At 39.6% G+C, this 238,608-nt stretch overlaps 1 protein-coding gene and 3 pseudogenes across 3 annotated transcripts; 3 read left to right on the plus strand and 1 right to left on the minus strand.

The window, feature by feature from the left end:
• The first annotated feature begins 566 nt into the window (after positions 1-566).
• On the plus strand, positions 567-118,718 carry LOC119254940 (small ubiquitin-related modifier 2-like; annotated as a pseudogene).
• A 10,175-nt stretch (positions 118,719-128,893) lies between these two features.
• On the plus strand, positions 128,894-129,484 carry LOC119254941 (high mobility group protein B3-like; annotated as a pseudogene).
• Positions 129,485-139,605: 10,121 nt separating this feature from the next.
• USP47 (ubiquitin specific peptidase 47) lies at positions 139,606-235,966 on the plus strand. 3 transcript variants are annotated; one of them, XM_054699373.1, is made up of 29 exons: positions 139,625-139,853; positions 166,210-166,269; positions 173,235-173,438; positions 176,626-176,739; positions 177,915-178,053; positions 183,384-183,480; positions 187,145-187,290; positions 188,132-188,211; positions 189,585-189,734; positions 204,725-204,820; positions 204,902-205,054; positions 206,061-206,228; positions 206,907-207,038; positions 207,444-207,520; positions 208,081-208,136; positions 210,799-210,911; positions 211,626-211,730; positions 214,799-215,006; positions 216,563-216,678; positions 218,669-218,788; positions 221,121-221,898; positions 227,029-227,204; positions 227,551-227,631; positions 229,126-229,241; positions 229,608-229,726; positions 231,773-231,903; positions 233,953-234,000; positions 234,093-234,223; positions 235,028-235,966. In XM_054699373.1, the coding sequence occupies exons 1-29, from the start codon at positions 139,815-139,817 to the stop codon at positions 235,200-235,202; spliced, it is 4,128 nt and encodes a 1,375-aa protein (XP_054555348.1). In that variant the 5' UTR covers positions 139,625-139,814; the 3' UTR covers positions 235,203-235,966. The 3 variants fall into 3 exon arrangements, with proteins under 3 accessions (XP_037378566.1, XP_054555348.1, XP_054555349.1); XM_037522669.1 differs by lacking the exon at positions 166,210-166,269 and having other exon boundaries at positions 139,606-139,853; XM_054699374.1 differs by lacking the exons at positions 139,625-139,853; positions 166,210-166,269 and adding an exon at positions 172,468-172,552.
• Positions 156,985-157,751, minus strand: LOC119255476 (high mobility group protein B1-like; annotated as a pseudogene).
• Positions 235,967-238,608: the final 2,642 nt, after the last annotated feature.

Here is a 238,608-nt window from a genome sequence, read left to right on the forward strand (position 1 = left end):
GGCATCCACACAGGATAGGCTGAAGCCAGGATCAGCTTAACCCAGAGCCATCACTCTGTGGAGGACAAGGTAGAGAGCTATACCAGGATGATGAGGGGACCTCTGAAACAATTCTTGATGTCCTCATTTGGAAAGTGGGGTTAATAATATCTCAAGAGTTGTGCCTTGAGGGGCAGCATTGTTGGAAACACACACAGCTGTACACAGAGGCACACAGCTGTACACAGAGGCACACAGCTCGTGGCCAGGTAGTGTCAGTGACCCTCCTCTTCTCCCAAGAAGGACCCAGTGTCATTCCCAGGACATGCGTGGGTTCTGAGATCTTCTCTCCTTACAGGATCATTGTGAGGCCTGGTTGAGGTTGCCCATGTAGAGCATTTCACAGAGCAGGCCTTCAGTAAATGTTAGAAAAAGGAAGTCATGTGACCCTTTGTTCTTCAAGAGGAAACAGAAACAATCAGGGTGAGCGTGTTTTAACAGGCTCCAGTAACAGTGCAGAATAGAGAAGCAAACGGCAGTGGTATGACCTTCAAGTTGGCATCTACTCTGCTCTGGGACTGGTCAGCATGAGCATTGGCCTCTGGCTGACATCTTCAACCTATAATAACGTGCCACCTGTCACCCCGCTTATTAGTCGAAGGCAGTAAGTAGACACCCCCAATGACAGATGCAGCCCTGTGTGCAGACCACCAGGGCCTGAGGCTGCTTCCAAAAACAGTGTCCATCTAGAGGATGATGCCAGGCCAGCCAGTCCATTCTACAAGCTGGTAGAGTGGCCTGGGGCTCTGGACAGATGGCTCTGACCTCTTTTGTGTTGCTCATCTTGAAAGGAAGTGTCCTGTGCTTGGAGAACATCTTGCCCTTTTTAACAAACAGGTTGAGAAATCCTCCAGGATTTTAATATGCAGTGAGGAGAGGAGGTTGGTGGGTCCATTTCAGTGACAGTCCCTTCCCCATCAGCAAGAGTGGCCTGGAGCTGAATTGGAGAAGAGGGACTGGTCACTAGAGAAAATAGAGAAGAAAATAGGAAGCAATGCTCACAGCTGAGGAAATGTCTAAGGGACATTCTAGGAACAAGAGTATCCAACATGCAACTTTAAGTTATATGTCTTTATTTCTACAAATCATGAAGTTGGCTGGGCGCACAATCCACGTATGAGCTCATGTGCATATAAATTTAGAAGAGGGATGAGTTGTGTGAGTAAACATGGCAAGGACACAACACCATTGAGGATCACAGAAATCTGTGGACACAGGACTTTCCACAGTCATGGAATGGGGATTCACATCTATCTTCTTCAGGTCTCAGGGAAACGGAGATAGTAAGCTGGCATCAAATATGTACCAGGTTTAGCCCAATGATCATCTCACGGAGTGAAGTTTTCGCAAGTCTGCTCTACCTAATTTTGGGATCGAGTTTTAAGCAGACATTCCCTTTATCCAGCCTTGCCTTATTCGGTCCTTACTTTCCAAGGCAAACAGCCATGTCTAGAAATGAAGGCATCAGTCGTGGGTGCCCTGACTCTGTATTTGCAGGTGGAAAGCAGACTTGTCCCCTGAAATGTTCCCAGAAATCTAAGGGCAGCAGGCCTGAGTTGGCCACACTAGGCTTCCTGTATCTTCTAGCTCCCTTCTTTCCTGCAACAAAAAGCATAATTTGGAACTGATCTACACTCTCTTTTTTAAGATTTATTTATTACGCATACAAGAACTGGGGTGTAGACCAGAGGTGCAGGGGGTGAGAGGATTCACCAGAGACAGGTGGATCTACTGAAATATACTGCCTAGGGGAGCAGCAGGAGAGACAGGAGAGGTTTGTGCCATGTGGTATAGCTCCCTGGTTGGGGATGGAACTCTTGCAGCAGTGGCTGGTGATAGCTTGACAGTGCTGAGACTTAACTCCTTGAGTCACTAGGGAGGCCCCCTGGTCTAGACACTTACAGCCTTGCAAAGTAACTAGCAGTCAGGATGTTCCTTGAATTATCTCCGTCCCCCGCCTTGTTTCCCCAGTCCCCCACACGGAACACTCCCAGGCCTGCTACAGTGTGGGGAGCTCAGTAATTCTCCTCAGGGGGTAGTTTTCAGGGGGTAGTCATTTCTCATTTCCTATGTTCAAATTAACCAAATTAGAAGTCAAAACCTGCAAATTTGATAGTAAGAGTAACAAGGAACAGATACTGACTTCCCAGAATTTGACATTCACTCAGCTAGCCTTTTTTGCACAGACTGTCCCAAACAGCAGCCCAATCACAGCAGGTGCTATTTGTTATTTCCATTTTCGCAGATAAAGAAACTAATGAAATTCAGATTCTACTAATAGATCTCCATTACCTATCTGACATCAGGCCTATAAGCTTTCACTTTAATTTCTTTTATTTTTCTCAAAAGTCATTTATTGAATACCTACTGTGTTTACCAATATGGTGATCATTGTTATTTCTATGATAAAACTAAGCTGGAGCTGGTGGACTGAAATCATCCAGGGCTATTCCATCCATGGTGGGTCCTCACAATTGTGCCTAAGTACCGGATCTTTGAGGAACTCTGAGTTATAAACCAGTCAGTGGTCCATTTTCATTAGATTTCAACCCTAAAAAGATTTCCGGCATGTGACACAAACATTGGGAGGAAATGGGAGGTAGAAATAGACCAGGCAGCAAGAAAGCCAGGGGCTTCCAAAGTCCAGTGCATTCAATTCAAGAGAATAAAGGAATCATTCAATTTCAAGGTATAATTATGTTTCTTTTTTTAGAGAATCATTATCACACACCAAACCCCAGGCCAGATTTCACTCATCCTTTCGCCAATCACCCTCAAGGACTAGTCTGTATTTGCATTTGTAATTTTTCCCAAGACAGAACATCAAAAGCTCAGTAGAGTTGGTGTTATACTTCTACCACCTGGTCATTGGGGAGGGGGACAATAATGACCACCAGAGCCAAAGGTCTCACTCTGCCAGGGAGGCTGGCTGCAAAAGGGTGGCAGAATGAACTAGAATGCAGTCTCAAAGCGAACAACTCTCTGTAGCTCTGCAGTGCTTTCCAGATGCAAGATACGATTGTCTCTGGGGCAAGGCATGGCCAATATTCTGACAACTCAGGACGTTCAGGTTAGAGCCTGTAGCAGAGCCAGCTCTCTGTCTCCATTTCCGGCAGGAGGGACAGCTGCCCTCACACTTCAAGGTGCTGAAAGATTTGTGGCATGAGGCGGATGCTGTGAGGCTCAGTTGTGCTGCAGGTTCCCTCCTCTGTGTGCCAGCCAAGGACAGCCAATCTCCAAAGTCCTAAAAGCAGCCCTAATGGACCCAGAGGCACATGCTTCACACACACACACACATCTTCTCATTAAACCCCACCACAGCCTGATGAGAACAGGATCGCTGGCTTCCTTTTATAGATGAGAAAATAGGAACTCCGTTTCCAAGCAACCCACACAAGGTCATGGACCTCACAAGTGGCTGAGCCAGGACTGCAACTTGGGTCCATCTATCTGCCTACAAATATTTACCTATAAATGATTTATAGGTGGGTTAGCCTTTTTACTATCTTTGCTTCTACCCTAGACATAGACTTAACACAGTAACATCTCACTTTTGATACTGGGAAGTTCTCTGCTCCTCTTCCCCAGCGTCTTTGAACTATGTCCTCCTGGCCCTGCTCTTCCAGTCTCAGTGTCCAGTTCTCTCACTCACTGCAAAGACAATCTGTTTGCCCAAGTTAGGTGTTTCTCAGCCTCAAACAACTCTGTGTAATATGTAATTTCTGATGTCTTCTCATCTTTACAGGTTGGAATATGAGGGAAACAAGGACATGGTGATCTTTCATTTGAGGGTCCAGGAGGTAAGTCCTCTGTTACAGAGTCTTTGCTCTGAAACCCCCTCCGTGTACGATCCAAAAGGCACTCAGCGCCCAAGTTCTGGCCTTTACCTTCAGCTAGGATCTGACTCTGCAAGCAAGACCCCAGGAGTGAACAGGTCTCCAGCAAAGTGCTCCTCCAGACTTTTCTGAGGATCAAGAACAGGTTGCACTCTCAAGGTGAGCCCAGGATAGGTAACTCACATCAAGGTGATTGGGGCAACTTTTCAGCTGTGTAAAAGGCCCAAAATCTAAGGTCTGAGGGCAGGGGAGGCAGTGATAAAGGACAGAAAGCTGTCCTCTCTGGGAACACTTTGCTTTAAGGACAACCTCCGTGTGAACAGATTTCACAGGCATCTTCAGGAAATGGATGGTGACCAGTGCCACCCCACCGCAGGAGAGCTGCTGTCACATTGGCATTCCTAGATATTTCCATTTGAATACAGCATCAACCAGTAAAAACATCCCAAAATGTGTCACTTGCAATTATCTGAGCTCAGGGATAGAGTTCGGAAGCCCCAGGTCATAGAGGTTCTTGCCTTAGAACAGTCACCAACTGCCAATCCAGAGTCACACAGACCAGCCCCAAGCACTGGAATAAATAGTATCTCATTTAACCTTCATGAGCTCATACTGAGGTCGCTGTTAAAAGAAAACATCCCGGGACTCCCCAGTGGCGCAGTGGGTTGAGCGCAGCACTGTGAAGCTGTTTGCAGTCTCTGCAGCACGGGTTCGATTCCCAGCTGTCCGGGGACCTCCCCACATGGCGTCACAGACCTCTCCTGTCTCACCCGCTGCTCCCTTCAGCAGTGTATTTCAGTCAGTCTGCCTGTTCTGCTCCCCACTCTGTCTCTGGTGAATCCTCTTACCCTCCCGCGCTTCTGGCCTGTACCCCAGTTCTTGTATAAATAAAAAAACTTTAAAAATAAATATATAAATGAATGAATGAATGAATAAAATAAAATAAAATACAAGGTCCCTGGCAAAAGAACAGTAGCAATCTCAGAGGGTTACTGCAAGTTAAGCAAGTTACTATAGTAAAGCATATCTGGCTTCTAGTCAGTGAATACGAGGGTAAGCTATTATCATTGCTGATGCTGTGAGTATTGCTTCAAAAGACTCAGCGATTGGCCAGGGTTGCTGCCACACACAGCTTGTAAGGCAGCACCTTGGACACCAAAATCCATGACCTTTCTGTCCACTCAGCACACACAGAGACACCACACAGAGCAGGTGAAAGTCCAGGCTCTGGGACTTAGAAAGACAGATCTCAGTGTGAATTCCAGCTCTGGTGGTTACCAGCTGTGTGACCTTACACAGTCACTTTGCTGCAGGGAACTTCAGTTTGTGAATCTGTCAATGGGGTAATAAAAGCAATAATCTCCAAAGTAGTTCGGAGGATTAAGTGACATAAGCCATGAAAATTCTTCACTCCTTTAATTATCACTCTTATCAGCCACTGAAAAGGCAAGTAGACACACTTCACCAAGCAAGACTTTAAACTGACAAAAAGGCAACTAACTGCTTAGGGCTTCGGGTCACCTGCTGACACACGTTGATATACTATCCACAAGCAGTTTTTATGGTTGAGGAAGATTTTACTGAGCATTGTCTCTCTCTTCTTAAACCGACAAATACTGGCCAGAAAATACCTGAGTGTCCTGGACACTAAGAACGCCAGGAAGCTCAACAAGAGTTTCAGATGCGGCAAGTCACCTACAAGGCCCTGCAGTGACAGTCTCTCATCGCGGAGGCCCAGGGTGGGCTTTAATACTGCCACCTGCCCATGTTGCATATAGGGAATTGCCTGTCACTTCTGAGAGTCCCATGCACCCATATGTGCCTGACTGTGCCAGGCACAGGTCAGCAAGGAAGAGTGAGCAAGGTCGAAACTCAGGGATACAAGGGCTGGGCTCAATGACTTTGGCAGCTATGGCAAGAAATACACTGGCTCGCATTGTCTTTCAGCTGAGTTGCTCTACTGAGACTGCTGCATCTCCCCCTGCAGTGACCTTTAGGGCTAATGGCTTTCGCCACCGTCCCTAGGTCCAGCTGGGCAAGGAACCAGCGCGCAGGGGGAGAACAGCAAAAACCCCTGAAGACGTACCTGCTGCACCTCCCCCTGCAGTGACCTTTAGGGCTAATGGCTTTCGCCACCGTCCCTAGGTCCGGCTGGGCAAGGAACCAGCGCGCAGGGGAGAACAGCAAAAACCCCTGAAGACGTACCTGCTGCACCTCCCCCTGCAGTGACCTTTAGGGCTAATGGCTTTCGCCACCGTCCCTAGGTCCGGCTGGGCAAGGAACCAGCGCGCAGGGGGAGAACAGCAAAAACCCCTGAAGACGTACCTGCTGCACCTCCCCCTGCAGTGACCTTTAGGGCTAATGGCTTTCGCCACCGTCCCTAGGTCCGGCTGGGCAAGGAACCAGCGCGCAGGGGGAGAACAGCAAAAACCCCTGAAGACATACCTGCTGCACCTCCCCCTGCAGTGACCTTTAGGGCTAATGGCTTTCGCCAAGGTCCCTAGGTCCGGCTGGGCAAGGAACCAGCGCGCAGGGGGAGAACAGCAAAAACCCCTGAAGACATACCTGCTGCACCTCCCCCTGCAGTGACCTTTAGGGCTAATGGCTTTCGCCAAGGTCCCTAGGTCCGGCTGGGCAAGGAACCAGCGCGCAGGGGGAGAACAGCAAAATACCCTGAAGCAGGGGAAGTACAGAGAAGTTCCCTGAAAAGACAGAAGCTTATCAAAAAATAAGGACCACCAGGAACCACTACAAGAATGCTAAACAACCTTATCCCGTCTTTCTAGAACTACAAACTTTAATCCCTTATTGTCTTTCTAAACTGCCTTCTTTCTTCTATAAAGGTCATTGCTTGTTACTTAAAAAATCATATGAAATCCTTAAAACAAGGCTGACTCAAATAAAACATGACTAAACCCTGTAATAATTAAAATATAGTTTAGGTAAAAAAGTAGTTAGTAAAAAATGCGATTATATAGTTTAAAAACAAAACTAATGGTCTATCTACTTAGGAATGAGGTTGGGTCCAGATGTAGATCACCGCCCGCCCTATCGGTGATAGGCTGAGCCCATGAGCAAGCTGATTTCATTGATATTCATTGTTCCTGTGCTTTTGGAAAACATATATATACTGGTCACAAACTCAAAGAAAATTACACTCAAATTTACACTCTCTCTTGAAGTGTGTCTGTTTGTCATTTCTTTCGCCGACGCCCTGACCACCCTGCACGTTTCTCTCAACCCTGAGACGGCCTCATCGTCTACTGCTGTGCTGGTCCGCGGCATGAGACCCCCTTCACTGAGTCAGATTTTATTTTTACCATAGTTATTTTGTGGGATAAATACCAATGACTAACACATTGAGTCCCTTGTAATCAGTATAATCTTTATTGCAAATGGCAGACCCCTCAAAGCACAAAGTAGAATCCCTTCTGGAGCAGAGTGGCTCAGCCCTGGCTAGAAACCCAGCAACCATGCAGAGCCTCCTAACAGTAAGCACTTATGTAGGACTCTGTTCCGGCGTTATTTAAAGTGTATTGTGTTTATTAACTCATTTCATCCTCACAGCAATTCTGTGAGGTTGGTAGTACTATTATTGTAACAGGGTGGTCCCCAGGAAAGGGGGAGGTTCCCTGCCCCTCCCAAGGGAGGGTGGAGCTGAGCAGGAAGAGGAGAAGCTGCAGAAGAGACTGAGGAAGGAAGCAGGATGGAGCCAGGAGACCTGGAGGAGGCGCATGGAGCCTAGAGACACGTGAAGAAGCTGCGCTTGTCTTTTGGTCGTGGACTGGGTGACACAGATGTGGGTGAGACCCGTGGGGAGGTGACAATGGCAGCTTTTATCTTGATGTTGATTTTGCTCTTTTCCTTCTGGGCTTGTCTGGTTATTTCTGACCCTTTGCTGTGGGTCCCCACTGGAAGATGCTTTAGACTTGTGGTAGGTTTTGGGGCTTTGCTCTGGGCCAATCCCATTTGGATGGACTTTTACCCACGAGGGGACGGGTAACTCTGGATGCTTCATTTAGAAACTAGACTCTTTGCCTTACCTGTATTGTTTCCTAGTTTTATTAAAGTTCCTTCCCATTAAAGTCTCCTATGTTTTGTGTTGATGCGGCGGATGGCAGAACCCATGTAGAATAGGCAGGTTTGCGGGGTTTGGGCTGCCCCTCTCCCTGTCCTATAACATTATCATCATTTAACATATGGGGAAACTGAGGCACAGAGGGAATAATAACTATCCCAAGATCCAACAACTATTTATCTGCTGAGCTATAATTTGAGCATGGGCATCCTGGTCCCGGAATCTCTGCTGGTCCCAGAATCTCTAGAAGCTACACTGACCTTCCCTGTGTGCACAGGCAAGTACTCAGGACTGAGTCCTCAGTGTTTCTAAAGGAAACTGAGGCAGCACGCAGGAGTGAAAAGGTGGGAGAGGGAGGTGTGAGTATTACATTAGAAAGTCCATGAGGCTTTGTCAGGGGCGAAAGGCTGAGTCCAGACAAAGGTGACCAACACTGAGCTCCAATCAGAGTAAATGCCTCAGCAGTAACTGCTCCCCTCAATGTACCATGGTGACCCTGGACTTGGAACAATTAAATATTTTTAGAAAAGAGTTTGGAAAGGAAGAAGAAGGAGGAGCAAACAGGGGTAAGGGAAGTGTAAGGAATGACTCTAGGTGTGTGGGGTGCAGGGTCATTCCTGGTGGAGATCCCAAATGGACTGTGATCTTGGCTCGAGTCCATCTAGAATCATGTTGACTCTTAGCCACCTAAAGGTCCAAGTTCAATTCTAAGACCACTGTGGACATTATAAAAGTTCCTAAAAGCTTCACATGAGCCTATGAAAATTATTTCACTATGACCTGAGGCGTCTATCTCTTCTGGTGTCCTCATTCCCCCACCTTAGCGACTAAGTTCAACCAACTTAGCTCTCAGCTCACAAGAGGAAGGGGAGCGGGGCCTATTGATGCTTCCCAGTCCATAGTCTATATCAGGCTTTCAATGTGACCATTTCTTGGTCCTAAGTCATGAAGGTCTAGGGAAGGAGAGTCTATTCTTCTCTCCACACCGAGATAAAGCTGACACAACTGTGCCAATAATTGCAAAGGTAGAGCACAAGGGAGAGTCAAGAAAAGAGAAATCAGCCTTTGAACCTGGCTTTGAGGGGGAGTGGCACTGCTTGGCCAGACTGGACCATAACAACCAGCCCAGGCCTAGAGGAGAAACCCTTCACAGTCAAATCATCTCCACTGTTACATTCTGCTGGTTCTGTGCATGTGTGTTGTCTTCCCCCTACCACCCCCAGCAAGTCCTTGAGCTTTTAAAGAACCTTGTCATAGGAGATGATATTTTAAACATTTATCTCAAGAAGTAACAATTAGTCACAGTGACTGATGACTTAGTTAATGAACTGGGAGAACTAGCTGGAATGTGTCAGTGAACTATGTGACTCAACATCTCTACTCATTAGCTGCCACCAAACCAAAGCAAGAGATGTGCAGGGAGGAGGACAAAAATTCAACTTCCAATCACCAGGTCCATTGCCCACATCATCTTGTGTAATCTGCACAACACTCTTAGAGGGAGCTGCTGCAGTCAGAAGAGAAAAAAGCATACGTGAATTTCTGTTGCTCTTGGAAAGGCTTTTGTGGGGGAGTTGGGTCAGCTTGGCTAATCCACATTGCCCCCGGGCCTGGCATCCTTAGCCTTGCAGGCTCAGAACACTCAACAGGTTGTGACAAAGAGTAAGGCCACTTCTCACAGACTGACTCACAGGAAAGACGCTCAAGAGCAGGTGTTAACACAGCCATGGCAATGAGAAGAGCAGCCACCCCACAGACCCTAACAGTACACTGTCTCTCTGTGGATACTAGAAGCCAGATTATTCACAAATGGTCACATGGCAAGTGTGGAATCAGAAGGGGGAGTGTCCAGTAGGGGATCCACAGTAGACTCTCTAATTCCAGTTCATCTACCAATCTCCGCTTAGGAGTCAGCTTCTACAGGAAGGTTCCCTCTCCCCACCCCTCAACCCCATACCAAAGCTGAGCCTGGCATACCGCTTCTGTACTCCCAGATCACAGGTGCTCTGGTGGTCCTGACCACATGCCAACAATCCTCACAGTCAAATGTAACAGCTCCACGTGGAGCTCCTTCGTGACAAGGAGCGTGCCTTAGCCCGACAGTGTCCCCTGCACCTGCCATATAAAGGGTGCTCAGAAAGTATTTTCTGAAGACATTAAAAAATATGAATCTTTGGGTCAAGCTTCCCTCCTCACTAGGCAGTGTGTCTGTCAATCTGGGGTTCATTCCTTTTCAGAGTGCGTGTGGATGTCCTCCTTCAGCTTAGTCTGCTAACAAGATATCTGCTGCCGGGAGTGTGTTTCCTACTAGCAAAATTATAATTACACACCAGTCTCATCTTCTCAAGACTGCACCCAGACAGCTTGGAAGGTCTGTGATTCCCAGTTACAGAGTCAGTCCCACAGGCTCCCCTGGATCACTCCACCCATGACTTCGGCTGTGTGTGCAGAGTTTAATATCTAGCTCTCAGGGGCAACCCAAAATGTCTATTGATAGGGGAGCAACTTAATAAGGCACACATCCTTGCAGTGGCATCTTACGTAGCCAACACAGTGACGTTTACAAAGCAGTCTAAATAGGCCAGGAGAATGCTCGTTCTAGGATGTGACAGGGAAAAGAAGTGGGTTAAAAACGTGTGTAGCATCAGGGCCTCCCTGGTGGCACAGGAGTTAAAGTCTCAGTGCTATCAAGCTATCTCCACCCACTGTGGCATGAGTTTAATTTCTGGCCAGGTTGCTAACCCACGTGGCGCAACAGACCTCTCCTGTTTTGCCTGCTGCTCCCCTCAGCAGTGTATTTCAGTAAATCCACATATTCTGCTCCCCACTCTGTCTGGTGAATACTCTTACCCCATGCACCTCTAACCTACACCCCAGCTCTTCTATGCAGAAATAAAAATAATAATAATTAAAATTTTTTAAAAGAATAATTTTTAAAAAGCCTTGTATAACATCATGCGATTTTAGCTATGTGAGTAAAGGGCAAAAATTATTTACGCAATTAGAAGTAGCTACTTCTATATGGTGACATAATCAGTTACTTTCTCTTTTTTCCCTATGCTTTTCCCTATCTTTAATAAGTATTATGTTGCTTTTATAGTTAAGTTTACAGTTTTTTTTTCACTTTAAGAAAAAAAATCAGAAGTAGAACATTTTCCGTTCCTCTAAAAATATATTGCAATTTAATTATATATCCTCTCATTGATTTTTTTTTTCAGGTCATAGTGAAACTGGTAAAATAGGTCTCCTCATAAACAAATAGGACTACATCAAACTAAAAAGCTTCTGCACAGTAAAAGAAGCATTGCCAAAACAAAAAGGCAACTACTGAATGGGAGAAGATATTTCAAAGCATATATTTGACAAGGGATTAATAGCCAAAATATATAAACAACTCAATGACAACAAAACAAACAAGCCATTAAAAATTGGCCGAGGATGGGGGAGGAACGTAGATGAGGTACTGGCATGGGTGATTTGGTGGCGGGTGAGTGGAACACTTGTGCATATGGACGAGTAAAAATGTAACACCAAAATTAAAATTTTAAAAATTTTAATACACATTTCACCAAAGAAGACATACAGATGGCCAATAAACACAAGAAAAGATGCTCATCATCACTTATCATTAGGGAAATGCTAATCAAAGAGCCCCAATGAGGTATCACCCCAGCCCAGTGAGACAGGCATGTGTCAAAAAATACAGAAAAAAAAAGAAGTTGATGAAGATTTGGAGAAAAGGGCACCCTTATGTATTGATAGTGGGAATATGGAAAACAGTACTGAGATGCCTTAAAAATTTAAGACCAGAGGGTCTCCCCGGTGGCGCAGCTGTTGAGCGCTGGGTTGCGAAGCTGCCCGCGGCCTCTGCAGCGCCGGTTCGATCCCCGGCTGCTCCCCGGCCACCGGAGGAGGGTCCCACATGGCGCGCAGACCTCTCCTGCCACCCGCTGCTCCCCTCAGCAGTGTACTTCGGTCCTTCTGCCTGCTCTGCTCCCCGCTCTGGCTCTGGTGAATCCTCTCACCCTCCTGCGCTTCTGACTGTACCCAGTGCTTGTATAAATAAATAAATCTTTTTAAAAAAAAAAAAATTAAGACCAGAAGTACCAGGTGCTCCAGTTGTTCCACTTCTGGGTATTTATCTGAAGAATACAAAAAACACTACTTTGAAGAGATAGATGCAGCATTATTCACAATAGTCACGACATAGAAACAATCTAAATGCCCATTGATGGATGAGTGGATAAAGAAGTGGCATATATACACACTGGAATGCTACTCAGCTACAAAAGCGAAGATAAAATCTTACCAATTGTAACTACATGCTGGACCTTGAGGGGATTATGCTAAGTGAATTACGTCAGACGGAGAAAGACAAATACTGTATGATTTCACTATTGTGGAAAATAAAGAAACAAAGCAACCAGGCCACCCCCTGGTTGACACACTGTGACCCTGTTGGTGTGGGAAATGAGTTGACCTGGGGGTAAACTTTGAGAATGCATAGGGATGGACAAATAATATGCTGCTTCCACTGAAGAACTAACTAGTTGCTGACTTCAAACACTTCAGTAAATAAGGTTTTAAACAAATCTCTTTTATGTAGCATATAGCAAATTTTGGTCTCAGCACATGACATATTTAACCATTTGAAAGTGAACAATGCAGTGGCATTTATTACATTCCCACTGTTGTATCTCTGCCATTTCTATCTAGTTCAAATCTCTTTCATCAGCCCAACAGGAAGCTTCGTACCCATAAAGCAGCTGCTCTCCATCCCCAGCCCTCTGCTGCTGACAACTATCCATTTGCACCTATCTGTGTGGATCTATTTATTTTGGACATCTCATATAAATCAAATCATACAACATGTGATCTTTTGAGTTTAGCTTCTTAGCATACTCTTCCTGTAACTCATCCACACATAGCATGTATCAGTATTTCATTTTTTCTTATAGTCAAATAATATTGCATTGTCTGGATCTACCATATTCTGCTTATCCACGTCCATTCATATACATTTGGGTGATTTCCACCTTTTGAATTTTGTGAACGGGGCTGATATGAACAGTTGTGAACATATATTTGACCCCCAGGTAATTGCAATAAACTTAAATTTTACGGTAAATATCTGTGTTTATGATATCAAAACTTCCATTCATGAGCCAACTTCTCTGTGCTCCAAATCAGGGCAAAGTCCCAGCAAGTCAGAAAAACAAAAATGGTTGCAAATTCAGAACTAGCCAACCATGAACAGGCATTGGGTTGTAGGTGGATTCCAGGCAAAATTAGCAGAAGAAAAGAGAAACATGACAAAGGAGTAATTACTACTACCCATCTCTGGGAGTGTCATTTAATTAAGCAAAATGCTGGCAACAGAATTAGCCACATCCTACCTTTTCATCTTCTTGATTATTTCTAACTGAGAGTTGGTTCCATTTGTGTGTCTCTAGTAATTCATGGCCCAGCTCTAAGCTGGACCCCCATATACATTCAGGGACAGGAGCCAACACAGCTCAACAGACTGCTGGCTCCCAGATGCTCTCATGTTCACCAATTACATTCTCCAAAACCAAAGGAATGGCCTTCTACAAGCAAGCAATAAGTAGGACTTCAGCCCAGACATAGTGATCCCCCCTTACTTACGTCTGACTACACTGGGCAGCAGGGTACAAATTAGGGGCAACAAGTCAGAGAGGAGTATAATGGGCAGGAGCTCAAATTCTGAATCCAGAGAACTACTGCCTGAAGTTGAACTCTGGCTCCATTTCTTATGAGCTGTGTTTCTTTGTGCAAGTCACAACCGCTCTTATTCTCAGTTCCCAAATGTCAAGCTGGGTATAATGAAAAGTACCAACTCATCCAGTTGCTATGAAAATTAAGGAGAAAGAAGGATACTTTGGTTTAAGAGCTCAATAAATGTTAGCTAGGGTGACACTAGTAACAAAGAGTAGTTTCAGGATTATAGCCCCTGCCAGGCAAATAACAACAGCTCCTGATCCCAGGAGGGCCTCAAGGAGGCTGACTTGAGTCTCTCTGTCTCCCTAAAGCAGCCACTTAGCCAGCCCTGGTCACACACAGCCACAAAGCCCCTCCCGGGGCTGAAGCTGATGCTGCCAGATGTGCAGAGCTCACCACTGTCCAGGAGCACACACCTGGTCACTTGCAACAGGTGCCGCCCTCACACACTGAGCAGGGCACAGTGGCTGACACTGGAACAACTCCCACAGGGAGAAGGGAGACATCTATTCTTCTGGCTTTTTGTTTTCTTTCTTAAGGAACTTAATTTGCATTTTTTAACGAAAACAGTTAAAGATATTGAGCTAATAATAGATAGCACATAAGAATGACAAAAATTGAGCACAGGAATGAGTAAAGTGTGGGAATCACTTGTTCTAGTTACTGATTCTGCATGACCCTCTGGGCCCATGACTGTGATTTACACAGTGACACCTCAATGTCATTGGATTTCTTTAACTCAGTATCAAGTTCTTCAAACAATCTTTCCCTTATTTATATTGACCCTAAGTCAGGCACTGTATGAAGTGCTGAGAGACACAAGGGTGAAGAAGGAAGGCCCTCATGCCCCCATGGAGGAGGTAGGCATGTCTACCCATGGGGCCAGAAAGGGGCAGCCAGGGAGAGTGCCTTTAGATGTTTATCTCAGCGGTTCTTCTGGACTTGGCTTTAAGGCCTCTGAAATATCTGGACTCGGAGCTGAAGAGACTCTGTCAAGAAGATTGGTCAAAACAGTTGCTGTGGGGCCAGTGCTGGACAGGCATCGGTGTGCTATCGGAGCCACATGATGATGTCATGGTAAGTGCAGTGGGTCAGCAGGTCGCCACACTCTAATTTCAGTGTCAGGACATGGTGGTATGCCTATTACAATCAAACAGTGTGGGACTGCGTGGGTGCCACGTCCCATCTGTATAGTAATGCCCTGGTCAGGTGCTAATATGGTTGTGTCACAGTGTCCTGCTATAGCTTATGGGATGTTACAGGGTCATAGTGACTTTGCTTGCAGCATGAAGTGGTGTGTGGGGTGCTGCCTCGCTCCCTGGAGTGATTCCCATCTGGTTTGCAATCAGAAATTCTTTTCACTTCAGTGCCTGAGACACTGCTATGTTTCCCTGGACAATTTCCTCCCAAGATCCCAGGGTGGCCTCTAAACATACCACCTATGACTTGTTTGGCAGAAAAGCACTTAGTGACAGTTACCTGAGAGCTCTAAAAACTACAATCCCAGCTTTGTCCAGATGTCTGCTAGGCGCTTCTGGAAGCTTGCCCTATGGAAGTCAGTCCTCAGTCCACGTCAGAGAAGGCAGAAGTACAATGCAGCACTCAGCCTGCAATCAGCAGGGAGAAATGACTCCAAAAGCACCAAGAACAACAGGCCTTGGCCAACTTCTGCCCCTATGCAGGAGAGCCCACGACTGCTTCCCCACACCTAAGTGCCACACAACCCCAGGTGGAGGCTGCCCAAATCACCTGTGCCTTCTCATTTTTCAAGAAAGGCGTGTTTTGGAGCTTAAAACATGTCAGCCCCAGCCCATGTCAGGAAGCTTTCCATCTCCAGGTGACAAAGGCTGGGGAGTCCAGATGAGACATTGTGGTCAGTTTATATTCACAGTGCTTATATTCTGGCAAAGTGTCACCTGTGAATACTGAAGTATTCACAAAGTGAATACTGAAGCCATCCTAGAGGAAATGGGGGCGAAGTTTCTGTGAGCCTCTGGGCAAAACATTTTGGTCAACAGATCAGGGGCCTCCCTGGTGGTGCAAGGGGTTGAGCACCACACTATGAAATAATCCGCAGTCTCTGCAGCATGAGTTCAATCCCCGGCCAGCCAGGGAGCAACCCACATGGTGCAGCAGACCTCTCCTGTCTCGCCCACTGCTCCCTCAGTAGTGTAATTCAGTAGATCTGCCTGTTCTGCTCCCTACTCTGTCTCTGGTGAATCCTCTCATGCCCACACATCTCTAGCCTATACCCCCCTCTTGTATGCATAAATAAATCTTTAAAAAAAAAAACAGATCAATACCTACCCTTGTTTACGTGCTTCTAATATATACAATTGCCCTTGAATAGCATAGGTTTGAACTAGTTGAATTTTCCTGTAAACTAACACGATCTATAAATACAGCAGAGTACTGTGAATATATTTTCCTTACAATTTTCTTGATAGCATGATCTTTTCTCTAACTTCCTTTATTGTTAGAATATAGTGTATAATACAGATAACTTACAAAATCTATTTTAATTGACTGAATGTTATCAGCAAGGCTTCCAGTCAACAGTAGGCTATTAAAGTTTTTGAGGAGTCAAAAGCACACACAAACTTTCAACTGTAAAACTGGTTGGTGTCGCAAGCCCACATTTTTAAAGGGGCAGCTGTATTATTGATGGTTAACAATGATCTCCAGCTCATTACTGCATGGAGCTTACCTGACACACATCTTGTCTCCACAAGACCTGCCACAGCCTTTTTCTGCTTGGAGCCAGCAGACAACACAATGCTTGAGGGCCATTTTGGACAGTGAAATCACTAACAAAAGAGCCCAAAAATGCAAAAGAAAACATGGCACTAAAGAGACTGTGATAGGAATTGTTCATAAGTGGGCCTGAGCAGGAAGGCAAAGCCTGGCTTTGTTTCACCTCAGCCAGGAGCATGAGCATGGGCAAGGCATTGTCATTCTGTGCAAGACTATAAATGACCATGAAAGCAACTGTGAGGTTTGATTTTGTGGTTACAAATAAATTGTTGTCAGTAGGCAAATTTGAAAATATAGACTCTGAGAATAATGATAATAGATGGTAAGGAACATACAGAGAGACAGTATGTCAGGAGCCATTCTAAATGCTTTACATGCATTGACTCTTTAACCCCACCCACACACAAGAGAGAAAGTGACCATGTCCCCATCTTACAGGTGAGGGAATGGGGGCAAAAACAATTTAAGTAACTTATTGAAGATCTCACAGTCAGGAAAGTGGCAAAACCAGGATGTGAGTCTATGCATCTTGCTCTAGAACCCCACACTTAGGCCATATTGCCTCTGGGTAATCTGGGCAATCTCCGCCAGTGTGATTAGTTTCTCAAAAGAATCACTTGGAAGTCAAAGACCTGAAACTCTGGCCTTTTCTCCATCATGACAGCTGGCTCATACTTTCTCATCCAGTACATGTGACGCTTTCCTGATGCTCTCCCATCTGTCATTTAGTGGCCTCCACTGAAGCTTCTACTACCAGTCTTGCTGTTATTGACAAATCCAGCTTGGCTGCCCTGCCCTCTCTTCATACCTTTGGACTACCAGACTGCCACTTTTTTATGAGACTCCTTCGAAAATGTCCTTCTCATCAGGGAGAAGGGAGTATAGCATTGTATCCTCAGGGACAAGTCATGAAAGCTAGACCCACAGTGTCCCCCCCGCCACACATGGAAGAGTTCAGGCACCTACATGGAGTGAGTGCCTGACACTCTGAGCCCTTCCCAAACTGTGCACATGCACAGAGAGGTGGATGGTGTGGCAGAATGACTGCATGTGCCATTTTGAGAGATTTGTGTGACTCTAGAAAAGTTACAAACCTCTCTCAGTTTCAACATAAAGGAGGAGTGATACTACCTGTCTTATGAGAATTGTGATAAAAGTAATAAAGTAGAAGTGATAACAGTACCTGCCTTAGAAAGTGGTTGAGAGGTTTGAAGAGGAAATCCATGTAAAAGACTTTGCACAACAGCGTGGTACCAAGAAGCGCTCAGTCATTGAGAAGCATTCTACTTTTCTTCCCACTTGTATTTCACAAGTATTAATTTTAGAGTTCTAAGCCTACCACCATTCATTTAAAAGGGCTTTTATAGTTTCTCACAAGAGTGCTAACGCTTTCAAAATCAAATCGGACCCTTGGTGCTTTGTATATGTTGCTTAAGCTCCTAAGATGGGCATATAATTGGACATTTCTACCCCCACCTCCACTATAAAGTTTTTAGAGACATTGAAGGAGTTTAGGAAGGTAGGAGTGATGTCGAAATGAAGTAGAAAATCTTTTGGGTTTTTTGAAGTCAAGCCACAAACCAGACAGAGAGAGTAAGATAATAAGCCAAGATCCTTCAGACAACATCTACAGCAACCTCTACAGCAAAATAAAGAATTCACACCAGGCCCAAAATACGAATAGTTGAGGAAAAACCATGAATACCACCAAGAAGAACATGTGGTGTTAGCAAGTGTGCAGGGGCCAGAAAGGAGAAACAAAGGATGGATGCTGTCTTGAGAGCCAGAGAACCCAAAATTTCCAACAGATTCTCCTAAAGGAAGGGGAGATAATCTGATTAAAAATAGCCATAGCCAGCAGGGTTTTCACAGGCTTTAGTTTGTGAGCATGTAATCAGAGAATGCTGGAACAGTCTTGGTCCTGTAAAACTCTTAGAACCAATAGAGGTCTGTAATGAATAGAATTACTGGCAGTAGAATCCAATTTATGTAAGACAAGGTATTAGGGAAAAAGGTAAGGAAAGTCCCTGAAAAACTGGGAGAGGGTACTAAGTCAGCAGGTATTAGAATACAAAAGGCCTTGTATTTGCATACTTTCCTTTTGTTTTGTTTTGTTTTTTGCTGGACATAATCTCTGACTTTATATATATATCTGGTTTGTTTATTTTTTTTTAATTTTTTTTATTTTTTTACATCATTGTTCATTTTTAAACAATATTTGCTTCCTCCACCCCCTCAGGTGTAGGCCCCATAGAATTTCCTTCACCAAAGCACCCGTGCACCATCACCTCAGTCCCCTGTGCTCCTCCCTTCTTCCCTCTGATCCCTCTCCTGCCTCCTCCCCTGCTTTGTGACAGTACTCTAACTCTAGTGAACTATAGAATTAGAAAGGTAGGGAAATTATCCTGGCCCACCTATAAGTGAATAGAACACCTGTGCTTGAAACATGAACAAGAAGGAAGGATTGTGTTTGATTCCCACACAAAGTTATTTTTAAAAAGGAGAATAGTGAGCAGAATAATGTCCTCACAGACAACAAAGTATGCAAGAAATAAAGAATAAAAATGCAGAAAAGCAAACGGAAGGCACAGATGGCTCCCCTGCTTATTTCTATCAAAAATTATTAAAGAAGTAATATCAACCTCACAAAAACTCTTTCAGAAAGTAGAGGAGGAGAATGGAACACTTCTAACCACATTTTATGATGGCAGAAAAACTTTGGTGCCAAAACCTTGTGAATTTTCAGCTATTACAGATCAATACACTGTGAATATAGATATAAAACTCTGGAAAATATTGCAATAAGATACTACAATATATAAAAAGAAAGGATAAAACTTCATAATCAAAGAGGATTTATCTCAGGAATGCAAGGTTGGCTGAACTTTTGAAAAGTAATCAATGTCACCATATTAACAGGAAAAAAAAGAGGAAAATCATATGATCAGTCAATGCAGAAAAATTCTTTCACAAAATTCAATATATAATAATGCTTAGAAAGACATTTCTCAGCAAACTAAGAATAGAACAATGATTCCTCTGTCTCCTTGTTGAGGTCTCTGAAGGGAAGACACTAAGACAGGATTAGATGAGCAAGAGATTTATTAGGGAAAATCCTTGTGGGAGGAAAGGAGATGGTCTGGGGGAAGATGGGAGATCGCAAAACAGATACAGATCTGACCCCAGGTGAAGGAGATGAGGAGGAAGAGAGGTGGTGTGGAAGTTTCTAAAACTCCAGTGCAGCTTTTAGGAAAGGCCAACACACTGTACTCAGTGTCACCCACCAGGGGAATCCCACATCTTCTGGAGTACATTACTACTGGGAGAAGTCTTTGAGAAGAGTGTTCTCAACACCAACCAAGTGGTGGACTTCAGAATGCAGCTGCTAGAGCTGGCAGTCATAATGCTTCCCACACTTGAAGATCTGAAAGGAATATTTTCACAATCACCAAGGTTGCTAAGGTATCTTTGAAAAACTAAAACTAACCTCACACTTAATGGTGAAACACCAAACACTTTTTCTGGATGATCTGAAATAAGTCAAGGTTGTCTACTCTTACCACTTCTACTCTATCTTCATTGTACTGATGGTCCCAGTCAATGCAAAAATAATAATAATAATAATAAAGCAGAAGCAGAAAGGCATAAAAATTATAAAGACTTAATGACTGTATATCTACCCCCAAACTAATGATTAATAAGGGAATTTTTAAAAGTTTTCAGGACACAAGGTCAATATGCAAAAAGCAATTGCATTGCTATAGACAAGCCACAAACAATTGGGAAAAAATACTATTTGCAATAGCATAAAAAAAAAACAGAAACTACTTGGAGACGTGTGTTTTAAATACATTGGCAGGGGGTGTGTAGATGAAATAAAAGTGGCCATGAGTTTATTTTATGGCTGGGTGAGGCGTGCATAAGGATCATTGCACTGGTCTGGTTTTGTGAATATTTTAATTTATTACAAAAAAAATGAATATTTGAAACTCATAGAGTGAGCCATCATTAGACTTCAGTAAAGGTAGACCTTTTGCAAAGAGAGAACTAGCAGAAAAATCCATGAAGTTCAGATGCTCACCCAAAATGTATCTTTTCTTTAGGCAGATCAGTTTTGCAGAGCTGGATTAGCTGTCAAGTATTCTATTAGGAGTGCTGTAGACCAAAAGAACTCCCACTGGCGAATCTCAGAGCCTTGACACCAGACACCACCCAGGGCACCTTCCCAGGATCAAACCATTTTCCTAAAACAGATTTTCCTAAAAGCTGGCCTAAGGCTTTCTGCCAAGCCCCCATCAGGTGGTGGCCAACTAACAGGTATGTCCAGTTGTTGGAGGTGGCCACCCGCGTAGTGAGCAGAAGGGCCTTGACCCAAGTCCCTAAGGCATGTGAAAACACATGTGTCTCGGAGGAAAACCTCTGAGTGACAGGACTTGGTGTTGAGAGCCTGGAAAGTGACCTGCGTGGAGACAGGCTTCTTCATCTCCACAGTCTGAGAATAACAAAATGGAGAGACCCTGCACAGTGAGCAGAAGGGCCTTGACCCAAGTCTTTAAGGCATGTGAAAACACATGCATGTCGGAGGAAAACCTCTGGGTGACAGGACTTGGTGTTGAGAGCCTGGAAGTGACCGCCGTACATCTCCACAGTTTGAGAATAACAAAAATAATGAGCAAACTTCCCAGGCTCTGGCTAGGGGGTGATAAGATTATGTGTGTGAGAACTAACCTCCTGGTACCCTACTGTCTGAAGTAAATAGATAATAGTAAGAAAATAGACTAATCATTCATACATGTTATCATTACATGGTATGCTTTGATGTTATACTTGCTGCAATTAAAATAGTATATAATGAGCACTAAAACAATAAAGATTTATTGCATGCTAGACATGACAGTCCTCCATGTCTGATTTCCCTCCCTGTCATGTCCCAGGTTCAGACTCACTAGAAGTCCACATCCAGTAACATACCTCGGAGACTCAGGGAGCTCAACCACCTCTCCCTCCAACAAGCCCCTACTGACCTGTCCTAACCATGGTGAAGTATCCTTCTCTAGATTTCAGTAATTCTTTTTCCACCAAAAATTCCTTGCCTGTACTGTGTACATCACATCAGTGTTATTAGGTCTGCTTCATACAAAATTGCACAATACAGAGTAACTAGTATATCTTACCATAATAACATCATATACTCATCACCTGCGGACTGTCGGTCACAGCTCAGCCCTTTGCATGCAAAGTCACAATGGTGCTGAGAAGTGTCATTCCATTCTATAGCCGAGGAAATGGAGGCAAAAGCTTTAAGTGACTTAGCCAAGCCACATGTCTTATAAACAGCAGAACTGGGATTTGAATCCAGTTCTGTCTGCTTTCAGAGCATGTTTATTTAACCATTATGCTGCATTGTCTTCTTTTTCAGCAAAGTAGGTGTTTGCTGCAGGATATGTGAATGTGAGGATACAGGCATCCTGCCCCACCTTCCACATCTCCATTATGTTCCGGTGCTAGTGTCCCCCTGCTCCATGCAGTAGAGGGGCGGAAGCATGCAGTCCACACAGCCTGGAAAAGTATAAACACGTGTGGAAGGAGGCCGCTACCCAACAAAGCATACTCCCTCCAGAATGCAGACAGGATGGGGAGTCTATAATCAGAAGAGAATGAAGAGAGCCTCTCCCCTGGGGCTCCCTTTGCAAAAGGTTGATGGCAATTGATAAGGCTACAGGGAGATGCCAATCTTACCCCTCTTAGAACCAGGTGTGGTTATTTACAGAAATGTCACTTTGCCAGGCTTCCCTCCCCATCTCTGCCAGAGGTTTGGAGACCAGCAAATATCAATTTGTTGTCTGGGGCACCTCACAATGAGCCACCCGTACACCCCACTGCCTGGAAATGAGGCTAGGGCTCTTCTCTGGCTAAGAGGTACTTCCTGTTTAGAATTTGGGGGGGGAGGGGGGAGGGAATGAGAGAGAGGGAGGGAGAGAGAGAGAGAATATGAGACACAGAATTCTCTCTTTCCAGGTTGATAGAGGTCAAATGACCTCCCTGGAGCCATATTACAAACCCCCAAGTTAATAAAATCCAGAGGCCCCATACTGTCCAGCTCATAGTAGAGGAACTAAATAGACTGCTGGACCAGAAGTCAGAAGATGTGGCAGCTGACCCCAAGTGTGCCATCTGTTAGCAATCAATAGCTGAGTTCCAATTTCCACACCTGTGAAATGGAGCTAGTCTTTTGTTGCACGCCAGACACAAAAAGATTCCGAAAAGAATAAATAAGTGATGGGGTCAAGGGATCTATACTGTTTGAGAGACTGGCGTTGTTATAGTCAGTAGTCAATGCACTCCTATAAGCCACTGTGTGGAACACATAACAGATCTCAGAGAATACTTCACACCTAGACTATCAGCACTCCCATGACCTTGCTATCAGTGGCAAGAGAAAGCCAAGATATGATATAGTTTGATTTCTCAGGGCATCTGAATTGTGGATTAAGATCATTTTGTTATAACAAGGTTTATACCCCCAAAAATCAATTTCACGATGAAATAAAACACTTTGAGGAATCAGAGGGCAGAGCTACATTTCAAACTTGCTTGAAGAACTAGCTTGAGGCTTTACCCAGAATTACTACATCTCAACTGGTTCTGCATGGAAAAATGCATGCCCCTTCCATGCTGAGGATGATACTGAAAGACCACTGCTGAGATGTCTGAGCTGGGTCATAAAGAGAGGCAGACAGAGGGACAGACTAGCAAATGATAAGGCACTGCTGCCTAATGTTTCCGCTTCTGCAGGGAACTCCATGTTGTGCCTCTGCCCACAGCATCCTGGGACAGTGACCTTACTGGGAGCTACCCCCTCTGTGCAGCTCCCCTGGACAGTCTCTCTCAGTCCTGTAAAGCAGAAGCCTGACCTATAAATGAAATAGATCTGAATCTAGATCATAGCATCCTCTCAGCCTGGCACCTACTGCTGTCCCTTTAGAGTCCACAAGACTTCATGTGCAAGAAGAGCTACATTTTACTCCCTTTCATCAGACATCACCTCCGGCCCTTTTAATCTTCCTAGGTATAGACTTGTACTTGCAAAGTTAAGCTGCCTTGGTCTAAAGAGGGTATCAGGCTGCACTGACCACTGTAGATTTCCTCTTAGCAGGAGGGAAGAAATTTTCCTTTCCCCAGGTGTTTCAAGCCCAAGGAAAAAATCCGTTAAAAAGTTGTGCAAAAAAGTAACTTAGCTTTACTTCTTTCCTTAACAGGAGATGTTTAGGGAAAAGTTCTACTTGTCTGATTTTGTATTAAAAAAAAGCATAAGCAGTAATTTTTTTTTAAAGATTTATTTATTTATTTATACAAGCACTGGGTACAGTCAGAAGCGCGGGAGGGTGAGAGGATTCACCAGAGCCAGAGCGGGGAGCAGAACAGGCAGAAGGACCAAAGTACACTGCTGAGGGGAGCAGCGGGCAGCAGGAGAGGTCTGCGCGCCATGCGGGACCCTCCTCCGGTGGCCAGGGAGCAGCCGGGGATTGAACCAGCGCTGCAGAGGCTGCGGGCAGCTTCGCAACCCAGCGCTCAACCGCTGCGCCACCGGGGAGGTCCATAAGCAGTAATTTTTATGAGCCAAAATAATAGGTAACATTCATGAACACTTAAAATTAAAATTTTATTTTAAATTCTAAGTAGTACAATTTGTACTGGTGATCTCCATGAATTAAATGACTAAACAGTCTGCACAGGATTTTTTCCCCGGGACTAAATTTCAGAGTAATGTACCCTAGATCACACAATATAGAGGAAGTGGGGACTCAATGCCCAGGTATTCTAAATCCCCAGGCTTTATTTTCCAGAATTTATTCAACATCCTTTTTAAAAAATTCATTTTCTTGGAAAAACAAAAGATGATACTTCCATGAAATGGAGGAAAAGAAATGAAGCATCAATTCTTGATACAGCATAAATGAACTTTGAAGACACTACGGTAAGTGAAGAAAATCAGGGGAAAAAGGACAAATGTTGTCTAATTTCACTTATATGAAATATCTGGGTTCAGGCTAGCAATAACCAGGGGGAGGCAAGAATGGAGAGTTTTTGTTTAATAGGTATAGTTTCTGCTTGGGGTGATGAGAAAGTTTTAGAAATAGTGGTTGTACAATTGTAGTTATACAACATCATGGGTGCCATTAATGCCACTGAATTGTATATTAAAATAGTTAAAATTGCAGATTCTATTTTATACATACACACATAGTATTATGCTTAACTGAAATTTATTTCAGTTTCTTGCAACTAAGAATCTGATTGCTACTCAGTCTAAGGTGGAACATATGCTCTAGGTCAAAATACTGACCAACAGTATCTCTTTCCATTTTAAATAGAAAAAGATATCAGAGACAAGCTGGTTGTGACTACTTCTATCATATACTACAGCAAATTTAAGAACAACTTCAGTTGCTGCCCAGGAAGCCATAGAATCAGGGGGTCCACAAAGTACAGGGTCGTATTCAGGTCAGACTCCCTGAGGTAGCTCATCCTGAAGACAATGGCTCCTTGGCATAGAGGCCCAAACTCCAACTGCTCCTACCTCTGTAGTCTGAAGGTTGGATTAGGTTGGATTCTCTGTCCTTGGTGCTGGATTACAGATGTGAATCCATTTTGGCTGCTGTTTCTGTGCTCTCCCATCCTAAACCCTCTCTCCATACTTCCTCAACTCCTCTCCACTCCCAAGCCACTCACCAGGTTTAAGCATCTCTTCTCGTCTGGAATAGGGAATGGTTTTCCAACCAAGTTTCATTCACTCTTTAAATTTTTATTGAGTATTAACTACATGCTAGTTATAGACCCCAAGGAAACAGAGACAAAACCGCTGACCCTCAAGGAGTTAACATTCCTACAAACCCCAAAATTTAGCCTTTTCCTTCACAGTCCATTCTCCACTTTAGCCAACAGAGAAATCTTTCAAAAACACAAATTGATCCTGGCCCTCCTCATATGGAAATCCCACCCCACCTCCCCAACCCCGCCAGCTCCTCATTCCCAAGGATGAAGTTCAAGTTTCAAAGCATGGCTCATGAGAGCCTTCCAAACTTAGCCCACCAAACCACATAGCCTCATCTTTGCCTTCCTCTGCTCCCAGACTCCATTTATGGTGAAAAGAGTTTGGGGCAAACAAGAAAGCATCATTTGGTGCCTGGAATTTATGGACTGAAGGCTCAGTAGGTGTGCCCAATCCCCAGTCCTCTTGGCATCCTGATGTCTAGGCTGTGGCAAAGCTGGGTCAGGTGGGTCATCAGGAATTCCTCCCTCATATTGTTCTCCAACAACAAATGTAGAAAGCATCTTTGCCCCAAGAAAGCGGGGAGGAAGAATAAACATTTAGGACTCAGGCACCATGGGAAGCAGGCTGAAGTGCCGGGTATAGGAAGCACTGCTGAGAGATGTCAGCTACCTGGCATCTGGAGACCCCATTCCAGGGAAAAGTGAGTACACTAGTTTATGCTGACTGAGGAGAGAGGAGAACATATCCAGTTTCCATGGGAAGTGCTGCCTCTTCTGGGGTCAGAGAATCAACCATCCTAGCTAACCATTGCTAAGTAACCAGGAAGGTGCCCCTTGTGTCACTTGTCAATACCACCTGTCTCACACCCCCATCACAGCACATGCCCCATCCAAGATCCCAGACACACCAGATCTCTCATTCCCAAGTACTCTGCTCTCTCCAGGCCTTCACATATGTGTCTTCTAGTGCCCGTGGCACTCTCTTTCCTGTCTATCTCAAGATTCTTTCCACAGATGGCAAAGAGAGCATTTGATAAAAGCAGGTAGCTCTATGTCATTACTTCTCTGCTGGGACCACTGACCACCCCCATACATAAATAGCATTGCATACACTGGGAAGAATGAGATTTGCTCCCCTTAGGAGTCCTGCTAAACTTTGCTTATTGCGGCCTGTTTCTCCATACACTGTTTCTGCACTAAATTATTAACTCCTCAACTGAAGGGACCATGCCTGCCATCTCTGTATTCTGCCTGTCACAGAGATCAGAAATATTTGTGGAAAATACCAAGCATTGTCCTGTCATGCAACCCTAGCACATGCTATTCTCCAGCCTGGGAATGTCCTTCCCATCAATCCAAATGACTGGCTCCTTCCTATAGTTCTGAGTTTATATTTCACCTTCTATAAATCAATATAAAATAAGTACTTTTCTACATGGCACCTAGTTTTTGCTCCACAGGACTTTTCATAATTTTTAATTTTCATATTCATGGTCTATCTCCCTTACTGGAATGTAAGTTCCATGAAACATAGAACTGTGTCCACTTTATTTACCACTGTAAAATACAGTGGTTGGGGTGGGGGAGGAGGAATATCTTAATCTGTACCCCTTTTTAAACATCCAATTCAGGGAAAGAAGTGGGCTAATGAATTGAACTTTTTCTCCCCACCCACACAGCAGTAGTTCCCCACCTTGCTACGTCATGGAATAGACTGGATGGCTTTAGACAGTGCTGAAAATGGGGTGCCAGGACCAGGCATTGTGAGTCAATGGTAGGGGATATTGCTTGGACATAGTGAGGTTCTAATATTGCCCAGGTGATTCTGATGCCAAGGCTGGGGGTCACAGTCTACAGTGGGACTTGCTCTTCCAGGATTTTAATGGCCTCATGGGGACATAATGCCAGCTCTGTCCCATGAGCTCATTGCTAGCACCTGGCAGGTTTCTCTGGCCACCTGAGCTCCTAGGAGCAGGCAACCCATGAGCTACAGTAGGTCTTGATACACCACCAAGAGGTTCCCAGTAAGCTTGGGAGACTGCCTCGGCAGAGCTGAATGTCTCCAAGAGGAGCCAGGACCATTGTTCCCCAGGGAAGCCACTAACAAAATACAAGGGCCCCCAGTGTGGGCTTTCCTTGCCTGTGCTCAAGATTTCTGTTCTCATGCTGGCTCTATCACCTCAGGCCACCAAAGTCAAACCACCCTCCAGGGGACAGCTCTCTAGCCAGGTTCTCCCTCATCCTGTAGGGAAGAATGAGACTGCAAGCCTTGTGGTTTATTCCAAATACGATCTTCATTGTTTCAGAATAAACACTCCTGAGTAAAGAAACATCACCGTGAGATCTCGATTTAGAAAGCTAGCTCGGTCAGGGCCTGTATTAGTTGAATAACATCTTCTAATTCACAAACTCTTATTACATTTCTTCAAAATACCGATCACTGAATCAAGGGCAGGAATTAGTTTTTAATGAATAAGATGCAACCCCTGCTTTCCATAAGTGAGTGGGGGAAGTAGGCTGGTTAACAGAGCATTGGAGACAAAAATGAAAACGCGAAGTGAAGGATGTGAGCAAGGTATCCCGGGAAGCTGAGAGGCCATTTCCGACGCAGTCACAGAGGACGGCAGAGCTGCCAGGTGAAGGTGCACAGGACTTCTCAAATAGGGGGTCAGTGTGAACAAAAGCTAACCGAAAAAAGCAGAGAGATAGCTTATTGAGCGAGGAGACTGTTAAGAGGAGGAAACCACAAGGTGGTGTGGAGCATAGGTGCAGGGGAAGGCGTTACACTAGCAAGTGCTAGGCAGGGCTTACTATGTGACCGAAGCTAGTCTAAGTATATTTATAGACGCACATTTATTTGTTTTTATTCATTTACTCAATTCTCATAGAAACCGAATGAGATAAGATGCTCATCCCCATTTTACAGCTGAGAAAGCTAAGTCACAGGCTGTATAAATGACCCCAAATAGCACAGCGAGTGGCGGGCTGGTTCCAGAGAACATACTCTCAGCCACCACCCTCCACTATGCTTTATGATAGACCCTTTAAGATTCAATGTTATCATGTTGGGCAAAGGACACCACTGCAGAATTTTATATCAGACAATAGTAGCATTATATATAGAGAGAGACAGAATTGAAGATTTGAGGACAGGAATAGTCATCGAAAGATTGGTTAGCAGAGGGGCCTCCCTGGTGGCACAAGGGGTTAAGGACTGCACTATGAAGTGATCCACAGCCTCTGCAGCACGAGTTCAATCCCTGGCAGGCGAGGGAGCTACCCACATGGCGCAGCAGACCTCTCCTGTCTCGCCCGCTTCTCCCCTCAGCAGTGTACTTCAGTCAGTCTGCCTGTTCTGTTCCCCACTCTGTCTCTGGTGAGTCCTCTCACCCACCCCCCACCTCTAGCCTGTACCCCAGCTCTTGTGTGCATAAATGAATAAATCTTTAGAGAGAGAGAGAGAGAGAGAGAGAGAGAGAGAGAGAGAGATTGGTTAGAAGAATAGGAGAAAGAAAAGTCTGAACCTGGTTTTTGTCCTAACAATAGAATGGAGACTTGAGAAAAGAACTTGGGGACTAATGGAAAAAGGACTTCAGAAAATGTTGGCAACTGAATTAATGGGACTTTGTGATTGATTAGAATTTGGAAAGTGGGGTTACATCAAGAATGCTGCCCAGAGTTCCAACTTGGATAGAAAATTCAGAATTTAAGAGGAGGGATAATGCTTTTGGACATGCTCAGGTTGGGGATCCTGCCATTTGGATGAAGACAGTCAAATGTGTGACTTTCACAGGGACCATCAACACCTTTGTTGGTGTCGTGTAAAAGGGAAGAGGAGTAAGAATGTGCGTGTAAAAAGAGACACACTACGGGGGGAGGGGGAGGAGGGAGTAGGATCAAAGCAAGCAGAGGTGGGAATTGTATGGGGACTACAACCAAGATGAAAATGCATGCATTGTGCAAAAATGAAAAATGATGTAAAAAATACATAAAATTAAAAAATAAGAAGAAATAGAAAAAAGGAGGGGGGTTAGAATGAATGCCACAATAGTCCCCATCGCCTGTTTCTCCTCATACTTCTGAGTGCTTTCCCACAAAATGGGCTATCAGTGTCTATCACTTATTAAACTCTCCAAGGTACTACAACATTCATTTCTGGCTGGCATTCAGCTATTTCTCTACAAAGCAGGCAAAGTTAGATTTGCACCTCTCAAGCTCTATTCATTATTCTTACTTAATTTCTCTGCAACCAGAGTTAGAGGATTTTTTAAATGTAAAGTTATTCTGATCTGAAAGACACCTTTACTTCACACCCTCATGACAGGTCAATTTAAGAATGCAAGAGGCTGAGAGCAGAACTTACAACCAAGCTCATTTCCTAGAGCTGAAACTCATTCCAGTAGGTTTGGGACCACTCCAGCAGTTTGCTGAAGTAGCAAAACTCCTTTGATACTGCTATAGATTCAGGTCAGGACATCTTAGCCAAAGAAAGAGCCCCAGAATGCCGGCTACCTCCTGATGTTCTCACCAGCTTTCCCCAATCTATGCAGGAGAAAAGAAAAGTGGCTCCTTTGATGGCAGGACACACCTCTGTCCATTTGTTTCATTCCTAAAGCCCTCTCCAGGAAATCCACTTCCTTCTGAGTCAAACTCCAATCAACTTAGCCACTCCATCTCTGCTCTGTCCTTCACCTTGTTAGTTTCCACCCATCACACCGGGAACTCAAATCAACATTAATCATGCTGTTGAAAGTCACAGCATCCTACTTGTACCATGAAACTCCATCACTGGTTCAGCCTGACAGCTCCCTCATTTATCTTTATTTTTAAACAGAGGTAAACTATCTCAAGGTGGTGGAAAAAGTTTATGTTCTCCTGGATGGATGTTGGGTGGAACCACCGGTAATAACCCTCCTTTCCTCTTCTGTAGGGGCCAGGAAAATGCCAAGCTAACAAATGAGGGGTCTCAACATGGGGTCCCTGGAAGTGGCTAGTACTTCTGGGAAACCATTTTAAAGATGGCTAACCCAGTTGAAAGTGAATGCCCTTTGTCCCTTCACCTTTTCTTTCTGCCTGTTGAAGTGAAGTGCCCAAACACAGGAAGATGTGGTATATATACTCGATGAAATACTACTCAGCTATTAACAAATATATAAACTCTTACATTTGTGACAACATGGATGGAACTGGAGGCAGCTAAGTGGAATAAGTCAGAAGGAGAAAGACAAATAAGCAGCTGGTGTCACTTGTGCATGGCTATATAGAGAAACTAAATGAAGGGTCAGACAAAGCCAAACTAAAAACAAGCCTAGAAATCTGACTGTAGAAGAAGGGAAGAGGGAGGAGGAAAGGCAAGAACAACTTGGGGAGGGAACACAATGGACTATAGGATGGACAGATGATGGGTGCTTGGGTGGTGGGTGTGCTGTGGAAACAATACCTGAACAGGGAGATCCTATACCTCTGAAATGCAAACAATAATGCAAAATAATGTTGCCTCAAGAAAAAAATAAATGAATGCCCTCATTGCCCTGATTTACTGCTGGGAAGCCTGAGGTCCAGAGGATGAAATGGCTTGGGCAAGATCATGAACTGTTCCATGGTAAGGCAGGGATCTGAACCCAGTTCTGCCCACACTATCCTTCATTACCTTGCTGCTTTTCTACTTCATAGCGTTTTAGAACTGAGGCTGAGACATTCTCAATTCCAAGAGAAAAAACACAGTGTGCCAAGGAGGCCTATACCTCCCAGTCTGTGATCTCTGGGCTCTTCCAGCCCCTAGTGGAGAAGTGAGGGTAGGAAGGAGAAGGTCTATGTGCCACTGGAAGTCTGAAGCCCCGGGATGTCTCCTACAACCTGAAAACATGTGCAACTGCTTAAATTAAAATCAATATGCTACTTGGCTGGAAGGGTGCGCAGTTGTTTTTGAAGCTGGGTGTATTATGTTCTAAATGTTTAATCTGGCAGAGACCATGAAAGACAAGTTCCAGGCCATTTGGAACTTATATTGCGATCAAGATGATCTGGGAGGCAGCTAAAACCAAAACAATGACAGCAATCCTAACAGAGTGGCGCAGACAAATGGATCTGTTTCTGACATGGATGCCAGGCAGCAGTTTGGGGTGAAAGAGCCTCCGCTGTTGACAGGAGAAAGGCAGTGTTGAAAGCAAAATGGTCAGCCATCAGATCTAGCTTTCTAAAGCCTGGGGAGACTTCCCAAGAATACCGGAAGAATCAATATGTCTAAGGCAGACATGTTGATCCATGGTGCAAATGGTCAAAAAAGGCAATCAGAATGATATTCGCCAAGACAGTGCTGATTGAATGCCAGTACCCTTGTAAGTCTTCATGCATATGATCTCATTCTGTCCTCACTTCAACTCTGTGAGAATGAACCTATCATCCTATCCCCATTTCAGAATGAGGAACCGAGGTACAAAGAGGTTAAGTGACTTACCCAAGTCACAATGCCAGAATGTGGCAGACCTGACTCCAACAAACAAAATCTCGAGTCACAGCAGTACTTTAAGTGTAGATTATTGCTATTATCATGTTATACTGTACATATAATTGTTATAAACTTGAACTCTGTAAGAATATATAGATGTATACATATATGTATCAGGAATATTTGTTTCCTATTGTGCTATAACAAATTACCATAAACTTAGAGTTTAAAACAATAAAACTCAGGCCTCCCTGGTGGTGGCCTCGTGGTTAAGTCTCAGCGCTATCACCACTATGGCCTGAGTTCAATCTCCAGCCAGGGAGCTAACTCATATATGGCACAGCAGACCCCTCCTGTTTCGCCTGCTGCTCCCCTTAGCAGTGTATTTCAGTAGATCCACCTGTTTGCTCCCCATTCTGTGTCTGGTGAATCCTCTCATCCCAAGAACCTCTGGTCTACACCCCAGTTCTTCTATGCATAAATAAATCTTTAAAAATAAATAAATAAAACTTATTTTTTCTAGTTATGGAGGTCAGAAGTCTAAAACCAAGATGCTATCAGGGCTGCATTCCTTCTGGAGGCTCTAGAAGAGAATGGTCTCCTTGCCCCTTCCAGCACTAGAGGCAGCTGTATTCCCTGGCTCACAGTCTCTTTCTGTGCTATCAAAGCGCATCATCCTTCCTCTGGCTCTGACACTACTTCTCCTTTGTTTTGATGCTGACTCCTTCTGGGTCCCCCTTGGAAGGGCACATCAGATCATCAAGGATCAACTCCCTATCTCAAGATCCTACAATAATCACACCTGAAAGTCCCTTCTACTGTCAGGTAATATAATCACGGTTTCCAGGGATTAAGAATATACACACACAGGGCGTCCCCAGTGGCGCAGCGGTTGAGCGCTGGGTTGTGAAGCTGCCCACAGCCTGTGCTGCACCGGTTCAATCCCCGGCTGCTCCCCGGCCACTGGAGGAGGGTCCCGCATGGCACGCAGACCTCTCCTGCCGCCCGCTGCTCCCCTCAGCAGTGTGCTTCGGTCCTCCTGCCTGCTCTGCTCCCGGCTCTGGCTCTGGTGAATTCTCTCACCCTCCCACACTTCTGACTGTACCCAGTGCATGTATAAATAAATAAATAAATCTTTAAAAAATATATATATATACACACACAAATTTATTGGAGAAAATCTGACATATTAACCACAGGTTACACAAATATAACATATACTTATTAGCAGCATATTAGCCACAAGAGGACGTTAAACCCTATACTTCCATATATATGCTTTTTTTTTTTTTTTTTAATGGATGAAATCTGAGTTCAGGAAAAGGTAACCTGGCTGAGCCTCCTGAGCAGGAGATTGGGGCCCTGGGAGGCAGCGTCTCATGTCTGCCCATGCGATTGGGATTCACTGATCTAGCCCAGCAGAGGAGGGGTAGGGAAAAGTGGTGACTCAACGGGACACATCAGTACCTTGGACCCATGAGCTTTGAGATGGCTGATGTGGGACAGCAGAGACCTGAGGAGCCCACCCCCCAAGTGGGCCAGGGAAACAGCTGCAGGGAAAATCAAAGGGCTGCTTGTCCACACAGCCCCAGGGGTGGGTCCCACCAACTCTCTCACACCTCCTTGCTCTGGCATTGGTCGCATCTCCTAAAACAGCTTTACTGTAACCAAGCTAAGCCCTAAACCTTCTGTCTGAGGGGGGGGAAAAAGAGAGCTGTGTGGTTTCCTTGAAAATTCTGTGCATCTGGTATTGTGCTGTAAAAGCCACAATGGTGCCACTAAGTTGATTCTGTTTCTTCTTGAAAACACTCCCCACACAATTCCATGCATTTTAATTTCCAATCGGCAATGCTTTGTCAAGGTAACCGTGGCGCTGCTGAGTGACAAGTCTCAGCGACTGCCTTACAGACCTTCAATTACCTCCCAACTGATCCTGTTTCAAGAGACCATCTATAAATCTGAGCTACGGCCTGTCCCCTCTCCCTCCCTGTGTTTCCTGGCTTGGCCCAGCTTCCACTGTGGGAGCTACACCAGAACGTTCCTCTGGTTTGATTTTCAGTCTCTGCTTGTCCCTTTTCCTGTAGTTCAAGAAATAAATATGGTGTATCTTTCACTCCAGCTGCACTAGGAAGGTGAATCTAGGCCACAACAAAAGGTCATAGAGGTAAGGTCAGAGGTCAGAGAAGCCAGTCTCCTTGCATGCCACGCTGCCAATTGGTTGAGAGGGAGCAAGTCACCTCCCCCCCAATCCCCACAAGTGCCATATGGGTGTGAGACTTCAGCAACTTTCCTGTCACCGCATCTTGAGCAAGTCACTTCTAGTCACCAGTTTTCTTATAAGAGTGACAGTATTCTATTGAAGCAGCTCTGAATTATACATTGAAAAAATTAATCTAAACTCTAATTGTATTAACCAAGACTATTCAAAATGAAAAGTTGACATCACTGTAAAATTTCAGGGTGGGTCAAGAATGTGATTGTTTAAACATATTTCCATTCCTTTATCCTTAGACAAATCTTTAAAAGGAAATGAGTGTGGAGAACTGACAAACAGTATATTCTATCTAGAGTCAATTTGAATTCCAGTCTTGTAAGACACAACACACCTCTTATCCTATAAGCCATGTGGCTGAGGAATTTTCTATTTTTTCTCCTTATTTTTAATTGTTATTCAAGATTGAACAGCATTTTCACTACAATAAGTGATCTTTGATGGTCATGTGCACTAAAATAAGAACATAATGAGAAAGAAATTAAGGATAATTATTATCACCATGTGAGTCTATTTTAGAAGACAGAAATTGATTTGGTCAGTTCTGAGCCAACACTTACATCTCAATCTACTTTTATTTTGAGTAAATATTACAAAAGCTTCTAAAGAACCCTTCCTCATTTTAAATATGATCTATATCCATCAAATGTCACAAATTTTCATAGGGCTTAACATATAGCAGTGCAGAAAAGAGAAACAAGAGCTACACATTAATGAAAGGGGAAAAGTCATCTAGAAAGCACCTATTGTGTATCAAGCATTGTATGAGACACTTACTATGAGACAGGTATTACCCCTTAATTTCCAATGAGGAAACACAGAGAGGTTACATAAGCAAACCAGTTCATACAGCTAATTACATGGCTGTTGGGATTCATAATATGTCTCTAAATTTCATGTTAATTGCTTTATATCATGCTATCTCTCCACCATGTTAAAGCAGGATAAATTTTCAAATAACCGCAGACAAGAGGATGTGGTACTTGAGCATAAAATCTGCAAGTGAGCCATATAAAAGATTATGACAAAGTTAAAGTTAATCATAAAACCAAGTTTCAGCGTTCAGTTCAATGTTAAGCTGAACATTTATGAGCATAATACCCTAGAAAGAGAACCCAGACTTGTAATCATATTCTCAGAATTTGGTTGTAAAAACCAGGTGAAGATTCCATTTTTTCCCCCAAATACCCAGAGGTCTTTAATGCCCATCATAAGTCTGTTTCTCATTCTTCACCTTTTTCTCCCATAAATAGCAGCACAGGCTCGACCAATACCTGACAGCAGGGTGTGTGTGGGGCGGGAGGGAGGTAGGGGACAGGATGTATCACAAATAAAGGAACTTTACAGTGAGTTATGACTAGTGCCAACAAGTAGGAAAAGTAGGGCTATTGGTCACGACTACATTTCATTCCATCACCCACGCTTGGATCACTGCCTTCCTGAGACTTAAAATACTACAAAGAGTTCAGTATTGTCAAGACTGGCCCTACACTCTTTTCTATACTAGTATGTCTTAGGTCCTATCAAAAAGTGTTAACTTTGATGAACATAAAATACATTTAAAATGAGGGGGTGGAATCACTGCATGCCATCTCTCACAAAACAGGAACTTCAAACTGATTACATATCAAGGGTTCTCAGCCTTGGCACTAATAACATTTTGAGCAGGTAATTCTTTGTAAGAATTACAAAGTGGACATGTAAACTACTGACAAATTAATTTAAAAAATAAGAATTAAAGAAGTAGAATACTCTATATTGTTCAACTCCAACTCCCTTGCCCTACTGATCCTTTAAGTTTCTGCTTAAACATCATGTCCTATGAGGGGTCTTCCCAGTACTCCTGAAGTGTGGATGACCTATTCCTGCCTATGCTCTCCCACCAAGGCACCCTGAACTTCCCCCACCAAGCATTATGTTGTAATGGCCTATTTACTTGGGAGATGCAACAGAGAACTTACATGATGTCCTGAACTATACTCTACCCTATTTGTTGCTTCCCTAGTCTAATTCCTCATTCATTGCTTTTATCCCCTCAACATCCTTGCCAAAATGTCATCAGACCCCTACCTTCACACGATCCACTATGGAGAATGCTCTACTTTCCAGACCTTCATCTGGTTGCTGGAGGGTTCACAATCTGGTTTCTGGAGGGTTCCTGATAGTAGTCCCTGATTTTCATTTTTGCAATCTCTTCTTGATCTTGGCTTTACCCCTGGGTGAAGGGAGTCACCACTTTCAGAATGACAGGTAGATGTAAGCAATTCGAAACTGTATGACACTCTCAACCCAAGCTGAACTTTACCCATGCCAGCCACCAATCTCTCCTGAGTGCTTAACTTCTTAGCCAGTCAGCTGTGCACATTCAAAAACTGCAGATCTTGCCTTCTGAATGAGAGACGTGTAATGAGAAAGACAAACATCAGGAGATGCCGTGAATAAATTAGGAGAGATAAATAAATCTCTTCCAGGCCAGGCCCAGGAGGTTGGGTTTGGGTCCCTAATCCAATCAGTAAGAAGCAGGGTATCATCTATGCAACATCTGGAATCTTCTCCTACCCAGATTCATGAATGTTCTTAATATACCAACTGGAGACAAACTCTGCGCCTTTGGGTAGTCCTAATATGTGTACCAAGACTCAAACCTGGTCATTTGTCCAACACAGGTGTTATGGACTGAATGTTTGTGTTCCCCCAAAATTCACATGTCAAAGCCCTGACACCCAGTGTGGGTATTTGGAAATGGGACCTTTAGGATGTAATCTGTGTTAGAGAAAATCTTAAGGGTAGGGCCTTGTGGTAGGAATAGTGGCCTTCTAAGAAGAGGAAATGGAGAACGATCTCCACATACCCGCAATGAGGAAAAGCTGTGTGAGGACACAGTGGAAAAGTACCTGCCCACAAAGCCAGCAGAGAGCGCTCACCAAAAACCAAATTGGTCAGGACCTTGATCATCGACATCCAGGCCTCCAGAGCTGGGAGATGAATGTCTGTTGTGAAGTTGCTGAGTCTCTGGTTTTGTGTTATGGGAGGCTGAGCAGACCGATCCAGCAGGCCCTCCAGGGGAGCTCATGCTCACAGAGGATAGATGGGAATTAAAGCGGCAAAACCACTGAGGCAACCTTCTGACCTCCAAGTTCACCTAGCTCAGGTTAGAGCAAGCCATCCTCTTCCACTCTGGCTGCTCAAGTAAACTCATTCCTCTCTCCAAAGAATGGCTATCCAGGCACCTAGATGGGCTCTTTGCACTCCCTAAAGCCAGCTTCAGAACTTCTAGCACCCAATACCCCAGGGGTCTCTGCCATTTCTCAGAAGGGAGCAGCTACATTTGCATCTGGCCAACAGCAAGCTTGCTGCTCTAGATGTAGCCTCAGGGTTTCTCCTGGAAGAAAATTTTATCTTCTCAAAGAGTGCCTGTCTCCAGTCTACTTCTGCTAAATCATCTTCTACATTGCTGCCAAAGGGGTCTTTCTAGAATACAAGTCTAATCTTATTATTTCCCTGTTTAAAGCCCTTGAATGACTGCCCATTACATTTAGGGTAAATCCAAATTCTTTTATCAAGTTCCTTTTTACTGTCACTGTTCTCTTCCTGGGGGTCATGGCTGACCACTCAGCACATGCACCCCACAATACACACGCCACACATCTGGGAATTCCCCAGAAGTCCATGTTCCCAACTACTGTCATACTCTTGCCTGAACCCCCTCTGCCTGAGAGGACCCCTCGACTCCCATCCTCATCACCTGGGGGGCCCTTACTGGTCCTTTAAGTGTCATGCCATCTTTTCAGTAAGTATTCTGCAAACTGCCCATCCCCCTTCACAGCCCCCAAGCTGAATTAGTTGTCCCTCCTCTATATTCCCACAGCATGACAAACATCACAAGCTTCTGCTTGTGTCTTTTAATCTGCTCATTGTTCCCCTCACCTCTAAGTCAGGATAATGATTAAAATTTATTTATAGCCCTCCAGCTCAGTGTAGAGCCTGGCACATAGCAGCTGCTCAATATATAAAACAATGTTTTCTGAATGAATACATGAATGAATTTACCTGTGATGATAATGAGTAATCTCTCCATTGTGTTAATTCCTGCATCCCTCATGTAGACCACAATCTCATTACTAATATACTAATATGCCTGCCTGTCCCCTTTCAAATCACAGTAAATTCCCAAATCTATGAATCTAAGAGTGCAGTGTCCAATACGGTGACTGTTAGCCACACATGATGTTAAGTTATATTTAAATTAAGTTAAAATTTGGTTCCTCACACCAGTAACTGCCATATTGGGCAGTATAGATGAATATAGAATATTTCTATCATGACAGACAGTTCTATTGGACGCTACAGTATAAGAACAGTACAGAATGTTCTATTAGACAGTGTGGAGCTAAGAGCAGAAGGAGAGCAAACTCCAGGCATATGAACTGGAGATACAGAGCAGAGAATACAAATACCTTTGCCTTCAGGGAGATCAAAATCTCACCTAGTTAATTCTGGCTCATCAGAAATTAGCCAAGCATTTCTGTCTTACCAATGGTTCTAAATATTCATTTTCATGTGTATGTAAATTATTTCTCAGTTATGATAAAGTAAACAATCATTTTTAAATTTCTTGCTCCTTAAAATTATCCTTTTTTTTTTATAATTGCCATATGGCTCACTGATTTACAAGGGTGTTAAGAGACTTAATTAATGTTTGTTTGGAGCTTTGCCTGTCAAGGTTGTTATTAGAGGATCCACGGAGAATATGTTGGTAGCAAAAATTTTGGTGGAAAACCTGAGCTTATTCAAATGGAGGCACACAAACAATGGGAAGGATTCCTTAGTCGAATTTAATTTATTACTCACCTTTATCAACTGCTTATTGAGCATGTACCATGTGTTTGACAGTAAATGACAGAAGGAAAATGAGGTTCCTGCTGGAGACTTGTCATTACTTCTTAGTGATGGAATCTGGCATCTGTCAAAATTGCTATACTAGGAATGAAGCTACAGGGAGATGAGATGGAGATATGAAGGGTCCTGGTTGGTGGCTCAGGTTATCCCTGCCTTGAGGGGGTCATTATAACCCTGACTGTTGGCTGTATGATTCTCCAAGATTCAGTTATGCCTATAGACCCAAAGGGGGTGGATCACCATCATCATCACTGTTATCATAATGATAATCACTAGCCCTTAGATAGTGTTACTATCTGCTGAGCAGAAGTCACATTTATAAATGTCCTCTATTAATCAATGATTCACTAGATGTGCTAGTGCTTCACAGTGACCTAATATTGGTATTTGAATCTGTTCCAAGCTCAGAATCAGGGTATCCTGGGGACCTGCTTTAGAAGTCCAACCTTTGTTGGGTTGCACTGACTGCTGTAGGGGACATCCATGAGCTATCTCACACCCCTTCTCTCCCTACATAATGCACACAGTTCCTAGTGCAGCTGCTGAGTTCTTTTGTTTACTCCATCTTCTAAACACACTTGATTGGTCCTGATGGACACTTGACCTGATGGATCACGAGTCTTCCCCCCTGGATATGGCAAGAGAAGGGACAGTGAGTCCCTCTCCAGTAGTGGAGGCTATGGGTAAAATTCAGAAGCTATTGTTATATATTTTCTCCATCCTTAGGAAGAGAAGCAGAAGCCAGCATGTGAAAGAGGCAGATTGTATCAGAGATCATCTCTGATCTCCTATCAGCGTGTATGATCACCCCTTCCTTGGACTCCAGGCCAATAAATTCTCCTTTGACTATAGGTTATTCAAGTTGTGTTCCTTTCGGTTGCAAGCAAAAAGGTTCTGATTAACACAGTGACCCTCAGAACCAGGTCCACACCCCGTGGCACAGAGCAAGGCTAGGCCCAACCCTCCTCACCAGTATCATCTCCTGCCACCTCCCTCTCTCAGGAGCACACTGTACTTGCTCTCTCTTCAGTATTCTTGGGACTTATTTTGCCTAGCATAATGCCCTGTGATCCATCCATGCTGTCCCAAACAGCAAGTTTTCATATTTTTTCCATAAGTGAACAGTAGTCCATTGTGTATATATACCATATTTCTTCATCTACTCTTCTGTCATTGGGTACTTAGGTTGTTTTCAAAACTTGACTATTGTATGTATTGCAACAAAGAAGCAATATTCCTTCTTTGGATAGTCACCTAAGAGTGGAATTGTTGGATCATATATCTTTTTTTTTTAAGATTTATTTATTTATGCATACAAGAGCTGGGGTACAGGCCAGAGGTATGGGGTGGGGGGTGAGAGGATTCACCAGAGACAGAATGGGGAACAGGCAGACTGACTGAAATACACTGCTGAGGGGAACAGCAGGCAGGACAGGAGAGGTCTGCTTCATTATGTGGGTTGCCCCATGGCCGGCCGGGGATAAAACTCGTGCTGCAGAGGCTGCAGGATTGCTTCGTAGTGTGGTGCTTAACCCCTTGCGCCATGAGGGAGGCCCAGTAGATCTATTTTTGGTGTTTTTAGAAACTGCCACAATGTTTTCCATAGGGGCAGGACCAATCTATACTCAACAGGAGCTGTATTTGTTTTGCTACTTCTATATTCCCAGTGACTAGCAAAGTGTCTGTCATACAGTTGGGGCCCAATAAATATTGATGGAACCACAACACTGCAGGTCTTTGAATAATGTTGCTTCCTTCAACATCATTTCATTATAATGCTGATGAGAAAAACAATTTAGGGCAACCTGAGCAAAACGATGTTATTTAAGGACATGCTTTCATAATGTGTCATTTCACTTAAAGTCATCATTTCCAAGAACGTATCAACAATGTTAAATGAGGACTTACTGTATATATAAATATCAAATAGTTATATGTACACACCTGAAGTTAATGTTATGTCAATTATATCTAAATAAAAACATATATTCCACACATGTGTGTGTCTATGGAATAAATTCATGAATCAATACATCAGGGGAAGTTGAATAATTCTGAAGAACTTTTCACTAACCACTGGGAGTTCCTGTGAGACATCGCTGGCTACAAGAGCACTTCTCAAGGTCAAGATTACTCTGTCTGCCGCATATTCAGATTCTCTTCCTTGGACAATGCGAGGCATTTAGTGATAAACTTGGCCCGGAGGGACAGCCTCTGCAAGCTCACTGCAGACGAGTTTTCTCTATCAGCAAATCTCTCCGAGCATACACCCAAGGCTAGGTTTCAGCTGCCACCAGGCAAATGCACATAAAGACATGAGATTCTGCACCGTGACTGAGGCTTGATAGACTTGGTACATACTCCTAAACTCCTTTTTACTGACTGCCTTTTACTAACTGCCCATTTTATGAACTCTTGGGACATTTCTATGGAGCACTGATCTCACACTATGACATTTTTATTCTTTCTAATTTCACTCATAGACGGTAATCTTGACTTAAAGCTCTAGGGTTGCCATGCCTGTTATCACTCATCATTGGAATCCCATCATGACACAACTGTATCAGCAGCAGCGGTAGCAACAGCCATGTCCACAGTGGCTGAGCCAGCACCACCAGCAGCCCTGTCGCCCCAGCACTGCAGAAACAACAAACTCAAGGTGGGTCAAGAACAGTAATCTCTTGAGATCCTTTTTCTTTCTCAATCATTTAAATCCATGCAAACCCTTTTTAGCAACTCCTCCCCTCTTTGTTCTGTGCCAGACATTCTTGTTACTTTCCATTGCTCTCAAGGTCACTCAAGTGGCACTGAAGACTCTTGAGGGGTCAGCAAAGAAGAGAGGGCAAAATAGGAAGAAAGGGAGGTTACAAAGAAGGGAAAGTGCTTCAATCCCTCCTCCTCTGTCCCCCACACAAGTGCTCTTTTCCACAGGTCCCAACCCCTTCCCTTCGCCCCTGAAGCCTCCTCAAGCAATTTGGCACCTGACTTCTGGCTTCTCTGGCCCTAGCCCAACCCCCAGTCCCCTGCCTTGATGGCAGTTTCTTGGGCTTTGCTGCTGACAGTTTGGAGCCCTTGGCTGGCAGCCAAGGTGCTCCACTTCTCTTCTCGTTACTTTTCTCACTGCAATTCATTTCCCTGTGATTGGAGACAACTAGAATGCCAGCAAATGGTTGGCTCAGCCCTGTTTGGCTCTTACAAAACTACAAACATGTGTGTACTACAAGTGAGCTGTTAATGAGAAAGGTTAATTACAAGGTCCCACCAAATTCTCCAATTTTTAGGGGGAAAGGATGTTCTGAGCTAATCCCATACAGGCTTTGTGGACCCCACCCCCACTCCAGACTAAAGCCATCAAGACATTGGGAAAGACAAATCCCATCACCACCAAGGGAGGGTGGCTGGGACCTGAGGGTGGAGTTGGGCAGCCAGGTTGGATATAAAAACCAAACACGTAGGCCTTGGGCTCTCTCTGGCTCGCGATGGCTCGCCTCCTGGTTTCACCGCTCCTGGCTGGCGGCCAGCTCTCAGAGGCCATTTGGGATTCCTGATCGGCGGATCGGGTAGGACTCATTTAAAACTTTGTCTCCCACTTTTCTCCCAGAGCTGTATATTTCCTCATTTCCCCTTCCCTTGTAAATAAACCTTTTATTAACCTTTCGCGTGTGCCTGCAGTGGAGCATTGATAAGTCCTTTTAAGCGCGCGGGTGAGGACCCACAGTCAGGCACCCCGTTTTGTATCGGGGTTGCTCTACAACACTTTCAGTCCTTATTTTCAGTTTACAATATGGACTAAGTCCCTTCTCCCGCAAAGATGGTCTTATAAAAAATATTTACAGGGCATCCCTGGTGGCGCAGCGGTTGAGCACAGCACTGTGAAGCTGTCCACAGCCTCTGTAGTGCCGGTTTGATCCCCACCGGCCTCAAAGCAACCCACATGGCGAACAGACCTCTCCTGTCTTGACCGCTGCTCCCCTCAGCAGTATATTTTGTCATCCTGCTGTTCTGTTCCCTGCTCTGTCTCTGGTGAATCCTCTCACCCTCCCACACATCTGGACTGTATCCCGGTTCTTATATAAATAAAATAAATCTTTTTAAAAATGTTTACATATTTCAGTTACCTATGACCCCAAACCTTCTTTTGGTGGAAGTTCAATCAATGTAAAATGGTTTTAAGCAGTAAGAACCAGCAAATATATAGCATAAGACAGGGTGAGGTAGAGAATAAAGTTGATGAGGTAAGCAGAGACCAAATAGCAAAGGCTAAAAGATCTGTACCCTATTCTGTAGACAAGTAGCAATGCTTCACATTTTTTTCTGCAGACAAATGATGATATTGTTCATATGCACACTGCCAAAAGCATACCCAGATTTACACACAATTCCCTGACTACCAGCTATAAATTCCCTCTTTTACTCCCCATGAAGGAGCACCTCGCCATGCAAATGATTTAGGGTAATGTTACTATAAAAATAAACATGTACCCACTATAATGTTCTAACAGATAAATCAGCCACAATCTTCAGGTCTTTTACTCTTATTACTAACAAGTTTCTGACAACATGCCAAGACTTTGTTTTGTTTATTGATGTGTCCCCCCTCAAAACCCATAAAAGTAATGGACACATAATAGACGCTCAATAAATATTTGTTGAATGGATGAATCTGCCTTACAACTAAAGTGACAAACCAGTGTGTTATGACACCACAGGCTGAGAACAACTGTGTTTAGAAAGCATACTGCCACAGAAGGCTCTTAAAGAAAGGGTTGACAGGATTATATGCATGTTTTTGAGCAATCACTCTGCCTGCTGTGTGAAGGATGGATACAAGAGGAAGAGCCCAGCATCAGGGAGACCAGTTAGGAAGCCGATGCAGTGATGTATGTAGGAAATAAGTTCCTGAGCCGTGACAGTGGTGATGGGACTGGAGAGGAGAGAGAAGATTCAAGAAATATTTAATATAACTGAACAAAACTTAATCAAAGACTCTCCCACCGTGTCTTTGAGCAGGATTAATTACGTAGATCTGAACTAAGGACAAGGAATGCTCATCATTCTGAAATCGCAGTGGCAAAGCCCAGCTGGCATTATATGCAAGCAGGATAGGAAGTCACCTCCCTATTATAATGTCAGCAGCACATGGAGGCTCTGCAATCCAAAAATATCTATGCCACCCACAGCCTGAAATCACACCATTAAAGCAGTATTTCCTGGTTTTAATCTTGGCCACTCCAGGTGACTTTAAAACATCTTAAAAGTGGGGAAAGGAAAGTTTATTGAGTGCAGACAATATGTACAGCATACTGTGCATACTATTATTGAATTCTAACAATTAACATGAGATTTTACTATAGTTAAGGGGAAACTGAAGCTCAGATACACACACAAGTAACTACTGGTGAAATGAGGATTTGAACCCAGGTATTTGTAATTTCTTGTTTCTTGAGGGAATCTTAACTGATACCATCATCATTATTAATATTCCCACTATTACTATGTTTTTCCTTTTACCAATATGATGGTAATTTTAAAATACTGCCTAAGGGAAGAGGTAGTGCTAGAGGCTCTGAGGTATGGTATGATATAGACACAATGGAATAAACTCGTGGATAATAAGCATGTTCAGCTTCACAGCTTTCCCTAGTACTACACTTAATGCAAGACTGGATCACTAAACATAGAGCTTCCATATGATCCAGCAATTCCACTCCTAGGTATTTACCCAAAGGACACAGAAACATCAATTCCAAAGAGCACCTGCACCCCTATGTTTATAGCAGCACTGTTTACAATAGCTAAGCTTTGGAAACAACCCAAATGCCCAAAAATAGATGACTGGATCAAGAAGATGTGGTACATATACACCATGGAATATTACTCAGCATTCAAAAAAGATAAACACATGCAATTTGCAGCAACATGGATGGCACTGGAAGGGATCACGCTCAGCGAAATAAGCCAAAATGAAAAAGAAAAATACCGGATGGTCTCACTCATAGCAGGAATCTAGAAAACTTAAATAAGGGACCAGGAAAACGAATAACTATAAGAAAGTGAAAATCAAAATCAACAAAAAACTACAAACCAGAGACACTTTTAGGGGGGCGGGGGTGGGAGGGGAGGGATTGGGGTCAGAATGGGGGGGCTGCAATTGTATGGGGAATATAAAAATAAAATTTATTATTAAAAATAAAATAAAAAAAAAAAAGACTGGATCAGGAAGTAACGAGCAACTGTCCAGAGCCATACAGACTAGAGGGGTCTGGGATTCTGAGCACCCTTATTCTGATGCACTAAGAGTCAGATCACAGCAAATGCTCCTAGGAGAAAGTCCCTGTGGTTTTGAACAAATCCAGATCAGGGAGCTGAAAATGGGGGCCAGGAGAAGTAACTTTCTCCAAATGTTTCCAGACTAATAGAAAGAAGCTAGGCAACCCTAACACTAAAAGGAATACTCCCAACATTTAAAATATACTTTTCTCCTACAGAGCTTCTCATTTTATTAATTCTATCTTGTCCCTCTCCTCCAGAAGTCAATAGCCTTCCACATCTAAGAAGTTCCACAGCTCTCAGAATTTTGCTGCATTCTTGCATCCTGACATGTATATCATCTAATAAAGCTGGATTGTAATATACTTCACCAGTAGGAGTTGCAACCAAGCCATAAATTCAAGCCTAAATATAAGTTAATTTAGTTATTTATACAAAGATGTACCCTGGCTTACTGTTTCTTAAATTTAAAATCTGTGCATTATGTTTACCAAATTAGGGTATACAATGGGAAGAGGGGTGGAAAGGAGGGAGGACCAACATCAGAAAGTGGTGAGAGAGTAGTAGGGAACCAGAGATTGGCATCTTGAGTGAGAACAGAGTAAGGTTTGGGTCAGGACCAAACAATGGATCAATTACCAGCGCTGGGTGCCAATGAGAGACAAGGGGCATCAGACCCTTGATGGATTAGATTACTCAGCTTTGTCAGAATTGACCAGGTTCAAGAGCAATAATTCATGCCAACCAACTGACATGACATTGATAAGTAAGCCAAATGCTGAGCTACTAATTTCCAGAGAAAAATGGAAGCGTTAATTGGTCTGGAAATCAGGACCACCCTGGACAAGTGCTAGAGACAAACTAACAATGTCATAATATCTGGTCTTCAATTTGTCAAGATCCTTTGAAATACTTCCAATAACAAACACATTCTATTTTCCAGTGTAGCTGTTTTGGTTAAGCTCTTTCCAGCTGGCACACTCTAAAAAAACCTTCCTGAGACTAACCTGAATTCTCACAGCAATTATATCCATACACTCATTATTTCACTCAACTAATACTTATTGATGCCTACTAGATGCCTAAAATGTGCTAGTAGTTGAGGATTAAACTGGTAAATGAGAGGTGAAGTGAGTTCCTATGAAATTGGCATTAATGTGGGGAGGCAGATCACAATGGAGAAACCAACAAAATCACTACAGAGTATGTGAGGGGTATGAAGGTACAAGTTGCTCCAAAAAAAAGGATAATGGAGGGCCTCCCCGGTGGCGTAGCGGGTTGAGCACCACACTGTGAAGCTGTCTGCAGCCTCTGCAGTGCGAGTTCGATCCCAGCCTGCCAGCAGAATTCTCCTACCTTGCCCGCTGCTCCCCTCAGCAGTGTATTTCTGTCGTATGCCTGTTCTGCTCCCTGCTCTGTCTCTGGTGAATCCTCTCAGCCTCCCATTCCTCTGGCCTGTACCCCAGCTCTTGTATAAAATTAAATAAATCTTTTAAAAAAAAAAAGGATAATGGAGAGCCTCTTTAAATAGGGTGGTAATGTGACTTTTAACCCCAGACCCGAAGGAGCCAACATAAAAAAGACAGATGAAGGTGATGGGACAAGGACCAGGATTACAGGCAGAGATAAAGCATGTACAGAGTCTGAGTTGGATAAGAATTTGGTGTGAAAGATGACAGTGTTGCTGGAGTATAATGAGCAAGGGGGGAGTGCTGTGTGAGATGAAATTGGAGAGAAGGTTGAAGACAGATCATGCAGAGCCTGTGTGCTATGATAAGAAACTTGGATTTTATTCATTTTATTTGAAGTGAAATGGGAGTCAAGGACGAACTGTAAGAAGTAGGGGGATATGACTTGAGTTGAGTATTTTAAAGATGATTCTGGCTGGTATGTGGAGAATGTACTGTGGCCTAGGTGAAGGTGGTAACAGCCTTGATAGAAGGAAGTAAATTAAACTGAGAGACATTTACATAGAATGGACAGACTTATTGATGGATTAGATGTGAGGGAGAAAGAAAAGATGAAAAATAGCTCATTGGATTCCCATACAAAGAGAAAGATAGAATATCTTCTAGAAAAGGTTTCTTCTACCACAGTCCACACATTATGCTCTCAAAATTCTGGAGACAAGTCTCTTTGTATTACTAGATATGCTCCCATAAAGAACTTTTGGATCTATTAGAATCACCTGGAAAAGGCCTAATAGAGTAACTTGGAGATCATGATCCTCCTAAAGAAATATCAGCTCAGGGCCTCCCTGGTGGCGCAGCAGTTGAGCGCCGGGCTGTGAAGCTGCCCACAGCCTCTACAGCGCCGGTTTGATCCCCGGCCTCCAGAATGGGGGGGCTGCAATTGTATGGGGAATATAAAAATAAAATTTATTATTAAAAATAAAATAAAAAAAAAAAAAGACTGGATCAGGAAGTAACGAGCAACTGTCCAGAGCCATACAGACTAGAGGCAGACCTCTCCTGCCATGCCCCCTGCTCCCCTCAGCAGTGTATTTTGTCACTCTGCCTGCTCTGCTCCCCGCTCTGCCTCTGGTGAATTCTCTCACCCTCCCGCGCTTCTGACTGTGCCCAGTGCTTGTATAAATAAATGGATAAACCTTTGGAGGAAAAAAATACCAAAAAAAGGTTAAAAAAAAAAAAAAGAAAAAGAAGTATCAGCTCAAACAGCAATGTTAAGGACTAATGCTCTCCCATTTTAACCCCCTTAGTATGGTAGACCAATGCAGTAGACTTTTAATTTACCATCTCAAATCTTCAGACCCTAAAACACATTATTAAATCCTATCCACTTATCATTATTATTGCTGTTGACATTAAAACTTTACAGGTGTCTCTGGAGAACTTTTTAAAGGACAGCCTTCAGAAGAAATTAAATTTTACCTAGAACTCTGGATACATGAGGTAATCAACTTTTTCCTGATATTTTCATTTATATGAAAATAAATTTTGTTATTCATGAACTAGAATTCAAGGAATTAACCATAAAGAGCAATTTCCAATAGTTTTTTCCTTCTTACTCAGCCATTACTGATTGCTTGCATATTATATGTCACTGTTCTCACTTGAAACCTGATAAAATTGAGACTCACAGAGGACGTGACTGGGCCAAACTCAAGAGCAATGATGGCTACTGGGATGCCTTAGAAACAAAAGTCACGTTCTTTTTCAATATGCTTTCCTGAATGTGCTTCTACTTATGATTTCCTTGGCGTTATCGCCAACCACATGGGTAAACAATAACTTTATAAGTATTAAGGAAAAAGAAGATATGTGCCAGTATAGCAAACTCAAATGTATATTGGACCCAGGGAGATGTTGCTAATTAGTGAAGAAGACCAACAAGAAGAAAAATTGGGAGTCCCAGGGACTGTGGCAATCTGGGAGTACATGCTCCTTCCAAGGAGGGCAGCGCTTCTCTCCACGTGATTGCTGCTGTAGGGACAGTGGCTGGGTGACCAGACTGCCTGCTTTATCAAAAAAGCAAGAAAGCCATTTTTCTAGGTGAACTCTCTCAAGTTTCAGGAATTTGTAACAAAGCAAATTTTAAAAAATACTGTGTGTGCCAACACTACACAAATTTCACAAAACAAGTTTGTGGGCAGAATCCACCCTACAGGCTGCCTATTTCTGACCTCTGCAGATCCTTGAAGCATTATTTATGACCTGGAAGATCATGATGTGGTTTGGCTCCGATATCTGTGATGCAGCCAGCTGATTGAATTTTTCAAGCCTTTAATAGTGAGCAGTATGAAAACCATGAGCATGCTAAAAATTCTTAGGATACACAACAGGGTGACATGATTCTGATATGACATTAAATTTAGAAAGCAAACTACAAAATGACAGCCAGGCTAGTGTTTTATATCTTCAACTGAAGGGCAGTAACAACAGTGATGACATGTCAAAAGTCATCAAGCTACACAGATTTAGGCACTGCACAGCATAAATGTCATAGCTCAGTTAAAAATTAATGGTGCCTGAGCTGTGATCACCATTCTGTACATTTTTGCATGAACATGGACAAGAATGTCAAGGAAGCATAGGCAAAGAAAATGATTTAGGTGTGTCTGTTGTGGGGTAATGGAAAATTCTTTGCTTTCCCCTTTCCTTCATGTTGATTTCTGTGGGGTAACATTTCTGAAAGTATCCTGTCCAAGAAGAATAAGAATAAAATGTAAGCTGATTAAAAATAAATAAATCATTTCAATGTACCTTCCCATTTCAATGTATGTTGAAAGACCCAAAGATGGCTTTGCTATTTACTGTTTGAGCTGGGTCACTTTCTACCCTTTTCCATTGGATATATTGAGGCCTCCACCTGCTGCCTTAGCCCCATCCCTCAACAGGTTAGGAGGAAAACCAGAGGCCCCAGCCCTATAAGGTAATCAAGAAGCATAATGCTGCCTCCCCGTGATCCCTATTAATGGATGTTTCCAGCAGCCAGGGATACTTCTATGCCTACTGAGCTACCACTATCTCTCCTGTGTCAATCAAGATGACTTCTGCTGCAAATAATAGAAAATTCAACCAAATGGCTTAAGTACCAGGAAAATGCTGATTGCCTCAAGTATCCAGAATTCTAGTAGGGCACCCCAGTGCACAATAATCAGCAACTCAATGATGTCAGCAGGGGTTCAGTTTCTTTCCATATCTCTGCCTTCCTGGGCTGTCCTCTGCAATCTCCCAGCCATCCCAGGCAGAGATACAAGCTGTCAGAGAACACATTCACTGTTCACAAACAATGAAGAAACTAGGCTGTTCACTCTATGGTTCTCTCTAAGAGGGAATTAATTTTTTCCCCCAAAAACACATATCAAAAAGAAAATACTGGATGGTCTCACTCATAGCAGGAATTTAGAAAACCCAAATAAGGGATCAGGAAAAAGACTAATTATAATAAAGTAAAAATCAAAATCAACAGGCAACTATAAACCAGAGACACACTACGGGGGGGAGAAGGGAGCAGGATCAAAACAAGAGTGGTGGGAATTTCATGGGGACTATAACCAAAATGAAAATGCATACAGTGTATAAAATGGAAAATGATATAAAAATATATAAAATGATTATAGTAAAAAAAACACATATCAGACTTCCCATATTTAGAAATGAACAAGATTGAGTCCCTTGACTATTTTAAAATTAATCCCCAGAAAATAGGATGATGGAATTATCATGAGCAACTTGGAATCATCATGTGGCTGGGGGTTGATGGGTAGCTATCGATGCTCAATGTTGTAACACACCTCATCAATTTTACCTCCAAAACAATATCTTAAATACGTCTGCCTTACTGGTTACCAAGTTGCCACAAGCTTTTACCTAGACCATAACAAAAGTCTCTTAGCTAATCTAAGAGATCCTAGCAGGCAGGAACTGTCATTGCGTGTACCCTACTCAATCAGGAAGCCAGAAAGTTAAGACAACCTGTCTAATAAAATCTAGGAGCAGGAGGTGAGAGGGATGAAGTTAGAGAGAAAAATGAGTTAGAAATGGAAGGAATCATTATGTGGGGGTTGGTCTGTGCTCCTTTGCATGTAATACTGCACCAAGATTAGACCATGAGGTATCTTGCCTTATATATGAAATATATTGTGATTCTCAGGACTAAATACTTAGTAGTCAAAAATCTCTACAGAATATATTAAATTTGGGTCTCAGAAAAAAACACCTGCTAAGGCAAAAAACAAAGCAAGGAAATAATCATTCATCCCATACATTTTTTGAGGACTTACTCAATCTGAAGCAATGTACTTGACACTGGAGATACAAAGGTGAATAAGACTGACATGATCTCTGCCCTCTCCAAACAAATAGTATAGCTGGAAAGGCAATCATTTAACAACTAATTACAGACTAATTATTTAATTGCAGTTTTGACAAATGCTATTAATACAGAAATATAGGAAATTGAGATGGGAGGTGGGAAATCAGAAAATACTTCCCCAGGGAAGGGACATTTACTGAGCAAAGTTTAACCCACAAAGGGATAAGGCAAGTATATTCAAGGCAGAGGAAACAGTGTGTACAAGGCCCCTGAGGCAGAATGAAAGAGGGAAGGACTAGAAGTCAGTGTGTCTGGAATATAGAGAATAAAGAGAAGAGAGTACAAGATGGGAAGGAGGAGGCAGGGGTGGGAGGAGAACAGTAAGCAGGTTAGACTAGCACGCCTTTTGCCCCAGCAGGCCTTTTGCAACATGTGAAATGATCAGGAACCAGATGATGAAGGCACCAGCAGTGGGGAAAAGACCATCAGAAACAGCATAGATAAGCTGCTTCCAGAATTCTGAAAGGGGGCACCCTTCGTGGTGGATGTCATTCTGATTAATCTGGCTTGTTTGTATCTAATTCAGTTTCCCACTCAGCTGTCACACCACAGTCACCATAAAGCCACAGATCTTAGTAAATGACATAGTGTTCCCTCCCCAGTGCCCTTAGGGCTGACATGGCCTGTGTGCAGGCTGGCAATTCTCCCAGATTCCTAGAACATGGGCCTCCTCCTTCACCCTCTCCCCAGCCTCCTCCTTACTCCAACATTTTGCATTCTGAACAGAAGCCCTGTCTATTCCTTCAGCCTGGGCTGTGCAGAGGGGTTAATTTGCCTGTTAATTTTCCACATGAGGTAATATGCACAATGAAGCACAAATGAGAAGCAGGACATCGACACTGTCTCCAGCTGAGAAATCAATTCATACTTTAAATTATTCTGGGTGACCTCAGTCACCACCGGGTTCCTGTTTCCATCTATCCTGATTTGTAGAAAGCTGCCCTCCTGGAGCGTGCAGCCCCCAAGAGTATCCTGGGAGGTTCTGCTGCTGCACCCCAGTGGCACACTAATGGCCCAGTAAGGAGAAGCACTAGGATTGATGGCATCCCAGGGGCAGGCAGGCGGCATGCACAACACAGCATGGGTGCCAGGCCTGTGCTATTGCTCAGCAGCAGCAGCAGCAGCAGCAGCCTGAGGTCTAACAGGCTAACACCTAGGGTCCAGAAAGCATTTCTTTTCTCCCCACCACCTGGTATCTCAGCTGATGAATTGCCTGGATCATTCATTCATTTCACTCACTTCACAAATTCATGGGGTGGGGGTGGGGTGTGTGTGTGTGTGTGTGTGTGTGTGTGTGTGTGTGTGTGTGTGTGTGAGAGAGAGAGAGAGAGAGAGAGAGAGAGAGGCAGATACTTTACTTCGGTTGGTTTGAAAGAAAGAAAAAGATCCCCATGTACCTTAACACTGGAGACTGCAGGGAGGAGGAAGCATCAAGCATCTGGTAGTCAAGTCCCAGCTCTTCCGTTTACTAGATATGTGACCTTAGGCCAGCAATACAACCTCTCTGTGGGTTGGGTTTTCACCTATGAAATGGACACAATATCTAGTTCCAAAAGTAGTCCAGAAAGCATTTCTTTTCTCCCCACCACCTGGTATCTCAGCTGATGAATTGCCTGGATCATTCATTCATTTCACTCACTTCACAAATTCATGGGGTGGGGGTGGGGTGTGTGTGTGTGTGTGTGTGTGTGTGTGTGTGTGTGTTTGAGAGAGAGAGAGAGAGAGAGAGAGAGAGAGAGAGGCAGATACTTTACTTCGGTTGGTTTGAAAGAAAGAAAAAGATCCCCATGTACCTTAACACTGGAGACTGCAGGGAGGAGGAAGCATCAAGCATCTGGTAGTCAAGTCCCAGCTCTTCCGTTTACTAGATATGTGACCTTAGGCCAGCAATACAACCTCTCTGTGGGTTGGGTTCCTCACCTATGAAATGGACACAATATCTAGTTCCAAAAGTAGTCAAAAGGGTCATACATATATATATATATATATATATATATATATATATATAAAATTCCGTTCACATGTGCTTCTTTGTCACTGCATCACACACAAAGCAGGCTGCACAGACAGAATCAGATATGGAGATTATAACTGGGGTGATCTCATATAAAACATGAAAAGGCCGCATATTGTAGGGTTTCATTTATATGAAATGTCCATAATAGGCAAATACACAGACACAGAGAGCAGACTAGTGGTTGGTGGCCAGAGGCTATGGATGATTCCATAGCCCACTTCCAGGAATGGGAAGCAACCAGAATGGGTACAAGATTTCTTTCTGGGGTGATGAAATGTCCTGAAGTTAGATTGTGGTGAAGGCTGTACAACTCTCTGAAAATACTAAAACCCCTGAATTGCATACTTTGAAGGGATGACGTTAATGGTATTAAAGCTGTTGTTTTATGTATATGTGTGTTGGGGGGGGGGTATGTGCCATGTGGCATATATAAAATTCACGTTGGAGATATCTCAAGGAGGAGATACATTCAATATAAATCAAGATGATGTGGACCGAAAAAACAAACAGTGAATTCGAACATGATTCCAGAGTAAGAGCTTCAGAAACAAGCAATGGGGCTTGCAGTTATTAATATGCAATTGATGCTTCTCAAAGAGTTGGCCCATCTCAGATTGGATGGGCCAGATTTCAAGTGTCAGAAGCCACTCGTGGCTAATGGCTGTCATACTGGAGAACAGCATTTTAAATAGAAGACTAAAAAGGAGAGGAAGAAACACCCACTAATCGAACTTCCTGGGAGCTGACCGCGCTCTCCCGCACCGCCTTATTTCCTCCTTTTGAGGAAATTGCTAAGTCATGGGTTATGCATGCAGGTAACTTTTGTAGATTCTGCTGAACAGTTTTCCACAGTGGTAGGACAAATTTACACTCCCCACAGAGGATCTGAAAGTTCAGATTATATTATATTATATTATATTATATTATATTATATTATATTATATTATATTATATTATATTATATTATATTATATTTCAGCTGCGGCTGAAAGGAGGTAAGCAAGGAGAAGGGAGCTTTGTTTGTAAGTTGAGAGACAAGAGCCTCAGGAGAGGGAATAGCTAAACTAAGAGAGAGAAATGATGATGAACAGAGGGAGGTGCCAAGGACAAAAGGGGAGGGTCCCTTAAGAAGAAGAAAGTCCCACAGGATAGAAAATATAGCTGAGTGGGGTTAGTCTCACATTGTAAAATTTCTGATGCCAAACTATAGTGTAGGTAGAGGGTCATCCCATTTATCAGCTGGGGTGAACTTGTACATGGGCATCAACAGAACTGTGTTCCCACTTGGCAGAAGCTGAGATCCCCCCTGCCGGGGCCGTAATTTAGAAAGGTGCCTGTGCCATCATCACTCAGCCTCTCCCAGTGGCCTCCTTCAACCGACTGCACCACCCCTGCCACACCCCAGCAGCAACCACAGCCCTGGCCTCTTTCTCTTTCCATCCCCTCTCCAATCCCTCTCTTGCCCCTTTTCTTTGCATCACCTAGTTCATTTTCTCTACAAATCTTTACTTCGAGGCCTCGTTCCTCTCCATCTTCATAAATAATCCAGGAGAGGCACTTTCATGTGCGTAATTAAAGTGGGTCTCTCTGAGAGAAGTCTCCTCCCTAAATCATTCATCAGGTAAGGAAACTAGGGGGAAGGGGGTGGGGAATGACGCCTCTCCTTCTCCTCCTGCATTTTCCCTTCAGACACGGAACAGGCGTGTCAGGCAGATGTGACCAGACTCTCCTGGCCTGAATGTTGGCTCTGGCCCATGACCTACCCAGTAGGCTGCCTGACTTGCAGGAAGGGGCTGCTCTCTCCAACTTCTCAAGGTATGTTTTTACAAGCTTAGATTTTTTTGAAGAGTGAAGAGTTCTGTTTTGTTTTGTTTTTAAAAGGTGGTTTTGGGGCCTCCCTGATGGTACAAGGGATTAAGTCACAGCATGTTGAAGCTATCCACAGCCACTGCAGCATGAGTTTGATCCCTGGCCAGGGAGGTGACCCACATGGTGCAGCAGAACGCTCTAATCTGCCATCTTGCCTGCTGCTAGCCTCAGCAGTGTATTTCAGTCAATCTGCTTGTTCTGTTCCCCACTCTGTCTCTGGTGAATCCTCTCTGGTGAATCCCTCACACCTCTGGCCTGTACCCTAGTTCTTGCATGCATAAATAAATAAATCTTTAAAAAAATCAAATAAAAAAGGTGGCTTTCCTAGTTATATTAACAAAACAAGACATAAGGTACATAAATAGACCAGCTCTTCAACTTCTCATGGCTGTTGTACATGAGCATCATGTACAGTGACTTTCCTTCATGACTTCCTTTGGTTATAAAGAATGTCCAGGTCAATTCAGCATGCCAGTGTAGACAGGGGTTATGAGTTTGCAAGCTCACTGCCTTGTACACCACCACTTCAGGCTCCCACCAAGCTAAGCCACAGCAATACCAGCCTGATCCTGATTTTGCATTTTCTGTCTACAGGGCCAAAAGAAGGCCCAAAACGCCAATCCCAATGCTGAGTGTGCAGGCAGGGTGGCCTCCTGCAATTTCTTCTGCCTGTTAATAAAGTCTTGGTTAGTTTTGCAGCACCAGCTTTAAAACCCTGCTAAATCACACAAGAATCCTCCCTGGGACAGTGTGAAGAAGGGGACTGGGAAGAAGCGAGGCAGCAAGGATTTTGTGGTTCAGCAAACCCAGTCATTCAGTTCTCCTAAAACTGTGACTGAAACATAGCTGGCTCTGAAAGAGACAGAGACAGACACAGAAAGAGAGAAATGGTATTCCAGGCAAATGAAACAAGATATTCAAAAACAGAGAGATGTGGAAGAATATAAAATGCTCAGGAAACCACATATAATTCTGTTTTGCAGAAGAGCAGAGTGAGAGAGATAGCAGATAATGAAGGGATAAGAAAACTGGAGTTTAGTTACAAAAGACCATGAAGGCCTTGCTGCATTTCAATTTCCTTCTGTGGACAGTGAGGAATCATGACACTGATTTTTGAGGAGAGGAGGGAAGTGGTCTGATTGGTCATTCTGGGGAAAATATTTGGATCTAAGGTGTAAAATGATCAGAGATAGACTGTGATCAGAGGAAATGACCAGAGGAGTAGAAAGAAATCTAAGAAAAGCATAATTGGTTGAACTAGTCAACTGTATGTGGAATGTGAGGGAGAGGAAGGGATCGAGGACAACTCTCAGCTCATAATAATAGAGACTGAGCATATGGTGCTTTTCACTACGATAGAGAAGCAGGTTTTAGAAGAAAGATATCTGGGCCTGGGAAAGCACAAAACCATCATTATCACCAAGAGAAGGAACAGACTCAGGACCCCATGCCTCCACATCTACCAGAAAAAGTACTACGATTGCATATGACTCCAAAGAACTACTCATCTCCCTGAGATTCATTTTCTTAGCACCAAAATGAATGTAAAAATTAAATTTGATGAGCAAAAGATTTGAGCACACACTTCACAAAAGAAGATACATAAATGGCCAATAAGACATAAAAATATGTTCAACCTCATTAGTGATCATGGAAATACAAATTAAAAACATAGTGAGATACGCACTAGGACAGCTATAATCAAAAAGATAATAACAACCAAAAAAAGATAATAACAAGATAATAATAGGATGTGGAGAAAATGGAATCTTCATACATGGATGATGAGAAGATAATGACTAATTACATTAGAATGTATTATAATAACAAAAATTTAAAAGATTGACAAAGGAATAAAACCAAGTTTTGGCAAGGAAGTAAACCAACTGGAACTCTCATATATGCTGGTGAGAATACAAAATGGAACAGACCCTTGGAACATGGTTTTACGTTTTCTGTAAGGTTAAACATACTCTTACCAATAGAAGTAGCAATTCAGGTATTTATACAAGAGAAGTGAAAACATGTCATCACAAGGTTTGTGCACCTTTATCAGTAATATCCAAAAGCTTCACACAACCTAATTGTCCATAAATTGATGAATAAACAAACTGATAATACTTAAATAAGATACTACTCTTACTTAAAAAATAAACTGATATATAGAAATACAGTGGAAGCTGGAAGACAATGAAATAATCTTCAAAATGTGGAGATAAAGTACCAGCCAGCCTAGATTCTACACTTAGCAAAATATCTCCCAAACTACAGGTAAAAGAGTCTTATTTTTAAACTAATAAATGCTGATTGTGAGGAATCTTAATGAAAACTTTAAATACTTTGAGTTGAATGATAATAAATACCTCAGTTTGCAATACCAATGGGAGACATTTGAAACTATACCACATATGTATAGATGAGAAATCTTGATTAATCTAAGCATTCATCTCAAGAGCTGGAAAAATATAACAAAATAAATAGAGAAGGAAGAAAATAATAAAGAAATAAACATACAACAGAGAGAAGTTAGAAAGTCAGTTGGTCCTTTCAAAACACTAATAACATTTATAAACCTCCATCCAACTGATCAAGAAATAAAAAGAGAAAACAGAAATAACCAAGAACAGACATAAAAGGGACATCACTGCAGATCCTGTAGCTATTTTAAAGATAATATCCATAACTCACCAAAAACGATCATTCAAATAGCCCTATAACAATTTAAGAGAATTAATTTATAATTTCAAAATTACCTGAAAAGAAATATTCAGGACAAGATAGTTTCACTGGAGAATTTATCAAAGATTTGAAGAATATTTAACACAAAAATTCTATACCATATCTCTAAAAAAATAGAAGAGGACGGAATACTTTCTGACTCTTTTTAAGAAGCCAAGATTACCCTGACACCAAAACTAGACAAAGAACACAAAAAGAAAACTACAAATAATATCCCTCATAAATACAGATATATATGTGTATATATATATATATATATATATATATATATATAGTTGTTAACAAAACATTAGGAAATAAATTCAGCAACATATAAAAAGAAGTAAACACTATAGCCAAATAGAGTTCATTCTGTGAATGCAAACCTGGTCAATATTCAAAAATAAGTCAGTGTAATCCACCATATTTATAGGAGGCCACAGAAGAAAAGTCACTTGATTATAAATAAAAATTTGTGACAGGGCCTACCTGGTGGCAAAAAAGGGTTAAGCACCGCACTAAGAAACAATCCGCGGGCCTCCCTGGTGGCACAGCAGTTGAACGCTGGGCTGTGAAGCTGCCCACAGCCTCTGCGGCACCGGTTCGATCCCTGGCTGCTCCTGCCCACCGGAGGGTCCCACATGGCAGGCAGACCTCTCCTGCCACCCACTGCTCCCCTCAGCAGTGTACTTGGTCCTTCTGCCTGCTCTGCTCCCCGCTCTGGCTCTGGTGACTTCTCTCACCCTCCCATGCTTCTGACTGTACCCCAGTGTTTGTATAAATAAATAAATAAATCTTTTTTTTTTAAAAAAGGATAAATAAAATTCTTTAAAAAAAAAAATAACAATCCGCAACTTCTGCAGCACAAGTGCAATCCCCAGCCATGGCACAACAGACCTCTCCTGACTCACCCACTGCTTCCCTCAGCAGTTTATTTCTGTCAGTCTGCCTATTCTGTTCCCCACTCTGTCTCTGGTGAATCCTCTCACCCCCCGCATCTCTGGTCTGTACCCCAGCTCTTGTATGCATAAATAAATAAATCCTAAAAAAAATTTGTGACCACTTTCATCACCTATTAATGATAGAAACTCTCATAAAAAGCTACAAGTACAGGGGAATTCCCTCAACTCAATAACATCTACCAAAAAGAAAATAATATACCATTGCCAATAAATTGGGAAAGAGTTGATCCTTGCTCCCCAAGGTTGGGAAGAAGCCAAGATGTCCACTTTCAGTATTCTTTTTATAAAAGCACTTGACTGAGGGAAGGGTGACATTCAGAAAGCTATACATACTTAACATACAAAACTTGATACTTTTGCAAATAAGCATATACTCATGAAACCATCACAATCTATGCTATAGACAAATCCATCACCTTCAAAAGTTTCCTACCATTCTCCTTACTATTTTTAATTTTTTTTATAGAGGCGTGTTTTATTTATTTATTTATTTGTTTGTTTGTTTTGTTTATACAAGCACTGGGTACAGTCAGAAGCGCAGGAGGGTGAGAGAATTCACCAGAGCCAGAGCAGGGAGCAGAGCAGGCAGAAGGACCGAAGTACACTGCTGAGGGGAGCAGCGGGCGGCAGGAGAGGTCTGCGCGCCATGTGGGACCCTCCTCCGGTGGCCGGGGAGAAGCCGGGGATGGAACCGGCGCCGCAGAGGCTGTGGGCAGCTTCGCAACCCAGCGCTCAACCGCTGCACCACCGGGGAGGCCCACTATTATTAATTTTTGTGATAAGAACACTTGATATAAGATTCACCACCAGCCCCTTAGTAAATGTTTAGTATTCAATAGTTTTGCTAACCATAAACCCTGTGTTGCACAGTAGATCTCTATGTCTTATTCATCTTGTATAACTACAACTTTTTATCCTTTGATTAATACCTCCCTGTTTTCTCCCCCACCCCTGGCAATTACTGATCTATTCTCTGCTCCTCTAAATCTGACTATTTTCAATTACTCATATAAGTGGTATTTGCCCTACATCTAAACTACTTTACCTAGCATAATACCTTACAGGTTCATCCATGGTTTCCTTCTTTTTTAAGGTCAAATAATATTCCATTGTATGTACATACCACATTTTCATTATCCATGACCTGATGATGAACATTTATGTTGCTTCTATGTCCTGGCTGTTGTGAATAAGTCTATGATGAATATGGGAGAACAGACAGCTCTTTGAGATTCTGATTGCAATTCCTGTAGGAGACAAGGGTTGGAACCTCCTATTCCACCTTCTGGTTGACATCACTCCTTTTATCATCATTCTACTAAATATAGTTTTGGAAGTCCTATCCAATCCAATGAAGTAAGGAAATGAGGAAAAGGGAAAAATAAATAAAAGTAAACAGATTGAGAAAGGAAGAAATGAAAGTGCCCCTGTTTTCAGATGCCATAATGGTTTGTAAAGAAAATCTCAAGGAATCTACAAATAAAATTCTAGAAGTAATATGTGAATCCAGCAAGGTCATGCAATGTAAGATCGATATACAAAAAGCAACAGTTTCTCTATATTTTGGAGATGAAAACATGAAATTAAAAATAAAATGTCATCTACAATCATTAACAAGTAAAATAAAGTACTTAGGTATAAGAGGTGTATAAGATTTGCATGCTGAAGACTACAAAACTATGAAAAAGATATCTTAATAAGGGCCTCCCTGGTGGCACAAGGGGTTAAGTCTCAGCACTATGAAGCTATCAGCAGCCACTGCAGCATGAGTTTGATCCCTGGCCAGGGAGGTGACCCACATGGTGCAGCAGACCTCTCCTGTCTCGTCTGCTGCTTCCCTTCACAGTGTATTTCAGTAGATCCACCTGTTCTACTCCCCACTGTCTTTGGTGAATCCTCTCACCCCCCACACCTCTGCCCTACACCCCAGCTGTTGTATGCATAAATAAGTAAATCTTTTAAAAAATAGATATCTTAATAAATGGAGAAAGCTACTGTGTTTGTGGATTAAAAACTCAACATAGTAAAGAGTCTATGTTTAGAATTTTCCAAAAAATGATACATAAGTTTAATATAGTACCTATCAAAACCCCAAGCAAGGTTTTTGAGAACACAAAAAACTCATTCTAAAATTCATATGGAAGGGCAAAGAAACTAGAATGACTAAAACAATTTTGAAAAATATGAATAAAGAGGAAAAACCATTCTACCCAATTTTAATACTTACTATATGCAGACAAAGTAATCAGGACGATGTGGTATTGTAGAGGAAAAAGCATTTAGATTGATGTGGCAGAATAAAGAACACAGAAATAGACCCATGGAAATAGACTCCATTCATTTTCAACAAAGGTAAAAAACAGGTCGAAGGAGGACGGGTGGTCTTTTCAGCAAATCATGCTGGAATAACTGGATATCTGTAGGGGAGGTAGGGATGGAGTATCTCCACCTAAACCTCACACCTTACACAGAAATAATTCCAAATGGATCACAAATCTAAAAGTAAATGTTAAACTACAAAACACTTAAAATGAAGCAAAAGAAAGTTTTCAGAACCCATGTTTTTCTTGAAGTGTGATTGAGTGAGCGATTGTAACTGAAAGAACACTACAAAATAGCCACTGCCTTCCTTCTGTTCTCCAACTTTTATGAGAGGATGTCTTTTGTAGCTCACCCTAACTGGAAACTTACCAGAAAGGAATTATGGGAAGCCACATTTCAACGTAGCCAAGTGAATACATCAAACACCAACACAGATATCATATATACATATATACATATATATGAAAAAATTATGTTGACAACATACAATATTTCAACACACTGCATGCCATACCAAAAAAATGAATTCTGTATGAATTGTATATCTAAATGTAAATAGGCAAGGCAACAAATCTCCTAGAAAAGAACGTGGAAAAATTTTTCAAGACCTTTTGTTTGCCAAATAGTTCTTAAACAGCACACGGAAACTGCTAATTACAAAGAAAAAGATTGATAATTTAACTACACTAAAATTTGGAAATTATATAAGACTGATATATTTAAAGGAAAGAAAGCAAGTCTTGGACTGATAAAATGTATTTGCAATATGCATATATAATCTACAAGAAATGCATAATGTCTCAACAACAGTAAGAAAAAGGCAGATAGTCTAACAGTAAAGGAAAATTTCCAAACCACCAATAAACATATGAAAAGATGTAGTTCAAGGAAATACCAATTAAAACCGCAATTAAATCCCAAGAACCATCCCCCAAAGCAAAGCTAAAATTTAAAAGAAAAACAGTGTCAAATATTGCCAAAGAAGTATATTAATAGTATAGCAACTGGAACTTTCAGCTTCTTTGTGGGGAGTGTAAATTTGTACTACCACTATAGAAAACTGTTCAGCAGGAGCTACAAAAGTTAACCACATTCATATCCCATGACTTAGCAATTTCGTCAAAAGGCAGAAACAATCTAAATGCCTATCAATCATATAATGGACAAACAAAAGGCAGTATAATATATAACAGAATATAGCAGTAAAAATGAATGACTCTTGCTATCTACAGTATCATAGCTAAATCTCACAATATAAAATTGAATGAAAGGGCCTCCCCAGTGGCACAGCGGGTTGAGTGCCGCACTGTGAAGCTATCCACAGCCTCTGCAGTGCAGGTTTGATTCCCAGCCGGCCAGGGAGATACCCACATGGTGCGGCAGACCTCTCCTGCCTCACCCACTGCTCCCCTCAGAAGCAACATTGGTCCGTCTGCCTGTTCTGCCCCGCGCTCTGTCTCTGGTTAATTCTCTCACCCTCCCGCGCCTCTGGCCTGTACACCAGTTCTTGTATAAATAAATAAATCTTTAAAAAAAACTGAATGAAAGAAAGTATGCACAAATTTGGGTGGGGAGTGTCGTGACAGGAACTTTGTTGCCGCTTTGCTGCGACACAACAGTCATGGAGCTGGTTTGCAAGCAAGACTCTGCTACTTGAGCAGAAGTTCTCGTGCCATTTGTTGAAAGCATACAGGCTAGTAAAAGCTGATCATGTGACAATGGTGTGAAGAATAAGGTCCGGAGGGTGGGACAGGAATGGGGGACAAAGTTTTACGAGGGGCAGAGAAGGGCACATTGTGACCATACATCAAGAGACATTTGCACCAGCAAAGTATGATGTTATCCCGAGATTGCCATGGAGATAGTCATATAATCAGGTCAACAGCAGCCTAGGCATCGCCGGGCCTGCCTTCTGATACGAACTATACTCCGTAGTCAAGGAATGCTCTGCTGTGACTTGTAGATAGCAAACAGGTCACAGTTGCCCCTGAGTGGCCAGCTCATAGGAACCCACAGGGGATGTCTTTTGGGTCATTGCTAATGTTCTATTTCTTGACCTGGCCAGTGGTTCCATGGATGTGTTTCGTTAATAAAAATTCACTGAACTCACTTAAAATGTATTTTTTAAAATATAATGTTACCTTTGAACAAAATTTGTATTAAAAAATTAAATTTGAAATAATGATGCTCAGCAAATATTAGACACAAAAGGAGCTGAGACATGCAGATAAAGATTGCCCCAGGGAGGAAGCCAAGAAATACCAACTACCCAGGGAGCCAGATGCCTGGAAATGAGGAGCTCATCTGAGGGAGTGCCAGGAACGAAGAGCAGCAGGTGTAGCCAGGGTAAAAAAAAAACAAGATATCAAACCAAGAAGAGGTGAAGCTAGATCCCTGAAATGCAGTGGCTGAAATAAGAGATCAGAAACTGAAAACATTTTAAAAGGAAGGAAGCGTTCCCAGGTGAGTATTCAAGATAGGCATTATAAAGCAATGAGATGATCTGAAATGGTGACTTGTTTAAACCATTTATCCCAGTCATTTCTAAATCTTACTGTGTGATACTTCTTAGTTCCCAGTTGACACAGGTCACCTTGTAGTCTTAGATGACAGAACTTAACTTCTGACAATTCCCAAAGGATTTCAGTAGCGGGGGAGAGATTGTCACTGTGACATACTAAATATTCAAAACCATCCTTTCTCTCTCTCCTTGGTCTTTGAAAAACCAAGAATGTTTATAATACAATAATGAAATAAAAATAAAGTCATTCATCAAGAACCCTGTATTTATTTTCTTTATGTCTGAAGGTTGTTAAATCCTAATTATTCTGAACTATTTTCATACTGCTGAGCAGCCTCCACTTATGAAGTCAGTAATTAATATTCAATTTGCCTAGAGCTTTCAGATTTGCATGTTAATTATTGATTTCTTAATCACCAGGATGGGTATTTGAGAGCTTTAGAGAACAGTGACATTTCAGTAAATGTTACAGAGTGATCATCTCTGTAGATTGGGGTTTTTAAGAAAATATTTTGCAATCTTTTATTTTCAGATTTCCTCTCCACCTGCAGTTCTGATTCTTTTCCTGAGGCACCTACTCTGACTTTGCACTGCTGATATAGATAGAATGACAAGTATGAACATGGAAAGGGATATGTTGACTTTATGGTCTCAGCCTGACCAGTGTTATTCCTCCAGCACGGGCAGAGCAAGGAAAGTTGGCAATACACAGAGTAGAGGAATGTGAGCTCATTTATATGTGGAGTCTTAAGAAACGTGAACTTACAGAAAAAGAGAACAAGTGGTGGTTGCCAGAGGTAGGAGGTGAAGGGTGCGGGGGATGGAGTGAAGGTGATAAAATTGTTCAGATTTCCAATTACTAGATAAATAAGTTCTGGAAATGTCAAGGACAGCATGGAGACTACAGTTTACAATACTCTATTGCATATTTGAAGGTTGCTATGAGACTAACTCTTAAAAGTTATCATTACAAGAAAAAGAATTACAACCATGAGGTCATGGATATTAATTAAATGTAGTATGGTGATCATTTATTTATACATGTATAGATATGCTGAAATTATATATATATAACCATTATGTTGTATACCTTACACTAACACAACATTATGTGCAAATTATATATATATATATATCAATAAAATTATGGGAAACAGACAAAAGAAGTTGGGGCTAGTTTTGGGGCAGAGGGGAAAGTAGGGGATTGTCCTGGCTATGGTGGCTGATCTAGTTGAAATATCCAGATTATCCAAAGCACAAAACTCAAAGAAACTCTACTTGGGGAACTGGAGAAACCAGAGAAAGTTGTGATGGCAGAACATTCAACTAGTGTTAAAAGAGGGTAGAGATAAGGAATGCAATGGTGTAGGAGTTCTCCAGTGAACTGTCACCTTGGAATAGCAATTCTGTAACAATAGGTTACTAATGAACACCATCCAGAGTGGGGCTGATATAACACAAATTTCATTCCTGCTGTCAGGATTGATTAATAAATGGAGTGGGCCTGAGCCTACAGAAGGAGCTGGAAAAGACAAGATGAAAGGAATGAGGCTTAACAGAAGGTTACTATGAAATTCCAGCATCCTAATTTATGCTGACTACTGCACAGATTCTATTTAGTGAGTTAATCTACTGAGATTATTTCCCAGCAAGAAATGTAACCAATAGAAAAATGTATAAATATCAAAAGCTTACATATATTGTTATGTACCAAAAAATATCTTAATGTAGTTTTCAGCAAACTTGCTCACTATTTTTCCGCCATACAAAAGGATTTAGGAAACTTAATTGAAACTAGTATCTTTTAAATTACTCAGCATGGCAAAATCTACTTTTCAAACAACTTTATGCAACACTTCAAACTGGGGCATCATCCTGCAGTAATTCAATGTATTAAGCATCTGCTACCCAAAGGACACAAAAACATTGATTCAAAAGAGCACCTATACAAACATTGATTCAAAAGAGCAATCTGTACACCTATATATATTGCAGCACTACTTACAATAGGTAAAACCTGGAAACAATCCAAATGCCCAAAAATAGATGACTGCATCAAGAAGATGTGGCCTATATACACAATGGAATATTATTCAGCAATCAAAAAAGATAAAATCATGCCATTCGCAGCAATGTGGATGGAACTAGAAGGAATTATGCTCAGTGAAATAAGTCAGAAGGAAAAACAAAAATATCAGATGGTTTCACTTATAGCAGGAATATAGGGGAACCCAATAAGATATCAGTGTAAAAAAATAACAACAATACAAAACACAAGCAAAAACAGACAATTATAATCCAGAGACATACTACAGGGAAGGAGGAGAGAGAGGGATCAGAGGGAGGGAGGGAGTAGCAGAGGGGACTGTGGTGATGGTGCACGGGTGCCTTGTGGAAGGAAATTCTATGGGGACTCAATCTGAGGGGGTGGGGGGAAGCAAATATTGCTTAAAAATGAACAATGATATAAAAACTAAAAAAAATTAATATATAAAAAAATGAAATGCAAATTCAAAAAAAAAAAGTATTAAGCATCTCAAGTGAAAGCCAGATGTTTGACTAATCACTAACTGTCACCTTAAATTCTATTCCATCCTTTTCCTGAACTATTTCTGGCCTGTGCTGAGCTCTAAGTTTGGCTTTAAGGTGGTCTAACATAGCTTGATGTATCGGTCATTTTATGATGACTCATTCGATGTTCAATCCTGACTCTCTTCTCACATACCTTGGAGTAGTATGGAGGAGTAATAATAGCTCCAATTCTTCATCCTCCTTGGATTTATTTGCTATCCTTGTGACATCTCAATTTCTCCTACTAAAAGGGCAAAGAATAGTCCCATGCACAATCTCATTGTACTCCATCTTGGGCTCAGACATGTGATCTGCTTTGCTAAAATGAATGTGAGTGGGCATGAGTAAAGAAAGGTTTTATAAAGTGCTTTTTCTGGTCTTGGCTAAAAGGCACTACATTTTTGGGTCCTTGCAGGACAACTGTCACATTTCACATGTTATAGATGTCTCGGTCATATAGTTATAGGGACAAATACTGCTATCTCACCACTTTCACCTCTCTGAGCTCTCTCTCTAGCGAGTCAACCCTTTAACAGAATCATCCTGGTATTTGGAGGGTTTCAATGATTAGAACCAAGCAATTCAGATGTTCATGTATGCACTGGTCCTTCATCAATATGATAAAAAATGAAAGGAAAACACATTCAAGTTCACAATCTTCAACACATTGAAGGAAACACAATCCCTTTCCCATCCTGGTTCCCTCTTTTCTCCCCAAAATGGTCCTTAAGCCCATATCTGTTTTCCCTAACTTACACCCAATGACCATTCCCAGGCTGGGTCCAGTACCGTTTCCCAAAGGCCCATGATGCATCACATACATCTTCTGTTACTATACTTCCAATTATCTGTAAACTCTCTGATTATAAGCCTCACTGCACTGTCAATCCCATAAATAGGGACTAAATCTTTTAATCCCTTCTCTAAATTATTCATCTCTGTATTCCCAGGGCCAACCTCACACAGGGTCTGGCACAGGCCAGACTTCAGGATTATACAGTGGTGATCAAATCACACTTGAGAGTAATTGCAGCCAGCATCTCTTACCGATTCTAGTCCAAAAATGTATGATTTGGAGACCACCCGGTACAGCTGCCAGAACCTCTTACCAATTTCCTGCTACTGGACTTCACCCATTACCCTGATCATGAACTAAATCTCCCAGGTAATTACATGATTCTAGTATTGGCCTGGACTTGTCTCACTCAGCCAACAGTCTCAACACCCTAAAGGAAATATCTGGAGAAGAGGAAAAGAGAAATATTTGAGTAAGTGCAGCCTGAATACCCATCAGAGATAGGCTGTGGAAGAATAAACATCCTCTCTCTGAAAGATGATGTGCAAGCACTCTGCTGCCTCAGCTGTGAGGCAAGTGCACGGTGCTGTCTGTGTCATGGATGATCGTTATTTCTACTGTCTGGACCACTGGAGACAGGATCCAAGACCCCACTGCATCTTTCCCATCTTTGACATTTATTATTCTATGAATTTTTGATGTTTCAATCTGTGTACTTTAGGGGGAATAGTGGTGATTACAAAAGCATACTTTCCGTTCTCCTGGGTGTGTGATAGATGGCTGGCTTCCAAGTGTGTCTGCAGCAGAGAGAAGCTGGGCATTTCAGTAGCTGGGAGCAGTTCTTCCATACAGCACTTCTGAAAGGCAGGCTAATCTTTTCAAGCTAGGAAGAGGTGGGTTTGCCTCTTCCCCGTTTCAGCAATTATCCTCAGGCTGCTCTGTTTCATACAGTTATGGAGTGGTTATTTGGGATTAGAGGAGCAATTGAATCTGTATCAAAAATAAGTTTGAGATTCCTCGCCTCCCTGACAAACGTGTTATTACTGCCTTCACAAAGGGGCATTTACCTGTCTGTCAGAAGTATACTTTGTTTTCATTTTGTGTGAAATCCTCTTTTACTTCCTAAGACTCATCTATGGAATAAAATGAATGCTTCTGACAGACATCTCCCAAGGGAAGGCACAAAGCTTCGCTCTGCCCATGTGGGTCCTGGCCTTTAAGCAGCACCATTTTGTTGATGAAATGCACTCATGGCCCCTGTGTACTTTAAAAATAGAACCCCCTGGATTGCCTCCATTTTCTAGGTCTCTGCAGCTGCCCTCATTCACATAAAATTTAAGAGATTCCTTCCCTCAACATTCTCCCTGCTTTTCTTTTTTTCCCAGAAATAGGCGCTTTGCATGGGCGGGGGAGGGTAAGAGGGGGTTGCTACAGCACTTTGACTGCTGAGTCCTTACCTAATTAAGTCCTGGGGACATGTGTCCTCTCCCTGTGCTCAAAGTTAGCAACACATCATCTTCTGGAGTCAGTCGGACAGTTTTCAGGCTACATTATCTCTTGTGCTTCATGAAAACTCCAAAAATGTGTTATCAAGGGTCAGCTCAGTATTAGTGGTAACACCTGTCTAGTGCTTTTGATTTGCAGACCACTTTCAAATTCACTACTGTTTTCAAGTTTTTTAATCATTTTACATGGCAAATACTTTCCCACTTTCCAGATCAGAAAATGAAGGGTTGGTGAGGATAAGGATTGGACCAAGGTCAAAGAACACTATGGATGGCCCAACCCAGCAATCTTGAGTAAACATCCCAGACTTCCACTGACAAATAACAAAGTATCAATTAAAGCAAAAGTCATGGGAGTGGGGCTTGGACTTGGGTGAATGCTGGGCCTGCCCACAACATCCTAGGGGATTCTAATGTGCAGGTAGGACCAAGAAGAGCTCTATTTCCTTCCCCCATCCTCCCTCCACTAGACTCCAGCCAAGTGCTGTGGATGAGAATGGAAGCCTTTTCATATAGGAAGATGTGCTGTGCGTGTGTGCATGTGTGCGGCCATGTGTTGGTGAGAGAGTATGGGAGGGGTATTTGATCGGCAAATTCAGGAACACTGAAAATTTAGGGTGCTGGGGTGCAGCTTCCTTAAGTAGCTCAGGCTCACTATGTGAAATGGTAAAGAACTGATTTTGGAGAGAGGTGTTCATACCATAGCCACAAATTTAAGACTGTCTTTGCATACACTACACTTACTTTGTTTAAGAGTTTCTTAACCCTTTCACCATTCATAGTGGGGGCCAGATAAGTCCTCACTGTGGCAGTTTTCCAGTGTACTGTAGGATGTTTGGTTGCATCCTTGGTCTCAACCCATTAATGTCAGTAGCAACTCCCTTCCCCCGACTGTGACAACTAAAAATGTCTCCAGACACACCTAAATGTCTCCGGGGGACAAAATCATACATCCCTGTTGACAACTACTGCTTTATTTCATTGTTTTTAATGTACATTTAGCTGTCTCCTGTTACCTGGAAGCTGGGTACTACCTGGTAAGGTAGGGTCCCACTTTCCTGCCAAGAACCTGTCCATTCACTCAGTCATAGGTGCTGTTCCTAAAGCAAGGAAACTCTCAATTCTCAGCCATCCAAAGCTGGGTGCTACCTGGTAAGGTAAGGTCCCACTTTCCTGCTACCAACCTGTCCATTCACTCAGCCATAGGTGCTTCCTAAAGCAAGGAAACTCTCAATTCTCAGTCATCCTTATCATAATGCAATTTTGTTGCCAGCTCCTTGCTGGTCTTCCAGAATGAGCTGAGGTTCCTCCTGGATATGTATCTGGGGCAGATGGGATTCAAGGCAAGCTCTCCCAGTTCTCTCATGGGCAGCCCAAGATGGCATTCAGCTCTAAAAGGCAATGGGCACATAGTGAAGGGACTGGACTGAGGTCCTGTATGACAAAAAGGTAAGCAAGTGGCCCCCAATATGAGACCAGGCAGAAAAGACAGAGAAAGTCCCTAATCTCCTGAGAAATGAAGTGAGGAGTCTGAGTGAAAGAACTGATTTCAGTGGCAACCAAGGAGCTCTGCATCATTAAGTAACTGTGGCTACTGATAATGGCATCAAATAGGTGAAGTCAAAACCACAATGGCTGACACATGAAAAGATGTTCAACATCACAAATCATTACGGAAACATAAGTCAAAAACCACAATTACATACCACCTCATATTCACTAGCATAGCTATTATCAAACATCTGAGTGGGTGTGGGTGTATGTACAGGAGTGTGTTGGTGAGGAAGTGCAACCTTTGTGCACTATTGGAGGGAATGTAAAACAATGTGGTCACCATGGAAAATAGTATGGCAATTCCTCAAAAAATTAAAATTATTACCATATGATCCAGCAATTCTACTTCTAAATATATACCAAAAGAATTGAAAGCAGGGTCTCAAAAAGATTTTTGCATATTCATAGCATTATTTACAATAGCCAAAAGGTGGAAACAATGCAACTGCCATAAACAGAAGAACTGAGAAACAAACGTGATATATACACACAATGCAATCCCATCCTACCTTAAAAAGGAATGAAATTTTGGTATATACTGCAACATGGATGAATCTTGAGAACATTATGCTACGTGAAATAAGCCAGTCACAAAGGACAAATCCTGTATGATTCCTCTTATATGAGGTACTTAGAATAGTCAAATTCATAGAAACCGAAAGCAGAATGGAGGTTGGCAGGGGCTGGAAGGAGAGGGAAATAAGGAGTCCTAGTTTAATGGGAATAACTTCATTTTTGCAAAATAGAAAGAATTCTGGAGATTGATTACACAACAATGTGAATGTACTTAACCCTACTGAACTACGCATTTAAAATGGATAAGATGGTAAATTTTATGTCATATGTATTTTTACCACAATTTAAAAAAGAAATAACCTTAATAGTCAAGATTGGCACCAACTCACCACAGTAGACAGCTACCATTTTGGTCAGAGTGCCTAACTCTTTGTGAAAAGCCCATAGTATAAGGTAAACAACTGCCAGTCCAAGCTTCTTAGCAAGGTACTTCCCTGCCTGGGTAGTTTCTCAAGGACAATGTGTCCTTAATAAAACCTGCAAGGTACTGCACAGCACATTTCTACATCCATTCTTTTTTTAAAAAAAATTTATTTATTCATATATACAAGAACCGGGATACAGGTCAGGAGCACGGGAGAATGAGAGGACTCACCAGAGAGAGTGAGGAACATAGCAGGCAGACTGAGTTAAATACACTTCTGAGGAGAGCAACGGGCGAAATGGGAGAGGTCTGCCGCGCCATGTGGGTTGCTCCCTGGCCTGCCAGAAATCAAACCCACGCTGCAGAGGCTGTGAACAATTTCACAGCATGGCACTCAACCACCTGCGCCACCAGAGGAGGCCCTCTACATCCATTCTTGCTAATCTGCTGTACCATCTGGGGCTGTCTGGGCGAGCCATGACACAAAGGCAACCCAAAGAGGAGAAGCTGTCAGCCTAATAGGTGCGGATTATCTCTGTCAACAGAGGGTCATAGGAGTTGGGGTCAGAGAACAGAGGAACAAAAGAACTTTGACATCTTTAGTGCTGAAGACCACAAGATCACTGAGTATCAAGGCAGGTGCTATCATTGCCACATAGTGAGGAATAAATTTTAGTTGTGACAGCAATCTTCAGTGGCTTGAAAGAATGACCTACAAGAAAGCAGATGGTCAGGAAGAAAGAACTGCCTTGGTAAAGACCCTCATTCAGACCCATCACAGTGGACAGTAAGGGGAATAAAGCATCTCCCACATAAAGCTCCACTGAACCCCAGGCAGGAGGAGCCCACTACAACTTAGTTCATTATTTCTCTGCTCAGTCTTTTTGGGACACCTTCCCCCGCCTCAAAAGCAAACCCAAGCTTCCAGGAGACCCTCCGTAATTCAAACACATTTGATGTATTCCTCAGGTGACCCTCCTGGAAGGCAGGGACAATAGACATGAGCTCTACACAGGTTTATTGCCAAAACAAACCTGTGAGGGACACAGGTGAGATGTACCTGGGGGGTTTCTGACACCTCCCAGCCATCATGAAGAGGACTACTCCAGTAAACCCAGAAAAATCTCAGGATACATAATACAAGCTTAAAGTAAGAATTTCCAGAGTGGCAAGAGATCCATAAAATAGGACTCTCTAGTAATTCCATACCTTGGTAGCGGTCCAAAGAATTAAAAAATACTAATATGAAAGGATATATGCACTCTTATGTTTATTGCAACACTATTTACAGTAGTCTAGTTATGGGAACAAAATAAGTACCCAATGACAGATAATGTGGTATATACATAGTGGAATACTATGCAACTATAAAAAATCATCTTGATATTTTCAAAAATATGAATGGAACTGAAGAGGGTTATACAAAGTGAAATAAGTTAGATGCAAAAAAAGGAAACGCCAGTGATTTCGCTCATATGTAGAACATAAAGGAACAGACAAAACTAAACCAAAACAAACCTTTGAAATCTGAACTGCAGATCCCAGAAGGGGAGGGCTAGAGATGAAGAGTAAAAAGGATGGGGGAGAAGAGTCACAATGAACTATGGTGGAGGATTATTGGTGCTTTGGTGGTAAACATTGTATGATAACATGCACCTGAAGAGGTATAAACCTATACCCCTAAATCATACACAGTGTTGTAACAAACACTGCTGCAATAAAACATGATGGAACTTTTTTTAAAGATTTACATAATTTTTATAGTTATAAAAAAGTGTGATTTTTTAGGTGACTATTATAGTGGAGGGTACAGATGCAACAGAATAACAGTTGAGGAACTAACCTAATTCAGAGCCCAAGGAAGCAAGCATTGCCTAAACTGAGATACAAGGAATAGATGAACCATTAGATACATACTCAGTAAATCTCTCACTGGGTAGTTTTACAGAGATATGTATAAACAATATGTATAAATAATATGACTATGGCCCAAATCTAGTGCTTTGCCTTTTTCAGTAAATAAAGCTATAGTGGAACATAATCATAAAAGAAAAAATGGGCATCTCTACTCCCAGCATTGAAGCCTAGAAAACCAACACTGACCCATGCATGGCACAAGAAGTCCCCAGCTTTCAAAAGAATTATGTCCCCAACCTTTCTTCCTTCATCCAATAATACAATCTGCAATATTAATTGAGTAAGTGTGTAGAAGATACAGTTTACCCTGCTCTCCAAAAGTAGAATATTCTCCTCTTTCATAAACTAAAATGGTGTAAAGCAATTACCACTAATTTATATGGAAAACTTTTTAAGCACTCCCAGACCGAAAAAATAACCTACCAAATCATACACATAAAACCCAAAGTAACAATATAAAATAGTAAAACAGGAATAATACAGTACACACAAAACCTGTAAAAAGTATCTCTGGGGAAGGAGCTTGCTGCTGCTTGAGACGTGGGCACCTCTAGAACAGCTGCACAATGCAAATGCTGAGCCAGTGTTCACTTTCCACCTTTTATTGTAAAAATGGAAATCCTTGATTAGTGAAAACAGGTACTAACAGAGGTCATTAATAAAAGCAAAGTGCATAAAGCAGACATCTGCCTGTGAGGCCCTACATGCAGGGAGGAATCACCCAGGTGAGGATTCAGGTGGTGTAGAACTCTGATACTGGAGACATTCAGAACACCTAGTAACACAGTCACCCACTCCACAAACCCAAAAGGACAGACTTTAGCAATGAAGCAATAACTCAAAATCCATCCACTGACAACCAATGTGATCAATTTTCCCTAAATTCCCCTTCTCCCATCCTCCTTCTTCCAAGACAGCACTAGAGTGTGGATGAGTTACCCATTTGCAAAGTGATTCCTCCCGATTTTACTGCAAATTAAACATGCACATATTATAAACAAACAATAGATGCCTCTAGCGTATATATACAACTTTCAGACCCATCATAAATTCAAGAGGAGCTCTTTGCAGTTTATAGGCTCAGTACAATTTTGAATTACAGCCCTGCGTGGGATGCTAACAAGGAGACTACTCACAGGGACTTCTAGTGACTCTCTACTCTCCCATGTTGCTGCAAATTTATTCAGGGTTTTTGAGTTTGCTGAAGTCCAAGTTTCACACTAGCCTTCCCTTGCCTTATGTGCATGCCTCTTGATCTTTTATGAGATCCTCTTTCTCTAACTAGTTCAGAATTCACCCCTGCTCACCAAATCCCAGAATCCTAGGACTAGCAAAATTGTTTCCACTCATCCACAATTACTTTCCTCAAGTCTGATGAGGGGAAACTAAGACCCAGAGAGGTTGAGAAATTTAGCAGCAGGCAGCAGAGTCAAGGCGGAAATACAGGGTTCCTGACTCCCAGCTCTTCCAAACGTGTGGCGGGCTCCAGGATCCTCACGTAGATAAAAGGGTTGTGAAGGGCTCAAAATATTCAAACTCCAGGTGGTCTCCTGCTATAAAGGGCAGGAAATCAGACAAAGGAACTAAAGGATAATTGTGGAAGGCTGAGTCAGAATGCCAATACCAAAGGAAAGACTAGAGTGGACTGAGCATGCGAGCATTTTCTCACTCCTTAAGGAGGACTCAGGAAACATACAGGCACGCAGGACAATCCAGACCTAAACAACTGGCCGCAGCAGGAAGCTAGGACAGGAAGCATGGGGATTTCCAGGACTAAATGCAGAACAAGTTTGCACTTAGAATACTATTCTTTTCCATGAGATGGGTTTAGACATTTTTTGGATCTGTACCTCACACTGACCCTGGTCTGCATCTTAGAGCAAGTGACAGGGGTCATGGAAGCAGCTGTAACTGTGGGGGAGGTGGGTGACGGGAGACTCTGAGAGACTGGCTCTGACCCAACAGCAAATGGCACCCTGAAGTCTCCTGCAGGGCTCATGTGACTCTGAAAGGAGCAGTTTGCAACAACATGCTTGGATATTAGCTCTTGCCCTACCACATACAGATGAGGAGACTGTATATGGGCTCAGAGAAGCTCATTAACCAAAGATGACACAGCCAGCAGCCAGACTTCTTTCTTTCTTTTTTTTTTTATTATTTTTTTAATTTGATATATTTTACATCATGTTTCATTTTTTGCACAATGTATGCCTTTTCATCTTGGTTATAGTCCCCATACAATTCCCACCCCCCTTGTTATGATCCTACTCCCTCCTCCCCCACCCCCTGTAGTGTGTCTCTGGTTTATAGTTGCTTGTCGATTTTGATTTTTACTTTACTATAATTAGTCTTTTTCCTGGTCCCTTATTTAGGTTTTCTAAATTCCTGCTATGAGTAGCCAGACTTCTTTCTTAACTCTGGCTTTCAACTTTCACTTCAGTGCTCTTGCCAACCCACCGAGCCTCTCCTGATACCTTCTCCATGGCATTCCTGTCTTCCTACACCTCCATGTCATAGGCGACAATTTTTTTTTAATTAGCTAAACTTCATTTCTTTAGAATGTTATCAATGTTACTCCTTCAGATTATTGAGGTCAATGTCGAAACTAGAAGATCTCAAAACTTAGGGTTGAGAATTAGAGTTAATTCAGATGGTTTGACCTATGAAATTTGGCTAATTCCTATCTAGAAGAAAAAACACCAAAACAGAAAATTTGTTTTTCTATTTAGCTAGCATAAAAATCCCCAGGTGATGGACACTAGAAATGCATCACTAAAATGGATATATAAATTTCCTGTGACTTGCAGACTAAAATTGATATATAAAGTTTATGTGACTTAGGAACTTGAACTCTGAAATACATTTGTCCTTTTCTTACCAAGGTTGCACAGCTGGGAACAAAAATGACTTGTTACTGGAAGAGCAGGAATTTACCCTCCTTGCTTGAGAGGGATGGAGGGATGGGCTGAGAATTCAGTTCCAGCATCACCGCTTCTCCAGAAGTCAATTAGCCCCTACTTTACTGAGTTCCCAGTCGTTGATCTCAGTCATTGTCACAGACCAGCTGGTCTGTTTCCTGGCATGGCCGAGAAAATGCAGTTATTTCTGAAAGGGTCTGCAAGGGAAAGAAAGTAAGTTCTTGTGCAAAGGACACTGGTCAGTTCACCAAGCCACTATTCTGCTTCCCTCCTTGTTTTCTGGCTCTAGACCCATATAGCAGAATTGTGCTTTCTGGGGGGCTCATTTTGTATCACCAAGGAGAAAGTCTCAAGTTGTTTCCCAGACTTGTATGTGTTCTTTTGATTGGGACATAAATTCTTACATTATAAGCAATGTTCCTGCTGCCAAAAGCATTCATCAATAAATGATGAAAGACTGGACAAGGTAACAATTGAATTCCAAACAGCAAGGACTATTTCATGTCCAAGATACACTGTTAGTTTCTTGGCTTTCAGGATTTATGACTGGGAAAATACCAGTAATTTTTCCAAAGTGATACATTTCCTTGGAATAAATGAATGGCTAAACTTTACCTAGTTCCTTAAAATCCTAACTGAGCAGACCCCAGTCCATCACTCCTCTAGCCTGAGAACTGTGTTGTTCACCTACACTGCCTTGGGTGAGTGCCTATGTTCCTAGAAGGTGCTCTGTAGGGAAGGTCCTCTTTGCTGAAGGTCCTTTCATACTTCATACCTGAAGTATGAAACTGACTTCTGGAATGATGAAGTGTGAGGATTTCTACCAATAAGACACTTGGCAATGCCTGTGGAGCCCTGTGGGATTGAGAATTCCTATTTATAAGAGCTGATGATACACTGTTTGGTTTAAAAGAACTATAAGTCCTCTGAGCCAGCATTTTCTGCCATCTTTAAGCTTAATGATGACAGGATCAGTCCCAATGAATGTGCCGTTCTTCACAGGTGACCAGGACACTTGTGCATATGTCCATCAGTGGCACCTCTAACCCATGATCAATTGCTGTAGGGAACTCAGGAAGCTCAGTAGCAGATAACAAGGACTAGACACAGCAACACTATTTTGTTGTTTTTGCCTGTGGCAGGCTCTTCTGATATATACACCCACACTTTCACCCACTTCCAGTGCTGGTAGAATAAATGTTTATAAAGAATAAAATGTGCTTTATGGACTACAGGTTTTAATGAATACAGGAATGTGTTTACCCCCAATTTATCCTCTGCCTTTTGGCAACAAAATGTGACTGCATCTGAAGGAGATTTTCATAGTTCTATAAAGAAAGGAAGCTTATAGCATGTAAAGCTTATAGCTTTTTAAAGAAAAAAGAAAAATCTAAGGTGGAGGTAGTTTAAAAATTTTCCCATATTCCTTACAATAAAAGAAATATCCTATCCATGCTCAGGGTCTTTGAGATTTGTTGCAGGAAATCTCCCTCATATTTGATGATTCCATTTCCACAGTGTCTGAAACATTTCAGAAGCACAGTGAATGCCTTTCTTCTGGATTTCTTTTCTAGCATTATCATTATTATTGCCATTGACTGTTCGGTTTGGCAGCAGTTTTGCCTAAAGCACCAAACCATCAAAAACTCAAAGCCATCAAGGCTTTCCCTAAGTTATCAGCACATCTCGAATGATCTTATATTAACACTGTTGCATTTTTATTTCTATCAGACTGGGGATCTCCAGAGATCTGAAAAAAAAATCCCTCCACCTTTATGAACAGAAAAGCATTCCAAGGCTTCAAAGATTTCTGCCAGACAAATAAAATATTATTACCTGAGGAATTCAGACTCTAGTATTGTTTTTGCCTGATACATTAAAAAAAAAGTTCATTCTACATTGCCTACAATGAGAAATTCTACTATACTGGAATGAAGACTTAGGTATGGTGCATGGTGGGCTCTGTGATGTGGGCCAGTCAGCAGAGTTTTGCACAACCTGACTCAGAACAGGTTGTATAATGTCTTTTTCTAGGCAGGAAGTATAAGTTCTTGACTCCTTAAATTCTGTCTCCATCATCCAGTAAAGCTGAATCTCAGCTAGTTCAAATGAAGAGATTAGTTTCTAACAAAGGTAACTACATGGTCCAAGACTCATGGTATCAACAGCCCTGTATTGATATAAGCAAGACCAGGCCTTTGGTGGGGTAGGGAGCTAGGTGGTAGAGAACAGGGGCGATGGAGTACTGAAAAAGAAGAACGTGGCATTGGGGGAGATGCATAACGACAGGTGGTGGCAGTTCTTAGATTGCATCCACTACTAGCAGGACTTCAGCAAGTAAAAACTTGGGAGTGGGTGGTTCAGAAGATTTCAGCACTTCTTCACCACCAACCCCAACTGCAAACTGAGTGTACATCCCAATCACAGAGATAGAATAACATCAGATCGCAGTAATGGTGAGAAATTATAACACTAGCCAGGGCAGAGACTGAGGCAAATGCCCAGCCTGGCAACGTTTAATACTGAATAGGAAGATGCAGGACTGGGTGACTCCCTAAAGCAGATAGAGCTCATCCTTGCTGCTCTTATCATCAAGTCTCTGAGTATGCCTTCATGCTAGATCGCCCCCCTAGCCAGAGTGATGGGAACTAGTGTTAGCAATGTTCTGTTAAGAATGACTAGGGAATTTATGAGGTCCTGACCAGCAGGTTAGGGGAGCTGTATGAGTAGGTGAAAACCCTGCAGTCCCTCCCTGACCCTCTTCTACAGGGGATTCAGAAATGTAGTAGTTCAGGCTCAAATTGAGCCAAAACAGGGCATTCTGGTAATTTTTTTTAAAAGATTTATTTATTTATTTATACATGCACTGGATACAGTCAGAAGCACGGGAGGGTGAAAGAATTTACCAGAGCCAGAGGGGAGAGCAGATCAGGCAGACTGATGAAATACACTGCTGAGGGGAGCAGTGGGTGGCAGGGGAGATCTGTGCGCCATGTGGGACCCTCACCCAGCGGCTGGGAATCAAACCGGTGCTGCAGAGGCTGCGGGCAGCTTCGCAGCCCAGTGCTCAACCGCTGCACCACCAGGGGAGGCACTATTCTGGTAATTATTAAACAATGCTCTTAACCTGAATTTGAAGGAAAACAACAGGTTATATAATATCTTTTTTCTAGGCAGGAAGTATAAGTTCTTGCCTCCTTAAATGTCTGGCACAAGCTTTGTAAGGTTGGTGAGTAGGATGAATGTGTATTGCTTTGGGGGATCTTGCCCGTTGCCAGCTATGTTCCTTCAGTGTAACCAGGCAACCAGATGATCAAGACTGCAAAGGCAGGAAAAAATTGGCCAAGTTCCATAAGAAAGGTATGTTCTTGAGAAAGGTATGTTGGTGGGAGTTGGAGGAAAGGAAAGAACACTCACAATGACCATGGGCACAGAGAGTAGGGGAAAGATGTCATGATGGGAATAGGAAAGAAGACTTTTTTTCATTCGAGATTCAAGGCGCTCAGGGTTTAATGAGGGATGTGCCTCTTGTGGCCATATGGAGTCTAAAAAAGGACACATAAAATTCCTACTCTTCCCTTGTCCCACCATCATCCAACTTCTGAGATTTTTTTAATTATGATCAGAAATATAATCTCTTCAAGTCTTCCAAATAGGGAAGGTTTGAATCTAGGGAAGTAAATACAATCATCAAAAGGACTTGAGGAACAAAGATTAAGGTAGCAGCTGCTAGAGTTCAGGAAATCAACAAGTGACCACTGTCCACAACTTAAAGCAAGTGACCTGAGAGATTGCCCAGAGATGTGCGAACCTCTCATGTGCCCACCATTATGCCAGAGAATAACAATTTCCCCTTCTCTGCTATCTTCAACTTTCACTAGAGCTTGCAGAATCTAACCTAGAAACACCCTGCAGAGGCATTCCAGAAAATATACTTAGAGACTTCTCTGGAGAAGCAGGCAGATAGAATTAACATCAGACAGCCAGTACAGCCACTGAGATAGAGGTTTTGTTTATCTGTGGCATGTGGCTTACATGGTTGAACTTTGCCACTGATTCTGTGTTGAGTCTATCTCCTTCATAGACTTCCACTGAGTGTTTGCAAGATGATAGAGATTGCTACTGTGATAGGACAGGGAGAGGGGCAGCCCAAAACCCCGCAAACCTGCCTATTCTAAATGGGTTCTGCCATCCGCCGCATCAACACAAAACATATGAGACTTTAATGGGAAGGAACTTTAATAAAACTAGGAAACAATACAGGTAAGGCAAAGAGTCTAGTTTCTAAATGAATTACCCAAAGTTACCCATCCCCTCGTGGGTAAAAGTCCATCCATATGGGATCGGCCCAGAGCAAGGCCCCAAAGCCTGCCACAAGTCTAAAGCATCTTCTAGTGGGGACCCACAGAAAAGGGTCAGAAACTACCAGACAAGCCCAGAAGGAAAAGAGCAAAATCAACATCAAGATAAAAGCTGCCGGGCCTCCCCGGTGGCGCAGCGGTTGAGTGCTGGGTTGCGAAGCTGCCCGCGGCCTCTGCGGCGCCGGTTCGATCCCCGGCTGCTCCCGGCCACTGGAGGAGGGTCCCACATGGCGTGCGGACCTCTCCTGCCGCCTGCTGCTCCCCTCAGCAGTGTCCTTCGGTCCTTCTGCCTGCTCTGCTCCCCCTCTGGCTCTGGTGAATTCTCTCACCCTCCCGCGCTTCTGACTGTACCCAGTGCATGTGTAAACAAAACAAATAAATAAATAAATAAACATGCCTCTATTAAAAAAAAAAAAAAAGATAAAAGCTGCCATTGTCACCTCCCCACGGGTCTCACCCACATCTGTGTCACCCAGTCCACGACCAAAAGACAAGCGCAGTCTCTTCATGTGTCTCTAGGCTCCATGCGCCTCCTCCAGGTCTCCTGGCTCCATCCTGCTCCTTCCTCAGTCTCTTCTGCAGCTTCTTCTCTCCCTGCCCTGCTCCACCCTCCCTTGGGAGGAGTAGGGAACCTGGAACTTCCCCCTTTCCTGGGGACCACCCTGTTACACTACCTCATTTATTCACTCATTCCTCAAGATTTTTAAGTGCCGCTCTAGATGTTGGCTACACTTTATACAAGACAGGCAAGGGCCCTTCCCTCCAAGCCTTAAACTCAAATAAAAAATTGAGGCAACAGGGCCTCCACTGGTGACAGAGGCGGTTGAGCGCAGCGCTGTGAAGCTGTCTGCAGCCTCTGCAGCGCCGGTTCAATCCCGGCCGGCCGGCGAGGGTCCCACATGGCGCGCAGACCTCTCCTGTCTCACCCACTGCTCCCCTCAGCAGTGTATTTCGGTCAGCCTGCCTGTTCTGCTCCTCACTCTGTCTCTGGTGAATCCTCTCACCCTCCTGCGCATCTGGCCTGTACCCCGGTTTTTGTATAAATAAATAGATAAATCTTTTTAAAATTTTTGAGGCAACAATCTAGTGCACAAGAGGAATGAGGTAATTTCTTTTCTAACTAACAACTTTATTGAGGTCTGTTTTACATATCATAAACTTCACCCATTTTAAACACACAATTCAATGATTTTAGTAGATTTACTGAGTAGTACAACAGTCACCATAAATCATTGTCAGAGCATGTTTATCACCACAATCCACAGTAAAATCCCTCGTGTCCATCCACAGATAATCCCAGTTCCTCCTCCCAGCCCCAGCTCATCACCAATCTATGTTCTGTCTATAAATTTGCCTTCTCTCTAGACATTTCATAAAATGAAATCATACTAACAATTTCAATTTGAGAGAAACATATGATTTAAATGAATCAGAAAGATGTGAATGTAACTGGGGCAGGAAAGGGCTCACCTTTACTTTGGTTGGTAAGAGACTTTGATGAGAAAGATTAACATTTGAGCTGAAATATGGCTGCCACATAGGCAAGAGCACAAGGTAGTAGCTATGTTAATGGATAGAAAATAAACTAAATATACTGGAACACACCGAACTGTGGTTTGGAGATGATGTGAGGACTGTATTACGTACCTTCAGTAAGGGCAGGGCAGGCCACTGAGCAGGTTTTCTGATCCAGCAGACGGGGTAAAGGAGGAGTCCAGAGAGCCCTGGAGCCCTCAGTGGCTTTTCAGGCTTTTATTGGGATTAACCAGGCACACGGCAGGCAGGGGTGCTGGGGGACCGGGAGGCTGGCAGGCCTCCCAGCCCCAGCAAGTCTTCACTCTTTCTGGGCTCTCATGCCTTCTCTCGCGTTCTCTCTGCTTCTCTCACGGTTCTTTTTCTTCTCTGCTTCTGCTGGTGTCTCCATGACACTGCCCTTAAAAGCCCAGTCTTAGCCCAGGTGAATCCCATCTACCTATGCCCACACCCTACTCCAGGTACCCGCCATCAGGCATGCGTTCAGGACCACAAGTATCCATCATCTATCCTGATGGCGGGAGGGCAGAAAAGCCTGACATTTTCCTTACCCTACAGGCTAAAACCAAGCTTATCTTAAGGGATGAGAGAACAAACAAATGTCAGGATTAGAACTGCTATTACTACTATTATTGTTGTTATTATTCCTCAACCTGAGCCCAATTTGACAAATGAAAAAACTAACCAATAGGCAGGGAGACTGAAAGTTCAAGAACCTGTGCATCCTGAAAAGCTAAAAACATGAAGGTGGAGGGTGGGGAAAGGGGACAAAATCTAAAGGGCCCCATTCTCTCCAAATCCTCTTCCGGGACTTTTTCTGAAAACCCAGAGATACAAACCCTAAAAGGATTAGCTTTTACCCAGTAAAACGCACTAACAGGATGAAAATAGCATCTGCAGTTCCTGCAATTCATTGCTTACAAAGAGTTTCATGCCTGAATTCCATTCAGCAAACAATACAAGGAAATATCCTCCACTCCGCCCCAAGGCTTGCATAAGGTGATATTCATTAGTAAAGACTAAAGAAAAGTCAGGTACCACCTTATATCATTCCCTTCAATCTTTCAAAGGGACTGTTTCCACTTCTTTACCCAATCCAGAACAAGACTTTCACAGAAGCCTGCCCTTTGAGATTGAACCCAGCTGAGCCTAGCCTTTAGTGAAGACAGTGCTGGCCTTCTCGGCAAGATCATGTCAAGATGCTCCATGACTAGACACAGAAGAGTATGTTATCCATTTTCAAGAGCAAAGCCTCAGCAATCATCAGAATGGGGTTTAAATCCTGCCACAAAGCCGTGACTCAATCTCAGTGCCAATTTCCTTCTCTGTGAAGTGGGACTAATAGCAGTTCCTGCATCCCGAGGTGGTTATGAGAATTAAAGGAGAATCCATGCCATGCACTGTGCTGGGAGCTGGGGTGTGGGCACACCGGTACGGTTGAACCACAGGGTTTGGGAGAATGAACACCTGAATTTCAATTGTGCTGTGCCTTTTATTAGTTGTCTAACTTAGTCAATCCCCTCACCTGAGTTTCCTCACTGAGAAAATGGTAGTAATAGCATATATTTCCAAAGCTGTTATGTGGAGTGTAGGGTAAGTAAAGTATCAGGCTTTTCTGCCCTCCCGCCATCAGGATAGATGACGGAACCCTGTGGTCCCGAATGCATGCCTGATGGCGGGCACCTGGAGTAGGGTGTGGCCATATGTAGATGGGATTCACCTGAACTAAGAGACTGGGCTTATAAGGGCAGCATCATGGGGACGCCAGAAGAACAAACGGAAGAACCACAAGAGCAGCAGGGACCACCAGAGAACACCAGAGAGCCCGGATAGAGTGAAGACTTGCTGGGGGCTGGGAGGCCTGCCAGCCTCCCGGCCCCCCAGCACCCCTGCCTGCCATGTACCTGGTAAATCCCAATAAAAGCCTGAAAAGCCACTGAGGGTTCCAGGGCTCTTCCTTTACCCCGTCTGTCGGATCAGAAAACCTGCACTGTGTCCTTCCTGTCTCCTACATGGAGTAAATAGAATGTCATTTGGAAAGCACTTTACAAAAGGAGATATTGTTGGTCACTTAGGGGTGACTTGGGTATCTTCTCTTCCTTTCCTCATTGGGTCCCTCCTTTTTGGTCTCTTTTCCAGGTGGCACCACCTTGGAGTGAATGAAGAAAAGAGCCGAATGACAAAAGCCAGATATTAATCCTCTAATACTTTTGGTGAGAGGGAACGTTGAAGATGAAATTGATTTGGAGCACAAGCCCTGGAGAGGTACTACATTTCCACTTTCTAGGGTAATTGCAGGTTAGTAAGAAGAGGTCAGGTTGGGTATCAGATCTGTTTTCCAGCTTTTAGAAAATCCTTATCCCACTCTGTAGAGTAAATGGAAGTGATCAGGTTTTTTCTGCCCTCCTGCCACTAGCATCTATGATCGACACGTGTGTGGTCTTACACGCATGCCTGTGGCAGCACCTAGAGTATGGTGGGGGCATGCATAAGTGGGCACACCTGAGCCAGGAGACTGAGCGTATAAGGGCAATGGCAGAGGACCATGCGGCAGAGAGCAGTGAGACCAGTGGAGAGACCACAAGAGGATGCCAGGGAGCCTAAAGAGAGTGAAGATTCACTGGGGGCTGGAAGGCCTGCCAGCCTTGTGGTCCCTGTCCCCTCTGCCTACCCTGTACTCACTTGCCTCACTACAAATGGTGTAGAAAGATCATTAAAATCCTGGAAAAGCCACCAAGGACTCCAGGACACCTCCTTTATCTATCTGCCCGGGTTCATAGAAAACCTGCTCCATGCCTTCCTGGCACTACGCACTCCCTTCATACTTAAGTGATTGTGGGTGAATTACTTAACCTCTCTGAGCTTCAGTTTCTTCATCTATAAAATAGCGGTAGATATACCTAATAAGGAGAGTTGTTAGGTTTCAATATAACATAGGTAAAATACAGGGTCTAGAAAGATTAGGGGTTTAGTACGTGGCAGTTATTCCAAATTGAAAATTTTCAACCAGAAGACTCCGATAGAAACAAAGAGGAGTGTCTAAGAGGACTCTGGGGTGTCCGCGCTGGAGGACTGCATAGGTGGAGGCTGCATGACCTGAGATGGAATCCTAGCAAAAGGAACAAGTGGGGACATAGCTTTCAATTCAGTCTGGCATGTGTTGAATTTGAGACGCATGTTAGGCTTCCCAGGCCAGGGCAGGACCCCAGACAAAGGTGTATGATCTCTGTGAAACTATTGGACCTCTGGAAACCACACCAGCTGAACCATATATCCTTCTCCCTCATCAGCAGCCATGTCCACTAGCCAATGAGGCCTGCAAACACGTCAGCACATAGGTTTGAATAGTCATCACCATAAGTGCAGTCACTGAATTTCTTTCTACAAGGTGAAAAAGGCCTGCCCTGTGTCCCTAGATGTCTGCGGAGGGAGAAGCTTGTAGTAGAAGCCTGGTGACCATGACCACTGAGTGGACTCTCAGCCCAGTGCTCCTCCCTAACCTCCTCATTGTTCTATTGTGTTCACATCTTTCTCCATTTCATCTTCCCCTGCTTCTCCCTGCAGCTCCCAGTGAATACTTGATGAATCCGGGCTTAGCGAATAGGCTAAACCTTCCACTTAGAAAACAAGCCCTAGCTTTTATCTTCCTCTGTGGGCTTGGGCTTGCTAGAATCAAAGTAACATTAGCATGATTTGTTTGGATTAGCATGAAGACTTCTAATCTGCTCCTTTGCAATATTCCATATTTTAATAACTTTAATAATTACTGCTTCCTTTTTCTAATTAAGAGCTTAGAGACAGAGACCTTGGAGAGGGACCAAACCTTTGACGTTTGGTATTGCGGAAAGTGGGAAGAAACATTTGCAAAGCAGAATCAATATTCGAAAGCAGATAAGGAGCACTTGGATTTTAATTCTGCAAGCATTTATTGGGCCCCATTGTGTACAAGGTCCCAATACTACAGACATAGATATTGTAGAAGATTCTTCCATCCAGTTTGGGTTCCAATAGGATGCCTCTGGTTGCATTCTAACAAAAATAGCAAACATTTCAGAACCATGTTCTCCTGGTGATGTGCCTAATTTAGGGGGAAATCCTGACCACCTTGACTCTCCCTTACCATCCCGACTTCAAGGAGGGGCACTGGCAGCTGAGCAAAAGTATCTGTTGGGGAGTAGCTTTCAAACCATGAAAGTGGTTTCATCTCCTCAGTCCCAGCAACTGGTAAGCACTTTATGGTGTGTCTCTCCACCGAGAGTTCATCCGAAGGACCTAATCAAACCCTCGGGACCCTCAGGCTCACCTCCTGGCACTACAAGCGTGTGGAGGCACTGACAAAGGAAATCTCTCTCCTCTGAGGTTGGCAGAGGAGAACCTCAGAGGAGTTAAGTGCTATTTAAGCCAACAAGGTGCCTCTCTTGAAGAGCAGGCTGGAGCTCGGAGGGAGAGCTGAGTCTTCTGTTCCTGCTTTAACTCAGCCCAGACAGAGCCTCTACACAGTAGGTCTTTCTATTTGAAGCCCAGGTTGGGAATGAGCTCATCTGGAATCAATTTTGGGGTCCCCCACCACTTGGTTCCAGATCACCATCCTCTATCCCTCCTGGCACCTGTCTTCAAGAGTGCAGCAAATTTGGGCCTCCCCGGTGGCGCAGTGGATGAGCGCTGGGTTGCGAAGCTGCCCGCAGCCTCTGCAGCACCGGTTCGATCCCTGGCTGCTCCCCGGCCACCAGAGGAGGGTCCCACATGGCACGCCGACCTCTCCTGCCACCCGCTGCTCCCCTCAGCAGTGTACTTCGGTCCTTCTGACCCACTGGACACTGATAGGGATGCCAAAACCAGTCAAGAGATAAATTCGAGGACACATCTACTCCCTGGTCTTTTGGAGCAATTAGACAGGCAGTAACACTCATACAGTAGTACACTATGTGCTAAATCTAGGTTCAAAAAAGTCCTCATTAATTCTGACTTGGTGAAGGAAGCAAAAGCAAAAATAAATAAATGGGACTACATCAAATTTAAGAACTTCTGTACAGTGAAAGAAACTACCATTAAAACAAACAAAAAAATCCTCCTGAATGGGAAAACATACTTGCACATCACATATGTGACAAGAGGTTAATATCCAAGATATGTAGAAAACTCATACAACTCAACAACAAAAAATCAATCAAAAAAATGAAAAGATTTAAAGAGACTTCTCAAAAGAAGACATACAGATGGCCAACACACTCATGAAAAAAATGATCACTCATTAGGAAAATGCAAATAAATCAAAACCACAATGAGCTACCACACCTCACACCTGTGAGAACGGCCCATATCAAAAAGACCAGATACAAGTGTTGGTGAGGATGTGGAGAAAAAGGAACCCTCATACATGGCTAGTGGGAATGTAAATTGATTCAGTTCCTATGGAAAATATTATGGAAGTTTCTCAAAACTTTAAAAATAGATCTACCATATGATCTAGCAATCCCTCTCCTAGGTACCAGAAGAACACAAGAACAAGAATTCAAAGTGATACATGCACTCCTCTGTTCACGGCAGCACTGTTAACAAGCTATGGAAACAAACTAAGTGCCCAACAACAGATGAGTGGACCAAAAAAAGATGTGATAAACACACACAATGGAATACTACTCTGTTCTTAAGGAAAATAAACATGAAATCTTGCCATTTGTAACAATATGGATGGAATTGGAGGAGATTTTACTAAGTGAAATAAGTTAGGAGAAAGACAAATACCAGATGATTCACTCATATGTGGCATATAAAAAACAAAGTAAAGGAACAGATAAAACCAAACTCTTGAAATCTGATGGCAAAACTAAGGCGACCAAAAGGGGAAGGGATTCCAAGGGAAGGGGACTCAATGGACTGTGGTGGGAGATTATTAGAGGTGGGTGTGGTGTGATAACATACATTTGCCGAGGGGAACCTAGACCCCTAGAACACATGTTGTGTTGTAAATCATAATTACTTCAATAAGCATAATTTTTAAAATGACTCTTAAAAATGTGGTATATATATATATACACACAGTGGACTACTGCTCAGGTATTTTTGAAAAAGGAGGAAATCTTGCCATTTGTGACAACATGGATGGAACTTGAAGAGATTATGCTCAGTCAGTGAAGTCAGGAAAAAGATAACACCTTATGATTTCACTTACATGCAGAAGATAAAGAAACAAAGCAAGGACAAAACAAAACTACAACAAACCCGTGGATTCTGACAACAGAACTGAGGTTGGGGGAGAGCACAAAGGAGCAAAAGGCAGAAGGGGTTCAGTGGACTGTGATGGGGAGTTACTAGTTCTTCCATGGTGGACATGATATGGTCACACACATGTGAGGAAGTGTGAACCTGTGCTCCTAGAACATATACAGTGATATAAACCAATGTTCCCTCAATTAAAAGAAAAATTCTGACTTGGTGAGTTGGGAAGAATTTCACAAAGGAGGTGTTTGACCTGGTTCTCTGGGGATCGGGCTTTACTGGCTGGATAATAAGCAAAATGGAGCTATAGAATGAGCAAGGCAGGGAAACCTGAAAAATGCCAATTTGCTTAGAGACCACTGAGTAGCCCAGTATTGCCAAAAAGCAGGGTGCCTCCAGGGCTGACTCAGCCACAAAGCTGAAACGTATAGCATCCCTTCACAAGGCCCTGGGAGCTGTGCTAAGTTGAGTCTTTTTTTCTGTGGGTTTTGGAAAACCATCATAGCATGTTTCTCAAGAAAAGAACAATCCAATCCTTGCTCAGGTGAATGAGCTTTAGACGGTTCAATGCTCAACCCTGAAATTTGAAAGAAATTAACAACAGACCACCAGCTTGGAACCTATCGCTGCCTGCTGGGAAATGAGAGACAAAATTGGAGTAGAAAGCCAGAGGTGAGAGGGTGCAAAGATAGTCGGGAGGTTTCTGCAACTGAGCAGCAGAGGTATCACTGTGTCCATATGCCTTTGATCCCCCACCACAAGTGGAAACCCTTTGAGGGCAGGAGCTATATCTTATTCATCCTTGTGTCATTAGTGTTAATGGCAGTGACTCTTATTTTAGTAGAAGTTTTAACCTGCTGCCCTTAAGAGGACTTCAACGGAGTCTGTGTCTCCCAATTACCTGCAGTGTTTTGTGCCTGTGTACACACACGACTTTCTGTTGGAAAGGACATACAGCTCTTTCACAGGCTGGGTGAACTAAAAAAAAAAAAAAAAAAATGGTTAAGAATAACTGCTCTAGAAATTTGTCGCTTTCATAAATGTTTCTGACTCTTGGTTTCTGTTTTTATTCCTTCTCTAAGTACCAACTTCCTATTATAAAAAAGACAGGGTCAACAGCATTAAATGGGTGCTGGGAGTGTTATTACATTTTATTTGTAGTAAAAACCCAACATATAAATTCAGCAGCTGTGAGTCTAAGTTATGCTGAATCTCTGAAAGACATTTTCCCTGCCCATACCTGACCTCATTCTTCGGTAACACACACCATTTCAGAACCAACTCTCCCAGAGCTGATGCTGCCATGAGGATGTGAATCAATTTTAATTTGGATTTTAGCCTCTGCAGCAAGTGCCTTTGAAGAAGCACCTTCCTGAGAATGCCAACTTGCACCTTTCAATTATGGTCACATAATCAGGATGTAGGCTCGCCTGCCTCCCGTTCCATTTCTATGTGAGGTGGGGAAGGGAAAGACAGATACAGCATTTCTGAGCAATGGATATGCTCAACAAACATTGAAAGAGCTCATGCTGCCAAACCCTGACTGGAGAAGTCTGGGTCACTTGTGCAGGCCAGGGCAGTCTGAGAGATATGGCATGAATACCAAGCCAATGGGTTTTCTGATATCCCACTGGTTTATGGGGTCCACATAGCAGGGTATTTAAAGGTGGAAATTCTAGAATATATGTTCCCTAGCAGAAAACAGCCTCTGACCTCAAGAAAATATGCAGTCTAGTTGGAAGAAAAAACATATATATATATATTTTTTTAAAAAAAGGAATCTGGATGGTCTCACTCATAGCAGGAATCTAGAAAACTTCAATAAGGGACCAGGAAAATGAATAACTATAAGAAAGTGAAAATCAAAATCAACAAAAAACTATGAACCAGAGACACTTTTTGGGGGGAGGGGGGCGGGAGGGGAGGGATCGGGGTCAGAATGGGGGGACTGCAATTGTATGGGGAATATAAAAATAAAATTTATTAATTAAAAAAAATAAAAAAAAAAAAGGAACCTACTTGACAAAGGGACAAGAAAATGTGTACTTGGCATAAGGTCAAATATTTAGACTAGGAGATCTAAATTTGGAGAAAAGAGCTGCACTGTGTGAAGAAGGAGCATAAAAGAGGGGGCAAAGGCAAGCGGTTACCACCACATACTCCCACATTTACCTTCACAACAATTTTCCTCTAACATCTGGAGTACCCACCATGTGTCAGACACAAGCCAGGTGATTTCACATATATTACCTGCTAGACTTGACTATATACGAGGTAGGGGTTATTATTCTCATTTTATAAATGAGGAATGAAGCTCAGAAAGAGTAAATAACTTTCTTAGGACACACAGCTATTATGTGGTTGAGTAGAACTAAAACCCAGGTCTGTCTGACTCTAAAAATCACACAGAGTCCCTAAAAAGCTCAAGACAATGTGGGTGAACATTAAATGAAGTGAGAGAAGCCAGGTACAAAAGGTCATATATTCAATGCCTCCATTTGTATGAAATGTCCAGGATAAGTAAATCTATTAAGACAGAAGCCTAGTGGTTCCAGGACTTGGAGGGAGGGAGGAAGAGGGAGTAACTGCTTAATGGTGATGAATATGTCTTAGAGATATATCGATACAGAGGTAACACGACTACTGAATGTACTAAACGTCAATGAATTGCACACTTGAAAATGGTTAATCATTCATCTGCTATTATGTGCATTTTCCTCAATTCTTAAAAGCTATCAGGAGAGATAATTTGAGGAGATAAAACTGAAAATGGAAATCCCTCAGCATATTTGGGGATAGTGAGGCACGGAGCCAAGTTAAGTGGCTTGAGTCCACATTTTCTTCTCAACTCGAGTGAAGAATTTGGATAAAGGTGTGAGAATCTCTCTTTAAAGCAAGTTGTCTGCCTTTTTGTGATAGAATGTCTTCAATCATCCGCAATGCCCCTGTGAGCATTATGATACTAAGAGGGGCAAAGGCCACCCTGTTTTGGAGTCTGCTAAATTCAAAAGATGCAATAATCTATTTGATGATTTTCAAGTGACTCCACAGCCCATGAAATGGGGTCATTTCTAGGTTGCTTAGAAGCAACTTGGGATTTCTATGAATCTGAAATACATGGAATAATCTCCTAGTTAATGAGGACACCCAGCCAGCCACCCAGTATCAGCTGGGCTTTGCTCTTGGCACTGAGGGTCCAGAAATGCGCATGTGAGATCCTTTATTTGGCTTTGCTGCCTTCCATATGGAAATGGTAGGTGCAAAGGAACATATCATATCTGAAAGTGTTATAGGACAGGGAGAGGGGCAGCCCAAACCCCGCAAACCTGCCTATTCTAAATGGGTTCTGCCATCCGCCGCATTAACACACAACATATGAGACTTTAATGAGAAGGAACTTTATTAAAACTAGGAAACAATACAGGAAAGGCAAAGAGTCTAGTTTCTAAATCAAGAACCCAAAGTTACCCATCCCCTCGTGGGTAAAACTCCATCCAAATGGGACTGGCCCAGAGCAAGGCCCCAAAGCCTGCCACAAGTCTAAAGCATCTTCCAGTGGGGACCCACAGAAAAGGGTCACAAACAACCGGACAAGCCCGGAAGGAAAAGAGCAAAATCAACATCAAGATAAAAGCTGCCATTGTCACTTCCCCACAGGTCTCACCCACATCTGTGTCACCCAGTCCACGACCAAAAGACAAGCACAGTTTCTTCACGTGTCTCTAGGCTCCATGCGCCTCCTCCAGGTCTCTTTCTGGCTCCATCCTGCTCCTTCCTCAGTCTCTTCTGCAGCTTCTCCTCTTCCTGCTCAGCTCCACCCTCCCTTGGGAGGGGCAGGGAAACTCCCCCTTTCCTGGGGACCACCCTGTTACAAAAGGACCCAAACTAAACAAACAATTTCTAATTCCAGAAAGAGGGCTTGATAAGAGAGGTAGGAGGGAAGGAAAGGAACCAGAGAATTTCACTGAACCTGCGTGCTATGGAGGAAACCGAACTCAACTCATGAAGGTGAGATTTACCAAGGCCTCAGGACACACCCCAGGAAGGGGCTTCCACCCAAGCAGCAGGGAGCCTAGACCCAGGGCCTCTCAGAGCCTCATTCTCCTTTTGGGCTCTTTGGGAAATGTTTGCCTTCACTTCATGCTACTCTCAACAGTATTTGTACTGTTGACAATGGCTTCTCTTTGGAGTGTCACACAGCAAAGTAAATTCTCAAAGCCTTGAAAGCCTCCACTTTAGGAGGAAGAAGGAGGCAGTGAGCGTGAGTGGGCGCTACCACTCCCTTCCTTTTCACCCATCTCTAGCCCCTTCCTTTTTGCCCAGGCAGCTGGGCGATGATGAGTTGCTGCAGAGGACCGAGGACCTGGTTGCCCTGATGACTTTTACATCAGTTTCCTCCATAGCCCAGGCTCAGTGAAATTCTCTGCTCTCTTCTCTACCCTTCCACCTCCCAATAAACCCTTTCTGGAATTAGAAACTGGTCGTTTAGTTTGGGTCTTTTCAGATAGGATATGTTCTTTGCATTACTCAAACATGTGTATTACATGCATGTAATTGTCTTGTTTACATATACAGGATATACTGATTCATTCCTCTGCTACGTTGATTGTTTTTGTTTAAGACAATGTGGCCACTTTTCCAAGTCCACGCATATGTGTTTACTCCATCATCTGGCACCTCTGGCCTACACCCCAGTTCTACACAAAAAAATTAAAGAGTTTAAAAAAAAAATTCCCCCCACAACAACCCTAAATATTACTATCATCCCTGTTTTATAGGTGAGGATTGGAGTCTACATAAATCATCTAGTTTCATCTAGTCTTTAATGAACAGAGCCACAGCTCATGATAAGAGTTGGGGCTCAAGAGCATATACTTTTAACCACTATGGCATTCTGCCCCCCCTAAGTGGTTTTCTACATCAAATCCTTGGGCTGAGCCCAGAAGTACATAAGTGGCAGCTTTTGGAAAGCCTGAAAGATGAAGGGTCCAGGACCTAAATTGAAAGCCACAGCCTTGAGCTCTGGCCAGTGGAACCCCCTCAGTGATCCACAGGCAGTAGCACCACTGTGTCTACGAGGTTCCAATAATGTGATGAAGGAGACAGCTGGGGACTAAGGCTGAGGACATGAAGCTTTCAGCTCTGCCTTGCTGCCAAGAATCCTGCCGAGCAGTAACGCTTCAGACTCTTTCGTCTTTCAGTCCTGGTCATCTCCAAGCTTCTCTACAGGTACATAAGAGCTCACTGTGAGAATTAAGGGTGACTCTGGGGTCTAGGTCCACTCAAATCCTGACTCTACCGCTTCATAGCTATGTGACCTTGGGACCGGCTACTACACACATATGTGCTTCATTTTCCTACGTATAAAACGTTGTGTAAAAATTATAGTACCTTGGGCCTCCCCGGTGGTGCAGCGGTTGAGCGCTTGGTTGTGAAGCTGCCCGCAGCCTCTGCAGCGCCGGTTCGATCCCTGGCTGCTCCCCGGCCACCGGAGGAGGATCCCCCATGGCACGCAGACCTCTCCTGCCGCCCGCTGCTCCCCTCAGCAGTGTACTTCAGTCCTTCTGCCTGCTCTTCTCCCGGCTCTGGCTCTGGTGAATTCTCTCACCCTCCCGCGCTTCTGACTTTACCCAGTGCTTGTATAAATAAATAAATAAATCTTTAAAAAAAAAATTATAGTACCTTTCTGAGAGAACTGTCAGGGTTGATACACCAGAATTTACATAAATTACTTAAACAGTACCAGTAAATGTGAGCTATTTTTATATCAACCCCAAAGTTGGTTGGCCACTTGGGAGCAGCTGAGGCAGAGAACAGAGGAATGACAAAAGATTTGTTCTTGTTCAGGTGCCATACAAGGTGCATTCAAAGTTGGGGGTGGGGGATGGCAGCAGAGGCAATGTGTTTGCTAGGGCTGCCATAATAAGGCACCACAGACTGAGTGACTTAAACAACAGATATGTAATGCAATGACTCTCAGTTCTGAAGGCCAGAAGTCCAAGATCAATTTGTTAGCAGGGTTGGTTTCCTCTGAAGGCTATGAGAAAAGGCTCTGTTCCGGCCTCTCTCTTTGGTATAGGTGACCATCTTCTCCCTGTGTCTCTTTACATCATCTTTCCTCTGTGTGTATCATCTGTGTCTAAAATGGTCCTGCCTCTATGGAAAACAGTATGGAGATTTCTCTTAATATGAATTGGTTCCTAACTAGCCAGTGATTTGGATCACTCCTGTAAAGATGTAAGGACTTACTCATCTCATGCCTAAGCCCTTCAGAGGACTTAGTTCTAGTCACACAGCGACCCATGGGGACTCCAAAAACGTAATTTGGCAGAGCCAGAAGTAACCTCTGAGATTATCCATTTCCTGCTTTACAGATGAAGAATGAGTTACTTGGGTGAGGTCATAAAGAAATAGAAGAAGACTCCTAAATCTGCTTCCTACCAACACTGCCCTGGCTGGATGGAATAATGAATTTTGCTGACTGATCTAGTTTACTATCAAACAGATTTAAGCCATTTATATTAAATTGCGAGCTTAATCACTTTTTAATCTAACAGTCTGAAACAGCGAAGAGCCAGCCCATCATAAAAACATCCTGCAGCCTTAATTCCCCAACTACTGGCACTCTGACCAGCCTCTCATACTTATCACAAGAAGCATTAAACGTAGGTAACTTATTTTCTACACCAATGCTTTCAACAATAAGAAATAAGGAAAAGTGTAATATGTTCTTGTCACAGGAACTATTACATAAAAAAGGAAAAATGCATCAAATTTCCACATCCGTTCTCCAGACTGCAAACATGATGTTCTGTCCCAGCAGCTTCCATCTTCTCTTAGTCACCAGCTCCAGACACAAACACCTGGCCAACATCTGGGGCAGATGTCTTCTGCCACGTTGGCTTTCTCTGTCCCAGAATTTCCCGAAAAGGAAATGCCCAAACATTCCTCAGGCAAAATGTCAACAGACTGGAAATAGCAAGCTGCCCAAAAGGCTGCTAGTGACAAGTATGGCTCCTCAAGAGTCAAAGATCTAGTTCCAGATCCATCTCTGCCTCTTAGAAGAGGCAGCCCCAGGCAGATTCCTCTAACCTTCTAAAACGCAATTTCCTCATCCTTAACATGGGAGAAATAGCTGCCTGCCTCTCAGGTTGTGAGCATTAAATAAGACAATGCCTAAGAAACACATAGCGCAGTGGCTAACAGATAGTAGGGGTTTAAATTTTTTTTAATCTGAAATGTGTGGCAAATAATTCTCTTCCCTTTAAAATAAGGGGGGGGGGCCGTAAGGGTGATTTGTTCCTTTCTTTATTCATACACAAATAAGGAAGGATTTGGGAATACCATCAGGCCTTAACACAGCCCATCTTTGTTCTAATGCTGCCACCTGCTGGATGGCCAATACCATACACTGCCATTCAACGGGGTGCACTGGAATACATGGGAGCATAGCTGGGACTGTATGATAAACTTCTAGACAAATCCTTCCCTAGCACAATCCCTCATCTCTAGTCTTCAGATCTGGATCCAGAGAGCCTCTGAATTATCTGATCCTGGAGTTATAGCCAAATTTCCTGGGCAGGAGGAACTTTTCAGACAGAGGATATTTTCCCCATAGGTCACATATTCCAGCATTGGGGGCACAAGGAATGCCTTGACGTGAGCTGCATCATAAGTGAAAAACTAGTTTGTAGCCTGCAGACATATTTTGCTGAAACTACATAATCTTGACCCACACCATGTTTAATAAAATTCAAATTGCCCGGGCCTCCCCTGGTGGCTCAGCGGTTGAGCGCTGGGCTGCAAGGCTGCCCGCAGCCTCTGCAGCGCTGGTTCGATCCCGGGCCACAGGCGAGGGTCCCACATGGCGCGCAGACCTCTCCTGCCGCGCCCGCTGCTCCCCTCAGTAGTGTATCTCGTCGGTCTGCCTGCTCTGTTCCCTGTTCTGGCTCTGGTGAATTCTCTCACTCTCCCACACTTCTGACTGTACCCAGTGCTTATATAAATAAATAAATAAATCTTTTTTTTTTTTTAATTCAAATTGCCCATAATGCTTATATATCTGATTTCACATTAAAATAATATGGATTTTTCAGACTGAAAAATCTAAAGATATGGTAACACATGATGCACATTCCTTCATAACAACAATTTTCTGGAACTAAGTAGGAAATGCCTCTTTAGCCTGGGCTGACCCACTCTAACTTGACACACTCCCTACCACTCCCTACTGTCTTCCGTTGGCCTGCCTCACTTGGTAAGGTCACCGCACTGACTCCCTAACTCTGTCTTTACACAAATTGTTATCTCCCTAAATCCCAGTCACAAAACTTTGCACAGAATAAGAGTTACATAGCTAAATAGAAGTAATTGATACCTTCAACTAATAATAATAATTAGGATAGTCGTGCCCTGCATAACAATTATTCCATCACAGACTGCATATAGGAGAGCGGTCACTCTGCATAGTCTAGGTATAGTCATGGTTATCCAGGCTTGAGTAAGTAAACTATGACATTTGCAGAATGACAAAATCACTTATGGACATGTTATAACATGTATTCCCATTAAGCAATGCATGACTGTAATCACCAAAGTATTTTAGCCTGTGTCAGGAACAAAAAACAGCATTTTTTACCTAAAAGACATTTTCATCCCATTGTGCATTCAGATCTTATATCTTCACGGCATGCATGTGCTTTGTTCTCTGGGCCAAGAAATACAGAATCACTAACACATCCAATTCACAATAAATTTACTTGCAGAAATAATCTATACAAAGTGAAAGAAGCAATAGTAAAAACTTCACACAGTATGACTTCTTATTGATTTTTAAATGACAAAAAGAATCTCATTTTGTAGGTAATACTGAAAACAGCAAAATTTGAACTCAAAATTTTATGTTTAACAGAATCTTCACAGACTGTTTACTAACTGCCCCTCTGCACCTAGTACCGCAGAAAACCCAGGTCAATAACCTAGTATGTATCCTTCCACGTATTTCTCCATATATATATAATCTCACATACTCATATTGGGAGATTTTTCATTGTTTTCCTTGTAAAAATTGAATCATATATACATTTCCTGATATCTTGCTTTTCTCATTTAACAGTATCTTACAGAAATCCTCTCAAATCAGAATGGGATCATTTGTATAAAAGAAATTCTATGAGAGGGATTTCTATGAGAGGGATTGCTAAATTGAAGGAAAGATGTTTCAGTCTTTAAAAACTGCCAGATTACTTTCCAGGACAAAGAAAATTGATATTTCTTTTGGCAAAGTATGCAAGTACCTCTTTCTCTGTACCCCAGCGCTTGGCATTACTGTTTCTTGCCACCAGTCAGGTACCAGTCAAATTTCATCTCATTATTACTTCCATTTGCATTTCTCTAACTCCTAATGAATTGGGACAACTTTTCATGTGTTTGCTGGTGACAAGACTTGCTCTTCCACAAGATACCTGTTTATATGAATTGGTCATTTCTTATAGCTGTCTTTTGCTTGCCATTTGTACGAGTTCTTGGTATGTTTTCAGTACTAATCTTGTAACTGCCACCTGCATTACTATGTATTTTTTTCCAAATCAGTTTTTTGTTGATTTTGCCATACAAGAGTATGAATGTTTATATGGTTACCTTTGATTAAGCTTCTGGTTAGCAGTCTTTCCCCATCATTCCCATTCTTAGAAAATCTAGGAAGTTAGTCTTCCAGATTATCTGGCAATATAGTATTATTTAATTTTTCTATTCAGTTTTTGTATCTATCTTTATATTTGACTATACATAAGGTACAGAGCCAACTCTTTCTTACAAATAGAGAGCCAGTCTTTCAAGAACCATTCATTATAGAATGTATCCTTTTCCCACTGTATTTAACCACACACCTTTTAATACAGAAGATGCTTATATATTCCAGCATCTACTTCCAGAGTCTTTGTTTTATTCATTAATCTAGCCACCTATTCCTATGCCAATACAATATTTAATTTATAATATATTCTGATACCCTGCAAACCCTCTCTTACTGGTCTTTTTATCACATATTTTTGAGCTATCTTTGGGCATTTATTCTTCTCTATAAATTTTTATCAAAGTTATATCACCCCAAAGCCACTAGAATCCTAATAAGAATTGCATTAAATTTACGTATTAACTTTGAAAGAATTGACATTTTTATTGCTGTCTTACCATCCAGATATACAGTATATCTATTTGTTTTAATATCTTGCTTTATGACTTTCTCTACCACAAATAACTTTTAATGAGTTACCTACTTCCTATAAATTCTGCGCATCTCGTTAAATTTCTGCTTTAAAACTTGTTAACCTTTCCATTTGTGGCTGTTTATTTTTATAATCGATAAAAATTGCTGATTTTATGTATTTATCTTGCATATATCCAAATTATTTTATTAAGTCTAGAAGATTTTTACAATAACTTCCTGGATTTTTTTATGTATATAATCATATGATCAAAAGAAGAGACTGTTTTTCTCCTCTTCTCAATATATTTTGTCAATTATGTTGTTTATTCATTATATTTGAAAGGGCCTCCAGGACAAGGTTAAATAATAATGGCATGAGGTTGCATTCCTATCCAGGGAAGACTTTCCTGTCTAGTTCTTAGTATGAATTAAAATGGTGTGTTTGCATGCAATTTGCAGCAACATGGATGGCGCTGGAAGGGATCATGCTCAGCGAAATAAGCCAAAAAGAAAAAGAAAAATACCGGATGGTCTCACTCATAGCAGGAATCTAGAAAACTTAAATAAGGGACCAGGAAAATGAATATAAGAAAGTGAAAATCAAAATCAACAAAAAACTATGAACCAGAGACACTTTTTGGGGGGTGGGGGGCGGGAGGGGAAGGATTGGGGTCACAATGGGGCGTTTGCAATTGTATGGGGGAATATAAAAATAAAATTTAATATTAAAAAAAAAAAAAAGGTGATACACATCTTCAACTTGGTAAAATATTGAAAATTATTTTCCAAATTTATTGTAACAATCTCTGTATACTTTCTATTTTTGATTTACTCAGATGTTTTTGGCCTAGTTAAGACTTCTGTTAATAAATGTTTCTTCAATATCTGAAAAAAAAAAAAAAAAGAAAAGATGATGAATAAAATTAATCACAGATTCACAGAAAGAAGGATTTGGGTATATTCTGAAGTATGAGTTAAACACTAAATAGAGATTATGTGTGGGTCTATATCTAAGTTGTGGTCTAAGAACTTGGCAAATGGATTTATAGAATAAAGTGGATTTCCATCTTAAGAAGCCCATAAAAAAAAAAAAAATGGTGTGTTTGATTGAGAGTTTTTATTAGGAATACGTGCTAAGTTTACTCAAATGTCTTTTCAATGAATATGTTCAATTTATTTTCCTTTAATTTGTTGATTAATAGATTATGTTGATAGTATTGAACTATATTTTCATTTTGGAATAAACTGTTTTACTACTCTAAGTTACATTACTAGAATCTATTTGTTAATATTTTATTTAGAAATTTTGCATCTATATTCATATTTGCTCATTGTTTTTATCACCTAGTTTATAAAATATTTCAACTATCTATTCTTTAAAAATGAGAAAAAGCTCAGTCACGAACTTGCCTGACCCCATGGTCTTCATCAGTCCATAGCTTTTTAAAGACCTTTCAACCTCTTTTTTTTTAATGCATACAAGAACTGGGGTACAGACCAGAGGTGCTGGGGGGTGAGAGGATTCACCAGAGTCAGAGTGGTGAACAGAACAGGCAGATTGATTGAAGTATACTGCTGAGGGGAGCAGCTGGCGAACCAGGAGAGGTCTGCTGTGCCATGTGGGCAGCTCCCTGGCCACCGGGGGATGGAACTGCTGCAGTGGCTGCTGACAGCTTCATAGGCTGCACCCACCAGGGAGGCCTGACCTTTCAACATCTTATATGGTAAATAGTATATTCATATTTTCCATTTCAGCTTATTCCTTTGGGGGATTTATATTTTTCTAGGAAATCAACCAATTTTCTGTTTTCAAATGTTTTACCAGAGAGATGCATGTAGTGCTCGTTACAATTATTTTAATCTCTATCTTTCCAATTCTACAAACTTTTTGTCCTTTTTTCCCCTTAATCACAGACCTAGAATTTAAATTCTAGATTTTCTACTTCCAGCACCGTGCCTCACACCACTACTTCATATTTACATCCTTAGAGATTAATTAAAGCTGATCTGTAAATGTAACTCATTTTGACTGATTTGATTGAAAAGATTAGTCAATCACAGAAATTAGATTTTTACAAAGTTTAAGTTATTCTAATTTTTACTTAAAATAGCTGTCTTGGCATAAGAAGAATCAGCAATAATATGTTCATGCTTTGCAAAATCAAAATTGAATTATATTCATTTAACAAGCAGATTTGCAGTTTCCTTCATCCTGAAACTGGTTTTTGACCAGCACCAATAATTTCCATGAATAAAAGCAAGACCCTCTTTATCTAAGACTATAAATGTTATTTAATTCTTGAAAATGGTATTCAAACTAACATGAAATTTCATTCAATTTAATAAAATACTACCTAATTAGGAAGGAGTTTTACTCTTATCTCTGGAGATATATTAATATCATTAGAAAGAACATATAGTTGAGAAAGTTGCATATACATTTATAATTCTGTTCCCTTCTGAATATGAAAGACTACTTAATTAAGATTATTACTATCTTTGGGCTTCCCTGGTGGCGCAGGCGGTTGAGCACCACACTGTGAAGCTGTCCGCAGCCTCTGCAGCGTGGGTTCAATCCTGGCTGGCCAGGGAGAATCCCACATGGCGCAGCAGACCTCTCCTGTCTTGCCCGCTGCTCCCCTCAGCAGCGTATTTCAGTCAGTCTGCCTGTTCTGCTCCCCACTCTGTCTCTGGCCTGTACCCTTGTTCTTGTACAAATAAATAAATCTTTAGAAAAAAAGATTACTACTATCTTTAAAGCTTTTTCTCAATGGAAATGGTCTTCATACTAAGCTACGTATCTTCTTTGGAAAAAAATGTTTTCAAGAAACCCTGAACTTTGACAAATCCGTGAGCTCTAATTGTATCCAAAGAAGGGATTCCTTTCTCCCTACCTCATTATGTTTCTGTAGTTTACTAGAAACCCATCTTGCATGTGCTTGCTTACTTCCTCTCCCAGGGACAATTTTTTAATAAATTTGTTCAAATGCAAACTAGAGAATGAATTCAACTCTCCATGGAATTCAGGCAAAAACAAAAAAAAAGAGTGTAGGTCCTCCCCGGTGACCCAGCAGGTTGAGCACAGCACTGTGAAACTGTCTGCAGCCTCTGCAGCGTGGATTGGATTCCCCGGTCAGCCAGGGAGATTTCCACATGGTGTGGCAGACCTTTCCTGCCTCGCCTGCTGCTCCCCTCAGCTGTGTTTTAGGTCCAGCTGCCTGTCCTGCTCCCCGCTCTGTCTCTGGTGAATTCTCTCACCCTCTCACCCACTCTCTGGACTGGACCCCAGGTCTTGTAAAAATAAAATAAATCTTTAAAAAAAAATTTTAAAAAGAAAAGAAAAGAGGGTAGGACCCAGCAGGAGGATACAGAAACCTCCAGCTTGGGACATAGATGTGGACACAGATTACATCCATTTTGCTTTGTCCTCTATTATAAGTATTTTGTCTGTTCGCGTGGTTACATAATTCAATTTATCCCATAGTCTTCTGTTTCCACTCTAGCTCAGATTTCTACCTTCTTACTTTCTTATTCTGTGTCAAATCTGATCTCTGCTGAAACTGTTCTTCAAAGGCCACCTTCCATGTTATGCACCACATGTGTCCCTACACAATTCCTATGGTTGAGATCCTAAACCAGACACTAGGCACATGATCACATTTGAAATAAGATTTTTGTAGATGCAAATAGTTAAATGAAGCTACACTGGAGTAGAGTGGGCCTCTAATCCAATATGACTGGTGTAAAAAGAGGAAATCTAAGCACAGATAAGGACACAGGGGAGATGCCAGTTGATGAAAAAGCCAGCAATCAAGATGCTGCTTCTACAAACCAGGGAAAGCCAAGGTTGCCAGGAAAGCACCAGAAGCTAGAGGAGGAGCACAAAACAGATTCTTCCTCATACCTTAAGATGAAACCAATGCTGCTGACAGCTAGATCCTGAAATTTGAGACTCCAGGGCTCAGAAATAATACATTTCTGTAGAATTCTGTTGTTTAAGTCACCCAGTGTGTAATGCTCTGTTAAGGAAACCTTAGCAAATTAATATATTCCCCCTTCCAAATTTAATGGTATTTTCCCTATTCTCATCCACATTAACTTCTCACTGCAGTTGAAAACCATAACCACAGACTCCTGAAATTCTCCTACCACTGCAAAACTTCAGTCTGTTGATCTTATATTGTGTCTTCCTATTTTCATCCCTGTCCTCTCTTCCTTCACTCCTACCCCCCACAAAATGTCAGTGAGCCCAACTTTCTGTCTACAATCATTTTCATTTCAGTTACAACTTATTTTAAAGAGCTAGCTCTTACCGAGTGTATGTCAGGGATAATTCTAGGTATTTTACACATACCACCTTATTTTACCATCAGAGATTCCCTCTGAAAAATGCTATTGTTTATCCCATTTTATAGATGAGAGTTGGAGAGCTTAATTAACTTGCCCAAGGTCCCATGAAGAGTATGTGCGTCTGGCTCCAGAGCACAGATCCACTTTCACACTGCCTTTCCTCCTTCCCCCATAGAGAATAGCTCTCCCTTTGTCTTCTGGGATCTTAAAGAATCTTCTTACTTTGTTCTACTCCTCAGTCCAGAATCTAGTCTTTTATATCGCTAGAGCCATTTCCCTTCCATACTTCAAGTCTGAATTTCCTCTTGTCCAAACTGAACTCCTCCCATTGCTTCCCTAATATGCTTTGCTTCTGTATCCTATGCCGGTTCCACAATTACCTCAACTACCTCTGCTTGGATATACCTAGCACTGTTTTATAATCAGTTACCAAGTTGTTTGAATCTACTCCCAAAACATATCTAGGTTGCCTGCTCCTCTCCATTCTGCCTGTGTGAATTATCCCAACAGCTTCCTGAGGCCCCTCCACACTGCACCCTTTCCTTCCTGTAGGCCATCCTACACGCTACCACCAGCTCCTCCTAAAATGCTCATCCCATCATATTGCACTGCTGCTGCTAGGATCACTGTCTACAGACTAGGCCCAAACTCCTCACAAATGATGAGGACCCTCCCCCTCCCCTCACCCCCAAACCAGGATCTAGCTCAGTTTATCTTTCAGATCTCCTTTGTGCACCAAACAAAACATTTGGAAGTTCTAGACACACCCAGGCTTTTTTGCCACAGTTCCAATTGGCATGCCCTCTGCATCTCTAATCCTTTAAGCTCAGTGCAAATATGTCTTGCTTTAAAAACTTACTCTATCTCTTTCACTGGCTGTTGGCTAGCTCTCCCTCCTCGGAACTAGCTTCATATTTTATTTATATTTGTCTTGAATTGTTATCATTTTCCACCCTCTACATCAGTGATAGATCTACACTTCGTTTGTGCCCCACCAGACAGTGAATTCTTGGAGGACTGAGACCATAATTAGTCTTCGAATTTGCAACAGCATTTATTTTTTTTTAAAAGATTTTTTTATTTTTTATTTATTTATACAAGCACTGGGTACAGTCAGAAGCGCAGGAGGGTGAGAGAATTCACCAGAGCCAGAGCAGGACGCAGAACAGGCAGAAGGACCGAAGTACACTGCTGAGGGGAGCAGCGGGAGGCAGGAGAGGTCTGCGCGCCATGTGGGGCCCTCCTCTGGTGGCCGGGGAGCAGCTGGGGATCAAACCAGCGCTGCAGAGGCTGCGGGCAGCTTCGCAACCCAGCGCTCAACCACTGCGCCACCGGGGAGGCCCTGCAACATCATTTAACACAGTATCTAGCATATGGTGTCAATTGGCTTAATTTTTGAAATCTATATGTAAATTAATGTACTAGCCAAACTGACTTATAGCAATTGTAATTCACAGAGCTCAGAGCAGATAAACCTTGCAAGTAGACTCATCGAAACACCAGGGAACCTGGCCCAATCAAAGGCTGTCACTATGCTCAGCAATCCTGCCTTTTGTTTCTGTGGGGCACTCCAGGTAAACCATCCCAGTGGCACCAAAGCCCTTTTCTCATAATTCCCATCACACTCTAGAAGGTCAAGACATATCATTATCCTTCTTTATGTCTCATCTATAAGATGCAGGGTAGATGCCTAAACCCCTTTGTAGTGATAACAAGATAAATGGTGCCAAAATACTTTGAAATGAGCAGGTCCCATTCACCCTGTTGTTTGGTGCATTCGGTGCCTAGAGGGCACCACTAGGAGGTTCCAGTTTGTCCCTGAAGCCTGACTATTCAGCAAGACCGTGGGAAGGACTGGAGGAAAACTTCAAAGACTTGATTTACAATCCCAAGATATGGGAATGCTGAGCAATCTCAATTGACCATTCACCCGGGGGGTACAGCCAGGAAGGGACCCAGGCCTAAAGTGAAAGAAGTGCTTATCTTGTTCCTGCAGATTTGAGATTCCTGGGGTGGGAGTGGAGAGGCTTGTAAGTAAGACAAGGAAGGAGCTAAATCAGAGGATCAGAGAATTGGAGCTGGTAGAGAATTGGAGCTGGTAACCAAACCAGGTTACTTTTTCCCAAAGCAAGCAGGTCAAGAAACTACCAAAAATCCTATCTAGCTCTATTATCTTATTATTTAGTATTGTTGTTATTATTAATGTTGCTAATAAAAGCAGCTATAATTTGTTGAGTACCTGCTATCTCCTACACTTATACTTCATGATACTGTATATGATATCATTTGTCTCTCATGCTGCCCCTGGGAAGAATCATGATTATTAGGAAATACAATTCAGAAGGATAAATAATGTCCCAAGGTCACACAGTGTCTGAGTAATAATATTCTAAGACAGAGTGGAAAGTTAGAGCAAAGACACAGAGATGAGGGAAAACCAAGGTATCCACAAGGACCTGCATGCAGCTGGGTTTTCCTGGGAAATAGGACATGAAGGGGAGTTGCTCTTGTATGCCACGTTAGGCATATTTATGCTGCTGGTGATTGGGAGCCTCTAAAGAGTGTTAAGCAGGGGAGTGACACATAGGGCTTGGGTTTGGGAACTGGAGGGTGAATGAGTGGGAGAGGACAAGAAGGAAGGCAGGGACACCAGTGGGGAAACGGCAGAAGTAGTACCAGAAAGCAATGATGACCCTTTGTATCTTCTTCATCTCTTTGATGAGAGAGGAAAATAGAGTAGAGAAATACTTGGAAGATAAAATCAGCAGGTCTTGGGGGAAATACTGCATAAGGTTTCAGCTGATGACATCTCCAACCTCTTCTCCTGTGGGTCTCAGACTCACATCTCTAATGTCCTGTCACAGCCTATGAGTATTAGATCAAATTAAGCAGGAAAAACAGGAATGAACAAAATAAGATTTCTAATCACCTTCCAATTGGGACAGACAATGCCAAAAAAGCAAGAAAATTAACCTGTAGATACAAGTGCTATGCAGACAATTAAAATAAGGCAATGTGATGGGTTTGAGCACTTTCAGAATGAGTTGTCAAGGAAACCTCTGCAGCAAAATACCACTTAGGCTTCCTAAGGCGATGTGAAAATCAGGGAAAGAAGTCACTTAATGGGTTGGAAGGATCCAATTTAGGCCAGCTAGCACCAAAAGGGCAAAGTTGAAAAGAGAACAAAATAAGATGAGAGAGGTAGGCAATAACCTAATCACATAGGATTTTGGAAGTAAAGGAATTTAGATTTTATTTTAAGTACCATGGGAAACCAGGGGAAGGTTTTGATAAAGGGAGTGATCTAACTTAATTTAAGTTGCAAAGTGATCACTCTGGCGAGCTGGAAAATTTAGGCAGCTAGCAGAGTAAGTGTGAAAGCAGGTTGCTCCATTGAGAAGTGATGGAGCCATGGGGAAGGGTAAAAGAACTGAGGATCTGTTTTTGATAGATTAAATGTGTAAGGTAAAAAGAAAAGAATCAAGGATGAGTCTATTTTTTAACCCTGGGCAACAAGCAGGAGGGGGGAGACTATCGAGGGACATTTGGGGAGAAATCAAGAGCTTTGTTTTGGACATGATGAGTTTGAGATACCTATTAAAGAACCAAGGATACATGCCAAAGAGGCAGTTGGAAAACAAATCTATAATTCAGGAGAGAGTTTGACAAAGGAAATATACACTTCACAATAATCAGCCACAGGACTACATGAGATCTCTTAATGAAAAAGAAAGGGCAAAGAAGAGGCTAAGAATTGAACTGAGATACTCAAACTTTTAGAAATTAGGGCAAAGAAATTGCGATGGAAGAGTCAATGAGTGGAAATCCCCAAAGCAAAGAGAAAAAGGAAAACAAGAAAGTACAAGGGACCAAATGTGTCAAGAGCTGCCAACAGTTCCAGGTGTAAGGGCACTGACACCTGACCTTTAGATTATCCAAGATGGATCCTAGGCTGCGCTGCATTTGAAAAGAGAGCTCAAGGGAATGGTAGGGACAAAGTTCAATTTGAGCAAGTCAGAGGAAGAAATGAAGTAAGGAAAAGACTTCAGTGTTATTACAAGAAAAATCATATACTAACGATGAATGGTAAAGGATGGAATAGGACCTGAAAAGAAATGTTAAAGCCTTAAATTACTGAGGACTTTGAAGGAGATGCAACCAAGATAAGGAAAAGAGTACAACCACTGGGCCTCCCTGGTGGTGCAAGGGGTTAAGATGCAACCTATGAAGCTATCTGCAGCCACTACAGCACAAGTTCAATCCCCAGCCAGGGAGCTACCCATGTGGCGCTGCAGACCTCTCCTGACTCACCCACTGCTCCCCTCAGCAGTGTGTTTCAGTCAATCTGCCTATTCTGTTCCCCACTCTGTCTCTGGTGAATCCTCTCACCACCCACACCTCTAGCCTGTACCCCAGTTCTTGTATGCATAAATAAATTTTAAAAATCTTAAAAAAAAAAAAAAGAGAGAGAGTAACCACTGTCCAAGCTAAGGCTGGAAACCAGAAGTCACAGAGGCACCATCTGTAGAGTGTTACAGTTTTTTCCAGCAGTGTCAGCAGCCCAGAGTGAAAGCTGAGAAGACAAAGTCCCATTATCTGGAGTTAGTTTTTGATTAATGATTCAGCCAAAGGAGAGAAAGTGAGGAAATTCAGAGTGCTCCCCAGGAAGTAATTCAAGCAATCAACCCACGGCTGCACAAGGAAAAATTCCAGGACGCTATGTATAGACTGCGACACTTTTGACTCTGTGGAAGAACACACAGGGGAGGAATGAGCTTACAGGAGAGCTGGATACGAAATTGTGAGAGGTGGCACTTAAGGTGCTATAGGTCACAGGAGCCTGACAAGGTCCAGAGTTACCAAGAAACCAAACCTGGAACCACACTGGTAGTGGCTCCTCTTTGTCAGGGATATGTTGGCACCACGACTAATTCCCAGAGCGGTGCCCAACCAACCAAATACAGGACTGACAACTCCAGGGGAAATGAGCTGTGCTTTGAACCACCACAGTGTCCTGGGCTGGATTTGCAACAGCATATGTGTTCATCATGGGTGAGACATGCCTACTGAGGTGGAAGGGATCTTTTCTTTCTTGGCCTTCAGAAAAGCATACTGTGGCATTCTTACAAAACATTGCCTCCTGTGTTTCCAGTGTTCTAGCCTGGGTCTAGCATATAATCCAAAAATGTCCTGTGCTCACAAATGTGTCTCCCTTCCCGCAGATGAGGTCTTGTTTTTTGTTTTTTAATTTTTTTTAAAGATTTATTTATTTATTCATACAAGAGCTGGGGTACAAGCCAGAGACGTGGTGGGTGAGAGGATTCACCAGAGACAGAGTGGGGAACAGAACAGGCAGATTGACCGAAGTACACTGCTGAGGGGAGCAGCGGGCGAGGCAGGAGAGGTCTGCTGCACCATGTGGGTTTCTCCCTGGCTGGCCAGGAATTGAACTCGTGCTGCAGAGGCTATGGATTGCTCCATAGTGCGGTGCTTAACCCCTTACACCACCAGGGAGGCCCTGAGGTCTTGTTTTTGATCCAAATCCTCTCCAAGAGGATGAACAGCTTCCCTCAGATCTTAATGCAAATAGGCCCCAGGTAGGCTCACACATGCACAAACACACTGGCTCCTAAATGCAAAGGCAGCTTTATCTCAAGGTGGCACTCCACCATACTAGTCATTTTTTCTATTGGGTTGTGGGATTTTGGGAGTAATAAAAATAGTATACTCTAGTGCACAATTTCCTTGGCATATAGTAGGTGCTTGACAAATATTTTGGATATGAATGAGTTAATTTACTTAAGAAAAAAGAAAAACAGGGCCTCCCCGGTGGCGCAGCGGTTGAGCGCTGGGTTGTGAAGCTGCCCGCAGCCTCCACGGCGCTGGTTCGATCCCCAGATGCTCCCAGGCCACTGGAGGAGGGTCCCACATGGCGCGCAGACCTCTCCTGCCTCGCCCGCTGCTCCCCTCAGCAGTGTACTTCGGTCCTTGTGCCTGCTCTGCTCCCCGCTCTGGCTCTGGTGAATTCTCTCACCCTCCCGTGCTTCTGACTGTACCCAGTGCTTGTATAAATAAATAAATAAATAAATAAATAAATAAATAAATAAATAAATAAATAAATAAATAAATAAATATTTAAAAGGAAAAACAGAAGAGAGGCAAGACAAAAATAGGATAAAAAAGGGAAAAGGACCCCAAAAATACAGAAGGTGAGGTGAGGGGAGACAAAAGATGGGAGAAAAGAGTAAGAGAGGAAAAGAAAGAAAGAAGAAAGATAAAATTGGAACAGAGAAGTTAATAGGAAATTTGAGGAATTCAAATGAACAGACTAATGAAGTCACTGTGATCTCTACTCCATCAAAACCTAGAGTCAAACACAAAGAACAACTAATGAGAGCAGCTATAGGTTTATGTTCAATAAAACCTCCTTACTCCACATTCACTATGTAAAATGTGTAGCAATGATGACTGATAAAATGAGCAAAGTGCAAAAGTTTATAGGGGAGGGCTTCCCTGGTGGCGCCAGGGGTTAAGTCTCAGCACTATGAAGCCATTAGCAGCCACTGCAGCATGAGTTCTATTGTCGCTGGCTAGGGATCTGACCCACAAATGGCACAGCAGACCTCTCCTGTCTTGCCTGCTGCTCCCCTCAGTAGATCTGCCTGTTCTGCTCCCCACTCTGTCTCTGGTGAGTCCTCTGACCCCCCCTGCACCTCTGGCCTGTACCCCTATTCTTCAATATAAAAATAAATAAAATCTTTTTTCCCCAAGATTTATTTATTTATACAAGAGCTGGGGTACAGTCAGAGGCACGGGAGGGTGAGAGAATTCACCAGAGACAGAGTGGGGAGCAGAACAGACAGAAGGACCAAAATACACTGTTGAGGGGAGCAGCAGGAGAGGCAGGAGAGGTCTGCCGCACCATGTGGATAGCTCCCTGGCTGGCTGCAATCAAACCCGTGCTGCAGAGGCTGCAGACAGCCTCACAGTGCTGCGCGCAACCCGCTGCGCCACCAGGGAGGCCCTAAAAATAAATATAATCTTTATAAAAAAGAAAGTTTGTCAGGGACTATATGATATACTCAAAACTCAAAAATAAAGGTGTACATGTTCCCAAAAACCCATGAGATTCAGCTATCAGCTCCCAGAGCAGATCAAGGTGATATTTCAGGAGTACTAAAAATTCTAGAGTTTTAATTTTTATACTAAAGAGTTTTAGTAAGAATAGAAATGCCAAAGTGTCTCTACATATATAAAAGCATATTTATTGCACATACATATTTGTATTATACATACATATTTATTGTAAGTTACATACATATTTATTGTAAGTTTTATATATATATACACATACATATTTTATAAAGATTACAAAATGTTGGCAGTATCAGTATTATGGTGATTGATATTGTTATTATGAATGATCCTGGCCTTCATTACTATGCTATTATTGTTAATTAGGAAAAACAGAGTTTTGAAATGAGTTTTTTATGATGAAAAAATAAAAATATTGATATTTTAATGTCAACTATAAAATGTATAAAACCAATAAAAATATACACCAAAATATAAACCAATGAAAAAATATAAACCAAATATAAATCTATGTGCAGTTCTTCCTGGACTTAGGATAGGGTGACCCCCCAGTAAGTCCATAGTAAGCTGAAACTCTCTTATAGTCAAAAATGCATTTCATACACCTACCTTACTCCAATCATAGCTTAGCCTAGCCTACCTTAAACCTTACACCTGTTCAGAACACTTACATTAGCCTATAGGTAGACAAAATCATCTAACACAAGGCCTATAACTCAGTATTGAATATTTCATGCAATTTATTGAATACTGTGCTGACAATGAAAAAGTCTGCAGAGTGTCAAGTGTTTACCCTCATGATCATGTAGCTGACTGCACTCACTACCCAACATCACAACATCACTGGTTTCTACTGAACATATGTAGCTTTCACACCATTGTAAAGTGAAAAACCACTAAATAGAACCATTGTAAGTCGAGGACCATCCATAGGTAGTTTGACTAACACATCCTGTAAAGAAAAAAACTGAAATATTGGAAGTATGTGCTCCCATAAAGATCCATTTCTAATTTTCCCCCATTGCATTTTCCAAATGTTCCAAGTGAAAATGTATTATTTTCATGACGCAAACAAATTATGTTGTATTTCACTTTATTTGTACAAAAGCAAAGTTCTCTAAGCTGTAGTATTTTTAAGTGAAAAAAAAACAAAACAAGAATCGGGGGCCTCCCTGGTGGTACAGTGGGTTGAGCACAGCGCTGTGAAGCTGTCTACAGCCTCTGCAGCACAGGTTCGATTCCCAGCTGGCCAGGGAGATTCCCACATGACACAGCAGACCTCTCCTACCTCACCCACTGCTCCCCTCGGCAGTTTACTTCAGTAAATCTGCCTGTTCTGTTCCCAGCTCTGTCTCTGGTGAATCCTCTCTCCTCCCCCCCCAACCCTCACACCTTTGGCCTGCACCCCAGCTCTTGTATGCATAAATAAATAAATCTTAAAAAAAAAAAAGCAAGTATCAAAATAGTAAGAGACGAGGGTGGGAATGAGAGGAAGAGTTGCTTCTCTTATATCTCCTTTAATATCACCTGTACATGTTTTTAACATATTTTAAACATTTTTGTCATCTGCATACATGATTGTCATTGACTGAGATCCAAAAGACGTAAACTTATGCTAAAAGGCCACACAGGCGGAGATTCCTGTGGCACTGCCTTCTCCCTAGCACAAACACAGAAGGGTAGGGGTCCACTGAGCAGCCAGAAAAATGGGTGGAGGTAGTTCTCTGTGACTTCCACATCTTTCCCCACATCTGCCCCTCCCCCAAACCCTTGTAGACCATCAAGGATTGCAGTATGAGCTTCCTGAACAGACTCTCACCCCAGAGTCAGGAAACAGCGGGCCCTTTTGCAGCCAAATTATTCTCTGTCCAGATGGAACAAAATAAAACCACTTTCTAAAATTTTCTTCTAAAAGGCGAAAAAACAAAGCAATCCCTAGGAAAAGGCTTACTTTCATTCAAATACATGGGTATATCCTTATCCCTAGTAACTTTGAACCTTTTTTTTGCCCCAAACTTCTGTTTTTTTCTACTCTACTTCCACATGACTATGCCAATCCAGGAGGCAATTTGTAAGAAATGATAAGGCTCTTGTCAGAGAGAAAGGAGATCTCTCCAGATGCAAGCAAGACCATGCTTGCAAAATGAAAGGGAAGGATGGGGTCTCCCAGGTAGCGCAAGGGATTAAGATGCAGCACTATTAAGCTATCCGCAGCCTCTGCAGCATGAGTTCCACCCCCAACCAGGGAGCTACCCACATGGCACAGCAGACCTCTCCTGTCTCACCTGCTGCTCCCCTCAGCAGTGTATTTCAGTACATCTGCCTGTTCTGTTCCCCACTCTGTCTGGTGAATCTTCTCACCCACCATATCTCTATCCTGCACCCAGCTCTTATATGTATAAATAAATAATTTTTTTTAATTTTTAAAAAATAAAAGGGAGGTATAATCTTAGCAGTCTGACACGGGGAAGATGGCTTCAGACAACATAGAACTACCCTTTCCTTTGGCTGACACATTGATCAGCCAACACATAGCACAGAAAGTATCTCTGGTCTCCTGGGCAGTGTTTGCGGCACACAGGCACATGACCATGTACCCCCACCTAGTATGTTCTTCACTGATCATAGTCTTTTCCTTTTTACATATACTAAACGAATCAAAGGTTACATGGAGAAGTGGAAATCTGGCCATATTAAACATTTTTGTCTTAGAATGACTATAGTGAAAAAGGAAAGAACAACTTTATTTCAAATGCAGTGTAACAAGTAAAGTTACCATCAATTTTGGGAAAATAAACATTAGAATAATCAGAGTTGCTTCTATATTGCGTGAAGAACCAAAAACATCTGACAAGTAATATGTGCTATAAATTGAAAATGCTTTAGCCAGTTTTTCAATGAGCTCATACAAGGAACATGTGTGCATGTATCTAAATTGTTTCAGTATTTAGAATGTAAACAGAAAAACATTGCCTATTTTGGGAAAAATAAAAATATTTTTTAAAAAAACAAAAAACTTCCCATCAACAGTTGCACTATATATTCTGATACCATATCTATGAGTTCATTACAACACATGAACAATGTATAAATAATATTTAAGGTCCTAAATTCCCAGTGAGCTTTGAACCTTAGAAAAATTTTACTAAAGTCTACATGATATAATCAGTATTTTAAGCAACCTTCTACTTGCCCCCAAAGTTTTCACTATTCTAAACTATACAATGATTTAGAATAAACACACTACATAATTCAGCAGTGAAGAATCAATCCAAGTTTTATTTAAATAAGTATTTCTCATGGGAAGAAAGTTAAACATAGGCTGTGTGGTATCTATAAGATACCAGAATTTCTGGGGGGGAAAAATAAGGTCATTTTTACATTTTCCAAAACGTCTCCTTTGTTCACCATCAGTGAACATTTTTTACTATTTACTTAACTATTTCCTCAGAATAAATATAATCACACTATAAATCACACTTTTTTAAAGACTTTTTTTTCTGGAAAGATGGACAACTAACATTACTATTCTCAATTCTTACTCAAAATGGAGGTCAGTTAACATTGTCTTATCTGTATTTTCTGGTAACTCAATATTAACATCCCAACAAAATTGGGTCATCTCCCCAGCCCATTTTACTCAAGTTACAACCAAAAAAAAAAATGCTAAAATTCAAAATTATTATGTATGGGCATGCATATGTGTGTGTGTGTGTATATTATGGTAAGATTTTTTTATTTTCTTAATACTAAATAACAAACATAAACACTAAAAATCTCTACTTTAGAAGTAAGATTAGCTTGTATTTCTTAGTAATTTCCAGGCTTAAACATTTCTCTTTGTCTTGGTTTTCATTTTCACTAAAGGCACTTTAGAAATATTAATATCATAGTTGCTTTTTAAGAAAAGGGATTAATTCAATTTTGCCTGAATATATTTCATCTTATCTTTTTCTCAATCACATTTTCCCCTCTGGCTATACTCACTGAGGACTATAGTCACTGTACCTGAGTCTTCAGTATTGTTTTCTACAAGGCCCACAGCCAATCATGTCCAGGTGCTGTGAACTCCAGCATGACCATGCAGCGTGTCACAGCTCCTTTTAGCGAGAACCTGCTTCCTTCAGTCAAACTCAAATACAGAGGCTGTTCCTTCAAATGTACATTTTTCTCTTTCTCAAGAGCAAGGAGGCAGATCTGGCTGAAGAACCCAAGAAATCTCCCATTTTACCAGCCTCCTCTTAGATGGAGGCATGATTTCTAACTGTCTTAGAGGATCTTAAATGGCTGTGTGTGAGATGACCATACTCTTGAACTGTTCCTCGCTTGAAGATTTCTGTCCAATTTCTGCAGAAGTGGAATTTGGTTTAGGGCATCCCTCTGCAGCATGAGTTCCACCCCCAACCAGGGAGCTACCCACATGGCACAGCAGACCACTCCTGTCTCACCCGCTGCTCCTGTCTCAACTGCTGCTCACCCAATTTCTCCATTTCACCCCTGACATTTTCAGAAGTTGCTAAGGGCAAATAACTACATTGCCTACTGTGATTACTAGGAATATGTTTCAGTTAAAAAAAACAACCTCTTAGATTAGAAAAATCTGTTGAGAGTGATAAAACTGTCACTTATTTTTTCAGGGCTGGATCTGCCTTTTTGAGAAGTCCTCTTATCTTGTAGGCTCTCTACCCAAAACTCATCTTCAGAGTTACATGTTTTCAATTCTAGCACAGAGGGAATGGATGACAAAGGATGCTCTATTCTATGAGGACAGCTGTTTACTGCAGGGATGGCAACACCTACCGCAAGGCCAACAATGATTTCCTTGTGTGCCTCCTGCTTTCTGGAATCTGCTAGGACATATCGTTGTAACAGTATGAAGCCGTTTTAAGATCTTCATTGCAATGATCACTACATGCACTGGCTACCGCTGTCTTCATCTTGACAGGCAAACATATAAATACTTACACACCTCTTTTGGCCTTACCTTGACATTACTTTTCTAGGGGGAGATGTTATTTTGAAAAACCTTTTCTGAGCTATGTTTGAAAATGAATCCTGACTAAGACTTTTTAAATGTGTTTTTCTCTTCTTTCCTTTGTCAATAATTGACAAGAATGAAAGAGAAAAATCTTAAATCTGATTAATGTCATCTTTAGTGAGTCTGATTGTGCTTAGATCTTTCTTTCATTTTCAGAATGTTTGTTTTTAGGAGTTTTGTTCTTTTTATAAGACAAAGCATTGGAAATGCTTGAGATATTTTTCCAAATATTCAGGATATCTGAATGTATAGTAACTTCATTTTCCTTACACAGCTGAGGCATATTTTAATGATCCAAGGGAGCATCCCAGTTATTTGGTTTTTTCACTTTCTCTTATCCTTGTTCTGAATCTTCCTGCATAGCTATGAGTCTTCAAACTGATGTCCAACTGGTTACATCTGCCCATACTTAAAGTAAGAGTAGTAAACTCAACACCTCAACTTCTACGTGGTAGTAAACTCAACACCTCAACTTCTACATGGTGACTGCATACTCTGGATATTATTGGTGGTCACACAATGAGATTAGCTGGAGAAGGGAAAAATAAGTCCTTAAAAGAAAAAAAATCAGGGCCTCCCCGGTGGCGCAGCGGTTGAGCGCTGGGTTGCGAAGCTGCCCGCGGCCTCTGCGGCGCCGGTTCGATCCCCGGCTGCTCCCCGGCCACCGGAGGAGGGTTCCGCATGGCGCGCAGACCTCTCCTGCCGCCCGCTGCTCCCCTCAGCAGTGTACTTAGGTCCTTCTGCCTGCTCTGCTCCCTGCTCTGGCTCTGGTGAATTCTCTCACCCTCCCGCGCTTCTGACTGTACCCAGTGCATGTATAAACAAAACAAACAAACAAACCAGCAAACAAATAAATAAAGCATGCCTCTATAAAAAAAAAAAAAATCAATCCACAAAATATGAACAAGTGCATACCTGGGGATCAGATTGAAGATGGTGATAACTGAAAGTAAATCTGTAATATATTTTTAGTAACAGTACACTCAGTACATATTACAATAACTCCATGGCAATAAGCAGGATCTGATATGGCTAGCAACTCTATAAGATGATGCAGCTAAAATCAGTAGTGACTTGATGTACTCTAGGTAGAAATGGTTACTTTCCTACACATATGCTCCCCACACCAAGTGCAGGCTGAGCTTTGATTTTTAAACAGAAAAAAGTTTCTGTTGCCAACTTAATGAAGTTTAAAGAAGAAAGTGTTGGGCCTCCCCGGTGGCGCAGCGGTTGAGCGCTGGGTTGCGAAGCTGCCCGTCAGCCTCTGCAGCGCCGGTTCGATTCCCGGCTGCTCCCCGGCCACCAGAGGAGGGTCCCACATGGCGCGCAGACCTCTCCTGCCGCCCGCTGCTCCCCTCAGCAGTGTACTTCGGTCCTTCTGCCTGCTCTGCTCCCTGCTCTGGCTCTGGTGAATTCTCTCACCCTCCCGCGCTTCTGACTGTACCCAGTGCATGTATAAACGAAACAAACGAACAAATAAATAAATAAATAAATAAAAAACATGCCTCTATAAAAAAAAAAAAAAAAAAAAAAATAAAGAAGAAAGTGTTTCCATTTGAGAGTGATGTTTTGAGCAAGAAAGCTGAAGAAACTTCATCTGGGAACCACTGGTTTAGAAGGAAGTCATTTGAAAACAATAGACCCATTACCACTTACAAGTTAATAATTTAAGGACATGAATTTACCACTGTCTTACTTAAAGTAGGGTCAGATGTAACCAACTGGACATCAGTTTGAAGTTAAAGGCACCAGTTTATAATAACAGTAATATCTAACCAAAAACGTATCAGAAAAAAAAAAAAACAGTAATATGATGTTCTGCTAGTAAGGTACTTTCCCCTAAGAACTGTATATTATCCAGAATAGTAACTTGTACAGTATGTTTCTGTTTTCAAAATGTTTTCGTATCCCATACCAATAAATGAAAAAGGATGTTTGTGGTGTGCCAGATACAACCGTAATGTAGAACAAGGGGAAAATGCCTGGATGATTAAGTGGTGGTTGCAGACAGGATAGCTTTGTCTCTAGCACATTGTTTTATATGAAGACAAACCCCAGACTATGAAGCTGGGCTCCAATCAAAACAAAATTAATAAGGCCAACAAAACCAATTCAAAGATAAGATAGAAAAAGCACATGGAGTATGTGAATAAGACATCCACCTGCTGAACTATAGAATCACAGGGAAGGAACAAAAATAGAATCCATTCCATTGGTTAATTGAAAATGGTTGTCATTTCATCTTTAAATCTGCCACTTTGACCCATCTGGGCTGACAACAAGTAAATAGAGTTTGGTTTAGGGCATCCCGGGTAGCATAAGGGGTTAAGCTATCTGCAGCCTCTGCAGCAGGAGTTCAATCCCCAGCTAGCCAGGGAGCTACCCACATGGTGCAGCAGACCTCTCCTGTCTCACCCGCTGCTCCCCACAGCAGTGTATTTCAGTCAATCCGCCTATTCTGCTCCCCACTCTCTCTGGTGAATCCTCTCAGTTCCCATACCTCTGGCCTGTACCCCAGTTCTTATATGCATAAATAAATAAATCTTTAAATAAAAAAAATTATAAAGAGTTTGGTTTATAGAAAGAACTTAGGAAGAAGAGAGAGAAAAGCATTGCACCAACATACTCAATAAGCCACTCAGCATCTCTTCATACAAAGGTAAACAAAATTTCTTCCACAGGCAAACAAACACGACCAGTGAAATGGGATAAGTAGCCTTCCTTTAAGAGAATCCCTTTGGAGAGAAGAGCACTAGGAACTATGGTGATAGTTCATGGGTGAATTGGTGGTGGGAATTTTATAAGGCATACACCAGAGGAGAAAGCATACATTGTACAAAATATGAACAATGATGTAAAATATATATATAAATTCATTAATTAAAAAACAAGACTATCCCCTTTCTTGGACTCTTGCTCATCTATCAACCTCCTCTTTATAATTCTTTAGTCCCTACATCTGAACTTCAATCATTCATACTCACCAACCCCCTACTCCCAGACCTTGGGAACAATAACTATATTCAGTATGAATTGGTTGAGGTCAGATATTTGTCCGCAGAATTTAACCCATAGAAGCAGATGTCTGGAAGTCACCTTAAAAGGCTTTTTTTCCATATTTTTTCACCTTCTGCATCAATTCTTCTATAATAATATCCACACATAGAATCCAGCCTGAGTAAACACCTTCCCTGATTATAAATCAAGGCTTCCTGGGGCAGCCCCTTCCATTTCTGGACTTTTCATATCATTAAAAGGTTCTTGGTCATGCTATTCAAAATTAGCCCCCTAACGTTACTCCTCACTCGAGAAATAAAAAACAAGTCCTTCTCCTGGCAGCCTCTCACTTTGTCTGAAGGCAGCTGTCACCTCCCCACTGAGTCCTATGTCCCTGCAGTTCAAATATGCCCAACCACTCCCCATATGACATGATTTACAGGCTCCTAACCATCTTGCTCATCCTCTCCTGGACTTGTTGCAGTTCAATCACATCCCTCTTCAAAAGCGTTGCCAAAATGGAAAACAATATAGCAGGAATGATCTAAATATGGAAAGAAAGCCTTTGTCTATGAATATGAATAACGGAAGAATTTCTGTTGTCATGAGAGCAGGGGTTTTGCGGGGAGGGGGCCTAGGAGAAGGGTGGGGATGGGCATTCTCCATGAATAAGACACAGTCCCAAGAGTTCCCATACTATTGCCTGCCCCTAGTCCTTTCCCCCTCTTGAGAACAAAACCACACAGGGGCTCCTGGTGCTGCATGTGTGCTTGTTCGGTGGGGACCTGGTACCTCTTTTGTGAAGCTGCAGCTGAGGAGACTCTGGCGCTCACCATGGCCAACGAAAGCCCACAGGAGTCAAGACTGAGAACAGCGATCATATTAACGTGAAGGTGGAGGGTCAGGATGGTTCCGTGGTGCAGTTTAAGATTAAGAGGCATGCACTCTTAGTAAACTAATGAAAGCCTATTGCGAACGACAGGGTTTGTCGATGAGGCAGATCAGATTCTGATTTGACCGGCAACCAATGAAACAGACACACTTGCACAGTTGGAAATGGAGGACGAAGATACAATTGACGTGTTCCAACAGCAGACAGGAGGTGTCTACTAAAAAGGGAACCCACTACTTTACTCCAGAACTCTGTTCCTCCCGACCAAGAAGACATTCTCAATTAGAAAACCGCAATTTGGTTCCACCACATCCTGACTACTACAGTATAGTTTTCTCTATTCTTTCATTTTCCCCTTCCCCTTTCCTTTATTGTACATAAAGTAACTGGTGTATGTGCACAAGCATACTGCATTTTTTTTTTAACTAAATGGCCAATGGTATGTTTTGATCAACAGCAAATGGAGATGGGACGAGGGAAAAAATATTGGTTCTGCAAAAACACCCCCTTTCTCCATTAGTGGCATGCTCATTCAGCTCTTATCTTTATATTCCAGTAAGTTATTTTGCTCTCAATGTTGTTGTTGTTGTTGTTTTAAAGATTTATTTATTTATTTATTCATTCATACAAACACTGGGTACAGTCAGAAGCGCAGGAGAGTGAGAGAATTCACCAGAGCCAGAGCGGGAAGCAGAGCAGGCAGAAGGACCGAAGTACACTGCTGAGGGGAGCAGCGGGCGGCAGGAGAGGTCTGCGCGCCATGTGGGACCCTCCTCTGGTGGCCGGGGAGCAGCCGGGGATCGAACCCCTGCCGCGGATGCTCTCAATGTTTAACAAAAAAAAGAACAACATAAAAATTCTTGCATACCTTGTTCGATTGGAGAATTTTAATGTTTTTCATTTATCATTGTAAAACCAAGGACAATTTTATAACTTTTTTGTACATAGCTGTTACGTGTAGGGCAATCTGTCTTTAAGTAGGGATAAATTACTCTAAAACAAATGAATCCTAGATAGTTTTCCCTTTAAGTCAAGCATCTTGTTGTTTAAATAAACTTCTTGTTTAAAAAAAAAAAAAAAAAAAAAAAACCACACAGGGCTTTTTGATAGACAGACTTGAACTGGTCATTCCTGTTAGAGCACCTGGCTGGACTAAATGACCCACAGAAAGATGAGCTTGACCTGGCCCTTCAGCAGTTGTGAAAATCTTTTTCTTTTTAAGATTTATTTTATTTATGCATACAAGATCTGGGGTGCAAGCCAGAGGTGCTGGCGGGGGGAGCTGAGAGGATTCACCAGACACAGAGTGCAGAGCAAAACAGGCGGATCTACTGAAATATACTGTGAGGGGAGGGCCTCCCCGGTGGCGCAGCGGTTGAGCGCTGGGTTGAGAAGCTGCCCGCGGCCTCTGCAGCGCCAGTTCGATCCCCGGCTGCTCCCTGCTCCCCGGCCATGTGGGAGGAGGGTCCCACATGGTGCGCAGACCTCTCCTGCCGCCCGCTGCTCCCCTCAGCAGTGTACTTCAGTCCTTCTGCCTGCTCTGCTCCCGCTCTGGCTCTGGTGAATTCTCTCACCCTCCCACGCTTCTGACTGTACCCAGTGCCTGTATAAATAAATAAATAAAAATAAATCTTTTTTAAAAAATAGTACTTAAATAAAAAAAATAAAAAGCTCTAACAGAGCCCTATCTCCCACCTCATCCTCAGGCAGAAGTCGAGGGATCACAGGAGAGAACTTGCTATTCTAGGATTTTCTGCTAGTAGGAGTGTCCACAAGCTTGAGCTCCAGAACCGTGGAATTAAGGAAGAGGGGTGCAGTTGGGTCGGACACCCAAACTCTCTCCTACTAACCAGGACTGGTTTTCCCTGGAAGGAAGGGAGGCATTCACCTGGGTGTTCAGACTCTACCGGGGGCGTGCAGGGGACCTGAAGCAGCTGTCCCCTGGGTCTTTGCTTGCCAGTGCTGGGGCAGAGGCCACAAAGCGGAAACCCTGGGGTCAAACGCCCCAGTGCCACACCCTATCTCCAGGACCCGCCCCAGAGCCACCTCACCCCCACCCCAGTTCCAGAGCTCTGCCCTCCTCAATTCCTTACTCATCCTGCTGTCCTGCTTTTCTATCCTTGCCTGCCCATCCCTGCCTGCCTCCCTCCCTGCAGTTCCCTCTTATCCCGATGATTCCACACACCATGCAGACACCACAATTCCCTGCCTTCCAGCCTCCAGGCCCAGTAGACAGGCATAGAGCGCCCCACCATTCCTGCTAGGCTGACGAACAAAATGGCGGATGGACAAAAAGTCAAAATTGGGGGCCTCCCCGGTGGCGCAAGGGGTTAAAACGCAACCTATAAAGCTATCCACAGCCTCTGCATCACGAGTTTGATCCCCGGCCAGGGAGCTACCCACATGGCACAGCAGACCTCTCCTGTCTTGCCTGCTACTCCCCTCAGTGGTGTGTTTCAGTAGAGCTGCCTGCTCTGTTCCCTACTCTGTCTCTGGTAAATCCTCCCCCCCACCCCCACCCCCACACACTTCTGGCCTGTACCCCAGTTCTTGTATGCTTAAATAAATAAATCTTTAAAAAAAAAGTCAAAGTTGGTTTGAGCCCCTGTGGTCAGACATTTGTACCACCCATGAATGGACATTTAGAAATAATGCACGCTAACACAGAACCTAGTAGGTACCAGGCTCTGTTCTAAGTGTTATTATCACTATTGTGCCTATCTTAAAAACTGGAGGGTAGAGGCACAGAGTAGCAAGCAGTTTAAGACCAGTGGATAAAGCAGAAAGTAGTATACCCCTACAATGAAATACTATTGAGCAGCATAAAAGAACAAACTAGGGGCCTCCCTGGTGGCACAAGGGGCTAAGCACTGCACTTATGAAGCAATCCGCAGCCTCTGCAGCACAAGTTCAATCCCTGGGCCAGCCAGGGAGAAACCCACATGGTGCAGCAGACCTCTCCTGTCTCACCTACTGCTCCCCTCAGCAGTGTATTTCTGTCAATCTGCCTGTTCTGTTCCCCACTCTGTCTCTGGTGAATCCTCTCACCCCCCTGCATCTCTGGCCTGTACCCCAGCTCCTGTATACATAAATAAATAAATCTTAAAAAAAGAAAACAAAAGAACAAACTATTGTCACACTTATAATGTGAATGAATCTCAAAAAATCATGCTAAGTGTAAGATGCCAGACACAGAGAGAACATAGTGATTAATTCCATTCATATAAAATTCTAGAAAAGGCAAAACAATAGTGACAAAAAGCAAATCAGATGTGGCATGAGCCCAGAAATGGCAGGAGGAAGTTTATGGGGTGATGGAAGTGTTACAGGGCGGGCAGAGGGGCACCCCAGACCCTGTAAACCTGCCTGCTCTAAATAGGTTCTGCCATCTGCCTCATCAACACAAAACATATGAGACTTTAATGAAAAGGAACTTTAATACAATTAGGAAACAATACAGGAAAGGCAAAGAATATAGTTTCTAAATCGAGCACCCAAAGTTACCCGTCCCCTCATGGGTAAAAGTCCACCCAAGCAGGATTGGCCCAGAACAAGGCCCCAAAGCCTGCCACAAGTCTAAAGCATCTTCCAGTGGGGACCCACAGAAAAGCATCAGAAGCAACCAGAAAAGTCTGGGGGAAAAAAAGCACAATCAAAATCAAGACAAAAATCACCATTGTCACCTCCCCACAAGTCTCACCCACATCTGTGTCACCCAGTCCATGACCAAAAGGCAAGTGTAGTTTCTTCACATGTCTCTCGGCTCCATGTGCCTCCTCCAGGGCTCCTTCTGGCTCCATCCTGCTTCCTTCCTTCCCATTCTCCCCTGCTGCTGCTTCTCTCTTCACTCAGCTACACCCTCGTTTTGGGTGGGGCAGGAAACCTGGAACCTCGCCTGTTCCTGGGACCACCCTGTTACAGAAATGTTCCAAAACTTTATTGTGCTGGTGATCACGAACTTTGTACCTTTAGTCCCAATTCATCAAGGGTACACTTAAAAAAAGTGATTTTTTGTGGTATGTTTAAGTATACCTCTAAAGGCTGAAGAAAAAAAATTTTAAGAGGGATGAAGGACAAAAGAGAATCCTGGAAAACACCAAGGACAGATAGACAGAGAGGAAACAGGAAAGATGGAGAGGAGTAATCAGAGAGGTGTGAGGACTAAGAAAGATGGCACAGAAGCCCAGTGGAGAATGACTGATGCATTGTGGTGGCCAAATAAATTACTGTTGAATGAATGAATGAGCAGTGCCCAGAGGGAGGAAGGGATGGAGGAGCTGCAAGGAAGTCATGGCAATGAGAGCTATAAAGAAACCTCTACCTTTGGAGCTGGAAACAGGGAGAACAGCCACAGGAGGGGAAAAAAAGTCCCCTGGTTTTTCTCAGCTTTTGTGTTCTGACACCTTCCAGAATGAGAGAATTACAGTATGATGTGCTATCAACACATCACCTGCTCCAGAGTTCAGTCCATTATAATGCAGTTGTAAACAACAACAATGGAGGGTTGGGCCCATTTGGATTTTCCTTTTGTAAGTTCCAACCTGGATTTTCTTTCTTTTTTTTTTTAACAGATTTATTTACTTATGCATACAAGAGCTGGGGTACAGGCCAGCGGTGTGGGGTGGGGGATGGGTGGTGAGAAGATTCACCAGTGGTAGAGTGGGGAACAGAACAGGCAGATTGACTGAAATACACTGCTGAGGGGAGCAGCCAGGCGAGTCATGAGAGGTCTGCTGCGCCATGTGGGTTTCTCCCTGGCTGGCCGGGAATTGAACTCGTGCGGTTGTGGTTGCGGATAACTTCATAGGTTGCATCTTAACCCTTGCGCAACCAGGGAGGTCCCAACCTGGCTTTTCAGTTAATAAAAACACGTAATAGATTCAATTATATGAAAATATTTTTAATTCTGCTTGATTAGTGGCTTGATAAGAGAATTGATCTTTGGAGATGCATGCTCAAAGGACTCACAGAGGTAACTATCCTAGATCTGACCTCTGTGGTGTGTAGTTTCTGACACTGGTTTACGTGGGTATAATTAGCAGTGAGCTGTGGTAGTCTACAATGTTGCCCCCAGTGCAGGCTTTCCAGACTCATGGTCCGGCTTGCAGGACCTAAGTTAAAATGACTGGCGGAAGAGGGTGTTACCTGTAAGTTAAAGACTGACTAATGGTTTTAGCATGAAGTTTTAGGACTCTAACCCCGACAGATCATTAGCTTCTAGAAAATGCCCAGCCTCTGGAGGTCACGGTTATTACTACAAACCAATAAATGAATATATAAAAAAAGGGCAAATGACCTTTTTATGTGCTGGGGATATTTAAAAACTAAGCTGCAAACTTCCATGAATACAGAGTCCTGTTTATAGCATAAATCCTTTCTTAGCTTTCACAAAGCTAGAGCAGAGACCATTAGAAGAACCATACTTCACCATTAATGTTGCATTAAATTTTAACCACTGCAGTCATAGTTAAAGAGATATTTTCATTATAATCCAGTATCTTCAAGACCTTGCAATTTAACTTAGTTCAGCACTCTCTTTTGGCAAATTTATTATATTCATATTGATTCCTTACTCAAAGAATATAAATGTTTTAAGTTTGATAAAACGGAATCAGTTCTTAGGTTTATTTAAATGTTAGAAAAGACATTCTCCTCAGACATAGAGTAGCATATATTAAAGGGGAAAATATTAAGTCCCTGTCAAAAGTAAACACTGTTCTGCTTCTATTTCTTTGTTATTAAGTACAATTTATTCCAGTGAAAAATATATACAGGACCCGCCATAAACTTAGAGTGTGCAAATAGGGAAACCAAAAGCTGGAGACTGCAAAAATCATTGTTTATTTCTTTAATTTCCTACTTTATATCATCCTGGAGGAAAATGTCAATTGGCTACAAAAACAGACAAATGCAGTAATGGAGAAAACAATGAAAAGATAGACCTATTCCAGTAATAGGAGCCACTTTACTGGGATGGGGATGGGGATTCAGGTTCCCTTCTAAGGTGCAGAAAGAAAGTTGATAACCTTACATAACTGACATCAGAAAGGAGAAAATAAATGTAAGGTCCTCCAGAAAAAAAGTTTTTCAATTTTAGAAATATGTTGAACTTTAATCACCCCATATTCTCTTTTTTTTTTTTATTTATTTGTTCGTTTGTTTGTTTTTTGTTTTGTTTATACAAGCACTGGATACAGTCAGAAGCGCGGGAGGGTGAGAGAATTCACCAGAGCCAGAGAGGGGAGCAGAGCAGGCAGAAGGACCGAAGTACACTGCTGAGAGGAGCAGCGGGCAGCAGGGGAGGTCCGCGCGCCATGTGGGACCCTCCTCCGGCGGCCGGGGAGCAGCCGGGGATCGAACCGGCACCACAGAGGCAGCGGGCAGCTTCGCAACCCAGCGCTCAACCGCTGCGCCACCGGGGAGGCCCACACTCCATATTCTCATTGGCCATTAAACTGTGGCTCCTTAGTAACACTTTGCTGTGAGCTGAATTTTAAAATTAATATGCCAAATCCCTATGTCCCAATGTGATTGTGTCTGGATAAGGTCTGTAAGTGGTAAATAAGGTTATATGAGATTATAAGATTTCTCTCTCTCTACCATGTGAGGACACAGTGAGAAGGTACTATCTGCCAGCCTGGAAGGGAGCTCTCACCAGAACCTGACCATGCTAACACCTTGAGCTCAGATTTCTAGGCCCCAAAACTGGAGAAAACTAATTTTTGTTGCTTAAGTCATATAGCCTATGGGTATTTTGCTATGGCAGCCCAAGCAGACTAAGGCACATTTTGTCATAACTATGTTGTCACCCCTATGACAGGTGAACAGAGCATGCAATCAGGTGTCAGGAAAGCTGATCTGATCCTGGCTCTTTATCTTTTTCCAAGACTTGCCAATGCAGAAGACAGAAGAATTTAATTAGGTATTTTTTTAAAGATTTATTTATTTATGCATACAAGAATTGGGGTACAGGCCAGAGGTGCGGGCGGTTAGAGGATTCACCAGAGACAGAGTGGGGAACAGAACAGGCAGATTGAAATACACTGCTGAGGGGAGCAGCGGGCGAGTCAGGAGAGGTCTGCTGTGCCGTGTGAGTTGCTCCCTGGCCAGCCGGGCATCGAACTCGTGCTGCAGAGGCTGCAGATTGCTTCATAGTGCAGTGCTTAACCACTTGCGCCACCAGGGAGGCCCTAATTAGGTATTTTTACCTTCCTATAAACTGCAAAATAAAATAAACAATTTTGACTATTTCTCAATGTCAAGCAGTAAAGGCATAGGTTTCTTGAACAAACCATATGGTAAGTCTTTTCATTTCAGTCTATCTTTAACAAGTTAAAAAAGGAAGACAACTCCATAGATATGCAAGAGTAGAAGACTGATTAATTTAGTTATAATGCTTTGACTATATATCTATGGACTCCTAGGAAAATTTTTAAAATACTTATGTTATAATATTAAGCAAGAAAAAAATAAATTAAAAAGCATAACTACTCTGCTTACAACATAAAAAACTATAAGGCCAGTGTAAAAAATGAAAATAATGGTATTGGGTGGTTGAACTATGAGTCATTTTTGCAGCGCATTTTATTTACTGAAATATTGCTCAGTGTTCTTTTTTTATTATGTACCATTTTTTAAAATAAATTCAAAAGCACCTATGAGTATCTTTTGTGAAGAACTATCTTTTATTATCAAATTGTCTGTGTGTTTTATTAGTTATTGAAGATTCCAATTGTGATGAAAATTTCATTCGATTGATAGTACTGTCATTTTAAAACAGAGTCAAAAATAACTAAGTCAAAACAACCAAATGTGTCAAAAAAAAACCAAACAAACAAAAAACCAACCAAATGTTTCAATTAATGAATCTGAAAGCTCTAATTTAAATACCTTCAAAAGACAAGGTCAAGATGAATGTTGTGGTGATTATATTTGTTCATCTCTCTATAAATATGACCACTGTCGAGTGTTGCAAGGTGAACATGAGATGTAATTCTTACAAAAAGCACAGCATTTGCCCCCCATCAAAGCTGAATTCTGATCACTAAGGATGAATTGAATAACAAAGACCTCCTACCACCTGTTCATTCATTTAGTCTATTAGCATTTAAACCACTATAGGGTAGCCATTTAAGAAATGGGCTTCAGAGCCAAACTGCCTGGACTTAAATTTTACTCCATCACTTACTAGAGTTTTGATTCTGTGTATTCGTCAAAGTAAGTAAGGTTTGGGCCTTGCTGGTGGCACATGGGTTAAAATCTCACACTATCAAGGTATCATCAGCCACTGCAACCAGAGTTCCATCCCTGGCCAGGGAGCTAACCCACATGGCACAGCAGACCCCTCCTGTCTCACCTATCACTCCCCCTGCAGTGTATTTCAGTAGATCTACCTGTTCTGCTCCCCACTCTGTCTCTGGTGAATCCTCTCACCCTCCCCCCAACCCCACCCCCACACCTCTGACCTACACTCCAGTTTTTGTATGCATAAAAAAATTTTTTAAGAGAATTTTAAAAAAGCAAGGTTTGCCATGATGTCTCAGTCCATTTGGGCAGCCATAACAAAATCACAATAGACGGGGTATTATTACAGTCTTACATATATAACTCAGCAAAAGAAATATGTTGGGTGGCAGAAAGCGCCATAGCAAGAGAGTATTCCAAGATGTTGCAACATTTGTGAAAGCCCTGGAGAAGGGAAAAGCTGACTCCTCTCAGGAACCAAAAGAATGTGGCTGGAATGCAAAGATGCAGTATGAGAGGGCCCAAGAGGAAGCTGGGGAGCAGGCAGGACCCAGGGCATGAGGGGACTTGCCAGCCATGCTAAAGATCAGAGCTTTACCTCATGAGCTGTGGGAAGTACTGAATGATCAGAAGCAAAGCAGTTACATGATTTTTATATGATTATTCTAATTGCTGTGTGGAAAAAAGTATTGGAGGGAGGGAATCTAGTTAAAAAGCTATTTCATTTGTACTAATTGAGAGATGATAGTGTGTTGGCTTAGAATGTGGCAGTGGAGATGAAAAATCTGGGCAATTTTGAGATCCATTTAGGAAGCCTGAAAATTCAAACTCTTAGATATGTGTTTAAGTTAAAAAAAGAAAAAACTGGGGCCTCCCCGGTGGCACAGTGGTTGAGCGCTGGGTTGCAAAGCTGCCTGCAGCCTCTGCAGCGCCGGTTCAATCCCCGGCTGCTCCCCGACCACTGGAGGAGGGTCCCACATGGCACGCAGACCTCTCCTGCCGCCCGTTGCTCCCCTCAGCAGTGTACTTCGGTCCTTCTGCCTGCTCTGCTCCCTGCTCTGGCTCTGGTGAATTCTCTCACCCTCCCGCGCTTCTGACTGTACTCAGTGCGTGTATAAACAAATAAACAAACAAACAAATAAGTAAATAATACATGCCTCTTAAAAAAAAAAAAAAAGAAAAAGAAAAAACTTAGTGAGGTTCCAGCAAGTCCCTATTTAGAAAGAGTGGTTGGATTTACTTTGAGACAATACATCTATGTGGAGACTAAAAGGTGTTATGGCAAGGTCAAATTTTAGGCCTAAACTCTAAATCTCACATTCTGGATTGTTGGATGTGTGTGTGTGTGTGTGTGTATAAAATATTGTTGTGCATATATATTCAACAATATATGTATAATATATACATATGTATATATTATGTATATGTATATATGTATGTATATATGTATATATGTACATATGTATATATATGTATAATATATACATATATTATATACATACAAACATTTCATTTTATATAAAATATAATCGTTTCTAGATTATACCTTCATTTTTTACATGCTCATGTATAACATTAATGAAAACATTTATTCAAAATGCATCCTTAAGAAAGTGAAAAACTCTGAGATGCTCAGGCCGACGTTGAACATCAGGCTACACAGAGTAGGGTACTCAGCCCAGTTGGTTGCTTGGGAAATGATAGAAAAACTTAGAGAATGCATTTATATTACATGACTTAAATTGCACCTACAGATTTTATGCTACCTTTTCTACCTCCTCATTCCTGAGAAGAGGGACTTAGTAACAATGGAAACCATTAGTTTCCAGGGGAGCCAAACACAGACATAGCAACTGCAGAGAAAAATCATTAGCTGTCTTCATTTCCTCAACCTTCTGCATTAGCTTCTTCCTTGGCTCTAGAGAAGATCTGAATTGTGAAAGATAAGTTGTGGCTATCTGGCACTTCTGAGAAAATGCCAGTGGATGATGAAGAAAGCAGTTGGCTAGGCATTAGGAAATTGGAGTTCTAGTTCCACTTCTAGACCTGGCTTCCTGAATTGCCTTGAGTAGATAACTTGGCCTCTCTGGGTCCTGGTCTTTTAGCAATGAAATTTGGACACGATATCTGGGATCCCCAAAATTCTCCTAATTCAAAGAGAATATGAAACCGCTTACTTAACATTTCACAGGCCCCACTTCTCTAATCATTGTGAATTCATTTGATAAATGAGAACCCACTCTGTGCCAATATTACGGTAGGTATCAGGCACACACCAAAGAACAAAGCATCCTCACAGAATCAGTATTCTATAGGATCTGTACACAAACCCTGGGTCATTAGGAATAGCATCTCCTTAAAAACAGCTAAAAGGGATACTACCGAACAACACAATCAGGATGGCTAATGGTGATCCCCCCCAAAAGAGCAAGCTGTCTGTTTATGCCTTCTTTGTGCAGATGTTCAGGGAGGAACATAAGAAGAAAAATTCAAACGTCCTGTTAGTTTCACGAAGTTTTCCAAGAAGTACTCAGGAAGGTGGAAGACTATGAGAAGGAGAAGTCTAAATTTGGTGAAATAGCAAAGGCAGATAAAAGTATGTTACAATCTGGAAATGGAGCATTATGAACTAGATAAGGGAGGCAAGAAGGCCCCCAGCGGCCCTAACGGCCACCATCTGGTTCTTCCTGTTCTATTCAGAACTCTGCTCCAAGATCAAATCCATGAACCCTGATATCTCGATCACAGATGTGGCAAAGAAGCTGTGCAAGATATGGAATAACTTAAGTGACAGTGAAAAGAAGCCTTGCTACAAAAAGGTGTCGAAGCTGAAGAAGTACAAGAAGGATGTCACACGCTATAAATGGAAAGAAAAGTTTGATGGCTCCAAGAGTCCTGCTAAAGTTGCCAGGAAAAAAGTGGAAGGGGGAGGGGAAAAGGCAGAGGGCAGTGGGAGCGTGGGAGGGGTTGTTTCTCTGTTAAAAAAATAAGTTAATAGCAGGCTGTTTGTATTTTAATAAAAGATATTTGCTACATACTTATCACAGGCACCTTCTCCTTCCTCCTTATTTCTCTTCTTCTGTAAGCTGTAGTGTTTTCATGCTGCGATTTATGCATAAACTATATGTATATTTGTGTATTAAATGACATAAATGTGTGTATTAAATGACATAAATAATTCAGATGGAATTCCTGTGCTGGTGTTTGCTCATCTCAATCAGATTATAAACTTACAAAAAGTGTTCAGACCCTTGCCCAGTGCTGGCCCCAGTTCTCAGTGCACACTTGGTGAAAGGCTCTGAGTTGTGGGAGTATGTGGGAGCTGAAACCCTCTGGCCTCATTGACTTGCCCACGAAAAGCTTTTGGAGTAGGATTACGCCTACAGCTAAAATCCAACCTGCGACTTTTGCCAGGTTCCCTTTGCTGGGCCTTGCTCCTTCATTTATTCCCATCCCAAGGCGCAGGCTAGTTCAGGTCCTGTCTGAACAGCTGTCAGCTTTCCCTGACTGCCTGCAGCTCTGTCCTCAGCAGGGGGTCCCCAGCACGTTGCCTCCAAGATGGGTGGGCACATCACAGGGAATACCTTAGAAATCTATTGAAGTGTGAGAAGAAAATATTAGAAAGTATAGTTATGTGTATATACATGCTTTTTAACTTTTTATCAAAAAAACAAAATTTATGATTTATTAACATTTTTATGTGTGAATTGACATTGACACTCCCACTTGGCATGGGTGTCCAATGGCTTCTTGGCACGTACTGTACCCAGGTCACTTGAAGGGCAGTAGGTGGGCGGCTTCCACAGCAAGGAGGGGGGTCACTGAAGGTTCAGTGAGGTAGATTTACAGATTACTTTATCTGGTTTTAACTAACTTGCCCTCACACAATAAAAAAAAGTGACTTTAAAAAAACTCCTCGAAACACTACAGTGGGAATATAATGCCAATGATATAAAAAATTTGCGTGACATTTTACTGTACAACAAACACTCTCTTGAGTGTTTCCTCTCCATGAAGTTATTTAATCTTCCCTAAAACCATGTAGAGAAGGCTCTGTTTATTTCCATTTTAAACATGAGGAAACTGGGTCATGAGGAGTTTAAGGAAGTTTCTCGAGCCAAACGCAGAACTGAAGCTCACCCCAGGTAGTCTGTCTCTGTTCAGTGCTCTTAACCACAACATGGCACTCCTGAGTGCAAGGAAACAAAATGGCAAAGGGAACACATCTCTTGGCTCAGCACCCCAGATAGCTTAGGAAGCTAACAGTCTGACCACCTTGACTGTCAAACAAATTTTTATGAAATGGTCAAGAAGCTATTGAATAGCAAGTTGCACTCATCCTTATAGATGAAATTACCTTGCTATTTATGACATCTCAGGATAATAGCCAATAATAGTAAGATATGTACTAAATTGATAAATAAATTCATTGACATATATTAGTGATCTATTAATTGTCAGGTTGAAAAAGTCGACACCACTGCCCTAGAGATTAATGAAAAACTAAACAGCTTTCTATGAAGGTTCAGGAGTTGATAATTCCAAAATGGTCATTGTGGTTACTTTCTGGAAAATGAGATTGTGTGTACAAAATAGTTTTGAGACAAAGGTTGCATTATTACATCTAAAATTAAATAATGCTGGAATTTCCCAAACTACCACGAAACATTTTGAAAGGGAAATTTATTTTTTAAAATAATTTATTTTATTTATTTATGCATGCAAGAGCTGGTGTATGGGGAGGTGGCTGGTGCTGAGAGAATTCACCAGAGGCAGAGTGGGGAGCAGAACAGGTAGATCTGCTGAAATACACTGCTGAGGGGAGCAGAAAGCATGATAGGAGAGGTCTGCTGCGGCATGTAGGTTAGTTCCCTAGCCAGGGATGGAACTCCTGCCACAGTGGCTGGTGATAGCTTCATAGAGCTGAGACTTAACCCCTGTGCCACCAGGGAGGCCTTGAAAGGGAAATTTAAAGAACAAAATCTATTTCTGTTTCTACTATACCACTTGGAGTTTGCCAACCTCAAAGGGCCTAACTTCTTAGCATGGCTTTTAGGATCTTCCATGTTTGTGACCCTCTTCTGCAGCCTTCTCAATGCCCCCTGTCGCTTTTTTCTACCAGGAATCTCACTTCACTGTGTCTCTGTTGGGCTGTCAGCACTCAGGTGAGTCTTAAGCCATTGCCTGAGGCATGTAACCCACTCTGGGCCAATTGTGGACAAAAGAGCTCCTTTTTTCCTCAATGTAACATTTTCTACCAATCCACTGTGGTTCAGATGCTTTGTCCTGACAGAACCTATTTCCCTACACCCTCAGGACATTATGTAAACATCTCTCACTTCTTTTAAGATCTTGTTTTAGGGCCCTCCCTGGTGGCGCAGGTCACACTGTGAAGCTGTCCTTAGCCTCTGCAGCTTGGGCCTCTGCCTTGTGGGTTTGATCCTGGCCGGGAGGCGAGAATACCACATGATGCCGCAGACCTCTCCTGTCTCGCTGGCTGCTCCCCTCAGCAGTATATTTCTGTCAGTCTGCCTGCTCTGTTCCTTGCTCTGTCTCTGGTGATTCCTCTTACCCTCCCGCGCATCTGGCCTGTACCCCAGTTCTTATATAAAAATAAATAAATCTTTAAAAAACGATACTTGTTTTAATTATGGATAAGGCTGCCCATATGTTCATGTAAATTGTGCACCCTACACAGATGCCTGATCAAAGGTGAGCAGAGGCTGAATCCTAGCCCAACCTCTGCTATCAAGCTGAGTCACAATTCACACACTGGATAGTGCTATTTAAACTAGATTACAAGCACCCTAAAAGTATAGAACATTCTTGTTAATCTATCTGGCATAGTTCCTAGCAGCATGCCTTGTCAGAAGAAGACTCAATAAATACCAGTTGGATCGAATATCAGAGAACATTTTCAGATATAAAACTCATACATGGGTCATCATTTTTAATCTTCTTCATCCAGTTATGCAGGAAATCAGTCACCACACTGACTTTATGCTCTCTAAAGCATCTATTAAAATGTCAAGCTCCTTAGGGATAGTTAGTGGAGATTAATTTATTATAATAAATGATCCTTGCTCATTTCCATTCTCTTCATCACACTTTCTTATCTATTTTTCTGATCAACTTTCTAAGTTTTATTTATTATATTTTATCTTTCAAAAAGTCTTGTATAATTACAGTGTTCACACAGTCAATAAATTTTGAAGTTTTTGTAGTTCAATCAAATAAGACATTAAGTCTGGCTAAGAATTTAGGACTCTTCATAAAAAACAGTGCCATGCACCACAGGAATCTAATAAATGTTGATTATTAACAAAATGATGATGATGATTGGGATTAAAAACCTAAACCCTACCTACAGATAAGTAAATGAGATGATAATTGAAGTTTCTTAAATTTTAATTAAAAAATAACCTAATTATCTGTGCATGCAGAAAATTGTATCAACACCTACAAGTAAATTTTAATTTTTTCTACAGTGTCAGCTAATGTATTCCTTTGTTCACTTGTACAGGTCTGTGAAAGTTTTAAGTGATACTGTGCAAAAACCTGCCTGCTCTATAAACAGGGAAGAAGAGGAAGGACAGGAAAGGGATAAAAACTTTATTTATCTTTACAAAGAAAAGCTTTACTTTTTGGATATGTAGAAATATTGATACTATTCCAATAAAGGACATCTATAGGATTAAATATCAAAATCTCTAATGATGAGGAAATCTCGTGAAAACCATCAAATAATTAAAAAACCAATTTGAATACTTCAAATATGAAGGACTGTTATAGCAAAGTCTTTTTGTGAAATTTTAAGAGAAAGGGCCAGAGATTTTGAATAACCCAATGTAGCTGAAATTAAAAGTGGTAAATCACTGCCTCCTTCCACTGATGGTAAATTATACTTACCACCTTTCAAAAAAGTGAAAATATATTCTGTAGAAATATATTGTTTATAGTAAAGCACATTATATAGCCTCTATAGAATCAAACAAGACTTTACCTATTATGAAAGATTGCTTGGGTTTCAACCTTAGCTCCACCATTTACTAGCCTTGTGACCTTGGCGAATTACTTAACTTCTCTATTCTTGTTTCTTTGTCTGTAAAATGGAGATAATAATTTTACCCAGCTGCGAATGTAATTGTGGGTAGTAGTGAAATATTATGTATAAAATATTTAACACAGGGCCTAGAGCATTCAAAAAACTCAGTAAAAACTTGGAGAGATGTAATAAACAACTTATGAACCAAAGGAGTCAATAAAAGACCTGAAAGTGTTCAAATATTGTCTACAATGTGTCAATTATCATGCTAGTCAGTGCTCATATCATTTATTTGATTAGTTGTTTTTAAAGTATATAATATACTTCAAACTTAGGTAAAGGAACGCATCATGATTTAATGTGAAAGTGAAAAAAATTTTTTTTCAGCTATTATTTATACTCAACAAGTTCCATCCCAAGGACTCAGAGATTACCACTATAAACTTTCTTTTTGGTGGACTAAATAGGATCGTATGCTGCTAGAAATGTCTATGCCAAATATAGTATATGCATACATAGTTCTATCTTTCAGAACACATATGCTACACCTACTATACTGCACCTTGATTTTTTTTCATTTATTATAACTTGGGTTTTTTATTTCTATATCGTTGTTTAAAAATAATCTTCTTTGGGCTTTATAAGAAGTTGTAGTATAAAGTTATGTAAAATAAATAATATGAAACACAAACTACGTAATATGGACATATTATATAACCAAGGTACATTTGTCAAAAATAGCAAAACGATATTACTACATTAATATTAAGTAAATTCTGAATTTCATTCAAATTTCACTGGTTTCTCTACTAATGTACTTTTTCTGTTATATTTTCTATTCTAGTTCTGGTCCTGCTCTAAGCCAGACCACTATGCTGTCCGTAGTCCATATCAGTTCTGTTTTCCCAAATCACTATATTTTAGCAAGTGCATAGTATTATGTAGTTTGGGCATACCATAATTTTCATGGTCCTGTTCACAAATTTTTGTATCGTTCCTTGTTCCTGGTTATTGCAAACAATACTATAATGAACATTATTACATGTGTATGTTTATTCATTTTGTGACAAGATAATTTCAGAAATAGAATTGCTGGTTCAAAAAATGTGTATGTTTTGTGAGTAATTTTGACATGTATATTGTCATATTGCCTTGAAAGAAATTTACTCTGATATTTCACAAAATTTAAATATGTTCCTATTTCTCCATCGATCTAGCTAATTAGAGAGTAAAAATGCTATATTGTTGTATTATTTGCAAATTTTTATTAATGAGTAGAGAATCATTTCAGATATTTATTGACAATTCGCTTTTTACTTTTTAATGAAGTGCCAATTTATCTTCTGTAAGCATTCTTCTATCAGTTCTTCTTTTCCTTATTGGTTTTTATGATCTCTTTTATACTAAGGAAATTAGCTATTTGTCAAATTTGTACAAATATTCTTCCAGTTGATATGTTGTCTTTTGACTATATTTTTATTACTCTTTCACTATACACAAGCTAAAACATTTTAATCATCATATTTGTCTTTATACTTTTGGGTTTTGTTTTTGTTTCATAATATTATTATTATAAAACAGTTCCTTTTGTATATATTATTTCTAATCCTTATAATTATAAATATAGTTGTTACAACAAACCCTTGATATTCTCAAGGAATATTGAGAGCTCTTCAAATACCAAATTTATAAATACTATTCTGTTGCAAAGATCTTATAAAACACATCAAAAGATTAACACCATTACACCATCTTTATTTTATTGGATTCCTCCTTATTTTTGGATCTTGAAATTTGAATGTTTACAGAATCTTAAGAAGGTTAAGATGAATCATGGTCAATTTGTCTTTGGTTGCCTAAAGCTGATACTTGTGTCTCTGTCTCCAATATTTTTGCCAACCCATTTCCGTCAGTGTGAGCCTTTTTTTATGCTGTTGGAACACACTGATCTATACAACCTTTTCATTTATAAACTTCTTCAGCTCAGAAAGAGGCAAACACTTGTGTGGCAATGAATTTTTTTTTTTTTTTTTTTTTTTAGTTTATGTCAATGGAAAAATGCTACTTCAAATTCTTTTTTTTTTTTTTTTTTTTTTTTTTTTTAATTTTCTAGAGGCATGTCTTATTTATCTATTTGTTTGTTTGTTTTGGTTTATACATGCACTGGGTACAGTCAGAAGCCGGGAGGGCGAGAGAATCCACCAGAGCCAGAGCGGGGAGCAGAGCAGGCAGAAGGACCGAAGTACACTGCTGAGGGGAGCAGCGGGCGGCAGGAGAGGTCTGCGCGCCATGTGGGACCCTCCTTCAGTGGCCGGGGAGCAGCCGGGGATCGAACCGGCGCCGCAGAGGCCGCGGGCAGCTTCGCAACCCAGCGCTCAACCGCTGCGCCACCTGGGAGGCCCTACTTCAAATTCTTGAACCAACTTTTCTTTGAGGTCAAACTGGGTTGAGAGCTCCATGAATGTCTTTATTGCTTCATAAAAATGTTTGTTCTTGTTCCTAGGTTTCTCCTGGATAATATTTTTTGAACATCATGTTTTCTGTTCTTATCTTTATATCAAAAGTTAGTCCTCTCAATGTTTACTAGGTTTTCCACTCAATTGATGACTTTCCTCCAGTGGTGGAAGCACTGAAATAGTTTCTCAAATTGTTTTTCTTGTTTCCCTATTGATAGTGTCCTTCCCATCACACATCCAAGCTACTGATTAATTCTATATTTCACTCTTTAGCTTATCCAAAAAATCATCTCATGACTATATTCATCACTTTATTGACTTCTTTAATCTCATTGCTAGTAGTTGAATTCTTTTTAGAACCATTTTCCACAAAGAAAAAAATTTTTTTTTTTTTTTAGAGGCATGTTTTATTTATTTATTTGTTTGCTTGTTTATACATGCACTGGGTACAGTCAGAAGCGCGGGAGGGTGAGAGAATTCACCAGAGCGGGGAGCAGAGCAGGCAGAAGGACCGAAGTACACTGCTGAGGGGAGCAGCGGGCGGCAGGAGAGGTCTGCACGCCATGTGGGGCCCTCCTCCAGTGGCTGGGGAGCAGCCGGGGATCGAACCAGCGCCGCAGAGGCCGCGGGCAGCTTCGCAACCCAGCGCTCAACCACTGTGCTACCGGGGAGGCCCAGGAAGAGCTATTATTTTGAACACAGATAACAGATGAGTTTATTTTATTAATAAATTGAGGTACAATAAGGTCACATGTCTGTATTATGTCCAAAATTGATAACTCTGAAGATGTGTCTATTTTAATTGAACAAACTTTTTTTCTTTTCTTTTTCTTTATATGTTTTTTACATCATCATTCATTTTTAAACAATGTTTGCTTCCCTCCACCCCCTCAGGTATAGTCCCCATAGAATTTCCTTCACCAATGCACCTGAACACCATCACCTCAGTCCCCTGTGCTTCTCTCTCTCCCTCTGATCCCTCTCCCTCCTCCTCCCCCGCAGGATGTCTCTGTTTTATACTTGTCTGTTTTGAACAAACAAACTTAACCAAGTTTTTATTTACCAAAAATTATCCCAGATCATGTTAACTTGAAAAGAATTACAGTTAGTTTTTATAAATTTCCGAAAGTTTTAGGAATTTATTTTTTTTTAAGTGCTTAAATCTTAAATCAACCCAACTTAAGTTTGGTAATACTGTAGGGCAGTAAAGTTATCATATACATATATAACATGCACAGAGAGATAAACACAACATACAAACAGTAATATAGAGTTTATTGGCTTTTATTTACTATTATAGCCCAGAGTCAGGTATAGTACAAAAAACTTGTTAGTATATATAGTATATATATATATATATATATTTCAACTTCCTTTTATATTCTTTTTTTTTTAAAAGATTTTATTTATTTATGCATACAAGAACTGGGGTACAGGCCAGAGGTGTGAAGGATGAGCGGATTCACCAGAGACAGAGAGGGGAACAGAACAGGTAGACTGACTGAAATACACTGCTGAGGGGAGCAGAAGGCAAGTCAGGAGAGGTCTGCTGCACCATGTGGGTCTCCTCCCTGGCTGGGGATTGCACTCAAGCTGCAGTGGCTGCTGATAGCTTCATAGGTTGAATCTTAACCCCTTGCCACCTGGGAGGGCCCTTCCTTTTATATTCTTACTGGACTTTCCAAGTTGGTATCCTCTGAGTTTCTACTGAACAATTCAGCTTTTTACCTCTTTATTATTTGAAGATTCTTTTCCTTGTCATGGTTTTTGCTCACAGTTTCTTTTTTCCAGTTGGTTAAGTATCTGAATTTCATCTGGTTTCCTTTCATGTGCCACATTTATACCAGCATAATTCATTAAAAAATAACTGACCACCATTCATTGAACCTCCTTCCTCTGCCCCCACCCCCTACCCTCTTTGCTTTTGTTTACCTCAGTTCAGCTGTTGATATCTACTGATTTATTTTCACTTTGCTTTGTCCATTCACCTCTTTATTTTCTTATATTGCACACGCAGATTAAATTACGTAATATTTGTGTTTTTTCCCTGACTTATTTTGCTTCCCATAATCACTCAAGTAAAGCATTTCAAAGAGTTTTCAACCCATTTGTAAAGAATATAAAAATGCAACATTTTCTGGCTGACAGTAACAAGATACAAAGTTCCTGAATACAAAGTTTTCAACAAAAACTTTCCATGGTTGGTGGATGGAAGTGATAAAAACGGATATTTGCATGACCATGAGCAGCCAAAGACCTAGTACTTTTTCCATTAGGTTCTACATATTGTTGTAAATTATCTTTTCAGTTTATGATAGCCATTAAGGCAAAGTACAGAAATAACCAGAACGCTGAATCAGACATTTTAATAACTGTTTCACAAAGTATTAAAGATTTTTAAAAGCAATGAAGCCTATCAAATCGTATTCTTTTTACTAAATATTTTTGAGAGCAACGAGCGTTTTTAACACTATTAATATAACAAAGCTCATAGTTATTTTAAAGGTCTGTCCTTATCCTATCCTTTTTACATTTAAAAAATGTTTTATAATGCCATACACAGTAGGACGTGCATAAAACTTATATCCGTGTACAGACATCATGGTGGGGGTAACAGAGTGCAATCAATAAAAATTTGGAGAGCTCGGGTACAGGTAGTAACACTGTGGGTGGTAGAATCTTAGCAGGATTTTATTATCTCAGCATGGGGTAAAATCACTGTACCACCGCAAGTCTTTACGAAGGACTCCCCACCGAGTCTACATGAAGGGAGGTTTGAGGAAGGAGTAGGATTTGGGAAAAATAAGGTAAAATTTGTTTAGTATAAAACAGAGCACAATGCTTACTGCCAGAGGAAATTAAAGTACCCAAAAGATATTTAAAAGAGGATTCTAGGCTCTAACTTCAGCGCTACTCTCTGTAGCTCTCTAGTGCAGAACTTGAACCTGAAGAAAGAAGTTCCCTTAAACTTAGCAGAGGGCCTCTTGAATGGAGAGAGAGAGAGGGAGAGAGAGAGAGAGAGAGAGTGTCTGTCTGTCTGTCTGCCATCATTTCTCTGAGACAAGGACTGTTAGGCCTTGAGTTCCTCCACTCGGGCTGACAGAGGAGAGTGAGACGCGGGGAAAAGGAAAACGCAGTTTTTCTGCGCCAGGTCGTGTCTGAGGGGGGAGGCCAGGGGCCGCCCGTGGAGCTTCTCTACCAGGAAGCGTCTCGGGGTGTCTGCGGCGGGGTTGAAGGTCAGCGCGCGCCCAGCGCGGAGGGCAGTGTGGGGTGTAGGGTCACAGAAGGGGCTTCAGGCTCCGGCTTTCCCCGGCGGCCGGGGAGTCCGGAGAGCCTGAGCAGGCAAGAGGACGCTGAGGCCTGGTCCTCTCCCCGCCGGCCGAGGAAGTGACACAGCGGGACATCTAGATCCCCTATAACCAAAAGCGTCTGCACGGCCACTCTGACAATCTCGTGCCTCCTCAGGCCGAGTACGAGCTGAGGTAACCGGCCGCAACAACAGCTGCCTCGGCACCTCGGGCGCCAGGCGCCAGGCTCCGAGCCCGACGGCCCGAAATCTCGCGAGAGCGGACGCCGCCATTTTTCCATTGATTGCAGCGGGCTGGGGGAGGGGCCGACGACTCAGGCGACGGCGGCGGCGGAGCCGTGGGTCGGTGTCTGCGCGCTGGAGTCTGAGGCCCAGGCCGAGGCCTCCGCGGCTGCCGGAGCTCAGGCTGTGGACGGGATGCCTGCCCCCGCCATTCTCCTCTGAGATAAAGAGCCGCCGCCACTCTCCTCCCTCTCCCGAAAGGGCGGAGAGGAGCGGCCGGAGTCTGAGCGATGGTGCCCGGCGAGGAGAACCAACTGGTCGCGAAAGAGGTGAGGGGCCGGCGGAGGCGGGTAGGCCCGAGGCCTGCGGCGGCGGGAGGCCGCGTAGGCCGGGCCGAGGGGCCGGCTGCAGCCCCGGCTCGTGTGCGGCGGGGCTGTGGTGGGGAAGGCGGCGCGGTGAGGCCGGCGGGGGGGTGGGGGTGGGGGTGGGGGGTGGTTTATGTTGCGTGCAGGGAGCAGTTGGGAGCCCCAGCTGGAACTAGGGGTTCAGGGGAGCAAAGCTCGCCCCCTTCGCGTTCGTGGGGCTGGACAAATAAAGGAGCGAACTGGAGAGATCAGGTCCTGCACTGGGGAGAAGCTGGGCTTCTAAGTACTTATTTAATTTGTCGAGCCAAGGTAGAGAAATATTTGCAAAGAAAATTTTCGGAAGCAGTTGTTGATGGGCACGACAGGGTGACGGTGCCGCTTCTGGCGTTGACAGTCGCAGGGTGTATAGTTTTCGGGGCTTGTGAAATCGACACCCAACTTGAGAGATCTGTGGGAGGGCAGAGTTAACTGTTACTTTTTTTTTTTTTTTTGGCGAACTCCTGTGACTTGGTAGTTGCGTTGGCCTGCCTCAGTGGGGCCTACCGAGGATGGTTGAAAAGTAGTAAATGTGACTTTCATGTGAAGGTAGAGATGGGTAAACACAGCCATATGGAGAGCTGAGCTACTTTTTGTAGTCGGTGATGTGTGCTAATTTGGATGACTTCTTAAATTCTTAAAAGCAAGTGATAGGAGAAACCTTGACTTCTTGGCTTCTCTTAAATAGCAGTAGAAGATTAGTGGTAGAATCGAGCACTGGCCAGTGAATTTCAATATATTAATAGTATCTCTGTTGGCTTTATAAATATCTTCAGCGTATTCAAACGTGTATTTTTAACTGGCTGAGAATCAGGCTTATGTGTTGTATTTTGGGATGTTGATATTTGTAAGTGATGTAAATTTAAAATTTCTATTTCTTTCTTTCTGCTTTGTAGCAATTTCTTGCTACTCCAGCAAGCTCTGACACTGCAGAAGTAATTTTGAAGTTACCCATCTATGACATGTTTTTCCAACTTTATCAGATGATAGTTGTTTTGCAAAGACAGTTAAAAAAAACTCAGTTATCATGTGTGGGTATTCACCGTGCATCACCAACTCTGCAAAGCAGATAAACATGAATTAATCAGAATTCTTGCCTTCGGAGCTTTCAGAGCTGCTAAGAAAGGAACCGCTAGCACTGTATTCTTTGAACTCCAATTAGGGACTAGGCACTTTTTACTACATCAGTAATTCTTGTGCAAGGATAGGAGTGATGGGTGTTCTCAGAAAGATACAAACATGCATTTTCTTTTAGAGTACTATTGCTGGTTTTCATTATAAGAAGCAGAGAATTAGTCCTTTCATAATTGTTTGACCATTGGAAAATATAGGTGGAACGTTGCTATAAGAAAACCCAACATTAGATTTCCTTAATAATTTTATATATAGAAAACATGATATAGCTATACAACTTCCCAGAAACTTACTGTTGTGTAAAAACTGATAATGCAATATTGCTTTTATCTTTTGGCTATTAAAAAGTAAATGCTGCTGCTTTAAGGTTTACTTACTTCCTTACCTGAAGCTTCAGGCTCATCCCAGCCTTTTTTTCCTGTTCTTTTTCCGTGCGGTATGCCTTTATTTCCTATTCCCTATTCTCAGCTTCAGTATTTTCTTTTTTCTTGACTCCTTTAGTGATTCCTGGAAGCATGCACTCCAAGTCTTAAAACTCATCTTGCCATTTTTAACTAGCTAACCAGTTCTTTTTTATGACAGTATTTCTCTTCTTGAATTCTTCTTCTCTTCCTTGAATTTTCTGTTACATATGATACTTAAAATGACCCTTCCTTGGTTTTAATAATACTGTATTTTTCTGCTCTTTCCCCCTACCTGTTTATCCTTTCTGCCCACTCATTTAGTCAATGTCTTTCTCTTGTTTGTGTCTTTAATTATCACTTTTTTCCTGGTTTTTGTTATTCACTGTTTTGTCTTTTTAAGTGGGGGTTGAATTATATAGTACCAAAGTTGAGGAAGAGTTGAGTGACCATCTAGTAACTTAAACCCTTTCACTTTATAGATGAGGAAACTAGGGCCAGAGGATTGGAAATTAGTTGTTTTCAGGGTAATGAGTAAATAGCAGATAGTCAATGAGTAAATGATAGAGCTAAGACCAGAACTCATTCACTCTACTACTAGCCCTTCATTATACTCTATATTACAAGTCCCTTTATGTAACCATGTGCTCTGGCAGAATATTTTATAACTCTAGGGCCTTCCCGGTGGCGCAGCGGTTGAGCGCTGGGTTGCGAAGCTGCCCGCAGCCTCTGCGGCACCGGTTCGATCCCCGGCTGCTCCCCGGCCACCGGAGGAGGGTCCCACATGGCAGGGTCCCACATGGCGCGCAGACCTCTCCTGCCGCCCGCTGCTCCCCTCAGCAGTGTACTTCGGTCCTTCTGCCTGCTCTGCTCCCCGCTCTGGCTCGGTGAATTCTCTCACCCTCAGTGAGAGAATTGTACCCAGTGCTTGTATAAATAAATAAATAAATCTTAAAAAAAAAAAAAAAAGAATATTTTATAACTCTAGGTACATTTACTATGTGTAAATAAGTTGAGAATTAAAAAATGATTTGCTTTCGTTTCAGTGGCTAATTATCAACAGAGTAGAGGGTTTGTTGTTATTTTTTTTTGAAGGCCCTTTGTATGGGTAGAACCTCTGACTCCTTTTAGATTTACACTTTGGGTAGGTCTGTACACTTATTATGTGTGTGTGCAGTTGTTGAATGATTTCTGTTCCCTGAAACTCAAGGATGAGTGTAACCTAGGCGGCTGCTGAAGAAGGCAGCTTAGTGAAGTACAATGGTTGACAAACTACAACCCATGGGCCAAGTCCAGCCTGTGGCCTGTTTTTGTATGGCCCATGAGTTAAAAGTGATTTTTGCATTTTCAAATTGTTGAAAAAAAATCAAAATTTTGAGTAATATTTTGTGACACATGAAATTTCACTTTTTATAAATAAAGTTATGTTGGAACTCAGCTATTCTCATTTATTTAGTATTGTCTATAACTACAGCAGAATTGAGTAGTTGCTACTGATACTGCATGCAGGATAAATTTGAAACTACTTAGCTTAATAGTCAAGGCCTAGTACAGTTGATTCTGGCTACAACTTACCCTTTCAGCTTATCTCTTCTCCTATGAAGCAAGTTTTAATGCAGCCAAACAGGTTTCTCTCTAACTTGCTTTCGCTTCTATATGTGCTAGATCCCCTTTCCTACTTCTTTCTACCTGTGCAGAACCTCAGTAACATTTTCCTCTAAGTATCTCATATCCTGTTTATTCTAAAAAGACTTTGATCATCTTAGGGATTTCTCTTTTTTAGAAGACATTTTTATGTGAATATCACTCATTTAGCATGAAGTAAAATAGTGCTTTGTGATAGTCTATTATGTCCTCAAACAGTAATGTATATTTTGCATATTATTTGTTATGAATTACAGCAGAGATTTTTGTGTTTCTTTCTGTACACACACGTGTATATATACTTATATATACACACACACTTATATATATATAAAATCAGTCTAGGACTATGTCCTTGGAGCAGATAGTCAGTCATACTCTGATGCGGTTACAGGTTTATAGGAAACTTAGAATTCTGATGATCCCATTTGGTTGTTTCCCACGGTATCATTGGCAAGTTATTTTCCAACCTTTGCTTGAAAATCTTTATGACTTAATCTTTTTTTTTTTTTTTAAGAGGCATGCTTTATTTATTTGTTTGCTGGTTTGTTTGTTTGTTTTGTTTATACATGCACTGAGTACAGTCAGAAGCGCGGGAGGGTGAGAGAATTCACCAGAGCCAGAGCGGGGAGCAGAGCAGGCAGAAGGACCAAAGTACACCGCTGAGGGGAGCAGTGGGCGGCAGGAGAGGTCTGCGCGCCATGTGGGACCCTCCTCCGGTGGCCGGGGAGCAGCCGGGGATCGAACCGGTGCCTCAGAGGCCGTGGGCAGCTTCGCAACCCAGCGCTCAACCCCTGCGCCACCGGGGAGGCCCGAGATTTTTATTTTTTATTCTTATTTTTTTTAAAGATTTATTTATTTATTTATTTATTTATTTATTTATTTATTTATTTATTTATACATACATACATACATACATACATACATACATACATACATACATACAAGCACTGGGTACAGTCAGAAGCAAAGGAGGGTGAGAGAATTCACCAGAGCCAGAGCAGGGAACAGAACAGGCAGGCCGACGAAATACACTGTTGAGAGGAGCAGTGGGCGGCAGGAGAGATTTGTCGCACCATGTGGGACCCTCCCCGGTGGCCGGGCATTGAACCCGTGCTGCAGAGGCTGCGGGCAGCTTTGCAGCCCAGCACTCAACTGCTGCGCCACCAGGGGAGGCCCAAGATTTATTTATTTTTATTCAAGAACTGGGGTACAGACAGGCCAGAGGCATGGGAGGGTGAGAGGATTCACAAGAGACAGAGTGGGGAGCAGAACAGGCAGAAGGACCGAAATACACTGCCGAGGGGAGCAGTGGGCGAGGCAGGAGAGGTCTGCCATGCCATGTGGGATTCTCCCTGGCCGGCTGGGAATCGAACCCACACTGCAGAGGCTGCAGACAGCTTCACAGCGCTGCGCTCAACCTGCTGCGCCACTGGGGAGGCCCTGGAAAATAGAAATTTTAAATAATTTGCCTTACGATAGTTTTTTCCCATTGTTGAAGCTGGAATAAATTGGAGGACCAACCCACCCTCCCCGTTCCCCCACTATCTACAGTTTGAGCAATCTTAGTTCTTTGTTTCACACTTATTCTCTTTTAGATATAATCTAGTGTTCTTCGTATTCTTCCTAAATTGTTGTACCCAGAGAAGAGCAAAGAAAGGAGGCCTGTTCATTACAGTTAACAACAAAGCTTTTCACTTCATTTATTCACATTTTGTCTTTCAGTTGTTACATATATAGATATTGGATTTGAGATATCTTACTTTAAATATTTTCCAATTTTTCTTTATTGCTTTGCTTTTATTGTTTCCTTATAAGGACTTGTGAGGTTAATATTTATTGAGTACTCACTGTGCATATTATAGTATTCTATATAAGAAAATTTAGAATAGAAAAAACTCATTTCTTAAGTATTTTATAGAATAGCTGAGGATAAGGTACATGTTTACTAATTAATGCTTTTAAAATAACACTTTCACTGCTATACTTAAAGCAGTGTCTAAAGCGTAAATAAATGCAGAGAAGATAGAAAAATGAAAGGAAAATATTATGGAAGTAGTGTTTACTGCCTACAATGGAAACCATTGAGATCAGTGTTTTTTTCCTGCCTTTCCTTTGTAGGCAGTAAACACTACTTCATCTGAAATTTATGATAGTGGTAATAACCAATATCTCTTGAACATTTATTATGTGTCAGATAGTATTATATGTGCTGTGTGTATTAACTCATTTGAGCTTCACAACAGCCTCACAGGGCCAGTGATCTTCCAAAACATTGAAACAACTTGTTTATCCTCACTATTATCTGGTTTCTTATAAAGTCCATCAATATCCATTATGGAGCTTGTCAAATCAATATTCTTTTAATTATTTCTCCTAATTACTTGAAATGTGCTGCAGTGGTTATTCTTTTTTCAGTGGTTCTTTAAAAATTAATTAGCCTTTTTTCCTAAATTTGGGTTGTTGACTCTCCATTATGAGGAAGAAGCAAGTATATTAAGTAACATAAATTGGAGTGTTTCATAAAAGTCATAGATTCCAAATGTCTTCAGCAATTCTCTTTAAAAAACTGAATGCAGAGTTGCATATGATTCCAATTTTGTCAAGGAAAAAAAAATGAACAATTTAGGGTTATAGTTACTGAAAAGTTAAAAGGAATATTCTGATTTTAAACAGTTGCTGTTTCTAGATATGTGGATTATTGAGCTATATTTAGATTGTCATCTTTACGTTTTTCAACAATGTACATTACTTAAAAAAATCTAGATAAGGGGCCTCCCTGTGGAGCAGGCGGTTGAGCTTAGTGCTGTGAAGCTGTCGGCAGACTCTGCGGTGCCAGTTGGATCCCACCGTGGAGCAACCCACATGGCATGGCAGACCTCTCCTTCCTTGCCCACTGCTCCCCTCAGCAGTGTGTTTCAGTCAGTCTGTCTGTTCTGTTCCCTACTCTGTCTCTGGTGAATCCTCTCACCCCCCACACATCTGGCCTGTACCTTGGTTCTTGTATAAAGTGAAAAAAAAATTAAAAAAAAAATCTAGATGAACTGACTAGTTTTGAGGTAGTTATTTATATAGTGTTATGGTGTCATTTTTGATGCATATGGTTTTTATCTTTCCTCTACATTCCCGCACAATGATGTGATCTATTTGCATGGCTTCAGCATTTGATTGTAATTTACATATTTATATCTTTAGCCTTACCTATCTTCTAATTCAGACTTTTACCCTGAATATTGGATATCTCTATTTGGTTGTATTTAAGACCCACAAATTATATATAGGTGATAGCGAGGTCATTTCTTTTCTTTCCTCTACTGTTCCTCACATCCTCCACCCAACATAATTCTTCGTGTTCTCTTCCAGTTAATGGTACCACCGTATATTCATTTGTTTAAAGTGCAACATTTTTTGTTTTTTTATTTTTTAAATCTTTTTTTTTTTTTTTAAGGTTTTTTATTTGTATAAGAACCGGGGTAAAGGCCAGATGCGCAGGAGGGTGAGAGGATTCACTAAAAACAGAGTGGGGAACAGAACAGGCAGATTGATGAAATACACTGCTGAGGGGAACAGCAGGTGAGGCAGGAGAGATCTGCTGTGCCATGTGGGTTGCTCCACGGCGGGATTGAACTAGCACCAGAGAGGCAGCCAACAGTTTCACAGTGCTGCGCTCAACCACCTGCGCCACCAGGGAGACCCGAAACATTTTTTAAACTCCTTTTTCCTTTTTATCATAATTGGCTATTTCATCACTTGGAAAATATTTCTTGAACCCTTACCTTCTGTCCCTGGCTCTATTTTCTCCTTCAAATGTAGCCCTTCTAAATGGTTTCTGCTTCTAGACTCCTCTTTTCCTAGCTATCCTCCCCACAACGCTAGAGTTGCTTCTGAAACAGATGCTTTAAAGTTTATCATTATTATTATTAGTATCTGATTGCAAATTGAATAATAGGTACTTCTTATAAAACTCTGTGCGAGGTACTATGCTAAACAGTTTACATTAAGGCAGTGATTATTTTTCTATGTCTTTTTTTTTTTTTTTAAAGATTTATTTTATTTATACAAGAACCAGGGTATAGGCCAGATGCGCGGGAGGGTGAGAGCATTCATGAGAGACAGAGTAGGGGCAGAACAGGCAGATCTGCTGAAATACACTGCTGAGGGGAGCAGTGGGCAAGACAGGAGAGGTCTGCCATGCCATGTGGGTTGCTCCGTGGCTGGCTGGGATCGAATTGGCACTGCAGAGGCTGTGGACAGCTTCACAGTGCTGCGCTCAACTGCCTGCGCCACCAGGGAGGCCCTCGATGTCTGTTTTGTAGATAAAGTAAGGCTTAAAGAGCTTAAGTGATTTGCTCACAATTGTATAGCTGTTTGATTTTAAATCAGTGTGGCCTTAACCTGTAGGAAAGTCATTCTTAATATCACCACAATTGATGTTTTAAATTTTTAACAAAGCTGTATATACATTTATTTAAAAGAATTAAATAGCTCTGCAGGACTACCTACCAAAGCTGGAGTGTCTCTGCAGATTTTCCCTCCTCTTTGTTTCAGGCTTTCTTCATATTTATCTCCATATCTCAAAATAGAAAGCTTATAGTATTCTTTATTTTTCAATTTAAAGAATTATCTGCTGACTTCTGTCAATGGAAGATACAGTTCACTACTGTCTCAAATCACATACGTGGTTCTCTGTACCATCTAATCCTCTAAATATTGTCGTTTTGCAAGTTGTTGGATACATGTCAATATTCAAAGTTTATATCAGTGTCACTGTAAATTATTCATAGTTGAACTGTCATGGTGTATTGTGATTTTCTTTCATGTTCAACATTTCCCCTCAAATTAAAAAATGTTTTTGCTTAGTTTTCTTTGTACTTCACCATCATCACCAAATGATTCTCAACTGGGGATAACCCAGAGGACCTTTGGGAATGTTGGGTGGGTGGAGGGAGGACAAGGCAGTATGCTACTGGATATCTAGTGGATAGAAGCCAGCTGTGCTGCCAAACATCATCCTACACTGCACAGGATAACCTCCCACAACAAAGAATTATGTGGCCCCAAGTGTCAATAGTGCCACTGTTGAGAAACCCTAAACCAGTCCAAACTCTCAAGTGTATAAATCTCCTCTTACTGTGTTCAAGCCTACCAACTTTTTGTTTGAATTTTCTTGAGTTACAGCTGTTGTTTTAGATTTGTCTTAACTCATTTTAGTGATTCCCCTCAGGTTTTTCTTATTTGGAGCTCGTGGTTCTGTATTTGGTATGTCTTTTTGCTTCCTTTCTCATTTTGGACGACTAACTTTTAATTGCTTTCTGGACTGGATATAATTTTTTGATAGATGCCTGAAAGTGACACATGACTGTAATTGCTGAATATTTTGAGACTATGCAGATATCCTGTTTCTGTTTAAACTTCGGTCCACTAATGTTTTTTGAGCATTTTTGTGCTTTCTGACACTACCTAATGCTTTGGCATACTTCCCCCTTCCCCATTGAAAAAACTGTATCAAAAATAGGGGGTTACCAAAAACTAGCATTTCAGTTTTTTTTTTTTTTAAGATTTATTTATTTATACAAGAACCGGGGTACTGGCCAGATGTGCAGGAGGGTGAATGGATTCACCAGAGACAGAGCGGGGAACAGAACAGGCAGACTGACTGAAATACACTGCTGAGGGGAGCAGTGGGTGAGACAGGAGAGGTCTGCCATGCCATGTGGGCTACTCCTTGGCCCGCGGGGATCGAACCGGCACTGCATAGGCTGCGGACAGCTTCAAAGCTCTGTGCTCAACTGCCTGCGCCACTAGGGAGGCTTGAGCATTTCAGTATTTAAATACCTTTTATAAATTAAAGTTCAGGATGATATCTACTTTCAAAACTGATTAAGTGGTGTTAAGGAACTTCAGTTCAGAAAACGTGCTTAGGTGTCATGATATGAAGAAGTATGTTGTTTTATGATTTATTAGATTTTAAAGTGTTCTTTCTAGGTATTGCTGGCTTAAATCCTAATTTTTTACATCCTCCATTATAAAAAAGTCTTTGGCACAGATGACTGTGTTTGGCAAATGATTGACAAAAAATCTTTTACATCAAGATTTTTAAAAGCCAGACATTTTTCCTGAGTCTGGTTTTCTGTTGGTATAATGGAAAAAGGGATGGATATAAGTGAGGTGTTTGTAAGCAGAAATCTCCTTTCTGCCCGGTAGCATACTTCTATTTACTTTGTTTTAGGTTTGGGTGCAGTAGTAGTTGGCCTTTTTTTTTTTTTTTTCTTAATGAAACTAAACTGAACCGTGCATATGAAAGTAACCATGAATGTTTTCATTTACACAAAATTGTTGCTACAACTCTGTTGAGAGATACTGGTTTAATGAAAATTGCTAAGATATATGTATTGAATTTTGATGTTTTTTTAAAACTATGCTCTTAAAGTTCTGTCCATCCACTCTTTCATTCTACAAGAGAAATGCAGCTTAGTTCTAGATTCTGGTTAATCTATTGGAAGAGGCAAATGTGAGGAAACAGTTATATATAGTAGGGAGATAAAATGGGACCATATAACAGGGAGCCACCAGTTTTATTTATTTTTTTTATTTTTATTTTTAAAATTTTATTTATTTATACATACATACATACATACATACATACATACATACATACATACATACAAGCACTGGGTACAGTCAGAAGCACGGGAGGGTGAGAGAATTCACCAGAGCCAGAGCGGGGAGCAGAGCAGTAAGAAGGACCGAAGTACACTGCTGAGGGGAGCAGCGGGCGGCAGGAGAGTCTGTGCGCCATGTGGGACCCTCCTCCAGTGGCCGGGGAGCAGCCGGGGATCGAACCGGTGCTGCAGAGGCTGTGGGCAGCTTCGCAACCCAGCGCTCAACCCGCTGTGCCACCGGGGAGGCCCTCCACCAGTTTTATTGAGGGGATCCTGTGAGAATGTAACATTTGAAGTAGACTACAAAGGATTGTTACAGAGCAACCCCATATAAAACGGGTTGCCTGACTATGGGTCCTCACCCACATGCTTAAAGGGAACTTATTAATGCTAAACTGCGGGTACACACAAAAGTTTGATAAAAGGCTTATTTACAAGGGAAGCGGGAATGGGGAAATGAATAACTCAGGGAGAAAAAGAGGGTGATAAGCTTGTAAATGTGTCCTACCCCTTCTGCTGACCCGGAATCCCTATGACCCACTAAGCTGGTGAAAAACCATGCGCTGTCAGGTCAAGAGAGCGACCCCAGCCACGTGGCTGGTTACATATTCAAACAGAGAATCTGCCTGCTTAACTCCTCCCTCAGGTCCTTGCAACCCTCCCTTTGGGGATCATGGGATTTGTAGTTCCCAGTGTCTTGATGGAGTGGGGGTGGAGTCCACAAAGCCTGTACAGAGTTTACTCAGGACATCCTTTCCCCCTAACAGGATGACTTGATTGCCAGGTAAAGAAGGAGGTTAAGAATGAGTAGAATTTAAAACACAAAAGTTTGTAATGGATTTTAGTAAGTGGCAAAAGTTTAGTGTAGCTGCGTGGGGTTCCTGGGTGCCTGGGCCAGTTAAGTGAGAGAGAAGATAGTTTTGTCAGGTTGTATCTCAAAACTGAAGGCTTTGTATGCCTATAAGGAGTTTAGATTTTTATTGTGTACACATTAGGGGGCAGGACTTTTTTTTTCCCCCACAGAAAAAGATTTTTAAAAATAATTGTTATAAAGTTTACTTGCTGAACTTATTCACTAGACATTTTAACTTGCATGAATTTTTATGTCCCTACATTAATATTAAAAATTTACACACATAAAAATGAGGGAAGGGGGAACTTAGTAAGACCCTATTCTCTCACCTATTATTTTGTTTGTTTTTTGGTGATCATATATTAGGTACTTTGTTTTTGTTTTTTTAAGAATGAATTGTTTCCCATCATATTACATCTTAGGCACATTCTTCACCTATGACTTGTGCTGGCAGGATATCCTTAGGCATAATTATTACATTTTGATATATAGATAACACTCCAGTAGGTGTCTTCAAATAGGAACATTAGCTAGACCTCATTTGCCACTGGGAAAGTGTTAGTAGCTGCGCTCTGGGAGTGTAGCTCTGTTCTGAAAAATTGAGCAACTTCTCACACTTGGTGCTGTAAAGGAAGTTTGCTAGTGAGAAGTTCATTCTACTTCTGATTTTCACTGACAGCCACAGTGCAGAGCTTGTAATGATGTGATTTCCTTACCTTTTCTGTATAAAGAAAATTCTTGTGAATGACTTGTAGCTGGTTGAGTCCTGAGTGCTTTACCACTGATTTGTTTGCATGCATTTGTCTTGGTAGCAGCCATAGTATAGAGAACTCCTTTTCGCCCTTCCTTTTGGATGAAGCGCAGCAGGCTAGAGGTGGCACTGGTAGTAGAGAGTGTTGATTCTAGTGGTGTGACAGTAGCGGTCATAGCAGCAGGAACGACATATTTTCAATTGGGCTTAATGAGTCTTCCAATTTTCCAAATAAAATTATACTGTTACAGGGCAGGGAGAGGGGCATCCCAGGACCCCCAAACCTGCCCACTTTAAACAGGTTCTTGCCATCTGCTGCATCAAGACAAAACATGTAAGACTTTAATGGAAAGGAACGTTAATACAATTAGTGTGCAGCAAAGACAAAAGAATACAGTTTCCAAATCCAGCAGTAGAAGTTACCCATGCCCTCGAAGTTACCCATTCCCTGGAAGGTAAATGCCCAGCCAAACAGGGTTGGCTCAAAGCAGGGCCACTGAAACCTGGAAGCCTGTTACAAGTCTAAGGCACCTTCTGGTGGGGACCCATAGGATAGAGGCACATGGGGCCCAGCACATCTGGGACAGAAGGAGCAAAATCAGGAAAAAGCTGTTTTTATTAACCTCCCCATGGGGCCCACGTCTGTTTCAACCAGTCCAAGACCAAGAAGAAAATGCAGTTTCTTCACATGTCTCTTTGCTCCATGTGCCTCCTCTAGGTTTCTTCCTTGCATCTAATCATTCTTCCTTCCTCTCCCAGTCTTCTCTCCAGCTTCTTCTCCCTGCTCAGCTCCTCCCTGCCTTGGGTGGGGCAGGGAACCTGGAACCTCCCCTTTTCCAGGGGACCACCCTGTTACAGTTTCAGATATTGGAAAAGCTTGATAGAGACCTTTTCCAGAAAAGTCAGATTTACTGAGGCATAATTTATATACAATAGAACTTGCCCTTTAAAGGCACACAGTTTAATGAAATTTGGCAAACTTTTAGTTATTTACCGCCACACCACAATCAAGATACAGAATATCTCCACCTAAAAAAGTTTTCTCATGCCCCTAGTAGTCGTTTCCTTCCCCTACCTCCAGACCCTGCACCTGCTAATCTATTTTCTGTCCTCATATTTCCTTTCTAGAATATCATTTTAATGGATTTGTGTAGTATGTAGCATTTTATATCTGACTTCTTTCATCTAGTGTAAACTATGAGAGTCATCTAAGTCCTTGCAGGTATCACTAGTCTTCCTTATTTATTTATTTATTTTTTATTTTTATTTTTTTTTAAAGATTTATTTATTTATTTATACAAGCACTGGGTACAGTCAGAAGCGCGGGAGGGCGAGAGAATTCACCAGAGCCAGAGCGGGGAGCAGAACAGGCAGAATGATGAAGTACACTGCTGAGGGGAGCAGCGGGCGGCAGGAGAGGTCTGCGCGCCATGTGGGACCCTCCTCTGGTGGCCGGGGAGCAGCTGGGGATCGAACCAGCATTGCAGAGGTTGTGGGCAGCTCCACAACCCAGCGCTCAACCGCTGCGCCACGGGGGAGGCCCACTAGTCTTCCTTTTTAATTCCTGAATGCCGCAATTTGTCTATCCAGTTACCAGCAGACGGATATTCAGGTTGTTTCCAGTTTTTTTTGACTCACAGTAAAGCTCTTACAGATATTTGTGTGAACTTTTTAGGGTGGTCATATGTCTTCATATGTTAAACTTTGTAAGAAACTGCCGAACTCTTTTCTAAAATGACTGCACTGTTTTGCATTCCAGTGAGCAATGTATGAGTATTTATTTGCGCTGCACCCTTGTTGGTACTTGGCAAAAGTCAGTTTCTTTTAGTTTTTTAACCATTCTGGTAGTGTGTAGTGATATCTCTTTGTGGTTTAATTTGCATTTCTCTAATGACTAATGATGTAGAACATCTTTTCATGTGTTTGAGGTTTCCTAATAAGCCTGATCTAGAAAACTTACTTTATACAAGCATTACATGATTACAGTTTTACTAGGTACTGATAGGAGAGAGAGAAGAAAAGGAGTTTGTTTTACATGAGAAAACACTGATGATTATGGTAATTGTAAGCATTTTGGTAGGCTATTTGAGGAAGGGTTTATGTATAGTTAGCTGGTTTGATGAAAAGGACAGTGGTTTGGGAATCAGTCAGTTCAGTGGTTTGACTTTTTTTATTGTTTAATTATACCTTTTTCTTCTTTCATTTGGAATGAGGGAGTTGGAATTGACAAAGTACAATTTTTTATGTAAATTATAAATCTACATGAATTTTAGTTAGTAGGGTTTTTTCTTTCGCTATTCTTTTAGTCATAGGATTTTAAACTTTGTGAGGTTTTTTTTTTTTGTTGTTGGTGGGACCCTTGCCAGTGGCCGGGGATCGAACTGGCACTGCAGAGGCTGCGGGCAGCCTCACAACCCAGCGCTCAACCGCTGTGCCACCAGGGGAGGCCCTAAACTTTGTGTTTTAATCAGAAAAAAAAAGTTGAAGATTTTTTTCCTTTTGGTGAATCTAATTGCCCCCCAAAAGACAATCTATTTGAAATTTTAAATACTATAAATTATGTTTTATTATAGTTGAGGATTATGTTTTTCTTAAATCTTTTATAAGGATAATTGCTGGTAGTTTTATAGTAATGTCTTTAGTGTGATGTTATTATAACTTATCGGGCATTTTCAGGATATTCTCTTTTGTTTTTAGAAAAACTGTTAACCCTGAGAGTGCGAGCTCAGTGGCTTGCATAGGATTGCATTAGCTAAAGAAAAAAAGTAACACATTGACCTGAGGATTCTAGCCTAGATGGTTTGCCCCTGCAGTACATAGTTCTTTGCATTATAGGTCATTCCAGTAGGAAATAGTCTTTAAATAGATTTATAGAACCTTAACATTTTTTCAGCTCTTTAATTTTATGTTCAGAGTATTATAGGAATGTAATATTCTTAGATTAAAATGATTGTCTTTGCTTCTAGTAAAAAAAGTAGGACAGTAGATAATATAAACAAGCTTCTTTGATTTAGTAATAATGCAACAGAACATTCAAGACCTGTAAACAAGTCAGTTGTTTTCACAAGCTGAGTCACTACTTGTCAACAACTGCCTACTCATGGAAGAAAATTTAACGGCAATCAAAAATAAAGATACAGGAATAGTAAAAGGAATATTTCTCCTCTTGAGACTAGTGTTAGTTTCTAAGTTTAGATACCTACAGTGTATTATTGGTGGATCACCCATTATCAGTAGTAGGAAAACTATTAAAAGGAGTAAGACAGAAGTGGGAGGAGTATTAAGCATAGAAGAGGAAAAAGAATGCCATTATAATTATAATGCAACAAGTATGTTAACATTATATAGTCATCTTAAAACCTGTATTTCTTAAGAGACCTGTGTTCATATGTGACTTTAGGCAAGTCATTTCAGGTTTCTGTATTTCTTTTCGTTCCTCTGTGAAATAAATACCTTGATCTGATGTCCAAAGGTCCATCCAGGTTTAAATATAATTCTGTGCCATACGTGATGAATTATCTTATTGATTGACTGTTAATATTCTTTTAAATTGCTGAAACTTGCCATTGTTTTCTACTAATCCAATGAATGTTTTTTTTGAAAGATTTATTTATTTATGCATACAAGAAATGGGGTACAGGCCAGAGGTGTGGTGGGTGAGAGGATTCACCAGAGACAGAGTGGAGAACAGAACAGGCAGATTGAATGAAATATACTGCTGAGGGGAGCAGTGGGCAAGTCAGCAGAGGTCTGCTGTGCTATGTGGGTAGCTCCCTGGCCAGGGATCAAACTTGTGCTGCAGTGACTGCGGATAGCCTCAGAAGTTGCATCTTAACCCCTTGCTTCACCAGGGAGGCCCTAATCCAAAGAATGTTTGTTTTTTATTTATTTATTTATTTATTAAGATTTATTATTTATTTATACAAGCACTGGGCACAGTCAGAAGTGCGGGAGGGCGAGAGAATTCACCAGAGCCAGAGCGGGGAGCAGAGCAGGCAGAAGGACCCAAGTACACTGCTGAGGGGAACAGTGGGCAGCAGGAGAGGTCTGCGCGCCATGTGGGACCCTCCTCTGGTGGCCGGGGAGCAGCCCGCCATGTGGGACCCTCCTCCGGTGGCCGGGGAACAGCGGGGATTGAACCGCCGCTGCAGAGGCTGCGGGCAGCTTTGCAACCCAGAGCTCAACTGCTGCGCCACGTAATTTTTTGTAAATAAAAATAAGTTACATAGGATCCAAAGAGTTTTATGTTTTGAGTTTTCTAATTATAAGAAGGTGTTCAGGAAGCTTGTTTTGTAGGTATTTTGGAAGAAAATAGAATACAGTTATCTGTGAAGACCCTGATACTAGAGCATTGAGGGGTAGTTATGAAAAAAGTTTTTAAAAATTCTGTATATTATGGATATTAACCCTTTGTCATATATATATTTCCAGATATTTTCTTCCATGCCATGGGTTATCTTGGTTCTGTTGATAATATCTTTTGATACACAAAGTTTTGAATTATGATCAAGTGCATTTTATCTATTTTTCCTTTTGTTGTCTCTGATTTTGCTATCATATTCTAGAAATCATTGCCAAATTCAGTGTCACAAAGCTTTTCTCCTATGTTTTCTTCTAAGAGTTTTATAGTTTTAGCTGTTACATTTAGGTCATTACCCCATTTTGAGTTAATTTTTTGCTATTCATTTCTGATTGCATAAATAGAAATAAGTACTTTAAGACTAAAGTTTCAACACTGAGTAAAAATTTTACTGCTGGAGAGGCAACTTGATTTGGTATAGAGGAGTGGAGGTGAGGATAAGACTCAAGACTCAGAAAGGGGGAAATGGTAAGTTTTTAAAGACTAATTTCTAATCCATATTAGATAAGCAGATTCTCTCCATGCCTCTGATTACCTGATAATATGGTCAGTTATTATATATGCACTATATAGTCACTATCAGACTTTTCCAGAAAGTTCTCTTCTTTTCATGATGTATATAATTAAGGTACCACATCATTATGGTGTTACATAATTATGGTACTTTAATAATTGCTTAGAAATAAGGTATGCATCACTCACCAGGCTAGGTGGCTAGATCAGAATTTATCACCGTCCCTCTAGGACCACTTTTTTTTCTGCAAATACTACATTTTTTGTTTGTGAGAGGTTACCAAAATAAAATTTTCTGTAATAAAAACAGGAAGACAGAAGAGGAAAAATCCTTTCATTCTTCATGTCTTTTATTTCAGTTCTAAGGGCTTCAAGATTTTTTTTTTTAATAAAAAAATTGTATTTACTTAGAAGCATTCAGAATGTCAACAATACAGCTGCAACTTTTTTTTGCAATTGAAGAGTGGTATTCAGTTAACAGAACAACAATTATTTCGTATAAGCTGCATCAGAGACAGCTGAAGATGAAAAACTACCATCCCCATATATAACTAATTTGTGCTGTGCACCAACAAGAACCTGCTTTAAATTTCCATGCCAATTTACAACCCCCATACTGTACCAGGCAAGGTTAGTGGCTATTGAAAATACCACCAGGACAGGGCTATCTAAAGACACATTTGGTAGTGTGTTAACTATACAAAAAAAGACACTGTACAGTTTAAAAACAAATCTCAATTTTTTTCTTTAAAAGGAGTAAGTTGTGTACAGGGGGATTAAATGCTTTATAGACAAGAAAAAAAAAACTGCGCTAGAACCAACTTATTCATCATCATCATCCTCTTCATCTTCATCATCTTCGTCTTCCTCCTCTTCCTCATCCTCTTCATCTTCCTCATCTTCCTCCTCTTCCTTCTTTTTCTTGCTCTTTTCCGCCTTGACGACCCCTTTTTGGCCGCATCAGACTTTCCTTTTGCTCGGTGTGCAGCAATATCCTTTTCGTATTTTTCCTTCAATTTAGCAGCCTTCTTTTCATAGGGCTGCTTGTCATCTGCAGCGGTGTTATTCCACATCTCTCCCAGCTTCTTTGCAACATCACCAATGGATAGACCAGGATGTTCTCCTTCGATTTTTGGGCGATACTCGGAACAAAACAAGAAAAAGGCAGAAGGAGGCCTCTTGGGTGCATTGGGATCCTTGAACTTCTTTTTTGTTTCCCCTTTAGGGGGGGATATAAGTTTTCATTTCTCTTTCATAACAGGCCTTATCCGCCTTTGCCATGTCTTTCTTCAAACTTTTCTTTTTCTTTAGCAGACATGGTCTTCCACCTCTCTGAGCACTTCTTAGAAAACTCTGAGAAGTTGACTGAAGCATCTGGGTGCTGCTTCTTGTGCTCCTCTCAGCAAGTTTGCACAAAAATGCATATGATAACATTTTGCCTCTCGGCTTCTTAGGATCACCCTTGTCCATGTTTAATTACTTCTCCTCAGTGAGGCACAGAGTCACCCAGTGCCTGTCCAGCTCTCACTTGCCCTGGTGCTGTCTCTATGGAGCTCAATGTACTGCAATGGCTGTGAGAGCGGGAGCCAGACGCAGCCTCACTTTCTCCGCTCTGTAACATTATTCTCAAGATTTTTTTTTTTTTTAAAGATTTATTTATTTAGGGCCTCCCAGTGGTGCAGTGGTTGAGCTCTGGGTTGCGAAGCTGCCCGCAGCCTCTGCAGCGCAGGTTCGATCCCCGGCTGCTCCCCAGCCACCGGAGGAGGGTCCCGCATGGCATGCAGACCTCTCCTGCCACCCGCTGCTCCCCTCAGCAGTGTGCTATGGTCCCTCTGCCTGCTCTGCTCCCCGCTCTGGCTCTGGTGAATTCTGTCACCCTCCTGCGCTTCTGACTGTACCCAGTGCTTGTATAAATAAATAAATAAATAAATAAAATTAAAAAAAAAAATATTTATTTATTTATACAAGCACTGGGTACAGTCAGAGGCACGGGAGGGTGAGAGAATTCACCAGAGCCAGAGCAGAGAGTAGAACAGGCAGAGTGATGAAGTACACTGCTGCGGGGAGCAGCGGGTAGCAGGAGAGGTCTGCGTGCCATGTGGGACCCTCGCCCAGTGGCTGGGGATCGAACTGGCGCTGCAGAGGCTGCGGGCAGCCTCGTAACCCTGTGCTTAACTGCTGCACCACCGGGGAGGCCCTCATGATACCTTTTTCGTGATACTTTTAAATACCTGCTAATTGCTCACATCTTCTCATAATTTCAAAGTTCTTTCGTGTTTCGTGAAGTGTGTTAACCATTTATTTCATAATGTGACTGATAGATCCAATATTGAAACTTTTATGTGTGTCAACTGCTATATGTTATTTACTGACTCTCACTCATGAGGACTTTTTCTTTATGTATTTAGTGGTTTTTAAAAAACAATTTTGAGCTGTTCATTTTTATGAAATTAACTTTTATGGAAGTTATTTGAGTTTTGATATATAGGTGGGTGGGTTCTTCTAGGAAAAAAATTATTTCTTCCAGGTACCTTGGAACACTGCTGTTACAGAACTGTTTTCAATGGAAGTCTTGGTTTGGAATTTTTCATACCATCAGAGTGCAAATTGGAACTGTATCATGAGGGCCAACTTGTGGCTATGTTAGCAAATGACCAGGGACTCCAAACTGTTAAAGGTGTACACTCTAAAGTGGGGGTCCCGCCATTCACATGCATAAAAGCTAAGGAACCATGTGTGAAAGATCTTTAATAGAATTAATGCGCACAGAGAGAGAAGAGAGGAAAGGATATTCCTAACAAAATTACAAAAATTACCTATCTCCATGGCTGCAAATTCCCAGCCAGTTATGTTTGGCATGAAGTGGGGTCACTGAGGCCTGAGCCTGCCACAAACCTAAGGGTGCCTTCTTCCAATGAACTACAATAATGAGGTTAGACAGTTTCCAAAGAGCTGGAATAGGTGAGACACAAAATTCAAAATGTACCACATAATCCAGCCTTAAGTCAAGGTAACAGCTGCTGTTATCTCTGCGAAGGACCATTTTGGACTACATTTTAAGCTTCTCTGATATAATTCTTTGAAGCTTCCTCCGGGTTATTGAAATATTTTATTCCTTATAATTGCTTGTATAATATTCATGGTATGAATGTACCAGAGTTACACTATTTAGGTGTTGAGGACATGCGAAGTATTTAGTTTTGGGCTATTTTTAATAAAACTGCTAAAAAAAAATCATGTATAGGTTTTTGTGTGACCATAATTCTTCATTTCATTTTGTTAAATGTTAAAGCATGCAGTAGCTGGGTTGTATGGTAGTTGCAAATTTAGTTTTTTAAGAACTTTCTAACGTGTTTTCTAGAGTAGCTCTACTGTTTTACATTCCCACCTGGAAGGTATGCATTCTTGCCAGCATTGGGTGGTGTCTTCTTAATTTTAAACACTGATAGGTGTGTGATAGTATATTATTGTGGCTTTAATTTGTATTTCCCTAGTGACCAGTGATCTTGAACATCTTTTATGTGTTTAGTTACCATCTGTTTATGATCTTTGCCAAATGCTTTTGTGATTTTTGGCCTATGTTCTATTGGATTATTTGCTTTTTAAAATCATTTGATTTTCAAAGTTCTTTATATAGTGTAGATACTACTAGTCTTTTGTTCATATGAATTTTGAAATATTTTCTGCCATTCTGCCGCTTGTCTTTCCTCCTCAACAGGGTCTTTGCACGTAGACATTTTTAATATTGATGATGTCCTATTTATCAATATTTTCTTGTATTAATCATGCTTTTGATGTTAAATTTGAGAATTGGCCCACTGAGAATTGAACCGGTGCTGCATAGGCTGTGAACAGCCTCACAGCACTGCACTCAACCTGCTGTGCCACTGGGGAGGCCCCTCCCTTGAATTGCTTTTGCACTTAGAAATCAGTTGCGTGTATTTATTTGTATGGATCTCTATTAATGTTCCAATGATCTGTATGTCTCTCCCACTACTAATACTGCACACTCTTAATTACTATGGGTATATAATGTCTGAATTTGGTTGGACTGAGGCCTCCCACTTTACTCTTTTAACTGCTCCAGCACCTTTATATTTCAAGATAAATTTTAGAATAATCTTGTCTGTATCTTAAAAATCTTCCTGGAATTTTGATATGAATTTCTTTAAAATTGTGTGTGTATTTGAGAAGAATTGGCATATCTACTATATTGAATCTTTCACTGTAAGAACACATATGCCTCTCCATTTGTAATTACATCTTCTATTATCCCACTGTTATCTGAGTATACATATGATATGGTATGATTTCATTTCTTTTGAATTTGTTGAAGTTTACTTGGTATCCTAGGCTATGGTCTGTTTGGGCTTGTGTTCCATGGGCATTTGAAAAGAATGTATATTTTGTCCTTGTTGGTTGGAATGTTTTATAAATGTTGATTAGATCCTGTTGTTTGATGGCATTATTGAATTTTTCTATGTCTTTGATGATTTTCTTTATAGCTGTTTTAGCAATTGTTGCTAACATTTGTCCTTTTTTTTTTTAATAGAGGCATGTTTTATTTATTTATTTATTTATTTATTTGTTTGTTTGTTTATACATGCACTGGGTACAGTCAGAAGCGCGGGAGGGTGAGAGAATTCACCAGAGCCAGAGGGGGGAGCAGAGCAGGCAGAAGGACCAAAGTACACTGCTGAGGGGAGCAGTGGGCGGCAGGAGAGGTCTGCGCGCCATGTGGGACCCTCCTCTGGTGGCCGGGGAGCAGCCGGGGCAGCTTCGCAACCCAGGGCTCAACCGCTGCGCCACCGGGGAGGCCCTAACATTTGTCCTTTTATCACTATGTTAATGTCTGTCTGATAATTTTCTTTGTTCTGAAGTCTTCTTTATTTGACACTAATTTTAAAAATTCCCGGTTTCTTTCTGATTAATGATTGCATGGTATATTTTCCATCCTTTAACTTTCATATAAGGTATTCTACATGAAATATATGTTATATATAATTTGTGTAAAATATTCTATATATATGTAATTTTTGATGATATGTGTAATGTATCATTGTGTATCTGTGTATGTGTAGTAAATTCAGGCCATGTTTTTTAATCCTGCCAATATCTGTCTTTTAATTGTTTTTAGACTGTTTGTTTTTAATGTAATGATAAATGTTTTAGAGCTTTAATCTGTCATTTTTAAAAACATGCTAAGTACTTTATATACATTTATAACTTTACCAAGCAGTCTTTTTTTTTTCTTTTTTAAATTTTTTTTTATAGAGGCATGTTTTTATTTATTTATTTATTTATTTGGTTGTTTGTTTATACATGCACTGGGTACAGTCAGAAGCACGGGAGGGTGAGAGAATTCACCAGAGCCAGAGTGGGAAACAGCAGAGCCAGAGTGGGAGAGCAGAACAGGCAGAAAGACCGAAGTACACTGCTGAGTGGAGCAGCGGGCGGCAGGAGAGGTCTGCGCGCCATGTGGGACCCTCCTCCGGTGGCCGGGGAGCAGCCGGGGATCAAACCGGCGCTACAGAGGCCGCGGGCAGCTTCGCAACCCAGCGCTCAACCGCTGCGCCGCCACCGGGGAGGCCCACCAAGCAGTCTTTTAATTTTTACTTCAACTGTCAAACATTTAATAAAATCTCAATGAGATATGGAAAGTGTATTGTTCTTAGCCAAATTTGTTTGCTGTGTTCTTCCTTTCTGATGTTCTTAGGTGGTTTTTTAATCATTTCCTTTTTACTTAGAGAACTTATTTTAGCTAGCTCTACCATAGATAAATTCTTTTATTTTTCCTTCATCAGAGAACATCTTGAATCCTGCTTGATTACTGAAACAATTCCTGGATCACTCTTGAAGGACAACTTTTTGGATATAGGATTTTGGGTTAATAATTATTTTCTGCAAACATTTGAAGACTATTTTGCAACTTCTGGTCTCTGATTTCTGATAAGAAAAGTTATCTGATCTTTTGTTCATTTTGTTTGTCTTTTTTTTGTCTCTGTATCTTATTTAGTTTCTAATGCCATCTTCAAGCTCGTTAGTCTTTTCTTTCAGTGGTAATTATCTGTTAATTCCACCCATTGTGTATTTCATCTCAGATATACTTTCTATCTCTAGAAATTTGAGTTGCATTTTAAAAATATCTACCATGTTCTCCCTTAACATTCACTCCACAACCTTTTTGTAATGTTAAATATTGTTTATGGCCTTGCCTGCTACTCTATATCACTTCTGGTTGGATTTTCACTGATTTTTCTTCTCACTGTGGGTCAAGGTTTTCTATTTTTTTGCATGCTAGACATAGCAAATTTTATCTTCATGAGTGCTGTGTATTTTTTATTCCTCAGCTCTGTTCTCAGGTATAGTTAATTTATTTTTAAAAGTTTGATCCTTTTGAAGCAGATTTTTCAGTTTTGTAATATTAACAAGAGTGTGCTTTAGAGGGAACCTAATTTGGTTCCATTGTTGAGACAATACTCTTTCGAGTAACATTACCTGATGCCCTTAATATTATGAGGGTTTTTTGTTTTTTGTTGTTGTTTGCCTTTCCTATTCTGCTGGTGAGCTCTAGGGATTTTTGCTGTGGTTCTTCCCCTGTCTCAGGTAGTTTCTTCACAAGCATATTTTGATAAATATTCAGCTGAATACTCAAGGAAGACCTCTGTACAACTCTCTTGTATTTGCTATTTACCCGGCTTCTTTCTAATATTTTGCTCTGTAATTTTTTAGCTGAATTGGCCCTCTTGAACCTTCAAACTCATCTCTTTATTCAGGGAGCTTGGTGGTCTCTAAATTGTGTTCACCCTCCCTCACTGCAACCTGGAAGGTGATTTATTTTGTTTGTATCTGCTTTCACAGGCATTGTTATGCGTTGCTTGTTTAATATTTGAATACTCTTGTTTCGTATATTTGTCTGTTTTGTAGTTTTTTAAGGTAGGGCAGGTAAGGTAAGTCTGATCTGCTATTTCATCTATACTCACAGTGGACCTTATTGGAGATAGACAACAAACAAGTAAAATACAAATACATCATAAACAAATACATTAGGTGACTGTAAGTACTATGGAGATACCTAAAGCAAGGAAGGCAGATGAAGACTACCAAGAGGATTAATTTAAAATAGGATGGTGAGAACACCACATTAAGATACTGACTTATACCCGTTGTCTTTTGCTATGTAGAAATCTGCCCTAAAACATACTGACTTTTGTTCAGGGATGTACAGTTTGGTCAAGGCTGGTCGGGGATACCTTGTTTCTGTTCTGTTGTCATCCTAGACAGCTAAAACACTGGGGCCTGGAATCTTTTGAATACTTCTTCACTAGCTTGTGTGGTTATTGATGCTTGTTGCCAGTTGGGATCTCATTTAGGCTGTAGCTGGAACATCTTCCCATGTGGCTGCTTGGCTCCAGCAGGCCATGGTAGCCAGGTTCCAAATGTGAGTATCTTAGAGAGAGCCAGGTACAAGCTATATTCTTTCCTAACTCAGCCTGTTGTAGTCACAGGAAGTGACACAGGTTGGCCCATGTTAAAGGGGCTGCAGTCTGACTCCTGTTCTTACTGGAAGACAGATCAAAGAATTTGTGGGCACATTTTAAAGCCACCATATTGATATTTGAGCAGAGGTGGGGATATCCGGGAAAGCATATTTGAGGTGTAGTGTATAGAAATGCAAAGAGTCTGAGGTTGTAGATGCCTGATGGTTTCGTTTCCACTGTACAATGTCAGCTCCTTGAGAACAAGGGCTTTTTCACTGCTGTTTTCTCAGCACCTGCAACAGTATTTTACAGATAGTTGCAGTTCAGCTCTTATTTGCAAGTCAACCTTTTGACAACATGTATTAGAAACCTTAAATATGACTACATCTCCTACCATCCAATAATTCTTTGGGAAATTATTTTCAGGAAAAAAATTGTACAAATACATAAAACTATGAAAATTTGAAGTTGCCTACTTGTCTATTAATAGCAGATTAGTTAAATAAATTGTGGTCTCTATAATGGAACACTGCAGTTTTAAAGTAAATGTTTTGGCACAGAAAGAAGAGTAAGTGTTGTGGGATAGGGATCAGAATTTAAATAATGGTGTACAGAATGATCCTCTATAGTTAATAATTAATAAATCTCCTAGAGTATAATGAATGTGTCGGATGGAGAGGGATCTGATCATATATACACAAATTGTTAATAATTACCATAGAGGTTATTTTATTTTTATTTTCTTATATTGTTCATTTTTGTACAATAATTGGCTATCCCCTCTCTTGTAGTCCCCATAGTTCTGCCACCATATCACCTGTGAACAACCATCACCATATTCTCGTGTTCTTCCCTCCCTTATTGCCTTCCCTCCTTTCCCTTGAGTTATGCCTCAAATCTATGGTCAGCTTGTTAGTTTTGACCTTTTGTTCGGTTTCAATATAGTCTGCATATAAATGATACCATCTGATATTTATCTTTTTCCTTCTGACTTATTTTGGCTAGCATAAACCCTTCCAGCTCCATTCATGTTGCCGCAGAAGGCATGAGTTTGCCTTTTTTGATCACTGAGAATATTCCATTGTGTAAATATATCACAACTTTTTAGTCCATTCATCTATTTTGGGGCATTTGGGTTGTTCCCATATCTTGTTTCATTTCAAGTTAGTGTTTTTGTGTCCTTTGGGTAGGTTCCTAGGAGTGGCATTGCTGGATCATATGGTAGATCCATTTTTAGTGTTCTGAGGAGCCTTTCCCCACAGCTTTCCATAAAATGGTGGCTGGACCATTTTACATTCCCACCAGCAGTAAGAGGGTTCCTTTATCTCCACATCTTCTCCAGCATTTGTTGTTTCCAGTTTTTTTTAAATGTGGTTTTGATTGTATTTCCCTGATAATTAGTGATGTTGAACATTTTTTCATTTCTCTTGGCCATTTGGATTTCTTCTTTAGTGAAGTATCTTTTTATTTCTTTTACCCATTTTTTGATTGGGCCATAGGGGTTATGTAAGAGATGCTTTTCAAAAAAATTGTACCCTTAAATATTGCTATTTATATGTTTCTATTGTAAAAACAAGCAATGTGATGCTACTATGAGTGATGAGCACCTTTTAAGGCTATATTGCTCTTTTTATTAATTAAAAGGATGGAGGAAAAAATTTGTATAAAAACATGAAATTATGTACAATAAGGATAGTGATTAAAATAAGCTTGTCTCATAATAAGGAAAAGGTTTATATTAAGAGAAAAAGTTGTAGGAGGTAATATTATCTGCCATACGAAAAATCCAAATTTATAAACTAGCAAAATCAGGTTTCTTTGCAGAGTTTCTTTATGGACTCAAAATGTCATGACATGGAAAGAGAACAACAAATGTTGTATGATCTCTCTTATATATGGATTCCATAAAAACTGAACTCATAGAAACAGAACAGACTGGTAGTTGTCAAAGTTTTGGGCATGTGAAGTGCAGCATAATGACTATAGCTAACAGTACTATATCATATATTTCAAAATTACTAAGAGAGTAGATCTTAAAAGATACTATCACAATGAAAAAAGTTTTATAACTGATACAAGCATATCAATGATTTGATATACACATATATCAGTCACTATGGTGTATACCTTAAGCTAATACAATATATTTTAATTATATCCCAGTAAAAACTGGATATAATTACATGACTTAGAACATTTGATTTATACACAGATCTTATGCTATCAGTCTTTGTTACAGATGTGGTTGTTTTTCATGTTGTTATTTGTCATTATAGCACAGGTTTTCAGTAACCTTACATGTGTAACTGAGACAAAAGAATTACAAGGGTAATTTATGTATAATAATCCTAGATCATGTAATAATATTTTATTAACACACTTTTGTTTGCAAAAATGTCTTAGGTTTATAGTACTCATTTCACTGTCTTCACCTCTTTATTTTAAAGGAATAATTTGTAATTAATTTTGTTCTTATATACCATAGGATGTGTTTTGGAGATGCAGACAAAATATCTTTGATGAAATGAAGAAGAAATTTTTACAGGTAGACTGCTGATGTAATTGCTTTAGTGTGATAATCAGCAGAGCAAGTAACAACAGCATGTTAGTATTTTTATTTAATAACAAGGCATGTCTTAAGTTTTATGCTTGTTTGTTTTATTTCTATCTGATTTTAATAATAAAAGTCATCTTAAGTAAATACATGTTTAATTATCTCTTGTTTTTAACAAGTGAATGAGAAGGAAAACTGTAGACTAAAACCATGGAACCCTTTGTTTTGACTTTCTGTTGTGGTGGTATTTTTTACAGATATATTTATTTTCTGGAATATTAATAGTGCTGGAATTGAATAATTAATAATTTACAGTCAAACCCAAAAATCTATTTGAAGATTTAAATATAACTATTACCTTCCTGACAACCTGTATATACTACAAACCTAAACTTTCATGTGATGTATCATTCATGTATAATATACCATTATATTTACATATTACCTCATTTTCTTGAGGTCTGTTTAATACCAAGTTTTTTTTCTCCAAAGTTTTTCCTTTAATCTCTCCTGTCCTGCCCCAAGTGATCTGTAGCAAGGGACCACTTAAAAAAAGATCATGTAACATTAGAGCTTGCTGGGATGGGGTGGTGTTGGAATAGAGTAGAGGGAGTAACTTAAAAATAAAGTACCTTTTTTTTATATATGTTAGGACCTCCCATCACTAACCAAGGAATTGTCACTTGTTAAAGTAAAAATGCATTGCCTGGATGAGACTAGTAGTAGTAGATAAAAGGTGCTCACGTTTGTGTGTATTTTTTAAGTTTGCTACCATAACTTTATTCTTTGTAATAACATTGGGAGGAAGACAGTCTCAAGAGAAAGTGGGTTCCTTTATAGTGTTTTAAAATTCTTTGTCTTAATTTTTTTCTCAGGAGACTCTAAATCTTGGTAACTTTGTTATTAAATTGTTTTCTACATGGTAATGCCATTATGAATACATAGCACAGGATATTTACCTTGTTTTGTGTTTTTTAATAAGAAACACCTAGGAAGTATTTATTTATGAAATGATGAGGTTAACTTCCGAAAACTCAGAATTGAACTTAGAACTTTTTTTTTTAAACATTTAATATTTATTTATACAAACACTGGGTACAGTCAGAACCGCAGGAGGGTGAGAGAATTCACCAGAGCCAGAGCGGGGAACAGAACAGGCAAACCGATGAAATACACTGCTGAGGTGAGCAGCGGGCGCAGCAGGAGAGGTCTGCGCGCCATGTGGGACCCTTGCTGGTGGCTGGGGATCGAACCGGCGCTGCAGAGGCTGCGGGCAGCCTCACAGCCCAGCGTTCAACCGCTGCACCACCGGGGAGGCCCTGAATTTAGAACTATTAGGAATGCCAGGTAAAGGAGGCAAAATGACTTAAAATGCAAGCATGCCTTTGGCGGGGTCTGAGATTCCTTAAAACAGTTATTGTTTCTATAACTTCTATATATTTCTGTCATTCAGCCTATCTTTGGAAGAAAATGACTTCAGTGTTTTTAGCCCATTGTGTTTTACCCTTTTGTAAACAAGAAAGTGATTTACTCTTTTTTACTTTACTTTTTTCATGGATTCTTTCTTGGAACTTTGCTAGGAAATCTGAATTTGTTTATACAATGAGCATAGACAGAGAGAACACTCTTTTTTAGCATAGTGTTACTATAACTGCTGTTGACTTTGCCTTATCTCACAAATGTAGTATTGCTATAAATTGTCCACAGAATAAATAGTTTTAATTTATACTTTATGCCTTTTGCTGTAATTGGCTAGTTTTCTCTTTTGGAGAACATTGTACACTTCTAATAGCTCACTCATATTAAGTGTTTCCCTAAAGTGGAACATGTGGACCTCCCTTGTGGCCTAAGGTGTTAAAAGTCTCATTGCAACCACTGCTACTGCCTGAGTTCAATCCCCAGCAAGGGAACTAACCTACAAGGCATGCAGACCTCTCCTGTCTCTCCTGCTACTCACCTCAGCAGTGTATTCCAGTCGATCTCTCTGTTCTGCTCCCCATTCTTCTCTGGTTAATCCTCTCACCCCCCACACCTCTGGCCTGTACGCCAATTCTTTTGTACAAAAATGAAATAAATGGAACATGTATTTAGGCTTTTCTAAAACTTGTACTTGTTATCCCTTGCTCATCGTGGAACTTTTTTGACTCAAAACTTATGCTTCCTGGGCCTCCCTGGTGGCGCAAGGGGTTAAGCACTGCACTGTGAAGCTGTCCGCAGCCTCTGCAACAGGAGTTCGATCCCTGGCTGGCCAGGAGTAACCCAGATGGTGCAGCAGGCCTCTCCTGTCTCTCTTGCTGCTCCCCTCAGCAGTGTGTTTCAGTCAGTTTGCCTGTTCTGCTTCCCACTCTGTCTCTGGTGAATCCTTTTACCCCCTGCATCTCTGGCCTGTGCCCCAGCTCTTGTATGCATAAATAAATAAATCTTTAAAAAAAAAAAGCAACCATGCTTCCCTTCCTAAATTATGATGAGCACCAACATCACTACATCCTTCCCAGCTAGAACTTATGTGTGCTTAAATATATTTCAGTGTTATTTTTGTTATCTGTTGCGGTGGAATGGCCTATCCCAAAACTTAGTGGCTTAAAACAGCTACTAGTTTGTTGCTCACAGTTTTTTTTTTTTTTTTTTTGTCAAATAAAACTTTATTTGGATAGAATGTCTAGGAAGGCATTTCTCACATAGCATGCACCCCAGTGCTTTACTGAGTGGCTACTTTCTTTTTATGGATTATTAGGGCTTCTTTACAGCATGTGGTCCCAGGAGAGCTGAAATTCTTTTCATGGTGGCTGGCTTATAAATGGGAACATTCTAAGTGGTACAAAATCAGAAGCTGCTGATTTCTTAGGGTCCTACCTTAAAGCATAACAGTATCACTTATGTCACATTCCATTGGTTCTAGTCGGTTGTAAGACCAGCCCAGATTCATAGGAAGAGGAAAAAAGAAGTGGGGAAAAAGAATAGCAAAGAAATCTCTAATCTTTAAATCACCTCAAGAAAATGTTGCTTTGGGGCCTCCCTGGTGGTGCAGCAGGTTGAGTGCAGCGTTGTGAGGCTGTCCATAGCCTCTGCAGCGCAGGTTCGATTCCTGGCCAGTCAGGGAGAGTCCCACATGGCGCGGCAGACCTCTCCTGTGGCGTCCGTGTATTTCAATCGTCTGCCTGTTCTGCTCCCTGCTCTGTCTCTGGTGAATCCTCTCACCCTCCCACGCCTCTGGCTTGTATCCCAGCTCTTATATAAAAATAAATAAAAATCTTAAAAAAAAAAAAAAAGAAAATGTTGCTTTGTGTTTTTTGGTGAATAAATAGAATCAGTCAGAGGTAGAGCTCAAAGAAATTAAAAGGAAAGTTAGCTGCTTATATTTCCAAATTCTAAGAAATACCTTTGTAAGTTTAATTTTTTTTAAATCTGCATGTTTAAATTAGTATGTAGAGTTGTTTTTTTCCTTCCTGAAAAACTGTTATGAAATTATTGGTACATCTTATTGATGATGATATGTTAGAATTGAAAACTTTTTTCTTACTAATTTCTAAACAGGGCAAGGTTTGACAGGAAAAGTTCAGCTAATTGGGATTACTGCTGCAATAGTGATACAAAAAATTTAGATGCAGTCCATGCATCTGAGCCACATATAAACTTAAATTAGAAATAATGGACCAGGTATAAATAATGGGATTTATAGATGCTAAGAGTTTTTAAAAACAGAAGTTTTGTTTGCTTATTTAAGTTATCCTGTAATTGAATTCAAGAGTAAGCCATGATTGGCCCAGAAATTCTACTTAAATAGGAATCTTAAGGAGACTTGAAAATGCTTAAAGCCTTATGTAGATGTTCGTTATATATCTATTTTAAAGTAATTAAAATCTGGCTTATAAAAGTCATTAAAATAGAATTGATAAAAGAAGTCATTATTGATCCATGCAATAAAATACTATTCAGTTGTTGAAATGATGGGTTTGAAATAATCTGGCAGGGAAAGATTTTATTGACGTTTGTAAGTAAAGAAAAAAGTCACAATACAGCATGTGTATTCTAACCCATTGTTTGTATTTAAAGAGGGAAAACGCATGCATATGTGTATATGAAAAATATTTGGAAGAATATTCACCAAAAGGTTAATAGTTATCTGTGCATTATGGTTTTACAGATGACTTCCATTTTTTTTCTTTGTATGTTTGTATTCTAAAAAAAATTTGGAGCCTCCCTGGTAGCGCAAGGGGTTAAGACGCAGCACTATGAAGCAGCCACTGCTGGATGACTTTGATCCCTTGGCAGGGAAGTGACCCACATTCTCCTGACTCGGTCCACTGCTCCCCTCAGCAGTGTATTTCATTAGATCTGCCTGCTCTGCTCCCTATTCTGTCTGGTGAATCCTCTCATCCCCTGCACCTCTGACCTGTACTCCAGTAATCTTGTATGCATAAATAAAGAAATCTTAAAACAAAATTTGGAACAAAAATTTTTACTGTGATGCACAGAAAACTTGTTTTTGAATGGAATAAAAGGCATACATAAGATTAAATTTTGTTTATAATAGTACATTTAGTCTCTGGACAAGATTCCATTTGGGGGTAGTAAAAATCTGGCCATTATTATATTTTATACCTGGAAAACTTGAATCCACCTCTGAATTATGCTATTGAAATTAAAAAGCAGGTCTTTTGTAGTTGAAATTTATTTTGAGTTGCTCACTTTTTTATTGTAAACCAAAGTTTTAATAAAGGTGGATTTTATGTTTCTCAATTTGGGATTAAAATGTGAAAACAGTCCCCTGTTGTGCTAATATAACATCTTTAGTTATACATAACATCTGTTTTCTTTCAAAGAATTAGATTAGTAGAGTTCTTTTTTTGTGATCCTGTTATTTCATAGAAATGTATTTCTCCTTTCATTTTTAAATGTGCTGTTATTGGTAATTAAATACTTTGATTTGTCTGAAATGTAGTGCTGACTAATCTTTTTAAAGCATTATACTTCTTTTGTAGAAAGTTGTTTCTGTTCTAAAATAAACGGGTTAACTTGTATTTAAATAGTCTCCTGCAAATCCCAAATTATGTATAACATACAAAGTTTATTATTAATTATATTATTCCACCAAACAAGCAAAAACACTTTGCCCCTTAATCCTGTCTTCAATACTAGTCAGTAATAATTATTACTTAAAAATGCAGAGAAGCAACAAATGGTTAGGGCCGATATTATTATAAAAAAGAAGGAAAGAAATTCTTGCATGTGACACCAGTTTGTGTATATTTCTGTAGCGCCTTTTATGAGTTGGTGAGAGCTCCCCCAGTTAGATCACTGATGCATTAACTTTGTAGGAAAGCAATGTTTACATAATCAGATTTATATATTAAAATCGTGTTCTAGATTGAAGGAGGGTAATATTGGAAGAAGTTAACACTCAGGAAGCTATTGCCATCATCTTCATGTAAGATTCTGACTAATACAGGTAGAAATAAAAAGGGAAGGGCCTCCTTGGTGGTGCAGCAGGTTGAAGGCAGCACTGTGAAGCTGACTGCAGCCTCTGCAACACAGGTTCGATTCCTGGCCGGCCAGGGAGATACCCACATGGTGTGGCAGACCTCTCTTGCCACTCCTGCTGCTACTCTCAGCAGTGTCTTTGGTCCATCTGCCTGTTCTGCTTCCCACTCTGTCTCTGGTGAGTCCTCTCACCCTTCCCAGACCTCTGGCCTGTACCCCAGTTCTTGTATAAATAAAAATAAATCTGGAAAAAAAAAAGGAAATAAAAAGGGGAGATAGTTCAAAAGGTATCATGTAGGTAGAAATGATTGACTTTGGTGGTTTTACGAGGGAAAGAAGAGGGAAAGGGGCCTCCCTGGTGGTGCAAGGGGTTAAGCACAGTACTGTGAAGCAGTCCGCAGGCTCTGCAGCATGAGTTTGATCCCCGGCCGGCCAGGGAGCAACCCACATGGTGCAGCAGACCACTCCTGTCTTGCCTGCTGTTCCCCTCAGCAGTGTATTTCAGTCACTCTGCCTGTTCTGTTGCCCACTCTGTCTCTGGTGAATCCTCTCACCACCCCTGCACCTCTGGCATGTACCCCAGTTCTTGTATGCATAAATAAATAAATCTTAAAAAAAAAAGAAGAGGGAAAGGATGAGGCAGTCACTCAGCTCTGGTTTCAGCAGCAGATGGACATTCTACCATTCACTGAGTTGGTAGAAGGAAGGAAAAAACTTCCACTAGAATATCTGATGACGCCTACTACCCTGTGGAAAATGGAAAAGGAAATCCATGTCTTTCAATAGCTTGCAGGTTAGCTTCTTTGAGAAAAATCTGTAAAAATTTTTGTCTTGCTAATTACTGAGCTAGCTGAAAAAGAAGGAAGGAGAATTTGTGACTTATTTCCTTCTACATTGGCAATTGGAAAGTTCTTTTTCCCTCACTTTGGATAAACTAGTCAACTCTTAATATATTGATAAAAGGGCTTTTTTGATGTTTGTTTTATGGTTGCATCAATATAAAAGGCAGTAGGCCTGGCTATCTATGTCCTACAGCTATGAATTTTATAATCTTAGACAATACTCACTGCATTTTTGCACATTTTCCTCTTTGTTTCTTTCGGGAACCTAGAAATGCTTGATTTGACTGAGCTAGCATGGCAATGACTTACTTTTAAGGACCTGGTTTTGTTATTTTCAATTGACAGTTGCTTAAGTCTTAATATTTTCATGGCTTGTTGACCATAGATTTGCAACCTTAAAAGGTGAGAGCAAATACCTGTAAGACTGTTGATTCTTAAATATATCCCAGTTTTTCCAAAAGAAAGATATGGGGCCTTATGACATATGCATTAGAATATGTTGTCAATCTAACAAAAAGTAATGCCAGCACAAAGAAAATAATATTTTGTGTTTTTACTATTTAATCATAGAAAATATGACTAATTATAGTTTTGTTTTCCTTTAAAGATAAATAATTTTATTTTAAATTTCAGATAGAAAATGCTGCTGAAGAACCTAGAGTCTTATGTATAATACAAGATACTACTAATTCAAAGACAGTGAATGAACGGATCACTTTAAACTTACCAGCTTCTACTCCACTCAGAAAGCTCTTTGAAGATGTGGCCAACAAAGTAGGCTACATAAATGGAACCTTTGATTTGGTGTGGGGCAATGGAATCAATACTGCTGATATGGTAAAAATCTAGACTTAAAGTATATTCTCCTGAGCTACTATTAATATAGTATAGTTATAATGTTGCTGATATTAATGAGTATATTAACTCCTAGAACCTTTCTTAATATCATTAGCAAGACTGTAACAATTACATTTAGAGCAACTCCATGTACAACTCAATAATTAGATCCCTCTTCATTCTGGATTCTACATCTGCTTATCCTAAAGTTTGTATAATGTAATTTCTTCAGTTTTTTTAATTCATGTAAGATGACTATCATAATATCAACTACAGAAAATTTTGCAGTGTTTGCTGAATAAAATGATTGTCACTTTTTTAAAATTAAAAAACAGGATATAAAATCATGTAATTTAATACCTAATTTTTAGAAAAGAAGAAAAAAATGTATATAGAAGGAAAAAGAAGTGGAAGGATATACACCACTTACCGTACAGTTAGGCTCCTGATCAGGAAGATTGGTGGTACCATTACTTATGGCATTCACAGTCCAGTTGTATAGATAAGGTGTGTCATCAAATAAGTACACAAACACGTTTTAAGGACTGTATTAGAAATTTGGTATGAGTGCAAAGAGGAGATGTTGATTAGTTTTGCTTTTAGAAGTGGTAAAGGAGACTGTTGAGTTGGGTCTATTCTGCAGTATTAGGAGAATACTCCAAACAGTTTTAAATTTTTGTTTCCTTAATTCATATTAGCTCTGCATACTGTTGTTAAAATATTTTCAGTCATCTTAAATCATAGTACTCATGTCACTTTCCAGTTCAGAAACTTTAGTGAGTACTCATTGTCCTCTCATTAAAAACCTTATTTTCTAGGTTAGCATTCAAAGCAAGGTACAATTCGTCCTTTGAATCTTTGTACTCTTTTCTCCCAGATACTGGACTAATTAATTTTCCCACAACAAATTCCCCATACTTTTCCATCTTCATGTTTTGCTTATATTACCTCTTCCTGTTCTGTGCTGCTATTGCTCTTAAGTTTTCCAGGAAAATACCTATAATGGTAAATGAGCCAGATATATGTGTCCCCATGTTAGGAGGGCATAGTTTTAATTTAACCAATTAATTGATTTAGAAAAATCAAGTGTTGCTTTGCCTTTTTTTCATATTCCATAATACATTTGTGTTTTTAAAAATACAAAATTAATGTCTTAAGTTAGGCAACTTTTTACTTCTGAAATTGACGGGTAAATTTGATAGTCCAACAAGATTAAAGAGAAACAATATTTAATCTGAAATTTTGAATATTCTATTGTATATCACTGTGTAATCTCTTATGTTGCCTCTTTCATTTTAAAGGGTAGTTTTATGCTCTCCTTTATCTCTACCCAAGTTCAAAGTATTTTTACTAGTAAGAAACCTAATTTGATGTTTGCACATACCACTTTAAAAATAATCTCTTTCTCTTTGTTCTCCTGTTGCACTTTTTACCCTGCTGTGTCACTTATCATAGTCTCCTTTATTATAGTTCTTATTCACTTCTGGTTTTGGTAGAATGTAAGACTTTTGATGACTGGAACTTCATAGTATTAACTTTATATCTCCCACCCCCCTCCCCAGGCATTCAAAAAGTATTTGTTAAATTAACATCTACAATATCTTAAAATATCTATCAGAATTACCTATTCTTCTTTCTTTACTTAGAACTTTCTGAAGTACTCAATTTCTGAATATATATATATATATATATATATATATATTGCTACTGTTCATTTCTACAGGTATACTCTCCCACCTTCTTAGTGACAATGTTGATGTATGCATCTCTTAAAAATCTCCATTTAGCTAACCACTACCTTGTACACACAGATGTTTATTAAAGTAAAACTTTTGTGTTCAGGTTTTATCATCTGATCTTTATATGTCTCAGTTTTTTCTATGGGATGAAATGTTCCCATAGACACCTTTTCTCTTTCCATGCAGCTTCTTTCAGCTTTAGTTTTAGGTTTTCTATGTCTATTTTTCTCATGAATTTCTAGATGTGAGCCAAAATTAAGAGATAGGTCATATAAGTTTGTAATTCTATTTCCTTGACACCTAACTTGCACTTATTATGTGACTGGTATTGTTTTAAAACTTGGCTCTATACAAATATCTCATTTAATCCTTATAACCACTTTATGATGTAGGTGCTATTACAGTTTCATATTGTGGGTAAGGAAGCTGAGTAATGGAGAAGTGAAATAACTTGCCCAAAGTCACTCAAATAGCAAGTGACAGAATCTTAAAAATTTTTTTATTCTTAATATTTGTTCTTTCATATATTAATTTCCAGAGAAATAAAGGTGTTTCCATAAAATAAGTCCTTCTAAGGAGATATTTCTTACATCTTTGAAATGTTACAGTTTTAAAATAGAAGAATAGAGTGTTCACCCCATCCCTCAGTTTTCTCAATAGTAGACTGGAGTGTGGAGGTGAATAGGTTATGGATCATAGAGAATTCCATCTCTCAACTAAAGTGTATCAGGTTGAGAGTTAAGATTAAAATTGCCATAGCAATAAAAGGTGTAAAGACTAAGTTTCAGAAATGTTTAATTTTCAATTTAGTGATCACTCTATTCCTTCAGGTCCTCTGCATCCTGGGAATGGACTTGATATACATGTCACGTGTCCTAGAGACAGTTTTTATAAAGGGATATTTCTGATGGTGCACAGTTAGTTATATTACATAATTATTTTGGTTGAATTGCTTATTCTGTTGCTTATATGGCAATTCTTATTATTTATCAATGCATGTTTTTTAGTCTTTAGTTATATAAAAATTATATAATTGAATTACTATGTAAGTAACTTATAAAGTTATATTTAGTTATAGTGCATATGTTATATGAGTATCTTAATTTTCATGAAAATCCAATAAATGCTATATTTGCATACAGTTTAGAAACCATAGAAACACAAATATATAAAATTCTTTTTGTGTATACTACTTAGCCTTGCCTTTTGTTCAGTTTTATAGATGTGAAAATGGACATCTGGAATAACTTGTCAGTACAGCCATCCCAGTTCATGAATAGATGAGTTAATTCCTAATCTGGATTACAGAAATACTAGAATCTTTATTTAAAAACAAACAAAAAAGTTTGAGCCAGTAAATGTAGATACGTGTTCATGTATATATTACTGATTTTGTTGTTACAATTAATGTTTCTTGTAATCTGAGTTATTTTATTTTATGCCCACAGGCTCCACTGGATCATACCAGTGACAAGTCTCTTCTTGATACTAATTTTGAGCCAGGAAAGAAGAACTTTCTGCATTTAACAGATAAAGATGGTGAACAGCCTCAAATACTGCTGGTAAACTATTTGGAAACCAAATTCATAATTTTACCACTTGGGAAGTAATTTTCCAGGAAGGAAGAGAGATATATTTTGTAATTTATGTAATTGTAATTATGTAATTTGGTGTTTATCCCAATTCTGTTTATCACTAGTGGTCTTATAGATCATCTAATCCAGTTAACTCCTAATTTCAGGGGCATTCCCCATAGAGAATTTTTGTCTTTTAAAGGGGTGGGCATGTATTAGTTAAGAAGCTACTTTGAAATACTTTTGTCCTAATTAGATGTTATCGAAGGCAAATCTTTTCTGAGGTTACACATGTGGGATGAGACTACTTTGTAGAGGACCTGGGTTGGAAAAGATTAAGAATACCTGACCTGGTTTACCTTGCTGTTCGAGCTAAGGAAATTAAATCTTAGGGAGTTTATAGACTTTTTCAGAATTCCTCTCTTCAATGAAACTTTCCTCAGGAAAAAAAACTTCTTTCAGTTACTTTTCATTTAGAGGTCTATTGTGATTTAGAATGCCTCTCAACAATAAACAATAATTAAACTCAGATTATCCATACTGGGGGAATGCCAGAATAAATCTCATCATTTTTTTTTTCATATCATGAGAAGATTTTGCTTAGTCTGAGTGTCATTGGAACTTAAATTAGGAATTAATTTCAGGAACTCTGATTCACTTTTATTTTTAAAAACAGTAAATATTCTGCTCTTATCTTAATTGCTTGTGCTGCTTTTATATCCCTTTTCCATATCTTCCTCATTTCAATTGAGAGCTTCTAATAATAGGAAACTATCCATCTATTCCAACAATTATCAAGTATCCCCTACTAATCAGGCCTACTTGACAAAAATGATGTAAAAATGAATGATAAACTTATCAGGAAGTTCACATTTGGTATACTTGATTTGTTAGTACCCAAAATCTCCCAAATAAACACAATTTGAAAAAGAATCAAAGAAAATTGAGAATGTAAGAACTTTAAAGGATATAGGAGCGTCTTTCTAATAAGTGTTTTTGTATTGGGCAACTTTCAAGCCTTCCTACAGGAAATGGTGACTGAAAATCATGGAAGTAACAGTAATGGCCTGGTCTTTTTTCCATCTCAGCAATTACTATAACTTTTTTAAAAAAAGTTAAACAACATCTGCCATTCATTAAATTCTGGTTGAATTGCATTTTAGGAGGATTCCAGTGCTGGGGATGACAATGTTCATGACAGATTTATAGGTCCACTTCCAAGAGAAGGTTCTGTGGGCTCTACCAGTGATTATGTCAGCCAAAGCTACTCCTATTCATCTATTTTAAATAAATCAGAAACCGGTAAGATGTAATATTATTATTATTGTATTTTCATAAAGTCATAGGCCTTAGATCCAGAATAACTTGGGTATCTTAAGCCTGATTTCATTTTATGGATTTGAAAACTGAGACCCAGAGCAAGATCACTATTTAGCAGAAGTGAAGTTAGAACTAGGATGTGTATTCCCTTCAACCCATTGTTGTTTTACTCTATGGTTTTGGGATTTTTTTTCCCCCTCACTATTTTAGAGTAAACAGTATTGTGTTTTGAAGGAAAACTTTCTTTTTGTAATTTTCTCAACTTAACCTTAAAGTTTTTTTTTTTTTTTTTTTTTTATAGAGGCATGTTTTTTTATTTATTTGTTTGTTTGTTTGTTTGTTTTGTTTATACATGCACTGGGTACAGTCAGAAGCGCGGGAGGGTGAGAGAATTCACCAGAGCCAGAGCAGGGAGCAGAGCAGGCAGAAGAACCGAAGTACACTGCTGAGGGGAGCAGCGGGCGGCAGGAGAGGTCTGCGTGCCATGTGGGACCCTCCTCCGGTGGCCGGGGAGCAGCCGGGGATCGAACCGGCGCCGCAGAGGCCGCGGGCAGCCTCGCAACCCAGCTCTCAACCGCTGCGCCACCGGGGAGGCCCTTAACCTTAAAGTTTTGAAGTTGACTTTGTCTGGAAAGGAATGCTTCTGTTTCCTACTTTTGGATTAGAATAGACTATAGGAGATATTTCAATTTTTTTTTTTTTTTTAATTTTTTTTTTTTTGGTGGGACTCTCGCCGGTGGCCGGGGATCAAACTGGCGCTGCAGAGGCTGCGGGCAGCCTCACAACCCAGCGCTCAACCGCTGCGCCACCAGGGGAGGCCCGGCGATATTTCAGTTTTGAAGTTGATGGGTCAGGACTATTTTATTAGACTTCTCTGTGTTGTCTTTTAGTTTTAGTCACATGTTTGTAATTAGTCATGTAATTTAAAAATTCATATTAGTTTTTTCCCAAACATGTTTAAACCTAGATTTTTAAAAATTTTCAGTGTATTAAGCTGGTGAAATTGTTTTATATATGCAAATATACTTCATTAACATATATAATGTTAATTGCCTAAATATATAATCTGAATACTTTTTACAGAATCACTTTATATTACTATAAAACTTTGCAGTAGAGAGAAAGAAAACTGAAGAGTTATATTGCAGGTTTTGTTTTGATGTGATCGGTAATCTTTAAAAATAGTTTCCTCATAGCTAATAGTTTGTGCAAGATTAATGGTGTGTATTTTCTGGAAATATGGGATCATTTATATCAATAGAACTTTTTACAGCAAACTACCGAGGATAAAAGAGAATCTAATTATTTTCTATTTTAGGTAATAGGGGTTAATAAAGCTGTTTCTCATTACACTATTTAGAGTAGTGACTTTCAGATTTCTAGGTTTTAAAAATCATTTCTGGATACTTGTTTAAATGTAGATTGGCATTATTGCCCATAATACTGATTTAATTACTCTGGAGTAGACTGGTAAATTTCATTCTATTTATTTATTTTTGAGATTTGTTTTTATTTATGCATACAAGAGTTGGGGTACGGGCCAGAGATGCAGGGGATGTGAGCATTCACCAGAGACAGAGTGGGGAACAGAACAGGCGGACTGACCGCTATACACTGCCGAGGGGAGCAGCGGGCGAGCCAGTAGAGGTCTGCTGCGCCATGTGGGCTGTTCCCTGGCCGGCCGGGGGTGGAACTCTGTGCTGCAGAAGCTGGGATTGCCTCGCAGCGCGGTGTTCAACCCCTGGTGCCACCAGGGAAGCCCAAATTTCATTTTATTTTAAGTGGTGTATACCCTAGATTATTCTGAGGTAGTTGGAATAATTTGAAAAAGTTTCATATTTAACAAGTTAGGATTCCTGAATTATTTCCTTTTATATTATGACCACCAGTTCAGTCCTTCTTGCACAAAGTATTTACAGAACTCCTACTTTGCATTGTGTACTATATGACTCTCTGATATCAGTCTTTAAATTCCTAGAGGCTAAAAGTGTATTTGTTAAAAAAGTTTCTCATTGTTGTAGAGTTTCTCATTGTTGAAGACAATATTGCTAATGGAAACTACTTTAGGGATTTTACTTTTTTGTGTTTTATTTTCCCCAAATGTATATTTGTAAAGATAGGGGGATTGTATTTTGCAATGCTATTAAGTAGTATTTTAATGTAGAATTTTAAATAGCTGATAAAGTATTTTTATGATTAGGAATTTAAACTATATTACTGATACTTTGGTGAACATTCTTGTATATTTATTTTATTTTTGTCTCTGAGAATTTCCTCAGGGTAAGTTCCCAGAAATTGGATTGAGAAGTTGAAATTTACTTACAAATACTTAAAGATATTTGATATATTATGTAATCATAGTCTTCATTCCCAGTTATTTTTCCTCACCTACCTATACGGCATTTCTTTTTCCTACCCATAAATTTTCCTCCAGTATTCTGAAATTGCCTTTCTGAATTAGTTTATAAACATCTGGAGGAATTGTGCTTCAAAAATTGTTAGTGACTATTTGCATTTTTCTTCAGAAATTAATGTAAATCTTCACACTATGCTAACCATGTTTCCATGAATGTTTTCATTGGAAATATTCTCATGATATTATTACCTCATTTCTCCATAATACAGGACTAAACATATTCTTCCACGTCTCTCTTGCTTACCAGGTCCCTTTGATCGCTAGCTGCTGTTGATAGGAGATGTTCTGTTGATAGGAGATGTTGTTGGGGGGGGGGGGCTAAATTTTGATGGATAACAAGTGGACTCTTAAGTGATTGGGAATTATGTGACTAGAGTGTTCATTACTTAAATCCATGTTATCTGTCCTTGGCAAGTTTCTTTACCAATTACTTCATCTACTCTAGGAGTTGACCTTTTGCATTCTACTTCATGTGGCTTATTTGGTTCTGTTCAAGATTTCTTTTTGCATACGCCCTCTATAGCATGGCATACATTCTCATATTCTTCTCCTTTACTGGTTTATAATTGGGAGACTGAATCAGCTGTTTCAGATATAAACCCGCTTGATAATAGTTGTCATTTGAAGTTTGTTGACTTAGAGAATACATAATTACAAAATAATTCTATTACTTCAGTAGCACTTTTATTAGTCTCACTAAAATCTAAATGCTGTAGGAAAATAGTAGTACACTTAAGTGAGACACCATTTATTCTATTGTAAATATGGCATTAAATCAAATATAGACTACAGGGCCTCCCCTGTGGCACAGCGGTTGAGTGCTGGGTTGTGAGGCTGCCTGCAGCCTCTGCAGCGCCGGTTTGGTCCCCGGCCACCGGCGAGGACCACCACATGGCTTGCAAACTTCTCCTGCCACGCCCGCTGCTCCCCTCAGCAGTGTACTGCTCCCAGCTCTGGCTCTGGTGAATTCTCTCACCCTCCTGTGCTTCTGACTGTGCCCAGTGCTTGTATAAATGAATAAATAAATTAAAAAAAAATCAAATGTAGACTACCATAGGTTTCTCTCTCTTTTTTAATTGTAATAAAGCATTGGCAAAAATTGTTACAACTTTTCTTTCTTTTAAACCCCTTCCTTTTATCACTCTTTGTTTTTATGTACAGGTAAGGGAAACAAGGTCACATAGAATTGACACATAATTTGTTTTTAGATACACAAAGTACAATAGTAATATTCATTTACTTTTTAAGATTACTAGAAAGAGTGGTTGTCCTTGTGCCAGACTGAGGTGGAACTGGGGAAGGAGAAGAGAATGCTTAGGTGGCCTAGCGGAGGAGAGAACAATCTGTCCTTTGGGCCAGTGCATTCTTGTTTATGGGAAAGAGTCGGTTTATATAAACTAAGAATGAATACTAATGATTTGCATTATTAGTAATCAAGCCAGATGTCATATAGTTCTGTGTTACTGGTTAAGTTTTATACCTTTATTCCCTCTGTGCACCCGATACTGTGATAAGTAGTAGAATGGAGAAATAAATCAGATTTACCCCTCACCTCATAGCTTGATGGGGAAGACATAAATAAAAAAGGTAATTGCAGAACAATGAGATGAAGGTTCTGATATGGATTTTGGATGGTATGAGGGAATTAGTAGACAACTCAGAGTTGAAGGTGGTTAGGAATTGAAGGAGTATATAAACACACATATACAGTGTTTACAGTGTTCTTAAAATAAAGATGAAATGCATTAGGAATCAAATATTAAGTAAGTCTTAGTCCAACGTGAAAGGCAAATAACTACTTGGTCTCTTGTTATAATCATACAAGTGTGGATAATGTGGGATCTGTTCCTCTTTTCCACAGCTGACCAACCTTCATCATGCATATTTGTTGGGCCATTGCTCACCTCCTTTGGGAACATAGTAATCCACCAAGGCTACTACAGTTTCTCAAGATATTTTTTATAATTGTTAGAAAATTCAAAACATTTTACAAAGCTTTAGTGGACATCTCCCATATCTATTGAGAAAAAATTTAGGTTTTCTTTGAGAACACCAAGTCATTCATTATTAAGTTGGAGTAAATAAGTTTATTGAACAAGGTGTTCATCACATTTTGCTCAAATAATGAGGTATAACTGAAATAAAAATATTTATTTTGTTTATATGTGTATTTCATATACTGGACTTACCCTACTTTAATGGAGAAATTTCAGAAATGTTCTCAACAATGGCAACTATTTAAATGTGTAAAGCTAAGTACTTTTAATCATTCACTTGCATTTTCAGTTCATGTAAATTTCTCCTTCCCCTATCCCCTTTCATTGTTTGTCCTTACTTCTTTATTTACTTTGTAGTCTCTCTGCATAGCACTCTGATCTATAGAATCTCATTGTTTATGGTCTTGTTAAAATAGTAGAAGTTACTCTTAATATGTAATAATGAATTTATCTTGTTATTAATTCTTGGTAGAAATTGGTTTATAGGACCTGATGATTGGCGTAATACAAGCTTCCTATATTGGGGATGCATGGTATTTAAAATGAACCCGTTTATACTTTACATTTTAATCCATAACTTACAGATTTGAGGAACAAAGATAATTTTTATATTAATAAAATGTATGCAATATTAAACATGCTTTTAAATTTTCATGAAGTATTATATATCCCATGTACTTTAGGGCATATAACAAAATAACCTGACTTTATCTTAGAAATAAGGTTTATGCAGTGTACATATTAGGAAAAAAATGTCTTACATGCTGCTGAAAAAAATTGAAATAATTTTCAACCAAGTTACTTTAACCTCTCAATATCTACTTGTATTAAGTTCTTACTAACTTACTATTTTTTAATGTAAATACTGATTTATGTGTATTTGTGTTTTCTTTTTAAAGGATATGTGGGATTAGTAAACCAAGCAATGACTTGCTATTTGAATAGCCTTTTGCAGACACTTTTTATGACTCCAGAATTTAGGAATGCATTGTATAAGTGAGTATTCAAAAAAATCTTGTAAATAAAACTGACTTAGGAATGAAGGTATAATTTCTGACTAATAAAATCTAACCATATTGCACTTTTTGGTAATTTCGGGGCATTTCTCACTTTAGAAGACAGCACCTTCTTGTATAGTATGTAAGAATCTTAAAAGAGAGGTTGATTTATAAAAAATTGTGAGAGAGAATCAGAAGTACATAGATATATCATAGGATAAAATTTGTAAGGTTTACATTTAGGATAAATTAACAGATTTTAACTTCCCTTGCTTATAACTTTAACGCCCTTTTGAATAAGTATGTTACTTGCTTAAGATAATCTGACTATGTAAACCATATTCTCTTTTTCCTTCACTTTTCAATTTAAGAAACAAAGTTGTCATTTAAACTTCTCTGTGTGTGTGTGTGTGTGTGTGTGTGTGCGTGTGTGTGTGTTTCTAAAAGACTGTCATCAGATGTCTAAAAATGCTCTATGGAGGAAGTCCATATTTAAATAAATTCTAAAGTCAGACATTGTAATGAGCATACTATTAAAAGACATTTAATATACCCTTACCCTTTATTTTTGAAAGACATTTTGAAGTAAAATAAATTGATTTTCCCCCTTTTATTATCTTTGAGTAATATCTTTGAAATTATTATAAATAGGAGTTAGAGTATTGAATAATGAGGTGAATTGATGGACTCTGGAGCCCAAAACTAGAACAAACTGATCAGTTCAGGGTAAAATGCCTGCTTTGGGAAGTAGTGCATCATAAGGGGATCCCAGGAATAGGATTAACCATGAATTCTGATACCCTGAAAATAGTCTGTAAATTCATAGCACTGTGGAGAGGAATAAGCACATAGTTACTAGGGCTCTTCATTCAGCAACCATACGTTGGATGCTATATAATAAGCACTCTTAGGCCTGGAGATTATAGTCATGGATAAGACATAGCTCGCTTGTATAAGTGAGCTCATTGACACAGTTGTGTGTGTATGTGTGCATGTGCATGCGCACGGGCCTGCCATGAAGAAAATAAAGCAGGGTAATGCAGGAAGAGTAACTGTCAGGCAGTGAGGTGGGTAATCAGGAAGGGTCTCTCTGAGGAAATAATCTCTGAGTTGTAGACCTCACAGGGGCCAGTCCTGTGAAAATTTGGGGAAAGAAATTTTAAGGCACAAGTGCAGCTTTGCCTTTGAGGAACAAAAAAACTTCATTGTAACTGGAGTCCAATGAATAAGGAGATGGAGTGAGAGAGTTAAAGAGGAAGGCCTGATGCCTTAGAGATTGTGAAAAAAGAATGACGTCTGCTGTAGATGGGGAAACAAAGCCTGAGAGTACTGATGATGTTTCATAACTTAGAACTAAGAAAGGGCTGCTCCTTAAAAAGATTGGACCTCCCTGGACTACAGACAGAGTAACTCTTAAGTGTGAAGGGTTCTTTTTGTTACTTTTCCCTCTTTAGATGGATTAAGCACATTGTTTTAGGACAATTTATATATTGACTTGTGGGATTGCTTTGAAAGTAGGGTGCTGTGGCATAGTTAAAGCAGGCATGGATGGAAGAGGGTGAGAATGAAGATGGTGGCAGTGGTTAAGATACTAAAGATTATAAATTGATAGGGCTTAATGATAAACTGATTTAGAAGTAAAGGAAAGGGAAAAATCTAATATGGCATCCAGATTTCTAACTTAGGTAACTGGAAAACAGCAAGTACCAGCAGGATTTAAAACTTTTTAAGTTATTTCTACCAGGACTAAAGGTCAGGTGAGAATTCAGTTTTATATTACAGTGATTCCTCCTCATTAGTGAATTTCCCTTGGAAGAATTTGAAGCATTTAAAATTTTGTCTTCAGTGTTTCTTCATAGCTGCTTATAGAATTTTAGATGCTTTGATGTAAATTATAAATCCCTCTGCTAAAGAAAATATGAGTAACTCTTTTAGTCTCACAAATGTCAGTAGAATGCATTTCACTTTTTTTCTAATCAAAACTTCCCTGTAAACATCTATATGTTTTATCAGTCCTTTGTTTTAACCCTCTTGTCTTCTATATTTAATCCCTAGCTCTCTTCTTGATTGTGTAAAAAAGAGGGACAGGATCACAGAACTGCAGCTTTTAAGTCCTAAATTAAGAAAAGTATTGAAACTTGAACAGAAGGTCACACCATAATTAAGGAAAAACTATGGGGACTACACCTGAGAAAAGAAAGCAAAATTGTACAAAAATATAACTATGATGTAAAATATATATAAATAAATTATAATAATAAAAAATTAAGGGAAAAAAAGGCCATTAGTATATTTGTGTGCTGCAGCAGAAAAAATTAATGCTCTCGCCTCTTTTTGAAACTATGAAAGGAGTAAGGAAATGTAATAATTTTTTTTTAAGATTTATTTATTTATGCATACAAGAGCTGGAGTATAGGCCAGAGATGCAGGGGGGTGAGAGGATCCACCAGAGACAGAGCGGGGAACAGAACAGGCAGACTAGCTGAAATACATTGCTGAGGGGAGCAACGGGCAAGACAGGAGAGGTTTGCCTCGCCATGTGGGTTTCTGCCTGGCCAGCTGGGGATTAAACTTGTGCCACAGAGGCTGTGGATTGCTTCATAGTGAGTTGCTTAACCCCTTGCACCACCAGGGAAGCCCTCGAAAGTAATAATCTTATTGCCAATTTAAGATATAAGGAATCACTAATATTGTCCTTATTTAATATTTTGTCTTTGGTATTTTATTGAATATAAAATTAGTGTAAGGGCTTTTGTTGGTACGTAACCAACTTTAGTCCTACAATCTTATTTTTTTCCATGACATCTTAAGTTCTTCAATTGTAAATTTGCTTATTTTTGTAGCAGGCCCTGAAACTAGGGCTGTACTGTTATGAAAGGAAAAATCTTATCTGAATTATTTTATTTTATTATACTTCTTCCCTTTTAAAAACTTTTTATTATTTAAAATTGCAAACATTTTAATAACAGAAAAGTAGTATAATACATTTTTTGTACCATCACTCAGCTTTGAATATTACCAACTCATAATCACACTTTTTACTTATAACCCTCCAATCTAATTATTTGGAAGCACATCCCCTGCGTATTACCTATATATATTATATCTCAGGTCAGTACTCTTTTTTTTTTTTTTTTTTTTTTAAAGCAACTGTTCAAAACAGGATCCAAGCAAGATGTGTGTATATGGCAGCTGCTTGATGAAATTCTTGATCTGTTTAATCTGTTTTCAATCCCCTCTCTCTTCCACCTCCTTACCGTTTATTCCTTGAAAATACTATATTGAAAACTGATGTTAATTGCCCTGTGGTTTTCTGCAGTTTAGGTTCTGATACTTGATTGCCAGTGTCTTTTAATGTCATTCTTCTGTTCACTGAATGTTTTTGAGAATTAACACAGTTGATGAGAGTTAGTTTTGACAATTACTTTTAAATTAACTTTGCCTTCCATTCATGTTGTATTCTTAATGCTTTTCTTGTTAGAGTTTAAATTTCATCCAGATATATAAATTGAGAAAGACTAATGTTTCATTAGATTTTAATAGCTTGTGTTAATATCTAAACTCTGTAGTACCTCGAGTAAAGATCTTAACATTTTTATGTTATTAAATGTTTTAATAATCAAATGTATTACATATAATTTTCAGACATTTTATTTCAACAGGTGGGAATTTGAAGAATCTGAAGAAGATCCAGTGACAAGTATACCATTTCAACTTCAAAGACTTTTTGTTTTGTTACAAACTAGCAAAAAGAGAGCAATTGAAACCACAGATGTTACAAGGAGCTTTGGATGGGACAGTAGTGAAGGTATTATTCTCTTGTAAAGATAAATATTTCTAATATCCAAAGGAATTCTGGCACACAATATTATAAACAAATAACACATTAACGACTGAGCTAGCTTTACCTTAAACCTTCACATTGCTTTTTGCTGGGATTTAAAAATAACTATTTTTAAAATTTAAGCTCTGAGAGATAAACTTTTTTTTTTTTTTTTTTTTTATAGAGGCATGTTTTATTTATTTATTTGTTTGTTTGTTTGTTCGTTCGTTTTTTTTGTTTATACATGCACTGGGTACAGTCAGAAGCGCGGGAGGGTGAGAGAATTCACCAGAGCCAGAGCGGGGAGCAGAGCAGGCAGACAAACGAAGCACACTGCTGAGGAGAGCAGCGGGCGGCAGGAGAGGTCTGCGCGCCATGTGGGACCCTCCTCTGGTGACCGGGGAGCAGCCGGGGATCGAACCAGCGCCGCAGAGGTCGCCGGCAGGTTCGCAACCCAGCGCTCAACCGCTGTGCCACAGGGGAGGCCCGAGAGATAAACTTTTGATTAATGAAAACTTCCTTATAAGTCTACTCTTTTTATATACTTAAGCTAAAATTTTAATTTTGGATCTTAGACTTTTGATAGTGAAAAATAACAAAAATGGCAGATAATATAACAGCAGAAAACCATTATTTGTAAAATGCAAACATTTCTTGATTTTCTTCCTTTTGATTGCCAGTCGTGATTACACTATATTGTGCTTTTTTAAAATTTAGCGTTATTGTGTAGGCTTTTCCAAGTTTCTCATAATTTGCTTTTAAACAAATTAATGTTTTATTACACTAAATTTATTGCCTTTTTAATTAAACTCTGTCTTAAAAATAGCTTGGCAGCAGCATGATGTACAAGAACTGTGCAGAGTCATGTTTGATGCTTTGGAACAGAAATGGAAACAAACAGAACAGGTAATTCATTTCTGTCAAGTTGAGGAAATTGTTTTCTAATCACTCTTTACCCTAAAGTGACTTTTGTTCTTTTGGAATGTTTTATATCTTGGACATTAGTCCAGTTGATAAAGTACTTTCAATTCCGTATGAGGAATTGAAAGTACTAGGTTCTCACTTGGCCATTAACTGAGTTATAAAGTTTCTTATTAAACCACTCTTAGTATGTCAGATTCCTTTTATTAAATAAGAAATTGGACTGGGACCTAGACAGTTTCTTTTCAGCTCTAAAATATATATAATTCACAGACATACACATATATTCTTTAACACATTTAAAGTATATGTTTTGACCAGTGAGGCATATTCACATGCTTTTGACATTTAGAATCTTTATTAATTTGACCCTGTTCTTATCTAATGGAAGGAAGAAAAGTTTGAAGTGGGAGAGAACATTAAGAATGTCATTGAATGGGAGTAAGGCCAAACTGGATGGTGCTTAGAACTCAGTTAGAATACACTGAATGTAGGGAAGAGGGTCATAGGGATGAAGAAGGGTAAGTATCTGGAAGGTCACCTGAAGGGTTTGATGTCTGATTGGAATTATTATAATGGCTTTGACCATAGTTTTTCAAACATACATTGCATTAAGATCAGCTGGAGCATTCCTTCTATGTATCCAAGGTTTGGTACAAGAATCTTAAGGCAAACATTCTCTTGGAGAGTTCTTACTTAGGGAGTTACCTATCTTCTTTGGGCAGTTGGCTGTGTTCGGGAACTAGAGGAGAGGTCCATTCTTTTAGGTAAAGATACTCTGAAGAAGATGGACTTTAAGATATATTTTTGAATTTTCTATACTTTAAAAGATTTTATTTATCAACATTATGTATATTACTGAAAGTTAAAAAGTTTTATTTGCACCTTGGGCTACCGAATAAGATTTTAGAAGTAAGACTATATTATTGTAAGTATGATAATAGGCATATGTAAAATTATAAAAATAGCTAGCTATTTAGCTATATAATTATTAATGTGCCTAAAGTGACAGATTCGCATATATTCTCATCCCAAAGAAAGGATGCTATGAAGCTTAATAGTACAATAAATTTGCCAACTGATTTCAACAAAATATTTTAATACTGGGGTCTTAGCGATACGGAATTGAAATAATTTTTGTGCATTGATTTTTAGTGTTAATCTAGTTTTATTGAATTTTGGTTGACTTTTATCAAACCTTGATTATTTTTCCTAGAGAATTTTACATAAATCTTAAAGCTTTGTAAACTTCAATACTAGAAATCAATATCCTTTTGAAATTCAATTGTGTTTTCATACAATTTTAAAAATTATTTTTAAGAAACGCTTTTTAAAAATGTAAATGTTCTTATTTCTAGGCTGATCTTATAAATGAACTATATCAAGGCAAGCTGAAGGACTATGTGAGATGTCTGGAATGTGGTTATGAGGGATGGAGAATCGACACATATCTTGATATTCCATTGGTCATCCGACCTTATGGGTCCAACCAAGCATTTACTAGTGTGGTGTGTACCTTTCAGCTGACTGCTTGTGTATCCACACACAGAATACATAATAGCACAGTGGTATATTATCTGTCATAACGTAAGTATCATCCTAGATACACCTTCTTGGGTTGTTAGTCATACCTGCACTTCAACTAGCAAGATCTAGAAGATTTTTGAGCCTTCAGTGAGTCCTAATAGTGCATGTATTAGAAGAAAAGTGAATGCAAGTGTACTGCTTCATCGCTCAGTATTTTGTTCTTCTGATAGGTGACTAGATTATTTCACTTTATCTTTATTTAATAAATACTATTTTTGTGACTGTTTTTGCAGTGGAAAGTACTTTTGGGGGAAGGACTTTGTTTTGTTCCCTACACTTCTAAAATTGGGAAAATAACCTTTAGTTTTTATGACAAACAGAGGCCATATTTTTAAAAAGAACATCCCTATTCTAAAATTTAAATCAAAAGAATACATATGTAAACATGGATAGTTTGAAGAATCAGAACTATACACAATTAGGTTCGTTATTTATATACTGACTATTTAATTGGCAGATTACCTAGCATTTTCTCCTTCCTCTTCTTGCTATGCATTTTTAATTGCTTTTTGAAAATTTTTGTTGCATTGTCATTACGTATATGTGTTTAACTACTTACACATAAGAGGAGAGTCATCAGTTATGTTGATACTTAAAATTAGAGTGTTTAGAAACTTTTTTTTATTATGAGTCAAGGGAAACTTTCACATCTAAGACATCTAAAAAAGAATTTCATAATGATGTCATTTTGGGTCTAATTAAATGTTGAGGAAGCTAGTTCTATTTGTGTTGTTATTTTGGAATCTTCTGATCAAGTTTTCAGCAAATACAATTGCTTAGCTAAATCTTTTTTTATTCCCCTGCCAAATTGCTACCATTTTCTTAAGTAGTAAATTATAGATACTGCAATGGAATAACTTGGAGTATATTTTTGTAGAAATGAAAAAAGGGGCATTTCCAAATGGAATTCTCCAAAAGTATCATTCTCAACAGAGAATGATAAACGGATGGAAGTAATGATAGTAGTGATACTTCAAAGGGAATTAGAAGTTACAGCTATAAAGCAGTATATAAGCAATTTTATAATGCACATGCGCTAATAGGCCTTGCAGAAGGGAACTTAAAACTTATTAGACTTTGCTGGAATCATTTGAGGGAAATTATAGCAGGTAAAACTACCCAAGATAGGGGTTCTAAGGAGGATACTACCTTCACAGAACTTTAGGTAGAGGTAAGAGAGGTAAGTGATTTCCTATTATTTTCTGAATTCAAAACCTACAATCTTTGTTCTTAATCCACAGAAATCATCACACAGGATCTAAAACTAGGTTTATATCACTGTTTGCCATTGTGTATTTTGTCAATTCTATATGCTTAGAAAGAATTTGGTATAATTGTAGATTGTAAAAATATAGTTAAAAGCATTTTGAAATCGGATTCAAACAATATATAATTTAGCCTTAATTTGAACTCTTTTAAATTGATTTTCCCACTTTATAAATGAACTCTGGTATTTTTGTCTTATTGGATATATGTACAAATAGACTGATATTAACAAAACAGATAAAATTTATATACATGTGCATACAACACATGCAGCATTGATGGTTATACTTGCTGTTTATTGTATGTTTTGTGTAGTGGGCCACAATATTATGGTGTGTGTATCTTGATATTTAATTTCAGTAATTAAGTATGAGGTTCTGTTAAGGGTTACAGTTACTTTTTCTTTAACCTTCCTCTGGAACATCCAGTTTCTGGAACTGGTTTATTTTCATATTTGAATAAATTAACCTGAGAATAATATTTAAGATTAAAAATGAATGGAATTACCACTTAGCTAATTTATGATAACACCTGTAATTTGTGTTCATTTTTGGTATGACTGATATACTTTAAAAAAAAAATATTTATTTATTTATACAAGTCCTGGATACAGTCAGAAGCACGGGAGGGTAAGAGAATTCACCAGAGCCAGAGTTGGGAGCAGAAAAGGCAGACTGACGAAGTACACTGCTGAGGGGAACATTGGGCGTGGCAGGAAGTCTGCGCGCCATGTGGGACCCTCGCCAGCAGCTGGGGATTGAACCGGTGCTGCAGAGGCTACAGGCAGCTTCGCAGCCCCGTGCTCAACTGTAGTGCCACCAGGGAGGCCCGATAAACTTTTTTTTTAAAGATTTATTTATTTATGCATACAAGAGCTGGGTTACAGGCCAGAGATACAGGGGTGAGAGGATCCATAAGAGACAGAGCGGGGAACAGAACAGGCAGATTGACTGAAATACACTGCTGAGGGGAGCAGCGGGTGAGACAGGAGAGGTCTGCCTCACCATTTCTCCCTGGCCCGCCTTGGGATTGAACTCATGCTGCAGAGGCTGCGGATTGCTTCATAGTGAAGTGCCCAACCCCTTGCGCCACCAGGCCCAACTGATAGACTTTTTTTTTTTTTTAAAGATTTATTTATTTATTTATTTTTAATTTATACAATAGCTGGGGTACAGGCCAGAGGTGTGGGAGGGTGAGAGTATTCACCAGAGACAGAGCAGGGAGCAGAACAGGCAGACAGACTGAAAGCACTGCTGAGGGTAGCAGTGGACAAGGCAGGAGAGATCTGCTGGGCCATGTGGGAATCTACCCGGCCAGCCGAGAATCAAACCCGTGCTGCAGAGGATTTGGACAGCCTCACAGCGTTGCGCTCAACCCGCTGCGCCACCGGGGAGACCCCCCAACTGATAGACTTTTTAAATGAGTGCTAGGGATTACCACAATTGAAAGATTTTCATCACCATATTTTCATTATTGAATTACTTGTAAATTATTATAGCTATAATGTTTATTATATTCCTGATCCTCATTTTACCTAGCCAAGTAGGGAATTAGTATTTAAGGGTTCTCTGCCATTCTTTCTCAGATGGAGTTCAATTCTACTCTCCATTGAGATTTAATGGATGTAAGAGAGATGTCTTCTTTGCTTAAATACATTTGGGAAATGTGTAACTATAATTCTCTCTGGAAAGTTCACAGTTCATACTTTATTTTGAATTGCCTAAAGATTTTTCTGGTAGACAAATTTGTTTAACTATATTTAACCTAGCATTTCTTTTTTGTGGGACATCTATTATGTTTCTTAGGATTCTGAGAAACATATTTTGGGAAGTTCTGTATTGGATTAAGGTGATTTAAGTAATCTTTCTACTTTGTTACATTAACATTTCCATTCTTGTAGTGTTGTTTGACATATTTTGTTATTAATCCTGAAAAAATTATAGCGACTGAAACATTGTATTAGTCGTATAAAAATTTTGTTGTTAGCAAACAAAATTAAGAATAAATAAAATTTAATATTTTAATTTCTTAATGAAATTATGAAGGTAATTAGAACCTTTTAGATATTAGAGCTGTATGTACAGAATCAATCTCTGAATTCATAATCAAAGAAACTAAATCTATTTGCACACACATTTGAGAATGTATTATGGTCAGGAGATTATTCTCAGTACATTCAAGTCTTACATAAAATTTCAAAATATAGTTTTTATTGATGAATTATGAAAGCATATTTCCTAAATCAAAAATGATTTAGCCTTATATGTTTAAAATAACTAGGGAATTTCATTTCTGTTTTGTAGTACAATTTTAAACATGATTGTCTTTTGTCATATGTTTATTGAGTTGCCATTTTCTATTAGAATATTATTAGGTAAGTACATTTAAATATCTGTTAAGAAAAAGTATGTTGTACGATCTGAAATTGGGTTTAGTTATATAATTCCGTCAGTGTTTTTGGAAAGATTAGGTTATGTAAAAGACTCTTGTTCTCTAAGTAAACATAACTTAATTATTATTTTAAAGTTTTGAATGGTAAATTGTTAAATTCATAAGTATTTATGAGATAAGTACAAGTGTTTAGTATACATCAGTTCATATCATTAGTTCTGTCCTTAAGTGATTTGGACATTCTTAAATGGCTGACTCAGCCATGTAACTTATTTACATGGCAAAATAGTCCAAATTTGTTCAAATATGTAAACATCACACAAGGAAAAATCCCTCCCGCAGAATCTACTCTCATTTTTCTAGGATTGTGTATGATTGGACATAGTAGGAAATAGTTTAAAAAGTGGGGACTTCTGCTTTCAGGAAAATGGAGTAGATGTACATTGCCCTATTCTTCCTGTAAAACAACTGAAAATCTTGAACATTACATATAAAATAAGCATAAGAAGACTCTGAAAGTGGAGAAAAGGCATAAAGACTAGGGACCTCAGGACTCAAGGAATGATATGGGGTGAGTTCCCTGGGCTTTCTTTTTGCCTAATATATCCCAGACTTTGGTGCGGAAGAAGCTGGCAGCTTGGAAACAGCAAAAAGGCATGGTCTAAAAAGCCTCTTTCTCTAGACAAAAGACCAGGAAAGGTTAGCCTAGCAAGGCAGAAGATTTTTAAACAGTAAAACTGTTTAAAAGAAAGACTAAAAGAAATTACAGAAAGACAGTAATTTCCATCTCATCATTTTAACTTAGACTGAGTGGGGAGCCTAGACTAGTACCTTTATTAGGTGATAACAAGACTCTCCACTCCCTAAGTCCCCCTCCCCCTCAGCCAGGGTGGTTTTAAAGAAGACTGAATAGGGAGTTAGGAATTTAATCTCTGCCAGGCAGTAACAAAACTCACTGCCATGTCTTTTTCCCTGGTTCATAGTCATTAGAGAGAACTCTGATACACTGGCCTTCCACTCCCACCTGATAGTAAAGAGGTCCTACTTTTTTCCCCCACTGGAGTGATGTGAGAGGAGCCTTAGTGGAAAAACAGGACATCTGTGGTGTCATTGGAGATAATAAGGGGAGTAGTAATGAAATACTGCTGTACCTCACAGCCAAGGTAATACCAGCAGAGGCCTACTGACCAGCCAGAATCCCTACTCTTGCCAGCAAGTCATGAGGAACCCTACCTCACCTTAGGTGTCAACAGAGGCCAAGTGGGAAATCTGGACCTCTACTCCCACTGACAATAATGAGGCAGGAATCTTTTCCTCAGCGTGAATAGTGTCAGAATAAGGCAGCTAAGCTAGAAGATTAAAATGGGGTCCAAAATTGCATAAAAATCTCTCAGAATGTCCAGATTTCGAAAATCACCAGGGAAATTTCATTTTGACTGAAATAGGCAGCAGTAGACGCAGACACTGAACTGAGAGATGTTAGAATTATCTAATGTTTTATATCAGCCATTGTAGAAGTACTTAAGTGAGATACCCCAAACAATTGAAACCAATGAGAAAATAGAAAATCTCAAGGGTTTAGAATTACAAAGATAGAACTATAAAAATTGCTCAGTCAAAACAGCAGAGAGAGTACAGACTGGATATCCTAGAAGTCCTCAGGGACCTGTAGGACTATACCAAGATATCTAATATTTGTGTCTTTGGAGTCCTCGAAGGAGAGGAAAATCTACTCAGAGATACACTGTCTTAAAACTTAGCACAGTATGGGCCTCCCCTGGTGGCGCAGCAGTTGAGCGCTGGGTTGCGAGGCTGCCCACAGCTTCTGCAGCACCAGTTCGATCCCTGGCCACTGGCGAGAGTCCCACAAAAAAAAAAAAAGAAAAAAAAGAAAAAACCCTTAGCACAGTGGGAAAAGAGGTATAAATATCACAGACCCAAGATGCTGATTGAACCTAAAACAGAATCAATCAGAAGAACTCTATATCAATTCCAGTTGCAGTCAGGTGCTGCTTAAACATGGGATATATTCTCAGAAATGTGTTGTTAGGTGGTTTCATCACTGTGCTGTGCCAGTGTCAAAGAGTGTAACTACATATACCTGGACAGGATAGGCTATTGGGACAATTGTAGTATGTGTGGTCTTTATTTTTTATTTTATTTTTTTTAAAGCTTTATTTATGCATACAAGAGCTGGGGTACGGGCTAGAGATGCGGGAAGGTGAGAGGATCCACCAGAGACAGAGTGGGGAACAGAACAGGCAGAGTGACTGAAATACACTGCTGAGGGGAGCAGCGGGCGAGACAGGAGAGGTCAGCCTCACCATGTGGGTTTCTCCCTGGCCTGCCTTGGGATTGAACTCATGCTGCAGAGGCTGCAGATTGCTTCATAGTGAGGTGCTTAACCCTTTGCGCCACCAGGGAGACCCATGTGTGGTCTTTAAACTACATATTTCTGTGTAGCTAAGCTTCTGAAAAGTAAAGAAAGAAAATATCTTGAAACAGCAAGTGAGAAAAGCCACCTTTTCCTTTGGGAAAAAAGCACTCTGCTTTCTCATGAACCAGAAGCAAGTGGCATATTTTTTAAATGTTGAAAGAAAAGAACTGATAACTATAGTCTTATATTCAGTGGACATATTCTTCAGGAATGAAGGCAACACTAGGACATTCTTGATAAGGAAACATTAAGGAAATTTTCAACAGATTTATGCTTAAAAAAAGGCTAAAGAAAGTTCTCTAAGGAGAAAGGGGATGGTGAAAGGAAAGTATTTTGGAACATAAGGAATGAAGAAAGAACATGTTAAGCAAAAATTTTAGGTAAATAAATTAGGCTTTTATTTTCCTCCTGAGTTGTTAAATGTTAGGTTTGATGGTTGTACTAAAATTAGAGTGGTGTCTGATACAGGTTTAAATGTACTAGAGGAATTATTTAAGGCTATTTGTATTATAAATGGAAGAGGGCAAAGAGGCCTGCAGGGAGGTAAGGTTTCTGTACATTACTCAGTGAGAAAGGATGACACCGGTAGGCTGATAGTTAAGTGTAAATGATGTAATATTAGAGCATCCATTGAGAAAGAGATACACTCAAAAACATTATAGATAAAACAGTTTTTTTTTTTTTTTAAAATAGAGGCATGTTTTTATTTATTTATTTGTTTGTTTGTTTGTTTGTTTGTTTGTTTATACATGCACTGGGTACAGTCAGAAGCGCGGGAGGGTGAGAGAATTCACCAGAGCCAGAGCAGGACGCAGAACAGGCAGAAGGACCGAGGTACACTGCTGAGGGGAGCAGCGGGCGGCAGGAGAGGTCTGCGCACCATGTGGGACCCTCCTCCGGTGTCCGGGGAGCAGCTGGGGATCGAACCGGCGCCGCAGAGGCCGCGGGCAGCTTCGCAACCCAGCGCTCAACCACTGCGCCACCGGGGAGGCCCTAGATAAAAGTTTTAAAATATGTTCAAACCACAGGAAAGCAGAAGAAAGAAAACAAAAAAAAAATATATTAAATAACAGCCTTACATGTAAATGGTTACATGTAAATGGTTTAAGTATACCAACTAAAGGGCAGAAATCAGTATATTAGAGTCAAAAAGATATGACCTAAATAGTACGTAATCTATAAGAAACAGTATATTGCTATAGGCAGATTGAAAGTAAAAGGGAGGAAAATGATTTATCATATAAACATTAAGAGAAATGAGGCATATCTATATTAATATCAGAGAAAGTACACTTTAGAGGGCCTCCCTGGTGGCGCAGCAGTTGAGCGCTGGGTTGCGAAGCTGCCAGCAGCTTCTGCAGCGCTGGTTCTATCCCCGGCTGCTCCCCGGCCACCGGAGGAGGGTCCCACATGGCGCGCAGACCTCTCCTACCGCCCGCTGCTCCCCTCAGCAGTGTACTGCGGTCCTTCTGCCTGCTCTGCGTCCTGCTCTGGCTCTGGTGAATTCTCTCACCCTCCCGCACTTCTGACTGTACCCAGTGCTTGTATAAATAAATAAATAAATCTTTAAAAAAAAATACACTTTAGAACAAAGAAAATTACTAGAGTCAGGGGCATTATATAATGATAAAAGGGTTAATCCATCAAGACGATAGCAATCCTAAATATGTATATACCAAATAACAGAGCTGCAAAATATATGAAGAAAGCTGTCAGAACTGAATGGAGAAATTGATAAATCTGTGATTTTGGTTGGGGACTTGACATTCTATCTCAATAATTGGTAGGTAGACCCACTAAGCAGAAATTAGCAGATACCGAATTCAACACCATCAGGCAACAGATTTTTACATACTGTAAATGTCTGTTAGAGACATAACTAGCAGAGCACACATTCTTTCCAGGTGCCCATGGACTTGAATAGACCATTCACTGGACCATAAAACAAACCTCAAAATATTTAGAAGAACTAAAATTATAGAGTGTTTCCAACCATAGTAGGATCAAATTGGAACTCTAACAGAGATAACAAAATCCAACAAAGACTTAAAAAGTATACAGCATACTTCTAAATAATGCATGGGTCAAAGAGGAAGTCTTGGGAAATTAAAAAAAAAAACTGAATGAAAATGAAAACATCAAAAATTCTGAGACCTACTTAAAGCAATATTCAGAAAGAAACTTATAGCATTAAATACTGACATTTAATAAAATGTTTACAGTGGTAACAAAAAAGGAGGAAGTTACAAATAAGTTATCTTAGCGTCTATCTAATCTGGAAAAAGACGAGCTAAAGAAAACATCAGAAAAGAACATACAAAAAAAATACATAAATCAATGAGATTAAAAACATAATCAACAGAGAAAAATCAGTAAATCAGAGCTAATGAATAAAATTGACAATCTTATAGCAGGACTGATTTAAAAAAAGGCAGAGATTACCAATGTTAGGTATAAAATACCAGTACAAACCTTGCAAATATCAAAAGGATAGTAAGAGACTACAACAAACAACTCTATACATATACATTTTAGAACTTAGTTGAAATAAACCAGTACCTTGAAAAACAGGTAAATAATTTGAATAGCCCTGTAACTGCTATTCTTACTAAATTCATTGTTAAAAATCTCTCAAAAAAATTTTCAAGCCTGAATAATTTCACTGCAGACTGATAGGAAAATATTTTGCAGCAATGAATGCCAATAAAAAATCAGAGGATTCCCAGTTTTATTCCTGATACTTAACCAGAGACAGTTTAAAAAACCAAAAACTATTGACTAATCCAATATCCTTAATGCATGTAATATGAGAAAGTCCTTACTAATGTTAACAGAGTCAAGCAATAAATAAAAAGAATTACATGCCCCGACCAAGTAAAGTTTATTCCAGGAATTCAAGGATGGTTAATATTAAAAACTTAATGAGTGTAAAGGGGGAAAAAAATCACTATATTATTCCATATTAACAAGTTAAAGTATAACATTCCTGTGATCACATCAGTTGACTCAGAAAAAGCAAATGACAAAATTCAATATCCATTCGTGGTTAAACCTCTCAGGAAACTAGAAATAGAGGGTGATTTTCTCAAGTTAATGAAGAACATATTTAAAATAACCTATAGCTAATATTTTTTTTCCATAGTGAAAGATTTAATGCTTTCCCCCTAGAAAGTCAAGATTATCTAGGCAAGGAGACCTGCTCTCACCACTCTTATTCATAGTACTGGAAAATAACCAACACAATAAGACAAATAGAGGAAATTAAAAGCATACCAATTGAAGAAATAAAAATTTTCCACCTTTGTATTTTTAGATAGCATTTTTTAAAAGGTGGAAACAGCTACCAGAAAACAAAAAAACAACAACCTAGAACTAATGAGTTTATAGCAAAGTAGCGAGATATAAGATAAATATACAAAATCAGTTATATTTCAAAAATACTAGCAAACAACATGTGGAAAGTGATATTAAAAACACAGTGCCATTTACAGTTATAATAAAATAAAACCCTTAGGTATAAATCCAACAGAATATTTACTACACCTATAAAATGTAAACACTGAAGAGAATATTTAAATAAATGAGGAGAGAAACATACTGTACTCATTAATTAGAAGATTCAACATAGTGAGGGTGCCCTTCTCCTTCAAATGACATTGTTTTATTGCATTCTTCTCAAAATCTGGCAAGATATTGGACAATGCACACAAATTCATTCTACAATTTAGAAGGCAAAGGAACTAGAAAGTCTATAATAGAAACAAGAATTTTGAAAAAGAAATATACAGGGAGAATTCAGTCTACCCAACTACAGGTCTTACTGTGTAGCCACAGTACTAAACACTGTGTGGCATCAGTGGAGGGGTAGACAGATCAATGTTACAGAATAGAAAACCTTGAAATAGATCTAGACCAATATGTCCAACTAAATTTTGAGAAATACGTAACAGCAGTTCAGTGGAGAAAAGGATGGTACTTTCAACAAGTGATTTTGGAATAACTGACCATCTGTTTGCACAAAAATTAATTATTGTGAATCTTAGACCTAATACAAAAATCAAAATGGATCATAGATTTAAATATAAAATGTAAAATTATAAACTTATAGAAAAAACATAGGGGAAAAAAATCCAGATCTAAGATTAGGCATTGAGTTCTTATATACCAAAGGTATTATCCACAAAGAAAAATCGACGAGTTGGAAGTCATGGAAATTATAAAATTTGCTTTTTGAGGGTCCATGTGAAGATGATCAAAGGAGAAACTTACAGACAGGCAGAACATATTTGCAAACTACACATCAGATAAGATTAATAATATCTAGAATATTGACAAAATTGAACATTGACAGAATATTGACAAAAGAGAACATTTCATTGAAGAGATGTACAGATTCAGATAAATACAGGAAACGATGTTCAACATCACTAAAAAAATACAAATTCAAACCACAACGGAGATATTACTATATGTATTGAATGGCTAAAATAAAAAATGACAGCACAAAAGTATGGTGACAGTGGAGAAACTGAATTACTCATATGTTCACTGTGGGAATATGAAATACATATTTTTTTATAAAACTAAACATGCAAGTACCATAGACTCCAGCAATTCCACTTTAGGTTGCTCATCGTAGAGATGCATCAGACTTATATTCACACAAAAACTTGTAGATGAATGTTCATTTAACCTTATTTTTAATATCCAAAAGTTTGAATAAGCCTAGATATCCTTATATAAATGAATGGTTTGACAAATTCTAGAATAAACTATAGAATAATTGATTAATAAAAAGAAACAAACAATGCATACAAAATCTTGCATGAATCTCCAGGGAACTATGCAGACTAACAAACTCATCTCAAAAGATTACATATGATAGGATTCTATTTGCATTTCATTTTTGCTATGATAAACTTTGTAACTGGGGACAGATTACTGTGAGAGTATAGATTTGATGGGGCAAGGAGGTGGTTAGGTAGGTGACTGTGGCTTTAAAAGGGTAACAAAACATCCTTGTGTTGTCAAAATTGTGTAGTCTCTTGACTTGTATGGGTGAACGTGTATAGTTGATAAAATTATATAGAATTTAATGTACTCACACAAGTTACTAAACCAGGAAAATCTCAAGTGTATGTTTTCCAATTGGAAAAAAATGGGCTATAAACTCACTAGTTCTAGGTTGTTGTTTTTTTGTTTTCTGGTAGATGTTTCCATCTTTTAAAAAATGCTATCTAAAAATACAAAGGTGGAAAATTTTTATTTCTTCAATTGGTATGCTTTTTTATTTCCTCTATTTGTCTTATTGTGTTGGTTATGATTTCCAGTACTATGAATAAGAGTGGTGAGAGCAGATCTCCTTGCCTAGATAATCGTGACTTTCTAGGGGGAAAGCATTAAATCTTTCACTATGGAAAAAACATAGTATACAAGGATTCTCTCTATTATCTATTGTTGTATATGTGAATCTACAATTATTAAAAAAGTTGCAGTTAACAAAATTGAATGCCTTAGGTAAAAGTATCTAGAGACCTTTTCGTATTTAAATGAAAAACAACTTAAAAGTTAATAACATGGTGGGCCTCCCCAGTGGTGCAGCAGTTGAGCCCTGGGTTGCGAAGCTGCCCGCAGCCTCTGCAGCGCCAGTTCGATCCCCGGCCACTGGGCGAGGCTCCCACATGGTGCACAGACCTCTCCTGCCGCACGCTGCTCCCCTCAGCAGTGTACTTCATCAGTCTGCCTGCTCTGCTCCCCACTCTGGCTCTGGTGAATCCTCTCACCCTGCCGCGCTTCTGACTGTACCCAGTGCTTGTATAAATAAATAAATCAATCTTAAAAAAAAAATAGTTAATAACATGGGAAAGACAGTTGAATTTATTTGTAAGAAATACATGTTGCTACAAGTCAGTAGAATTACAATATAGCTAAGGACATCAAAGTCAGGAAATAGTTATCTTTTTTTGTTCAATTTGAAAAAATAAAGTATTTTAACACATTTCTCCATTCAAAATAAAAGTCATTGGATGATGAAGAAATAATATTACATATAGATTAAGAGTTAAGAAAGATTTGTGGACATAACATTTGGTCATAACATTGATCTGAATCTAGATTTTTCTGCATTAACTATAAAATTGTCATAACCGGTATTTTTATTTGGGAACTAAGGAAAGAATCTTTATATTCTATTCTGAACTCTGAAAATTACAGTCTTAAAAATGTACAAAATAACATTTTTGTATGATATATGAGCAAAGGATAATTAAGCTTTAGAAAATAAATCTATCATCTTCACTCTGGAATGATGAAAACAGTCAACTCAAAGCAAATTTGGAAGCATGCTATATGAGTATTTTAATCCAGTCAACAGGACAACTCTGGATAAGCAGTATGACTTTATGTGTGTGGTAAATTACCACACACTAATAATATAATATTGTGGTCCATTTTATGATTCCTAACTTATTTTTAATTGCTAAAATGTAGTTTTGTCTGATATTTACATTATATATTTCATTAAATGAAGATAAATATACATAAACACATCATTTATATAGTTTGTTAGGTGGATGAAGCTAATTTCTATAACTGACTAATCATTTATAATTATTCAAGTGACAACTTGCTAAAAAACTAAAATTAAGAAGCTATAGAAAATTATTAATACAGCTTTTACTGGCTTCTGGGGCTAAAGGATAACGGTGGCTACCTGAATTTTCATATTTCCATACATCTCCCAAATCATAGACAAAAAGGAATACTAATGAAGCCCAGCTATCTTCTGCTCAGCTAGGAAACAGGATACCATGAAGCTTCAAATATCCTATTAAGAAGCAAAATAATAACCAAGTTCAAACAGAGCTTCCACTGCCCTTGTAAGTAAGTCTGCATATATGGAGAGTTTGGAGTGGGAAGCTTTAGAGAATCTGAAACAGGTGAGGTGATGGAAAGACTTTTAAAAAGCAAAGACAAAATCACCATCACTCCCCCCACCCCAAAAAAGTACAGTGGTATGTGCCACAACAGTGAACATAAACTTAGGGACCTGTAGTTTACAGCACCAGCTACAGAGAAGGAATTTTGCAGTAAGCAGGATTGAAAGTGGCACACTTGGAAAAATATTTCTTTTTGGGAAGAAGAAGAAGAGGTTATGGTGATCACAGCAGTGAAAAACAAGAAGAGAAAAATCAAGTGTCATGCAAAATGAACTGTCCTCTCATTACTCATTAAGAAACTACATTCACAAAAAGTGTTATTCTTAATGCTGCCAACAAAATGATTAGAGGAGAGGGAAAAAAATCAGACTTACCCAGTACCACTGTTGGAAGTAAACAAAGTTTTTTAAAGCTTTCGGCCAATGAAAATCTCACCGTGCAGAAACAACACACGCTCAGGAAAATAACCATAAAGTAGGAGACTCTGACACACTAAACTACTTAAACAAGCAAAACAAAACCTGGCCAAAATTTAAGGAGAAAAATGGATAAACAACAAGATATACAATGAGTTAATCTGCATCAAGAAAGAAATTGAAGAAAAAGACAAAGCTGTTTTACAAAGAGTACAAGATGCTTGAGAGAATAGATTGAAATGAAAATTTGAACATGGAATGAAAATGAGGTAAAGAAGTAATAAGGATCACAGAGAAACTGATTGAAAGGGAAGACTGGCAAAGGAGGTCCAAAATAATTGGAATGTGTAAAAACACATTTTTTCCTGTTATGTTTTTGCGCAATTTGATTTTTAATTCTTGAAACAGGCTTTCGCGGGAAAAAAGTCATTTTCTAAATGTATCCTTTCCTATGACTGCAAATAAATTCATCGTTCATTTGGGAAACCATCCAGTTATATCCCCCTTTACCATTTGGTGTTTTGATGTGTTTGAGACCAAAATAGGATAAATTTAGAAACATTTTCAATGTTTTCAATTTTTTTCTCATGTTAAAAATGAGCTGTATTAAACAATATGTAGATAGCTATTTTACAACTACGGCCATCTTGCCAGATAAAAAGCTCCATTTATCTTTTGAGAAGCAACTTGTTCTGCAGGAAAAGAAAATTATTTGAAGATTGTCTTAATGATTCCATTTCTTTTTATGTAGTAAATATTGTCAGTTGTACTGAAAACCATGTGTGAAGAAGATATTAGATGAAATTTAAAATTGTACAATTTAATCTTAATGTGTACTAACTAAAAAATATTTAGTTGTGAAAAAAATCAGTAATTAAAAATTAAAATAAAATTTTTGTGCTCATGAATTCCTCAGCGGTATTCATACTAGGTTTCTTCTGTTTGGAGGCTCTTCGGAGGACAAAGTAGTACATAGTTTCACTATGAATAATCCAAGTGCTCTCATCCATTTTCAAATGAAGCAGTATCTGACATGCAGTGCGAAGGTTGTGCAATATTTTCTATTTTTATGGCCAGTGCTGTGGTGGATTACTAACTCTTACAAAAAGATTGAGTGATGCATGTAACTGCATTTCTAATAAATATGAAATTCCCTTTTAATCTAAGGACAGGATTTTTATTAGAGTGCTTAGTCAAACACTATAATGTAAAGTCAATAAAAATAGAAATGATTGTGTTGTGCAACACTGGGACAGGCAAATTTCATACAAAATGAAATAGTTATTCCTTTTTGGGTCATTTTTATAATAATGTTAATTTTTTCCCTTTTTGCATTTTGAGGTCCTAATTTTCTAACCATTCTGCTTATAAGTATTTTGACAGTTGTGTTTTTATATTCAGGGCTTTGCCATTAACAGATATTTTTAAATAATTATTAAATATATTTTTTTTTTTCTGACTAGGAAGAAGCATTGCATGCATTCATTCAGCCAGAGATTCTGGATGGCCCAAATCAATATTTTTGTGAACGTTGCAAAAAGAAGTGTGATGCACGGAAGGTAGAAAACATGTAGAAATTAATGCTTAATTCTCTGAGATAATATTCTGTATTCAATAGCTCCTTTTTTTTTTTTTTTAAGGGTCTTCGGTTTTTGCATTTCCCTTATCTGCTGACCTTACAATTGAAAAGGTTTGATTTTGATTACACAACCATGCATAGGATTAAACTGAATGATAGAATGACATTTCCTGAGGAGCTAGATATGAGTACATTTATTGATGTTGAAGATGAGGTAAATACTGTATTTTCTTGTTAAAAGGTGTTTTTCGTTAATCCATTTTGGTCAGTCATTTTTAAAACACTGTGTTAACACTGATGTTGTTTAGACTGTCTTAATGAAAGGTTCCCCCCCCCCCGCCCCCCCCCCTCCCCCCCCCGTAGAATTCTAAAGTTGGTTTCACCTTCGCTTTTCCTTGAACCAAACTTTTTTGAAGAGAGGAAGACTATATATTAGATACAGTCCCTACAAGAAAGTTTTTGGCAAAATGTTGGTGCTTATTATATATTGCTTGGTTAATTAGAAAACTACTGTGCAATCTCTTAAACATACCTAGAACCTACATCTTAGTGAAGAATTCTCAAACTGTTTAAATAAAAACATTTGCATACAAAATGTTAAAGGAAAAATGGGAAAGTTGTTTGGGGATTTCTGAGAAGTAGAATTTTTCAAATTAAATATGCATGAATAGGATTTAAAAATCATAAATGCATGGAAAGGTATTATTTGCTGTTAAATTTCTTTCTCCTGTACACTAGACTTTTAAGGACAGATAACGTGTCTTGTTTTTCTTTCTACTTGTCTATAATATCTATCACAATGATAGATTGAATTAAACTTTTTGTTCAAAAAAAAAGAAATAATATTCTTTTGGGATTTGAGAACAAAAGTAGGTCACTTCAGAACTTATGTTTCTCTGCATGTATAGGTTTTGCTGAAAGAAATGGTAATTTTGTATTGTTACTTTGCAACTGTAAACATAATGGGGTTTAGTAAAATTCTGAATCACTAAGTGTATTAGAACTTTAAGGTCGTTAATAGAACTGTTTTTAAAATAAGCTTTTTGTTTAATTGTACTTACTTAATGTCTCACTTTTAAAAAGAAAAGAAATTGAAAGTAAAATAGGTATTTTTATTAATGTGTCTTAAATTATGAAAAAAATAGCGGCATATAGATAAAAAGTTTTACTGAGTTCTTATTTTCCTTTTAGTTAACTTATAAAACAATTGTTTTATTAAGAAATCTCCTCAGACTGAAAGCTGCACTGACAGTGGAGCAGAAAATGAAGGCAGTTGTCACAGTGATCAAATGAGCAATGATTTCTCCAATGATGATGGTGTTGATGAAGGGATCTGCCTTGAAAGCAATAGTGGAACTGAAAAGATTACAAAACCTGGACTTGAAAAGGTACTTTATAGCTTTTGGTTGAAAGAATACAGTAATCTCTGAGCTTCTATATAAATCTCTAGCTAATGTGGCTGATAAAGTTCTCTTTAAAAGAGTTTTAATTTTTGAAAATTGGCTTTTTGAAGATTTGTTTTATGCATTTGTATGTGATCATAAACTTTAGTAAAGAATTGTTTACAGAAAAGGAAACTGTTAACTAACATTTATTGAGAGATATAATTTGAGTTTCATACTTCAAGTGATTATATAAGTGAGAGATGTCAAATCAGTAAATCTGTTTCACAGATAGTACATAAATGCATTAGAAGTTGTTCCAACTCATATCCTTCAGCTCTTTTGTAAAGGAAAAAAATAAAAGTGTTCTTTGTGAATTTTTTTGTTCTAACTGTGCATATCAGAACAGTCTAAAATCTATTATTTTCTCTTTACAAGATTGAATAGGTTTATGTTTCAGATATGAGTGGTTACAAAGAGGTTTAATTAAGATGTGAAGGAATACACTGAATGAATTTTATGAAACTGGTATGTGAAATAATATAACTTGCCATTTTAATTATCTTAGAGGACAGGTGACCTATAAACATTTTAATTCATATATGTTAATAGAGAATAGGAAATATACAAATATAACCTTTGTGTTTTTTCCCTTTTGAGTTATTTTTATTTTTCCTCCCTTAGAATTCCTTGATCTATGAGCTCTTCTCCGTTATGGTTCATTCAGGGAGTGCTGCTGGTGGTCATTATTATGCTTGTATAAAGTCATTCAGTGATGAGCAGTGGTACAGCTTCAATGATCAACATGTCAGCAGGGTAAGGTTATTTGTATGAAAGACAGAAGTTTAGGGGTGTTTCTGTTCAATAGTGGAGTTTATTAAAGTGAGAAACTATCTGGCGAGCATTTTAAGACCCATACCAAATTAGTCATTGTTTTTTGTTGTAAATGTCTTGATTTATTTCATATTATCATTTGTTTTGTCTTATTTGATATTTGCTGAGTCTTTGCAGAGATAGACTCCCAATTTTCTTCTTGCCTTTGTCTTTATGTGGGCTTTTTAGGAACCCTAGAACTGACTGGCTACTGATTATGATTCATTTTTGTGAATTGATATCTGTGGTGGCCCATTATCCCTGAGGTTAAAAATTGAGTTACGTATTCACATAGAGTTATGGTGTTACAGATTTTACAAAAATCTAAAATAATGCAACAACTTTCAGATAACACAAGAGGACATTAAGAAAACACATGGTGGATCTTCAGGCAGCAGAGGGTATTACTCCAGTGCTTTTGCAAGGTAAATTAATTCCTAATTTTTAGTGTTTATAAGTTAGAAATAGTTATAGTTTTTAGCATTTTCAATCGTTAAAAAGATTTAATCCAGGGGTCAGCAAACTATAACCCATTGGTCAAATCCAACATGCTTCCAGTTTTTGGAACACTACCATAACTCATTTATTTCATTGTTGTGTGATTATCTTTTCCCACTACGATATGGCCAACAAAGCCCAAGACTTTACTGTCTGGCCCTTTCCAGGAAATATTTGCTGGCTTCTGATTTAACTATGGAAATCATTCTAAGACACAAGTTTTTTGAAAGACCTAACTGGTTTACCAAGAGGAGATACGGATTTTCTCATACATATATCATTAAAAACAAAGAATGCCTTTTTTTTTTCTGGGATGTCTTAAATTTTTTTTTCTGGGATGTCATGTAACTGTTCAAGAGCAGTTACATGAGTTTCTAATTGGCTGAAGCAACAGTGAACTATTTTTTAAATAAATATTTGATGCTAGGAAAAGTAATCTTTGCAATCTACTTTTTGTCTCCATTAATCTTTTTCCTATTTCTCTTAGCTCCACAAATGCATATATGCTGATATATAGAATGAAGGATCCAGCAAGAAATGCAAGTATGTAAACATCTTTTATTTTAGTCTGTATAATAAACTAATTTCTTTTGCAAGTTTTTGCAAATCCACATAACGACTTTTAAATGATAGGACTATTGAGATTTTTATGCCTGGAAGAATTAATTATAAAGACTATTATGAGATGATACAACTGGTAAAAATACGTGGGAAAAGTTGATCTATTTTTCAGTACACTTAGAAAACTTACTCTACATTAAATAAATTGAATATTTATTCACAGTAAGATTGTATTTTATGTAATTTGGTGAGAGTGATACCCCCAGATCTGTGTAGCAGTCATAAATTACCTGCTGCATGCCCCACAGCAAGTTATTTAATTTTCCTATCTTACTTTCCATATCTGTAAAATGAGAACAATTATAGTATTTTATAGGTTTGTTATAAAAATTAAACAAGGTAACATTGTAAGCATTTATTTTTTGTTACATGCTTTTTGGGTATTTTAGTATGTAACTGCTTTGAACAAGGTTACTAGGTAATGTAAACCTCTGTATTAGCTACTCTAGAAATGTTCTTAAGAACTAAAATTAAGTATCTTTGCTTATCTGCTTACAAATCAATACAGTTTTATGAATCAAGTGTGCATTTTTAATTATTTTCATTTTATTTTATAATTTTTTTAAAATAACTTTTTTTTTTAAGATTTATTTATTTTTTTTTTTTTAAAGATTTATTTTGTTTTATTTATTTATTTATTTATTTATTTATACAAGCAGTGGGTACAGTCAGAAGCGCGGGAGGGTGAGAGAATTCACCAGAGCCAGAGCGGGGAGCAGAGCAGGCAGAGGGACCGAAGTACACTGCTGAGGGGAGCAGCGGGCGGCAGGAGAGGTCTGTGCGCCATGTGGGACCCTCCTCGGTGGCCGGGGAGCAGCCGGGAATCGAACCGGTGGTGTAGAGGCTGCGGGCAGCTTCGCAACCCAGCGCTCAACCGCTGCGCCACCGGGGAGGCCCCTATTTTTTTTATTTATACAAGCACTGGGTACAGTCAGAAGCGCGGGAGGGTGAGAGAATTCACCAGAGTCAGAGCGGGGAGCAGAGCAGGCAGAAGGACTGCTGAGGGGAGCAGCGGGCGGCAGGAGAGATCTGCACGCCATGTGGGACCCTCCTCCAGGGCCGGGGAGCAGCCGGGGATTGAACCGGTGCTGCAGAGGCTGGGGGCAGCTTCGCAATCCAGCGCTCAACCGCTGCGCCACTGGGGATGCCCTATATTTTCATTTCATTGGGAATCTACACAGTTGTCCTATATTCAAACCACCTAGGTTTTTTTTTTTTAATTTTCTTTTGTAATTATTGTAGTCATGATTAGTCTTGCTAACTTTGATTCTTTGACAGTATTCCAAATAGGTAGTGGAATGTATATATGTGTATATGTGGTAATAAAGATTTATTCTCAGGTGATAATGTTTGCTCATATCCTTTTCATAATTAAAATAGTGTTATCCCTGTTTGATTTTAATATATTTTCTTTGTTTAGAAACTACTTTTTAATAAGTAAATCTGTTTCAATTTGTGTAAGATTTGGTTTATGTTTTTGTAAACCCTCATTAGATTGTGATTCAGTTGCTGCAGAGGTATGCCAATGTCTGTCATATAGTTGCTGTTCAATAACTTACTCTGGAATTAATGGGAAAAAAAAGAAATATTATAAAAAGATGTTATTTCAAAAAAGAGATTTGAGAGTAGAAGTAATTATTCTTACTTTACAGGTAAAGTAAAGAAACCTACCCCAAAGAGTAACTTGAATAAGGTCATAGCTAACTGGAGGCATAGTCAGGATTATAGTTCATGTATTCTCTGTGACACCCAACATGCCAGGTATTTCCAGTGGTGCAATAACTGGGCTTCCTTTTATCAACTCCTCCAACTCTAGTTTTGTGATGAAACACCAGAGGGCACTGTATGTATGATAGATAATATTTTTAAAATTAGAGCTATTTCTGAAAACAGGATTTTTATCTCCCACAGAGGAATGATTTCCTCTCTATTATGTTGTTGTTCTTAATGCCTAGTGATCAGTGACTTTTTATTAGTTAGGTCATAATCTCATTGTCACTTTGAATACTTTTGAGTTACATATAAAATGTTTTTATTAGAAGACAACTGAAAGACTTCTTTGAGAACAAAAGAAAGATAATTGTATTAGTGAATAACAAGCTAATGAATAGCATTTGTAATGTTTGTGTTTATTACAGTAACAACAGTTACTACGTACATTTCATTATGTCCCCTGTAGGTGTTATTACTAAGCTGATAATACCAAGGTCTGGAGAAGTAAACTTGCCCATGGTCACACAATTTCATGGTGATAGCATGATATGAAATGAGAAATTATTTTATTTCCAAGTTTAAGAGAGATGTTCATCCTGAAAATCTTAGTCTATATACCAGTGTTGTCTTGGAACCAAGAGCTAGTATGGATAGATACAACTTTCTAAAATATGAGATGTACCACCTGTCATTATCAGCTACCTCTTCACTCTTGTTTGGGAGAAGCTTATGTTCCAAGTTGTGAGATTGATATAATTGAGATGTTTTGATAGAAGCTATTAAGTAACAATATGAACTGTGGGAACATAGTGGAACAAAATAAAAGCTCAATTTCAGTGATGCTGTATTAACCTGTTTTTATTGTTACTAGAATTTCTGGAAGTAGATGAATATCCAGAACATATTAAAAATTTGGTGCAGAGAGAGAGGGAATTGGAAGAACAAGAAAAGAGACAACGAGAAATTGAGCGCAATACATGCAAGGTCAGATTTCCTAATTTTACTTTTGATTAAAAAGTACAATTGGAGTTTAACTGCAGTTTTCATAACTAATTGGGTTGATTCTGTCAACAGTTGTTTTATCATAATCATTAAGCAGTATAACTAAATATGTGTGTATATACTTAGGTAAAATGTGATCTTATTTTGTATATAACAAGGCAATAATACAGTGATAATACTAAGTTCTAGTGAGGTTACACTGAGATGGATATTGTCACATTCTGTTTGTTACAAGAAAAATAAATTAGCCGAGCATTTCAGCATGGACATTCAATGAGGTTTATAAAGATCTTTGAGCAAAGTCATATTTATATAATTCTTTTAAGGAAACATTACCTAATGAAATAATCGCAGACGCTGTAAAAATTTTCACCATGAGGACATTCATCATGGTACTTTCCAAACTAAAGAAATATTAGAAATGACCTGAATATATTTTAGTAGAGAAATGACTACATAGATTGTGATACATTCTTATATAGAAACATGTTAAAATTAATGTTTTTAAATTTAAACTTTTTAATGACATAGCTACTGTCATTTATTAAGTTAGAAAAGAGGTATGAACATGATCCCAATTATGTTTATAAAGATTGTAATATTTTGACTATTTGGAAAAATGCTGTTTGTAAAAGAATTGAGCTTTGACATTTGACCTGCTGAGATGATTTGACAATGATATTTCACATTTTCTAGATAAAATTATTCTGTTTGCATCCTGTGAAGCAAGTAATGATGGAAAATAAATTGGAGGTTCATAAGGATAAGACGTTAAAGGAAGCAGTAGAAATGGCTTATAAGGTATGCTTATTATATTGTTAGCATTGAATTATTGACATCTCAGTTAATATTACATATTTCTCCCAAAGTTGTTTTTATAGTCAATTAGTCAATAGTAGTAGAAGTACTTGCAGTAACTTTGTTTAGATCTTAAACAGTGCAGTTTACATCTATGTAGTTTATTTTGACAACTTTCTCATTTGAAAGCCAGTTAAGCTTTCTAGAATTCAGAATTTGAATTAGAAATCAAAATATTTATTAATTCTTAACATTCATTTAGCAGATATTTATTGAGTGTCTGCTATATGAGGCACTAGAGACACTAGAATGACAAGACAACATGAGGTGTTAGAGATACGAGAGTGAACAAAACTTGCACACTGCACTGCTGGACTATATAATCCACTGGGAAAACACAGACAAAAAAATTACTTTAACATCACAATTTGCAAGTATTTTATTGTTTAGATGCTATAAACTAAATCAGTAGTGTTTTAAGCTTTTCCTGAGACTTCAACTATCCTGCAAAAGAAATTCAAGAGGAATATTAGCATGTGTGAAAATTGAGATAAGGACGTGGTTGGTATGATCAGGAAAAAAGGGGCATTGTAGATTGTCCTGAGTGGAGTAGAGTAACATAAAAATAAATTAGATATTTTTTAAGAATAGTAGTATTCATTTTATTCTGAGGGTGATGAAAAGTTATTAGTTGCTTTTGAAAGATAAACAGAAAGGAAAGCATCCTTTAGCCAGATTGTTCTAAATCTCTTCTACATTTTGACAAATTAGGTTTTTTTGCCCTTTTATATACACATTAATAACATTTGATTGAGGGGCCTCCCCGGTGGCACAGCGGTTGAGCGCTGGGTTGCGAAGCTGCCCGCGGCCTCTGCGGTGCCGGTTCGATCCCCAGCTGCTCCCCGGCCACCGGAGGAGGGTCCCACATGGTGCGCAGACCTCTCCTGCCGCCCCCTGCTCCCCTCAGTGGTGTACTTCGGTCCTTCTGCCTGCTCTGCTCCCCGCTCTGGCTCTGGTGAATTCTCTCACCCTCCCGTGCTTCTGACTGTACCCAGTGCATGCATAAACAAAACAAACAAACAAACAAATAAAATAAATAAAACATGCCTCTATTAAAAAAAAAAAAACATTTGATTGAAAAAATAATTACCCCAAGAAAAATTGTTTTTCAGAGTGTAATCCAGCATAGCCTGCACCAGAATTACATTCCTATTAAAAACTAATTCCTTCAGGGCCTCCCTGGTGGTGCAACGGTTGAGCGCTGGGTTGCGAAGCTGCCCGCAGCCTCTGCAGCGCCAATTCGATGCCTGGCTGCCCTCCGGCCACCCGAGGAGGGTACCACATGGCGCGCAGACCTCTCCTGCCGCCTGCTGCTCCCCTCAGCAGTGTACTTCGGTCCTTCTGCCTGCTCTGATCCCCGCTCTGGCTCTGGTGAATTCTCTCACCCTCCCGCGCTTCTGACTATACCCAGTGTTTATATAAATAAATAAAAATAAATCTTAAAAAAAAAAAAAAAGACAAAACTAATTCCTTCAAATCTGAATGTTTATGTTATACATTTTCGAGAATGGGAATATGTATATTATAATTTTTTAAAATTTATTTATTTGTGCATATAAGAGCTGGGGTGTAGGCCAGAGGTGCGGGGGGACATGAGGATTCACTAGAGACAGAGTGGGGAGCAGAACAGGCAGATCTACTGAAATACACTGCTGAGGGGAGCAGTGGGCAAGATGGGAGAGGTATGCTGTGCCATGTGGGTTAGCTCCCAGACTGGGGATCAAACTCATGCTGCAGGGGCTGCCAATAGCTTGATAGTGCTGATACTCTAACCCCTGTGCCATCAGGGAGGCCCTAGGGATATGCATTTTAAATAAGTATCTCAGGTGATTTTTAGGTATACTAAAATTTGAGAACCTCTCATATTATGTACCTGGTCTTTCATAGCACTTACCAGTATTGAAATTTTGTATTTATTGTGTGACTATCTTAATTCATGTCACTGTCTGCCACTAAACTTTAAGTACTTGCAAAGGAGAAGAGTAAGGAGTATTTTGGGTTTTTTTTTTCATGATTGCATTTCCAATATTTTGCCTGGCATTATAGGAAAGCTGAAATTAGATGGGTATGTGAATTAGTAAATGAATGAACAAACAGTAAAATGGATGAGTAGCTCTTGATTCACTTCATTAAACTAAAAATCCTTTAAGCGTAATGGTAAACTGCAAATGTCATCTTTACAAAAGTATAGAAATCAAATTAGGCTAAAATGGAGAAAACATCTTACGGTCAGTCAGTGATAATAGTAAGGTTAGTTTCTATTTTATCAGTTGTTCCTTGCAGGAAGATAAAATATTGTCATCAAAATAGGAAGTAAAAGTTCACAAACATGGGAAGTAAAATAGAAAAGAAAAATAAATCAGTCTTAGGTACCAAAAATTGAGAGTGGAGGTGGAGTAAAGATCAGTGGAAACACACCAAGGCTTACATGTTTTATTCTTTAAAATCATTATCATAAATCCTAAATAAATACTAAATATTTCTAAGCAGTCCTGTGTTGCATCCAGTATCTCATCTACTGTTCACTTGGGCTAGAGGGAAATTTTATGGTAGAAATGCCAATGTTCTGAACTGTAGCTATTCTGGAGGCTAATATTGAAAAGGGTATGGTCTAAAGAGTAATTGGGCAGTGCTTGGGAGACACAGAAGCTACAACCTTTTTGATGTTTTATGAGGCATATTCTAGTTGGTTGTTTTCTCCTTATGTTTCCAGTTTAGTAATTATAGAGCACTAGTCAGTACAGGATTGGCAGTCCATCTAAAGTTTTAGAATTTTTTTAAAAGCCAGAAATGTCTAAAATACTAGCATACAGGTTGTATGATTTGAGGGAGAATGAGATATGGTTATTTAAGAGAGCATTTAAGTGTACCTTTAACTTTGATGTACTTGATCTGTTAATGCTAATCATAAATATATTGATTTTATTGTTTGTTAGGACTTATAGTTAGTACAATTACAAATCACATGAAAATTTTTTTTTCTTTTTTCTGGGGGGGTCATTTCCTTTTAGATGATGGATTTAGAAGAGGTAATACCCATGGATTGCTGTCGCCTTATTAAATATGATGAGTTTCATGATTATCTAGAGCGATCCTATGAAGGAGAAGAAGATACGCCAATGGGACTTTTACTAGGTGGAGTCAAGTCAACATACATGTTTGATCTGCTATTGGAGACAAGAAAACCTGATCAAGTTTTCCAGTCTTACAAACCTGGAGGTAAGGAATTCTATGGTATTTTGTATTCTACTGGACTTAAATTTTTCATAAGAAAATTATGGGGATTTAATTAAAAATTTTTGTTGTATGTTCTTAAATTTTAATTGAAAATTTTAATTTGTTCTTAAATGTACAGTGATTCTGACAGGTTAGGAAATAGTCAACAACAATCTTGGAATTAATTTCTGGATTACTTGTAGAGAACTAGACATAAATTTTTAAAAATACAACAAAACTTCTAGCTTATAGTATTCATTGAGATTTTTCTACTCTTGTAGTGAATCATACATCTATCCTCCTCTCTTTCCTCCTTCTCCCTCCCTAACTCTCTCTCTCTTTTTTTTTTTTTTTTTTTAAAGATTTACTTATTCATGCATACAAGAACGGGAGTATAGGCCAGATATGCAGGAGGGTGAGAAGATTCACCAGAGACAGAGCGGTGGACAGAACAGGCAGACTGACTGAAATACACTGCTGAGGGGAGCAGTGGGCAAGACAGGAGAGGTCTGCTGCGCCATGTGGGCATCTCCACTGCCGGCCGGGATAGAACCTGCACTACAGAGGCTGCGGACAGCTTCACAGGGCTGCATTCAACCACCTGCGCCACCAGGGAGGCCCATCCCTCCCTAACTCTTATGATAGAGAAGACTCTGGTTCCCAAAACAGCATATTCCCCAAAAGTCTCAGAAATAGTCTATTTTGCAGGGTTTCCTTGAAGAGATGGTTTCATAGCAGCATCACTGCCAATATTTTTTCTTTTTCTCCATTCATTTCTGCAGGTCCCCAGGACTTCAGCCATTTCTCTTTTCATTAGATCTAGTACATTCCTCAATATCTTGAGGGTTTTTTCCTTTGAAATTGATCTGGAAAGCAAAATACTAGCTTTACCCAAAATAGTCCTAAAAGGCAGTTATTTGCAGGGCCTCCCTGGTGGCGCAGGGGTTAAAGACAGCACTATCAAGCTATGGTCAGTCACTGCAGCACCCACATGGCTCAGCAGACCTCTCCCGTCTCGCCTGCTGCTCCCCTCAGCAGTGTATTTCAGTAGATCTGCCTGTTCTGTTCCCCACTCTGTCTCTGGTGATCCTCTCACCCCCTGCACCTCTGCCTACACTCCAGCTCACTCCAGCTCTTGTATGCATAAATAAATAAATCCCTTAAAAAAAAAAAAGTCATTTGCATGGTCTTTCTCATGTCCAAAGTTTTCTAGTAATCTCTATGAAGGAGAACATCGAAATGTTAATAACTTCACAACATTCTTACCATTCTTCTCTTGACCCTAACTCCCTTACCTCACAGCTCATTAATCACAGTTCATACTTACATTCTTTACTTTATTCCTAAAAATTGAACTTAGAAAACTTTTCCTGTCATTTCAAATTCTGTTCCTGTATGGATCTAGCATCATAATATTAGAAAATGATACCTAGCATCATAATATTAGAAAAATGTTGTCTTTGATGACTATTAGAAACATGTTAAAGATGCATTGCTAGTGTGAAATACATTTTATAAAATAACCTCCAGTTTTATTTCTCTGTTTTCAAATGTGACAGAAGTGATGGTGAAAGTTCATGTTGTTGATTTGAAAGCAGAATCTGTAGCTGCCCCTATCACTGTTCGAGCTTACTTAAACCAAACAGTTACAGAGTTCAAACAACTTATTTCAAAGGTAAGTTTTAAAATTGTGCAGTGAATATTTTTGCAGGCCTGCTCTGTACAAGGTACTATGCGATAGTTAGTAAAATATGGAGCCAGTATTTATCTCAAGCATCAGTATTTATAGCAAGAAGACTACTAGTTAGGAGAGAAGGATACTTCAAAGAGAAGAAGTAGATCACACTATGGATATAAGAATGTGTGAAGCTAGTACACAGAACATATGTGTTTGGCTGGATCATTGTTAAAATACATGCCTAGAAATATAAGTTCAGTTTATTTCATGAGGTTTTTAAATGGTAACAAAAACTCAAGTTATATTTGATGTAAGCAGTAGGAAGTGGATTTTTTTTTATTTTTCTAAATATAGCAGTGGTATGATGAGAGCTTTTCTATAGAAGGGTAAGTCTGGCAACACTAGTGTTTCAAATGTATTGACAAAAGGAGTCAGAAATGTAGAAGAGAAGGTTGCTGAAATAATTCAGCTGAAGTATATATGTGTATGACCAGACATGAGAGAAACTGTAGACTATAAGAATGAATATTAAATAGAATCTGTAGGAGTTATAACTAGTAGATGTTGGGATAAGGCAGAAGCACAGGTGACCAAGGTATTTTGAACTTGAGTAAACATAAATCTGGTGATATATTAATTAATAGAAGAGTGTGGTGGGGGAAATTTGACAGAGAAGGTAATGAATTAAATATTGACTGCATTGTCTGAGTTAGTGATAAAGCACAGACTCATTCAGAATTTTTGGGCTCGAAAAATAAGGTGATTAAAACAGTAAAATTTCCTTGAACAAAAAGACTACTCCAGAGAAATTGTTATTATCCTTTTGAGGGTCCTGTACTATATAGAACATTGAACACACAAACAAAATTTTGTATTGTTCCTAACCCTCAAGCTAAAATCCCTAGGTATCATGAAAATTATTCACTAATCCCAAGGCAAAAAGTTTCAGTCCAGTTTCTGTCATTCATCTGTGGGAGTTTTTTTCTTTTATCTGGGATTTTTAATGCCTGTTTTAAAAGAGTTGTTGTGAATGTTAATAAGACAAATAATTGCTTTGTGGAAAAAATTGTTCCCAGTATTTTATGAAAGTTCATTTATGATAATGATGTTAAAAAGAATGACTTAACTTTTGCCAAACTGATAATTGGAGGAAACAGATATTGTGAAATAGTATTTTATGATTAATTTACTCATTAAAAAAGACTACATAGTGGAATTGTTCTATATTATAGTTTAATTTAGATTATGAGCACCAAGGTAGAATACAAAAGAAACAGGTAACATTCTCTTCCTTGTAGAAGGTAATAATCTTATTGCTGAAAAATATGTTTATAGAGGATAAAGGCAGTCACAAAACATTGTATCAGCAAATACAGTATTTAAACTATAATTAGGCTGCTTAAAAATTAGTTATCATTAGTTGTATTGTTTTAAAAACAATTTTTTATGTAAATTACTTTTATCTACTCCTTTCATGTGAAATTTATAACATGACACCAAAAATTAAGCACATGGGTTTCAGAGTATCAGAAAATTTTAATTCTAATTTAATCTCACTTTATGTAGCAGAAAATTGGCTTAGTAAAAGTATAAACTACAATTTATTAAAGAACCCATCAAAAGTTAAGACATCAAACAGGAATTGGGTTTAGCATCTGCTCTCAAAGATCAGCACTCAATTTCTTTGGAATCAAATTACCTCATTTACTTTGTGCATTTGAGAGAAATAGAATTTTTAGTGAAAAATGACCACCTTTAAAATAGTTCCAGAGCATAGATTGTTCTCCTCATTTGCAGTACAATTAATGGATAGGACTAATTATACTCCCATAGATTCTTCAAAAACGTGTAAACCGCTACTCAGATGATTTTTCTCTGAATTTTCTTTCTGCTGTTTTTGAGAATTCAGCAGTGTCTTATTTTCTCACATATCCAAGTCAAGCAGAATTTTTCTTAAAACAGTTTTTTATAATTATTTTTATTGTAGGCCATCCATTTACCTGCTGAAACCATGAGAATAGTTCTAGAACGCTGCTGCAATGATTTGCGTCTTCTCACTGTGCCCAGTAAAACCCTGAAAGCGGAAGGTTTTTTTAGAAGTAACAAGGTGCGTGTCTTATTTTTTCATTACTATTTTCTTTGCTGATAATAATAAATGAAACAAACTTTAATATTATTAGCCTGACCTCTAGAGCTATACTCTGTAACTTAAATTTTAAATCCTCACATCTTCCCGATAATTACCTTCCTTTGTAGTCAGTTCATATTAGACTTCTTTCTGTCCTCGGAATCAATCTTGCTATTTCTCCTCTTTGCCTTGTTTATGAGCTACCTCCACCCTGAGAGTTTTTCTCTTTATCTCCACACATTCTCTCAAGCCCCAGATTACTCCTGCCTCTTTGGCGAAAGCTTCATAACTATTTCTAGCCACTGTGATTATGTCCTTGGAATTTTGTTCATACTTGGATTTCTCCCCCAAAAGCAATAATTCATGGTAAAATCCAGAGGCTTGCCTAGTAGAGAAAAAAAATTATAATCTTGGCTTCATGCAACGTCGTTCCTTTGCATACTCATTTATCTCTTTTGGAAAACAAAGTTTTTGTTGCTCTTCATGTCTTTTATCTCTTGATAGCCTGCGTTCCATTATTATTTTTTGTATATGTTTGTTTCTAACACCATTTTGTTTTACTCTAAATAAATTGTATCTAAAAGTTTCCTTGTTTGCCATCTTTAATTAACTTTTCTACTTACTCATCTTAGTACAGTCTAGTCTTTTGTGTCACTTAGCATTTTTAGCATCTTATTTATCCTCATGTTTACCTGTATCCTGATATTTTTGTGTGGTATTTCTACGTGTTATATTAAAATCTCTAATCCACCCTCACACTATTTTCAGGTAACACACTAAGTGTTATCTAACTGTGGGAGCTTGTATTATTATGTGCCTCAACTCTTCTGTGTCTTTGCCTTGATTATTTTTTGCTTTGACTGTTCTGTGCCTCTTAGTGTGCAGAAACAGGGAAAGTTGATAAGGAACCTCTCAGGGCAAAAGTCCTGGTGTGAGAATCCATACCTGCTGAAAAACAGCATGTGTAGAAACAGGGAAAGTTTAAGATAGGGAACCTCTCAGGACAAAAGTCCTGGCATGAGGGTCTATACATGCTGAAAACAGCATGTGCAGAAACAGCAATAGGTGTTATGGCTAGAGTAGCATGAACACTGAGACTTTCCTTGGCTTTCTCCTTATTTCTCAGCCTTGGCTGGTGCAGCTGGTTACGCATCACCTATATACTTGTGCATTCTCCTTTGGCCCACTTGCTTCTTTGATCTTTTTATTTTGTGATTCTAAATAAAAACAAGACTGCTGTTGGAGCTGGACTGCACTTTCTTGGTGTAGTCCCTCTAGGCTTCTCATTGTTCTGGACATGGACTCTGAGTAATCCATTTTCATCCCACCACCACACGTCATAACGAGACATCTAACTTTATAGTTTTCTTTAGATTGTCAGCAGATACTTCTGATTTGTAATATTTATTGAATATAATAATTTTTATACAAAGTTTAACATGCCAAATTTGTGTATATATGTATTTCATTAAAAAGATAATATAGAAAATTTCAAATATATACAAAAGTGAATAGTATCTTGAATCTCCATGTCCCCATCACCAAGCTTCTACAATTATCAAGTCTTTTTTACATTTACATTTAACTAGCTGCTCTCCCCAGATTATTTGCAGAGCATTCCCAGCATCATATTACTACATCTATAAATAATTTGAATGTATATCTCTAAAACATGATAACCACAATAAAATTATTCAGAATTAACAGAAATGCCTTGATATCGCTCAATATCTATTCAGTATTCTTTCCTGATTATTTAATAAAATTTTTTTCCCATAGTATTTGTCTTTAAATCAGGATCCAAATAAAGTCCATAATTCATGTCTTATATCTCTTTTAATCTATGTGTACTTTATTTGTTTTCCTTGCAACTTATTTGCTACAGAATTAAGTAATTTGTCCATTATAGATTTTTTTCTATAATTTGGATTTTGGTACTGCATTCCAAAGATATTTTTATACATATTGTTCTTTGTCTTACACATGTCCTCTGTTTATATTCATGCAAAACTTTGGTTTCCTAAAGAACAACATGTTGAATGCAAAATCTTTCTGAAATGAACAAACCCCTGAACAAGCTCTGTGTGTGTGTGTTTTCTCCATCTATCTTAGCATAATTTTAAGGTTAATTTAAAAAGACATATGAACCTAATACTTTAGCTTCCATAAACAATGCCCATGTCTTTCAGAAACTTTATTATCCCAAATTTTATGACTGTGTACCTTCTTATATTGATGTGGTAGTGTTCTTCTAATGAATGATTTTCATTAAAATTAATGATCTAATACAACTCTTTGACTTACTACTTAGGTGTTTGTTGAAAGTTCTGAGACTTTGGATTACCAGATCACCTTTACAGACTCCCATTTATGGAAACTCCTAGATCGGCATGCAAATACAATCAGATTATTTGTTTTGTTGCCTGAACAGTCCCCTGGATCTTATTCCAAAAGGACAGCATATCAGAAAGCTGGGGGTGATTCTGGTAATGTGGATGATGACTGTGAAAGAGTCAAAGGACCTGCAGGGAGCCTGAAGTCTGTGGAAGCTATTTTAGAAGAAAGCACTGAAAAACTCAAAAGCTTGTCACTACAACAGCAGCAGGATGGCGATAATGGGGACAGCAGCAAAAGTACTGAGACTAGTGACTTTGAAAATATCGAATCACCTCTCAATGAAAGGGACTCTTCAGCATCAGTGGATAATAGAGAACTTGAACAGCATATTCAGACTTCTGATCCAGAAAATTTTCAATCTGAAGAACGATCAGACTCAGATGTGAATAATGACAGGAGTACAAGTTCAGTGGACAGCGATATTCTTAGCTCCAGTCATAGCAGTGATACTTTGTGCAATGCAGATAATGCCCAGATCCCTTTGGCTAATGGACTTGACTCTCATAGTATCACGAGTAGTAGAAGAACTAAAGCAAATGAAGGCATAAAAGAGACATGGGATACAGCAGAAGAAGACTCTGGAACTGATAGTGAATATGATGAGAGTGGCAAGAGTAGGGGAGAAATACAATACATGTATTTCAGAGCAGAACCCTATGCTGCAGATGAAGGTTCTGGGGAAGGACATAAATGTATGTACTTTAAAAGAAAAGGTTCCTTGAAACAGTTTTTCTTGCAGTTTATCTAAATTTTTAGTTAAGAAAAGAATCAACTAAGAGTTATATTCTTTATTCTAACACTACCGTAACTTCCTGGATTATATTATTTTCTGTTGCTCTTGCTTTCATTTTTGATGGTTACAGTGAACAGTGTTCTTAGACCTATGCAATATATTAGACTTTTTACAGTAATTTTGCCAGAACTCTAGTGATGTAAGCTTAAAAAGGAGAGAATTAAGAATTCATTTAAAAGAAATGAATCATGATAAAAGTACTAAGTAAAGAAATTGAAAAATAGTTTAAAAAGTAAATAATCTTTGCACCCTGGCTCCCAAAACAAATGAAAAGCCAGACGCTTTAGAAAATTTGTTATGCAAGTCCCAGGAAAATTTTTAATTTGTGCATCCCCATCTCCTCCCTTTCCTCCATCCTCCAGTGCAAACAATTTCCTTCTCATTCTCCAAAAAGTCTATAACTAATTGGTAGAGACAAAAAATGGAAGGGTTTTTTTTTTAGTAAACATTTTGAAGTAAGCAAAGTATAAACTTTCAATATATAAGACTTTCAATATGTAAGACTTTAAAAAATATTAAAAAAAAAATAAAATAACTTTCCTTAAATCTCAGACTAAAACCAGCTGTCCCAGTAGCCTAATGGAGAAGTCTTTGGCCTCCTAAATCTCAGACTAAAACCAGTGAAACATTAGCAGGACAACCAAATTCAAGATCTAAAAATTTTCTTTAAGTATAAAAGGGAATTAGCTAGGGTGTGGGCCAGATGTCGGCGGGTGGTGAGAAGGTGGTCCATAGACAGAATGGGGAGCAGAACAGGCGGATTGACAAATACACTACTGAGGGGAGCAGCAGGCAAGACAATAGTGGTCTGCTGCGCCATGTGGGTTGCTCCCTGGCCAGGGATCTAACTCATTCTACAGTGGCTGCATATAGTTTCATAGTGCTGAGATTTAACCCCTTATGCCACCAGGAAGGCCCATATTTTGCTTTTCAAAGCACTTGTTTCTTCTCACATGAAGCTTCCTTGAAGTTAATAAAGCAAATATTGATGTCCACATTTGACAGATAAGAAAACTGAAGCTCAGAAAGAATGAATAACTTATCCAAATAGTACATACTAGTAAGTAGTGAAATCACTACTAGAATTTTAATTCTTCTAATAAATGCTCCAATTACTTTTGTGTGTCCCACTCTAACCTCCCTTCACCTGCCCACCCAGTTAATATTTTCTGAATGCTACGTAGTCCTTAGAGGTAAAGATGACTAAGATACAGACTTAAAGTTTCTCCTAGTGAGGAGAAGACATATAGTCACTATAAAAGTTAAGTGCTGTGATGGTGGTTGTCTCAAAATTCGGTCTTTTAAAGAAAGTTGTAAAAATAATGAAATCATTAGTAAAAATACAGAAATTTTTATTTTTAACAAGTTAGTTCTATGTAACACTGGAACCATGTGATAGCCATACACATACCTCACAGATAAACTCAAGTGGGAAAATGTAGAATGGGGGGCTAAAAAAAAGAGAAAGAAAGTCTACTGTAGTACTACTTTAAAATCTTACCAAGTTCTTATTTCATAAAGTGAATTAATTTCCATTATCTCATTCAGTTCTCTCAGCAGCCATGTAAAATATATTTGATACTTTTTACTGATGAAGAAGAAACTGGCTCAAATAGGTTAAATAATTTGCCTGAAGTCCCAGACCTAGTAGATCAGTGCTAGGATCAAATTTGGGTATTTTGATTATAAGCCTAGTATGAATTCCTTCATCTTTCACCCGCTAGCTGCTACCATTGTTTATTACTTTCCTCATGTCATAGTTAAGGAAAAATAGCCAGTATTCTTACCATTCTCCACCCTTGATGGGTATTGGATAAATTAAAGGTAGTTCTTCTTTAGGAAAAAGATAGGGAACGTCTTTTATGTGGTTTGTTTTAGAATGATGTTACTAAAATTTGACTGAATAATAGTATCAACTTTAAGAAGAATTCAGTGGGAATACTTAGAATTATAGTATGAGGGAGTCTCATTTCCATCATAAATGGTTAATGAGAAATTTATAAAGGAGATTGTTAGCTACTTTAATATTTTTGGAAATTCACAATGGACTAATTTTCTAGCATTCATTGAGAGAGATAGTAAGCATGGTGATAACAAGAAACCATTTACCACAATGTAGGCTTTCAGAACCACACAAACAGTGAAAACTGGAAAATGCCTTTTCATGTTTAGGAAATTGGCTTAGACATAGAGATGTAGGAATGCTAGTCAGCAACCAGGTATTTCAGGTGTCTGTACTAAGAGGGTTCATCATAGTTCCTTGGTGATCTGAAAGTAGGTGCCTGGGAAATATGTGGATGATGAGTTATCATACAGATTCTTCGAGTGATGAAATGGCAAGATATAATATGTAAATAAAGAATTTGACATCTGAATAATGAAATACTATATACAGTATAGGCAATTCATTTAGATAATAACTGAATTTATTGTAAAATGGTGATCGTTAGCCTTTATAATCCAGCAATTGTTTCAGGGAATAACTAGAGATCTTTCTTTAAAAGTAGTGTCCAGGTCTGATCTAGTTGAGTCTGTAGGCACTCAGGTATAAATAGGAGGGCCAAGGTAATAAGATTGTTAGTGCATTTGCACTGAAATTTCTTTGTACAATTTGGTTACTGCACTTAAGAAATACGTTTTAAAAAAGGAAAGAAGGAGAAACCCCCTGAATATAATTTTGAGGTTACATGGTAAAGAGACTGAAATCTTCACTTTGAAGAAGTAGATAGGAAAATGGTATGCTGGTAATCTTAGAAAACTATTAAAAATTATGCCAATAAATTAAGCTAACACTTTTTGCCAGGGGTATGTTAAACATTTTACGTGTAGTGACCCAAAAACATAAGCTATAAATACTGTTACCTCCATTTTGTAAGAGATCATTGAAGTACATAGACATCAGTAAGTCATATATCTATATTATAATATACAGGAAGGAGCCAGGAATTTATTCAGGCCAAGACATCTAACTGTATAACCATTTGGTTTTAATTGCCATATCAGACTATATTAATAACCAACAAACATTTGTATCTCCCTGTGATGACATTACTAGGAGTTATGAGAGAAACTGGAATGACAATAATAGCTTGTATTGGAGTAATGGTTTAGAATTTACTACACTTGTCATAACAATAATGAGTGACAGTAATAAGTTGTAATGAACTCACTAGAAAACTGAAACTAAGATTTGATAACTATAGCCAGTTTTTAGACTAAATTGGCAAAATTGAAATCCAGCGATAGGCTTCTTATTTCTAATCAAGTAATTTTTTCCTTGTACCTTTCTCTCAAGAAATTGGGTACCTTGCTCGAGAGCATAAATAGAAGCTTGTTTGCCAAAAGCTTGGATTATTAACATTTAGGGGTATCCCTTAGAGCTTAGAAATTGACAATTTAAACAAAGGAAATGCTGCCTCAAAAAATAGTAAAAAAGTTCATCATCCTGTTTATATTTTCTTTTAATTTGTACGTGTCATATTTTCTATAATGAAACTATATTTTATAGCAAAGAATGAAGTAAATGAACATTAATTTATGAAAATACACTCAGGAAAATTCATCAAGCTAAGAATTGCTGTGACCTGAAAACCTAAACTAAGAATGTTTTAGGATCTCATTCTTGATCTTCGATATAAATAGAAATTCAAGGCCTACTCTAGAAGGAGCTTTAGGGCTACCTAAGGACTATAGGCCTGAGCCAACCTGGCAGTAATGCCTTACTGTAAGAGACAACTGAGTTACAGTTTTGTTCTGTACTAGAATAGGAAGAGTAGAGTAGATAGAAATATTCTAAAAGTATCCTCATGAGTGGCTTATAAAATGATGGACCAAAGATTAAAATAATAATTGGGGGGAGGAGGGAACTCATCAAAGATAATCCTGGGGGCCTCCCTGGTGGCACAAGGGGTTAAACACTGCACTATGAAGCAATCTGCAGCCTCTGCAGCTTAGTTGGATCCTTGGCTGGCCAGGGAGCAACCCACACGGCGCAGCAGACCTCTCCTGACTCGCCCACTGCTCCCCTCAGCAGTGTATTTCAGTCTGCCTGTTCTGTTCCCACTCTAACTCTGGTGAATCCTTTGACCCCTTCCCTCATCTCTGGCCCATACCCAGCTCTTGTATGCATAAATAAATAAATCTTTTTTAAGATAATCCTATTATGATGCCAGTAGCTTATAGATTGAAACTTAGATAAGATGGGAGTTTCTGATCCATTTAGATATGGTTCTTATTCTATTAGCCATATGTTAAAACAGGTATTCATGCGTTGGTCTTGAAATTTTTTTCTGGTAGAAATCTCAGTACTAGATTTACTAACAATTTTTGAGATAATTACTAATATAGTAATTATATATAATTATACTTTTATATATATAATTATATATATATAATTATACTTATATATATAATTTATATAGTATAAATTTATATAGTATAAATTTATTTATATAGTATAAATTTATTTATACTGTATAGTATAAAAATTTTATATAGTATAAATTTATATAGTATAAATTTATAATTTATATATTTATACTTTTTTACTATATATAATTACTATATTAGTAATTATCTCACTGTATTAAAAGCATGATAAAAATCTCATCAAATTCACACTGCAGAACTATGAGATGGTAGTATCTTCATTTTTCAAATGAAGAATTGGAGGTAAGGAGGTTGATGGGTTTGTTCTGTGTCACTCAGCTAGTAAGGAAGTAGAGGAGGTAGGGTTGGGCCAGCTAGAGCCTGTCTATGGTGGTATAGATAGAAATGTGTGTATTTTAGAAGCATTCATTGAAATTTGGTTTTGGATTCAGCTGTCAAAATATTTCAGGACATTTAAAGTTGTCGGGTTTATACCTGTTTTATCTATTTTATACTTTTTTTTGTCCATTCAATGTAGTATATAAGCTAAGTCTAATAACTGAAAGGGAAGACTTTTCCTGTTTTGTAGTATAGTAAAAATTACATGATGTTCTTTCTTTATATTCTAAGCAATTTCACATTTTTCTTTTTTTGTGCTTAGGGTTGATGGTGCATGTTGATAAAAGAATTACCCTGGCTGCTTTCAAACAACATTTGGAGCCCTTTGTTGGAGTTTTGTCTTCTCATTTCAAAGTCTTTCGAGTGTATGCCAGCAATCAGGAGTTTGAGAGCGTCCGATTGAATGAGACACTTTCATCATTTTCAGATGACAATAAGGTTGATTAAAATAATTGTGAATAATTAAAGTCTTTTAAATGATAGATTTGAGAACATCTTGTACTACTTACAAGTAAGGTGAAATAGATACTCTTAAAATAAGGTTAAATTTTTTTTGGTGTTTAGTGGTGGTTTTTGTTTTTGTTCATTCATCTAACAAGCATTTGCTAAATGTTAACTGTGTGTCAGTTACTGTTCTAGGTGCTGGGGAATCAGAGGTAAATGATACTGTTGTTCTCAAAGAACCCATAATCTAGAGAATTTTGGAAAACTAAACAGTGGGGTGAGAATCAGTAATTTATTTTGCTGAGACAATACATTTCAAACAAATGTTTTTAATTTGTAGATCACAATTAGACTGGGGAGAGCACTTAAAAAAGGAGAATACAGAGTGAAAGTGTACCAGATTCTAGTCAATGAACAAGAGGTAAGTAATATACTTAACAGTTAAGGTCACTTTTGCTTATTGAAAATATACAGTGCAGAGATTTCATTACAGGTCATTTTCTTTTATCTCTCTAAAGCAGTGTTTGGCAAATATTTTAGTTTTGCAGGCTATGCTGCCTTGTAGCACAAAAGCAGACACAGATAACAGAGAAACCTGTGAAAAGTACGTCCCCAAAAAAGCAGTCATTGGATGAATGTCGCCCTCAGACCACATTTTGTTGTCTACCTGTTCTATAGTGTGGTTAGAATTGCCAGAATGAAGAAAAACTTTTCTACTTTTAAAAGGGTATTTGTGTTTGCTTTATGATCATAGGATACTATAGGTTGGCCTATAAACTATATAGGTACTTTTGTGTTCAGTCATTTTAATAATTAAAAAGCATTTATCAGGTGTTTGCTATGTACTCTAAGTGCTTGTAAATATTAGCTCCTATAATCCTTGTCATTTAACTCTTCTCTAATAAAAGTAATATTTATTTGCCTAAAGGCTGTACACTTACAAATGGTAGATTTAGGCTCTGTGCAGACTATAGTTTTTTAGGGAGTGATCAATAAAATATTTTAGTTCCTGTGATATAAATGGCTTGTAGCAAATACCTAGATGTATGAGGCAAAGACTATTTTTACAGTGTTTGTATCTTATTGAGGACCTATACATATGTGAAAGCCAAATGGCAAATAAGGTAATAAATTTTTCATAAAATGCCTGTATTCATTAAGCAGACATTTTATCAGGCACTCATCATCTCTTCTCTGTGTGATTAATTACAGTCATTTTACCTTACGTGTTTCTTCTAAGTTTGGGTTAGTGGGTACTGTCTCTCTTTTGAGGTAATTAATGAATATATTTGAAGAACTAGCATGCATTTCCCTCAATTTAGCCCAAAAAAGTGCTCTTAAACATACTTAAAAATTGTGATCATTTTATTACAAGAAGGGAAATATGAATGTGACCTTATTTAATCTTATTTAATAGTTCTGTGAGGGAAGGTACTGTCCCCCAGTTTACAGGTGAGAAAACCAAGGCACATTATGTTAAGTAACCTTGCCCCTTACCAGCAGCATTAGAAAGTAGAAGAGCCAGGATATTTTTTTTTTTTTAAGATTTATTTTTATTTATACAAGAGCTGGGGTACAGGCGAGAGTTGCGGGAGGGTGAGAGGAGTCACCCGAGACAGAGCAGGGAGCAGAGCAGGGAGACAACCGAAATACACTGCTGAGGACAGCAGTGGGCGAGTCAGGAGAGGTCTGCTCACCATGCGGGATTCTCTCTGGCTGGCCGGAATCAAACCGGTGCTGTGGAGCCTGCGGACAGCTTCACAGCACAGCGCCACCGTGGAGGCCCCAGGGTTTCAACCTAGGAAGTTAGATTCCTGAACTCAGGCCCCTAATTGTCATACTATAAAATGCAATTAAAGTATCTTATTCTTTTAATGTGTGATTAAAGCACTAATTGTTCATGTTCTATTCCTAGCCGTGCAAGTTTCTGCTAGATGCTGTGTTTGCTAAAGGAATGACTGTGCGGCAATCAAAAGAGGAATTAATTCCTCTACTCAGGGAACAGTGTGGTCTAGAGCTCAGTACTGACAGGTAAATTTATATTACCGTGTCATCAGTGACATGAAGAAAGACTGTGCCATCAGTTGATATGGACTGGTATGATTTTTCTACAACTAGAAGAATTAAAAATTTCTGCACTATTCAGAATTTTAGTAAGGCAGATTAATTTAATGAAAGGAAGTAAAAGTATTGAAGTTGTATTTGAATATCCTCCCAGTCAAACACTAAATTGGAAGTACTAGGAATTTTCATTAGATTTTCCTAAAATTATAATGAATGGTCAGTTGACTTTTGTATTGAACATAGTTTGTTTTTCCTTGATACCAGATTCATGTCTTTTTTTTTACATTAAAAATTTCAAATTATAATAGTTGAAAATGCCTGTCACATTTGTAGGTTTCGTCTAAGGAAAAAAACATGGAAGAATCCTGGCACTGTCTTTTTGGATTATCATATTTATGAAGAAGATATTAATATTTCCAGTAACTGGGAAGTTTTCCTTGAAGTTCTTGATGGTAATATCAATATTTTGGTGAGGAAATAGCAGTTAGAAATGCTGTAGATCTAATAATAGAAGCCTATAGTTTTTTATTAAATAGTGAGATTTTCGTTTTTTCCTCTGGGTGCTCTTTTTGCTTAACTTTTTTTTCTTTAAGTTTGATTTTAATTTCCCCTTACTAAGAGGTTACAATTTCAAAGTGGTACTTCTAATACTTTTTATAGAAAATTCTGCTAACATTTCCCTAGTTATGTTTCTTATTTAGTTTCCTTTTTCATTATGACTTATTTTGTTTTGAGGATGTGGTATTGGTAATTTATCAGAGATTTTGAAAACAACTATGAGTTTTCTAGGCTGTCACAACAAAGTACCACAATGAGGTTAACTTAAACAACGGGATTCTTGTCTCACAGTTCTAGAGGCCAGAAGTTGAGTTCAAGGTATCAACAGGGTGCTTTCCCCTGAGGACTGAGAGAGAAGTTTTTCCATGTTTCTCCTAGCTGCTCATGGTTCTTCAGCAATCTTTGTTGTTCCTTGGTTAAACCCTGCCTTCAGTTTCCTGCTATGTTTTCCCTTAGGGCTTGTCTACCTGTGTCCAAATTTCCCCATTTTATAAGGACACAACTGGATTAGGGCCTACTCTAATAATCTCATTTTAACTTGATTACCATTTAATCACTCTGTTTCCAAAAAAGGTCACATTCTGAGGTATTGGGGCTTAGTTCTTCGTTTTGTCTTTTTTGAAGACAATTCAACTTTTAACAGTGACCTAGAAGAGAAGTTTATTTGTTCAACAATTTGGCAAACTTTTGTTTTTAATTATGAACAATGCTATATTCAAAGTACTGTTTTTTGATGGAGTTAGTGGAAAAAAAGTTAACTTTTGGGTGATCATATCAGGAAAAACAACTAGTTATTTTTTTGTGTGACTTTAGTGTTGCTTAGAAAGGTTTTTATTTTCCTTTTTTCCCCACTGAAATTGAAAAAAAATGTTCTGAATGTTTTCACATAAGATTATGATAATATTCAGAGAGTTCAATAATACTAACATTTCACCTATTTCAGGTCTAATTTGGCTTAAATTTCAATGGTTGAAATTCTGATGATTTGACAAATTAACTAGGAAGACAAAGAACAACCAAGACACCATTTATAATGGTGTGTAGGCAAGTGCTCCAGGTCGTAATTCCTTCTTTAGGTATCTGGGGCCTTAGAGGATAAACACTGTGTCTGGGTTGGCCAGGAAGGGATCATGAAAAGGTATAGAAATTACCATTATAAGGAAGAATTCAGTATGTATTGTCAGGGATAGGTTAGCCAGAAAATGTTACTGGGTGCATGGTGCCTGCATTGGTATCCTTTCAGTATACATTTTAGCTCAAAATAGTTGAGTAAGAAATGCCATGTGGTTAAATCCAAGAAACTTTTATTGACCTGCAATACACCATGCACTGCTTATCCCTGGTGCTACAAAAATTAACTAACTCTAGGTAATCATTCTATGGGAGAATCAGAACTGCTGACATACAATGCCAAAATGATAGGTACTGACAACCAAATCAGTACAATTTGCTCCTGTATAAACCAGTGAGAAAGGTGACAACTGAGCTGGGTTTTGAAGAATCAGTACGTTTGGGAGTACATGGGAAGGATTAATCATAGCTTCCATGAAAAGAAGAAGATAGTGATGATTTGATTGTAATTTTACCTTGTGGTGTGGTAATCAAGAGAGAATCCATTATTGGACATCCAGAAAGAGAGTAGTTGTTTGGTAAAGCTGTGTATGACTGCAGTCAGGAGAGAATGGAATAAGAAGTACTTGGTTGAAGAAGAACTTGCTAGAATTAGGAAATTGTCTTCTGAGACGAGAGGCAAGAGAACAAATATTTCATTCTCAAAAGTCCTTGGGATAATTGGTTTCCTTAGTCCCAATTTTAAGAATAATACTTGAAGTAAGTCTTTTTGTTTAGTCAGGCAATCAGTACAAGAAAAATGAAATAAAAACCTTGGAGAGGATATAGAGTGACGGCCTAATCTTGTGTGTGTGTATATCCGCATATAGGGGTGGAAAAGATGAAATCTATGTCACAGCTTTCAGTTTTGTCAAGACGGTGGAGGCCTTCAGAAATGAAGTTGGATCCCTTCCAGGAGGTTGTACTAGAGAGCAGTAGTGTTGATGAGTTGAGAGAGAAGGTAAGTTCATTTTAACAGAATGAACTAATATACCTTTTTTTTTGCTATAGTGCATAAGAGGTATACTAGGAATGCCAGACATTCGTTCAGTGACTTTCTTTCTTTATTTCTGTCATACCTGTGCCAAAGTCTTGTTGTTTCTTAGTGCTCCTGATGCTTTGAAAAATTATGTTGGTTTCTGGTCTTTCATAAATGGACCCTCACTTTCTTTGCCCTGAATCAACTTTGTCCTAAATAGTTAGGATTAGTTAGAAATTACTAGAGTAAATTGCCTTGTATATTTAAAAAATCAAATGAAGAAGAATTGAATAGAAAATCCAGGTAAAGGTCTCCTTTGCATATTGCATTTTAAAGTGGAAATTACAAGAATCTCTGGGAAAAGGGTGAATCTATGGTACTAGGACAATTTGCTATTTTGGAAAAATATTTCTGTATTTTGTGCCAAACACAAAAATTAACTATATTGAATTTATTGAAATGTATAATGATAAATACACTGAAAACATTTTAATAATATTGGAGAAAGATATTTTTAAGCCTAATGCCAGAAATCACACAGAAAATAGAGACAGCATAAATCTTTCAATCATCTGCATAGACAACAAAATTTAAAAAATAACCTGTAAATAACTGAAAAGTTTTTTAAATATGTGAAACCTTTATCACACTTGATGTCCATAATTCATAAAGAACTACTATGTTAATGAAAAAAAAGATAGTCTAATTTTAAAATAGGCCAAAACACAAATAGGCAATTCATAGAAGAAATGCAAGTTAAAACAGTAAAAGTATTTTTTTACCTTTAAATTAATGAAGAGAGGGAGTGGGGTGGGGTGGCGGGAAATAAATTAATGAAGATTTAGAAAATCAAAAAATACCTGGAGCTGTCAAGGTTTGGGGAAAGCAAACAAAGTATACCTTTCATAAGTGGTTAAATAAAATTTTTTCAGGATTCAATTTGATTGAATATCAGCATTTCAGTTATGTAATTCTACTTTTAAGAATTCAGTATTTAGAAAGATTTGCAAAAAATAGCTGACGATATCATGGAGGTATATAGTGTTGCGTTGTAACTGGGAAAAATTAAAAACAGTCTCGATATGAAATAAAATATATGTATTGTTCAGCTGTTGAAGAAAATGAGGTCACTCAGTACTTTTATATATAGTCTCTAAATTTACTTGTTCATAAATGTAATTTTATGTGCTGTAGAAATGCATGTATTTAATTTATATAAGTATAGGAAAAGCTCTTGAAGGAATATACTAAATTGTTGTTTCTGGGACAGCTTGCGTTTACAGGGTTGATGAAGGATTTCCACTTTTGGGGATTTTTTTCTGATTTTTTTTTTTTTTAAAGATTTATTTTTTTTATTTATTTATACAAGCACTGGGTACAGTCAGAAGCGCGGGAGGGTGAGAGAACTCACCAGAGCCAGAGCGGGGAGCAGAGCAGGCAGAAGGACTGAAGTACACTGCTGAGGGGAGCAGCGGGCGGCAGGAGAGGTCTGCGCGCCATGTGGGACCCTCCTCTGGTGACCGGGGAGCAGCCGGGGCTTGAACCGGCGCTGCAGAGGCTGCGGGCAGCTTCATAACCCAGCGCTCAACCGCTGCGCCACCAGGGAGGCCCTTTTTTTCTGATTTTTTAAATCAAAAACATATTACTTTGTTTAAAAAAGTCTTAAATCTAAAGAGGTAGAAGGAAAATAACTTTCTAAGCAAATTTATTTATTTGTTTATTTTAAGATTTATTTATTTATGCATATAAGAATTGGGTACAGGCCAGAGTTGGGGGTGAGAGGATTCACCAGAGACAGAGTGGGGAGCAGAACAGGCAGACTGACTGAAATACACTGCTGAGGGGAGCAGCGGGCGAGACAGGAGAGGGCTGCTGCACCATGTGGGTTACCTCCCTGGTCAGGGATTGAACTTGTGCCACAGTGGCTGTGGGTAGCCTCACAGTGCTGAGTCTTCACCCTTGTGCCACCAGGGAGGGCCCTAAGCAAATTTATTTTAAAAATAATCTCATGTGAAATATTTCCTTTTACAGCTTTGTGAAATCAGTGGAATTCCTTTGGAAGACATTGAATTTGCCAAGGTAAAGCCCTGAAAGTGTTTGCATCTGGGTAATAGTGCTTGATACAAGTGTAGCCAGTAACATAATTTATTCATTCATTCTTTTCTCCTTAGGGTAGAGGAAATTTTCCCTGTGATATTTCTGTCCTTGATATTCATCAGGATTTAGACTGGAACCCTAAAGTTTCTACCCTGAATGTCTGGCCTCTTTATATCTGTGATGATGGTGCAGTCATATTTTATAGGTAAAAGTCACAATGTTTTTGTTATTTCTAGGGATGTAACATTTTTGTTGTGTATAAATATCTTGTTTTTATTATTATTGTTATGATATAGATCAGCCCAGAGCAGCTTCTGCTGAACCACATGTTATATTTTGAAATTTTCTAATAGCCACCTATTAAAAAGTAGAAATAAACAGGTAAAATTAACTTTAACAAAATATTTCAAACCCAATATATCCAAAATATTATCATTATAAGATGTAGCAGTAAATAATAAAAATCACTTATATTTTACATTCTTGTGCTAAGTTTTAGAAATACTGTATTTATATTATACTTCCAACAAATCTCAGTTTTGACCAGGCACATTTCAGCTCTTAACGGGCTCATGTGTCTAGTGACTATGATATTGGACAGTGCAGATACAGAGAAAAAAGAATAATCGTTGGCGCCTGGTAGATTTAGCCGTGTATTTACCTGGCTGCTCATCTGTTCAATGGCAACGGTGATATCAACCCAGCAAAATTTTATGAGAATTAGAGCAATTGCATTTAAAATAACTGTTATAAATAGTTGTCCATAAATGACAGCAGTTGTTATACTAATAATAATGTGGAAGTTATTTTATGCCATTTTTAAAAGTGAGAAATACATTAGTATAATAAACACATTGACTCTAGGACATCTTAGTGTGTGAGATTATTTAACTTCTCCAGTGACAGGCAGATTTCATTTCTTACTGACGAGCATTATAGAATTCAAGCATAAATTACTGGAGGCAGGTAACTATACTGGTCTAATATGTCATTAATATCTTAAATGTAGGGATAAAACAGAAGAATTAATGGAGTTGACAGACGAGCAAAGAAATGAACTTATGAAAAAAGAAAGCAGTCGACTTCAGAAGACAGGACATCGTGTGACCTACTCACCTCGGAAAGAGAAAGCACTAAAAATATATCTGGATGGAGCACCAAATAAAGATCTGACTCAAGACTGACTCTGCTAGTGTAGCATTTTCCCTGGGGAACTTTTGGTTTTAATTAAACGGTTCACTACTACTGTGTAGTGCCATTATGGCCGGACATGGTTAGGGGTAACCCAGTGACACCAGCACTGATTGGGACTGCCCTTCACCAATCAGAAGCTCAGTGCCCAATGGGCCACTGTTTTGACTTGGAATCATGTTGTGCACTATAGTCAAATGTACTGTAAAGTGAAAAGGGATGTGCAAAAATACAAAAACAAAAAACAAGCAAAACCTGCTACTAGAAAAGGGGAGAGGGGCATGAGAACACTTCTTTTATTGTGGACAAATGTGCACATAGCCGCTAGTAAAACTAGCCTCAAACAGGATGCTCATAGCTTAATAATAAAAGCTGTGCAAAGGCCATGAATGAATGAATTTTCTGTTTATTTCACTGATACACACATTACCTCATTGACAATTGGGAAGTAAATGCAACGTGTGTTGACTCTTGGAAAGCAGCATAAAGAACTGAAGAAAGAAATTCTTAGAACCAGCCGTAACCCAGTAAAGAATTGTGAAGTTGTGTTTTTAATTTGTTTCATTTTTTGCTAAGTATTAAGAACATTATTCTAAAATATCAAGATGTTTCCCTTTAACCGCTCCAAGCAGGTGGCAGCTCAAATTGCTGCGATATTGTAATTATAACTGATTGTACTTAAGTTATGGATGTAGAGAATATGTTTCACTCATTCATTCAGCATGTAAATAAAATTGATCCTATTGAGTTATCATAATTGCAGTTCAACTATTTCCCATGGTTATTCTTTTTCACGTATCATCCAATGATGTACATTTGTGTACATTGAAAAGTGTAAGTCTATGTAAATGTAGTCCTCAGTGAGGTTCCTCAGTGCTGGGTCCCATACGATTGTATTTGCCCTTGTTAATGAGGTTTTTCTGTTCAGCAGCTTCAGTTTTTTTCTCTTTGTACATTTAATTTTGAAGATTTACTTCAAGTTTGAATCTTCTAGAATCCTTATTAAGTCCCACTTTAATTTTTGGAGTTGATTTGTAGCTACATGTAGTTTAACTTTGGGGAAACATCTTAACATCGTGTTGAATAAACTTGCTAGTAAGTCAGGTCATGGCACAACTGATATAGTGAACATGATTTCATCGCAAAGTCTATAAAAATTGGCAAGTTTTTGCTTTGCTAAATACAATTATTCAGTGAACACAATTCTACGTAAATTTTGAAAATGCCATCTAATTTATAAATCAATAAAAAGATTTTGGTAAAACTTTTTCATGCCAGATGCTGTTTACAACAATGAACATGCCAATAAAAAATTTGTTCATTCTGTCGTGTTATTTTAGTCATTAAACTTTTGTGGATGAAGAATATGGGTTAACAATAGATTTGTTTTCTTTCAGTATAACATCTTGTACATTGATTAATTATCTCATTTCTATGACAAGGTATGTTTATAGTAAAGTTCTCATAAGAGATGAAAAGATGTTAATAATTAACTTTGGAGGATCCTGTCACCGTTTCAAAATCAGATTTTTACCCCTTTTTTCTTTTAAGAAAATATAAGTAGAAAATAGTATTACCAGATTTTGACTGCAATTAGATCATAATGATTATTAGTTCTATAATATCTTAAAAGCCTCTTGAAATCCTCAAGGGAAGAAAATCTTTTCTAAGATATTTTTCTTGCTAATTTTTATTCCTTGTAAACTCTGTAGCATTCCACTAAATTTGAAATACTGTTCTAAGTTTGCATTTAATAGAATTGGTGTATTCTCAGGAAAACTTGAAGCATTTGTGATGAATCCTTCGAATTACTTGGATTTTCTGATGTAACTTGACAACTGTTTGATTCTGATGCAGGCCTGCTTAGTTGGGCAATAGGGTCTAATCAGGTTTCTGCTTTCCTGGACTGACTCTGGCACAAAGGAGGCAAAAAAAAAGGGGGCCTTGGTATGGTTTGGTTTGGAATCGTGTTCCTGTAAGAGTAAATGGCAAAATTCTTCGCAAGCACCTCATTCTGTGCCTTCTGCCCTGTTTCTGCTTCTACTTACAGGCATGTTACAAATAACCAGGAGTAGAGAAAAAATACTTTATTATAAAAAAGAACAAATTAAAGCTTGTTTTTCAGGGCCTGATAAGGTGAAAACAGTGTTGCACTTTAATATTTCAGTTTAAAAGGGATGGTGAACTTTGTAAAATGGGTTTGTGGAATGGGAATGGATTGTGGAATTTTCCGTGAGGGAGCTGGTGTGTGTCAACCTCGCTCAGATTTAAAGAATCGAGTGATCACCTTTAAACCAAGAGACAGAACACCGTGGCTCACGTGCCTTGTATGGTTTGGTTTGGGTTATTGTTCCTGTAAGAGTAAATGGCAAAATTCTCAAGCACCTCATTTTGTGCCCTCTGCCCTATTTTGTGTTTGCTGCTTCTACTTGCAGGCAGGTTTCAAATCCCAATGGCAGAGATGCCTGTGATCACTCATGACTTCTGAGCTGAGGCAGGCCACATGCACTAAATTGTGACCTTGCTCTCCAAGGTCCCACCAAGGTTTTAAATCATTTTTACCAGGGGGCAGATAGGTTTGTGTCAATCAGTCACTCCCTGTGAGAAACAAGTACCTGCATTTATGGGCAGTTGTGGAAGACGAGGGGTGATCAGTCCAAAGAAACAAAAGCTATGCTTTTAGGACCATGCCTTGTTTAGCTAGTCGGTTCAGAAGTTGGCTATTTGGGAGATCTGCTTCTCAAACTAAGGAGGTAGAATATGGGATAGGAGTCATGATGAGATAGAACAGTGAGTGAAGAACCCACTGAGGGTTTCAGATGCTCTATAATGGAATAGGATGCCTTAAAATTCTGAGACAATGGTGAACTAATGCCAAAACTAGAAAATAGTCAAGTAAATTCGGTTGCTAATACTGCCACAATTGTATTGTGGCTCATCCCTTGGGTGAGAGTACAAACCTACAAAGTGGTTTAATAGAAATGCGCGCACAACATCAGAGCGTTGCAGTGTTGTTATTGAAAGTGACCTGTGAATGTATGGAATACAATAAAGTCATCTGGTTCATAGGCCAGTGTTTCCAATTGGCCAACTGTAGTCCCTCTGAATTGTGTCCCTTTGTTCAGTGTTAAGAATAACCAACTCGGGCTTCCCCTGGTGGCGCATCAGTTGAGCGCTGGGTTGCGAAGCTGCCTGCAGCCTCTGCAGCGCTGGTTCAATCCCAGGCTGCTCCCCGACCACTGGAGGAGGGTCCCACATGGCGCGCGGACCTCTCCTGCCGCCCGCTGCTCCCCTCAGCGGTGTACTTCGTTACTCTGCCTGTTCTCTCTGCTCTGGCTCTGGTGAATTCTCTCACCCTCCCACGTTTCTGACTGTACCCAGTGCTTGTATCAATCAATC

Source organism: Talpa occidentalis, unplaced genomic scaffold (assembly GCF_014898055.3).
Source record: "Talpa occidentalis isolate TD23 unplaced genomic scaffold, MPIMG_talOcc4v2.1 talOcc4.3, whole genome shotgun sequence".
Taxonomy (NCBI): domain Eukaryota; kingdom Metazoa; phylum Chordata; class Mammalia; order Eulipotyphla; family Talpidae; genus Talpa; species Talpa occidentalis.

Bases quoted from the DNA above. Each gene is read 5' to 3' on its own strand.
- USP47 (XM_054699373.1), top strand. From the start codon at position 139,815: ATGGTGCCCGGCGAGGAGAACCAACTGGTCGCGAAAGAG. The intron at 205,055-206,060 runs GTAAATACTGTA...TGTTTTATTAAG, and splicing joins TTATTGATGTTGAAGATGAG to AAATCTCCTCAGACTGAAAG. The intron at 227,205-227,550 runs GTTGATTAAAAT...TTTAATTTGTAG, and splicing joins CATTTTCAGATGACAATAAG to ATCACAATTAGACTGGGGAG.